Source organism: Trichoderma gamsii (genome assembly GCF_001481775.2).
Source record: "Trichoderma gamsii strain T6085 chromosome Unknown Scaffold_5.2, whole genome shotgun sequence".
Classification (NCBI taxonomy): Eukaryota; Fungi; Ascomycota; class Sordariomycetes; order Hypocreales; family Hypocreaceae; genus Trichoderma; species Trichoderma gamsii.
The window spans coordinates 1,043,958-1,312,376 of NW_020171342.1; the positions used below are offsets into that span (position 1 = coordinate 1,043,958).

At 50.5% G+C, this 268,419-nt stretch overlaps 85 protein-coding genes across 85 annotated transcripts in view, besides 2 other annotated features; 43 read left to right on the top strand and 42 right to left on the bottom strand.

Annotated features, from left to right (window-relative positions):
• Positions 1-3,255: 3,255 nt before the first annotated feature.
• TGAM01_v202228 (hypothetical protein) lies at positions 3,256-4,896 on the bottom strand (the record flags this gene model as incomplete). Its single annotated transcript, XM_018807182.1, has 3 exons — positions 3,256-3,529; positions 3,602-4,258; positions 4,364-4,896. 3 exons carry the CDS (start codon positions 4,894-4,896, stop codon positions 3,256-3,258), a joined length of 1,464 nt encoding a protein of 487 aa, XP_018659690.1.
• Positions 4,897-5,739: 843 nt separating this feature from the next.
• TGAM01_v202229 (hypothetical protein) lies at positions 5,740-6,723 on the bottom strand (the record flags this gene model as incomplete). The annotated part of the gene is made up of 4 exons (XM_018807181.1): positions 5,740-6,021; positions 6,118-6,216; positions 6,284-6,610; positions 6,682-6,723. The coding sequence occupies 4 exons, from the start codon at positions 6,721-6,723 to the stop codon at positions 5,740-5,742; spliced, it is 750 nt and encodes a 249-aa protein (XP_018659689.1).
• Positions 6,724-8,453: 1,730 nt separating this feature from the next.
• On the top strand, positions 8,454-15,475 carry TGAM01_v202230 (lovastatin nonaketide synthase; the record flags this gene model as incomplete). Its single annotated transcript, XM_018807180.1, has 4 exons — positions 8,454-8,754; positions 8,817-9,201; positions 9,276-14,571; positions 14,627-15,475. 4 exons carry the CDS (start codon positions 8,454-8,456, stop codon positions 15,473-15,475), a joined length of 6,831 nt encoding a protein of 2,276 aa, XP_018659688.1.
• A 915-nt stretch (positions 15,476-16,390) lies between these two features.
• On the top strand, positions 16,391-16,980 carry TGAM01_v202231 (hypothetical protein; the record flags this gene model as incomplete). The annotated part of the gene is made up of 2 exons (XM_018807179.1): positions 16,391-16,507; positions 16,576-16,980. 2 exons carry the CDS (start codon positions 16,391-16,393, stop codon positions 16,978-16,980), a joined length of 522 nt encoding a protein of 173 aa, XP_018659687.1.
• A 3,661-nt stretch (positions 16,981-20,641) lies between these two features.
• TGAM01_v202232 (serine endopeptidase) lies at positions 20,642-23,573 on the bottom strand (the record flags this gene model as incomplete). Its single annotated transcript, XM_018807177.2, has 3 exons — positions 20,642-22,037; positions 22,097-23,217; positions 23,406-23,573. The coding sequence occupies 3 exons, from the start codon at positions 23,571-23,573 to the stop codon at positions 20,642-20,644; spliced, it is 2,685 nt and encodes an 894-aa protein (XP_018659685.2).
• A 295-nt stretch (positions 23,574-23,868) lies between these two features.
• Positions 23,869-24,042, bottom strand: TGAM01_v202233 (hypothetical protein; the record flags this gene model as incomplete). Its single annotated transcript, XM_024548952.1, has 1 exon — positions 23,869-24,042. The coding sequence occupies one exon, from the start codon at positions 24,040-24,042 to the stop codon at positions 23,869-23,871; it is 174 nt and encodes a 57-aa protein (XP_024406355.1).
• Positions 24,043-27,276: 3,234 nt separating this feature from the next.
• Positions 27,277-29,559, top strand: TGAM01_v202234 (hypothetical protein; the record flags this gene model as incomplete). The annotated part of the gene is made up of 4 exons (XM_024548953.1): positions 27,277-27,316; positions 27,378-27,853; positions 27,943-28,338; positions 28,564-29,559. 4 exons carry the CDS (start codon positions 27,277-27,279, stop codon positions 29,557-29,559), a joined length of 1,908 nt encoding a protein of 635 aa, XP_024406356.1.
• A 483-nt stretch (positions 29,560-30,042) lies between these two features.
• On the top strand, positions 30,043-30,681 carry TGAM01_v202235 (hypothetical protein; the record flags this gene model as incomplete). Its single annotated transcript, XM_018807175.1, has 2 exons — positions 30,043-30,120; positions 30,178-30,681. 2 exons carry the CDS (start codon positions 30,043-30,045, stop codon positions 30,679-30,681), a joined length of 582 nt encoding a protein of 193 aa, XP_018659683.1.
• A 1,172-nt stretch (positions 30,682-31,853) lies between these two features.
• Positions 31,854-33,821, bottom strand: TGAM01_v202236 (hypothetical protein; the record flags this gene model as incomplete). The annotated part of the gene is made up of 1 exon (XM_018807174.2): positions 31,854-33,821. One exon carries the CDS (start codon positions 33,819-33,821, stop codon positions 31,854-31,856), a length of 1,968 nt encoding a protein of 655 aa, XP_018659682.2.
• A 2,415-nt stretch (positions 33,822-36,236) lies between these two features.
• Positions 36,237-37,486, bottom strand: TGAM01_v202237 (hypothetical protein; the record flags this gene model as incomplete). Its single annotated transcript, XM_018807173.1, has 2 exons — positions 36,237-37,027; positions 37,231-37,486. 2 exons carry the CDS (start codon positions 37,484-37,486, stop codon positions 36,237-36,239), a joined length of 1,047 nt encoding a protein of 348 aa, XP_018659681.1.
• Positions 37,487-38,834: 1,348 nt separating this feature from the next.
• TGAM01_v202238 (hypothetical protein) lies at positions 38,835-39,465 on the top strand (the record flags this gene model as incomplete). The annotated part of the gene is made up of 2 exons (XM_024548954.1): positions 38,835-38,843; positions 38,920-39,465. 2 exons carry the CDS (start codon positions 38,835-38,837, stop codon positions 39,463-39,465), a joined length of 555 nt encoding a protein of 184 aa, XP_024406357.1.
• A 112-nt stretch (positions 39,466-39,577) lies between these two features.
• Positions 39,578-42,420, bottom strand: TGAM01_v202239 (hypothetical protein; the record flags this gene model as incomplete). Its single annotated transcript, XM_024548955.1, has 8 exons — positions 39,578-40,043; positions 40,144-40,491; positions 40,624-40,913; positions 41,001-41,299; positions 41,382-41,839; positions 41,961-42,082; positions 42,185-42,208; positions 42,367-42,420. The coding sequence occupies 8 exons, from the start codon at positions 42,418-42,420 to the stop codon at positions 39,578-39,580; spliced, it is 2,061 nt and encodes a 686-aa protein (XP_024406358.1).
• A 1,682-nt stretch (positions 42,421-44,102) lies between these two features.
• Positions 44,103-45,399, bottom strand: TGAM01_v202240 (sterol 24-C-methyltransferase; the record flags this gene model as incomplete). The annotated part of the gene is made up of 3 exons (XM_018807170.1): positions 44,103-44,678; positions 44,747-45,103; positions 45,196-45,399. The coding sequence occupies 3 exons, from the start codon at positions 45,397-45,399 to the stop codon at positions 44,103-44,105; spliced, it is 1,137 nt and encodes a 378-aa protein (XP_018659678.1).
• A 1,093-nt stretch (positions 45,400-46,492) lies between these two features.
• TGAM01_v202241 (hypothetical protein) lies at positions 46,493-47,703 on the top strand (the record flags this gene model as incomplete). The annotated part of the gene is made up of 2 exons (XM_018807169.1): positions 46,493-46,630; positions 46,717-47,703. 2 exons carry the CDS (start codon positions 46,493-46,495, stop codon positions 47,701-47,703), a joined length of 1,125 nt encoding a protein of 374 aa, XP_018659677.1.
• Positions 47,704-48,128: 425 nt separating this feature from the next.
• On the bottom strand, positions 48,129-48,456 carry TGAM01_v202242 (hypothetical protein; the record flags this gene model as incomplete). Its single annotated transcript, XM_018807168.2, has 2 exons — positions 48,129-48,322; positions 48,402-48,456. 2 exons carry the CDS (start codon positions 48,454-48,456, stop codon positions 48,129-48,131), a joined length of 249 nt encoding a protein of 82 aa, XP_018659676.2.
• Positions 48,457-48,810: 354 nt separating this feature from the next.
• On the top strand, positions 48,811-50,245 carry TGAM01_v202243 (DnaJ like subfamily C member 2; the record flags this gene model as incomplete). Its single annotated transcript, XM_018807167.1, has 2 exons — positions 48,811-49,107; positions 49,202-50,245. 2 exons carry the CDS (start codon positions 48,811-48,813, stop codon positions 50,243-50,245), a joined length of 1,341 nt encoding a protein of 446 aa, XP_018659675.1.
• Positions 50,246-51,169: 924 nt separating this feature from the next.
• TGAM01_v202244 (pyruvate dehydrogenase E1 component subunit beta) lies at positions 51,170-52,385 on the top strand (the record flags this gene model as incomplete). The annotated part of the gene is made up of 2 exons (XM_018807166.1): positions 51,170-51,559; positions 51,627-52,385. The coding sequence occupies 2 exons, from the start codon at positions 51,170-51,172 to the stop codon at positions 52,383-52,385; spliced, it is 1,149 nt and encodes a 382-aa protein (XP_018659674.1).
• Positions 52,386-53,053: 668 nt separating this feature from the next.
• TGAM01_v202245 (hypothetical protein) lies at positions 53,054-56,980 on the bottom strand (the record flags this gene model as incomplete). The annotated part of the gene is made up of 2 exons (XM_018807165.1): positions 53,054-53,734; positions 53,813-56,980. 2 exons carry the CDS (start codon positions 56,978-56,980, stop codon positions 53,054-53,056), a joined length of 3,849 nt encoding a protein of 1,282 aa, XP_018659673.1.
• A 689-nt stretch (positions 56,981-57,669) lies between these two features.
• On the bottom strand, positions 57,670-58,353 carry TGAM01_v202246 (hypothetical protein; the record flags this gene model as incomplete). The annotated part of the gene is made up of 2 exons (XM_018807164.1): positions 57,670-57,942; positions 58,009-58,353. The coding sequence occupies 2 exons, from the start codon at positions 58,351-58,353 to the stop codon at positions 57,670-57,672; spliced, it is 618 nt and encodes a 205-aa protein (XP_018659672.1).
• A 370-nt stretch (positions 58,354-58,723) lies between these two features.
• On the top strand, positions 58,724-59,360 carry TGAM01_v202247 (hypothetical protein; the record flags this gene model as incomplete). The annotated part of the gene is made up of 2 exons (XM_018807163.1): positions 58,724-58,856; positions 59,035-59,360. The coding sequence occupies 2 exons, from the start codon at positions 58,724-58,726 to the stop codon at positions 59,358-59,360; spliced, it is 459 nt and encodes a 152-aa protein (XP_018659671.1).
• Positions 59,361-65,171: 5,811 nt separating this feature from the next.
• Positions 65,172-66,596, top strand: TGAM01_v202249 (basic region leucine zipper; the record flags this gene model as incomplete). Its single annotated transcript, XM_018807162.1, has 3 exons — positions 65,172-65,509; positions 65,571-66,130; positions 66,172-66,596. The coding sequence occupies 3 exons, from the start codon at positions 65,172-65,174 to the stop codon at positions 66,594-66,596; spliced, it is 1,323 nt and encodes a 440-aa protein (XP_018659670.1).
• Positions 66,597-67,460: 864 nt separating this feature from the next.
• On the bottom strand, positions 67,461-68,510 carry TGAM01_v202248 (replication fork protection complex subunit Csm3/Swi3; the record flags this gene model as incomplete). Its single annotated transcript, XM_018807161.1, has 3 exons — positions 67,461-68,090; positions 68,163-68,238; positions 68,299-68,510. The coding sequence occupies 3 exons, from the start codon at positions 68,508-68,510 to the stop codon at positions 67,461-67,463; spliced, it is 918 nt and encodes a 305-aa protein (XP_018659669.1).
• Positions 68,511-68,837: 327 nt separating this feature from the next.
• Positions 68,838-69,680, top strand: TGAM01_v202250 (NADH-ubiquinone oxidoreductase 21 kDa subunit; the record flags this gene model as incomplete). Its single annotated transcript, XM_018807160.1, has 4 exons — positions 68,838-68,903; positions 69,004-69,020; positions 69,125-69,330; positions 69,412-69,680. The coding sequence occupies 4 exons, from the start codon at positions 68,838-68,840 to the stop codon at positions 69,678-69,680; spliced, it is 558 nt and encodes a 185-aa protein (XP_018659668.1).
• Positions 69,681-70,063: 383 nt separating this feature from the next.
• TGAM01_v202251 (hypothetical protein) lies at positions 70,064-71,538 on the bottom strand (the record flags this gene model as incomplete). Its single annotated transcript, XM_018807159.1, has 2 exons — positions 70,064-71,249; positions 71,297-71,538. 2 exons carry the CDS (start codon positions 71,536-71,538, stop codon positions 70,064-70,066), a joined length of 1,428 nt encoding a protein of 475 aa, XP_018659667.1.
• A 945-nt stretch (positions 71,539-72,483) lies between these two features.
• TGAM01_v202252 (hypothetical protein) lies at positions 72,484-73,737 on the bottom strand (the record flags this gene model as incomplete). The annotated part of the gene is made up of 2 exons (XM_024548956.1): positions 72,484-73,411; positions 73,538-73,737. 2 exons carry the CDS (start codon positions 73,735-73,737, stop codon positions 72,484-72,486), a joined length of 1,128 nt encoding a protein of 375 aa, XP_024406359.1.
• Positions 73,738-74,805: 1,068 nt separating this feature from the next.
• Positions 74,806-79,094, top strand: TGAM01_v202253 (cholesterol oxidase; the record flags this gene model as incomplete). The annotated part of the gene is made up of 6 exons (XM_018807157.1): positions 74,806-75,232; positions 75,321-75,437; positions 75,501-76,062; positions 76,131-76,465; positions 76,554-76,743; positions 76,817-79,094. The coding sequence occupies 6 exons, from the start codon at positions 74,806-74,808 to the stop codon at positions 79,092-79,094; spliced, it is 3,909 nt and encodes a 1,302-aa protein (XP_018659665.1).
• Positions 79,095-82,567: 3,473 nt separating this feature from the next.
• Positions 82,568-82,888, top strand: TGAM01_v202254 (hypothetical protein; the record flags this gene model as incomplete). Its single annotated transcript, XM_024548957.1, has 2 exons — positions 82,568-82,590; positions 82,720-82,888. The coding sequence occupies 2 exons, from the start codon at positions 82,568-82,570 to the stop codon at positions 82,886-82,888; spliced, it is 192 nt and encodes a 63-aa protein (XP_024406360.1).
• Positions 82,889-84,593: 1,705 nt separating this feature from the next.
• Positions 84,594-85,764, bottom strand: TGAM01_v202255 (hypothetical protein; the record flags this gene model as incomplete). Its single annotated transcript, XM_018807156.1, has 3 exons — positions 84,594-85,107; positions 85,181-85,436; positions 85,497-85,764. The coding sequence occupies 3 exons, from the start codon at positions 85,762-85,764 to the stop codon at positions 84,594-84,596; spliced, it is 1,038 nt and encodes a 345-aa protein (XP_018659664.1).
• A 3,461-nt stretch (positions 85,765-89,225) lies between these two features.
• TGAM01_v202256 (carboxylesterase) lies at positions 89,226-90,881 on the bottom strand (the record flags this gene model as incomplete). The annotated part of the gene is made up of 2 exons (XM_018807155.1): positions 89,226-90,581; positions 90,651-90,881. 2 exons carry the CDS (start codon positions 90,879-90,881, stop codon positions 89,226-89,228), a joined length of 1,587 nt encoding a protein of 528 aa, XP_018659663.1.
• Positions 90,767-90,779: a sequence feature (Short protein (TGAM01_v202257, PON29149.1) was converted to a misc_feature.).
• Positions 90,836-90,906: a sequence feature (Short protein (TGAM01_v202257, PON29149.1) was converted to a misc_feature.).
• A 5,805-nt stretch (positions 90,907-96,711) lies between these two features.
• On the top strand, positions 96,712-100,577 carry TGAM01_v202258 (response regulator receiver domain-containing protein; the record flags this gene model as incomplete). Its single annotated transcript, XM_018807154.2, has 2 exons — positions 96,712-100,296; positions 100,386-100,577. 2 exons carry the CDS (start codon positions 96,712-96,714, stop codon positions 100,575-100,577), a joined length of 3,777 nt encoding a protein of 1,258 aa, XP_018659662.2.
• A 2,648-nt stretch (positions 100,578-103,225) lies between these two features.
• TGAM01_v202259 (tyrosine phosphatase) lies at positions 103,226-104,103 on the bottom strand (the record flags this gene model as incomplete). Its single annotated transcript, XM_018807152.1, has 2 exons — positions 103,226-103,361; positions 103,439-104,103. The coding sequence occupies 2 exons, from the start codon at positions 104,101-104,103 to the stop codon at positions 103,226-103,228; spliced, it is 801 nt and encodes a 266-aa protein (XP_018659660.1).
• A 1,467-nt stretch (positions 104,104-105,570) lies between these two features.
• Positions 105,571-107,085, top strand: TGAM01_v202260 (alpha-amylase; the record flags this gene model as incomplete). Its single annotated transcript, XM_018807151.1, has 3 exons — positions 105,571-105,832; positions 105,899-106,008; positions 106,066-107,085. The coding sequence occupies 3 exons, from the start codon at positions 105,571-105,573 to the stop codon at positions 107,083-107,085; spliced, it is 1,392 nt and encodes a 463-aa protein (XP_018659659.1).
• Positions 107,086-112,349: 5,264 nt separating this feature from the next.
• On the bottom strand, positions 112,350-112,564 carry TGAM01_v202261 (hypothetical protein; the record flags this gene model as incomplete). The annotated part of the gene is made up of 2 exons (XM_024548958.1): positions 112,350-112,384; positions 112,459-112,564. The coding sequence occupies 2 exons, from the start codon at positions 112,562-112,564 to the stop codon at positions 112,350-112,352; spliced, it is 141 nt and encodes a 46-aa protein (XP_024406361.1).
• Positions 112,565-115,144: 2,580 nt separating this feature from the next.
• Positions 115,145-115,871, top strand: TGAM01_v202262 (hypothetical protein; the record flags this gene model as incomplete). The annotated part of the gene is made up of 2 exons (XM_024548959.1): positions 115,145-115,354; positions 115,440-115,871. The coding sequence occupies 2 exons, from the start codon at positions 115,145-115,147 to the stop codon at positions 115,869-115,871; spliced, it is 642 nt and encodes a 213-aa protein (XP_024406362.1).
• A 698-nt stretch (positions 115,872-116,569) lies between these two features.
• TGAM01_v202263 (hypothetical protein) lies at positions 116,570-118,300 on the bottom strand (the record flags this gene model as incomplete). The annotated part of the gene is made up of 1 exon (XM_018807148.1): positions 116,570-118,300. The coding sequence occupies one exon, from the start codon at positions 118,298-118,300 to the stop codon at positions 116,570-116,572; it is 1,731 nt and encodes a 576-aa protein (XP_018659656.1).
• A 1,871-nt stretch (positions 118,301-120,171) lies between these two features.
• TGAM01_v202264 (hypothetical protein) lies at positions 120,172-120,543 on the top strand (the record flags this gene model as incomplete). The annotated part of the gene is made up of 1 exon (XM_018807147.1): positions 120,172-120,543. The coding sequence occupies one exon, from the start codon at positions 120,172-120,174 to the stop codon at positions 120,541-120,543; it is 372 nt and encodes a 123-aa protein (XP_018659655.1).
• A 1,176-nt stretch (positions 120,544-121,719) lies between these two features.
• TGAM01_v202265 (hypothetical protein) lies at positions 121,720-122,685 on the bottom strand (the record flags this gene model as incomplete). The annotated part of the gene is made up of 1 exon (XM_018807146.1): positions 121,720-122,685. The coding sequence occupies one exon, from the start codon at positions 122,683-122,685 to the stop codon at positions 121,720-121,722; it is 966 nt and encodes a 321-aa protein (XP_018659654.1).
• Positions 122,686-125,013: 2,328 nt separating this feature from the next.
• On the bottom strand, positions 125,014-126,302 carry TGAM01_v202266 (hypothetical protein; the record flags this gene model as incomplete). The annotated part of the gene is made up of 2 exons (XM_018807145.1): positions 125,014-125,979; positions 126,045-126,302. 2 exons carry the CDS (start codon positions 126,300-126,302, stop codon positions 125,014-125,016), a joined length of 1,224 nt encoding a protein of 407 aa, XP_018659653.1.
• Positions 126,303-131,038: 4,736 nt separating this feature from the next.
• TGAM01_v202267 (MFS transporter, AGZA family, xanthine/uracil permease) lies at positions 131,039-132,913 on the top strand (the record flags this gene model as incomplete). Its single annotated transcript, XM_018807144.1, has 2 exons — positions 131,039-131,119; positions 131,261-132,913. 2 exons carry the CDS (start codon positions 131,039-131,041, stop codon positions 132,911-132,913), a joined length of 1,734 nt encoding a protein of 577 aa, XP_018659652.1.
• Positions 132,914-133,587: 674 nt separating this feature from the next.
• TGAM01_v202268 (hypothetical protein) lies at positions 133,588-134,862 on the bottom strand (the record flags this gene model as incomplete). The annotated part of the gene is made up of 3 exons (XM_018807143.2): positions 133,588-134,089; positions 134,158-134,235; positions 134,315-134,862. 3 exons carry the CDS (start codon positions 134,860-134,862, stop codon positions 133,588-133,590), a joined length of 1,128 nt encoding a protein of 375 aa, XP_018659651.2.
• Positions 134,863-141,540: 6,678 nt separating this feature from the next.
• Positions 141,541-142,326, bottom strand: TGAM01_v202269 (hypothetical protein; the record flags this gene model as incomplete). The annotated part of the gene is made up of 1 exon (XM_018807142.1): positions 141,541-142,326. The coding sequence occupies one exon, from the start codon at positions 142,324-142,326 to the stop codon at positions 141,541-141,543; it is 786 nt and encodes a 261-aa protein (XP_018659650.1).
• Positions 142,327-143,097: 771 nt separating this feature from the next.
• TGAM01_v202270 (short chain dehydrogenase) lies at positions 143,098-144,145 on the bottom strand (the record flags this gene model as incomplete). Its single annotated transcript, XM_018807141.1, has 2 exons — positions 143,098-144,014; positions 144,082-144,145. 2 exons carry the CDS (start codon positions 144,143-144,145, stop codon positions 143,098-143,100), a joined length of 981 nt encoding a protein of 326 aa, XP_018659649.1.
• A 1,499-nt stretch (positions 144,146-145,644) lies between these two features.
• On the bottom strand, positions 145,645-146,535 carry TGAM01_v202271 (short chain dehydrogenase/reductase family; the record flags this gene model as incomplete). Its single annotated transcript, XM_018807140.1, has 1 exon — positions 145,645-146,535. One exon carries the CDS (start codon positions 146,533-146,535, stop codon positions 145,645-145,647), a length of 891 nt encoding a protein of 296 aa, XP_018659648.1.
• Positions 146,536-146,866: 331 nt separating this feature from the next.
• TGAM01_v202272 (hypothetical protein) lies at positions 146,867-147,848 on the bottom strand (the record flags this gene model as incomplete). Its single annotated transcript, XM_024548960.1, has 2 exons — positions 146,867-147,345; positions 147,401-147,848. 2 exons carry the CDS (start codon positions 147,846-147,848, stop codon positions 146,867-146,869), a joined length of 927 nt encoding a protein of 308 aa, XP_024406363.1.
• A 985-nt stretch (positions 147,849-148,833) lies between these two features.
• On the top strand, positions 148,834-151,998 carry TGAM01_v202274 (esterase/lipase; the record flags this gene model as incomplete). Its single annotated transcript, XM_018807139.2, has 1 exon — positions 148,834-151,998. One exon carries the CDS (start codon positions 148,834-148,836, stop codon positions 151,996-151,998), a length of 3,165 nt encoding a protein of 1,054 aa, XP_018659647.2.
• Positions 151,999-152,213: 215 nt separating this feature from the next.
• On the bottom strand, positions 152,214-153,572 carry TGAM01_v202273 (hypothetical protein; the record flags this gene model as incomplete). Its single annotated transcript, XM_018807138.1, has 4 exons — positions 152,214-152,435; positions 152,494-152,775; positions 152,831-153,131; positions 153,181-153,572. The coding sequence occupies 4 exons, from the start codon at positions 153,570-153,572 to the stop codon at positions 152,214-152,216; spliced, it is 1,197 nt and encodes a 398-aa protein (XP_018659646.1).
• Positions 153,573-154,471: 899 nt separating this feature from the next.
• On the bottom strand, positions 154,472-155,974 carry TGAM01_v202275 (riboflavin transporter MCH5; the record flags this gene model as incomplete). The annotated part of the gene is made up of 4 exons (XM_024548961.1): positions 154,472-154,669; positions 154,722-155,483; positions 155,557-155,698; positions 155,760-155,974. The coding sequence occupies 4 exons, from the start codon at positions 155,972-155,974 to the stop codon at positions 154,472-154,474; spliced, it is 1,317 nt and encodes a 438-aa protein (XP_024406364.1).
• Positions 155,975-156,486: 512 nt separating this feature from the next.
• Positions 156,487-159,188, top strand: TGAM01_v202276 (hypothetical protein; the record flags this gene model as incomplete). Its single annotated transcript, XM_024548962.1, has 6 exons — positions 156,487-156,702; positions 156,788-157,192; positions 157,255-158,491; positions 158,570-158,862; positions 158,967-159,044; positions 159,099-159,188. The coding sequence occupies 6 exons, from the start codon at positions 156,487-156,489 to the stop codon at positions 159,186-159,188; spliced, it is 2,319 nt and encodes a 772-aa protein (XP_024406365.1).
• Positions 159,189-160,198: 1,010 nt separating this feature from the next.
• TGAM01_v202277 (hypothetical protein) lies at positions 160,199-160,665 on the top strand (the record flags this gene model as incomplete). Its single annotated transcript, XM_018807135.1, has 2 exons — positions 160,199-160,354; positions 160,414-160,665. 2 exons carry the CDS (start codon positions 160,199-160,201, stop codon positions 160,663-160,665), a joined length of 408 nt encoding a protein of 135 aa, XP_018659643.1.
• A 1,104-nt stretch (positions 160,666-161,769) lies between these two features.
• TGAM01_v202278 (pyruvate decarboxylase) lies at positions 161,770-163,557 on the top strand (the record flags this gene model as incomplete). Its single annotated transcript, XM_018807134.2, has 1 exon — positions 161,770-163,557. The coding sequence occupies one exon, from the start codon at positions 161,770-161,772 to the stop codon at positions 163,555-163,557; it is 1,788 nt and encodes a 595-aa protein (XP_018659642.2).
• Positions 163,558-163,732: 175 nt separating this feature from the next.
• Positions 163,733-164,641, bottom strand: TGAM01_v202279 (hypothetical protein; the record flags this gene model as incomplete). Its single annotated transcript, XM_018807133.1, has 1 exon — positions 163,733-164,641. One exon carries the CDS (start codon positions 164,639-164,641, stop codon positions 163,733-163,735), a length of 909 nt encoding a protein of 302 aa, XP_018659641.1.
• A 577-nt stretch (positions 164,642-165,218) lies between these two features.
• On the bottom strand, positions 165,219-166,795 carry TGAM01_v202280 (hypothetical protein; the record flags this gene model as incomplete). The annotated part of the gene is made up of 2 exons (XM_024548963.1): positions 165,219-166,489; positions 166,606-166,795. The coding sequence occupies 2 exons, from the start codon at positions 166,793-166,795 to the stop codon at positions 165,219-165,221; spliced, it is 1,461 nt and encodes a 486-aa protein (XP_024406366.1).
• A 1,618-nt stretch (positions 166,796-168,413) lies between these two features.
• On the bottom strand, positions 168,414-169,204 carry TGAM01_v202281 (V-type H+-transporting ATPase 16kDa proteolipid subunit; the record flags this gene model as incomplete). Its single annotated transcript, XM_018807131.1, has 5 exons — positions 168,414-168,559; positions 168,674-168,858; positions 168,922-169,055; positions 169,104-169,116; positions 169,167-169,204. 5 exons carry the CDS (start codon positions 169,202-169,204, stop codon positions 168,414-168,416), a joined length of 516 nt encoding a protein of 171 aa, XP_018659639.1.
• Positions 169,205-170,148: 944 nt separating this feature from the next.
• Positions 170,149-170,868, top strand: TGAM01_v202282 (vacuolar ATP synthase 16 kDa proteolipid subunit 2; the record flags this gene model as incomplete). Its single annotated transcript, XM_018807130.1, has 5 exons — positions 170,149-170,193; positions 170,258-170,288; positions 170,356-170,438; positions 170,500-170,618; positions 170,679-170,868. 5 exons carry the CDS (start codon positions 170,149-170,151, stop codon positions 170,866-170,868), a joined length of 468 nt encoding a protein of 155 aa, XP_018659638.1.
• A 939-nt stretch (positions 170,869-171,807) lies between these two features.
• On the top strand, positions 171,808-172,392 carry TGAM01_v202283 (hypothetical protein; the record flags this gene model as incomplete). The annotated part of the gene is made up of 1 exon (XM_018807129.1): positions 171,808-172,392. The coding sequence occupies one exon, from the start codon at positions 171,808-171,810 to the stop codon at positions 172,390-172,392; it is 585 nt and encodes a 194-aa protein (XP_018659637.1).
• A 1,779-nt stretch (positions 172,393-174,171) lies between these two features.
• Positions 174,172-174,722, top strand: TGAM01_v202284 (ribonuclease T1; the record flags this gene model as incomplete). The annotated part of the gene is made up of 3 exons (XM_024548964.1): positions 174,172-174,186; positions 174,256-174,421; positions 174,508-174,722. The coding sequence occupies 3 exons, from the start codon at positions 174,172-174,174 to the stop codon at positions 174,720-174,722; spliced, it is 396 nt and encodes a 131-aa protein (XP_024406367.1).
• Positions 174,723-176,135: 1,413 nt separating this feature from the next.
• On the bottom strand, positions 176,136-178,116 carry TGAM01_v202285 (hypothetical protein; the record flags this gene model as incomplete). The annotated part of the gene is made up of 3 exons (XM_018807127.1): positions 176,136-176,516; positions 176,589-176,877; positions 177,620-178,116. The coding sequence occupies 3 exons, from the start codon at positions 178,114-178,116 to the stop codon at positions 176,136-176,138; spliced, it is 1,167 nt and encodes a 388-aa protein (XP_018659635.1).
• Positions 178,117-179,422: 1,306 nt separating this feature from the next.
• On the top strand, positions 179,423-181,204 carry TGAM01_v202286 (aromatic amino acid aminotransferase; the record flags this gene model as incomplete). Its single annotated transcript, XM_024548965.1, has 3 exons — positions 179,423-179,588; positions 179,671-180,827; positions 180,917-181,204. 3 exons carry the CDS (start codon positions 179,423-179,425, stop codon positions 181,202-181,204), a joined length of 1,611 nt encoding a protein of 536 aa, XP_024406368.1.
• Positions 181,205-181,695: 491 nt separating this feature from the next.
• TGAM01_v202287 (hypothetical protein) lies at positions 181,696-182,652 on the bottom strand (the record flags this gene model as incomplete). The annotated part of the gene is made up of 1 exon (XM_018807125.1): positions 181,696-182,652. The coding sequence occupies one exon, from the start codon at positions 182,650-182,652 to the stop codon at positions 181,696-181,698; it is 957 nt and encodes a 318-aa protein (XP_018659633.1).
• An 825-nt stretch (positions 182,653-183,477) lies between these two features.
• Positions 183,478-185,285, top strand: TGAM01_v202288 (drug resistance protein; the record flags this gene model as incomplete). The annotated part of the gene is made up of 2 exons (XM_018807124.2): positions 183,478-184,916; positions 184,982-185,285. 2 exons carry the CDS (start codon positions 183,478-183,480, stop codon positions 185,283-185,285), a joined length of 1,743 nt encoding a protein of 580 aa, XP_018659632.2.
• A 407-nt stretch (positions 185,286-185,692) lies between these two features.
• On the bottom strand, positions 185,693-186,472 carry TGAM01_v202289 (hypothetical protein; the record flags this gene model as incomplete). The annotated part of the gene is made up of 1 exon (XM_018807123.1): positions 185,693-186,472. The coding sequence occupies one exon, from the start codon at positions 186,470-186,472 to the stop codon at positions 185,693-185,695; it is 780 nt and encodes a 259-aa protein (XP_018659631.1).
• Positions 186,473-186,959: 487 nt separating this feature from the next.
• TGAM01_v202290 (hypothetical protein) lies at positions 186,960-188,553 on the bottom strand (the record flags this gene model as incomplete). Its single annotated transcript, XM_024548966.1, has 4 exons — positions 186,960-187,272; positions 187,357-187,662; positions 187,721-188,404; positions 188,462-188,553. The coding sequence occupies 4 exons, from the start codon at positions 188,551-188,553 to the stop codon at positions 186,960-186,962; spliced, it is 1,395 nt and encodes a 464-aa protein (XP_024406369.1).
• Positions 188,554-189,136: 583 nt separating this feature from the next.
• On the top strand, positions 189,137-190,071 carry TGAM01_v202291 (hypothetical protein; the record flags this gene model as incomplete). The annotated part of the gene is made up of 2 exons (XM_018807121.1): positions 189,137-189,848; positions 189,914-190,071. 2 exons carry the CDS (start codon positions 189,137-189,139, stop codon positions 190,069-190,071), a joined length of 870 nt encoding a protein of 289 aa, XP_018659629.1.
• A 1,202-nt stretch (positions 190,072-191,273) lies between these two features.
• On the top strand, positions 191,274-192,959 carry TGAM01_v202292 (protein RDR1; the record flags this gene model as incomplete). Its single annotated transcript, XM_018807120.1, has 1 exon — positions 191,274-192,959. The coding sequence occupies one exon, from the start codon at positions 191,274-191,276 to the stop codon at positions 192,957-192,959; it is 1,686 nt and encodes a 561-aa protein (XP_018659628.1).
• A 1,729-nt stretch (positions 192,960-194,688) lies between these two features.
• On the bottom strand, positions 194,689-195,900 carry TGAM01_v202293 (hypothetical protein; the record flags this gene model as incomplete). Its single annotated transcript, XM_024548967.1, has 3 exons — positions 194,689-194,932; positions 194,998-195,103; positions 195,720-195,900. The coding sequence occupies 3 exons, from the start codon at positions 195,898-195,900 to the stop codon at positions 194,689-194,691; spliced, it is 531 nt and encodes a 176-aa protein (XP_024406370.1).
• Positions 195,901-197,685: 1,785 nt separating this feature from the next.
• On the top strand, positions 197,686-198,469 carry TGAM01_v202294 (hypothetical protein; the record flags this gene model as incomplete). Its single annotated transcript, XM_018807119.1, has 3 exons — positions 197,686-197,832; positions 198,010-198,159; positions 198,296-198,469. 3 exons carry the CDS (start codon positions 197,686-197,688, stop codon positions 198,467-198,469), a joined length of 471 nt encoding a protein of 156 aa, XP_018659627.1.
• Positions 198,470-204,507: 6,038 nt separating this feature from the next.
• Positions 204,508-206,141, top strand: TGAM01_v202295 (hypothetical protein; the record flags this gene model as incomplete). The annotated part of the gene is made up of 3 exons (XM_024548968.1): positions 204,508-204,769; positions 205,453-205,609; positions 205,676-206,141. The coding sequence occupies 3 exons, from the start codon at positions 204,508-204,510 to the stop codon at positions 206,139-206,141; spliced, it is 885 nt and encodes a 294-aa protein (XP_024406371.1).
• A 1,100-nt stretch (positions 206,142-207,241) lies between these two features.
• Positions 207,242-208,432, top strand: TGAM01_v202296 (hypothetical protein; the record flags this gene model as incomplete). Its single annotated transcript, XM_018807117.1, has 1 exon — positions 207,242-208,432. The coding sequence occupies one exon, from the start codon at positions 207,242-207,244 to the stop codon at positions 208,430-208,432; it is 1,191 nt and encodes a 396-aa protein (XP_018659625.1).
• A 1,338-nt stretch (positions 208,433-209,770) lies between these two features.
• Positions 209,771-210,077, top strand: TGAM01_v202297 (hypothetical protein; the record flags this gene model as incomplete). The annotated part of the gene is made up of 2 exons (XM_024548969.1): positions 209,771-209,782; positions 209,844-210,077. 2 exons carry the CDS (start codon positions 209,771-209,773, stop codon positions 210,075-210,077), a joined length of 246 nt encoding a protein of 81 aa, XP_024406372.1.
• Positions 210,078-211,611: 1,534 nt separating this feature from the next.
• Positions 211,612-215,951, top strand: TGAM01_v202298 (hypothetical protein; the record flags this gene model as incomplete). The annotated part of the gene is made up of 8 exons (XM_024548970.1): positions 211,612-213,156; positions 213,228-213,290; positions 213,348-213,407; positions 213,473-213,535; positions 213,611-213,667; positions 213,728-213,829; positions 213,893-214,485; positions 215,768-215,951. The coding sequence occupies 8 exons, from the start codon at positions 211,612-211,614 to the stop codon at positions 215,949-215,951; spliced, it is 2,667 nt and encodes an 888-aa protein (XP_024406373.1).
• A 5,712-nt stretch (positions 215,952-221,663) lies between these two features.
• TGAM01_v202299 (hypothetical protein) lies at positions 221,664-223,208 on the top strand (the record flags this gene model as incomplete). The annotated part of the gene is made up of 3 exons (XM_018807113.1): positions 221,664-222,150; positions 222,216-222,656; positions 222,724-223,208. The coding sequence occupies 3 exons, from the start codon at positions 221,664-221,666 to the stop codon at positions 223,206-223,208; spliced, it is 1,413 nt and encodes a 470-aa protein (XP_018659621.1).
• A 664-nt stretch (positions 223,209-223,872) lies between these two features.
• Positions 223,873-225,206, top strand: TGAM01_v202300 (alcohol dehydrogenase; the record flags this gene model as incomplete). Its single annotated transcript, XM_024548971.1, has 5 exons — positions 223,873-223,930; positions 224,096-224,339; positions 224,498-224,636; positions 224,695-224,941; positions 224,998-225,206. The coding sequence occupies 5 exons, from the start codon at positions 223,873-223,875 to the stop codon at positions 225,204-225,206; spliced, it is 897 nt and encodes a 298-aa protein (XP_024406374.1).
• A 177-nt stretch (positions 225,207-225,383) lies between these two features.
• On the bottom strand, positions 225,384-226,769 carry TGAM01_v202301 (sorbitol dehydrogenase; the record flags this gene model as incomplete). Its single annotated transcript, XM_018807111.1, has 4 exons — positions 225,384-225,686; positions 225,753-226,161; positions 226,260-226,630; positions 226,713-226,769. The coding sequence occupies 4 exons, from the start codon at positions 226,767-226,769 to the stop codon at positions 225,384-225,386; spliced, it is 1,140 nt and encodes a 379-aa protein (XP_018659619.1).
• A 743-nt stretch (positions 226,770-227,512) lies between these two features.
• Positions 227,513-228,444, top strand: TGAM01_v202302 (2-deoxy-D-gluconate 3-dehydrogenase; the record flags this gene model as incomplete). The annotated part of the gene is made up of 3 exons (XM_018807110.1): positions 227,513-227,632; positions 227,695-227,907; positions 227,998-228,444. The coding sequence occupies 3 exons, from the start codon at positions 227,513-227,515 to the stop codon at positions 228,442-228,444; spliced, it is 780 nt and encodes a 259-aa protein (XP_018659618.1).
• Positions 228,445-228,948: 504 nt separating this feature from the next.
• Positions 228,949-229,640, bottom strand: TGAM01_v202303 (glucosamine-phosphate N-acetyltransferase; the record flags this gene model as incomplete). The annotated part of the gene is made up of 2 exons (XM_018807109.1): positions 228,949-229,189; positions 229,312-229,640. 2 exons carry the CDS (start codon positions 229,638-229,640, stop codon positions 228,949-228,951), a joined length of 570 nt encoding a protein of 189 aa, XP_018659617.1.
• A 1,659-nt stretch (positions 229,641-231,299) lies between these two features.
• Positions 231,300-232,455, bottom strand: TGAM01_v202304 (hypothetical protein; the record flags this gene model as incomplete). The annotated part of the gene is made up of 3 exons (XM_018807108.1): positions 231,300-231,324; positions 231,385-232,096; positions 232,218-232,455. The coding sequence occupies 3 exons, from the start codon at positions 232,453-232,455 to the stop codon at positions 231,300-231,302; spliced, it is 975 nt and encodes a 324-aa protein (XP_018659616.1).
• A 1,429-nt stretch (positions 232,456-233,884) lies between these two features.
• On the top strand, positions 233,885-242,183 carry TGAM01_v202305 (hypothetical protein; the record flags this gene model as incomplete). Its single annotated transcript, XM_018807107.2, has 3 exons — positions 233,885-233,928; positions 233,997-236,658; positions 237,147-242,183. 3 exons carry the CDS (start codon positions 233,885-233,887, stop codon positions 242,181-242,183), a joined length of 7,743 nt encoding a protein of 2,580 aa, XP_018659615.1.
• Positions 242,184-247,390: 5,207 nt separating this feature from the next.
• Positions 247,391-249,700, top strand: TGAM01_v202306 (hypothetical protein; the record flags this gene model as incomplete). The annotated part of the gene is made up of 1 exon (XM_018807106.1): positions 247,391-249,700. The coding sequence occupies one exon, from the start codon at positions 247,391-247,393 to the stop codon at positions 249,698-249,700; it is 2,310 nt and encodes a 769-aa protein (XP_018659614.1).
• Positions 249,701-250,625: 925 nt separating this feature from the next.
• On the bottom strand, positions 250,626-251,546 carry TGAM01_v202307 (hypothetical protein; the record flags this gene model as incomplete). The annotated part of the gene is made up of 1 exon (XM_018807105.1): positions 250,626-251,546. The coding sequence occupies one exon, from the start codon at positions 251,544-251,546 to the stop codon at positions 250,626-250,628; it is 921 nt and encodes a 306-aa protein (XP_018659613.1).
• A 1,397-nt stretch (positions 251,547-252,943) lies between these two features.
• TGAM01_v202308 (hypothetical protein) lies at positions 252,944-253,624 on the top strand (the record flags this gene model as incomplete). The annotated part of the gene is made up of 1 exon (XM_018807104.1): positions 252,944-253,624. One exon carries the CDS (start codon positions 252,944-252,946, stop codon positions 253,622-253,624), a length of 681 nt encoding a protein of 226 aa, XP_018659612.1.
• Positions 253,625-254,581: 957 nt separating this feature from the next.
• Positions 254,582-256,249, bottom strand: TGAM01_v202309 (hypothetical protein; the record flags this gene model as incomplete). Its single annotated transcript, XM_018807103.2, has 1 exon — positions 254,582-256,249. One exon carries the CDS (start codon positions 256,247-256,249, stop codon positions 254,582-254,584), a length of 1,668 nt encoding a protein of 555 aa, XP_018659611.2.
• A 1,005-nt stretch (positions 256,250-257,254) lies between these two features.
• Positions 257,255-260,464, bottom strand: TGAM01_v202310 (dolichyl-phosphate-mannose-protein mannosyltransferase; the record flags this gene model as incomplete). The annotated part of the gene is made up of 5 exons (XM_018807102.2): positions 257,255-257,779; positions 257,867-259,333; positions 259,427-259,710; positions 259,821-260,110; positions 260,199-260,464. The coding sequence occupies 5 exons, from the start codon at positions 260,462-260,464 to the stop codon at positions 257,255-257,257; spliced, it is 2,832 nt and encodes a 943-aa protein (XP_018659610.1).
• Positions 260,465-262,123: 1,659 nt separating this feature from the next.
• Positions 262,124-263,807, top strand: TGAM01_v202311 (hypothetical protein; the record flags this gene model as incomplete). The annotated part of the gene is made up of 2 exons (XM_018807101.1): positions 262,124-263,420; positions 263,497-263,807. 2 exons carry the CDS (start codon positions 262,124-262,126, stop codon positions 263,805-263,807), a joined length of 1,608 nt encoding a protein of 535 aa, XP_018659609.1.
• A 1,606-nt stretch (positions 263,808-265,413) lies between these two features.
• TGAM01_v202312 (hypothetical protein) lies at positions 265,414-265,824 on the top strand (the record flags this gene model as incomplete). Its single annotated transcript, XM_018807100.2, has 2 exons — positions 265,414-265,711; positions 265,796-265,824. 2 exons carry the CDS (start codon positions 265,414-265,416, stop codon positions 265,822-265,824), a joined length of 327 nt encoding a protein of 108 aa, XP_018659608.2.
• Positions 265,825-268,361: 2,537 nt separating this feature from the next.
• TGAM01_v202313 (sugar transporter) overlaps positions 268,362-268,419 on the top strand; it is a gene marked incomplete at both ends in the record, with an annotated part of 1,700 nt that continues 1,642 nt past the window's right edge. Inside the window, one exon of the mRNA XM_018807099.1 lies at positions 268,362-268,419. This exon is cut by the window's right edge and continues 1,313 nt beyond it. Coding sequence (XP_018659607.1) covers positions 268,362-268,419 — 58 coding nt within the window.

Consider the following 268,419-nt stretch of genomic DNA (forward strand, 5'->3'; position numbering starts at 1 on the left):
ACTAAGAAGGGGAGCCGAAGCAAATGGGATGCATATTCGATTTGGCGACTTGGCTTGCCTTGACCTGGCCTAGGCGGCAAATCCCACGAGCTTCTGTCGCTCCAAGGCAGCCGTTCTATCGATAAGCTAACGCTCCCTAAATTGATTCCATTGGAGTCTCAAGTGCTCTATTATCATTCATTTTTCCATTGCTAGTCCACTGCAGTCCTATTGATCTGACATACGTCATGCCGGTAGGCATCAATTGGGAGCAGGCGAATTGGCACTCTGCTGCCTTGGTGACTTGTTTTCCTTTTCCTTTCTTTTTGTTCTTTTCTTAGGGCTGGGAGCTAACGTCTCTTCTTTTTCTCTTCTAGGAATTCCAGCCCGGCGCGGCTGGAATGCCCAAACACGGCGATCCCTCTTCCTTTTGCGCCCTAGCAATCCAAATCGAATCAATCCCATGAATCCATCCGTCAATCGATTCAAATCCGATTTCTCGATTTCAGCGCCCATGTGAAAATAGACCCAGAGACAAGACAAGACGTACGTCAACGTCATCCCAGCGGATGCCTCCCAAGCCCGCTTGTGGCGGGCGGTTCGACCACTCTAGTTGGGGTCTGGTGAGTGTGGGGGAAAAAAAGAGAGAGACTAGAAGGGAGGATCCATCACCGAGAATGGAGGGGGGTGGCTTTAAAGAAAGTCGTCTCTTCCGCGCGTGTCTCGACAGATGACAGAAAAGAGCAATAAGTGATTAATGGAGTTAATGGAGTTCGACTCTCCTCTCGGCTGGAGCAATTCAGCGCAGTAAGAGTAAGATATTGCTCTCGATAAAGAGGCTTGAGACGAATTATCTATCTGACTCTCCATCTACAGCTGGCTGTCAATTGGGTTTCGATCGGTCCAAGCTGGACTGAACCGGATTGGCTTTCTCGGATCGCTCAGCCATGATGATTCCCTCCCCCCCTCCATCAGCAGTCGTCATCGTCTCTCGTCAGTCTCACTCGCACTCGCTCTCGCTTGACAGCTCAGATCAGCTTCGCTTGCCTCGGGAGCTCTGCTATTGATTTTGGAAATGGAATTGATAGCAAGCCTAGAAAACAAGGGAGAACGCTCGCAACAAATGGGCCAATGCGTGCAATCCTACAAAGGGGGACGATCCGGCCTGACCGGATCTGCTCTCCCATTGCATTGAGCCCTTGTTGGGCTTGACTGTTCCCTTGCTTGCCGGCTTGCTTTCGACAATTTGATTATTCGCATTACTTGCCCGTATGGATTACACGCTCCCAAACTCCGAAGGGGAAGGGGCAGCTTCTTTGATTGATCAGCAGCCGAGCGGCTCTCAGAGAAAGCGAACAAGCAGCAGAACCCGACAAAAGAAGAGCCGCCACCCCTGCTCCCCATCGAACCCCAACTAGTGTCCACATCTGGGCCCTGCCGTTCCATCACACTTGCTGCTAGTTCCCAGGCCTAGTGTACCTGTATTTCAGCGATTATCCCGCGGCAGCCCGCGCATGACACCCCAAATCGCATTCTGGAGGGGGGGGAGAATGGAGAAAAGCGAAAGACAAGAGAAGAAGCACGTAGATCCCGTCGCACAAGACGCGCGCCATCTCGCTCAAACATGGTGAGATGAGGTGAGGTGAAGCATCCATCCAATTGGACCTTTTTGAAGCTGCAAATACAGTATAAACCCTTCCTTTTCTTTCTCTCATGTGAGGGCTCAATACGATACGGGCCGCCTTGGCGCCTTTGACATGAAATAGACCATCCACTCCCGCGACGCCTCTCCGCCTTTGGAGCTTGCCTCTGTCCTGTTACTACAAATGCTGGCTCTAGCTCCACGGGAAGCTTATCTCCAGATAAAAGATGTGTAGTGTAGGGGAAAAAAGGATGGATGGGGGTTACTACAATGCGACATCGTGACAGTGACGGGTGATGGGTTCCAACAGATCACGGGCTCGTAGTCGTCGCCCGTAAAGCATCAAGCACTTGCGTCATTGCCTCGATTATTTCTCTCGTTTTTCTTCAACTCACGCCCCCCTCTCACTCTCCTTCTTCTGCGTACTGTACAGTATGTTTCGTCTTTCTTCCCCCTCGTTCGTTTCGGCTCCGACGTTTTGGCATCTGCTGCTGCGAGATTTGCGATCCCCCCCTCCCTTCCCCCCCCCCCGTTTTCGTTCCCAGCTTAGCTTGCCCGTAGAGTAGCACATGGGCATCTCTAGTCTGTCTGCAGACCAGAGCGAAATGCAGTAGATAACTCCGTAGTCTGTAAGTGTGTGTGATTCTCCCCCACCTACGGCTCTTCCCACTGCATTTTGCGGAATTCCCCTCGGTCTTTAGGGGGCGTGTTTGAAGGAAATCCCCGCTGCTTTCTGCTATCTACGGCTACTACGGCTGCAGTTCGACGTCGTGCTCCCGCTCTTTTGATTCTTCTGCCCCCTTGTGAGGAGAACAGCAGTAGCAGCAGCAGGGGATTGCGAGCGAGCAGAGACGCGCCATGCAACTATTTTACATAACCGCCTACCTATCTATGCAGCAGGGACTCGTCCCATGTGGCTGCACAGAGGGCCCTTGCTGATCAGATCAGCGTGCTTGTCACTGTTAACTCGCATTAATTAAGGCACAGGGCAGATCCAGGGTGCTGCGCTGTGCTTCTGTTCTATGCAGAAACGGTATAAGATGGACGGAGGAGCGCGGCAGTTGAATTAGCCTGTATTGTAGCAATGAAGCACATTGCCCAATAAGGGCTATCGGGATGTTTCTTTCCTACTTTGTCAAGGGATTAAAGAGTTCATTCACATAGAGAGATATCTTTGATTTTTATTTGTCACTTTGTAATTGAAATTCTTTATAATAGATTGTATCTGCGAACAAGAGTAGTTAGGCATTGGGTAGCACTGTGAGAAGAGACTTAGCGACCGAAAGCGTTAAAAAAGGCAGCGACACCTACCACCCCACCCACTAATTCCAAAAACATCTTTCGCAAAAATCATAGAAAAGCAAAGGCAAAGAAGAACAGGAAATTGGTAAAAATAATAACGGTTCTTAATTTACTAGCTAATTTCGATTCCATTTGAATCCCTATTTCCGTTCCCTTTGTATCGCACCATATCGCGTTATGTAGCAGTCCACTTGTTTGAAATTGGAGCAGGGTATACTTGGAAAAATCACCACCTCTGCTTCCGTCTTACTTCCTTCGCCCTTGGCAATATTTCCATCAACGTACCCTTCCAGATAATAAAAAGAAAAGGAAAAAAAAATCAATCATAATCATCATTGCTCGCACTCTCTCAGGATGGTCAGGGCCGCAAAATCTGCACCACTGCCGCTGAATTCGCAAATCTGCTTCAACACGTTGCATCTCTTCTTCACCGCGACCGAGGCTTGTCCCACAAGCACCTGAAGAATCTTGGTAGAAAGCTCCCGTGCCGACCAGCCATTCTTCGTGTTACGAGTTCCCCAGCGGCCGATGCCGAGAAACTCAGCACGCTGAGCATAATCATAGCAGTCGGTCCACGCGGGGATAATGACTTGAGGGACACCGGCACTGTGATTATGTGTTAAAACTCTCTGTTAGCCAACTGCAATGTCATGGGAAGCGTAGAGAAGAAGAACTTACACGACAGCCTCGTTGTAAGAGTTTGCTCCACCGTGATGAATAGAGCAGACGACAGATCCGCTTCGAAGTACAGCGAGAGGATCAGCTTGGATCCATTCTTTGACTCGAACTCGATCCTGCTGGAATGCTTGGCAGAGGACCTGCTCGATTCTGCATCCGGGCAAGAACACAGAGTAAGCGCCGTACTTTCTGAGCTTCCAGAGGACCTGCAGACGACCCTTTTCAACTTGCTTATCAAGCTCGTTGATCACAATCTTTAAGGCCTTTGCCAGCTCTACAGCCTGGTCTTCAGTCATCTTGATGACGGATCCCATGTTGACGTAGATGGTTCGTCCCTCTGCGAGCCACTCAGCCAAGTCAGGCTCGGAGACCCAGACAGAGACCGGATGGCGAATGATGGGACCACAGGCAACAACATGAGGAGGAATCTTGAGCGGGAAGTCAAGTTGTGGGAGAGAGGCCACTAGAATCTTGACGTTGTCAGGGCGACGTCGTATAAGATCCATAGGAGTTCGGAGAACCGTGTGGGCGGTAAGGTATGACTGAACATCCTTTCTCTGGGGGTCTTTCTTGAATGCCTTTGTAGTGAAATTGACATAGTATGCGTTCAAGAGGGCCTTGTGCCAAGGGACAGGATATGGGAATCCGGAGAAGAGCCTTTAAAACAATATTAGACAAATGTTAGCATAGTTTAACATTGATAAAAGAGGGAAAGAAATAGGCAGAGAAGCCGATATAGAGTTAGTTTTGGGAAATACTTACGCAGGAAACTTCCAAAGTCTTGCTCCTCGAGGCTGCTCCGATGCCGCAAAATCCTTGATGGACTTAGGGCTCAAGCAAACGAATTTCACGTCCAAATGATAACAGGCCGTCAAACCAGCTGCCATAAAGCTGTTCACCACAACCAGAGTAGGCTGAACACCTCTGATAATGTTGACAATAGAGGCAAAGAGATCAACCATCTGGCGTCCCGTATACGGCATGTGGACCGCAGCAGCATCTTTAATCGCTTTGCGAGTGTTGCTAAAGCCAGGAGGCCGGATGAAAGACAGAGGGAAGGTAGGGCCGTTCTGCTTGCGGTTGAAATGGTCTTCAACTGCCTGCATCATAGGCAAACCGTTGATCTGGTGATAAGTAGCACCTGCAGGAACCTCATCGTCGAAGCCAGGAGGAGTAGCGAGGTGGATTTCAACGGTGATGTCTGCATCTCGAACAGACTGGGCGGTAGCGAGGAAGACGTTGAGCTCGCCAGGCTCAACGTCCGTGATGAATAGAACTCTCTTTGGTCGAAGCATTGCGAGACAGGCTTGGAGAGAGAAGAGGAAGAAGAAGAAGAAGAGGGGAGGGAAGAAGAGGGGAGAATAAGAAGGAAGGATAGGCGGTAGGGAATTATGCCAGTCAATTATGCGCACCGCCTTGCCAGCTGGCAGCTGGCAGCTGGCTGCACTCGACGAGCAGTCATTTACCAGTCACTTTCTGTTTACCTTTCATTCACCTTTGCCAAGACTCTAAGCATAGGACTTTAGACAAGTTTGTCACTTTTGCGTCTAATCAGATTGTGAATCCGTCTACCTTATCTAGATGCCATTGTCTTGAGAAGCCGGGAGCAGATATGCTCCATCACCAATCTACGTCTTAGGTATATATGCTAGTTACTATAGGGATTTAAGCAGTATATGAACTTTAAAAAATCTATTTTTATTATGAGACAGAATTAAAATCGCATGTTTTCGGACCTTTAAACATGCAAACACAGAAAATAGACAGCTTTGTATACGGTGTTTTCAAATCTAGCTGAACCCGCTTTTGGAAGCTTCCTCCTCCTTTCTAACATTTCCGGGTAAGACATCGTTTCCGGCCAACACTACAAAATTTCTCATCCGCTTCAATACAATTAAACAACAATTTGCTTAAAAAATAATGCTATTCAATGAAAACCCAATACGCGAAAGAAAAAGAAGAGTCTTTAATAGCGCTATCTCAAACCAAAGCTTACTTTCTGGCGCGCCGTGATAAACAGACTCAGCAGCCGAAAATATAGTAGTCAAATGCATCTCATTACAATATCAATATGCTTGTGATTCGCGCCTTTGACTCTAATCCATCCAAGTGTTCTCTAATTTCATCACTACCTAGTATCATGCCACCTGCGCAAAAGTCCTCTCAATCGCCTCGGAAAGCTCCTTCACTGTCACTTCGTCTCTTGGAACTGTGTGGCCCTTTCCATGATCGAACAAGATGGCCGTATCCTCATCACAGATCCCATAGAGCGCCACTGCGCCATGAATGTACGGATCGCTACAGCCTACTACGTGGCATGTCGGGATGTCAATCATCACGTCGTGCTCATCTGCGAGGAGCGTCTGGACGCGGCCATCGACGATTCGGACGGGGGGCCAGCCGGCAAAGAAGATGGCGCTCTGGCAGCCAGTTAGTATGATATCAATATGTCTATTACATAAATGAGGAAGAATCAAGCTCTAGAGAGAAGGGGGACGGGAGATAGGGACTCGAACCTTGATGCGTCGAGGACGGCCTTGCTCTCTAAAGAGGCGCTGCTCTTCGAGAATCAGCGTCGCCGCCGTCGTTGCTCCCTCGGAATAACCAAGAATGCTCTAATTTTTGGGCATATCGCGTCAGGCAAATCACATCCACATCTTACAGACAACGACCGGAACTCACGTCAATCTCTGGATCGTCGTCCAGAAGCTGCAATAGCCGATTCACGCTGTCAATCACAGCTGGGGCAGCAAACTGCTCTTTATTGGCCACCAGCTTCCGCATCGTATCTTCAGGCGAGCTTCCCTGAGGCATGTCTCTAATTTTGACAATCATTTGCTCCAGCTCGCTCATGCCGTCAATGTCCATGAATCGGTACAGCGGCGGAGCGCCAAAGTAGTCGTCGAAGCCAGGCGGCGGCGACGCTTTCGTAAACCCGTTGATCCATTTGAACTCGACACCGGGTCGTGTTGTGGCATCAGTGAATATGCCAAGCTGGACTTTGAAGTTCTAGGTTTGTGCAAGATAGAAAAGTAATTAGCAACATATACTGAGCTCGTATATGGTGGTTCAAAACTCACAGAAGCACTTCCAAAGGCTCCATGCAGACAGAGAACCTTCATGCTGGCCAGAGTAGTTCTAGGTAAAGATGATATAGATCGGGCAAGTTGCTAGCTGAGGTAAAAGGACAGGACCATCGAAAAAGGTCTCTCTTTCAAACGAGTGTATCTCTCAGTGAAGCTTATCCTTTCGCAAGTATTTTAGCAATCTATGCATCGCATCAGTAATTAAGATCATCCATTCCCTGATTTACTAAGATTACCAATTGCATAATCAGTCTAGCCTTTGCTTCAAAGGCTTGCAAGGGATGAAATCGCGGTTGTCCGACGGCGGAGAAGTCGCGTCCAGTCTAAGACACTCTCGTGTCGTGTCGCTTTCCGGCCGATCTGACGAGTTCGATTTAAAAGAGTATCAGAAGATAAGATAAAGGTTATCATCATCCAAGGCATGAACCTGTATCATACAGCAAGACATCAGCCCATAGTGGCAACAGCAGCAGCAATTTGAGCCAAAGCCACCATTTTTGAAGCCATCGAATGAGATTGTTGCACAGACTGACGCCATTTATTGTCTGAGCTGTCATCATATCCAGTCGATAGGATAACTAAGTTTCCGGACGGCGGGTATTCCCGTTACACCGCACTAATATTTTCCATCTCTGAAGCCTCCTTTTTGACAGCTCTCGCAAGTTCACCGAAGCACTATCCCTTTTGTTTGTCCTTTCCTGTAGGGCATTAGAAAAGGAAAGAAAAAAGTACTAACATGATTCTACAACCTACCTTGCATGTTCCTTGATTCACACTTCCCTTCAGCCTAGGGGATGGGATAGTGCGTCTGTGCGATGTATTAGTATATATCGGCGGTCAGTAAGCCTCGAGATAGAAAACTTACTAAGATGTAAGAGAAACACGATCCATTACTAAGGCAGCCTCGATTCGCGGCATTACAAGTTTTGCCAAATTTGTAAACGTCTGCGTCTTATATGTAACCGTAATTTCCCTAATGTTGTACTGCATTATCGTAGCATGGAGCTTGGACATATAGCAGCATACCGTTTTCAGCTTTGCTCCCATCCACACGTGTATACCGGTATAGTAGGATTGATGACTCGAACAACGTATAGAAACCTGTACTTTTGATCCTTGGATGGGCTCCAAGCTCTCCAGCTTTAGTCAAGGGGTAATGCAGGGTCCCTCAGCTGCTAATCTTGCAGCCCTTGACCAAGCCAAAAGGGCACCCTATCTCCCTACGTAAAAGTCCCCCTTGCAGCACATCGGAGACACGGCTTGGGAATGGGTGAGACATTCCAACCGCGGATGAATCCAGAGCCGTCTCTATGTTTGTACAATAAGACTGGTAATTTCCATGATTAAAAAGATGGCATTGGCATTGGTGGACGCGCCGCGAGCTGACATTCTTGTATTACTGATAAGATAATTGAGTGGCGTATTAGAAGCTTGAACACTGCAAGCCCTTGATTCCAGCCAGTAAGCCACGTCAATCCAGGTCGATGTTTACGACCTTGCATGTACGGTGAAACATCTTAAATGAAGAGTGTCTCTCATCGAACCCTTCTTAACTGTCTATCCTTATCAACTCCTGCTGTATAACGGAAGCGAGTTCCATGAAGCACCATGTCGAGTTAAAAAAAAAAAAAACCTCCTTCCTGCAATTGTCGGTTGTACTTCTGCTTCTCCCTTGTGGCATCCTTTTATAATGTGAGAGAAGCCTCTGGTAGAATCTTCGTTTATTCCTCTGAGATCTCGAAAGAGACGCTCACTCACAGCTCATCATGGCGTCTTCCAACGTAGACGCGCCCTCAAAGGCTCCTATGCCTATCGCCATCGTCGGCATGTCATGCCGCCTATCAGGTGGTGTCTCGACGCTTGACGACTTTTGGACAATGTTATCGCGTTCTCGAGATGGCTGGAGGCCGATACCTGAAGAACGATACTCAGCAAAGGCATATTATCACCCCGATCCTCACAAAAAGGGTTGCTTCAACCAAAAAGGCGGTTATTTCATGACTGGCGATATGTCAACGTTTGACGCACCTTTTTTTAATATCACAAGGCAGGAAGCTGAAGCCATGGGTATGTGTATATGCATATCTGTGCGTATGTGTAAATTCCCGGTGGCTCACCCTTATTGTTAGATCCGCAACAGAGACATCTCTTAGAGTGCACGTACGAAGCTCTAGAGAATGCCGGAATTCTCAAGCACGAAATTGCTGGCAGCAATATGGGAGTCTTCATTGGTGGCACTGCTTCGAATTACCATCTCGGCACCTTGAAAGAGCTAGATCAGGTACCAATGTATGATGCCACGGGCAACCACCAGTCCATCCAGGCTGGACGCATCTCTTACTACTTCAACTTGCACGGCCCTTCCTTTACAGCAGACACGGCCTGCTCATCCAGTTTATACGCTTTACATTTAGCAGTTCAGAGCATCCGTTCGGGAGACTCAGACTCTGCCATCGTGGCAGCGTCTAGCTTGCATCTTCAGCCTCATTATATGATATCCATGTCCGGATTAGGGTGAGTTCGTATTGTTCGATCGCATTTAAGACAGCCCTCTCTTCGACTGCTGAAAGAATTCTGACGTTTTCAAGGCTTTTCAACGAACACGGAAAAACATTTGCTTTCGACCACAGGGCGAAGTCAGGTTTTGCTCGAGGAGAAGGCACGGGCTGCCTCATTCTCAAACCACTTCACCAAGCGCTGGCCGACAACGACAAGATATACTCTGTCATTATCAACACTGGTGTCAACCAAGACGGCAAAACCTCCGGACTGACATATCCGAGCGGCGATGCGCAAGAACAGCTAATGCGCGATGTGTACGCCAGAGCTGGTATTTCGCCAAACGATACTGGGTACGTTGAAGCCCATGGAACGGGCACGCGAGCTGGCGATCCTATAGAGGCCAATGCCGTTCATCGTGTGTTTGGAGACGGGCGTACAAAGCGTGCTCCATTGTATATGGGCTCGGTGAAGTCCAACGTTGGCCATTTAGAAAACGCAAGTGGCATCATTTCCATTATCAAAGCATCAATGATGCTAGACAAGGGTTTTGTTCTTCCCAATGTCAATTTCGAAAAGGCAAATGAGGCGATCCCCCTTGACGAGTGGAACATCAAAGTTCCAACCAGTATCCGACCGTGGCCCAGGAACAAGCGCTTCATCAGCGTTAACAGCTTCGGATTTGGAGGCTCCAATGCGCACGCCGTGCTTGAGAAAGTTCCAACTGCACTTGCAGATCTTCCTCAAGATAATCAGAACACGACTCCAAGGTTATTTGTGTTATCCGCCCACGATGAAAGTGCCGCCAAGCGAAAGGCTGAAAACCTTGGAATCTACATCGAGCAACATCCCGAAGTCTTCCAGAAGCGATTAGTCAACGACATGGCATATACACTTGGAGAAAGGAGGACGCATCTGCAGTGGCGCATCGCGATTGCAGCATCTTCGTGTAGTGAGCTCGCAAATTCTCTCAACAGCATCAGCGCCACTCCTGGAGTAGTGGCCTCCAAAGACCCAAAGGTGGCATTTGTATATACTGGCCAAGGAGCTCAGTGGGCGGAGATGGGCAAAGAGCTTATGGAAAGTCATCCAGTTTTTGCTAGAGCCATCGAGACGTGCAGCAACTATCTGCAAACAATTGGTGCCGAGTTCTCTCTGCTGGAAGAGCTCGCCAAGAGCAGCAAAGAGACGTTGGTCAACGAGGCACACATCTCGCAGCCTGCATGCACAGCTATACAGATTGGCCTCACCAAGCTGTTGGAGGCCTGGGGAGTTTCACCCTCTGCAGTCGTCGGCCACTCCAGTGGCGAAATTGTTGCTGCCTTTGCTGCTGGTGCCATTACCCTCGAGGACGCCATGTCCGTAGCCTATTGGCGCGGTAGGGTTTCTTCAGAACTGAAATTCAAGCATCCTGATCTTCGAGGTGCCATGCTCGCTGTCGGTGCTAAAGCTAAAGATATCAGAGCGATTATCAAGACGCTGGGGCTAAAGAGGGTCAATGTGGCCTGCGAAAACTCTCCAAATTCGATTACTGCTTCAGGGGACGAAGAAGATGTCGATCGACTGGCTGCTGAACTAGAAAGCCGGAGCATTTTCAACCGCAAATTGCGAGTGACGATGGCATACCACTCTGCTCATATGCAGCTAGTTGCTGATGACTACCAAGCCGCCATCAAATACGTGACATCCAAGACCTCTTCCAACGTTGAGTTTTATTCATCGCTATTCGGGAAGAAGCTTGACTCAACGTCAGTCCTCAATCCATCATACTGGGTCGAAAACTTGACAAAACCAGTCCTCTTCTCTACGGCTTTCAAAGAGCTTTATCTTGGTACAGAGCCGGATATCGTCATCGAGGTTGGCCCACATTCGGCCCTTGAGGGTCCCATCAAACAGATCCTAAAGTCTATCAGCCCTCAAGTTGCTTTGGGCGTCAAATATTTGCCTTCTCTCGTTCGTCAACAGCACGCTACCTCATCCATCTTGAATTGTGCGGGTAGTTTATTTGTCAAGGGATACCCTATCAGCTTGCGTGAAATCAACCGTCCTAATAAAGGCGTACGAGCCCCTACCCTTGTCACGGACTTTCATCCGTATGGCTGGTCAGACCACAAGTACTGGTTTGAGTCTCGGTCAGCGAAGCAGATGCGCCAGAAGCCATTTGGTCGCCATGATCTCCTAGGTCTCTTGGAGGACTCATATAGCGATGTTGAGCCCAAGTGGAAAAATGTCATCTCCACAGACGATGTGCCTTGGCTTAAGGATCATCGCATGCAGTCTCTAGCCACGTTTCCTCTAGCAGGATATATATGTATGGCTGTAGAAGCTGCATCACAGCGAGCACAGCTGCGAGGAGTTCCGACTACGCAAATCGAAGGTTTCCGTCTCCGAGAGGTTCAAATTTCGAAAGCTCTCATACTGGACGATGGCGCTCCATATGAGACGGTGTTTTCCCTGAAGCCTTATGCCGAGGGCACCAGATCCTACTCCAATGAGTGGGATGAGTTTCGGATCTTATCGTGGAACTCAGCCAGAGGCTGGTTGGAGCATTGCAGAGGATTGGTTGGCATCAAAAAGGTCGCCCCAGTTAACCCAGTCAATAGTGCGTTGCTCCAATACGCCGCTGCTCGCCGCCAGCACGTCAAGGTAATGGACTGCCATCGAATTCCTCTTGATAATTTCTACTCCGAACTGGAGGCCCGAGGAGCCGGATACAGCGGGGTCTTTAAGATTTCACCTGATGCCGATTTGAGACTCGGTGAGAGATATACCATGGCTTCTTTAACGATTCCTGATACAGCAGCTACCATGCCGTTGTCTCATGAAACAGCATCTATTGCGCCATCGGCATTCATCGACCTATTCTTTCAGCTCACATTTCCCATCCTTGGTGCTGGTAGCGGCAAGATGCCTTCTCTTTTTATGCCCTCTGCCGTTAAAGAGATCGACATAAGCAGCGCATTGCCAAACAAACCAGGCGAGCGTGTGCAAGTCGTTGTCAACGGATACCTAGATTTTGAAGCCCCTGGACCTGTTGACTTTTTCATTGACTCCTGGCATCAAGATTCTTCTGAGCCCGTGGTAAAGATGGATGGATTCAGGGTGACGCCAGTAAATGGCGATATCGTTGAGAGCAAGAGCCCACGATCTATCTGCTATAAGATGGAATGGGAACCGCTTGACGCGAGGGACAAGCAGCCGAAACAGGAAGACATAAAGAACGGCGCTGTTCCAAACGGCCATAAGATCAAGAACTCTGTTGATAAAACGTCAGTCATCGGTAGCGGGCAAAAAAATCACACCAATGATAACCATCAGGCCTCTAACGGGATTAATGGCACCAATGGCACAAAAGCCCACTCAAACGGACACCACAGACTTGGAAGCCTTTCAGCAAAAGTCAATGGAAACGGTGTGGCAAATGGCAATACCAAGAAATTGAATGGCCATCTTGCAGAAGACAGCACGAATGATAGCTTCAATGATGTTGATTTCATCGTCATCTCCCACCACAGTGATAATCATCTATTGGAAAAGGCTCTCTTGGATCTGCTGGCGTTACGCACTGCAAAGTCTCCACGGCTAGTTGCATTGGCCGATGTAGTTCCCGAGGCGACCGCTTGTTACATTTCTTTGTCTGAAATAGACAAGCCGATATTTGCCAAGATGACAGCTGAAAGTTTTGAAAAGTTGCAGAATCTGTTTACCGTATGCCATTCTATGCTTTGGGTGACGTCTGGGGCGTATAGGTTTGCAGAGAGCCCAGAGAAGAATATTGCGCAAGGTTTCTTACGCACAGTTCGTTCTGAGGCAAACAAAGCCGTAGCCTCTCTGGATTTAGATCCTCATTCTAAGCTCGATGCCCGTGACACAGCCGAGCTGATTCTTCGTGCAATCAAAGCCTCCCTTGCAACACCCGAGGATGATGCTCCTGTGAACTATGAATTTGCGGAAGAAGGAGGCAAGTTGATGGTACCCCGTGTTGTCAAGCAAGACGACATGAATCTTGCAATTTTCCATGATACAGAAGCCTCCAATTCGCCGCCTTATTTACAGCCATTTGATCAAGCTGGACGGCGTCTCGCTGTGGCCGTCGGTACCTATGGTGCTTTAGATTCCCTGTACTGGAAGGATGAGCGTGAAACGCCTTTGGGCCATGAAGAGGTCGAAATCAAGGTCGCGTGTACAGGAATGAACTTTAAAGACGTTGTCATCGCTATGGGTCAAGTATCCAGTCCATATCTCGGCGTCGAATGCAGTGGCACTATATCTCGCATCGGTTCTCGTGTCAGTTCCCTGAGGGTCGGTGATCGAGTCTGTGCCATGTCTCTGGGAGCATATGGCACATACTCTCGATGTCTTGCCTCCAGCGCGGCTGTTATTCCCAGTGACATGAGCTTTGTGGCCGCAGCCTCAATCCCCGTCGTATACTGCACCGCATATTACGGCCTCATGGATCTGGCAAGGCTAGAATACGGCGAGAGTATACTGATTCACGCTGCATCTGGCGGCGTCGGCCAAGCAGCTATCCAGCTCGCACAGATGGTAGGGGCTGTTATTTATGCTACTGTTGGCAGTGCAGACAAGAAGCAGTTTATCATGGATAGATACGGCATCCCAGAGAGCCGTATCTTCTATAGTCGAGATACTTCCTTTGGGCCAGCCGTCCGAGAGGCTACAGGCGGCCGCGGAGTCGATGTCGTGCTCAACTCGCTTGCAGGCGACCTTCTTCGCGAAACGTGGGACTGTCTTGCACCTTTTGGGCGCTTCATCGAGTTGGGAAAGCGGGACATCACGAACAACACAAGACTTGAGATGGCTCAGCTCGAGTATAACTGTACTTTCAGCTCGGTTGACTTGTCTCTTGTTGCTGCACGGCGGCCCAAGATCTTGGAACGTGCTTTTGCGTCAGTCATGCGACTCCTTGAGAGCAAGACAATCAGGCCCATTGAGCCCATCACTTCCGTCAGCATCCAAGATGTCGAAGGAGCACTTCGTAAACTGCAAAGTGGCAAGACGGTGGGAAAGCTCGTGGTGACACATGGTTGCTACTGCCAGGTCAGAGCTACACATCCCCCGCCTCGCTCGGATATGCTGGAGCGCGATGCGACGTATATAATCATTGGCGGGACTGGAGGCTTGGGGCGCTCCATCACGAGACAAATGGTCCGCCGGGGTGCTCGACACATCGTCTTGCTCTCTCGGGGCGGCAAGATGACAGATGAGGTGAATAAGCTGGTGAAGGATAGTCGAAAGCTAGGTGCCTCGATATACGTGATGTCTTGCGACGTTGCCAGTGAGGGTAATGTGTATGAGTTAGTCTGGCAATTGCAGGATGATTTTCCGCCCATTAGGGGCATTATTCATGCCGCCATGGTTCTTAGAGTATGTCCTCCTCCCAAAAGCCACTGTTTGGCCCAGCTACTAACGAATTTCTTAGGATGTCCTGTTTGAGAAGATGACCTTTGAAGATTACGAAGCTGTTGTCCAAAGTAAAATATCAGGAGCTTGGAATTTCCACAAGGCCCTTATGAGAACTCCGCTCCAGTTCTTCATTGTCCTCTCTTCCGTCGCTGGTATAGTGGGTAACCGAGGCCAAGCACATTATTCTGCGGCGAACACGTATCTGGATGCTCTCGTCCAATATCGACGCCGCCATGGCGCAGCAGCCACATCTATAGATCTTGCTGCTGTAGAAGGCGTTGGTTATCTGGCTGAAAATGGAGCCAAGATGTCACAAGTAATGAGGAACTTGTCAGACAACACCCTGGGCGAGGCAGAGGTTCTGGCATTGATCGAATCTGCAATGACGGGAAAAGTCGAGACTTTCTGTCAGGGTCAGGTGATCACCGGGCTAGGCTTTGATAATGCGTCGTCGATGCCATTCTATGCCTCGGATGCCAAATTCTCTCATCTGCGTGAGGCCTTGCTCGCCGCATCAGCCGATGCTGACGTCTCTTCGGGATCTGAGAGCCTGTCCATCTCCCAGCAGCTACGCAAATGCAAAACTGTTGAAGAGGCAGAAGATATCGTGACACTTGGCCTTCGTGACAAGCTCGGCGCCATTCTAATGCTGTCAGAAGAGGTGATGGCGGCACGACAAGGAAACACGTCTATCACGGCTTTTGGGCTGGATTCGCTCAATGCGATTGAGCTTCGGAATTGGATTGGAAAAGAGCTTCAGACGCATTTGCAGGTCCTGGAACTGCTGACTAGTGGGCGGGTTGCGGATTTGGCTGGTTTGGTGCTGCGAAAGTCGAGGATTGAAGGAGTTTGGACAAAGAAGTGAGACGGATTCAGTGATCACCTGGTTAGAGCAGGATCATTAGCTGCTACATGCAAAGCGAGTTATAAATTAATAATAGTTATTGGGCGTTACAAACCGTTTGAATTTTCTGGTGGTGAGAAACATCTTCTTTCCAATTCTTTGTTCAATGCTGGTTATGGTTCAGCCCCGCCATACAAGTTACAGTGACATCCATAGACTGCTTCCTGCCTCAGAAACCGCGGGCGCGCAATCGATAACGCAAGTCTTCTTATCTAAGCGAATTCAAGGCGGCTTTACCTAGATAGGCAATTATCTTTTCATACAGAAAACGCACCTCGGTAATGAAACGGCATCAAACTATTGCTCACGGCGCAAAATCGTCGCTTACAACAGCACATTTTTGTGGCGACAGGCCGCATCCTAAAAAGCAGCGAGGCTTACGGCATCTTCCGTAGGGCGCTAAACCTCTGCTGAACAATTTTACCAGAAGAGGAAATGGGGATGTAATGGCCCGCCACTCGCCCTATTCCCCCCTTGGAAAAGGACGGTGGAGATGCTTCAGCAACTGAGATCGCGGTGGTGACATCAATGGCGCAACCTACCCTGAAAGACTGGAATTACCGAAAAGGGAAATGGAAGAGAAGCACGGGATCGACGATAGTTTGTAATGTGGGGAGCGCTGGATGCGAAATAGGTTTTGCGCGTGCTATTGAGATTGGAAATTCGAGATTCAAGATAGACATCTGGCATAATTCAAAATGGTATTTATAGATGCGACAGGTTCTCAAAAAGTTGAATTGTTCCGTCCAGCATCACAGCATCATAACATCACATCGCAACAAGCAGAAGCTATCAACGCACCACAACCCGATCATCAACCACCAGCAAAATATCTTGCCACTCTCTCTATAAAGCAGATACATATTTTCATTCACCATGAGCAACAACGTTCGATCCAACGACCTCCCTCTTTCTGGCGTTGCCCGAGATGGCTGGTCAACCGAGACCGAAGCCACAGCCACCTGCTTCTGCGGTGCTGTGCAAGTGGTAGTTGTACGTTGCCTACATATACACTTTCATACTATTTCAAGCATTATGATACCTAACTAACATCGTGACAGCCCATTGTAGCTCCAGGCCTGGTCAACACCTTTGTCTGCAACTGCTTCGACTGCCGCAAAGTCACCGCGTCCATGTTCGCCTCCAACTTCACCATCGAAAACTCCTACCTCAAGTTTGTTCGTGGCGAGGACAACCTCACTCGCTGGGGCAACAACAAGACACCCACTTCGAGAACCGAGATGACAAACAGCTTTTGCAAGACCTGCGGCACGCTCATGTACCGCAGGAGCGAGGTTTTCCCCCACCAGAGCTACATGAGAATCGGCACCGTTGACGACTTCAACCTACACGAGACCAAGCTCAAGCCTGAGGTCGAGATCTTCACTGACAGCCGTGTCAACTGGTGGCATGGAGTCGAGGGGGCCAAGGCCGTCTCAGGTCCTCTCACAGGTGCCTCCATGTGACTACGCGAGAGGAAGACGAGATTGTAAATGAGGACCTTATTGAATTAGGGATGTACTATACTATACAATAGAGTGTTGGAGGGAGTGTTCTAGATTGGTGAATAGACTTTTTTCTTCTGTTATAATTACTCCGTATTACTTATTTGCATCCATCTCCTGCCTGACGTGTCAGAAATGTGGCTGCTTACAGTGCAGCCGCATTTGCGTAGATATTTAAGCATAGCTGCATGCTTCGTATATGTGCTACCCACTAGCATCTACTAAGACAAAGACGCATCCAGGTACTCAATACGAAGTAGAGGGCCTCCCTTGATCGGTTCCTTGGGCTCTTTTGGTAAATCATACTTGATGCTGAGAGCATGATTGGCGCAACTATCGCCAAGAAAAAGAAGCCATTCCCGTGTCTCGCGGTGAGTTATCCGACTCGAAGCGGTGGTTCCGTCATACATTCCGCTGTCACACAACACCATGATGCCACCTTTTCCGCAGCGTCGCATTTCAGGTGCCGACGTGGCACACGGCTTAGCTTCTTAGTGGCCTTATGCAGCGGAATATTTTCTCCAGATGGGCGGGAGGAGCGGGTGCAGCACTGCAGCCATGTGCCGATGACACCCCATGGGCTGATACCGAGGCCGAGATGCGACTTTTCAATGTTCAGCTCCGATGAGGCAACTTGAGCTCGAGGGAAAATTGTGTTGCTAATAGTACTTCGAATTTTTTTTTGTTCCCTCGAATCCTTCCTAAGGCTGAGTCCTCGGCACGATAATTGTCTGAGAGAGAAGCCCCCGCATCTGAAAATACGATGCTTGGCGCGTCGATCCCGTCTAAGAGCTCCCTTGTAAGCGGCTGACTCTGCCTCACTTATAGCCGACGCCTTATTGTGCTCTCTCGCCAACTTGCAGTAGTCGATAGATTACGCAATAGAAAGATCGAGACATAATCCTTCGGCCTTCGTATTTGTTGTACGACTATTTCATGCGCTTTAGGCCGCTGGCTCGAAGGCTCACCGCTAGGTAGATGCTCTTTTGGGAAACGCGGTGTTCGTATTCTGAGAGGCCTTAAGCTTAACCTGGAAATTTGGGTAGCGCAGATCCCCCGGGATGTCGGTCGTTGGGGTGGCGAGGCGGCCGCTTCTGTCAAAAATAGTCCATCATGGCCGTAAAGGGAACATCAACTGGGCGGATTGCTCGGTTAAGGCTTGAGTGAAGCGTAACATTGAGGCTCGTAGAGCCTGACGCTGTGAATCTCAAGAGTATAAAAAGGGCAGACGTTTCCTGTTGAGATGATATTTAGAACAACCATCCAAAGCTCTCAAGATCTCAAGACTCACAACATCACTTCTTAACAACCTCAAAGGCATTCTTCAATATTTTCTAAAAGCAAATCCCACATCAATCAACATGAAGTTCACCACCACTGCTGTTGTAGCCATTGCTGCTTTCGTTGAGTCGGCTTCTGCCCTCGGCAAGGCCCGCGTTGTCAACAAGTGCCCCTACAGCGTCACTCTCTGGTCCGTTGGCAGCGCTATTTCTGCGCCAACAACCCTCGCTCAGGGTGGTTCATATGGCGAGACCTTTTCTCGCGATCCCGTCACCGGCGGCCGTGCCATCAAGGTCACCATTCAGTCCGACGGCCTCTACACCGGCAAGCCAGAGACCATCTTTGCCACAAATCTCCAGGACAACACCATCTGGTACGATCTTTCGGATGTCTTCGGCGACGCTTTCAACGGGAAGAAGGTGACTGTTTCAAGCGCAAACACTGCGTGCCCTTCAATTACTTGGTCAAACGGTGTTCCTCCTGCGGGAAGCCAAGTCAAGAACTGCGGCGCGGATAAGGATGTGACCCTGACGCTGTGTGCTTAGGCAACACACTAGCTAATGAAAGGGTATAAGTGGGATCATGATGTAATCTATAGAGTTGAGCCTGTTCAGGCGTGTGTTAGTAACGAATAATGACATGGGTTATGAAACTTCTGATCCGTCGCATATTTGGTGAAAACTCAGCATGTGTTCCCAAAGATAGACAATGGTTCGCAGAGCCGCTTAAACTAGTGTCATTGTAATCTGGGTTGTAAATTGGTCGTACGAGGGTAGGCACAGAAGAAGAAAGCTCAACTGCTCTGACTGGCAAGCATTGGCCTTTCATCGACAACTAGCGGCTCGTTGTATGCAAGTATTAAACTGGTAAAAATAGCCCTCCCAAAATCGATCGCTGTTGCTCTAGTATTGAAGACTAAAAAGGCACGCATTAAGCTCTCTTTCAATGCGATATGAATAACAGTGTATCAATTGCTGCGGTCATCGTGGTTCACTATTCAAGGCCCATTGCTGAATTCACCTGGTAGTTGCTAGGCTCGATCATATAGCCTGAGATGGTTGTAGAGACGTTTTAAAACAAACAATGAGTCGAGACTTGCATTTTCCGGCTGATAGCTGCAAAAATCCACTTCGGTTTGTCGACTTCGACCAAAAAAAATCTCCGATACTGGGAATCGAACCCAGGGCTGCTCGGCACTCGAAGAATGAGAGCGAGCGATGTTAGCCACTACACCATATCGGATGTCTTTCATACTGGTGGGTGTCAAATTTCATCCCATACGGCATCAACAGCACAGCCGTTTCGATGAGCATCTCTTCTCCCATCGGTTTGTCCTTCTTTTGTCCCATTTCGTGTATCTCAGAAAAAAGTTTGCGCTCCTTAAGTCGATAATACGCTGTTGGCATAGCCTGTGGCGTTTCTGGTACCTTCCGAAATGTCGTATATTCCACTGAGGGATCTTAGACATGCGCCGTTCAATGCTACCTTCCTTTGTTCTTCGACAAAATTGATGCAGTCGTTCTTCAACATTTGTTTAACTCCTCTTCTGATGAAACCTGAGGCGCGTTTCCAAGGCCAAGGAAAAAAGCGCAGGATAATAAGCGTTGAAAGGCTGTCAGTTCGAATGTTTGGTCGTCAAGAATGGAGGGGTCGGTGTTGGAAGTCCATAGGTGTATCATTGCTATTTGAACAGTACAGTGCCGAGCCACATGGCTTTCTGTCATATTAGTTCATATCCTTGACCATTTGATTGATTGAGAAACTACCGGGAAGTTCTGCTCAAGATAATCCCCAGCGCCGTCCTTGCCCAACTCTATTTCGTGGCTTATTCTTGTATATACCAGCCAGAGCGCAACAAAATCATTGATAACGGCTGAAATAGATTTGATGGGGATATCCGAATTTAGCAATCATTTGTACTGATAGTATGTGAAGAGTGTGGAGGTAAGAATGAGCCAGGTGAACTGCCAGCGTGGCATTGGTGGTGATGCATGCAGGATACAATCACGTGAGTGGATTTCAATGTTGTTCCCATCCGAAATCTCTAGTAATACTGAGCTTTAGCAACTGGTAAACAATATAATATCTTGTAATAAGATCCATAAATACCGTTTAATGGCGGAGGTTGATACTGATAGTATTTCTTGTTTATGTAGCGGATTTGGGTCACACGAGGTACTGCAAAATGCCTAGGACAGTATATACTTCAAAGTAACCAAAATATTGATCATCTAACATTCTTACATGTATATACAAACATTGAACGCTGGTTCAAAGCTTTTTAGCTATTTACATTTCTTCTTTCGTTAGAGAAGTGATGTTCATTCGTATCATCCACTCTCTACGTCGATGTCGCAGCAGCCGTCCAGTTGTAAGCCATGTTAAATGGCTGAGTGAGCATGCTCTCGAAATCGTTGGGATTTTTCACATCACCGTAGACCTTTGCCGCACGAACCAAGAATTGATAGGTTCCTGCAGGAGTGGCGATGCCTTCTTGAGTCATGCCAGTGTATGCAACAATCCACTCCCCCTTTGGAGCAAACGGGATAGGGAAGCCAGGCAGCGTGCCAACAATATCAGCACCCAGTACATTCGTTGTGTTCACCTTGGCCTTTGTATCGCCAACAGCGACGAGGTCAACTCGGAACAAGGGAGATCCAGCATCGATCTGAAGAAGAATTGCGGGATAATCAGGCAAAGGCACAAGAGTCTCGTTCCACACCGTCGAAGTCGGAACTGGTACGATATATGTATAGTTTGCAGGGACTGGGTCCAAAACAAAAACGGTTTCCCGAATCATGTAGTTGAAGTTTGTGTCCAATACTGGGAGCTTGGCTAGGCTGCCTACGACACCCAAGTATGGAATAGCAAGATTTTCGCCGCTCGTGGCGTTGAGGGTAATGAACCCGCTGTAAACAGGTACTTCCGTCGCATTCAATCCATGAGGAGGGGTCGCTACAACAGTGATAGCGGCTGAGCCTCCTGCTGGAACTGTGATCTTCTTCTGCGAAAAGGCAAGGCTGGCTGCAGCCCCATCGGCAATGGGATTCGGGAAAGGCGCAGAGTAGTGGCCAGTAGAGCCATTTCCAAATGTGTACATGGTGAGAGTTGGGTTGTGGCCGATCGTGTACGTGACACTTTTCTTTCCTGTATTCTTGATTGCGAAGCTCGTCTTCTTAACAAAGTTATCTGTGTCGTTGAAAGAAATGCTTGAAACGCTAAGTAGAGTTGTTGCGTGAGCAGCATCATAGGCCTGAGCTAGTCCACCGCCCTGCTGTGCAACAGGAGCAAGCTCATTATACAGCGTTGTCCCATCATAAAATGGCAACTGAAGAGCTGTCGATGATAACGCGTTCAATAGAGTCTTGGGGTCTTTGGTGCCTCGAGCTTCCATAAGCAAGGCATAAATCGATGCCATCAGTGGCGTGGCCATGGAAGTCCCACTGTCAACGGCGTAGCCACCTGCCCACACTGGATACGTGGAAAGAATAGAGCCTCCTACTGTCGAGATTGAAGGGTTGACATCTGCTTGCCATGTTGGACCCCAACTAGTGAAGGTGTCGATGGCGTTGGGATTGGTAGGATTGGGGAGGAAACTTGAGCCCTGGGGTGCAGATGCCGAGTCGAAAAAGGTAAGATACAGGTCTTTGCCGCTATCTAATTGATCAATCCAGATTTGGCCTTGCAGCTGAGTAGTCATTCCGAAGCCTACGGCGTCCGAGCCAGGGGCGTAAGCGCTGTAAATAGAACGTATTAGCTCAATCCAACCGCTGAGAAGAAACAAAAGTCGACTTACTGCCCTGGCGCGTCGAGCCAGTACAAGATATACTTTGCATTATTGTTCTTTGCCAGGAACTCTGCAACAGTCCAAGTATCGCAAGGGCCAAGAGTGTACTGAACAAGAACAATGTAGCCACTTAGATCCGCCGGCGCGTTGCTATTGAGAGGATTGCAAGAGGCAAAGGTGCCATCTGTGGTGACGTTTGGAGTAATTGCGAACAGTGGCAGAGTGATATTCGGAAGCGGATTTTCTCCGTTTGCGTAAACGAATGGAAGCTGGCCAGTTGTGGACGTTTTATCCGTGTTTACATATCCAACGGTGCCGTAATACGGTGTCATTGAATTCTCGACAGACGATACTGCTGTCACTCCTTTGCCATTGGCCGGAGTGCCTGCGGTGAACAGTCCTGCCGAGCCCGAATTGCCGTTAGCAACAGCAACTGGGACGCCAGCATCTACGATTCGTTGCAAGAGAACTGAGAAGGGATCTTCCGTCCAACCGGATGCTCCACCAAGCGAAAGTGAGAGAACATCTGATCCGTCCTCGAAAGCCTGACTGGCTCCAGCCATAGCAACATCGGCTCCAACATCACCAGTACAGCCAAAGACTCTGTACATGCCAATCTCTGCTCCGGGCGCAGCACCGATAATTCCAACGGGATTTGATCGAGCACCAATGATGCCAGTGACGTGTGTTCCATGGCCAGTACAGTTTGCGTATGGCTCAGGTCCAGGAACAGGAGTATTGGTGCCATCGTAGTTGTCACCAACCAAGTCTTTTCCGTAAGTAACTACACAGCCTTTGCCAAAACATCCACCCAGAGCAGGGTGGTTGAAATCAACTCCAGTATCGATAATACCGATCTTGATACCCTTGCCCGTGATCCCTGCATTGTGAAGCTTATCGATCTGAACTGCAACGTGGGGCGAATAGGTGTCGTTAGACTTTGCTCGACGGATGATATTTGCAACTTCATCTGAGTGGCTAGAATCACCACTTGGAGCAGTAAGTGTTGAGTTATCAGGGCGCTTCAGCAGATGAATCGGCCAAGCTTGCTTCACCGAAGGCACTGATGCAATCCTGGCAGCCGTTGACAATGGATCCAGACTAATGGAACTCAGCTGGAAAGAAGCTCCCTTAAAAAGAGTGGAGTTGAGGCTCAGTCGTTTGGTTGCAGAAAAGCCGTGTCGATGAAGATCGCTAAACAACGCGGTTTCATCCTTCTCACAATCATGTTAGAAACGGAATGACCTTATTGCGAAACGGACGAACAGTGCACTCAGAAACGATACCACATGAAATGGAAGATGGTGCAGAAACTTACATTCTCATCTTCAAACTCAACAATGTAGGCACCCGGAACGAAAAAAGATTGACTTTCCTTTGTCCACTTTTGTCCTTTGGATACTCCTTGGATACCTTGAGCAGCTACACCAGGTCCATCTGCCAGAAGCAGGCCCAAGAAGGGCAGCAAGCGTAAGTACGCCACCATTCTGTCTTCGCAGCAGTTGCAAGCTTTGGACTAGCAGTTATATGCAACCTTGGCTGGCCCGAGAGAATGGCAGAGAGGGGAGCTCCCTTTAAGCTTATATACTTGCATAGTTGGCGATCCAAAAAGTAGTGCCATACCTGATGCCTACCAGCGCCTGTAACGTCCCATTTGCGTCCTCATTCTCAATGAACGTCCATATAGTTGACATGGTGAGCTGCCGTTTACGATAGGTTTGTGGAGTCTTGGTTTCCCAGCAGTTGGCCAAAGAGTGCCTGCACTTCCGAATGCTACCGTATTATCGTACATGGATAGCACTAAATAGTAGGTCGTGGTAATATACCATCGCCGGTCTTGCACATTCAGGTACAGCCAATCCGTGGTGTGACATGACAAGTGCAAATAGGCCTCCAGTAAGCCCATCACCATTTAAAAAGGAAGGTCGGATTGGATCCGATACCTGTGCCAACATCTTTGTATAGTATCTGCGTGTATTCCGGCGTCTCCAGTCAGCACTCAGCGACCTTCTAAATGGGGACGTAGAAAGCTAACCTTGACCAGGCATAGGGCTTAGCTTTGTCTGCTTGTACAAATCACGGAATTTTTGGTACCTATTTTGACATGAGTTCATCCTACGGGTATTATTCTGTAAATTGCTTCGTGGTATCGTTTATGTTGTGGGGCAGAAAGACCCTGGTTTTGGAACCAAAGATGATGCGATTCTTGAATAAAGCGGTTGTACTGGTGCATCAGAACGAGTTGCGCAATATTAGGCATCCAACCTATGGATTGTGACTCAATGGAGATAGCCAGCGAATACAAGAGAAGGTATATCTGTTCTTGACCCATGGCAAAGCCCTTGTCCACCAAAGACTGGAAGAAACATTGAAGTTTGTACTTGTCCCGATCCTGCTGTCAAGCATATTGGGTAAAATATCTTAGGCGGCATTGAAGAAGATAGTCTACTATATCCTCGTATAGTCTTCAACGTCATATTCGAGCAGTAAGAATTCCTTCATAAGCCTAGTATTGCCCTTTAGCAGATGGCGCCACCGCGTTGCCTGGATGCCATGCGTGTAAGATCACGCTAATACATTCTCGAAGAAGAGTTGCATGTCAAAGAGGTCATTTTCTGCAAGTCAAATATGGGGGAAATTATCTGTGCAAGGCCTGTATTCGGCTTGGGTAGCATGCTTGTATGCATCCGTATATGCCAGAGGTGGCTGAGAGGCTTTGAATCCGAAAAATACTTGACGGGACCAAAACCATGCGAGCCAGATCCCATCCCTTTCTGTAAGTCTGGATTGGTGTTTGCGCAGTGAAAAATATCCTGGCTGTGCCATTCGCCATGTGATTTAGCTTCGGTGCTTTCAAGCAAATCACTTGTTGGGAGAGCCTCATAAACTTTTGAGCGTGTTGTTGGATATCCATGTGTTAGTCCCCGTTTGGCAAGCGATTGGCGGCAATGATAGGCTAAAGACAAGCCGTGGAGCATCGATGAGCTGGTGGTACAGTACACAATAATAAGTGCAAATGACCTTAGAAGATAAGCCAATAAGCTAACTCGTCCAATTCGGGAAGAAAAGGCTCGTTTCTTCTTCCTGTTTAAGCCGCTGGTGATAGATCATTTTTGAGTTGACTATTTTGTCTTGGCTTCTTTGGACATTATGGATCTTGATCAGCCTTCTTTGTAGGTTATATCAGGGTCAAGGCTTCTGAACGGCCCAGGCTTCTCCACTATCCAGTTTTAATCGAAAAGAGCATTTCTTCAAGAGAAGAAAAATAGTTGCTGTGATTAATCTGTCCTGCACGCTGTACTCTAAATACAACTCCTTGCAAAGTGAGGCTGTTCTCGTTATGACAGGTGGGATTGTGCCCAGGAATTCGACAAAATTTTGATGCGTGCAGAATTGTTGGCTGCCATATTTGGGCTGAAATTGGATCTAAAATCCGAATATCGAAATCAAGCGCGTAACAAAGAGCGTGAGCTTAACCAATTGGCAGTCGAGCCATCGATCGCCAGCCATAGGCACTGTCTCTGCACAATGACCGTCTTTTCTGGCTGCAAGATAACACTGTACGCGAGCAGCAGTTTCTCCATGCGTGGCACAATAGTTTCTTCATGTGTGGCACAGCAGCTCTTTCGGACTCAGTACATCTAGGTAGGCGTCTTGATATCGATGAAAAGGGGGGCGCCCTCAGCCGTGGCGGCTGAAGAAATGCCATGGATTGCCAAGTTAGAATCGATCCACAAAATTGCTGCACTCTAGAGCTAGAGCTCTCTTCTTGTCTAGCGCTCCGGAAGAAGATGTATCCCATTACGAGGCTCTGTTGTTGTCTTTGGATCTCGAAAAGCGGAGTGTAGCTGAATGCGGTCGAATGTCGGCGCCCTCTATTCGTAACGTAGTCGGATCGCCAGGACCATCTATCTCGAACAACTGTTTCTATCTTGATAGTCAGAGAATGCAACAATTAACACTTCGAGAAGACATACCAAGGTGATACAGCATTAGACAAAGTTCGAGGACAAAGCAAGTATTCAGGCTACTCGACTTTTGCGCCTCGAGATGCTGTCAAAAACAAGCTTGTCCATCATCAGGCTATTGGAAATGTTGCCCTTGATTTAACAGAACCTCTTCCTATTGCGTCGTTCTTCGGCTCGAGTTGTTGGATGAGCTTGTGGGGCGGCGAAAGAATTGCGTCTTCAGTGACGAACAGAGTTACCCATTTGCAGCCAAAAGGACTGACAAGACGAGAGGTGGTGATGGGGATAAATGAACATGAAGACGGCCATGGAGAGGCATATGGGAAAGAGAGAGTAAAAAGGCGGCTGTTTGAGTTCATGCTTTATGAGCTATGGCAGGAGCAGTCAAGGCCCCCAGTTGACAGCTGACTTCAAGACTGTCAACGCAAAAGCACAGTGCCCCGATATAGCGGTGTCCTGCAGTCACCAAAACCTCTTCCAGCTTTTCTTCATCTTTAGATCAAACAAAAGTCCATCGAAGGAACGTTTACCAGCCTCATTTTGGCAGCTTCTCAGCTACAGCTCTCATCTCGGCTATGCGGCTGCCGATAGCTTCAAGCCCAAAGTCAACTTCGTACTAGCCTGCCGAAGCAATAGGCGATCCGGAGACCGATCTGGATATGTGACCCCCACTTCACCAGTTCGCGATTTGGGCCGCTTCGTCTCAATTTTTGTGTTATGTCAACAGTAGTCAATTTTTGCTGTGTTAACAGTATGACCGAGCAATTCGACGCGCCTCTTTGTTACAGCCATAATAGAGGGAACCCGAAGAGGATATTGCTACGGATGGAATATATAACTTGACAACTCTTTCTGTCCTCGGAACGTAAAACATGATGACGAACTTTCTATCAAGGTGAATATATAAGTAATCTAGATGTCCGATATCATTGGTGGAATTGACTGACACAGCAACAAGCAGACTGGATCCCTTATCTATCACGGTACTCTTCGCGCTTAATTTGTCGTCAATCCCGGCTAAAACTCCGCTTCAACCCGGTCGTTTACCCCCATGGGGTTGTTAATTGTAACGTTACGCAGTTTAATTGATGATCGGTGAAGATGATGGTCAGATTGAGAGCATCATGGCGTTCCTATTTATGGATTATGACGGCCTTTTTCGGCATGAAGAGCATTATTTGAAGAGGCCAATGCTGGGTGAAGAGAAGCATTGTCGCAGCAATGAGGTTCCTCTTAGTGGCCGTGGGATTGGTTTCCCTAGGTAATATTCCAGATCAATATTCCCAATCTAGAGTTTGGTCTAGTTCTAACAGAACAGATAGGTCGCGCGCAACTTCTTGGAATCCCGACTGTGCCATTCAACATCACCTCTGACAAGACATTTGATTTGAGAAATCTCCACACCATCATCGTTGACCTCTCGCATTCTTCTACTCGTGACCAAGATGGCCTTACCTTGATTCCTCCTTCGCTGTGGGAGTTTGCAGAGACTTTCCAAGGTGATCTTGCCGGCATCGGAGTCAATACAGTGGTGCTTCCGGGCATCAAGGCCATTTCAAATGCAATCTACCTTACACTTGATAATGACAAGTCGCAATTCGTCAATGCCGCGGGAAACAAGACTTCAGAAGGTTACCGTCTCTCCGTGACTTCTTCGGGAATCACCATCAGCGGCGCGAGTCCTCTTGGAGCATGGTGGGGAACGCGAACAGTCCTGCAGCAGGCGTTGATCAACGATAAGAAGCTGAAGATTGGAACGGGAGTTGATTCTCCAGGATGGTCCGAGAGGGGCATGATGGTAAGTAGCTCACAAAAAAAAAAAAAAGAGTCCACAGAGTAGCTTGTCTTGGGAAGATCTAACAATTTTGCTGTCATTTGCTTGCTCAGTTGGACGTTGGCCGTCATTATTACCCAGCAGATTTTCTCGGAGAGCTGTGCTCTTATTTGTCATTCTTCAAGCAAAATGTTTTCCATCTTCATCTCAGCGACCATGTCTGGGATCCCGCCAAGCTCGGTAGCCATGAACTTGCTCTCGAGCTCTACGCAGGTTTCCGTATCGCCTCCACAGATCCAGCAGTTGCCGGTCTCGCACGTCCAACAAACGAAACATACAGCCCTTCTGTATTCGATAACTTGCAGCAAAAATGCGCAAGCCGTGGCGTAACTATCTTGCCCGAGTTTGAGTCGCCAGGACACTCGATGGCAACCACAGATTGGAGGCCCGAAATTGCACTGTCTGACTTTAGTATGCTGAATCTGAGCCATCCGGAGACGCTCCCAACGGTCAAGTCTTACTGGAAGGCTGCGATTAACAACTTCCACTCCAAGATTGTGCACATTGGTGCGGACGAGTACGACAGCAACTTTATCAACGAGTACAGCACTTTTGTCAACGATATGAGCGAATACATCCAGTCCATCTCGGGTAAAAGCACTCGTATCTGGGGCACTTTCCCACCTTTGCATGCTCCAGGCTCTGTCAACGTCAACAAGGACGTGACGGTTCAGCACTGGCAGATTGGCCAGGATAACGGACTATTCGACTTTATCGACAACGGCTACACCATTGTTAACAGCGACGATTACTTTTACCTGGATCTCAAATATTCAGATGGCAACCAATATCCTAAAGAGCTCGACATCCAGCGCGTCTTCCACGGATCTCCCGACGGCAGTGCATTCGCGCCCAACATTCTCGACGCCGCCAACGCAACCAACAACCCTCCTCGAGACAGCCCCAACGTGCTGGGACATTTGGCTGTTGTGTGGAATGACTGGGGTCCAAATGCCAGCACTTACCACGAGGCTTACTACATGATTCGCAATGGTTTGCCAGCTCTAGCTGACAAGCAATGGGGCGGCTCACTACGAGAAGAGGACTATGCTGGTCTATTTGCCACTCTCCAGCCTGCAGTGCCGGATCAGAACCTCGACCAGCGGATTCCCTCCAAGGGCCCAACGATTCTGTCTTACGCCTTTGGCAGCAACATTGTATCGACTCTAACCGCCTCTGTCCGAGATAGTTCCGGGAATGGCTATCACGGCAGCCTCGAAAACGGCGCCTATGTGAGCGGCGGCGCTCTCCAACTCAACGGACGCAGCGCCTACCTCAAGACCCCTCTAACAAGCAAGGGACGCAACTACACGCTTTCGTTTTCTGTGCTTCCGAAATCCCATGGCGGAGCGCTCTTCTCAGGCCCAGACAGCAGCTTACTCAACGGCAACGGCACGTCAACCAACCTCATGCTCGTCGCCGACAACATTGCATATCCAGTCAATCTGACGCTGCCTCTGAACAGATGGAGCGACGTCAAAGTCGAGGCAATCGGGCCTCAGACATTCATCTCGCTGGGCACTCAACGCCAAGAAGTGACTATCTTGATGGGCATCTGGGGAGGATACATGGAGGAGGGACCGATGGCGATTGAGGCGCCACTTGCGGCGATTGGAAAGGGAATCAACGGGCAGATGAAGAATATCAAGCTGTCTAGTGACGTATTATGAAGCAACCTAGGTAGTTTAACAAACTTAATTGTAATTATGCTAGCGAGTGCAATCTGATTGGTGAAAGGTATGTCTTAGTGGTTCACTTGAGCGCCATATCAGTGAGTGAGGCTGACGCCACGATTGAGTTCATTGGCTCCTCCACATACAGAACAGAACTCTTTTTCTATTGCATTTCAAAAGCATGAGGTAGCGATTTTATCATCACCGTGCAGATCATACTTTATGTTTGAGATTAGAAGTAACCTGTCATATCTGTTCCATTACTCTCGCCATTTCGGTGGAGAGCGCATGATGTAATGCTCTGACAACGACACAACAACTATGAGCTCATCGACTCGCCTCCAATAGAATATATATGCTCCTGAACAAACAATGAAAACAATCTTAGAATCTCATCAAAGATTAAACACTTGACAATCATAGTCACATCAATTTCTTTATTATACGGAAAAAGCGAATCAACCTGAAAACACACTCATCATGTCTGAACATCCTGCGCACTACCAAGGCGAATTTCATGCTCGCAAGCCGGGATCTAAACCCATGATGAAAGGAGGCGTAAGTTATATTTTGTTATACTCAAAATTCTCTTACTGACAGGCAATTCTACTACAGCACCAACCTGGCATCAAAGTCGGCAACGACCGCTTCCCTGAATCTCATGTTGAACTTCATCCCCCCGGAACCGCCCCAGCCGAAGCATCCTTCCTACCAAACCCCTACTCAGAAATCCCCGGCCAGGCCAACAATCCCGAAGTGGACCCTTCCGGCCGGTCAGACCCCCTAGACTTCCCCGGCGCCACATCAAAGGACGTGAATACGGGCTACGGCCGTCCATTGCAGGGTCAAGAAGGTCGCGAGGTGGCTTCACAACTACCAGGAAAGAAACACACCGGCACAAGAATGCACCCTCGCGCCCGTAAGAAGGAGGGAACAGGATTGGGCGCCATAGCTGCGAATGCCAATGCTAGCGATCCTGTGAGAGAGCACGGATGGGACCTGCCAGAGGGCGTGGAGAGGGGCAAGAGAGGGAAGGCAAACCCGGAGTGGCCTGGTGCAGAGGAAAGGGTACCTGCAAACGCAGATGAGATTGCCGCAGAGCCGGGTTTTAAGAAATGAATGGGATTCAACAATTCGTAACAGAAGAGAAAAGGGAATAAAACAAGCATTGCATTTGTTTATGAGATTCATGCATTCATCCAAGTTCGTGATATGCCTTAGTCCTGCTCTCCAGTCGGATGAATTAATGGCAATATGTTCGGAATCGGCGTAACAATTGTCTGTTCAATAAGACATACACCAGCTCGCTTGTCCTATTTTCCTGCGGATGAAAGCCATGCAATGAATTCTGGAATCCTACGCCATCTTTGCCGGTCTCATATACATTACCACCACACCCTCAAATATCCCACACCAAAAACTATTTCTTATGCTCACAAAATAGTACTCCAAAGGCTTATACCCCTGCCATCCAAAGCTGGCCACCGCCAATAGCAGCAATATATACGAGCCCGCTGTCATTCAGCTCTTGCCCCTCCTCCCTCTCACATGAATGTTTCGTATCATGAAGTCAAACCCCCCGCGGAGTTCTTTCCAGCAGACGTCGTCATGTTTCACAAGCTTGTCCGCTTGTCAATCTATAGAGCCGCATCGGGGCCGCCGCGGCACGTCTAGCAGGGATGCAAAACGAGCGACAGCCGGCTGGTTCTCTCTGTTGTATTCGGGTGTAAGCGAAGCCAGAATCTAGAATGCTTATTGTTGCATCGAACGGATTTCATCCGATGGCCGTGCGCTGAGCGTGGCGAAGGTGCGTAAAAATGAACATGTAGGAAATGAGATTGGAAAATGGCATGTTCGTTATTGGCTTGGGATGGCCCATGTACAAAAAAAGGAAAGGCCTGATGAAGAGCAAATTCGCGAACACATTGAGACGATATACTAAGAAATGCGTAGTTATACGTGAGAATTCATAATTGAAAGAAAAAGAAGAAAGATCATGAGTTCCTCCAATATAGTAGCATTATCCCTCCCATCACGCAATGAATGCAGTGTTCGATACCAAAAGAAATAAGAACATCGCCAAATTTATCAAAAGAATGACAATACCCTCTGTAAATAGCCAATACGAGCTCACCTGCCAAACGTTCCCAAAACAAAATGCCTTCGCTCTCTCGATCGCATCCAAATCATGTATCTAAATAAAAACAAAAAAATTTCCCTCCTTTTGTTCAAACCATCCAAGGCTGCAGATGCTTCATGAATCTTGCTTCGTTGCCTTAATATGTCAACATTCAAGTGAAATCATAAGTGACCAAGCTCTCTCTCCCGTCCGATGTCTGCCGAAGAACAGTCACCCTCTGGTTATCAGTCCCAACCCAGTTCCGCCTATGCTCGGCATGTTCTGTCGAGGCAGCGTCTTCAGCATCGCCAGAGCCCCTATTCACTCGAGGCCTAACTTCAACACTCGTGCTATCGTGGTGTCCGTCCAGATCCCAGACTCGGATCTCATCGCCACGCTCGCTGACGCTAACAGCCGTGCCCGCTGGGGTGATGTCGGCGTCTGCAATACCCGAAGTATGACCATAGAGCTTCATGGCATTGGAAATGGCAAACGACTTTTCCGTTGCAGTGACGACAAAGAGCACAAGTGTGTTGTCATGCATGGTGGCCAGAAGATACGGGTGGCTGTAGCAGAGCTTGGCCGGCCCGCCCTCGTCGTCATCCAGGAACAAATCTGGAAAGTTGGAGCAGGTAGGGCACTTTGGCCGGTATTGGGTAGAGGTAACAAAGTGGCCAGTCTCAGCGGGCAGGGTGTAGGCAACGCGAGAGGTGATGACATCGGGCTTGGAGCTGCCCGAAGGCCGAATGTCAAAGTTCTGGATGCCGATGGCCCAGCCACCAGCAGTGTCGAAGGAGTAGGCGATGGAGGCAACAGCCGACGACTTGAGCTTGCGGAGAGACAGGACGAGAGGTTGTCGCGAGTAATCAGACTTGAGCGATGAGAGAACTTGGGGGTGAGAGAGAGTTCTGCTCTTGACAACCTCGCTGTACACCTGGAAGATGGATGGTTGTTCTTCTTCGGTTACATCGCCATCTTCAATGCCGTCATGATGTTGTGTAGCCTCTTCAACAAGCACAGGGAAACTACCTGCGTCAGCTGCAGCCGAAGCCAGCTCAGCCTCAGGCTCTGCTTTGGGCCGCTCAAATGAATACAGCGAGATAAAGCCCAGCTCTGCAGCCGTCAGGGCATAAGGATACGAGTAGGCCACCGACACAAGTCTGCCCACATAGCTCTTGTCCTGGCGATACAAGACAGACAACCTCCCCTCAGAGACAATCAGGCGCCAGATGCCAAAGGTGCCGTCGTTGAAGCCGAGCATAATGTCCAACACATCGGCAGAAAGCCTCCCCCCATCGAGAGCCAGCGCCGTGGGCACCAGACAGATGCCGTCATCGGTCTCGGTGGTTGTCTGCGCAATAGACTCTTGCGTGCGCAAATCCCAGGCACGCAGTCCGGCCTGCATGTCCACCGTCACGGCCAGGCCGTCCACGACCTTGACCAGGGTGCGCCGCTCCTCGATGGGCGTCAAGGAGAAGTTGACAGGGCTGACCTGGACGTGGCGCACCTCGCAGAGGCCGCGGGCCCAGTTGTGCCGCAGCCTGTACTGCTGCTTCCAGTCGACATCTGAAGCCTCCCGTGTCTTGCCCGACGGGTCTACCGGATTAAAGGGCGGCTTGATGGAGTCGATTTCAAACTCGGCTGCTTCAGCTTCAGCCAAAGACAACGATACGTCGGTGCTGCTGCGGTTGGCGATGCTGCTGGTGCCCGGTCCCGATTCGGCCCCCACAGACGCCGAGGCTGAGACATGGCCTCGGCTTTGTTGCTGTTCCTGTTCCTGGCCGGGAGCCTCGCGTATGCTGGGGACGCGGGCGTACGAGCGGTTTGCGACTTTCAGGCCCGGAATGCGGTTGGCGCGCGGCAGGATGAACCTGCGGTAGTAGTGCTGGCGCCACAGCTGCGGATCAGACGAGACTCTGTAGAACTGCCGCGACACGGCCGCCAGGTGCAGCAGCGTCTGCTCGTCGGCGTAGGAGAAGATGCGCAGCAGCAGCTCGTCGGACACGCCTCGGGTGACGTCGTACGCGGGCTTGGCGAGGCGCTGCCGCTTGGACGAGGCATCGCCGCGGCCGGGATGGAGAGGATCAGCGTTGCCGGGGTCGCTGTGCGACGCTTTTCTCTTCATGTTGTGGGAAGACATGGCCGTGTGTGGTGGAAGTGAGTCTGCGTGGAAGAGCCGGTAAGAAGGTGAGGATACGAGATGGAGAAGAGAGAAACAGGGGAGAAGAGAGAGAGAGAGCACGTACGTGAGTATATACAGAGGATGTGTTTGTGTATGTATATATGAGTATGTGCTGTTATGTGTTTGTAATGCGGATGAGGGGACAACAAGCACGGCGTAGTCTCTATGCGCTACAGACAGGCCTCTCTGCAAGCAAGTGTGAATAAGAGAAAGACACCATATATGCCTCCCAACGTCGTAGTTATCCCGGTCCTTGGCCTGCTGCTGCTCTTGGCTCGCCCTTCGGACAACAGCCACAAAAAAAAGCTCACAAGCGAGCCTCGTAGGGACTGCGGTGGAGCAAGGTGTGATGAAAACCGTATGTGAGGGACAGCAAAAGTGGCGTTTAATAATGAGAAGAAGAAAGATAATGAAATCTGACGAAGCAGAGCGGGAAAAGAGAAAAGAGAAAAGGAAGGGGGAGAGGAGAGAAAAACGACCTGACGGCTTTCTCTTCTCTCAAGGGAGGCAGAGACAAAAAGACAGACACCAGGGTCCAAAAAAAAAAAAAAGAGAGAAGAGAAATTGGAAAAGGACTTGCTCTTCGGTGACACGCAACGTGGGAATTTGGTGTTTTTGGAAGGGATTGAAATTCTGGGGTTCCAGATAAGCCACTTTTGTCTCAGGCACCGAAAGGGAAAATAGAACCGCTAAAATGACTGGATGCAAATCGCAAAAATACAGTTGAGCACGGCCACTAAAACGGGTATGTCACTATAATACGGGCTCAGGTGTGCTAAGAAAATCAATCGCTAGAGAGGCTGCTGCTGGTCGAGGTTCCCAAGCTCTGAATCAAGGGCGCTGGAAACTGAACTCGGGTCTCGCCGGGCTCTTATATAGAAGGGCGGCCCTTCCCGCAGAGAGGCTCGTTTGAGTGCTACAGTTGAGTAGCTTTTCGAGGCTCTTGATTTGTCGGGGTTTGCGGCATTGCGTCCGAAGCTGGTTGGGGCAATTTATCACAATTATTTATTTATTTGATTTTTAATGCAATATTTTTATGGCATTTTTTCGTTTCTTTTTTTTTTTCTCCCCTTTGCTCGAGCTATTATTTTCTCCTCTTACATGGCCCCTCACCTCCCTCAGAAACTCCATGTCCAGTCTCTTGCCCGGCATCCATCCCACACGCCGGCCAATCGCTAATGCAGCCGCTATCCAAATCCCACTGCAAAATGCTACACGCACCTCAATTTGATGGCACCGAACCCCCAGCCCCAGGTACATCTGATATGGCGTTCTCTGCAAGCAGGTACACGAAGCCACTGAGTAATGGCACTGCAGTAGTGTGTATTTGCCGTTTATAGGTCCTTGATCACTCTCCGTCCAAAACACCAAAAGAGGCCATCACGAGGCCGTTTCTTATCGTCTAATCGTCGTCTCCTCGATCAAGGAATCATCTCCTATTTCACATTCGTCGAAAAAGATGATAGTTTTAGCAGCTGAGAAATCCAAGACTTGTCTATTTTTCTAGTCCAACGGCAGGCTCTGCGCCGGCTTTGCCCCTCCCTGCTCAGAGTCGCTTCTAAAAGGAGACACCTGCAGGTACGCTTGTATCAGCCGCGGAGGCCAGAGCCAATAGACGGCCATAGAGGCAGTCCGAGCAGTGATTCAAGGTGCAAATTACATGCATGCTAGTAGCAGTAGTAGTAGCAGGACAAAAAAAAGAAAAGAAAGACATAAAACAGCGACCAGCATGCCATACCGCCTCCTGGCAGTCTGGGCAGAGCAGAACAACTCAACAGCCCCTCCCCTTGTTTATGCAGCTCAGCTCTCGGAGTTTTCTGGCTGGCCGTCGAGTTCAGCTCTGGTTTTAGCCTCTTCTCTTTTCTTTTTCTTTCTTTTCCTTTCCGGTGAGATTCCGCCCCATGATGGCCACCATGTTGTTTTGGAAATCTCTCCCAATCGCCTCCCTCTCTCCCTCTCATTCGCTTTAGGATACTCTCGCCGGCTTCTCCAATTTGCCACCCTCGTCTCCGCCTCTTCTCGCGCTCCCCATCCACACGTTCGAATTCGTCCCGAAATGAAATATATAAATAAATAGTAGATGGACAAATCATCTGCTTGGAGTAGTATCCTCCCGGTGCTTCGGATGGGCCTTGCCCGTTCCCCTAGCGCAGATCATCCGCATATTGCCGTGCTAAGCCGTATTCACGACTCCGACTCATAACCCTCCTCGAAATGCCCTCCCATGCCCATGCTCAGCGCGGTGCTTGTACGTACGTGATGCTCGTATAAAAGTCGTGTGTATTCATTCGTCGTCATTGTCGTCATTGCTTGGCGTAGCTGTCAACCCCTGGCCGGTGCTGCTTCCACCGTCCAATACCATGGCCCCGATCCTCAGAGATGGACTTTGGCAAACAGATCGTCGTACAACTTTCCAACCCATCCTTCGGACGCTCCAGCTCGCGCAACAACGCCCAGCCCTCCCACCGCCCACAGTGCAGCGGCGGCCACCACTGCAGCCTGAATCGCCAGCCAACGCCGCCTGCGCTGGCGTTTGGTCTTTTTATCAACCGCAACTGCTTGGCTCCCCCACCAGCCACTTGTCGAGGGTGCAATTCCGAACCACTTGGCCAGGCCCCAAACCATATGGCCGCATCCGATACCAATCAGACCCCGGTAGGCAGTGGCTGCAATCAGAGGGTGCCTGGCGAAGCCGTGGGAGACATAGGCCAGTCCGATATTGGAGCTATCTCCCTCCATGACCAGGGGCAGGATTCTGTTCATAAAGACATGGGCACCATAGAAAGCCGTGTAGACGTAGCCAGACCAAGAGATCCAGCTCACCTGCGGCCAGAGTCGAACCGAAGAGCGAGAGGAAGACGTTGTACTGTCGGTTCGTGAGCTTATCAGCGAGAACATGCCCGGTGTCGATCCTCCATATCTTCGTATGTTTTCCGATCTCCTCAGCAGGCGTAGAGCAATTCCCGAGCCAATATGCATCAGCACCGGCAAGCCAACCAGCAACGGCTCCGTAATAGATGTCTGGTAGAGCTCCCGGCCCATGAGTAGGTAGGTTTCCGAGCCGGCCACGCTTCGTGTAATCGCCGGAAGGAGAGATACATTGGCCAGGTGCAAGGTGGTGAACATGGACACAGCATAGCTGGAGTACTTTTGCATCCGGGTGACTATTGACAATGCATCATCAGAGGCAGGTTAGCATAAGAACACACAGGATACAACATACACACCCATACGCCACCACCCAAACCAAGGATACAATGTACAATGCATGAAACCAAGCCGAGTGAAGCCAATAGAAGGTGCAAAAAGCAAAGTGAAAGCGGAACGCAAAGGAAGCCAATCAGGGGTCATCCAGGGCAAAACGAACGGTAGTAGATGGCGCCGTGGCCGCTGCCACTCAGCCCCGGGGCCATGGTCGAGCCAGACTTGATGCTGCCCACACTTCGGTCAACAGAGGCGCCATCCGAAGCCAGGTATTCCATTGGATTCTGCTTTTCAGTCGGCGTATCTCCGTCAGAGTCCATGGGCGCAGGATCAAGCTGGAGCAGCGAAATAAAAGTCGAGTTCGAGTCCCTCCGATCTCGCCGGGAGCGCAGGCTCTCAGCGTCCCAATCGCTCTCCATGGCGATTGGCAGGTGGTTTTGAGGCTTCTTGCGTGTTTTTCCTCCTTGCCTGGTCCTTTTGAAATTCCCTCTTTCGATTTAAGTCTGTGGAAAGATTCCGAATTAAAGACGAAAATGTCCGAGTAAGACTTGCATATGTGCTCAGTCCGAGCAACAGGCCATTACCACCTTATGTTGGGAAAAAAAAAAAAATCAAGGTACCAATGGCAAAAGGCTGGGGGGACCAATAGCGAGGACTGCAATAGTATCATGGAGGGGTGAGTCTATGCCTATTGGGGAAATGGGCAGGTTGGAGCTGTCCGCCAACTTGACCTAAAGAGAAAATCAAACTGCAACCACATTGAACACTGGATTATGAGACAGAGCAAAGCGGAATAGAGATGATTGTGAACCTTCACAATAGAGCTCTTAGGTTTTTCTTGCCTTTTTTCAAGATTATATTACAAATAGCATCTTCAATCAAGTTTAATATTTCTCAATTGGGCGACTCGTACTGTCTTTGGCAACAACATCTCCCTACTTGAGTTGTTACTAGTAGTTGACCGCCGTCTCCAGCATCTTTACTCAAATCACCTCAGTCCGTCCACATCAGAATATCCTACTCTATTAGTTCTAGCATCTTATTCAATCCAGCATAGCCTCAATTACTCGGTGTAGCACCTTAAGGCGTCCAGCAACATGAAGCAGCTACTAAAGCATGTACGAACACGTATTTACACAACTTACGTCTCGCACATGCGAGTCAATGGAGTCTTTCCATGCAAGCCACACCCACTTGACGCTATATCCTATTACCGTCTTCTTCTCCCTTGCATGCCACCGCCCATAGCGAAATGAGCTGTCTAATTTGCTAAATCCAGCCATATTATCAATCCATCAAAGCCACTCCAAGCCCAAAGCTGAGGCGCGTAATCCTAACTCTTCTGCCTCTAGCAGTGCTTATAGCTCGGCCGTAGCGCTGCAAGGGAGCTCTCCCGCTGAAGCTGACCGCTAACGTGCGCCGTCAAGACAGCGGCCCTCGCCCTTTTACCTTGCCGGAACCCCGCACTCTTGGGCAAGGATCCGGCCAGTGTCCGCCAAGTACAGGGTACTGACGGCACGTCCTTCCAGGCACAGAAACGGCTCCCCCACCATAGCTTCCACGGAGCTCCGGGCTCCGAACTTCCGACAGCTACGCCTTTTGCTCTTCAATCGTTATCGCGATTGTCATCGTCATCACCAAAACGTTGCGAATCGCCAGCTTCAAGGCAGCGCATCCGCAAAAGCTGCGCCTCGCCCAACCGACAAGCGACGTTCTTTACCTCTTATACAATCTCCCTTTGACTCCAAATATCGAGCAGCAGTCAAAATGCCTCCTGTACGTGCAATTGTTTTCTCCCAGTCTCGTCAATGTCAGTGCGGCATCGCCAAAACTAACGCGTCTTTCTCTCCAGAGACACCAAACCCTCCCTCCAGCGCAGACCACCTCTGCCAAAGAGGCCCAGAAGTCCTTCTACTGCAGCCTCTGTTCCAAGGGCTACTCCCGCATGAACGACTATGAAGCCCATCTCAGCAGCTACGACCACAGCCACAAGCAGCGCCTCAAGGACATGAAGGCCATGGTGCGCGACCCCAACGCCGGCGCCAAGGCGAGAAAGGCCGAGGCCAAGGCAGACGGCATAGTCAGCATCAAGCTTGACCAAGATGCGCCCTCTTCAAGCGCTGGGAATGCCGGCGGTGGAGGCGGTGGCGGTTTCAAAAAGGGCGGCTTCAAGAAGACGGGCTTCAAGAGCGCTTTTGCGCCCGCAGAGCCAGCAGCTTCAGCCAATGCGCAACAAACAGATACAACCCATACACTGGCAGACCAACGGTCTGGAGGGCTGATGGAGACAGGAGAGACGGCTTCAACCCTGCCACTGGCGTATAAAAGCTCTCTGGTGGAGAGCGATACAGAAGACGAGGGATACGAGCTGTACGATCCAAGATTTCCCACTGATTAAGTCCGTCAGCATCAAATCGGATGCCATTTTCTATTAATGGGTATGAGAATACTACAAAAACGATGATACCTGGAATTTTCGTTTCTTTAAATCTCACATCAGCCCACATCCCCTACATCTCATCATCAGGCTGCATCCACCTATGGGAGTCTATCTGAGAGAGATCCTCTTCCAACAGGCCAATCATGTTGCGGCTACCGAAAAACCAATCAGCCAGCTGTGATACCTGGCCACTGCCTTGAGTCGGCACGCCAGCATCGTTGGTACTGGCATTGGCCATGACCTGATCCTCGTTAGGGATGAAACCCAGTTGGCTCAGGTACATCTCGAATTCGTCCCCGATGGAGATGGAGTTTTCGTCTTGCTGCTGCTGAGTCTTGGCTTCCACGTACAGCTTGGCGATATCAAACATGACTTTGCAAAGCAGGTAGAGCTTGTCAATGGGCTCTGAGAGCCCTTTTGCCCCTTCGAGCGAGTTGACAAAGTCTTGGAGAACTTTAAGATCTGCAAGCGAAGATGTTTCAATAACATAGCAGAATAAAACGAAAAATGGGGCAAAGGGTGTTAGTAAGAGGTTCCTATGAATATCACGATATAATCTCAGCATATAGCAACAAAGGACTTTGTGTACCCTTGGGGCTCCAAGGGCATTAGTTCCGTGGAGAAAGATATCCTTACCAGTGGATATACATGGATCGCATATAGGTGCTGATATCCATGAACACAACGCATTCTTGGTGTGTCTTCATGGCATGGCGTGCCGCATCCAGACACTCGTCGCAAAATCGAGTAATGGAGCCTTCTGGTGCCGGAATAACTCGATAGATGAGCGTCTTGGTGACATAGAACTGGACTTCGTCGCCTTTGATAAAGACATCTACAACTTCCGAAGTTCCTATCGATTTCAGCAGCGTATAGACTTTTTCGCGCGTCTCATCTGTTTCAATCTCCAGCTTGCTGCTTTCGGCAGCCAGAGCTTGGGCTCGTTGGATCAGATCAGCCTGAGGACTTGCTAGGGCGACCGGGCTATATCTGTACGAGCTCCATTAGCACTTGTGGCATAGGATAGAAACTCAGGAATCAAGGGAAAAAAGAAGAGGAGGGGGCTTTTACAGCTGTTCGTAAATCCGGCTCTGTAAGCTACTTATCTTGACCCACAAGGTCGGAAACGTCGTTGAGGTTAGATGATCAAAGCCGTTCACTTCAAACTCGCGTGGAATATCAATGTCACATTCTGCAATCACCGACGCTCGTCCAAGTCTTAGGCCCAAGCCCTTGTCCAAGGTATAGACGTGCCAGAAGACAATCTTCTTTTGCCGCGCAACAAGCGGAGGGTCGTTTCTGAGCGATTCTGTTCGATGGTAACCGCCTGCTTGGCAGAGCCAGGCTGCCATTGTGATGAGATGCCAGGCTACAGAGGGTCTGGAGACGTCGATAGCATAGAGGCACTATATGTAATTTGTTTTTAGTATCGAAAACTCATGACGCTCTTTACACGGGAGAGATGACTCAAGCATAGAAAGCATAAAACTCACCCCAAGCAGCAATGCCTGCACATTCTCAATCTTTGGCGACAGGAAAAGCGGAAAGTTGGCCAGCGTCGTCTCCAGATTCGTCTTGCAGATGATGACGTATTTGCTATACTCTTCTCGCACCGCTTCCTCTTTTGCCAGCGAGTGTTGCTCTACAAAGAGGTTATACAGCATGGCATTGACCACGGCAAAGGTAGCGTCTGGATAGTCCTCGGTAGGGAAATAGACGGCGCTGCAGAGCTCTGAAAAGTCCTTTATGCCGACTAGAGTGCAGAGGATGGTGAAAAAGGTAGGAGGGGCGGCTGGTGGTTGTGTTGTCGAGTTAGATATTTGCGAGCTTTCCTTCCTTTCTTTCTTTTCACTTGTTGGTAACTATAGACTTACTTTTGACATGTCTCAGAAGAGCAGCCACAGTTCCTTGCGGTGGCATCGCCAGCTTGCTCACTCCCCCCGGAGGAACGGGCTGCTGCAACGGGAAGCGAGGCCCATGGCTTATAGAACGCTTCTTTTGCATCTCGACGAGCTGGCTGAGATTGGTAAGAGCAGTCTCCATCTTAGGGTTCAGAGCTCGTAGAGGTGCTCTCTTGACAGCACGCTCAAGGAACTCGCTCGCAAAGGTGGTGTGCACGGTGAGCCCCGAGTCGCCGCCGAGGGCTGATTCTTCACTGGCGCTATCATAGTCGGCGTTGGATGAGGTGGTTTGGATGTTATTGAAGTCTGTTGTTGTCGTTGCTGGCGTGTGTATAAACTTGGAGGCATCTGTGGCTGTAGAACTTGAAATGTTCTTGAGGAGAGCTTCGATGTTACCTAGGCGGGTTTCGATCTGGTCAATCTTTCTCTCGCTGAGGAGCAGAGAACAAACTGGTTAGCAGCAGTGATATGACAGAACAAGAAGGAAGATAGCAGTTGATATCAATATGAGAGAAAGGTTCCAAGCATGTATGATAGATGGGATAGACGTACTATTGTGATGATATTAGAACACGTTGTCGTGGCTCCTTTGGTCGTTGCCCAGCACCAGTAGAAGTGCAGGTACGCTTCGCTGTTCTGCAGTTGGAACAAGGCCACTCTTTATCACAGCGAATCTATTGTTCCAATTTAGAAGCAAAGTCATCAGCTTGGTTCCCAGGTAAGAGGAACGATACGCCGTATATCGTGGCAGCGTCTTCATCAAACTTGCAACTCACCTTTTTAAGACGGCATTGGTCGCACTGAGGCGCAGTCATCAGCAACAAAGTCATGTTGAATCCAACCAAGATCCCACTGTAAGCTCCTTCAACACCCTCTCAGGGCACCTATCGTAGCATTACAGGCGATGCAGGGCATCTGCAGCCCGGAGATGGCATAATAATCATTGGCATGGACTTACAGCTCTGCGAGCGGATGGATCATCGGCGGCCGCGGACGGCGCGAGGTTCTGCATCGTTGGATCTTGGCTGGGATATTGGCTTTTAAGCTAATGCCGATAACAAAACATATGCTGGTGGTGGCTGAAACATACAATGTGGTAGCGGTCCTTTTATTCAGGACGAATTGTGATGTTTTGGTGTTTTGATTTACCCACCGCCCTTTCTTTGATTCAATCTGCCCTTTTTCATGAAGGAAGTGCAAAGAGAAGGTGAGCATGTCGTTCCCTATAGCATCCTTTACCAGGTACCGATATTAGGGCCTGTATGGAGCATGTTAGTGGCATATGGCTAATTCCGCAGCAGTTTCACCAGCTTAATTGAGAAAGAAGCGTTTACTAAGAAGAATATAGAATTGCTTTTCTTGAGTTCTAATTAATTCTAGATCAACTTTGTCGGGCGCAATCCGTTGAAGCGAGCCGCTGCCTTGACAGAGATTGATGAGTTGAAAGTATCGCTCATACTGCTGCCCCGTACAGGCAGAAGCTCTCTCCTGTACCTTAACACACTCAATGTGAGGCAAGGTACCTGCGGAGTTATCGCACATCCGCGGGGTCCGGCGATCTCAGTGGCTGAGGCGAGTTACGTATGAGCTGAGGACGCCGGCGGATTCTATTGAATTACCTTTCAAGAGAATCAATGAAAGAGGAAAGTACAATTTACTTATTTTGTGATAAAGCACAATAACTTGGTTACTTGACTTGAGCTATGTACCTTACTTAGCAGGTATACAGCAGAGGTACAATAGCGCCATGGCTCACTCTGTTTGCCACTATCCGTACAGCATATTGCTTGTTGTAGTACTTGTAATCAAAGGCATACTATTACTTGAGATCTGTTGCCGCAGCCCTTCATGGATATTTAGACATTTGAGCTATACATTAAAATAGTTGAATATGAGGTGGTGCGGAGCATCTAGGAGAAGCGGAACATGGCCTGTATCTGCAAACTCAAGAGCCTCGTTGTCAAGGGCATCCACCTCAATCTATCACTCTTTTGCAGACTCGAAGTTTCCAAAGTCCTGAAATTTTTGTACCAAAGTACCTATAATCTGTCTATTCAGAAAAAGAGTTGGATCAGAATGAAGAGCAAGCAAAGAGGACCATGTCGAACTCAACCGACTATGGTCACTTTTACAACAGTAAAATAGCTGAAATATGAAGGCTTCCTAAAAGTTAGTGAATATGCTCAGGTTTATGTCATTACAAGCCATGCCATTTCTTTGTATTGGCTAGACACAGGTGGAGATAACGAGAAGCTGTAGCTCGAAGCGATGAAGCAGCCTGCAACAAATGCGTGAGTAATGCAGATGGAGAAACGGAACCATTTCTTTTCCAAACAAATCGTCATCATAGCAGCAAATGAAATGAGAAAGAAAGCATGTGTTCATCTTTAAAGAATAAATTAGAAAAGTGTAGCAGAGTCTACCTCTTTGCTATCGCCATTAATTACATATGCAATACATAAAAGTGTGTTGTTTGCCATCCCTTTTTATCGCGCGCGCATTGCCATCATGCCATTTCAAAACAAAAGCCATTATTTGCTTTCGACGCCGCTCATATATAGTACGCATCTTTTGTTTCGCCTCTCCCATTCGTTTCAGGGAATTTCACTCATTACTCCATGTCAATTCAATGGTATCAAAAATACAGCACCTCTTCCGCTTTCCCCTCTTTCATAGGGCTCAAAGATTTTTCATCTAAGCCTCAGGCTTGCGGCCAACCATGAGGTACATGGGTGTGAAGAGCTTCTCGCGACCACCAGCAACCAGGCAGTCAGCCGCAAGAGCCAAGCTGTCGGCAGTCTTCTTGGTGCCGGCAGGTGCAATTCCCACCGTCTCCAACAGGCCAGCCAGGTTGTGGGCAATGGCGCGTCCCCACTTGGTCATGCGGACAATGGTGAAGACATCGCCAAGCGTCTGGATGTACTTGAGCTCGCCGGACAGGGGCCAGTACCAGGGCGAGTGGTCCTCGCGGTCAGCCAGATCCTCGTGTCGCAGCAGCTCGAAGCCAGCGGCGTGCATGGCGTCCAGGGCCTCGGAGACCTTGCACATGTTGGAGATGCCGTCGCCCTGCTCGATTCCGAGACGGATCTCGCGGTGGTGCAGGTTGTTGTTGTCGTACTCGTCAGTCATCAGCCACTCGTAGACGCCAAAGACACCGCCGGGCTTGAGCACGCGGAAGATTTGGCTGTAGATGCCCTCCAGGGTGGGGGCGTGGACGGTGGCCTCAATGGCGTAGACGGCGTCGAAGGTGTTGTCAGCGAAGGACATTTGCTGGCACGTACATGTTAGTCTTTTGTACACAAGGCGATCTGTTTGAAATTCGGAGAGCCACAACGTACCATGAAGTCGCCCTTGACAAAGGCCAGCTGCTTGGAGAGACCCTCCTTCTCGGCGTAGTGAGTGGCTCGGTCGATCTGGTAGTCGTTGTTGTTGAGGCCGGTGACGTGGCATCCGGTGAACTTTGCAATCTCACGGGCCGGACCGCCAACACCGCAGCCAACGTCGAGCACCTTCATGCCCTCCTTGATGCCAATGCTGTGGGCCAGGTAGTGCTCGTGACGGGCAATGGCCTGATAAAAGGGCTCGCCGGCGGAGAAGCGGCAGAAGTGGAAGGACTGGCCCCAGCCGTACTCGTACAAATCGGTGGCCAGGTTGTAGTAGTGCCTCGTCAGAGTGGCATACTCGGCTGTTCGTGCCTGTTGATTTCACCGTCAGTGCCTCAATTCATCTGGCTGGCTTTTTCTTTTCTATTCATCTCCTTGCTTTCTTTTGGGCAGAAATTACTCACGGCACGCTCCTCGGCGGTCTCGTTCTCGGCGGGCTTGTTGTCCCAGTGCTTGAAATACTCGTCCACAGCGGCCTTTTTCGCGTCAGAGCCCTTGGAGAACATGGCGGCAATGCCTCCCTTGGCCTTCGCCGAGTTGCCGTGCAGGGCCTTGTTGAAGGCGGCATCTCGGGCCTTGTCCTCCTTCTCAAGAGTAGCGGGAGCCATGTTGAAGTGGAAATTAAATTAAAAGATAATTTAGAACAGTAAAAATCTCTCTATTACTAGAAGTAATGGTTAAAAAAAAAATAGGTAGTTAAAGAGGGAAGAGGAATGTATTAGAAGAGAAGGGGGAGAGAGAGATTCAAGGACAGAACAGAAAAGACACGCAGAGCGAATCAATGGCGGGAAAAGGGAACGGTGATGTGGCGCCGCAAGGAATTGGGCGGAGCTGTTGGACCTTTTTATGCGTTGTCCTTTGGTATCGCAACAATTTCACAGGCTCCCTGCGTCCGCCGCTTTTTTTTTCTCTTTTACCCCTGACGAGCTGCGCAGAGAAAACGCCAATCTCCAATTTCTGGGCTTGTGATATCGCACTAGAGGCGCAATTTGGCGATCTGGTTGGCTGGATCGCGGATGGAGGGGCCTGGGGTTGGGCTAGATAGGCCGTGATAGGCAGGCGGTGAAGGTCCCCGCGATGTGCGAATACGAACGCGAACTCGCCTACGTTTAAGAAGCCGACGTTTTGCGAGAAATACGCGTATTTGAGTTGGCGCAGCTGTTGCTGTTTGTACGGAGCAATTGGCATGGCCGGGCGATGAATTAGAAGTTAGCTCCAATGTCGCAATGCAATATTCCATCCGAGGTCCATAACTACCTTAGTTACAGCCTGAGGTAATTGGTATTGGCAACTCAGGGCAGAGTTGAGCCTGCCTTCTACCCCAAATGCGGCCTTTCAGGGTCTCTGTTTCTAGAAGCCCAATTCCGAGCCTAACAAGTGGTGCCGGAGTAATATTGCAACACTTTGGTCTAACTAGAATGGCCATGAATCCACCTTTTTCTTCTCTTTTCGGCTGCTTTGCAATCCATCGCTCATCTTATCGATAACAGATAAGATTCCACATGATGATTATGTAACCGCGCCGGGTGGCGGGACTAGCGGCAGGTCTCCACCAAGATTTCTTTGCATGCCGCGATCTTAGATTCGCTTGTTGCAACTCTTATCCTTCCTTTCTGTTCTAAAGACACAGCGAGATCAGCATCACTCGCCAATTCATCACAGCCACAGACACAGCGTCGCCTCACAGAAGCTGCGCCTGCCATGCCTCCCCAGATCAAGCAGGACCTGAACCGGTCGGGATGGGAGACGACCGACTTTCCGTCAGTCTGCGAAAACTGCCTGCCCGAGAACCCGTTTGTCAAGATGCTCAAGGAAGACTACGGAGCTGAATGCAAACTGGTACGCTTTGTCTATTCCTGTCTTTTTCCATCAGTTGACCCTTCTATCAATCGGAAAATAATCATATGCTAACAAGAAAACTCCAGTGCACGCGACCTTTTACCGTCTTCAGCTGGGCTGCCGAGCGCGCGCAGGGCCGCAAGAGGCGAACCAACGTCTGCCTGACGTGCGCGCGACTCAAAAACTGCTGCCAGAGCTGCATGCTGGATCTCAGCTTCGGCCTGCCCATCACCGTCCGCGACGCCGCACTCAAGATGATCGCGCCGGGCCCCCAGTCCGAAATCAACCGAGAATACTTTGCGCAGAACAACGAGAAGCTGATTGAGGATGGCAAGGCTGGCACTGAGGAATACGAGAAGACGGACGAAAAGGCGCGCGATCTTCTGCGACGCCTGGCTGCCAGCAAGCCGTACTTTCGAAAGGGACGAACCGTGGACGAGTCAGAGCTTGCTGCCGCGAGAACAGGTGGCAACGCTGCTGTTGGCGCTGGTGTTGGAGGCGCTGGGCCGATCCGAACTCGAGACTCACGGGCTGCCGCAGCCGCTGGTGCTGGTCCGCGATCCGGTGGACGAGGAAAAGGCCGACCTGCGTTTCCTAGCGCGGCACAACTTCCACCAAGCCCAAAGGACTGGCTACCGCCGGATGATCCCAACGTCATGTCACTTTTCGTCACAGGCGTGGAGGACGATCTGCCCGAGTACAAGCTCCGCGATTTCTTCAAGGAGCACGGCAAGATCAAGAGCCTGGTGTGCTCACACATGTCCCACTGCGCATTCATCAACTACGAGACGAGAGACAGTGCCGAGAAGGCTGCGGCCGCGTGCCAGGGCAGGGCAGTGATTGCGGGATGTCCACTGAGGATTCGCTGGGGACAGCCAAAGGCGATTGGAACGATGGATCGCGAACAGCGCTACCAGATGCTCCAGGACGCCCGTATCAGGCGGAACAACTCGCAGCAACAGAACGCCATTGAGGGAGGGCAGCAATCAGGCGCATCAAGCGTGAAAGCTATTGCGGCAGCACCTCCTGGTGGGGAAGAGACACCTGCTTATGCCAGTTTGGCCGGAGAGTAGAGCAATTCGATGCTCTGCTCTGTTGTGGTTTATTCATTTTTTTTTTCATCATATTACGGCGTTTTGGGTGTATTTTAGGGAAACTATAGCGGGGAAATGCAACAGTTCTAGATGCTTAAGGAATCACAGAAACAAGACAAGGTAGAAATGTCGATATATTGCGTTGGCCGATGTTTGATTGAATTGGAGGGTATCATGACGAGTTTCTATAGTCTTACATATTTCTTTCCCTTCTCTCTTCTTTATACAATGATAATACACACGAGGCTTGCTTTGATCATTTGCAGCCACAGCCACCACCCCTGCCTGCCGTTAGTACGCTGTCGTTGTCGCCTCGCTCGGTGTGTTCGTGTATCCGGAGCTCTATGTAAGTCATTGATTAGTATGGCCGGAGTATCGTGTTTCGTCTTCTGCTTTTCCGGGGATCAAGTCTCACTGAAAGTATGCTCGTCGCCCTTGCTCTCAATCTTCTGTCCCTGCACCACGTTTTCGCGCAGAATCGTGGCCACGTCCTCGGCATGTCGGATTGCGGCCTGGATGCCGGACGAGTCTAGACTGCGGTTTTCGAGGAAAGTTTGTCGGATTTGGTTCTGAGCGGCTGAGAGGACATGGACGTCGCCTGGATTTCGAACAAGGATTCAATCAGCATTTGTTCTTTGAAGCTGACAAATTTTGGAGTATTGAGATGTCTGGTTTACCTGAGAAGGCGATGCGCGCAGAGCGCAGGAGATGTCTGTAGGCGGCCAATGACATGGTTTTTCTTTTGTATGATTTAGATGGATTGAAAATCAAAAGGTTATAAAAGCAAGTAGTCCAAACTCCAGCTGCGCAACCTGGTATTGTCAAGTCAATGCTGATAAAGACGAACCTAGATTTCTACTACGTCCAATGGCTTCCGGCAGCGAATCACGGAGCCCCGGTTCTGCCGTTTTCCGCCAGTCCATCCCACTAAAGCCTCCCCTGTCCCAAAAATCTCGACCCCACCATTGAATTTTTTGGCGGGCGGGAAAAAAAAGAAAAAACTGGAGATTAGATAGGTTGGCCTCACCTCTCTTCCCTTTCTCTTTTTCTTTTCCATAACAACCAAAACACCAAAAAAACACCAAAATGGCTTCCATCACGCAGGTCGTCACCCTCCCGCTGCCGGCTCTCCCCGAGGGCTGGAGCGCCGAAAAGGACTTCAAGGCCGTCGGAAAGCTCTCCGGCGCCGTGCAGCGCAGCATCGAGCCTGTTGGACCGCATTTCCTGGCCCACGCCCGCCGAGCTCGTCACAAGCGCACCTTTTCCGAGGACGACCGGATCCAGGCTCAGGAGAGCGCCAAGAAGGTGGAGGATCTGGACGATGGCGAGGAGAGCGAGGCTGAGGACCCGATGCTGCTGCAGCTGCAGGCCAAGGACTGGAAGGTATGAAGACGTCAAGATATATGATGATATACCTACAGTCATATCACAGATTGCCATTGAGACGGGAGATGCTGACTAGACACTCAATCCACAGACCCAAGATCACTACAAGGTGCTCGGCCTGTCCAAGTACCGTTACAAGGCCACCGAGGACCAGATCAAGAAGGCCCACCGCAAGAAGGTCCTCAAGCACCACCCCGACAAGAAGGCCGCCCAGGGCCGCACCGAGGACGACCAGTTCTTCAAGTGCATCCAAAAGGCCACCGACATCCTGCTCGACCCCATCCGACGCCGCCAGTTCGATTCCGTCGACGAGGAGGCCGACGTCGAGCCGCCCTCCAAGAAGCAGCTGCAAAAGGGCGACTTCTACAAGCAGTGGAGCAAGGTCTTCAAGTCCGAGGCTCGTTTCTCCAAGACGCACCCCGTGCCCACCTTTGGCGACGCCAACGCCTCCAAGGAGCAGGTCGAGGAGTTTTACAACTTCTGGTACAACTTTGACAGCTGGAGGAGCTTCGAGTACCTCGACGAGGACGTCCCCGACGACGGCGAGAGCCGCGACCACAAGCGCCACGTTGAGCGCAAGAACCAGAACTCGCGCAAGAAGAAGAAGGCCGAGGACAATGCTCGTCTGCGTAAGCTGCTAGACGACGCATCCGCCGGCGACGAGCGCATCAAGCGCTTCCGACAGGAGGCCAACGCCGCCAAGAACAAGAAGAAGTTTGAAAAGGAGGCCGCCGAGAAGAAGGCCGCCGAGGAGGCTGCCGCTAAGAAGGCCGCTGACGAAAAGGCAAAGGCCGACGCCGAGGTTGCTGCCAAGGCTGACCGCGAGGCCGGCAAGAAGGCGAAGGAGGCGGCCAAGAATGCGCTCAAGAAGAACAAGCGTGTGCTCAAGGGTTCCGTCAAGGACGCAAACTACTTTGCCGCTGGAGGCGATGCCTCTGCTGCCCAGATTGACGCCGTGCTGGGCGATGTCGAGCTGGTCCAGGGCAAGATTGAGGCTGAGGAGATTGCTGCTCTTGCCGGCAAGCTCAACGGCCTGACGGTGGCGGATGAAATCAAGGGCGTGTGGAGCGCCGAGGTGAAGAGGCTGGTTGATGCTGGCAAGCTGAAGGAGGGCGATGCCAAGAGCCTGGCGTAAAATGTTGGTATGGGAAAGGGATGTTTGTGTTTGATAAAAGAGCAATCAGTGATATAGACGGCTTCATGATGGATGAATAGACATGAGTTTTGATGGGCACCTTGCTTTGCTTTGATCTAATTACAGTGAGATATGAAATGTACGGGCCAGCATATCCTATAGCTTCCAACAACCCCAGTTGTTGGCATTGGTATGATTGCATGTCTAGTATTACTGCAATACTGTAACGCCTGTGTCGTCTTGGGTAAGGGTAATACTGTCCATCTTTATCAGCAGGGATGCCAATCTTGCGTCAATCTGCCATTGTGCCTTGAATTCAGCATAAATTATAGCTTCAAATCTCCAATTCCATTCATTCCAAGACAGTCATCCATACTATCATCCCAATTAAGCCCATCCATTCCCTATCTACACGCCTTATCTACGACACCAACGCCAGCAATCGGACCGGCCCCAAATCTCCGGCAGCGGCGCCCTTAGTCAGCCGCATTTTCCCTCAACTGAACCTTGGAAGCCCAATTTTAGCCCCTCCCCAACAAAGCAACCAGCACTTGATGCCCCCTGTTTGGAGGGGCTCGCACCGCTGTAGAGACGCCCTGGACCACTAGCTGCGAGCTTTTGCACCAGCGCAAAAAAAAACTAGCTGGCTGCTCCAATTGGCTGGCAGCACCCAAGCTTGGGAATTTTTTTGCCCCGGCGCCGGAAATTCCCTCTGAGAAAGATATTCCCAAAACACCAAGAGCCAACCTCAACACTCTCTCTCTACTACCTATCCACCAACCTAACCCTCCCCTCTCCCCCTCCCTTTTTTTCTGCTTGATTCCTCCTCGCGAGCAGCAAAGGACGGCCCGCTTGTGATAAAGCCCGTCGACAAGCAGAAAAAGCAAAAAGAACTGCCAGCGAGCACTTTTCTTTCCTCCCGCCATGTCCCGATTCCTCCGACCCGCAGCCCGCCTGGCTGTCTCGACACGAGCTGCCGCCATCACCAAAAAGGCCTCTCCGTCCTTCACACAGGCCATTGCCCGCCCCGTCTACTTTGGCGGCTCGTCGCAGAACCGATCCTATGCCGAGGGCGCGGGCGTCAAGGAGTACACCGTGCGAGATGCCCTGAACGAGGCGCTGGCCGAGGAGCTGGAGAGCAACCCCAAGGTCTTTATCCTGGGCGAGGAGGTTGCGCAGTACAACGGCGCCTACAAGGTCACCAAGGGCCTGCTGGACCGGTTCGGCGAGAAGCGCGTCATTGACACGCCCATTACCGAGATGGGCTTTACCGGCCTGGCTGTGGGCGCTGCGCTGAGCGGCCTGCACCCGGTGGTGAGTTTATATCATATCTCTCTATATATAATATATAAACAGTGCTGTAACTAACGTATGCTGTTAGTGCGAGTTCATGACCTTCAACTTCGCCATGCAGGCCATTGACCACGTCGTCAACTCGGCCGCCAAGACCCTCTACATGTCCGGCGGCATCCAGCCCTGCAACATCACCTTCCGCGGCCCCAACGGCTTCGCCGCCGGTGTTGCTGCCCAGCACTCGCAGGACTACTCCGCCTGGTACGGCAGCATCCCCGGCCTCAAGGTCGTCTCGCCCTGGAGCGCCGAGGACGCAAAGGGCCTGCTCAAGGCCGCCATCCGCGACCCCAACCCCGTCGTCGTGCTCGAGAACGAGCTCATGTACGGCCAGAGCTTCCCCATGAGCGAGGCCGCCCAGAAGGACGACTTCGTCCTGCCCTTTGGCAAGGCCAAGATTGAGCGCGCCGGCAAGGACATCACCATTGTGTCCATGTCCCGCTGCGTCGGCCAGGCCCTCACTGCCGCCGAGACGCTCCAGAAGAGCTACGGCGTCGACGCCGAGGTCATCAACCTGCGATCCATCAAGCCCCTGGATCTCGACTCCATTGTCCAGTCCATCAAGAAGACCCACCGTCTGCTCGTCGTCGAGTCTGGCTACCCTGCCTTTGGCGTCAGCGCCGAGATCCTGGCCCTGGCCATGGAGTACGCCTTTGACTACCTTGACGGCCCTGCTCAGCGAGTTACCGGTGCCGAGGTGCCCACTCCCTACGCCCAGGGCCTTGAGGAGATGTCCTTCCCTACCGAGCAGCTGATTGCCGACTTTGCCGCCAAGATGCTGCGAGTGTAAATACCCTGAACGAAGGAAAAGGGTGAAGAAGGAAAGGAAAGGGGAGCAATAAAGAAGAGAGTAATGATGATGTACTCTTTTCATAAGTCATATCTACGGATATAAAAATGAATTTCATAAAAGAAAGAAGAAGCCGAAGAGGAGAGGCGAGGAAGAAAGGGAAGAGGAGTTATCCACGCAGGCGAATATAATATCTCAAATACGGAGAGGAAAAGTAGAAATTTCGCCTCCGAAAAGGGGGAGAGAGCCTTCAGGAGAGGAGAAGGGGGGACTGAAACAAGGCAATCAGGGTAGCTTAAACAAAAAACTTTTGATAGACGGGGTGGGCGAGGCCGGAGGGGAATCATAATGAACTTGTACTTGTAATTACCTATGCGCTTCTTCCACTGATAAACTCCCATTTTTTTATATTTCTCGGTTCCCGTGGCTCAATTGAGCAGAAACTGAATGATTAGATTATAAGTGTATAGACACCAATCAATAACCTCATATCGTGATTCAGTAGTCTATATGTATCCTATTAAATATGAAGCATCCTCTAGAGATCTTTGTGTTTCCTAATACCAACAAATAAGCCCAATTCCATGCTTATAACCATCTTGAACCCCCAAATCCCAAAGCCTCCAAAGCAAAGAACATAGTGTTTCCCATCCATCCACCTATCAAGCTCACATATACAAGCTCGCCACCGCTGTAATATCCCTCTTAATCATCTCCTGCGCCGTCTGCATCTTCTGATACAGCTCCGGGTCGCCAATGATCCTCGCCGCATTCTTCACCTCCCGGCACGTCTCGTCCAGCCTTGTAATCGTCCGCACAATCGTGCCCTCCAGCACATCCGTCAGCCCCATGATGTTCTTGAAGCTCATGCCCCGCGCCCACTCGTACACAACTTCCATCAAGCCAAAACGAGGCCGTGACGTGAAATCGTTGGAGTCTTCGCTGGACTGGATCACCTGCAGGCGCGTCTGCACGTCGTTGACCTTTTCGGAAATAGCAATGATGGTGTCGCGACCTCGTTCGAGATTGCCTGTCAAAGTGGGCTCGTTGTCGGTCTTTTCCTGGAAGACAAAGGAGGAGAGCAGGGCAGCGATTTCAGCGGGTTCGAAGTCGGCCAGGACGTTGTCGAGGATGAGCTCTGTGAGGACGAGCTCGTCGCCCGAGTGGACTTCGCAGGCGACTTTGCCCTTGAGCTGGATGCGGGTTGCGTCGTCGATGAAGTCGAGCTCTTTGAGGACTTGGACGCGCTGCTCGTAGTCGGGGAGCAGTTGGAGGTTCTGGTCGGAGAGAGACTGCTTTAGCTGGGCAATGTGCTCCTTGATGAGCCACTCGTCATGGCACATGGCAAACTATTCAGGATCATGGTCAGTAAGCGAAAATCAAAGTAAACGAGGAAGGACATCAAGAAAATGAAACAGCCAACTTACATGCTTTAAAAACGATGGGCACTTGACCGCCGCAGAATTCGCCATCGTCTTTGCCAACTGCACCCTCTTCTCCATCATCTCCTGCAGCTGCAAGCTCTTCACCTTGCCCATGTCCATCTCATCCCACCGATCGTCCCAGTTTGCGCAAATCTCCTGGATCTTGTCCCGCGCGTCCTCGGCGCCGCTGCCGCCCTTGAAGATCTCGGGCACGACTCCCTTGAGCACCCACCGCGTGAGGCACTCGACGTCGCTCAGGGGGACAAACATGTTCTTAGTCGTCAGTCGCTTCTTGCCCTGGGGGAGTCGGGGGAGGTATTTGCGGAAGGCGGGGATAAAGGGCAGCTGGTCGGTTGCGTCGCGGCGCTCTCTCAGGGGCTTGATGGCGCAGACGTGCAGGATGGGGTCGTCGAAGCTGCCCTTGGGGCTCATGCCTTCGGCGAGCAGGATGCCGGCGGTGCGAATGCCCTCCCAGTTGAAGACGATGAGTCTCTGCGGCGTAAACATCCGTCTTCCAATGGCAATCCGTAGTAGGGCCTTGTATAGCTCTGTCGTCAGTCGCTTGTAGTCCTGGGCAGCCTGATGGCACTCGTCCACCACGCCGTCGCAGATGCCGCAAGATTCTCTCTTGACCTTGGCAAGATCGGCCTGGGCCAGTTTGACGTCTTTCTCGTGCTCCGGCAGCAGCTGTTGTGTGGCATGCTCTGAAAAACTTCGCTTAATCATCTCCTCAATCTTGAGCGCCTCCACTCTCAGCAGGTTGAGAATCATGTTATACGTCAGCCTGAACTGAGATCTGAGCTTGGAAGGCTCTCCCAGAATCATATTACGCAGCTCAGCAACGGGGGGTGCGTCGTCTCCGCCAGGCGGCACGATAATGACCGAGCCAACTTTATCCAGACCTCGACGACCAGCTCGACCGGCCATCTGTGTATATTCACCAGGCAGGAGATTGCGGAACGAGTGGCCATCGTGCTTGCGGTATCCGGAGAACACCACGGTTCTCGTAGGCAGATTGAGTCCCATGGCAAAGGTCTCGGTGGCAAACAAGACCTTGACGAGGGTCTTGGCGAATAGAATCTCCACCAGCTCCTTGACAATGGGCAACAGGCCACCGTGATGCACCGCAATACCCCTGCTAAGAAGTTCACGCAGTCTGATAATCTGCGGAAGGACTCGATCCTCGGGCTTTAGACGAGCAATTGATTTTTCAATCACCATGTGGATGGCGCTCTTTTCAGTAGCCGTGCAGAAATCCTGGTTGCTCAGAGCATCCGCATTCTCCTCACATCGTTTCTTGGAAAAGACAAAGATACAAGCCGGCAGAAGTGTCTGCTTCTTCAAGAACTGAACCAGATGAACCCACAGGTTCTTGTCTTGGGCAGCGCTTGATCGCCCGCCAGGGTTTCCGGCTCGTCCCATGTGTCCAGGGTTGTGGCTGGCTCGAGGAGGTCCTCCTCGTCCTCTCTGCTGAGCACCGCCACCACCACCTCTGCCTCCTCGTTGCTGTGGACCGCCTCTTTGGTTACCACCTCTTCCACCTCGCTGGTTGCCTCCTTGATTGCCTCCCCTAACGGCGATGGCATTGCCAGTAGCGGGTGCTTTGTCTTTGCTCTGCGTAGCCTTGTGAGCGTCTTTCCAGCCGTTTTCAAGAAACTTCTTGTCCGAATCCACAATCTTGTGAATATCCTTGCCGGCCCAAATATAGTGTTCCAAGGGCACCGGTCTCTTGGCCGTGGAAATAACGTAAATATCTCTCTGCTTGGTTCTACCAACCCAAGAGGCAAATTCGTGCGTGTTGGGCACGGTAGCGGAAAGCAAGATGAGCGAAATGTGCTCCGGAAGCATGATGATGACCTCTTCCCACACGACACCACGTTCATAGTCGTTGACATAGTGGACCTCGTCAAAGATGACAAACTCGACGTCACGAATCAAGTCTGCTCCGCGGTACAGCATACTTCGCAGAATCTCCGTCGTCATGATGAGACAGCTGGCCTCGGGGTTGATCTGCACATCACCCGTCAAGATACCGACCTCGTCAAACTCCTGTCTGAAATCACGGAACTTTTGATTGCTGAGAGCCTTGATGGGCGATGTGTAGATGGCCTTGGTCATGTGCTTGGCCGCCAGCGCAATGGCGTATTCAGCCACGACAGTCTTTCCGGCAGACGTATGTGCTGCAACAAAGACCGAGTCGCCGTTTTCGAGATGGTACACGGCTTCCTTTTGGAACGTGTCCAGCTCAAAGGGCCATTCTCGAGCCATGTCGGGAACGAGCTCTCTGAAATTGGGCATGTCGTGCTTAATATCGACCATGTGTGCCCATTCTCGGCCAGCTCGTTTAGCACTCGAAGCTGCGAGAATGCCATGTGGTTCAAGAGATGGAAACTCCACGGGAAGCAGGTCGTCGATATCGTCTCCATCTTCCTCTCCATCCTCTGGCGAGTCTCCAGGTGCGCCATTGGGTGATGATGAGTCCTCGGCCTCTGCGTTGGCATCTCTTGCATCTTCAGGATCCTCTGCGAGCTCCTGCTTGATCGCTTCAGCAGCGTCTGTGTCTTTGTCTGCCTTTTTGATGCTGAAGTCGATGCCACGAGTCATTCCTGGGGCAGTTTGCAGTAATCCTCCCTCGCCACCAAGTTGAATCACCTTCTCCAGCCTGTTCCGACCAGCAGCATCGTCAACAGCAGCTGTTCCACCATGGATCTGGTCCTCCAAAGCCGCCGTAGCCTCGATGCCCTCCAGCCCACCAGGGGCAAAGGGAAAGAATCCGGCAGCACCTCTGACGAAATCCGCCCTGTTAGCCGGTTTGCGCAGAAGACTGGTCGAGTTCTTTGCAGTGGCACCGCTGATGGGAACCGTGACATTCTTGTATCCTGTAACGCGGCCTTCCAGTCCGTGCCGCAAAAACCTTGTCAGAGTTCGGGTCTGGGGCGGTGCAATCTTGAACAGAGACGTATAGTCCGTCTCAAAGTCCCATCTCTGCTGAAGACGATCCAGCCACTCGACAGAGAACTGGGGAGATGGCATCAGCAGATCATCTTCCAGACGCCGCTTTAGCTCCTCGGGGTTCTGGAGGCGCCGCTTCTTGGAGCTGGAGCTGGAGCTGGAGCTGGGGACGAAGTCTTGTGCATCTTGAGAGATGAGAAGAGCGTCGATGCCAGCCATGGCTTTCAACAGCTGGGGGGGTGAGAATATTCTTCTTCTTGATGATCAATAGCAAGTAATTGTTTTGTTTAGTAGCAACCTGTGATGAAAGTTGATATGAGGTGCAGTCTTTAGGTTTGAGGTTGGAGCCGCCTTGGCCCCGCCACAGGTAGAATGGAAATGCGGGTCTGGGCACATGCGTCTACTCGTGAATTGGAACGTTTCTGCAAGTCAGGTTACACATGCTGCGTTTAAAAAAGAGCAAAAGCTGTTTAAGAGAAGAGAAACTCAAGCAATATTGATAGGTTATAGAGAGAGAATCAATTGTAAATATATCGATATATATACTTGTATGCGCCTGTGGTAAGATATGTATAGAAGCTCCACCAGGATTTCGATGCGTCAGGCAATCGCTGCAGCAGGAATCATAGACGCTGCAGCTCTAATGATGGTAGCAATTCAACAAGTTCTTGATCCAGTCAATCATTATCAGTCAAAACCCCAGCCCTTGCATTTGCCCTCTCAGAAACGCCGATGAACGAAACAGAAACCCCTCATGCCCCGGCAACAGAAAAGAAAAGAAAATCAGTCCCGGCAAATCGAATCAAGTCACTCCCTATTCATCCATACACAGGCGTATCAACCCAGGGAGCAACGTAGCAAGCACCAAAAATCAAAGAAAGCAGTCCGCTATGAAATCCACTCCTCAACTAAGCTCGCAAAGCCCTCAGTCTCTGCTGCAGCTTGTCCTCCTCCTCGGCTGTCGGCTCCGCAGTCTGGGGCTCGGCCGTCGCAGGCGTGGCCTTGTTGAGCTCGAAGCTGACTTCCAGGCCAGCATCGTCGGCGAGTTTGCCCAGCAGTTCGTGGACGGCGTCCTCGCCGACTTGGACGGATGTGGACTGCGTGATGGCGTCCTGGTAGATGCCGTTGGTCATGGCGTATTCCTCGTTTTGCTGCTTGAACTGTTCCAGGGTAACGAGCGTCTGTGGAGTGATGATCGGTTAGTTGCAAGGATCTATGAGATATAGGGGTCAGTAGACAAAACACACCTTTTCCGGGTTCGTATTCTTCTGCGCCAGGTTCATCGTCCGCGACGACGAGGCCATCATGTGCGTCATGCGGTTCATCGAGTTGTTGGCCTGGATCTGCGCCGCCGACAGCTCCGCCATGTCGGCCATCTGGTCCATCTGCTGCGCCAGCGCCTGCTTGGACAGCAGCATCTTGGCCTTTTGGTACGCCTTTTGCGTCTCGCCCTTCTTCAGCAGCTCCTGGATCTGCTTCTTGAGGACGGGGTCCTGCTTGGCGGCCTTTTGGGCCTCGCGCCGGGCCTGTTTGGCCTGGAAGCGCGCCTGGAACTCGACTTGCATGTCGCGGGCGAGCTGGCGGTTGGACATTTTGACTGGAGGTGGTTTAGGAGGAGACTGGAGTCGATATGAGGATTCTTGTCGAGATGGCGATGGAGAGATAAAAGGGACAACGGGTTCAAAAAGCAAACTTTCGGCGACTTGGACGAGTGGCGGATAAGGCGGGGTGACGCAACAGGAATCGGGCGCGCACCAGCCACAGTTCGTCGCTCTTGCCGACGGCTCACCAGCCACATTTCAATGTCCTCAGCCACACTCTATCCATGATCTCATTGTAAGTCGAGCAAGAAGTCGATTGATCTTTCAAGACTTCTTCCTCTTGTTCAAACCCAGCTCAACTCGAACATGGAGCTATGAAATGCTCTCTTTCAAGGCCGTCAGAAGAGCTTCTTATCCCAAGATGAACGTCCAACCTTTTCCCCGGCCGCCACGGCTGGACAAGATCTCGCGGCATGTCCGCATCACATACAAGGATGTCGAGATTGCAGATACCAGCGATGCGTATTGGGTGTTGGAGACGCATCATCCTCCAAGTGCGTGTGGACCGCTTGCAGTTTAAGTTGGAAGATATCAACTTCACCTATCAAGTTTGAAACTCACCATCAAATTTTTTTGCAATTGGCCGTGTCATCAAGTGGTGCTACATCTTCCTGGGCCTACATCTATACAAACCGCTTAGAAGTAAACTTCATGTAAACTGACACTCAACAGCATACTATCTCCCCCCGTCCAGCATCAAAACCCCCCTCAAACCCACGTCCCGCTCCAGCTGGTGCGAGTGGAAAGGCGCCGCAACGTACTACAGCATCGCCCTCCCAGACGGCACCGTCTCCAACCGCATCTGGTCGTACGACAGCCCGACAGCCGGCTTCGAGCCCATTCGCGGGTACCTGAGCTTCTACGCCGGCCCGTGGGACTGTTTCGTCGACGGCGAGCGCGTGGAGCCGCAGCCAGGCGATTTCTACGGCGGCTGGGTGACGTCTGAGATTAAGGGCATCGTCAAGGGCAAGACGGGCAATCTGGATCCCGTCGTGTGAGAGGGACAGGTAGACGATGTGTCTCTGTTGTTGTTGATTTTGAATTCGAAACTGTGTCCTGATTGATAATCATGATGCCTTGTAGTGATTATCTGGCATGTAGGACTCTACGGGATATTCATGGCCGCGTGGCAGGTTCCAGGCAGATATTTGGTTTAATTGCGATACGTGGCAACGGCGAGGCTTAGGCTGCCAAGATGCTGGATTAGCTAGCTGTGTCCTGAAGCAAAAGGCAGTGCTGCGGGAGATTTGATAGACACTAAATGAAATTGTCTCGATACGAGTTTCAGATCAAAATTGAGTTTCGGCATGTAATATAGGGTAGGTTTGGCTCTGGACCTTGGCAGGAGATTTATCGACATTATTGGCTATATGGGAATCGAGAATGCATGATCAAAGTATGTCACTAGTTTAACTTCTTACTAGTCTCTCGCTCAAAAAAAGGATTTCGGGGGATCAACTGTGTTGGTGCATGGTCCCTGATCGGTGAGCCATTCGATGGTGAGAGTGCCATTTTGAGGATTCTATGCTCTATAGAAACGCGCCAGGGTCATATCAATGACCCTGCGTCTTGCTCGAGCAAAGCTGACATCTACCATAGGAGATACGGAATTATCTTGCCAATAACATGCATCTCTTTATCGGAGACTTCATAGATGGCTCTCCGCGGACACCGAGCCGGATGCCTGGTTTTGCACATGGGAGGATACCTACTTGTACCTATCATGTCCGTTAAAGAAATAAAATGAAGAACCCAAAATGAAAACAAATAAAGACGTTTCTACTTAAAGAAGCTGATTTAGCTATTTGTAGATAGCTAAACTCAATTACTCTGACTTTTGTTACGATGATGATGAATAGGTAGTGATATCGAAAAACCCTATCGCTTCAAAACGTGCCATAAAACTCAACTGATAGACTCCTCTATTACCAAATCACATCAAATCAAATCAACTCGCAAACACAGATTCATCGAGTCAGTTGACTGCGTCCAATCACACATCAGCCATCTCCACCATCTGGAACGTGATAAAAGCCTCTCTTCTTGCATGCATGCCTGCATGTATGCATCTCTCTCTACGTGCAACAAGCGGTCTGCAAAAGCGCATGCAAGCAGATACTCGGCCAGGGCATCCATCCGCTTCTAGGATACCTTGCAGCATGCCGCATAAACTTCTTTTGTTGGGCTCTGCTAAATCCCTGAGCTGGTCAGCCTGGTGTATTCAATTCCTTTGGATGCTTGTCTTCAACGCCTGCTTGTAAGTAAGTGGCGGCCCCCAAACAAGTTCGATTGTCCGCGCCAATGCATTGAGCGTCCGACGTGGCAGAGCTCTCCACAACCACCGCAAAAACTTGGGCGCCTAGCTTTTGGAGACAAACTTTTTGTTTTGCATGTGAACTGGGGGACCTTGGAGGTTCGTGGCTGGACGGAGTAGCTGTATGGTCGATCAATGTTCACCGACTACATGTTAGAGTATGCACATGCATGTCGACTGGATGTGGGAACGCCCAACAAAGGCATGCTCATACGACGTTTGCTTCATCACCTGCGAAGCCTCACCGGTGCTCCTCGCAAAGTGAAAGCTTCTCGATGCTCCACCGCAATGCACATGCACCCAGAAAGCTTCTCAAGACGCCAGCCCCGCCATTGCTATGCTCGTGTATGTGTGTGTGTGTATGTATGTATGTACTCGTAGTCAGTGGGCGACGTCCATTCTCGAGAAGCGCGTTTCGCGTTACCCCGCGGGCGATCGAAAGGCTTGATGATGGATGGCAGTGGCAAAGGTTGGGCTGCAAGCGGTGCAAGGTTTGAGCTACTGCTGCTCGTCTTCTCCCTGCTTATATTCTGTCGTGTGATCTCTTCTGCTGTGACTGGCATTGAGTATGTTCTTGTGAGCAATCTTCACATGCGAGTGAGCCATTAGAGTGAGGGGCAGCAGAAGAAGCTCAGAGAGAACAACTTCCCCGCATGCTCGCTTTAGTATCAAAGTACATGCTTGGAGATGGGCATTTCGTACTCGTATAGGGAACTGTATGTTAGAGTCAATGTTGCACTGGCAGAATCAATGCACGCAGCTTCTGCATGGTCCGATAATGGGAGGCCCAGAGCTTGAGCTGCCCACTTGGGCGCCACTGCAGGAGATGGAGCTGAAGAGTATCCTCAGTACATGCACGCTTGTCACAGGTGGTTGAAAGCAGTAGCGGCGGTAACAGCAGCAATGGCATTGTAATAGCAGCAAAATCATTCATTTGAAATTGGCAGGGCACAGAAGATAAAATTCCCGGGTAAAGTGCCAGTCAAGAGTAAAAACCGGCAGAATGGAAGGGTTACATGGACGGCCGCCCTCTTTAAACGTTCAAGAGCCGGAACATGAACAGGCACAAGGCGTGGCGGAAAAAAGGGAAGGGCTACGAAAATCTGGGGTCTCGCCAGAAAGAGGGGGAAGCAGATCGGCCTAATCAAGGGGAAAATTGGGAGAACGGAGGGGAGGGTCTTGGTGCCGTAAACCGTTCCGGAACTATTGCTAGAAAGTAGACATGGCGAAGTAGCATTTTGATCCATCCATTGGGGGAGGTTGCATCTGAGCATGGGTACGCGATTTGATGAGCAGCAGCATGGAACGGAATGCCTTGCCGGACGGCCCTGAACCAGCGTTGACTCTGAAGCAATTCCATCGATTCCCACCGCGTGCCATTGATAAGCCACATTAGCAGCCTTCAGCTACGAGGAGCCTGAAACCGCTCGTCCTTCAAACATAAACACTAGGAAAAGGGGCGGCGCCAACGGCCCGCACTCCGAGATGAGATGCTATTGAGCGACGGCTGCCACACCAAACGACTAGGCGCAGGAACTTGGTGCGGCACTCGCTGGAGTTGAATTTGCCTGAGGAGATAGGGCCGAAAGTTGGAGAAGACGGGACCCCGCCTCGTCTCCTATTGATTTGTTTGGATAGCAGTGGCTGGAACCATTGCGTGCTTTTTGGCGATTCGATTGGCTCCGGCTGCAGAGGCGCGAAGAAAAGAGTATTGGCCGGTCGTTCTGATAAAGCAATTGGCAATATATTTCCGGCCATACTTGGTAACACAACACACAGCAGTGCAGTAGTAGTGGAATAGGTAATAATATCCAGCTGCTCCTTTCGGAGTATTTTGCCTCCCCCTCCTCTAGGCAATTCCTCTGCTCGCAAGGGTGCTGCCTCTTTTGGCATGTAGGTTCACAATCAGACGGAAAAATGTCTGGGGTCCTCTCTCTCCAGGGCCCTTTTCAGGGTTCTCTTCAGGGTTCCCTTCAGGGCCTCTTGAATTGTCTGCGCAACATCCGCCCTTGTTAACAGCGTTTGCTTTTGCCGAGACAGGACGAACCCGCCTGTTCGATCGATGTGATTCTTGTCGCTTCTTCTCCTTCCCTCTTCAAACCCTTGCAAGAACCCTTTTTGACCGAGAGTGAGACAAAAGAGTGGAAGTATTGTGAGCTGGTGAGACTTTGCTCCCAAAGAGAGCAACTGCAGAACGACCATTACGGGGATTCCACAAAGGGCGATGCTAGCACTTGTAGTAAGATGAGAAAGAGAACCCTCTGAGCCATGCAGTTGGGAGTCTCTCAAGAGCAAGGGGCCCATGAAGAGACGATCCATTGTTTGAACCCGATGCTCTGGAGTGAGTTTCCTATAATTGCAACTGCAATGACTGCTTATAGCAGCACTGTCGTCTATCGGGCAGGCATGTAACCTGCCATCCCGCTGCGAGCCCTCTAGGCAAGTGAGCCGTCAATCCGGGACTTTTTTTGCTTCTGGCGATGCCGGAGGTGGGGAAAGGCCGGACGGATGTTGCGTCCCAAGGGCTTACTGTGCCTGCTGTGCTATCATTAGCCTCGACGAGAATGCCGTTAGTGATTACGTGCGCAGCAGCTAGAAGCAGCGGATGGAGACGAGGACCAAGGACTTGTCTGGAGGCCAAACGGGCTGCTGTAGCACGGCCTGTTGATGCTCACCACGTGTTGCTACATGGCGCTACATGCCCGAGTATGTAGAGCTAATGTGAATGCGCGTAGATGCGTGTACATGGAGAATATGTGCCCAGGAAGGTGGACTTGAAGACTAAGTATCGTGTTGGTTGCTATCTTGGGTGACGCTGATCAATAAGGATGAGAATAGAAACGCAAGACTGCATTACGAAAGCACACCGTCTCTTTTCCCGCAGATCGTATCACTTGTACTGCGTAATTCAGGCCACCAGCTGTGCGAATCAGCCTCTCTGGTGGCTTGGGAGACAAGAGTGGGCATCGAGAGGAGACGATCCATCGATCCGGCTTGTCTTGTCCAACCAACCAGATCAGATCAACCCCCCTTTTCGTCTGCCTCCTTCTCCTGAGCTCCTTTCCATTGTTTGGCACTGAAGCCCAATGACGTTTGGATGTTTGAATTATTTGCTTGGACAAGGTCGGAAACAAGAAGAAGCTTTTCCTCAACAAAAAATGCAAATGCATGCTTCTGTCTGCTGCATGCTTCTGTCTGCTGCATGCTGTGATATCTGATGTATGTACATGTAAGGTATATGCAGGTATGTCATGTTTTGGGCATGTAAGCAGACATGAATTCAAATGTTTCCATGTCCATGTCCATGTCCTCCTTGTCCCTGTCCCTGTCCCTGCACCCTGAGACCGGCGCTGTTGCACGTGTCTCAGCAGTTTAGTTCGATACAGTTGAGACTCTTGAGAGCATCGAGGGCTCCAGAAAATGAGGGGATTGATGCCAATCCAGGCAAGACAGCCAAGCACAGACATTGACAATACGATACTGTTTGGAGAGGCCTGCCACACGTGCTTGTAGTCTACAATCAGCAAAATCAAACCATTGATTCTCGTATAATTCCACTTTCACTTTCAATACGCAATTCGCTAGTAATGCCATCTTTCATTGCCTATTTCCGGCTTCTGTTGTGTCCTCCTCTCTCCCGGTTCAGCCGGGATTTCCCTCTTTATCCTCTTCCCCAGAGCCTCCAGCCTTTGTCTCTTCTGCCGGGATGCAACCAGCCCTTCTGGAGCGCCCTCGGAGGATTTGGAGGGGCACATCCTCGACTGAAGTCCACCGTGCTGTACTGTAGGTAGCTGCGCCGTGCGTGCCTCTGCAGCGCAGCCAAATTCCAGCGCCCAGCACCCACTGCGCCCCCTGCAGCAGAAGAGCCCACTCCCCAAGCCCGCTAAGGCGCCCCCCCTGAAGCCCCGAGCCTGGCGCCTGATTCGAGGCTCTGCCGCCCCCACCGCGATCCACCGCCACTGCTTAATGGCCTGCCTGGTTCGATTCGATCCGAAGCCACCCCTTTCCCTGGTCTGTCTCGCGGCCTCAGGCACCCAGGACACTGCCAACAAGGCCAGCGTGGCCTCAAGATAAAGAGACGTGCTTCGCCGCCAACCAGCTGGACTCGTCCGCACCAATCTGGCCTACACGAAGAAGCCACTCTGTCCTTTACGCTCCTAGGCTCTGACTCATCCAACTTGGGCAAAGCCACGCAACTCCCATCTGGCTGACTCATTCGTTTGATTGGGTCGCTGCCTGCCTGCCATGAAGTGGGCGCATCTGCACCAATAATAGACCTGCTGGAACGAACCATCGCTTTGACAAAGCAAACACGCCGTTTGACATCTGACGCTTTCATCTCGCTCTCTTCATCATCTCCACAGCGCGCCGTTTCCTTTAAGAGAGAAACAGCCGCTAACGTTTGTTCACGTCACTTTGCATACATCAACTCTTGCGCAGCGTGAACAATAAGAGAAACGAAACAAGCAGAGATTCAACTTCAGATACACCAAACATGGCGTTCCAGCAGTCGTCTCCGCTCATCAAGTTCGAGGCGTCTCCCGCCGAGTCCTTTCTGTCAGCTCCCGGCGACAACTTCTCCTCCCTCTTCGCCGTCTCAACACCTTCCTCAGCCACCACCATGGATCCCATGGAGATGATGACGCCACAGTCATACGCCGACGAGAAGCTCGAGCGCCTGTCGGTGATTCCCGAGCAGGAGGACATGGACGAAGACAGAGACCTGGATGACGCAGCCCCCGAAGATTCCTCTTCATCAGAAAAGAAGCCTGTCAAGAAGAGGAAATCATGGGGCCAGGTGCTCCCCGAGCCCAAGACCAACCTCCCTCCTAGGTATGTTGACAAACATCAACTCTTAAGAGCTTCCTGTATGCTAACCATCTTTGTTTTATAGAAAACGAGCCAAGACTGAAGATGAAAAGGAACAGCGTCGCGTGGAGCGTGTTCTCCGGAACCGCCGCGCTGCTCAGTCATCACGAGAGAGGAAGAGGCTCGAGGTCGAGGCCCTCGAGAAGCGCAACAAGGAGCTGGAGACGCTCCTGATCAACGCCCAAAAGACCAACCTGATCCTCGTCGAGGAGCTCAACCGCTTCCGACGAAGCTCAGGCGTCGTCACCCGTTCTTCTTCCCCCCTAGACTCCCTCCAAGACAGCATCACATTGTCACAACAGCTCTTTGGCCCCCAAGACGGCCAAAAGGTCGACTCTACCAAGCAGTCCTTGATGGACCAGATGATGAGGTCCGCGACAAACCCCACCGTGAACCCCGCCTCTCTCTCTCCCGAACTCAACCCCATCCCCGACTCCGCCAACGAAGACTATGAAGAATTCGCCTCGGAAGAGACCAAGGAGGAACAGACTCAAGACCAAATCGAGCAGACCAGCCAACAGCTGACTGTCAGCCTCTCCACTGATTCGACACAACGTCCTGCAGAGATGTTGTGCGACCTGCCGTGTCAATCGGTGGAGACGCCTCAGTCGCTCCCGGTCTCTCAGACTCCGACGCCCACTGCCTTGGCCTGGGCTCTGTACCTTCGGATGATGGTCCTTTCAGCCTCGGCTCTTCTTTCAGCATGTCAGCGGCCCTTGATGCAGATCGCTATGTCCTCGAAAGCGGGCTTCTCGCTTCTCCCAACTCCTCAACTCTTGACGACGATTATCTGGCTGGTGACTCTGCCGCCTGCTTCCAAGATCAACCTCCCTACGACTTCTTCGACATCAACGACTTCCTCAACGACGACGCAAACAACGTCGCCTCCGACATTGTGGCAGCGAGCAACTATGCCGCTGCGGACCACGAGCTCGACCTCGAGATCCACGACCCTGAGACTCAAATCTCTTCGGACTATCCTATCCAGCAGCCCCAGTCTGGCGCGTCCTCTCTTGGATGCGACGATGGCGGCATTGCGGTTGGTGTCTGAGGGACGCGACGATCGGGACGGGAGCTCAGACAACGAGTCTTGTGCGACGCGCGGCGCCCATTGCGAGCTGACTCAATCTCTACGCAGCGTTAAGTTGCCGTCTAGGGAAGTCCTTCTCACACTCCTGTGGGCCCTGAGGGTCGAGGAGAGGAAGATCCAGCAAAAGCAGGCCGCGCTTCTCGTCCCCGAGAGAAGCGCCTCAGCAGACCAACAAAAACCATCATTACCAGATTCTATTGTTCTTAAAGTAGCGGGTGTTAAGCGAACGAAACCTTCTCGACTTGACTATGGCGGTGGCTCTAAACGGTCACGGCTGTCGAGGTAATCCTTGATTTGTGTTTCTCCTTTTCTTTTTCTGTATTTAAAATATCAATTTTTTTTTTATGTTTCATCTTGACCCATGGGGAAAAAAAGTAATCCCTGGCTTAGGGTGGCTTGGGATGGCGGCATATATTCCAAGGGTGGTTTAAGGAAATGTGTGGAAACGGCGCAACGCGGGAACGGCCTTTTCTCTTTGGTAAAGAGGATAGAAACAGAATAGCTATTTATGACCTGGCTACACTTGATGATAGGCTGTACACTATTTATAATTGAACAAGCGTTGCCGATTTATACACTTTTGATTCTCTTGACTGTGACTGTAGTCTCTTAATATGGTATTTATAGTGTTCTATTTACAGAAGCTCATGAACCCGCCTGCTACAAGTAATACCTCTATACTAGTAGTACCATCTCTCTCTCCCTTGAGCACCTTGATTTTGAACATGGATGCAAAAAAAAATCCCAGACGCCTGCTAAATAGATGTGCCCTTTGATGCCCTCTTTCATAATACATGAATCCTGCAATTATCCTTCTTAGTAGTTTCACCACAAACCGTCCATCTCCCGCATAGCCTCCTCTTCGTCCGCAAAGTCGTGTCCCTTGTCTGCTGAAGCTGCGCCATCGCCCGTTTTCTTTGTAGGTTGCCGATCTTGTGCTTCTGCTTCTGCAATGAGGGCGTTTAGATAGTCGTCGTCGTCGTCGTCTTCTGGGCCAATTGTACTGGCTGTAGTAGTCGTAGTATTTTGCTTGCTGGTAGTAGCAGTAGTATTTGTCATGGCGGTAAGAAGCCTCCGACTATCCATGCTCTCTGCCTCCGCCATGAGCGCTTCCAAATCATCGTCATCAGGCATATCATCGTCCTTCGCTGCCGCTGCCGGCGCTGCCGCTGGCGCATCATCGCGAAGCATATTCATAAATCTCCTCGCCCCTCGAGGCGTAGCATCGTACAAATCGTCATCATTGATATTGACGGCTCCAATGCCCAGCTCGTCGTCATCATCGTGGCTCGCCTTGGACCGCCCTTCGTTGATCCATCCGTCTCGTGCCGTCACGAGCGCCTTTTTGTGGCCGGCCTTTTCGACCATGGCGAGGGCGTCGAGGAAGCGGGCTTTGGGGAAGAGGTCGTCGAGCCATAGCTGGTAGAAGGAGAGGAGGCGAGAGGCGTCTGAGAACTGAATAGAGAAGTCTAGTCAGTGGAGATGTAAAAGGATAGAATTGGAGACGCTTGGGAAGGTTTTGCGTACTTCATGGCCTTTGCCTTTGAGTTTGAGCCCTGCTGCTCTTTTTCTTAGCTTGGGGATTCCAGCTGGGCCTAATAGTCTACAAATTGATGATTAGCATAATTGCCATTTCCTTTTCATATGAGAAAATTATAGATACCTCTCTTCGTCAAGCTTCACATTTGGAACCCGCACACGCTTCTGCACTGAAACCTCCTCTTCGATGCCAAGCCCAGAGGGTGGCTCTTTTCTCTTCTTGCTTGATGATTCTGGCGGGGGAGTTGGAGATGCAAAAGGGTTGTCCAGGTCGTCGTCTAGACCATAATCGTCTAAATCATCGCCATGTGCTGGCAGACGTTGTGATAATGACATGATGTCAATTTGATTTTTTAACAAAGAGAATTCGTTATGAATATGTGTATGACAAGCAACATCTAATTGACCATCATGAAGCTACTTACTGCTTGCTCTTAGACGCGTCTCTCTACCTTATCGATTGCGGGGACCGCGTCTTGGCTTGAAGCACCCCACCAAGGCCTTTAATTGATACACGTGATGTAGACAGCCAGAGTCGTCTCCACGTGATCTCTTGCATCCTCAGGCACTAGCAATCGCAAGTTGCAAGCTCCGGGACATCAGATCTCTCGACCCAGTTCGAGCTGCTGCCGCATTTCGGGGGTCGCAAATCTAGTTCACAAGATGGCCTCAACAACGACCAAGCAGTCCTACGTTGGGACGAGCAAGGTCGTCGAGACCAAGTACCCGGTATGTTTTGTCGTGTATATATGGCGCAATTGGGGCGTCTCAGTGGAGGAGAAAATCATCATGATGATATGCGGTAGACTGACGTTTTTGGGGGATTTAGCTCATCGACAACGACCCGTACGTTTTCTTCTCTTCTCGATTTATGATTTGCGGAAATTTTGAAAAGCCGGGCACACGATAGATGTGGAATTGGTCAAATGCTGATGCTGTATCGTGGACAGTCACTTTAAGCGAGTTGTCGGATATGCGCGAACCTCAGACTACGTAGCTGGAGCTGCTGCCGCGGCTTTTGCTCCCGCCGGACTCTACGCCCTCGAGAGACTCGCCCCGTCACACGTTGGCCGAGGCGGTCTTGCCAAGGCCATGCGCCTGGCCGGCTTCATCGGTTTGGCCGGCGGTTTCCTCTACTTTTACCAGCGATCAGCCCGTACGTTTCGACCCCTCAATTTGGTATATGAAGGACAACTTGAAGAAATCCAATGAAGCTGATACAGTATAACGCAAACAGTTCGATTCTACGGCGCCACCGAAAACGCAAGAGAAGTCGACCTGGACATGCGGGAAATGGTCGCCAAGGTCAAGGCTGGCGAGCCCCTCTACGGCGAGAGCAGGCTGAACTCGCACCTCCAGGGCGTTGCCGCCCGCCAGAGCAGATACTCGGCCCTCTTCTTCAGCACGGTGCCATGGTTCAACTTTGTCAACCACAACCAGCACGGCGTGGACACGGCAAAGTACTACCAGCAGGCTGAGAGGGAGCTGGAGGCGGAGCGAAAGTAGACGCGAGAGGGGGGAAGAATAAAGAAAAGGGACGAGGAAGACATACTTGTGTATATTTTAGCGAGAATAACTATCGGTTCTTGCGGAGAACGAAATAAAGAACAAAAAAAAAATGTTTCGAAATTCAGGAGGCCATTTGGATTTACATGTAGTGAAGTCTTGATATGCTTCATGACCATGTCAATCGACACCCTTATAATCATGCTCTGATATTCTGTTTACTGACATAAAGGGCTTCTGATGCTAATGAACATGGGAACAGATCTCCGGCTACGACGACTGCAGAAATCTGGCAACGTCATACCGCATTAAATATGTAAATATTATTTTGAGACCTTAATGATATAACATTCGTCCTTGTAGCAGGTGCCAATGGCCAGCATCTACTCATCCTCAAGCCCTAATAATCTGCGTTTTAATCTCCAAGCTTGGTAGGTCTGCGACGGGTATCTTGCCGGAGTCACCTCTGCCAACTCTTCGATCCTCTGGTTATCAGATCCTACAATAGAAGCGTCAGTGTCCAGGTATCCGTACACATGCGCATCTGGATCAGCAATCAGGCGATCCCGCAGCGCAAAGAAGAGCTGATAAAGCTGATCCGTCTTCCACCTTGTGCCGAAAAGCCCCGTCAACAAGCCCACAATCGCGCTGCCAAAAGGGGCATATGCGACAATGTTTTTGTATACATCCCCATCACCGATCTGCCGGTCATCAGCGACCATTCTCTGGTCCGCTGCCGCAATCTCCTCGTCAATCCGTTCAGTTGAGATGACCTGCCCACTTGGATCGTTTGCCTTGATAGCCTCGAGCATCCACTTCAGCACGAGATCGGAAAGCACTTCATTTGGCTCGATTACATTGCTCGCCCAGCTCCATCTGGCCAACAATCGCTCTAACCACCCACCACCAAACATACGTAAGAACTTGAAGCGTTGCCGACCCAAGTCATAATGCACGCCTGGGAACCATTTCTGGGTAATTCCAAAGTCATCTGGCCTCTCCGAGTGACGACGATTCCTTGTAGCAAGACAAGGAGGAAAGATGTAGAAATTATCATGCAAGGACATGGCGTGATATACAAGCTCAACGACGGTTGAAACCTCCTGGTCATGAAATCTAGGCCAGTCTAGCCCGACGCCACCCACAAAGTCCGGAATCCCAAGGCTGCCTACAGTGTCGAAAAGGCCCAAGAACTTCACGGGCGGTAGTAGTTGAGGCTCTCCGTCTCCTTCGTCACCAATCAAGGGCCAGCTTGCATGTTGACGGAATTGCCTAGACTGGTCCGTGTGCGGTTTGTTGATTGGGTCTTTGGAACGGTAGGTTTTGTAGACTTGACGGCATAGAATATCCGTCTCAGCGCAGTCGATGGTGCCGTCTGACTTCAGTATGGGCTTGACGATGCCGCAATTGTTGATCATGCCGGCAACGGATCGCACCATGTATGCGCCTCTAGAGAGGCCAAACATCCAGATTTGGCGATCAGGGTAGCTGTAATGATCGACGATGAATCTGTAGGCTTTCACACATTGGTCGGCAATATCTTGAGCTGTTATTCCATTAAAAACGTAGCTGGACTGTATTAGCAATCAAGCCATGAATTAATTGTTACGACGCACTCAAGGAACGTGCTTCCTAGCCCAACGCCGTGGATGTACCAAGCCGTTCTGCCTACTAGTAGGCGGTGGATGTCGGTATCGTTGACGTCCTCTATTTGAATACCAACCATCTTGGCTAAGAGATAGATGTTGGACCGAGTATTGGCCTCTCGACCACACCAACTGCCATCGGCAAAGATGATGAGAGGTCTTGGCTCAGCCGCCGGTGAGGATTCCGATGTGCCAGTCTTGGAACTGGACATGATGCTCAGACAAGATATGGACTACAATCTAAGCCGAACCGTAAAAATTCGTTACATGTACGAGATGAGGTAAAGAGGCCGGGATGTGCCATCTCAAGAAGCTACTTTATATACAGACATCACATGTGAGTCGTGTTGATGATGTACTAAATCTCCAAACACCCCAGCCTACGCATCATCGGTAGAGGGAAAAGCGCTGGGCTGTAAGCTGGAATAATCAACAGAGCTGAGCTGATTCTCACGTATCATACATGTATGAACCATAAGACTCCTGGGCATAAAGTCTCAACATAGACTTTGATAGTTCTTACCTACATGCCTTCGAAACCGTACTAGCCAAGGGGCTGCTCAGCTGGTCACAAGCCAAGAACAAGCGCAAATATACATGTAAATGCTGCAGGTAACAAAACAAGCATCATCAGATCTCACCTGCATGCCCTGCTGCTGGAGCTGCTGGACACATCACGCGGCTTGCATTCACTGTAAATAAGGTTTCTGATGAAGCCGGCGTCCTTGAGGTTTTCTTTGACCAATGGGAAGCGGCAGATCTTTCCGCGGGGTTGACACAGAGCTGAAGGTGCCGTTTCAGCCAAGAAAGGACTAGAACTGTGAGGCTGGCAAAGCTGGCGTCGAATTATGTGTTTGGTGCGTACACGTATCTACTGTAGCAAATCGAGGAATAGCCACCGCGGCGTCACCATTCAGCAGAACCAACAGCAGCTGAGAGAATAGCATAGCCCCAAAGATTTGCACTGTTTGAAGAACTGACAATAGACCCGCAATCTAAAGGTCGAATCTCCATTGGGCGGACACATGTAATGTAGTTGTATTGTTGTCTAGCATGGACCATCTAGCGATCGAGGCAATCTGCGAACAATCACGGACTGCTTTGCATGTTCCTTCACATGAATGCTCAGCTTCGTACTGTACTAGATACCTCTTGACTTAAACTCTGCCGAGGCACGCCCTATTTTCCTCAACTAGTCCCATTAGACGATCGTATGCTCTCTGGTCACTACCATCGTAATATCGTTCCACATTCAGACCCTCATACACAAATGGCGTACCGCAATCGCCGTCCACAAATATGTACCTAAACAAAATAAACGTCGGGTCTGTTTTCATCCTCTGGAGCATATTCTCAATGTCGTCGCCTAACCACTCATCCAATTGGTTTTCTTGCAGGAAAGATGCTTTACTACCTCCCGCGACTAATTCGGTAAGTCTTGGCTTCGCTTCGTATACCTGATCAAAGAACTCAGCCCAGGATAGACTCTCGACGTAGGATGGGGTGTCTATCATGCTAGAGCATTCATTAATGTTGAGAGACGCAAGGATCTGGGTATGGCCTCTTATGAATGAGACCAACTCTGGAGAGATGACGTAGTCTTCTAGCTTCAGAGATTGTAATAGTGGAAGATCTTCAGGCTTTAACGCAAGCGGGATATCTGGCAAATCATTGTCGAGGCCTAGAAGATCAAAAGCCCGGATATTTAAATGTTTTAGTCCCGTCATGTAGCGGAAAAACAGAGCATCCAAGTTGCGGAGAAAGTTGTTACAACCGAGCGCCGTACTAGTCCGGCATCCGTCATAATCTTCAAAGCCGAAGAAGTTGAATGTTGCCGATTCAAGCTGGCCAAGAAGTTGGCGAAACGGATCAGTATAGTACGCAGATGTCCACTTTGGGGGAAGCTCGTCAAGGATAAGCTCCCTCACGGACGTATTAATCGCAAGGGCCTCCCAGGTTTCCTTCATAAGCGCCCGCCATTTATGTTGCAGTTCTTTTGCACCAATGACGTTTGCATCTTCTACATCCCCAAAGTTGACGGAAACCTCGTCCCGTACGCTATCAAGGCCAAAATCAAACTTGAGTCTGATTGTTTGTAGGTTTGGCGTAAGGTAGCCTTGCAAGACTTTGCAAGCTGCTAGAGATAGGGACGGGCCCGTTGGTGAATCCCCCAGCTCGCATTGACATGTGAACTCAACTGTTTTTACGTACTGCCCGTAAGCCTGCACGGCAATCAGTGCAGATGTCGCTGATGTCTCGTTTGGGGTGAATCGTATGGTGTTGAAAATATCCGGGAATAATTGGGCTCTGTATCGTTTGAATATTGCACTTAGGTTGACTTTGTCGCCGAGGTCAAGAAGCCTGACTATCTGAAGAGATAGTTCGCGTGGGATATCTAAAAGAAACACCATTTTGAGTTTGTTCTAACGCGAGTTGCAATGGCAAAATGAGTAGAGAGATGTGTAGTCTCGCTGTAAATGAATGGTCATCTCGGCGGTCTACGAATTGGGATAATGCCGACTCCAACAAGGGGCCCCTAGGCAACAGCGACTCCATGTATATGTAGTCTGGAAACCCAATCTTAACTACATGTCAATTTCAGTCGCATTCAATTTGCTCAGTGATTTATAAACGTCTTCTGCACTATGAATTAGAACTAGTCAAGAAGATCTTATACCTATGTAGAGGTAAGCAGGGCCGTGGTTTAAATGGGATCTGATTATCGTGTATCAGACAAGTTACCATAATCGAGAATGATCTCACGAGAGCCTAAAACCAGTATCTTTTAACAAGAAAGCTGTGAGATGCTACTGCTACTACCTTTAACTGTATATCATCATTAAATCTTTTTACATGCGCACTAATTACAGCACCTTATCAAGCTACAGCTTGGGTGACGGATAATAAGGCTGAGGTACTGCATAACTTCCCCCTTAATAAGCGCTGCCGCCCCAAATAGCTCTAAGAGTACATTTGCAGGCCCAGCTGGAACTGACAAACAAATGCAAGATAGACTCCAAGCCAGGCTCTTCTGCGACCTGCAAAGATCATTGCGTGTGTTCGCCAACGTGCACTGTGGGAACACACTGTTTCCTGATTCTTCAATCTCAGGTGGGGATTGTAGAGCAGACCAACAACACAGACCTCCCACCAACAACGAGGCTTTTCTATTGTCCTAGAATCCACTATGAACACTATGATGCAACTAGTGGTCCGGAGATGTCGACGCATCTGCAGTCTGCGATGGGACTGCTGTGGTCGGAGGAGGGCGGCCAATACGTTCTGCGCAGTGTGTCGATATGCGCACGCTTAACCATGGCTCCAAATACCTAATTGCGCCTCGGCAGGCTTATACGATTAAGCATCAGAAGGCATCTGAAAATGCCCTTGAGGCTCTTTCGGCCAGCTTATACCGATATACTATGTTTAATATGCTCTGCCTATTTGACGATTAACCAGGAGTTTCAACCATAAAGCAGATGTATCCCACACCACCGGCAACTGCCTCTTCCTCATCGGCAGATGGCGATATCCTTGACGATTTCGCCCATCATGAAGACCACCCCATCTTTGATCACGATGACAAAATTCCCTTCCCGCGGATTTCCAAGCCCATAGAACATATACGAGATTCGTACGATTGCGTTGTCATCGGTTCTGGTTATGGAGGCTCCATAGCTGCGTCGCGCATGGCTCGAGCTGGCCAATCTGTCTGCTTGTTAGAGAGAGGGGAAGAGAGATGGCCAGGAGAGTATCCTACAGGGACGATTGATACGATGAAACAGTACCGCGTCACTGGAGATTTAATTCCAGGCTCCTTTGGTGGCGTTGGCGTTAACATAGGAAATCCTACGGGCATGTTCCATCTCGTCTTTGGCCACGACCTGAATGTTATTGCTGGAAATGGTAAGTGTCTGATGTCCAGAAGTTCATATATAGCCATAATGCGGCTGCCCTCAGTCACCTCCTTACTTACTCTGCATTGCTCTCTCAGGCTTGGGCGGCGGAAGCCTGGTCAACTCGAATGTATTCCTCGAGACAGAAGACGATATCCTCAAGATGGGCCATTGGCCACCAGAGATTCGAGATAACCCGGCAGGCCTAGATAAATGTAAGGCATATTGGCCCTCCTCGCAGCTGAATCTCGTTTTGGCTAATGATTCCTCACGTCCAGATTACCAAAAGGTTAGAGACGTGCTTGAGCCAGAGCCATATCCCGAAAACTGGCCAAGTCTTAAGAAGATGCAGGTATTCAACGAACAAGCAAAGGCCCTTGGACTGCAAGACAGATTCCGCAGGGTTCCCCTGACAACCCGCTTCCGAAACGGCCCCAACAGTTGCGGCGTCAACATGTCGGCGACAACACTCGCTGGACAAGAAACGACTGGTGTCAACGATGGTTCAAAAACCTCTATGTTGGTCACATACATCGCCGATGCCTGGAACTGGGGCGCAGAGATGTTTTGCAAATGCGAAGTGCGGTATATTGAAAAGGTTCAGGATGATCGCGGCGGCTACTTGATCCACTTTGCCTGCCACGGCAAAGGCCGGGGTCGTTTCGCGGCAGGCAATATTTATGGCGATTTGATGTGGGTGCATGCAAAAAAGGTCGTCTTCCTCGGTGCTGGGTCCATCGGCACAACAGAAATCCTGCTTCGGAGCAAGCACATGGGCTTGAATATGAGCGACTGGGTTGGTCGTGCAATGAGCGGTAATGGCGACGTTTTGGCGTTTGGGTAAGCTTCGATATCAAATGCTTCTGATACCGTCATCGTGATGTCCAATTGACTCGAGGCGTGTACAGCCACAACTGCGATGTGGAAGTAAACGCTCTTGGAAACCCAGACCAAGACCCTTCGAATCCCGTCGGTCCAACCATTACCAGCGCTATTGACAACAGAAAAGGCCATGACAATCCACTTAATGGCTACGTTATTCAAGATGGCGCCATGCCGCAAGCTTTCAAGGAGATGTTGCCCTTTATACTCGACATGATGCCTGGAAGCCGAGCCTTTGAGATGTCGCTTCTTCAGCAAATTGGGGCGTTCATGGGCCATTGCAAAAAGACCCTATTTGGCTCGAACTCAGAAAACGGCCCTCTAGGAAACACTCAAGTCTTTTTGATCATGTCGCATGATGGTACGCTTGATGCCTGTTGTTTATCGCGCCAGAAGTAATCCTGTACGGTTACATAGGCTGTGTTGCTGACCAAAGCCCAAATGAACAGGCAACCAAGCAACTTTACGTCTCAAGGACGACAGGCCGCTCTTAGAGTTCCAAGGAGTTGGAAAAAGCGACCGAGTAAAGAAACTCAACGATCTTTTGGAAAAGGCCACGGCTTCTGTTGGCGGCACATTGTCGCTGACTCCTTTTTACAACTATATGGGCGAACAACTGATTACAGCGCATCCTCTTGGGTAAGAGACAAAAGACCTGGGCTTGAGAATAATCCAACTTGATGGCACGATACTGATCTGTGTTTTGTTTAAGGGGAGCACCAATGTCTCGGGACAACACTGGAGCAAACGGGGCGACAAATCACCTTGGTCAAGTCTTCATCGGCAATGATACCGCAGAGACTCATGCCGGCCTCATCGTGACTGATGGTGCCCTCATTCCTGGTTCTATTGGTGTGAATCCGTTTGCTACCATTGCTGCTCTCGCTGAACGCAATATCGAGGCGTATGCGAGAGACAATGGTCTTGTTATTAGCGAGGAAAAGAATGGCATCTTGGATCTCTTTGGGAAGCCGGCGCATCAGCCAAGGGATCGGAATCCTTTAACGAATCTCAATGGCAAAGTTCCTAGAGAGACATCAGGCAGAGTCAAAATGTCTAGATCAAAGACCATTGAATTTTCAGAACTCATGTCTGGATACATACACAGAACCCAGCTGGATGTGGCAGTTGATAAGAAGGCGGCGTATGAATCGGCATATCGAGCAGGAAAGGGCAGAGGCGAGATTGGCAGACTGTTGCTCAGCGCAACTATCTTTGAGGGCCATGACATGAGAGATGAAGCCCGGCCTAGCGGCATGTTTACGGGCACGTTTGTTTGCCCAACTATCCAAGGTTCTCCGTTCATGATCCCCCAAGGTGATTTGTGGTTGTTCAAGAAAGATCGAGAAGTCACAGGGACCAGCAGATTGATATATGAAGGCGACATGGTTGGCGCCAACGGCAGACGATTTCGTTTCAGTGGCTATAAGCTGGTTGATGCCTCTGTTTCTTTAAGCCCCCTTCAGATGTGGCGTTCCAAGACGACCTTGTACGTTACAATAACAGAAAGAGTCGCCCGTGGAGCAACAAAGATCGCAAATTGTAATCGAGGCGCCTTGGATGGAGACCATCTTCTCATGTACCGAGGGACTCCTAATTTAGCCGGTGAGAAACTCGTTGCGAGTGGCATCTTGCGTTTGCGCCCAAAAGATTTCGTCTCCGAGATGATGACGCTCTCTGCTTCGGGCAAAGATGCCCTGAGCAAAGCGAAAAATATGACGAACTTCTTGACCTTTTTCGCATCCAAATCCATATCACACCTATTGACGCCACTGGCTCCCCTTGAGTATACGGATGAGGGAGCTGTGTTATACGAGAACCATACACCTCCCACTCAAACATTTAGAGTGGTCTCTGAAGACGGCGTCGAAACGAAGCTACACCTGTGGGAGCCAGATCCGAATTCCATTGCCACCGACTCAGATGGCGTGCCTGTAAAGATTGAGAATCTCTTCATGATTCCAGGCGCATCTGTTGATCATCAAATATTTGCATTGCCCACCATTCCGTTCAATGCTGTTAATTACTTTGTCAGGGCCGGTTACCGTGTTTGGGTAACGGTTCACCGTATATGCCAACTGGAAGCAATGCATAGACAGCCCTGGACGACATACGACTCGAGGCTCGATATCAAGGCCTGCTACGAGCATATCCGAAGGGCCTATGGAACTGGCAAAGTCTATACCATTGCTCACTGTATGGGATCAGTCGCGTTTTCTTGCGGCCTCCTTGACGGTACTATCCCATCTGAGTGGGTTTCCGGAATCACTTGCAGTCAAGTCTTTATGAACCCTATATGGGCCACTCTGAACATGATCAAGGCCACGTCGCCACTGGCCTTGGATAAGGTATACAAGTCCATCTTTGGAGACTGGTTCGAAATAGGGTCATCCTTTCAAGACCCCTGGTCCCAGAAACTTCTGAACCAGCTGCTGCGACTCCATCCCGAAAGGAAAGAAGAAATGTGCAAAAACGCCGCTTGTCATCGCGCAACATTAGTGTATGGCCGTTGTTGGAGCCACAACAACCTCAACGAGGCGACTCATCGAAACATTGATCGCTTTTTCGGCGGATGCAGCATGCATTTGACCAGTCTCCTGAAACGAATGGGAAGCCGTGGAGAAGTCAGCACCAATGAGCCCGAGTATACAGAGCTCACGACACCAGAAAATGTCGAGCGCCTACGCGGTCTCCCATTCTTATTCTTTGTTGGCGGAGACAGCGCGGTTCTCTCTCCAAGAGCTACAGAGACGACATATGAGCGCTTGATTGATACGTTTGGCATGTCTGCCGGTCTTCCTGGAGGAGACATCCAGTATCGCCGAAGAGTTGTCCCTGGTTATGGGCATTTGGACTGCTGGATGGGGCGCAATGCTTGGAGAGACATATATCCGTTTGTCCGCGAGGAGATTGATCGAGTCGTCCGAGGCGAGTCGTATAGATTTCGGGAACCGAATGATAGGTTCAAGCAATTTGCACAGGGAAAGTGATTGCAAGAAATCTGCATTGCGATCCTTGAGTATTTCCTTTTCCCTTTTTCTTTGTTCCCTTTTTGTAATCGATATAAATCATGGGCGTATGAAGAATATTGCATAATATGGACATCGTTATTGCTGGGCTGTTATGAAGCGTCTCTGAATATATAAAAATTGTTGATCCCCTTGCTCCTTATGTTGCTCAGCTGTTCGTCGTTGGTCGCTATATAGCCTCAGGAGAAGTTACTGGCATTTATTTTGATGTCATCTTACTTTTGAGCAGTATCGCCTAAAAATCCAGGTATAATACACCGGTGCTCCAACTCCATTAATCACCTGAAACGTGCACAACTACAGGTAGGCAATGACGCCCCGCCTATAATTTGGCAGTGAGCCTCTTTGGCAATGAGAATGCTAAACAGCAGACTCCAGTGGAGATATGACCTTATGTTGACCAAACCTCGCAACTGTATGTGAACAATCCAGGTTACCGGACTTGGTGATCGCAAATGTCCCAAATAGGTCATAGTCTCCATCTTGTTATCTTATGAATTGTATTGTGCCAGCCTCAGGGCAGACACACAGGGGTTACAGTCTCCCCAGAGGACCGCGACTTATCCAGCTACAGAACCGTTACCATCTTCTTGTTACGAAGACAATATACTCGGAGAATGCACTTGACCGAATAGAGAATTACAAGCCGACCATAAAGTTGTAGTGGATCTGCGCTGATCTGTGTGCGTCAACATCGTAGCGTCATGCGTTCTTGATCTACTCTGCAAAACGTCTTTTGATCTTCTTGAGACAGCCATTTCCAATGCAAGCACAGAAGTGTGAAAGCAACACACAAGGGGTGCGTCTGTGACGATAACCTTGCTCCGCTGGCAGCCCACTGCTCTGCGCCGCTTCTTCCTACCGCACGCAATGTAGAAAGTGTGATACAGATATTTGCAAACTTTGCCAGCGTGATGACGGATCAAACAACGATTTGCGGCTAAGAAGACACGAGAGGTGCATAGCTAGCGTTTAGAATATTGACTAATGTGGCGTCTGTATCTGCTCCCAACATACAACATACATATCAGTAGGTATGGATGCAAGGCTCTTTTCGAAAGAGGCTAATCTTGTGATTCGGCCAGGTCGTGGTCGGCTGCGTCTGAAGGAATCGGACCGTCATATCTGAAGGAATCGGAATCAGACTAGAATGCATGCAAAAATTGGCAACATTGGCCGGAGATCCTCATGCCTGCTGGCCCACATCTGATACTGTTGCTACCCATGACGATGAAAGCCAAGCTTGGTTAGACAGATTAACCCTTCTCAGCCTTTCTACGCTGCTCCAGGCCCTTGCTCGATCTGCACCTTGTATCGGAAATTTTCAGCCGCTCTGGCCATGTCGGGGCCGAGAGTGAGGGCCGAGAGCAAGCAAGCAAGCAGGTAGAAAGTGTCAGTCACCCTGGATATCTTCCTCCCCCGTATTTTCTAGGTTCTCGGCCATGAAAGGGATCGAAAATGGCCGCGTGGGTGGCATCCGTTGTGGAGCAAGGAGGCGGAATGGATGGATGCTGCAGCTAGAGAGCATACAAGTATTGCATCTTTTCAGCTTGGTTTGTGTGGTGTGTACGCAATACATGCATAGCGAATACACGGGAAGAGCATAAACGCTGTATAGTGTATACGGCGTTTACGCGGATGAAGCGGAAGAACAGTGAGGAATTTGCGCCAGAGACCATCAAGGGAAAGTAGTCCTTCCTGATGCGGGTATCCAGTCACCAGATAACTCTGAAACAAGGGGTTGTCGTCGTTCTTCTCCTGAACTAGAACCGACCTTGTCCATTGTAATTCAGCACATCGGCTGTTTAACTGCAACATACTCGGACGCTACTGCAATACGATCAAATGGGCGAATGGGGCAGCCACATGGGAAAAAAAGGAGCGGCACACCTGGTCGGTATGCCGTGAGTGACCTGGCTGTTGAAGCCTTCCGTAACAACCGCAAAAAGAGATCGACCCATTCAAAAGTGAAAAGAGCAAAATCGTAATTCAGTGTGATCCCACAGCAACCTAAATATCCCTGCCGCAAAGCCAAGATCATTCAAGCAGTGGTGCTCACTGTAACCCATCCTCTTTGTCTAGCATCCACTGGGCTGCATTTAGCATATTAGCCGTCGTGTTACTAATAGCCTGGTGGAGAGAGAGCCGCTTGTCCAGTATCGGGACGGAGCCGAGCTCGGGAACGTGTGGGGAACCATCGGTAGCGCGATTGCCAAAGGAGGAAATCGAGAGATACTGAGTTAGTATCTCCATTCTCCAGCCAGGCTCCATCTCGGACGACTGGGGCTGGCCGGATTGTGTTGTCTGTCAAGCTTGGCGGAAGAGGACAAGTAAAACGAGCAGCTGGATTTTTAAACAAGCCATGGCGTTGCTGGCCGATTTCGTTTTCGAATTGGAATCTAAACCTCACGCCGCTGAAAGCTGAAAGACGACCACAATGCAGTTGGAGCAGACTCATTACGAGTCAATGCTAGCGGCAACGGCTCGGCAGCGCAGCTCGAGACCGAGTCATGATAAGTGGTTCCACAATAACGTCGTGATTGACGTCAATCTTCGGGTTCAATTGCCCAGAAAAGGAGAGTCTAGTAGAGAAGAGGGCCAGCCAGGATATCGGAGATTCAAAGCTTTCTTATCTTGTCTGCAAGGCCGATGCCGTAGGAGACAAGGCTGCGACCCAAGTCTCAACCCGTGAGTTGCTGCCAACAAAAACTTTCTTCTGGATGGTTGTATAGGAGCTAGAATGATAAACGATAATGCATCTAGAAGCTTCAACTTTGACAGGTTTCGTGGGTCCAAGGGGGGCTGTTTTGAGCCAAGGGATCGGTGGACCAGTGTTTTGCAAATCGTAAGCACCGTATTTCTGTAGCGGAGATTTGGCAGGGCATCCACCACGAGGAAGCGAGCGATAAGTTGGCTTGGAGCTTGGCAGAATGACATGTTGAAAGCGCCTCGCTGGGAGAATAAAATACTCTTTTCGCCGATATTCATGATCGCCTTGATATTCAATCATCAAAAGTGCATCCTGCATCTGATTCTTCTCTAACTACACCGTAAAGATGCTCGGGATCTTGCCTTCTTGAAGCGTGATGGGACGAATGACTGTTTGAGTTTCTATCCAAGAAACTCGTCAGTGCCATGTTTGATATCTTGCTGGAAATGATGGGCGAGTAGCTTGTCAATTACCATGCGATTTGATTTGCGGTCAGAGTGACTTCAAAACACATGGAAATTCGGAGTCATGTTGTAAAGCCGTATTTCTTGGAGAACGTTGAAGGTCAACGAGAACTTAGTTCCTCAGGCATCAATCCTGCCCTCTTGCTTGCATCGCATTAAACCAACACGACAGGAATGAGCATGGACCAAATCCTGGCCCCCACGTGCGCTCTTACGGATACCTATCCAGAAATAAACCCAGTGACAAAGCGATAATTTTCATGCCAGGGGCTTTGCGGCTCTCGTAAGTTTGCCAATCATCATTGCAACTTTTGGTATTACTCACTACGGAGATTCCTCTGCATCAATGGCAAGGCCGATTTGCTGACTGTGGAACTCGGCCATTCAGAATTGCCGACACAAACGCCGACAGGACTGGAAGAAAAAGAAACGCGAACGCCGATAATCAGATCGACCACCGCATTTACAGATTACACATATTTCTTCCATCGTTACGTTGCATTGGCAGAACCACCACTGCTGAGGAAAAATTGACCTGCATACAGACTCCCATCGGGAAATTCCAAACAAGGAAAAAGTAACGATAATGTAATCACATTTTCAGCATTAAGAAGGTTACCCATCAAAGGCACAAACGTCTACTACTAAGGTATTACGAAAACTCAGCTCCGCCAAGGTGTGTTGCTACGCAATTGCTAGCGGCTTCCAAGAGCCGCTTCGCCGTGGATCTCACTCCAGAATCATGCGTCGATTCCATCGATTCCATAAACCCAGTTTTCTTCCTAGATGGGAAAGGGGATAGAATGACATTCTTAGCGCAAGTTCTACCGCAGGCTATCCAATACTAGTCATATCCTTCGCCGGCGGCACAAGCGGAGATTCGCTTCGAGACCCCAGAAAAAAAGAAGCTAAATGGCATGACCATTTGGCAGGCTATAACTTCCGCTTTGGGACAATGGACCCGGTAGGCATATATGGACGAAGCTGCTGTCCCAAGATCTTGGCTCAAGAATGGGGTGGAGCGGGTAAAGTGTCATTCTATTCAAGTACCGAGCATTCCCATTGTTTGTTGTTTGTCTACGCAAGGAGCTTCTCGGTATTATTTCCTGCTTCCGTAAGTACCATTTGAAGCACACACAGTAACTGAAGCTTATCAAACGTATTCGATTTAGTGGATATATCATTTCCTTATTAGTTCGACTTATATATATACCTCCAACACCTATATCTCCTTTCGGCATCTTTCTCTCATCTCTCCAAGAACAGAAACATCAGCCTTGACCTCAGAATACTCTCCTTTTTTGCAAAAAGAGAAGAAAAAAAAATGTGCGCCCAAAAAACCAAAGCTGCCGAAAACCAAGCTTCAGGACCAACCGGGTTCGAATATTATCAAGCACAGCTAGCTATACAAGCTGAGAAGACACATAACCAGCTGATAGAGCTGCTTGAACGCCTAGAAAACCAAAACTCTGGTTATAGACCATCTGAAAGTGCGACGAGGCAAGACAATACGCGAAGCCAAGAGCTCAAGAATGCTCCTTTCTGGATAACACCAATCTCTTCAACCTCGTCGTCATCATCAACGCCGCCATCATCATCATCATCATCTTCTTCTTCTTCTTCCATTTGAGACACCACTGCTTACGGAAGACGAGGCTTTGTCTAAAGCTGCAGCGAACATGTCACCATACTTGGAGCGTACGAAATGTTATGCTTCTCTGATGCAATTTTGGATTTGAATTCAGCAAAAACACCCCGTTTGGTTATCTGAGCAGGATACTCGGATACTGCGGGTCGGAGTTGAGGTGTAAAGGATAAGTGATAGATCAAACTTTTAAGGCAGACATATGCGGCAACGTATTGTCGTGATGATTCATCATTGTGCCCCTACAGGCATAGGGCTTTGATATGATATGAGCTAGGTAGTACACCAATGCAATGGTGCAAACAAAAACATTTCAAAATTCTGTGGCTTTTGTTATTCTACGTGATAAGTTGTCCTTTACGCTTCTTTCCGTGTCACATTACACATACTCCCTCCAACTCGTTGCGAGTGGCATCTTGCGGCCGCTTTCAAAGAAGAGAGTGCTTTCACGCACTATCTGGAGGGGTTTACACGACTCCATATAAGCAATGTCTGACATCTTAGGGCGCAGAGTGGATAGGTAGTGTATGAGTAAACTTTGAGTAAGCATATAAAAATGTAACACCGACGACGTTGAATAAGATTATTCATCTTCAACATTATATAGGGGGTACCTGAAAAGCCAAATACCCACAACGCCATCAAATAGGATACACAAGCTTGACTCCCGACACTTTTCCCTCCCGCATCTCCTGCAATCCATCCAAAACGCCGCTCCAGCTTCCTCTTCTCACGCTCTGCGGATGCGGCCGAATCCGTCCCTGCCACAGCAGCGCCTGCGCCAGCGACACAAACTTGACTGCGAAATCGTAATTCTTTGGGTTGGCCGGAACTTCTTGGCCTCCAAAGTCGAAAGCCTCTCCAAATGCCGTGTAGGCCATGATGGGAAGGTTCTCAACGTCCTTGCGCGGGAGCTCTTGTAAGCCACTGAGGCCGGCGTATTTGCCTCCTTGGCTGCTCAGGGCGTTGCAGCATATCTCGGCCGTTTCGGGCGTGGAAACGGTATCGAATGCATGTCCCAGCTGATTTTCTGTAATTTCGCGGATGGACGCGGCGCATTTCGGCGACTTGTAGTCGAAGACGTGATCTGCCCCTAGGCTACGAACGAGCCAGAAGTTTTTGGGAGAGCATGTTGTGACGACTTCTAAGCCAGACCTGAACCATGACATTAGCGACTTACAAACAAATGATGCCATTACACTATCCCCTTCCCTCAAACAACACTCACAGTTTGGCAAATTGAATTGCCAGGGTGCCTGTTGCCGTGCTACCGCCATGTATCAAGACTGGAAACGACTTCATTGGAGGGTCGTCGGGCCAAGGCAAATCCAGAGACTCGTAAAGGCCTTTCCCAACAGTAAGAATGCCAGCGCCTAGTGTTGCGGCCTCTTCAAACGACATGTAATCGGGTATCTTGAGCTGAAGGTCTCCTTTGGCAGCAATGTGTTCGGCAAACGCTCCGTCTTCGTGATTCGAGTAGTTGCCTGTCGCAAAGGATTAAAAGTATTCTTCAGATCGCTGGTCTATAGACCATATGTACGTACTGCCATGAACCATGCCCATGACTCGATCCCCGACATGAGGTCCATGCTTGACAGCAGGGCCAACTTGCTCGACAACACCACTGTAGTCACAACCAACAATCGCTCCGGGACAGGCTAGGTCGTCAATCTGCTTCCAGTCAACCGGGTTTAAAGCCACAGCGACTGTTTTAACGATGATATAGTCATCGCGAAGTTTGGGCATGGGAGTATCGGTGACGATCTCGGCCTTGCCAGGGCCTTTCATCTGGATTGCGGTTTGGGTGGCCATTGCGATCTACGTGACGCAGGAGAAAGGAACCTGATGGGAATGCAAATAGAAGTTACGCATCATTTGTTTCATATTTCCCCAGTTTCAGCGATTGACAGATCACACTACCCCGCAATAGGCTTTTACCACGCTTGTTCGGCTGTCTCTCCACGTTGCGTGCATGTAGGGTTTGCGACAGCAATACTTCGTAGCTACTCACAAGAGACAGTATGCGACAGAGGGCCACCATGTAGTTCTAAATGTACAAGTTATGTATGTATGAAGTACGAGACTATTCATCGATTCATTCCAAACCTTGTATCGTTTTAGCTCAGCCCGACGTATGAAGGATCGACGGCGGTCAATAGAGTTTGAGCCGCCATATGTCCTCCGTGTCAGGCTCTGGTTAATACGTCACATTTCAATACAATGGAGCTAGAGGTCAGGCCTATCAGAGAATATCACAATAACTTCAATTCCATCTAACAATGGAAATCTGTCTACTTTGACGGATACACTGATACAATAATTCTAGTTGAAGGAAGATGCCCGCTCGCTATGGACTTCCGTCTCCTCCATAATGGTAATTGAAATGTCGTATTGGGCCGTTATCCCAGTTGTACGAAGACGGTTTGCTCGACATGGTGTTCCGTCTCCTGATGGCAGGATGGTGCTTGAACGTTGTAGTGGTTGGTTACTCCAGTGAAAGGAAGACGGTTTGTCTGCTTTCTATAGACACATCCTTCTTTCATCACGCTCCTTGCCACTTCTCTTCTACATTCTTCAAAGTCCGTCACCACATCCAAGGACTTCTCCTTTGCGTCTTTCTATCAGATCTTCCGCTCCTCTATCAGAGTCTATCACCGCCAACTGCCTCTTGCCAACATGATGCTCTCGATGAGCAAATCGATGGCATCGGCCAATCCATGCCCAAACCCTCATATTCCATAGACTAGGTCTGAGTTTAGCGATATCCTAGCGGCATCCTTAGTCCAGGAGCATAGGATTCAATCAGAGCGAGCTCTACGTGCGTACTGGGTGCAGGCTGCCAACATGAGGAAAGTCGACCAGCCCGTCCCTCCATGATGGCGCTTGAAGAGTTGTAGTGGGCAGCTATTCGAGTTGACGGAGGACGGTTTGCTTGTTGGGTCGCTATGGGCTTCGTCTCCTGGTGCCACGATAATGCTTGGGGAATAGATCCCGCATTGTTCGCCCAGTGATTTCTATAAGGCATCGTTAGCGCATCGAATTAAAGCAACAAGGAACTCGGCTGCAATTTTACCATGTGAACTCCTTTTTCTCAGACTCGTCTGACAATGACAGGGAGGGAGGAGGAAGCGGCTGGAAGGTCCCAAACTGATGATTTGGTGATATGCAAGGGGCCGCTCGTCCAGTATGAAGAAGCCGTTCCAAAAAATCATGGGCGTCAACTTAAAAAGCAAATCCCGATGTATCGAATCTGATTGTGGTTCAACGCGCGGCCAAATTTCTCTTTAAGTGCTTCTGGATGTATGACTGCTTGTTTTTCTTCTGTACTAGCCATATAAGCAGATGAACACACCCGCGTAAAGAAGATGGAGGATTCTTGCTGACATGAACACGCATCGACTGGCGAGCCATCATCCCAACACAACGCTACCAACGGAAAAAAGTCCAAATTCCGCATTGGAAAAGACGCCAATACCGTTGACGCGCCCCAGTCGGCGAGTCTCTCTCGTGGCTTCTAGTCCATTCATGCCGGGCAGCTGGATGTCCATAAGGACCAAATGGAAGCCGCCACTCCTCACCGCGTCACGACCATATATGGATGTAGGGGGGCCAAAAAGGAAGAGAAAAGAAAAGAAAAGAAAAGAAAAGAAAAGAAAAGAAAAGAAAAGAAAAGAAAAGAAAAGAAAAGAAAAGAAAAGAAAAGAAGAACAGTAGAAAAGCTGATGTTTGCTGGATTTATGGGGAGTTGGTAGAGAAGGTAAGAGAAGAAAGAAAAGAAAGAAAAGAAACCTTGGAATGAATGGGGAAAAAGACATGTCAGCTGGACGGGCCTGGCAGCTGTGGGTCACCGCTGATATACGGTGCTTCAGCTCTTACTCCCATCGTTCCCTACGCTGAGCTCACTTTCCATCTTCAATGCTGCAAAAAGAATCTCCTGGCATCTTGACCGCCAAAGCAAACACTTAGTTCTGCACGTCATTGCTAATTGGATGCATTGAGACAGCAACAGCCCCCTTTCTTCTCGCTAAACGGAGACGCTACAGCAACACCAGCTAGCAATAACTCGCTTAAATGATGCCGGGAACAGGCGATAGGACGTCACAAGACATTAGTTTTCCGAGGGTAAAAGAGTAATTGCCGTGCGGAGCAAACAAACGGTGACCTTCCCAAGAGAGATGCTGCTCGGACCACTTGTGCAAAGCAAATCATAGCACAGCTCGGTAGCATCACAGCAGCATTTCACCCAATTTGGGACTTCTGATGAGCTCTTTTCGTCCCTGGCACAAAGAACTGTCGATGTTTGCTGATATGCAATCTTCTATGTTTCTTTCTGACAGCCAGGCAACAAAATGCTATATGCAGCTGGCCTCTTACCCTCCCCAAAATTGCAACCATGGGATGCTGCTTCCCACTTCACCAGAAACTCCATCGAACAAGCATCTCAAGATTATTCCAACTCGTCATCTTTACCAAGAAAGTTACTATAGCGCTCTAGCAAGCTCAGTCTTCTCTATCCTGTCCTTCTGTGCTCGCTTTGGCTTTTGAAGACCATTTGGCTGAGATCTTAGCTGGAATGATTGGCCTCAGCGAAGCTGGTGCAGGGTACAGCGGAATTCGGCTCGAATTTCGCGATCTTTGATCACAGTCCGATTCACGCAACCTTTCGAAATTCCCTCCAAAAGCCCGCGCGTATTTCGCGCTGCTTCAGCATGGTACATAAAGAATGTCCCATCGCCATAATTTCTGCTGCATTTCCTTCCTCTCAAGCACTCCGGAAGGGTTGATATATTCCTTGACCGTCTCAATACTGCCGTCGCTGGTTTCAATCTGTGGCAAAAGCAACACCCTGGCGACATAGATCGGTACAGACAGTATACCAACTGTCGTTACGACTATGGAGAAGGGGAAGTGACGCCGGAGGGGCTGTACATCTCTCGCATCATTTCCACAGCTTCAAGTGCTCCCCTATAAGATGCTCAAGAAACCTCATCAATCTGTCCCGACTCCCCTTCCCCTTCCCCTTCTATCGTCATAACCATGCGATGAAGCGGCCAAGATAACCATACCTACAACCAAAGGAAAGTACGAGAACGATGCAACAATATTTGCAGTGAGTATTGTTCATGTCTTGAATTATTAAAGAAGATAGGTATTACCGCTAATGTTCATATTATAGGTATAGCCTAATCAGAATTTTATCTACGCATCACGTCCAGCATGGCATGGTATGATTCAACATTGGTAGGTTGTCATTCTCACTTCGCCAAAAGCAACTAAATTTCTAACTCGGAAGCTAGACTCTCCCAAAATGCACATCGACTCATTTGCGCCTGTGGGACAGCCTCAACAACTGTGTTATTGTTGTTGATTACAATCCTCGACCCTCCTGTTTGTCCGTTCCACTGTGGCCATGATGGCGACCCGGAAAATGCAAAAGTATTTGGATTCAATGAACGAACAAAGGAGATGTAATAGCCCTGAAGCTGATCAATGTTGGTCAGGTTGGAGTTGTCATAACCGCCTCCAAAAACTGCTCCTAGATCAAATCCGTGGGGAACACCAACTCCGCTCTGAATATTGCTCTGTGTCAAGACATTGAAGCGGTAGGCCCAAACGGGCTGCCCAGCCTGTATAAAATATTTTCCAAAGTTGAGTCCGTGGCAGGTTACGAGCACATCACCATAAGCAAGTTCCGCTGCTGGGAACCAAGCCGCATGGCCATTGAAAGGAGGCTCAATGTTCTCGGGATACTGTGCAATGATTGCAGATGTGTTTTGGCTCGACAAACGAGGGTAGTTGTCCTGGAAGAATGATTCAATCTCTTCAGGAGACGACGCGTTGGGAGCACCTAAAGTCGTGCCTTCATCTGTGACACTGCCAAAGAACATGGGAACTTTGACAAATTTGCCACTCTCGAAAGCTTCATAGGCGCCAGTCTGGAGAAATACGCCATCAACGCAAGGCACATATGGGTAATTGGGAAAATTGGATCGGCCCGGATAGACAATGGGTACGTTGAACTGCTGCAGCGCGGTGGTGCTGAGACCGCGAAGGCACGATAGCGAGTCGGAACTGGAACCACATCCGGAATTGCTGACAAGAGCATCGTATTGGAATTGAATCTCCGACAGTTTGGGCTGAGTGATCTCTGGGAGTGACTCAAACATGGCTCCAACGAAAAGACCCTGATTCTGGCCTCCGTTGGCGAGAAGTTGCAACGATGCAGCCTCAGCACCTGCGCTCTGTCCATGAACGATGACATGGGCTGGATCGCCACCGAACTGAGCAATGTGCTGCTGCACCCACTTCAAGGCAGCTTGCTGGTCGTATAGGCCGGCGTTGGCCACTCCGTTGGCCTGAATCTCTGAGCTGGCAAGGAAGCCAAAGATACCCACGCGATAGTTTAGGGTCACAAGCACGATTTTGTTACCAGAGTTGGCCACCACGCCACTGCCATCCGTTCCTGCAGAAGCCAAGCTCTCAAAGCCTCCTCCCTGAATGAAAACCCAAACGGGGAGCTTGGAGTTAGTACCAGCACCCGAAGGGGCCCAAACGTTGACAAAAAGGCAATCTTCACTTTCGCCTTGTGGATTTGTCCCACCGTTGGTAGCCATGCAAACATCTCCAAACTACAAGCCACGAAACAACATATCAGATGCAAAGACTACAATGGCAGCGAGGCGGACTGATATTCATACCTGGGTAGCAGACTGGACTCCAGAGACTGTAGGAGGGGCAGTTGGAGCCTTCCATCGTAAACTTCCGGTTGGAGCCGCTCCATATCGCATGCCTAAGAACTTGTTGATCCCGCCAGATGTTGAGCCTTGGTATGTAGCATATCCCAAATTCACCTGTGGTGACTGAGCACTGACAATTGTGACAGAGCCCAGTAGGGCGCAAGCCAACTCCAAAGGCCGAGATACACGCATTATGACGAATGGAGATATGTCTTGAGCTGCTTTCGACGCCCTAGAGTTGAATCTCTAGCAGATACTGTCCTTCACACGCGCCAGTATTTATACTCTTGAACGGAAACATGTTGATGCCGGATAACACGGATTGATTATATTGATAATCCCGACGGGACGGGCTTGCAGTCGATTCCGACTACCAACTTTTACAGGCCCTCCCATGGGGCTACTGTACGAACAGGCACGATGATGAAGCTATTTATTACGTTTTACCGTACCACTCACCTATGGACTATATGCCAGACCCATCTTCACGCAGCTATGATACTACCACTTGCCTTTTGCACATTTAACGATTTGAAGCATGGGGCGGCTAAAATCGTATTGGCTAACATTGTATTGGCCGACGGGTAACCCAGCTGCCTTTAGCGCAGAAAAGCCCTTGACAATTGGTGACCAGCAGGGGATAATACCTGCTTGGAAGCTTGCTGATGGAGAGTTTTGTGGGCAACTATGCTTACAATCCGCTCATACGAGATTCTGAAAAGAATACCTATCATTGAGTATGACTTGCTCAATGCAATTGTATCAAGCCTTCAACATGGCAGATTGATTCCAAAACAATCTGAAGAATATCTGGGGATAGGAACAAGAAGCAAAGCAAGCGGATGACTGCATATTCATACGGAGAAGAAAGCAGCTGCTGCGAGCCTATACGACCAATCTATATGAGCTATACGCTTACCTGCCGAGGATATAGGCATGAGCAAACAAGAGACGAATGTTTACAATTTGACGATCTTTACCCGTTGAACAAGAACAGCAAGGCCGGTTGTTATATTCCAATGCGATGCTCTCACACGACCTGGCTTACACGACAAAGCCAGCCAGCACACCGTCTCCTCTGATTTGACTGCTATTTCTGGATTGAGCGCTGACAAGTGAGGAGTGAAAAAAAGAAAAGGGAACAAATGAACCAAGTACAAGTGTTGCTGCCGATGGTAGGAGTAATAGCTGTGGTTTACGCTGGCGATATTGTTCTCTATCCAAAACAGGCAGGTGTACAAACTTCAAGCACAGTCACATCACTCCATCACGATCAATTTGAATCCCCTCGTTTTTGTTGCCCAGTTACGTCATATGGTGTCTGTCATCAATAGCTCAGCAGTCGCAGCTAGTATATGAAGATGATACCAGCATCTATCTTGCTTACTATATACGACAGCGTGGACTATGGCGGCTACAGCATGTGAGGCTGAGCTATCCTCAGCTACTAACCCTGCATAGGTAGCGAGGACAGATGCCGAAACCGTTCAACCTAGCCGAAGAGAGAAGAGGATGTGACCATAGCTAGCCATCAGCCACATGTATGAGGGCAGCTTTTTATTTGCCTGGTCCTGGCAGGCTTTGGGTGACTTTATTGGCCTTGTTTTCCAAGCAAGAAGGAAGCAAAGCGGCTAAAATCTCGCTGCGAGCATAAGACTTGGATGCATTGGGCCGTTTCGTATACACGATATCTGAGTGATAAAAGGGGTTGCCTTGCTAAGGCTAGACAAGGACAAGGACAAGACACGACAAACAAGACAACTCAGAGCAAGACGAAGCAGGCTTGGCCGTGAGTGGCTCGAAAAGAGTGTCGTGAGCTGGCACGTCTTATGCAGGTACGAGTTGCACGAAAGGAGAGCTCTCGAGTGGACCGCGGAAATTCCTGGTCAATATTTTGATAGGTCCCGCTTTTTGCGCATCGAGATTGCTGCACGGGTAAGACCAGCTCGGAGTTCTAGACCTGAGCTTTTCCGTCGAGTCAGGCCCACGATCTTGGGAGCAGTTTGTGCAGGATCGGGTGGCGCTTTCGGAGGGAGCTTTCGGAGACTCCCTTGAGAAGCTGGCGATGTGCCAACGTTGTCTGCCTGCCCGTGGTGCGCTCTGCAGGGAGTATGCAAAGACAAGGTATGCATCATATATGCATTTCGCGGTTGTGAAAGCGAAGTGACAAGATGCTCTAGCTACGCATACCCGAGTGCTGAGGGAAGAGGATCCCCGGCATTTGACGTGACTGCCTTACATTGAACGGAGGGCTCCAGCTTGCTTGTGGCATGGTAGTCTTGGTAGTACAACACTAAGATGAAGCTATCAATCAATCACTGCGGGCTTTTGCACACCACACTGCCAGTTGCGTTGCTAGCAAGTCCCACGCCCAGAGCTGCTGTGGAGAAAGGGTTGCACGGCTACCACCCTGCTGGCGTCTATCCCAGAAGAATATGCACTCTATTCCGACTTGATAGCCGCCTGGGCAAGATTCAGCACACACACACACACACACTCTGAGGATTGGACTGGGGTCATGACCCCGTCTTTGTCTGTTTCTTGCCTCTTTCTCCGTCCCTCTTATCTGTGTCTGCTGCGGCGTAAAGCATGAGAGTTTATAGCCGAGAATGCAGAGAAGAAGAAAGAAAAGGATAAGTGAGTGAGTGACAAAGACTGAGTGGCAAGAAGAAGCAAGATTGAAGTCAACAACATCTGCGGAGTGTTAGCTCCAGTGAAGCTCCCGCATCTTTGTGGAGGCCCCTAATAAGCGGGCAGCCGCGTTCTCCCAGCGGCCATGGTTAGCGATATTGGGACAATGTACCGGTACATCGAGCTCCTTGAACATTGAAATCTTCAAGAGGCTAGTCGTGGCTGCATGGCATCTGTAGCATGGCATGGCGAGCGCAACGGGCTTGGGAACGCATGGCTGACCACAAGGGCGTTTATGATGCATCATATTTGTATGTTGCAAGTGCTTGTACAGGTACGAGGATGCTCGCCCGTTCATGCTGGATGTCAGCCACCATGCTGTCTCTCCATGGAGTATCCCCAGCGGGACATATACGTCGATACATGGCGATACATGGCGGTCCACGTTGCAGCAGATGCCGCCGGCCAATGCGAGGATACAGCTGATAAACCGGATCCAAGTTACCGAGCACGCACCTCTCTGCTGAATGCATAACGACAGCCCGGACAGAGCCAACAGCTTCACGCGCGGGCTCATTTTGTCGTACGATGCCTGCAGCTATAGCCAGTGATGGCCCGTGGTGGCCCGTGGTGGCCCGTGATGTGGGAGGATCAAACGCCCGTGAGCCGTGGCGCCTGCTGTGAGACTCACACGGCCATTTTTATGTGTGAAGAGGGGTACCACAGGCATGTGTATTGTATATATGATATCCATGTACAGCGAGGCATGGACACCCCGAGCTGGGCCCTTCTTCAGAGCGATTCCAAAGGTGGCGATGCTTGATGGCTGGGACTTGCTTGGAAGCGAGTTGGCAGCAACATACAATCACAGATGACTGGAGCCCCAAGAACCATCCCGGCAGTTGACGGGATTTTGTCAGGCAAACGACAAAAAGGCAGATCCATCGTCCATTCCCCTCCTTTTGATCGCATAGGTATGTGTGCTGCAACGGGAGTAGCTACATACCTGCCTTCCTGGCTTCAACATCAAAGTACCGATACCCACCACGCATGATGGATAAGAAACGCCACCGGCGAAGCGGCGCCTGCCATTGGAGAACCGCCCCCCATCCTTTGGCTTTTGTGTGTGTGTGTGTGCGAGCAGGAAGCTGGATGGCTGTTTCACCAGCGACGTTTCTCATATCTGATGGCCCGTATCTGCTGGCAAACTCATGCATAAATAAGCTTTCAATTGGAAACATTTCGGCTTTTGTGCAGCCTCAAACAAGAAACAAGAACAACCCCCTGATGGACATCCAAGGCCCGGCAAAGGGCAAAACAGTATCGAGATTCCACGTTGTTATGCGTGAAACCGGATGTTTGACAGACATGGGTTGAGAAACAAAACCAGATTGACGCCAAAAAGCCGGCGAAAAAAAAACCAGCTGCGGAGCTTCCCCTCCAAGATTCAAGCTCTCTGGTTCCCCCCCCTCTTTCTCTGGTCTGTGCAAATCCCTGGCTGCAGGCGGGTGATTGCCCCCGGCGCATCCGCCTAGAGCGCCCAGCAAGGGATCCTCGTCAGCCTCAACTGGCTCGCCGGCCTTGCTGCTGTGGCCCCTGTGCCGCTCCCCTGTGCAGACGCAGCATCTGGCTTGCACAAGGCATCGTGAATAGCTTCAGCAGATGTGCAACAAAGGGGTCATGCGCAGGCTACAAGTACATATTGTATGTGATATACAGGGTCTACTAGAGGATGATTGGCCTGATTGGACAACAGCATTAGCTTGCTTGAATCCAATCTCACTTCATCTCCCTCCACGGGATCAAGCCATGTACTGTATGCACGAAATACGGAGCAGCTAAGCTGCCCAGTTTATGGAGTGCCGCTGCTATTGCTAGCACTTTAGCATCTGGCGAGCGTGGAGCTCTGCCTCTCTAGTGCGGGCAGACTCGAGGGGGGATCGAGAAGAGAGATGGAGATCACTGAATGAGATACCTACAGGAGAGAGAGAGAGAGAGAGAGAGAGAGAGAGAGAGACAAAAGGGTCGTGCCATGCCGCCCAATGCGAGTCAAAGGCCAACTGGCCGCTCCCCTACCGGGACTTCAGGCAAAGCCGCCCATTCGCTTGGCCGTTTGCCCAGGGTCCGTCCATCCCAGTGGCTGCCACGCCGCCAATATCTTCAGTCTCTTCAGTCCCAGGTACCGTGGCGTCCAGGTTGCCAACTAAATCTGCTGGCACAGCTACCGAGCGGTACTAGTGCTGCTGCCACCGCCGAAGCCACCGAGCTATCTGGATCCGTCCATCCATCCACGGCCACCCATGCCTGCGCGGCCATCCTGCTGGTGTCCCCCCTGGCTTGTACCGGTACAGGTGCAGCGCAACCACTGCAGTACGTCGAAATACAGTGAGGCGTGCAGTTACTGCCGCTGCTAGAGCTCGAGCTGCTGTGCTAAAAGAACAAGGGCCTGCCTGCACGGCGTTGGACCCCGAGAAAGAGGAGGCTGCATCCCATCTGGTTCTGCTTCTGTTTCTAGCACAAGCACCAGCTTCCAGGCATAGCAAGGCGAGGCAGGAGTGAAGCGAAGGAAAAGCGAAGCGAAGCGAGGCCCAGAGAGGAGCAACGAGGCATCAGAGACGGTGCAGCGGTTCAAGCACAGCTCCAGCTCCAGCTCCAGCTCCAGCACCCGTTGTTGTGGTTTCTGGTACCACCCAAGTACCTGCCCTTCCGCGCGGCCAAACGCCTGGAGCCCATCACTCGCATAACAATTCATTGAAGTGATTCATCCCATTCTTCTTCGCCTCTTCTCTCGCTTCACCTCGCCTACGAACATCCGCCAGCAGCAGCGGGAGAGAGTCCAAGCGCCCAGAGACTGCATGCGACTGATCATGCGAGCTGCATGCGCTGTTGTGATGCCCTAACGGCCTCGGCGACTTCCAGGTCTCCTCCTCCTCTCGTTTTCTCTGCCTGCCTGCCTCGACTCCGTCTTCCTTCTCTCTCGCACACACTTTTCTCTCAACTTCTGGGGAATCCCACTTCCTCTCCCACCTCCTCTCTTAATCCTCTCCTTATCCTCCTCCTCTGTTATTATTTGCCCTCTATTGTCTCGTCCCTCGTTCACCACCCGGGCCTGGCTGGTCACGCCAGCCGCCTGTTTTTTCCCTCTTCAACCTGACTCGTTTTTTCCTATTCTGTTCTCTCTTTTCAGCCAACCTGGTAGCCCCCCTTGCACTCTGTGCCTTCTCGGATAATCACCAGAACAGATCAGATCCCGCGGTTCCAATCTCCGGCCCCTCGCCATCTCTCTCTCTCTGGTCCCCTAGTCTCTCTTGCATGGCACACGTCCCGGCAACGCCATTTCCAAGTCCTGCTTCTACTCCTGCTCCAGGGCAGCAGACGAGGCTGAAAGAGGATGGCGCCAGACATTGCTAACAAGCTCAAAAATACGCTGTTTCGGCGGCGGGGACGCCAGTCCTCAGTGTCAACTGATGACCTTGAGTCGATGTCACCCCCGACAACTCCTGGTGTCGCCACAAGCTCGCGGAGACCCTCGTTTCCATTTCCACGTGAGCCCTCGTTTCAGTCTCTGTCATTCTCTCAGGAGCTGATGACGGAAGATGCAGGAATTGGAATAGGAGGCTGCGGTGGGAGTGACGATCTCAGCGACGCTGGTGACTCTGCTCAGACAAGCAACGACGCCGACCAGCAGCAGCAGCGTCCAAAACAGCACAAGCATCATCATCTTTGGAAAGGGAGACGGTGGTCCAGGCAGGGAGTCGATGCTGAGAAGCGACACAGCGTCCCCGAAGACGGCGCTGTCGACGAAGACATGCCGCTGGCATCTCCAGACATACCGGTATCACCAACATCAGAAGTGCCGCCAACAGTAAAAGCACTCTCGCCGCTCCAGGAAGACCAAGACTTTGACATCAAACCCGTTGAGAGCGAGAAAGAGGCCAAGGACGAGCACGGCAACGGCAACGGCAACGGCAACGGCGGCGACAATAGTGCCAGCAATGAGAACGTTATGAGCAGCGGCAACAGCATTAGCCACGGTGACAGCAACGACAAGGACAACGGCAGTGAGCAGCAACAGCAAGATATCAACCGCCCCAGCCCGGCAGCCACTACAGACATGGAGACGGCCTCTGTTTCTGCAGCTTCGGCAGCATCTGTTCTCACCACTGCCTCTGTCACCTCTGCTTCGACTTCTGCCGTTCTGCAGCAAGCCATCAAAGCAGGAGAGCAGCAGCCACAGGTATTGTTGCCAGCACTAGACCAGCAGCAGCTACAGCGCCCGCACCCGCTCCCGCCTCTGGCAGGGGGTCGCGCTGAGGACCAGACGCCGAGCCGAAGCCTAGACGGCCACGAAGCGAGCCGCCATCAGCACCGGAGCCAGAGCCTGGACCAGACCCAGCTCGACGGACCAGGTTTGTCGGTTATTAACAGCGACCAGGGAACCTCATCCCAAGCTGGCACTACAATCGCTGCCACGGCCGCTGCAGGCGCTAATGCTGGCGCTGATGCTGCTCGTATTACGGCGGCCTCTGCTGCTGCCGATGCCCCAAGTACAGGTACCACCAGCCCTGGCAGCGACGCCAGCGCCAGCACCATTGTCTCTCCTGGCCCCGTTTCTGGCGATCTGCAGCTACAGAGACAGCAGCAGAAACAAGCGCAAAAGCGCCCAGTGCCACCGTTTCCGCCCTCAACAACGCCGCCTCCTCTTTCACAAGCGCTTCCGGGTCCGGCACACAGCTTCTCTGCTCTTGCACCCCCCACGCCGAGTCTCGACAGCATCGACGAGGACGAGTCGCAATCGCATTCGCAGCAATCGCCCGCGCAGTCGCCGTCGCAGTCACCGTTGCAGCGACCGCCTCCATCGCAATCGCAATCTCATTCGCCACCGCTGCAGTCGCCCAGGTCCGAGACTCAGTCTCAATCGCAGTCGCAGTCGCCATTCCAGACGCGGCAGGAGCAACTGGTACCAGCCGAATCAGAACAACAACAGCAGCAACAAACTGCTCTGCCGTCAACTGCAGCAGGAATCCTAGAAGCCCAGCATCTCGCCTCAGCAGCAGTTTCTGGTCGCGGCTCCCACGCTCCGTCCTCGCCTGACGCCGGTCATGGCCCGCTGAATCTGAATCCCGCATCGCCATTGCCGCCCATCGACGCTCAGCAATTGCCGTTTCAGTCGCCCGTCACACCCTCGACAGCGCCCGAACCTCTCTCTGCGGCTGCAATTTCCGCGACTTCGGTCTCGAATCCAGCTGCTTCGACATCTGCTGAAAAATCTTCTGCCCTCATCACAAACGCATCCGCGCGACCTTCTGCACCGCCCCGTCGACCGAGTCGTGATCCAAATCTCGTCGTCACCTTTGACGAATCTGTGCAGCAGTCCCCGTCTGCTAGGAAGAGAAGCATCAGCAAGCAGTACACAATCCTCAGCAACCGCGACGATACTACAAAGTTTGCCGTTCCCTCGTCTGCCAACGCGCCTAGAACGCCAGGCACCGAAACCCCAGTTGCAGTCATCGTCACCCCAAGCTATCTCACGCCTCCCGTTGTTTCTGCCAACGCGCCTTTGCACCCCTCGCATCTCATCGAGGTGGAAACTACGTCATCACTAGGCGACGACTTCGAGAACGGCAGCATGGCCGAAGCTGCTGCGCGCAAGATTTGGGTCACGAGGCCCAATGCCTCTGCCACGCTTGTCACCATCAACCCCAACGATCTCGTTGACGATGCACGCGACATGATTCTGCGAAAATATGCAAATTCCCTGGGCAAGACGTATGACTCGCCTGATCTTACTCTTCGCCTCAATACCCGCACCGGCGTCGTTCGTATGATGGGCCCTGAGGAGCACATGGGCACCGTGATGGAGGAGTTCTTCCCCAACGGACAGTCTGTTGACGAGGCCTTCATCATCGACATTCCTCCCCGCCGCACTGGCACAACGCCCAGGCCCTCTCCACGGGCGCCGCTTCCTCCCATTTCTGGTTCTGCTGCAGCCGCGTACTATGCCGACGACGTGCGTCCGTCCGAGTCTGGCGAGGGATATTTTCCTCCAGTGGTCGGCACCGCGACGTCGCCCCGTCTTCCCACGAAGCACTCCAACGCATCTCTCCCGCATTCCATGGCCGTTATCAGCTCTGGCCACCTTCCTAACATTCCGTCTCCTGGCAGCACCAGGCCTCGCGCGCATAGGGAGCGCGACTCGCAGCGCCACGATCGCCAAGACCACTCGCGAAGCGCTGGAAGAAATCATACTCCTTCGCCGATCGTGCACAATGGCGGCGTTGTTCCCAACTCCGCCGCGTACCATCCTACGCGGCATACCCACTCGCGAACGCATTCAAGCTCGTCTGAGCACATTGCGGCGCATCCGAGTGGCACCTTGCCCAGATCGCCGGGCCATGAAATCATCGCTGCGGCACGAATGGGTGCAGGTACTCCTCCCTCGCCTCCCCAGCGGCTGGTGTCTCCTCACCTGCCCGCTGCGCGCCCCAAGAAGAGCAAGAGAAGCCAGACGCAGCAGCAGGAATATATACAAAACCCTCCTCAGCCCGCGTTGAATGCCAAAGTACCCCCCATCAGTGTCCTTATTGTGGAAGACAACCCTATCAATTTGAAGCTGCTTGAAGCGTTTGTCAAAAGACTTAAGGTGCGATGGCAAACGGCCATGAATGGTCGTGAAGCGGTCAAAAAATGGAGGAGCGGCGGCTTCCATTTGGTCCTTATGGACATCCAGCTGCCTGGCATGAATGGATTAGAAGCCACAAGAGAGATCCGCCGACTGGAGCGCATCAACGGCATTGGCGTCTTTTCCAACACGCCTGCCGAAGCCACACCCCCCGAAGAGCCGACCGAAGAGGATCGCCTGGAGGGCCTGGCCAAGTTCAAGAGTCCCGTTATTATCGTGGCTCTGACGGCCAGCTCTCTCCAAAGCGATCGACATGAAGCTCTGGCGGCGGGTTGCAACGACTTTCTGACCAAGGTATGTGCTCTTTCATTCAACTTTATCCTCGCCCATCTTGTCCCACTCCTCTCACCACTCAGAGCACAAACTAACACTTCGTCTCTCAGCCCGTCAACTTTGTCTGGCTCGAGCGCAAGGTCATGGAATGGGGCTGCATGCAGGCACTCATCGACTATCAAGGCTGGCGAGAGTGGAAACAATACTCCGCCAAGGCAGAAGCGATGGAGGCTGCCAACAAGCGAGCGCAGGCGTTTAAGAAACAGTCGAAAAAGAATCGCACTCAAATGTCGGAATCGTGAAGATTCAGTGGTTTATACCGGAGTCTAGGACTTTCTTTTTCTCTTTCTTTTTCCTTTCTTCATACTGGACGAGGGGCAACCCGCGGGAAGAGGATTTTATTAAAATGCATGGTCAAAAAAAGGAAGGCTCACAGGAGGGATGGATCTGCGCTGAATTTGCTAGCCCTTTGCTAATTCTTATTTTTCTTTGTTCTGGACTGGACGGATGACGACAAACATTTCATACTTTTTTTAACATTTCATATTCTTCTCTTACGGTCGGCATGGCCTTGCCCATCAGCAATGATGGTGTAGCGGCAAAGCACCCTGAGTGCCAGATACACACAGTTACTTTTTTCTTTTTTTTCTTGGCGTCGTTGCACCAGAGTGGCGGCGAGTATAATATACGGGAATACTTTTGTCTCCCTCTCTCTTCTTCTCCTTTCTGCGGCCTATTGTCCCATCTTATAGACTACGTGTGACCCCAGCTCTCTTGCGCTCCTGAACGGCGATGACTGCCTAGAGGATCAAAACGCCTACCGAGTTGCCTGCAGCCTACCGCTAGTTTGGCCCAGACATAATGCAGCCGGCCGTCGATACGGAGCCCAGAGGATTTGTCTCGATCGTGTCGTCCCCTCTTTTCTTGTCTTACAATGTCATCATCAATCTGTGCCCATGTCTCGTTGCATACAAAGTGTCCAATAGTGCCGTTTCATCACAACTTTCCAGCCGCGGCTGACAAGAGAGAGCCAGTACCTACCTTCTACAGGTAACAGTAGTGCTTAGGCTTAGGTAATGGCTTCAATTCCCCTTGCATTGCTGCTGCAAGTTTCCAATCTCAAGCTGCAGCTGCCCCTCCTCTTTCGGAAGCGGGGGAACAAGACGCCGGGGCCGCAAAATTTGGCTGAGCTAAATCATTTAGCCATCAAAGCTTTGCTTTTTCTGGTTCTTGATATTTCCGCATACTCTCTTGAAATCATACGACGAGACCTTTTTTGCTGTCTTTGAGCCATTGATCTGATTCAGTTCGGCCTTCAATAAGCAATTGGCTGATTTAGCTGAAAGCGTCGCAGAATCCATCCCTCTCTTCCCCCATCTCTAGATACCCCTCACAGCCTCAAGAAATCAAATGCCCCCCAGATTATCGGCGGCGGCTGTGCCGCTGACCCCCGTGGTCGATGCGTGCGTCCTCCCCTCGTGCAAATCAGCGCCGTTCGTGCGGTCTTTTAGCTCGACGCCGTGCAAGCAGAAGATGAGCCGGGCCCGGCAGCAGATGTACCAGTGGCTCAAGGGCCGGGAAGGCTCCGAGCTGGCAGAGGCCAAGGGCGGGCCGCGGTACTTGGGACCGCTGCAGGACCAGCCTTTTCCGCTGAACCCGCTGTTTCGGAGCCAGCCTGTGCTGGACGAGACGACGAGGGAGCTGATTTGGGATAAAGTCATAATGAGGGGCGAGGCGCTGAAGGCGGTGTCGGCGGAGATGGGCGTTGATGTGAGGAGGGTTGCGGCTGTGGTGAGGCTGAAGGAGGTGGAGAAGCAGTGGGAGAGAGAGGTAAGCTTGATATTTCCTATTCTTTTTTTTTTGTTCTGATTTGATTTGCTTGCGTTGCTTTGAGAGAGTTTGTGTGTTTTTGCGTGATGAGACAAATTTCCAAAATTCGATTAGTCTTGAAGACTCTATTCATGGTTAGAAAAGATTTACCTGGTCTGATATTACACACCAACCTCACCTGTTATTACCTTTTAATCTGGCGGTATCTTGAGTCGGGATACAGCTTTGCTGACTCTTTTTCACGAAACAGGGCAAGAAACTGGCAGTACCCTATGCCAAGGCCGTCATGAACATGCTGCCCAAGACGTCATACCGCGAGGGCGAGAAGAACCTGCCGCATGAGCCCGTAAACGAGATCCACGTCCACAAGCTGACGATGCAACAACTCTTCGTGCCCGTGTCCGAGTCACGGCACTTTACCCGACAAGACGCCGCAAAGGCCTTCCACGACACCATGCTCTCCGTCGATGCGCGATCACCGCAACCAGAGCTCATCAAGATGGAGCGCGAGATATTACAGGGCAAGTCTCGGCAGGACAGTCTCGCCAAGTTTAAAGAGGCGACGCAGAAGGAGGAAGACCGAGTGGCACAGCGCATTGCGCGCGAGGCGCTGAAAGAAGAGGAGGCGACAACGAGGGTGGCTACGGACCGGTATGAGTTTCGGTTCAAGGAGATTAATGCTGATGATGTGGGCCGTACTGGACGGTCGAGAAAGGGCACTGGTTGGAGGTATGGTGCGCCGTTTGATGACCGCAAGCGCGGGCTGGTCAAGATTCCTACGTCTGTGCCGTAAGGGCGCTTGCTGGCCGCTGCTACAGGCTTGTACAACATGAGGAGAAGAGAAGGAAGCGTGACGTGGGAGTCGAAAATAAAAGAGAGAGGTCGACACGAAGCTGTATTACTACATACCTATACATATCATGCATATACAACCCGCCAAAAGAAGTCATGTACAACTAGCTGATGTATATATATATATCTTGCATCACACAAATCCTGCCCGTTTATCAATGCACAGATGCACTCTGCTGAAAGGGAATTGCATCATACACATACAAATACACATACACAAAAAAACGTTTTCTACAATGCATGCTGGGACATCTAACATCTATGGACTCTAGTTGCTGACAAGAAGCTTCTGTCGAACGCGGGTGATAGTCTCGGGCGAGACCTTGCCCTCCTTGAGGAAGAAGCCCTCGGCGGAGCCCCATTCCTTGCGGATCATGGCGAGTGTAGCTACCATGGACTCGGGTCTGTGGTTGTATCACCATTGTCAGCATTCAACCACGAGCATTAGAAAGAAGCAAGGAAACGAAAGAGAGAAACCTACTTTGAGCTCAGCATCCTCTCGGCGCCCGCCTCGTCTCCAGCAAACGCCGGCGTCGCAACCAGGTACTTGATCAGCCCGGGCTTCGCCGCCGCCATGCCCTGCGTCGTGAGCCCATACTCCTCCGCCACCGCCTCGTCCGGCACGTTGCACAGGCTCAGTATCAGGGCGCACAAGACGCCCGTGCGGTCCTTGCCGGCCGTGCAGTGCACCAGGATCGGCTTCTGGGCCGCGGGGTCGAAGTCGTCCGAGGCAATGTGGTTGAGCACCGTGGCAAACGCCGGCGCGCCCGCCACGGCAATGTCCCTGTACGCCGTGACGAAGCCCTCGGTCGGGTGCGAGTCTGCGTATTTGCGGAACCGCACGGCCACGGCCTCGGGACCGTAGTCGGCGCCCTCGAAGACGGGGACGTGCACGCGGCGAGGGCCGCCGGGCCACTGCTCGGGGGACTCTGGGTTGCCGAGGTCGCCGGAGGAGTTGGGGCGCGCAGCCTCGAGGGTTGAGCGCAGGTCGAAGACGGTGCTGATGTTGAGGGCTTCGAGGTCCGGGCTGGAGACTGTAGGAGGGGCGGCTGAGCGGAGGATGAGGTTGGGGCGGACGAGGGAGAGGGAGCCGCCGGCGAGGTCTCGGAGGTTGGGGATGGGTGGTTTGGAGTCTGTGGCAGACATGGTTGTGGTTGGTGGTTGATGTATGGTTTTGTCTAATTCGCTGCCGTGGATTGGGATTGGTTGATTGCCGTTATTAGCTTGGCTTTGGCTTTGGCTGAGTGTGTCTTGAGTGGCTTGATGCAGAACAGACTACTGAGAATGTCCCGCGGATTTTATAGGCGCTGTGGATGTTAATGCCCCTCGCGACTGGGCCCCTACAAGGTGCATGTGTCATTTTTGACAGGTGCAGTTGTATATTCCGCGGACAAGTTTACAGTTTTTTATTCTTCTCCCAGTTGTGGTTATCTTTTTGTCAGCAATTACCAAAAAGTGAAAGTTAACAGCTAGTACTACATAACAATGCATTGCGGGTGACTTTATATCCGTACTAATGCCTCGATTTGTAATACCCTGATGATACCGTACGTGCTCTCGCGTGTGGTAACCCTCTATATAAACCGAAATAAAATGGTGTGGGCGTTAGCTCTATTTTACTGCTCTCTCTTCCCTCTTTTCCAAAATCTTTCTCTGTAAATTAAGCGGTCGGGAAGGAGTCAAGGAGGGTCCCCGCTGGACTTGTCAGCTGTTTCAATACACTTCTAACAAAAATCTGCTCTCCTTGTTTTGTTTTCTTCTCTTCTCTTTTCTCACTCCACTAAAGCCTTTTATGCGTCCCCCGCAATTCCAATTCGACGCCACCGGCGCTTGAGCAAATCGCCAATAAATGTGCCGAGCATGGGTGGAGAGCAAGGGGGGGGAGGGGGGTGGTCACTTTCGGGATGTTTTGAGTCAGCGTCAGAGCCATTCAACGGCTTTAAACGGGAGCCTAAATTAAACAAGACATGTGAATCCTGGGTATGCTCTCTATCTTCTTTCGAGCTTATTTGCTGGCTTGGTTAGCTTCACACAGCTCATTTCCCCATTTATTGTCAGTTTTTCATGTGCCCTATTTTTTTTTTTTTGGAGTTTGAAAATCTTCCCCTGACTAACGATCGTCATCCTAGGAGTGGCTCTCTACCTCATACAAGCTATTTCGAAAACCATATTTTACCCCCCTCTTCGACGATAGAGCCCTATGGTAATGGGCCGATGGGTTGTTTATTCGGCCCTTTGTCGGCCGGGGCATGCGTGTTTGACATGTTGAAGCTTGGGCAGATCTGGGATCGGCGTCACGGGATGCCTATAACAGGAGGTCTGTAAGTGGTCTTTCCGTTGCTGTTTGGCCGCGGGATGTTTTATTGCCGGAGCGAATATGGCGTCTCAATGCGCTACGGGATCTTGTTTTAGTCTGTTTAGTTCCGTCTAAGCAAAGGGGGTATAATGCGATATATATGCCCTCAGGTATATATATATGGCTTGAGGATAGCTTGTTCTGGCTTGCTTTTCTCTCTTCCTTAGATCAGCTTGCTGACCACGGACCTCTTGCAGACGCAGCCTGAACTCCAGCATCCCACAGCCGAGAGAGAAGAGGAAAAGACAAGCCACAAGATGAAGCTTCGATCTGCTGTCCCGCTGCTGTTGCAGCTTTCTCTCCCGGCCGTCCTTGGCGCTGACACGGTAGACTGGAGGTCTCGTACCATCTATTTTGCCCTGACAGACCGAATTGCTCGCAGCTCAAGCGACACGGGAGGCTCTGCTTGTACAAATCTGAACGACTACTGCGGTGGCACGTTCCAGGGCTTGGAGAGCAAGTTGGACTACATTAAGGGCATGGGATTTGATGCCATCTGGATCAACCCCGTCGTTACCAGTGAGTTGCCCATTTATCTCCAGATACCAACTGTCCTCTTGGTTGGTAGCTAATATCTCTTTATAGACAGTGATTTCGGCTTCCATGGCTACTGGGCACTAGACTTAAACACTATTAATTCTCACTATGGTACTGCGGATGATTTAAAGAGTCTCGTTGATGCTGCACACAGCAAGGTATGTTTACACCACTGTCCCAATTTGATTTGTCCGTGTTTAACAAATGAAAAACAGGGCTTCTACATGATGGTCGACGTTGTAGCCAACCACATGGGAAACGCAAACATTACAGACGACTCTCCCGCTCCTCTGAACCAACAATCCTCATACCACACAAAGTGTGATATTGACTACAACAACCAGACTAGCGTCGAAAACTGTTGGCTCGCCGGCCTCCCAGACGTCGACACCCAGGACCCTACCATCAGAAGCCTATACCAGGACTGGGTGTCCAACCTCGTATCTACATATGGCTTCGACGGCGTCCGCATCGATACCGTCAGGCACGTCGAGCAGGACTACTGGCCCGGCTTCGTCAACGCCACCGGCGTGTACTGCATTGGCGAAGTCTTCAACGGAGACCCAGACTTTATACAACCCTACCAATCCCTCATGCCCGGCCTGCTCAACTATGCCATCTTCTACCCCCTGAACGCCTTTTATCAACAAACAGGCTCCTCTCAAGACTTGGTCGACATGCACGACCGCCTTAGCTCGTTCCCAGACCCGACGGCGCTGGGCACCTTTGTCGATAACCACGACAACCCCCGCTTCCTCAGCGTCAAGAACGACACGTCTCTCTTCAAGAACGCCCTGACCTACACCATTCTCGGCCGAGGCATCCCCATCGTCTACTACGGCTCCGAGCAAGCCTTTTCCGGAAGCAACGACCCCGCCAACAGAGAAGACCTCTGGCGCAGCGGCTACAACACCGAGACGGACATGTATAATGCCATCTCCAAGCTCACCTTTGCCAAGCACACCGCCGGCGGCCTTGCCGACAACGACCACAAGCACTTGTACGTCGAGCCCACGGCATACGCCTGGAGCCGTGCCGGCGGAAAGCTGGTGGCCTTTACGACCAACAGCGGCAGCGGCAGCTCGGCCCAGTTCTGCTTCGGCACGCAGGTCCCCAACGGCAGCTGGACGAATGTGTTTGATGGCGGCAATGGCCCGACGTACACTGCTGGTGGCAATGGACAGCTCTGCTTGAACACGACGAATGGTGAGCCGATTGTGCTGCTGTCGTCGTAAAGCAATGTAGCGGCAAATATATACATGTATATTAGTACATACTTGAGTGGGCCCTTGTACCTACGCAGAGAGAGCTTGCTACTTTCAAGCTGTTGTTTTTTCTTATGTGGACATACTGTACGATCATGAAGGGCACATATTTTAGTCATAACAAAATCAGGCATTTGCTACCTAGTCTAGACTGTTTGTTGTTGTTGTTGTTGTTGTTGTTGTTGTTGTTGATGTTGTTGATGTTGTTGGTCATGTTAATTAGAGCAAGCGATAAACCATGCTATGATTTCCTTCATCTCCCAGACCCGTGTTTGAATTGCCTGTGGATAAATGTGCATGAAATATCTGCCATGTGCTCAAAATAACTGTACTGGATAGACCGTCCCAAAAAATTAACTGCAATGCCGAGATATCTGTTGTTCTGTCAGGCCTGTTCAACCTGCGTGGATAGATAAATCTCCATGTGCTCATGAATGCATAAATACCGCATCGAATCCTCCCCCTCCAAAGAAAAGAAGCAATATTATAAAAAGCAAAGTCGTCATGTCGTCAAATAGCCTTCATAGTCCCGTGTATGCTTGTTCGTTGTCGTTAGCCTGTATTACTCGCATGCGTGTATCATCGATAGCCTTGTGTTTCTCGTATCGCGCGATTTGCTCTTGGTATTAACCACATTCTTTCGGTAGTCAGAGCAGATATATACCGTCGTGGTGGGTGATGGAATTTTTTTTTGAGAGTTTTATATTTTGTGCTTGCTCACCCATGCATGCCAGAGCTGTTGGCTCTGTCGGATGCGGGAGATGAAAACAGTATAAAGAAACAGATAGAAAAGAAAGGGAAAAAAAGCTTCCGGAACCCCGATTCCCTTTTGTGTTCAGCCTGCGTGGCTTGTAATCCTTTGTCTTTGTCCATGGCACTCCTGAAATAAAATTTCCTTTTGTATGCCGGAAAATAAGATACGCAATAGTAAAGAAATCAACAATGAAGAACGAAAAAAAAAAAAAGATGCCGTCTCAATATCTGCAGGTTGCAGTGCACTAGCTCTCACCATAGAGATTCAATTGGCGTGCTGTGTGCTTTTTTTTTTTTTTTCCTTTTTTTTAAAAAAAAATTCTGATTTGGCCATTCTGTGGCAATCACGCGGCTCTTTTAGCAAAGTGCGAGCCCAAATGTTGAAAATCATGCGTGCTGATTTGCAGGACGAAATGTGAACTAGAACGTAGCATGAAAATGCGATCTGATGTGCAGAGTAAAAAACCTTTGGCAGAGTGAAGCTGGTAAGAAATGGAAGATAAAAATGGAAATGCAGATCAAAGAACAGAGACTTGAATCAATGTAAAAAGAAGATGCAAGTATGGGTATCATATGAGTGAATATTAGGCAAGGTGTGTGCCATTCTTGGTCACCACAACCAGAGGCTCTTCAGGAAGCAGTCCTCTGGATCGAAGAATTGCGCCCAGCTCCTTAAGCTTGACGGGCTTGGTTAGGAATAGATCCACGCCGCTGCCAAAGGCTTCTTGCTGAGCGCTCTCTGATGCCAGGCCTGTGAGTGCAAATATGATACAGGGCTTGAGCTGATGTTCTCGCTCGTAGGCACGGATGCAACGCGTGGCCTCGAAGCCGTCCATAACTGGCATCGAGACGTCCATGAAGATGTATTTGCAGTGGTTTGGATTCGCTTTGTAGGCTTCAACGGCCAAAGAGCCGTTGGTGGCGGTGTGATAGGCCCGGCCAAGCTTCTTCATGTAGATGGCTAGAATGTCGAGATTGATGCTGTTGTCTTCTACGAGCAGAAACTCAGGCTCAGGTGTTTCCTCGTCTTCCTTTGCCGTCTCAAGCGTTGGCTCGCTCGTCTCTTCCCGCACTGCAGACTTGGTATCGTTCTTGTCAACACAAAGATTCTGCGTGGGCAGGACACTGGGAATTGGTACTGGGAGCTGCGTCTTAACGTCGCTTAGAAGCTCTGGGACAGCGGGGGCGAATTCTTGGCTTGGGCTGACAGGAGTGATGGGAATTGACTTCATCTCGTTGCCGCGTCTAAATGCCATGGCAACTGCTTTGGCGAGCTTGCGGGGGCCGACACTAGATTGGAAGAAGCAAAAGGTTAGTCTCAATGTATGATGGGAGATCAACGAGCAAAGGATTTCAAACTTACGGCTGAGCAATAAATTCAAAGATCCGGTGCGCCTTGACGCGTTCAAACTGCGCTGCGCTCTTGAAAGCAACCAGTGTGTTTCTGCAAAGGACAACACAAGGAGGGCCATGCATGATCTCTTCCAACGGAGAGGCGGCAAGAGTATCCTCGACCCAGATGACGCAGTCGGGAGCCTTCTCGTTGGCCTCGGCTTCGGTAATGACCTTCAGACCAAGCCACTCGCGACAGTTGCGATCAACCTCAACCTGGAGATCAGTGTAGGATCCGTCCAACATACGCCGCCTGCCTCTTCTGCCAATGTCGAAGCCCATCAGGCTGACACGCAGACCCGCTGCCTCCGAAACGTGCTTGTCAAATTCGCCTTCGTTCTCAGCAACAGGCGGAGTGCCATCAGGTGGAGTCACCGTCTGCATAAGAGGTAAAGAAACACGAACGATTGTACCCAAGCTGACTCGGCTCTCAACATGAACGCGCCCTCTAAGCTGCGACGTGATTTGCTTTACAAAACTAAGGCCCAACCCAGTTCCCGGGGCGAGATGATCTTCCTGAGAGAATGGCTTGTACAGGTCATTGCGCAGGTAGTCTTCTCCAATGCCCTTTCCGGTGTCAGACACGACAATATTGACAAGAGCATCAGCCGAGGACTTTCTCTTCGGCTTGGATTGGCTGAGGAGCACTTTGATGGAGCCCTTTTGCGTGTATTTGAGCGAGTTGCCAAGCAGATTCATGACAATGCGTCGAATTGCACCAGGCTGCGTGTAGAACCGCCAGTTGCAGGCGTGGTCAATTTCAAGGAAGACAGTCACCTCTCCGAGCGCAATCTTGCCGTTGGAGCCAAGCTCTTCCATAGCTTGCATGGCGTCGAGACGGCGCATTGCAGTAAAATCTGTGGAGTGGGCAGAAGTTTTGTGCTTGGCGAGCTGCAGGGCCATGTGCATAAAATTGAAACCCGCATAGACGCCATCCATTACTTCTTCAACAATACCATCAAGCCGAATGTGCTTGTACAAGCTCAGCATTCCCTCCTCCACCGATCGTGCAGTGCTTGGTCGTAGTCCTCTAGGCTCCGATGTCTGACCACCCGATTTTCTAGCTTGGATAAATTTATTCACTTTGGAATAATCAAGGAGATGGTCGACTGTGTCCACCAGCGTGCGGCAGCAAATTTCAATGGTATGAGCAATGTTGCCCTGGAAGACGGTTAGCTCAGTGTCACGAAGCAGCTCGATGCCGAGAACAGCACCATGCAGAGGTGATCGCAGTTCGTGGGATAGAGAGCTCAACGCATCCGACTTGGCCTGGTTTGCAGCAAAAGTCTTGAGGCGAAGCGTCTCCGCAATGGCCAGGATACTGACGGCCTTGAGGAAATTCAACTCTGCGCCCACTGTGAAGATTCTGGTCGGAGTCAGCGTATAGATAAAAGCTCCAGCGCACCACCGCTGCTTTCTGGGATCCCAGACGGGGACAAAAGCCACGCTACGGGCCTTTGGAAACATCTCTTGGATGATTCGTCCTTCGTTGGGGCGTGCCCAAGGACGCCTATGGCGCTTAGTCTGAGAGGCGTCGTCTGGCACTGGCTGTTGTGGTGCTGGCTGAGCAGGCTTGTCCGAGTCTTTGGGGGGATCCGTCATCCAGCCGTCGTCGTCTGACGAGTCGCTGGACTGCAGTTCTCCATTGATTCCAAAGTTGAAGATGTGGCCCTTTGGATACCGCTGAAGGAGCTTGGCAAGGAATGGCTGTGCCATGTTGATTCTCTGTAGCGAGCCATCTTCCAAGTCCCTGCTACGGCTTTCCGTTGTTGAATAGCCCAGCACTTGGCAGGATGGCCACTTCTTGGCTTCAGACTCAGTAGATGTACCATTAGCAGCATGAGCGCTGACGTCGTCACCACCGGGCTGCAAATGCACGTCTTCTTCCTCATCAAGGTCACTTCCGCTGTCGTCATCCTCATCCTCGCTGCTGCTCTCATCATCCCGAGACGACGCATTGGCAGCGCGGCTCTTGCGTGACCTCTTGGAACGACCGCTATATTCGCCAAAGGACCCCAGAGAGGAGTCTAGGAAAAGGCAGCCATCTGTCTCAAGAGACTCGCGGATTGTTTGTGCAGCCTCAGAGAATGTGTCTACCATTGGGTTGGGACCAGGAACAAAGTTATCGGCCCATTTTGTCTCTGCTGCGGGCTTGGCAGGCTGACGATCTTTGTTGGGATTTGTTTCGGGCTGTTTGCCCTCTGCTCTTTTGCCCTCTGCTTGCTTGCCCTCTGCTTGCTTGCCCTCAGGCTGTTTGCCATCTGGCGAAAGAGATCGTTCAGTATTTGGGGTATTGTGAGCAGTCACTTCTGAGAGAGGCTGCTTGCTGGGGGTTTCTCCCTCTTTCAATAGAGCTTGCCGGGCCAGGCGTAACGCATCTGGAGTTTCTGTAAAGGTCTCCCGGCCAGCAACAGGATTCCGAGACGACGCTGTGGCTTTGCCTTCAACGAAGAAGCCCAGGCCTCGAATCATGCGCTCGCTACGCACATTGGCTATCTTTGAGGATTTGGCCTCCAAATGGTCCATGACGGCTAGAGAGAGTCTGCGCATCAGCGTCGAGAACTGGCTGTTCCATCTGCAGTTTGGCATGGAGCTGACAACGCAGAGAGCGCCAATATTGATGCCTCGCTGAGTGCGGATGGGAACAGAAGCATAGAAATGATTGCCACCCTCGGGCTGGCAATAGGGCTTTTCCTTGAAACGAGCATCCGTTGCTAGGTCTTTGACCACAAGAACTGGTAGTTGATCACCTGCATCTTCACAGTGATCGAATTGAGTGGCATCTCTCTCCAGAGAGGTACTTCCCTGCGACCGCTCGAGGCGGTGAGACTCTAGAAGAGTATACTCACAAGTGCTGTGGGCGCGAGGGATGGCAGTGCCACACATCCAGAGGCCGAGGCTGCTATCCTCTGCCGCTATAGGAAGCTCTCTGGTAGCTTCAGCGATGAAATACTGGTGCTCCACGTCAAAGAGCGAAATGAAAGCCCGCTCAGTGCCAGTTTGAAATAGGGCCAATTGAGCCAGGCCGGTCAAGACCAGGTCGTGGGAAGGCGTCAGCTCATGGCTTGGGCGAAGCTGGCCACTGTCGTTTACTTTGCTTGTAGACAGCAAAGTCGGATCATATCTGTTGCCATGCATTTTTGTCAGCAGGTTTCTCTCTCTAGCCTGCATATCGACCCAATGGTGGTTTTTTCCTACCCCAACGTTTATGCGTCGAAGAAAGAGGGGAGGGAATAGAGTAGAGTAGCGAGAGCAAAGGGGCAAAGGGCAAAGGGCAAAGAGCAGAAACAATAAGAAATCCCATGAACAAACTGACTTGAAAGTCTCGCGCTGCCGCGTTGCTTCGGACACAGCCCGATAGGGCGGCACGGGACGCCCATCCATTGTCTGGCGCTGCACCTATCCGATGCGGTGATGGTGTTGTGAGAAGAAGACAAGAGAGAGAAAAGAGGCAAGGATGTATCTTGGGGTTGGTTGTACGGGCTCTGTGCCGCGGTTAGTCATTGATTGAGAGCGCGCAGTCAGGTTTACTGCTTACGAAAGTTCACCGAGTGGATGCAAGGTTCAAATGGGCCTGCAAATACTGCTGCAGCCGCTAGGTCGAGGTCGGGATTCACCACCAAACAAAATCAAAGATGATGTTTTTTTGACAGTGCCCGACCTAGACGATGCTTTGCAAACTGGCAGTGTTGACAGGTTGGATGCTGGGCAAGAGATGCAGATGGATCACGGAAATGGAAGAGCGGAAGCGTATCGAAGAGCAAGGGTTGATGGCGGAGAGTTGGATGGATGAGGATGAGGTTCGAGAGATGGAGAGGTTGAGATGCAGTTGCCGAGAGAAGATGCGAGAAAGTGAAAAAGTGCAGGAGGATAGAGGGCAAGGGTCAGGCGAGGTTGACGGAGCGGCAACTCAGAGCCAGTCAGTTGCGAGGGGACCAGCCGCTGTAGCAGGTCCCGCTAATCCGGGCGGACAGCACCTGCAGTCGCTAAAAAGCTTCCAACGATGGACTGCAGCGTTCGTGAGCAGGGGCAGAGGGGAAAATTCACGGTTGGTAGGCAGGGGGGAAGAAAGTTGGAACATTTGGAAATCAAAGGGCCGGGCTTCTAGCGGCCGCAAGGGCCTAGAAGATGAAAAATCGTCTTCTTCAGAGCAAGCAGACAAGCAAACAGCAAACAAGCGGCTGCTACGGGTAGCGTGGACACTTGACTGCATCGTGGCGTTGATGCCTTAGTCCACGGTCTGCCGCTACTACGGGACTCTCACGGGGAGTGGATGCTTTGTCTTGGGCCTCTGGGGAGGGGACCCTGAAAAAAAGACCAGCCGAGAACGAAAAAGAAAAAAAAAAGGTAGCACAGGCAGATTAAAATCCGAGGACCCTGAACAAGGCTGTGGTGGAGAGACAGACCCTTTGGCCTGGGCTCATGACAAGGCATCGTCGAATCAGAAGCCCACTGATGCTGGTAAGACCTAAAGTGCGGAGACGGCAGAGTGGCTAGCGATGCCACCACGGGCAGCCATAGCCATGCTGGCCCAGTCCGAGGTACTCGCTCGTACAGAGCTCGTATAGAGGCGGTTTCGAAGGCTTGAGTCTGCTGCTGGGACTCGTAGAAGAGCACGACACGCACCTGAGGTAGATACTCGATATATACATGTACAAGAAACAACGTGAGACACGCCCCCTCCCTTGTATGCAAAGCAGTTCAATCTCGCCATCTTTGGATAGCCAAGACAGACAGTAGTGCGTAGAGCAGCACAGGCTATTGGTTGGCGGCTGGAGCCCATGCCGAGCCGGTGTAAGTTGTCGGGTGCTTTGATATGCAAGGCGGCCTATTACGATGCGCTCAGCCTGCTCCACGTCAAAACAAAATCAAAATCCAAAAGCTGTGCCTGTACGACTTGTGCCTGAGAGCGGTTTTGTGTCTCGCAGCTCCCTGGTGGAAGAGAAAGGCAGAGCAGCAGCTGGTACTGGTACTGATACTGGTACACGCTCAGAGCTCAAAAACGCCGCGCCAGCCGCAGCAAATGCCGAGCAGCCAGCCCGTCTGCGGGCGCCAGAGAGTCTCTGAGGTCTCGACCCGAGACAAGATCTGCCAAATTACCGGGTAGGATCCGGACGGCCAGTGCTTGGCTCAACGTGCCATGTAACATTTTGAAGGATTCACATTGACAGGTACCCAGCATTATGTACCTGCGAGCACCACAATCCTGGATTCTCGGCACTCATCCGATATTGGTGCGCAAGAGCTGACAGCTTACCAGGTGTGAGAAATGCTCCTTACTCGTAACATTTTGGAGAAGGAACAACAACAGCAAGATGCATATCACTTTACGCTAGTAAGATGGAATATGCAAGGGCCGATGTGATCTGCTCCCACTTGCTCTCTGTTTTGTGGTTCTTTCTTTTTTGCCTCCAGCCCAGCCTTTGGGCATGCGACACAACTAGGCCAGCAGAGGGGACCGTGAGCTCTGCTGCATGCATGTTTTATCGGCATATGCTCCGTAAAACCCTTTTGCCATCAGCTGATACAATGTGCGAGTAATATTGCATGCTGGCATCAGGCAGTGGAGCAAGATCTGGACACTACTGGCAGCAATCTGAGAGCACGTTCGGAGCTTTGCGAGTGCGGAGTCTCTAGATTTCTATGGGGCATCTCCAGCACTCCATCACCCGTTGAAGGGCACTGAAGGACCGGTGAGATCTCTGGATAGGACCCAAGGCTCCAGCAGACCGTTCTATCCGCACGCCCTAAAGCCCCCGTAGGAGATGCCCTCGTCGACCCTATTCACAGCACACCTGCCTCGTCTTCCCTCCTCGCTAACGTGTGCCGAGGACGAGACGAGGGCAGCTCTTGCCATGTTCAACTCTCCTTTGTCTCGTGACCCATGGGCACAAAGCACAAATTTCAAACCCAGAAAACCAAACTCGGTCTTCTCTCCCCAGTCCTCACAGCTTTTTCGACTCAAGTCAAGATCTTCACCCACTCACACAATCCTAGTGACTCCAGTTTCTCGAATCCAGAATCCACCACAAGCTTCACTGATCCACCCAGAACACAAGGGCGGACAAGACACATTGCCACACTAAAGCAACCTGTAAGCGCTCGGTCTGCCCCGCCAGCCATTCCGCACCCGCCCCTCCCAACCCATTCTGTCGATCTCACTAACTCACTAGTCGTAGCTGTTCATCCACTCAGCGTTCAGGATGCCTGACATGGAGCAGCTCTTCAACCAATGGGCTCGTCAAGCCCAGGAGCCCGAGAACGAGGACGATGAGCGTGAGCGTGTGGAGCGCTTCAACTTCAACCACTGGGCTCGAGGCCCCTGGGACCCTGAGGATAGTGAGGATGATAACTCTGATTCTGAATTTGGCTGGGGCGACTGTGACGGCAATCACCCTGATGCCGAGCATTGCGAGATTTGTGCGTCCTCCTTTGACTGTTATTGCTATAACTGCTACGCCAACGGCGCTGGCGATGATAGCTTCCACTACTACTACCGCCTGTTCTACTGGTACTACTACTATTTCTACATGGAGTACTATGCTGTTCATTACGCTGAGCGAGTCACTCGGGGATCTCAGTCTCGCCACGACCGCGATGACTACTTGTAGTCGCCCAGGCACTTTCGACGCACACGGGAGACCCAACGTTGCACCAGGTGATTTTGGTACGTTTGATCATGACGGAATCTGGACCGCAACATGGATGAGAAATGTCAGCTACGAAGGAATGAATGAATGTATGTAAAGATGGAAGTCCAAATAGTATCGACTCATCTGATAATCATTGATCAATTGCCGGGCAAACGCCCTTGACTACACTGCAGAAAAGTTTGTTGCTTGCTTCTCGGTCTTTCTTTAGTCTTGTGCCTCAGATTCCATGTCGAGCGTCAGCGATTCGCTCAATACTCCACCCCTCCTCTCCCGCTCTTGGGGCAAAAACCCATCTCGCAGCAATCAAAAAAAATTACCGGGTACCAACTGGGGTTTCACACTAATGGAACACAAAACATGGAGAAGGGTTGGGACAGAGCGGGAAGATCACGGGGTAAAGTCTAACATTAGCTGTCGTATACGGGTTACAGACCTTTACAGTATGTCTCTGTACGGAAGTGCCACAAGAATCCCGAGCCCACGTAAGGAGAAGGCAAAAAAAAAAAAAGAGACAAACACACACACACGCATTTCAAAAGAAGAACCATGCTAACACTATTCCAGAGTCCTATGCAGTGTACCAATTTGCCCTTGCCAAAATTCTAAGGAGATGAAAAAGAAAAGAAATCAAGATCGACCTTCACTATTCGCTCAGTTCAGTGGTATGCTCCGTGTACCATTGGATTCAACCCAACCATATCAGCAAAGTTGACAATGGTGTACTGCTGCTGAAGCCCGTCCAGTCTCTCTCGCAGATAATCTCGCTGCTCCCGCTCCGCTCGCTCGAAACTAAACAGGAAACGCACCAGAAAGACAAAATCGTGTATACGCCGCCTCACGTCTTCTTCGGTCTGGCCATAGCTGAGCGGCAGCGCCAGCACGTCCGCCATGGTGCTGGTGATTTCAAAGACCTTGTGCACCAGGCCGATGCTGTATGTGACGACGGTGGAGATGCTCTCGAGCTGGCTCACCAGGCTCCGCAGCTGCGCGGAGAGCCGATATACCTGCAGATGGATGGCTAGGTCCTCGCGCTGCGGCGCCGAGCGGAAGAGCCGGTGCATCAAGCCGTACTGCCAAAGCAGCGAGCGCATCCAGAGCCGGGTCACCAGCAGATCGACGTGCTGCAGCTCCGTAAAGGTGCCCCGGCCGCTGTCAATCAGGCCCTGCTCGGCCTCTGACGCGCCGGCCTCGTCTTGATCCAGCTGGGCCTGCTTGCCCTCGATCCACTGAAGGGTCACGCCAGCCACGGGCTGCGCCGGGTTCTGCTGGGCGCTCCAGTACAGCAGCAGAGGCCCGTCCAGGAGCTGGAACAGGCGGATCAGACGGTTGAAGCCAACGTCGATGTGGGCGGGGATGGCCGGGTCCCGCGCTGGCAGGCCCGTGGGCAGCGGCGTCATGATGCTTGGATAGCCGGCGAGGATCGTCAGGAAGCGCTCGTGGATGAAGACCTGCCAGTATATCCGGTGGAACTTGGGCACGTCGCGCGGCTCCAGGGGCACGGCGCTGTGCGAGCACTGCTGGACCTGGATCATCTGCACCATCGTCAGGGCCTCGCGCAGCATGGCGAAGCAGCGGTCGAGGCGGCCAAAGGCCATCATGGCCACGGCCAGGAAGACGCACGTCATGATGCGGCGGAACGTGGTCCGCACGTCCATCGGCCGGGCATTGTGGACGTCGTCAACCACCGCCTGTGCCCGCCTGTACGCACTGAGACTCAGTCGGATCAGCTCCGTCATCTTGGCACCGGCCTCGCCCTGCACCGTGGGCGTCGTCAGATGGATGGTCACTGCTCCCACCGCATAGACAAAGGCGGCGTCGTCGAGGTCGGCGTGCATGCTGCCAATGGACTGGCGGACCTCGTAGCTGGTGATGATGGGGCTGGCAGGATACACCTGCTCCTCGTACTTGGCCAGCATGCCGATGAAGAAGCCCGTGGTAAAGGTGCGGGCGTCCCATGCCGGAGGAGGAGGCGGCGTCTCTGCACCAACACCAACACCAGCTCCAACACCCATACCAGTGCCCAACGCATACCCACCATTGCCAGCAGCACCAGCAGCAGCAATGGCTATAGCAGCAATGCCGGCAGAGGCCACACCATCTTGATCCGGGTTCACGATGCCGGCGATGGACGTGACCGATGGGCCCGGCCTCTCGGGATAGTCAGACGGCGAAGCGGCAATGTTCAGGCCATGGCCCGAGGCCGCTATGTTGGACTTGTTGCGGAGCTGCGTGACCAGCCGGTTGCGCACGCTGGGCTTGCGCTTGGTCGACGGCGAGTAGATGCACCCGAGGCCCAGATGCGAGCACTGAGAGCACGGCTGCGTGCTATTGCATTTCACCTTTCGCACCCTGCATCCGTCGCAAGCTTGTGCTGCTCTGTTACTCATGGATGGAAAGCGGCATGGGGCGAGAATCAGTCCTGGTCTGGTCTCCTTGACGTGCACTTTTGGGCGCTGCGGCACTCTCTAGCTCATGGCGTCACTAATACCGAGACTAAAGGCACAAATGGATCCAACAAGCACAGCGTCTTAGGGCCCGTCGGATGCGAGAACAGACTGGAAAGGTATAAGGGGAAAATCTCACGAACAAAAATAGTAGTAACAAGGGGGGGGGGGAGACACAACTTTCTGAAACCCCGCCGGAGATATCGTTTAAACAAGAATTGAAAAACAAAAAAAGAGAAGAAGAGAGAGGCTGTGTGTGGGGAACCGGATTGGGAATCGGACGCATAAACACGCATACAGGCACAGCAGAAGAGAAAACGCAACGGCAGTCGGATCGAAAAGGGACAAAGAATGAAACGAAGCAGCAAACAAACAGTAGTAATGGCGATCGATCAAAGAAAAGGTCAAGGATCCGTCGGTCTGTCTCCGGGAATTTGGTATTTAACCCCCCCTCCCGCCACCGGCTATCCCGCTCTACCGTGCTCGAAACGAAGGCATGGCAATTGTACTTGTGGTTTTCCAAAGTTGGAATAGTAATTAGCCGCCAAAAAGTCGATATACGAAGCAGTCCAAGTTTGTGCGTATCTGCTTGCGTGTTTCTGCTGCAGTCTCCACATCAGACCTGAGCTGATAGGTTTTGATAACCCCAGGGCTATCATCGAATAGGCCGTGTGGCTCAATGGCAGAGCGTCTGACTACGATTAAGTAAATCAGGAGGTTGCAGGTTCGACCCCTGTCTCGGTCAATTTTTTGCTTCTCTCCTCATTGTGAGGATTCTTTTTGCTAGACCGATGTGATGTTGTCAGATTATGACCATTTTGGATAGTAGGACGGCTTTTACTTTTACCTACAAGGATCTGGCAGGTTGTGGAAGCAAACTCTGCTAACACCCAGTTTTTAGGCACCTAGGCTTGGGTTCTGTTTTGCCCAGCCTCGATTCGCACTTTACCGCCGTTCCGAGTTTCGGTGTTTCGCGACGCGCACGGGCAAAAGTATCACAGTGACCGTACGAGGTGATCATAAGGGACGGCTACAATGCCGAGCCAATACGGAAATATATCACGAGGAGTGGTCTCTGCAAATAGATCAACACTAGTCAGCGACCCAAAATAGCAACTCGATCTTGCCTGATTCTCTATCCTGGTTCCATTATACGACGATCTCCTCTACTCACCGTACACATGGACTTTAGGTATCAATTGAACGACAACATCCAATTGAGCCATCCGAAACTTCAATCGAGGAGTTAGCGAAGCTGCGAGAGCAGTACAAACAAGGATAAAGCCGTCCATCGAGTTGACGTTGGTGCATGATTTCGGCAGCAAGAGTTACAGCCGGATATCTCTCAGCGCATTTAGCCTTTTCGGTCAGTTTCGCTTAGCTCTACGGTGACGGCGGAAACAGCCAAGTAATCGATCTTTATCTAGCTGTAAAAGGCGATGGGATCGATTGTCGTCTTGGGTTTACCCAAGTCTCTTGATCCCTTCTTGCTGTGCCTTTTCCACTATTTCTCGTATTTTGAGACTGCATGAAGTGATCACTAATCTGCTGGACTTGAAGAGACACTGATTGGGGAGGTGCAAATTGAGATCGTCACTACGCCTGGGATCATTTCTATGCTTACATCTAACCATGGGCATAAAAGGGCGGAAAGGGTGTACACCTCGATGGTATATATAAAGTAGTGAGACCACCACCTTCCGAAACATCTTTAGAAGTCCATTAACAGCTTACAGCAGCCAAACAGAGATTCTGGTTAAACGGGCAAGTTCGCCATTCCTCGCCGCAGGTCCATTGCCACATACTCAGCCACTATGAAGCTCTTCACCTCATTCCTCGCCATCGGTCTCTTCACCGGCGTGTCCATCGCCCAAAACAGCACCGTTCAAATCGCCCACGTCACTCTTCGCTCCGAGGGCGACGACCATTCTTTTCCCATGAGCGTCCCAGCCGACGGCAAGCCCGTCTACACATACAGCACGCTTCCCGTACAAAAGATTGACGCTCCCGACTTTGACGTGCTCCAGGCATGTGTGATTGATACCGTCGGCCCGGCGAATCTGAGCAGCACGATTGCGTCGGACAATGTGACGCAGCAAGTTGTGATTGATCCGCCGCAGACGGTCACGAGTATTACCTGTTCGGGCACTTGTATCGAGACTTGGAGTGAGTTTATCTTTGTTTGACGACACGTTGGATTATAAGAAGCGAGATGCTAAGATTGAGACAAATTAGGTGCCTGTGTTGACGATGCAACCGCCCAGTCACTTGGGCCTTGCTGTAATGGTCTTTGCATTGCTAATCGCTGCAGACCTTTTAACCAGCCATGAGACAGTCGGGTCATGTAAAGCGATTGACATGAACTCTTGATTATACGCGGTCACGATTTGGAACATGATAAAGAGCATATATATATATATGGAATAAGAGCAAACAAATTATTTCTCGCGCGGAGAGTCCAGTTAGTAATACAGCATCAAGATTTGGGTTCTACTGGAAATGGAAACGAAGCAACACTTGAGATACTTATACTGAACGACAAAAAAGAACAAGAAAAAAAGAATGAGAATCTCATCTCAAAACAAATCATCAAAAAATAATCAATTCTCATTATATGACACCTGAGGGATTCGAACCCTCGCCTATTTCTAGACCGCGAATAGATTGCATGGCAGAACCAAGCTAAACCTGAACACGGCGCCTTAGACCGCTCGGCCAAAGTGCCTTGGCGAATTGATGTTCAAAGTAGCACGAGTTGTGGCTCAAGAACTCTGAGAGGCACCAACGGCCGAGATTGCAAGCAAATATTGTTTGCAAGCAAATATTGAACTTGGCCTAGGATCAATGTCCAGCATACATGCATACCATCTATCTACTACTATCTACTACTATCTACTGTTGTCGTGAAATAACCAGTCGTCTTCGCACAAATTAGGAAACAGCCAATTCATCATCGTCACAAAAAGAGAATTGCCGGGAAAAAATCATGTGAGAGGAAGCACCCCCAAAATATGTGCCGTCATTATCCAACTCTATCGCTGTATCAAAAAGAAAACGTCCATCCCAGTATACTGTCTTCTCCAACGCCAGAAGCTCGCCAAATCATACAAGTAAGGTACACACAGCGGATCCAATCCGTCATTTCCGTAGAACCAATGAAAAAGAAATAAGAGGAAGGGAAGAAAACAGTAACCGTAAAAGCAGAAAAATCCGCACGTTCCGCTATTAGGAAAATCAAGCCAGGAGTGCCGTCATATCATCATCGTATCTATGAGAAAGGAAAAGAAGAAGAAGAGAGGAGACAAGCAGAGAAGGAGGAGAATAGTTGCCCATTATCGATATGCCGTGACTTTACAGTGCATTCATCTCCTCTTCTTGTCCTTTTTAGAGTTGAATCCATCGGCCAAAGCAGCACTCATAGCGGCACCAACCACTTTGGCGCCCTTTGGGCCCACCCAGGAACCTTCACCTTTGCGATGCTGCATGAAGGCTTGCGCCGCGGCTAGAAGGGCCGTTTGACCTATAGCCTGAACTTGAGGATTCTTCCAAAGGGGAGTTTTGGCTCGGTTGCTTGAACTTTCGGGGTTTGTGCTCCGGCGCTTCAGGTGGCCGCCATCAGCAGGTGCACGGTCCCGGCCACTGCGTCGGTCTTTGTCGCGACTTCGGTCTTGGTCACGGCTTCGATCTTTGTCATGGCTTCGATCTTTGTCACGTCGTCGGTCTTCATCACGTCGACGGTCTTCATCACGGCGTCGGTCATGGTTTCGACGTCTATCTCTCTCATCATCGCTTGCATAAGCCGGGGCGCCGCGGGATCGATGAGAGGGATAACGGTCACGATCACGATCACCAGCTGGGATGTTCCGAGAAGATCCATATCTGGGGTCGGGGGAAGCGTTTCGATAACGTGAATATTGTCCTCCATATGGTTCTCGATTTGAAGACTTGTGACGGCGCTCACGTGGCTCCGGAGGGTAGTCATAGTCCCGTGGGCGCCGGTCATCGTCTCGGTGGTGAGAGTTTCTCGGCGCATCTCTTTGCGAGCCTCTCCGGGAGTCCCTCGGCGCGTCTCTGGGCGGACGTTTGTCATAATAAGGGTCATTTGATCGATACTCGCGAGGCATGTTGCTGTGGCCTGGAGAAGGATCACGATGGCTGCTGCGTCGAGATTTGTTGTCGTCGCCGGGAGGTGAGTCTCGCCGACTCTTTTCAGGTTTTGACCGGCGGGATGAGGAAGATTCTTGAGAGTTGATATCGAGCGGTTCCTCTGGATTGTAGTAGGAGTGGTTGAGGCCCTGCGGCGCTTCAGGTTCTGAGCGTCGAGGCATGATGGCTACGCCGTGTCTGATTTATAGGTAAAGGTCGTGGCCAGCGAGTGCTTGATCGACAAGTCGAAAACGAGAATCAAAAACGAAACAGCAAATGAATAACATCAGAACGTTGAACACACAGGGAACAGCATATCAGAAACGAGAGAACAGCGTTCAAGACAGTGTTTGCGGCACGTTCAAGGTTTAAGTATAAGCTGAGCTGATGGGCGAAGCATCGAGTCCATCGCCGTCATTGGCCGCCGCCCCGCTGACGCCTGGAGAGGGGCCGCATCTGCAAGTCAGGAGGGGCGGCCTCTGACTTACAGCGATGCGCCAACGGGCCTACAGCGTGCGCAACGCCCTAATCTTGCAGCGATCCCAGCGGCCATGGCAGCGATCCGGAAAGGCGTTCGGCGCGCTGCAGGGAATCCGCGGTCTCCTGACGTCACACGAGCCAATAGGCGGTTCCGCCCGGGCATCTGGTGAGAGCAGCTCTGGGCTGGAGAGTCGCCTGACGTCAAACAGAGGTATCAAGTGGCGGTGCAGCAAGTTGAACAATCAGCAGCCACTTGTTGGACAGAGAGAGAAGAGGCTGTTGTGAAAAAATCTTTAAATTGAGCAGGGATATGGGCTCGGAGTGTTGATCATCAGGGCTTGCGGCAGATGCGCTCAGTCACCAGGCAACGGTGCTGTTGGACTATGACTGTCTACTGTCTTCTCAGTGTTGGTTGAGTTCAGTGGTAAAGTGTAAAATAATCAAGGCACTGCAGCTGCCTACAGTACCTAGCTTTTGCTGTACATCATCGTGTGCTAACATGAATTCCGCGTTGACAATCTGCGAGAAGCCGCCGAAGACACTCCAAAAGACGCCGGTCCATAGTGAGCTGACTGTGTACATGTATCATCCGCCAGAGGGATCTTCAGGAGTCGCCGAGTCGCGGAAGAAAATCCCACGGAGCTTTTTCGATGCTACGAATTCAAACTGTGCAGGTCTGTGTGACGGCGTCCGGCTACAGACGATCCCGGCCAAGCCATGCCGAGAGTTAAAAGGACGCCGCCACCCGCGACCCGCGATCCGAGCCGTTCCTTCGGGGGTTGAAAATTGCACATTCGATGGTGGTCGCCAACTGGAACATGAGAAAAGGGTTGTTGAATTTGATGGCACAGCATTTTGCTCCGCCACTTGGTAATGCAGAAGTCATATACGGAGTGACACCGACGGAAACATGCTGTAAAAGGAATGCTGCATGTACTATACATGTACCTACATTTTGCCAGCATGCCTCCGATATATCATCGTTCGCTGCTTTGCCCTCAAGCTTTCAGTAACGCCATCGCATATCGCTCCTGATATCAACATTTCTCCCTTCATAGGCATGCCTGGATGTCACTGGCAGTCTGCACTGACGTGTGGCAATACTCGTAATGTTGCGATGCGGGTCCTGTTGGCAGCTACCCGGTATTTTTCTTGATATCCTGCGAGACTGTTTCACAGCGCGGATGCATTATTACGTCGCCTTTTGCGCATTTTCCAACATTGCCAACAGCTCAATTGGAACTTTAATTCTTAATGATGAAAGACTGAAAGAAGCTTTTTTGACGTGGCGGTCGATCATCAAGGCTACTACTGCCTCCTCTTGGAAGAGATGGATCTCGCATGCTTCTTATTGGAGAGACTCATGGGCAATGATGCTTATGCGCATCAACGTATTACACTTGCTGAGTAAACCAAGACACAACGGCACTTAGCCTGCTTTTCAGAGTAGGCAAGCAAGCTTGTATGCAGACAATCAATCTATAGAAGGAAATCAATCTATGGTAGGATTGATGCCGTGCTGTATTATGACATGACATCTATAGCGCCAGAGCCATCCAGCCATTACTACGGCAGCTCTAATCGCAAGTCCTAGCAAATATCGTGAAGCGATGCGTACCCGCAAGATCCACACCTCTCTGGAGCTGTGCGCAAGGGCTTAAAGCCTTGTCAAGGCATCCTTGTCAATGATTGATATACCGGTTCTTCGGCGTGTGATGCGGGCCCAGCGACGGCCAGATCTCGATTCTCGGTTTGAAGCCAGCAAGTGTCTGTGCTTGGTTTGGCTTTGGCAGCCCTTATTTACCTCTTCATCATATCATTTTCATTGTATCGAGCATAATACCTGTATTTCGTGTTACATGTGTGCTGAAGATGGCAACCACTGGCAATCGGCCGCCAAGCAGATGCGCCGCTGGCCGCAATCTATCTACTAGAATCTACTCATGATGTATCAATCTGTTATCCAATCGCCGAAATATCCCAACACCCATCATCAACAACAAGTAATACACTTCCAAGCCCGCCCGTTGTCAACCCCCATATGCCGGATAATCAGTGTATCCGACAATCGGGTCCTCAACCGGCCCGTAGAAGCGAGACCGATTGTACTTTGCCAGTGGCCAGCCATTCCGCAGTCTCTCCACCAAGTCTGGATTGCTAACAAAATACCGCCCATACAGCAAAGCGTCGTATTTGCCACTCTCGATGACTCCCCACGAGTTCGTGTCGTCGAATCCACCGGCAGAGAAGAATGGCGTGTCTCCCCAAATCTCGCGGAAGACAGACAAGTCGACGTGGGGGAGACCCCATGACTTGAGAAACCTTGCCTTTTCGGCCTCGGAGAAGATTTGCTCGTATCTTGGCTCGATGAAGCTCACATACGACAGCTTGGGGTGACGGCTCTTGAGTTCCCGGGAGAGGTGGCCCCAAGTCTCAATGCGCTGCTCGCTACGAGCCTGGTTAAAAACGCCAAAGGGACTCAGTCGAATAGCCAAGTTTTCTTCTCCCACGGTTTTGGCCAGCTCGTCCATCAGCTCAAGCACAAATCTGCAGCGCTTCTCTGGCGTGCCTCCATACTCGTCTGTCCGTTTGTTGATGTTGGAGCTCAGGAACTGCTCTGGCAGATAACCGTTTGCTCCATGGATCTCTATACCGTCAAAGCCAACATCCATAGCTGCTTTCGCAGCAGTGCAGTGATCTCGAATCGTCTGCTTGATGTGGTCGACCGTCAATTCGATGGGCGGGTGCTCACTCAGCTTGACTGGCGTCGTCGAGTGCGGCGGAGGATATGCATAGCACTCGTTTGGGTCGTCAAAAGGGATACTTGACGGCGCAACTGTTGCAGTACCGGTGATCTGTGGAAGAGTGACACGACCGGCGTGCCAGACTTGTGCATATATATAAGCGCCTTTGGCATGGACTGCGTCGACAACTTTCTTCCAACTCTCTACTTGCTCTTCTAGAAAGAGCCCTGGAGCACCGGGCAGACCGTTGGCCTAAGAAAGACTTGATGTTAGTCATGTCATATAGTTATGCTCTCAACTGGCTCTACACGCTTCACCTCGGATGAAGGCGGAGTTGCTTCTGTGATGAGCAGTCCACCCTTTGTTGCTCGCTGAGCATAGTACTCGGCAATAAGGTCATTGGCAATCCAGTCACGGTTTGGATTCTCAGCTGTGGAAGTGGCATGAAGGGGTGTACCGCGGTTTCTGCTCATGGGAGCATGGATGATGCGGTGTTGGAGAGTGATTTTGCCGCCCGCAATGGTTAGTGGCTCGAATAAGCCGGAATCAGCTCCGACCTTGAATTGAGAACCCATTTTGACTTGATACAGGTGGAAGGTTTATGACACAACAATAATCGGTCACACGCCGACAGAAGGACTTTAAAGCTATTCTGAAGTAGAAGAGACAGAGAGAGAAGCTCTTTTATACCACAAGAGTGAGCAATTGCGACACTGATTCCAGCATTACGACAAACAACAACCGCACGATTTGATCGCATCAATCGGCTGAACATTGAAGAAAACACGAATCTGTGAGTCTTTAACTCCAGACACTCCACTCAATTCCGCACGCATGCCCGTGATGACCCCACAGAGGTGGCATCGAAAGCCAGTGCCAAGCAGTGCCTTTCCCAGAGTGCCCGTTGGGAAGATGATGTTTATGGTGGCGGGTTTAGGCTATAAGGATTATCTACCGGCGTTGCTGTCAAGTGATGTGGCTCAGCAATAAATGGGCTCCAATTGTCTGTGTATGCCACGAGAATGGCATCTGTCAAAGTGGCTTTGGTTTGAGCAGATACTACCCGGAGAGAACCTGCTGTTAACCCCGATATTGGCGTGTCATGTTAAATAATGTTGACACAGTTCCCGGCAAACTGCGGACTTGTATGGAGAATGCTTTCTTCTTTGTTCGTCGCACCGCTTGACGTTCTTTAGCAGCTCCATTCTTATCCCAGCTCGTGCTTGATTTTGACGGACGTGTCCACAACAGCTCCCATTCTTGCTTGGTCTGGCCCACTTGGATGTCATGTTCAGCAAGCTTGCTGCAGTGGATGATCTCAAGAGAACCTTAATGCCATAAGGCTGGATGGTAACCAGAGGAAGGAAAGTGAGATCTAATCCAGCAGACACCTGCCAGACACCTGCCTTGAACTTTCGAAGAAGGATATTTGGTGAACTCGTACCCAAGTGAAACCTGCTCCGGGTTCAAACGAAATTTGATGCCTTAAGGTAGGTCTTTCATCTGGCTTTCTATTTGTAGAGGACTGAGAATAGCCAAAAGCTTTCATCAGGCCATCCAAAAGTGAGAAGAAACCTCAAATCCATGTTGCCGGTTTGAACAACGAATTATTATTTCCAGAGAAGCGGCGGTTTGAGACCGACTTGGTTTGCCGATGCGTGAAGACACAAAGAGCTGTTTAGCAGGTCATTATACTCCAGCACCTGTTCAGCTACAAAATTAAAAAAAATCATGACTGGCCATCATGCACCATTAGTCAAAGAAGTATATGAGAGCAATGTAGAGACATGCTGGTCGAAACTCCACAGAGAGATAGAGAAGAAGAAAACACAAAACAAGCGCCAGACGATACAATAGAAAGATGAAGAGCAATTTTCCGCTTGCCTGGGGAATGCTCTAGTCGCAAAAGCCAACAGTCTCTGGTGCTACACCGTTTTATTAAAAATGTATATGCATCAATTCTAAGGTAAGCGAGCTTTATATCTTCTCCTCCTCAACCCTTCCATTAGAAATACTCATGTTTCTCGCAGAGTCTTTCATAATACTACGATCCCAAGTCTCCAGAGCTGCGACTGACAAGCTATTCGCTGTGGCTGTAAACCCGTTCTAATCGATCTTTTTATTAATTTATTCTCCGCGTTACTATGCTCAGCGTGGATATTCTGTTTTACTGATTGACCAATGCATCTTGTCAAGAGCGTACCACCAACCGGGCGGAACAAGATACTGACACGATAATTTCGTCAGCGCGGCTACCTATTCATCCTACTTCTGCTCGCATTTAATACACTACTGCTCTGGCTGCTCGTTTAACGAGATTGTACTTTATAAGCTTGCTGTCTGCCAGGAGATATCGCCACAAGGCTTGAATTGAAGAGACACGATGGGACCAAAGAAAGGCCCTCAAAAACCCCTAGGCATCGAATAAGGCCAACGTGATCGAGGATCCTGGTACTATTCCTTCTTAGAGTCCGCGAAATTTAGGGATATGCGAATGTTGATGCTGTTTGACCTACGATCCAACCAAGGCGTCTTTAAAATGAAGCAGAACGCCAGTTGATTGTCCATACCGTCTGAATCCGTCAACATGATTCATCTGTGTGCAAAGCTTCCAAAGCTCATACCTAAGGCTTTGGTAGAGTGGCATTTATGAGCAGCTGTTCTCTCGAATCTGGTTGTCATTGTGCTAGCTTATTGGCATGACTCTTGATGCCGGCAGTTGAGTCGATGACGGTCGAAAATAGGCAGGCTGACTATTTTCCAGCTTGAATAAGCGGCGAATAAGCAGCGCTGTTTATACCATTGTCACTCGATTCGCCAGCTCCTGCGCAACAGTACAAGCACACCATTGCAACACTGGCTGCATCATCAGCGAGCGACGCACGTGAGAGTCCAACAATGCATGCGCACCAAGCTGTGTCACCATCCCTTTGTTAATAGGTCGGATGGATGCCTGGCCGGCTATCCTTTGATTTGGCTAAAGGCGAGTTGCCTCCGCGCTCGGACTTATATGCTGTTACAGAGCTGATACACGACGTGAGCACACGGCGTTGGCTGTCCAAGCTGTTTACGAATGCTGAGTAACTCAAAGTCGATGCACCACCTCGGGCCAAAGTCCTATTTCAGAATGATAAATCGTCAATAGCGCCCGTTGATGGAGGTCGCCGATCTCACGTCTTGGAGCGGCACAGCTGCCTACAGTATTATTTAGAAATGATATGTCGTGTGAACACACGGACCAGAAGTTCTCCCTGCAATGAGAAGTAAGCGTTTATGCTTATGGCCTCGGCCTTTCAAGCGCGAGTTTGCCGTCGATAGGCTGCCGATCTGAATCGCGGGGGTAAGCTCAAATCGAAGGCTGCGGCGGCGTTTCACTGACTCTCCGTGGACCGTACTCGTACGTAAGAGGACATCTGATAAGCTATCGCGGCCGGCAGTTGACGACATCGTCCCCGGATAGGATCGAATGCTACATAGTATCTCCAACTTACAAGAGTATCACAGAAAGCATCTCCCCATGCAACGGGGGTCGCCGCTCTCCATCTCGCAGGTTCCCGGAAACTGGGGAGATGGCGATCTTATGCTGCGGAGGATGATGCTAGCGAGATGTAAGTTGCGATAACGATGCAGGTACGATGAGCGTTATCTTGGACGAGTTGTACAAGCTTGGAGGAAGCATACACGAAGGAAGCTATGTATGGAGACTGATAAGAAACAAGAGGCCCGATAGCGTTACGACGGCGACCCCGGACAAGCTGGAGCTGCGGAATCAAACAAGTGCGGAATCGAAGCAAAGGGCTGCCCTGGGGCCTTGGCTTATCTATGTGGAGCGATTGGTTGGACAGCTGCTGTCTGAAATTTTCTTTTGGCTCGTGGCGTGGCGCCGCGCCGTTTTAGCCCGTCTTCCATGATGGAATTGTTCGAGCTGGAACCTTTCCTGATGGGGGCAAATAAGACGGGTATTGTGCCTTTTTGAGGCTTGACTCGCGTGGGCTGATGGCAGAAAATTGGAAATATGTGTTCCCGCAAAACAAAGATAAGGAATGGAAGTAAGGGTCTGGTAAGCCGAGATATATTCTAGGGTCTTTTTTTATGGGCTCAAGAGCTGCGAAATAGGACGAATGAGAGGAGCAATTTGTGGATTTTGGAGATACTATTGATGGGAGTCATTCTTACGGTACAGCTTGTGTGCAACATCAACCTTTTCTTGTGTCTGTCTCAGCCAACCTTTGGGCAACCTTGATGAGTTGTGCTGAAACAACGACAAGGATCTGCAAAGATAGAAACACGACATCCATCCAGAACAAAAAAAGAAGCATTCCATTCACATCGACAACGAGGCGGTCAAGACAAACATCCATCTCAAGCTCGGGACGCATAAAGTTCTACACATGCTTAGCTGCAACAAAAACCTGTGCGCTGCGCTAGCCGACGGTCCGAGGGAAATTGATGAACCTCCATCTTCAGCGAATTGATAGGACAGGCAGCCCGTCTTTTTTTGGGGGTCCAAGTCCAAGTGCTCCAAAGAAATGGCCGCTAAATTTCATTCTAGCCCGCCAACCCGCATCCGCCGATAGAAGCAGCTCCGGCGATGCGCTTCTCTGCGTTGCGTTGCACTGCATTTTGGGGGGGACCAGGTTCATGTTCTTTTGCCAGCATGAACTCCACAGATACCGATTTTAGCGGCAGCAGCTGGGAAGTGGGAGGGAGTGACGACAGTTGCAGAGAAGAATCGGAGATGCAATCAATGCAAGGGAAGATGCTACTCTGCTTGATTGAAGTTTTTGATTGTTCGTCCATATTCAGTACAATCCTTGATCCAGCAATCTGCCTTTCCAACGAGTCGCTACACCAATATCAATCCTGTCGCATACATGCATGGCTGGTCTAGGAAGGGCACGCGAGATAGAGGAACAAAGCCGACGCCTCTTCCGCCCACAAGCCACAAAATCAGCACCGTAATTGATCCCATCCAATAACCCGTAACGTGCCTAGGCCAAAATAGACAAAATATAACTCTCTTTTTTCTTTCAACCCTCCTCCCACCCCCGCGGCGCCCTCGCCCCTGGTTCCATTTTCCATCCTCTGGACCGCCACCGACCATCATTTAGCCCAGGCCCCACCACATTAGGTACGCGAAAGGAAAAAAAAAAATTAGTAGAAGTCGTCGATGTAGAGGTGCTTTATAAGGGCGAGCTCTCCCGCAGATCAATCTCTCCCCTCTTTTCCCTTCCAGAGGACGTATTCGTTCCTTCAGTTCGTTTGCGCACCCTCTCAAACTTCAACTTCAATATCCCAAACAGCCGCAGCCATGGGTTGGATGGATACAGTCAACGGCAAGGTCGCCCGCAGTCCTGTGGGTCGATGGTTCCGGCTGGAGGGCTCTGGTCATGTAAGTCGCCAAAAACTTCTTGCGTTTGAGTCACACCACGAGACCTCTTCTTGCTGCCAAAAAGAGCCTCGAGATGGGCAGAAGCAGCTTCCAATGTCTCAATAAACGTTGATTCCAGTACTCATCATGGTCGTCTTTTAGCCCAAGGAACGAAAGGGATCCCTCTTCTTCACCGAGATCCGCGGCGGCATGGCCACCTTCTTCGCCATGGCCTACATCCTCGCCGTCAACGCTTCCATCGTCTCTGATACCGGCGGAACCTGCGTCTGCAACGGAGGCCCGTCAGATCCCACCTGCAACAACAACGACGAATACGCCTTGTGTGTCCAGGCCATCAAGCGCGACGCCGTCACTGCCACCGCCGCCATCTCGGCCTTTGCCAGCTTCTTCATGGGCCTCTTGGCCAACCTGCCCGTCGGTCTCGCTCCTGGAATGGGCCTGAATGCCTACTTCACTTATACTGTTGTTGGCTTCCACGGCACCGGTCCCGTTCCTTACCAGGTTGCTCTGACTGCCATCTTCGTTGAGGGATTCATCTTCCTGGGTCTCGCCCTTTTCGGTATGCGACAGTGGCTTGCGCGAGCTATCCCGCACTCCATTAAGCTGGCTACCGGTGTTGGTATCGGTCTCTTCTTGACTCTTATCGGTCTCACCTATAGCGAGGGTCTTGGACTCGTCGTTGGCGCCACCGACACTCCCCTCGAGCTTGCCGGTTGCTCGCCCGCCAATCAGCTGGAAGATGGCACATGCCCCAGCTGGGATAAGATGCGTCACCCGGCCATGTGGATTGGCATCTTCTGCGGCGGCATCTTGACCGTCCTCCTCATGATGTACCGCGTCAAGGGCGCCGTCATTGCCGGCATCATCCTCGTCAGCATCATCTCCTGGCCGCGAACCACGCCCATCACCTACTTCCCCCACACTCCCGTTGGCGACGACAGCTTCAACTTCTTCAAAAAGGTCGTAGACTTCCACCGTATCGAGCACACTCTCAACGTGCAGCAGTGGGACGTCAGCGAGTACGGCGGCCAGTTCGGTCTTGCGCTCATCACGTTCCTCTACGTCGACATCCTGGACTGCACTGGTACCCTCTATGGTATGGCTCGCTTTGCCAACCTTATTGATCCCGTCACTCAGGACTTTGAGGGCTCTGCTGTAGCCTACATGGTCGACGCCATCAGCATTTCCATCGGCGCTCTCTTCGGCCTTCCTCCCGTCACGGCTTTTGTCGAGTCAGGTGCTGGTATTTCTGAAGGTGGCAAGACCGGTCTCACATCCGTCGTCACCGGTATCTGCTTCTTCATCAGCATCTTCTTCGCCCCCATCTTCGCCTCCATTCCTCCCTGGGCCACGGGCAGTGTCCTCATCATTGTCGGATCCATGATGGCCACCTCTGTCACCGAGATCAACTGGAGATACATGGGCGACGCCGTTCCCGCTTTCCTCGCCATTGCCATCATGCCCTTCACATACTCCATTGCATACGGCCTCATTGCTGGTGTTATGTCATACATTATCATCAACTCCACTGTCGGCTTGCTGCGATACGTCTCTGGTGGCCGCATCGTCCCCCCTAATCACAACGAAAAGGAGCCCTGGACATGGCGCATTCCTGGCGGCTTCTTCCCTCCTTGGCTTGTTCGTTTATTCCAGGGCAAGAAGGATTTTTGGCGAGGCTCAGAGACGGTCGTTGTTGAGGAGCACGTCGTGGAGAAAGAGCGAGATGCCAACTCTGAAGATCACGATGCCACTGATGTGAGCCGCACCACCGAAACCCCCGAGGTCAAGTTATAGAAGAAAAATAGGAATCTGCTCCTTGCCATAGAGGCAGACTTCTTTTTTTTTTTTTTCCTTCTTGTCGCTTGTTTCAGCTTGCCATGTGCATATAGAAAAGTCGTTCGAACGAAGTCGCGATGTGTCGATAAAGGTGATTTTTTTTGTTCAAATTTTTGAGATGTCGATTTTCAAAATGATTATGTCCCCGATATATAAAGAGATGGATGGTATAGAGGTCTTTGGAAGGGAGAACTCGAGTGGGTATAAACACCTAAACAGAGGGAAAAGAGGTTGGAGTTAGTATTTTTTGTTGTACATTTGCCATGATACCTATATCCTGCATCATAGCAGGAAGAAAATAAAGTAAAAACCTTTTTAATTATATGTCGACTCAGCTTGAAAGGTATGAAACAACGAGCGTGATAAACATCACCAAATGATAGAGATCAAAGTGGCTTCTTCATGATTCATGTATATAGTCATATCTTCATGATCTTCTGGCGGGTATATATCGTAGATCCCAAACATGCCAATTCGCTTTCAAGCGCTCAAGTCATCGGTCTATGCCATCAAAGCAATGTGTTTAAGCTCACTAGAAGCTCTGTCAGTATATCAGAAACCAAAAAAAAAAAAAAAAAAAAAAAAAAAAAAAAAAAAAAAAAAAAAAAAAAAAAAAAACATCCAAGCAGCACTCACTCTTGAACTTGGTATCCAACCTTTGTAGGAGGATACTTTGCCGGCTCGCCCTCGTCTCGTCCCAGCTTCGCCTGCTCCTCGCGCACCTTCTCCGCCCTCTCCGCCAACTTGGGCACAGGCGCCAAGTCAAAGTCCGAGTTGAGATGCCAAAACAGCGTGCTCGAGATCCTCACCAGCGGCCTATCCGGGAACTCGATCTTGCGCCGCTCAATGGTCTCAATGGTGCGCTCGTTGACGACGACCTCGTGGTATCCGGCCTTGATGAGCCCGCCGGTGATGTACTCGATTTGCTTGCCGGCCTGGACGAGGAGATAGTTGCCCTGGGGGATCTTGACGGGGATGCGGGATCCCGTGTTGCGGGCCCAGATATTGAGGCCGGGGTAGCGAGAACGGCCGTGGATGGTGAGGAAGTTGAGGTCGGTGTGGAAGCCGGCGAGGATGGTGTCGAGGGAGGCGTACTTGTTGAGGTCGGAGGCAGTCGGGGCGAGGAGATGGGGGCTATTTTATAAATAGAATCAGTATTGAGAACAGAGTCAGGAAAAGAGGAGACGAGAGATTTAACGAACCCGTAACGGCCGGCGTTGCTGAAGTAGTCGGCTTCGAGACCGAGGCCGAGTGCTGCCATTTCGGAGAGTTTGGAGACGCTGTGTTTTGTTACATAGTCAGATTATTGAGTCCAGCTACTTGGTACCTGTATCTGACTTCCAAAACAGTGAGACTCACGCATTCTTCATGGAGCTTCCCCACAGATTCATCGTCGGAGCCCATCGCTCCTTGATATGCGCCGCATCAGGCGTGATGTTCTCCGCATTCAAGCCGGGGAACTGCGTCTCATACGGCGGCAGCTCCACCATCCTCCAGAAGAACCGAGCCTTGGGATCTGGTGAATGCGCAGAAATGTCCAGCGGCCGCTGGCTCGGGTCCAGTCTCTGGATGATGTCTAGGCACGGCTCGTCGACGGCACATTTCGGCTTCTCGGTGTTTTCGAGCGTGACGCCTATCTGGTAGCTTAGCTCGGGCCGCTCGTCGCGCTTCAGATCTTCTTCAGGCTGGGCGAAGTAGTCTTCGAGGAGGTCGAGGAAGGTTTCGTTGTCGGCTTCGGAGACGCGCGAGTCGTGGAGGAGGAGGGCGCCGTAGGTGATGAGGGACGAGGCGGCGCGGGAGCATTCGGCTTGGACGAGGGGAGAGGTGGGAGGGTTGTTGAGGTAGATGTCGAGGTCGATGATGGGGAGATCCATCGAGAGCTGGGATTGTTGCGATTCGGATGCCATGATGGATGATGTGGTGTTGAGAGGATGATCTACAAGTCGGTAGACAAAGAAGGAGCAGGGAAAAGAAGACAAAAAGACAAAGAGACAAGGGTAAGATAATATTGAACAAGAGAAGGAGAATTTTTTATTTATTTAAGCGAGGCTCGATTCAGTTCTCGTCTAAACAATCTAAAGATCCAAATCTGCAAGCTATTAAAGACCAAAAGATCCAAGATCCATGCTTCTTCACCAAAAGTGGCATGAGGGGGAGGGGCTCCAGCGAGCAGCCGTCGACGCCAAAACTTTTTCAGTGGACCTCAGGCTTCGGAGCCGGCCGAAGTTCGCACGGAGGACGCCTCTGGATCCACGTTGGGAGCGTCTGGGGGAGATTTCGAGACGTAAAAGAAATCCACTCTTTGCCAGGTTAGGAGACTTTTTGGAGATTGTTTGCTGGAAGAAAAGAAGAAGCTTGTGATTTCGAGCTGAAGGGGAAAAAGCAAAGAAAATTTGCCAACAAGGATCCTCTCAGCCTCGCTTGTTGTGGGTGGTTTGTGTGTGCCGATCCTAGGCGAATGCCACCACTTACATGCATACAAGGGACCTTTGCTTGCTTCGGTGCAGCAAGGAGATTTTACGGATATCACATGCATATAAGACTAGCATCGTCATGCAAAAGCCATGGGCCATCACCTCCAACCCTTGCTGGAATACTGCTTTTTCGTCCGGAATCGCGGGCCGACATTCCGGAGAGCTCTCTCCAACCGGATGTCGTTCCTGTGCATTGCATGAATATCAAGTCTTCTGTAACGCGAAAGAGGAGGTTCTGTTCAGGGCTTTGCGTCTTTGGATTGGTAGAGGCCCTGTAGATTCTGGAGGGTGGCGACGGGGAAGAGAGGCGATGCATCCGGTGGCGGTGAGCGACGCAGAAGATCAGGGATTTGGTGAAACTGAGTGCGGAAGAAGTACATATACCTATACATGGAGCACTGTAGAGCTTTAAGTGAAACAAATGCGCTGTGCTTTGGAGCTGTTGGAGACTAAATGCTTTCTGTCGTGCGACCACACCTCCCATCGAGGAGTAGCATCAAGACGAGCTGCAAATATATCCATATCCTCTTATGTAAGGTAACAAAAGAAAAACAAACTAGTAGCATAGGTAGGATTCAAATTCAGCATCTATACTGTAGGGCTGTAAACAGCGTGCTAATGGAACAATATAGCGGATGTGAAGGGTGCATGGGATGAATGAGATCGAGCTCACCAACAGCTGATGCATCGCCAATCCACCACAGCTGGGACAGGCCAATCCATCGTGTACCACAGAACAATAATACACAATAGCTCTATTCATCTGCATTATATCATCAATAGAGCTTCTCGAGCTGCTCTTGTATTTAAATCTATAAATATCTCCTACTTCCTGCTCTAGATGGCTGTAATCGTGTCCTCCATCTAAACCACCCAGCTTGGCGTCCAAAATTGCACATCCAAATTCTTCAAGCGAGGTTCGCAATTTCTATACCGCGGTTTTCATGCACTTATACACTATAAGACTTTCTAATATCGGGGAATCGGTCTCTTATATCGGAATACTGGACGCTTTCTCTGGGTTGCAACCCTCAACTTCGAGCGAGCAACCCTTAAACTCGAGCGATCTCTGGGCAAAACCTTGAGAAATTGCCGTCTCATCAGGGTCAAATCGGAGCATTCTGCTCTCAATTCAGGATTAAGTGATGCCAAATTATCACCAACTCCAGGGTTACGCAGAGCTTTTGTCGAGATTTTGGCGTTGTAACCCTGAATCTTGGTGTTGTAACCCTGAGGCGAGGTGAGATTTGAGATCAAAAGTGCCATGAACAGGCGCCGTAACCCTGGTGGATGGGCTTTTTCGACTCCGATTTGGTCTCCTCTTCAGGGTTATTTTGCTTGATCAGGGCCATTGTGATCTTGAATGTGGATGATTTGAAGGTTGTAACCCTGGCGAAGATATCTTGACCTTGGAATTCTGGTGTTTTCATCCAGCGATTTGCATCTTCTCCGAATATATTTTCTCCAAATCTTCACCAATCTGGGCCTTAGTGATGCGATTTTGGCTACTTCATCTAGCATGTTTGCCCTTATCTTGATACTTTTTTACTCCCAATCATCACAAATAGTGATACCAATCCCTCTCTACTTGGTGTTTTCATTCAGGAATTTCCACCCATCACAAGATAATTTATTCGAGCCGTTATCACTTTTGGCTCTGGTGATGCGATTTTGGCACCCTCATCTAGTGGTTTTGCTTTCATTTTGATCCTTCTTGACTCCCAATCATCGCCAGTTGTGATCTCAATCTCTCTCTTCGTGATACCAGACTCTCTCTTCTTGGTGTTTACATCTGGCAGTTCTTGTCTTTTTGAAGACGATTTCTTCCAGATCATCATGAACTTGGACTCTGGTGATGCGATCTTGACTTTCTCATCTAAGAGGTTTGCCTTCATCCTGATCCTTTTTGGCTATTAATCATCACAAACTGTCACCAGTAGCGATATCAATCTCCCTCTTTTTGGTGTTTTCCGCGATGTATTTTATCACTTCATCCAGCGTTCAGATCCTCATCATGATGAAATCGGATCTCGTCAGCTCAACCTTAGTGGTTGCATCAGACCCTTTTCACATCGTGTTAGATTTGATCTGACTCTTGTCATCACCAATGGTGATACTAATCTCTCTCTTCTTGGTGTTTTCTGCGATGAATTTTATCATGTCATCTAGCGTTCAGATCCTCATCATCGTGGATATGTACCTCGCCAGCTCCAACTTGGTGGTTTCATGCAGCGCTTTTCGCGTCATCATGAACGTATTTTTGCTAGTGAGTATCACCAATTTAATCCTGAAATGTCATTCGATGGTGTTTTCGTCTTTCAGTTTGGTGGCTGCGGCCAGTTTCCCAATCCCAGCTGCCACCGCATTTTGGCCTGCCAGCCGGATCTTTGGTGTTTACCACCACCCGACTGCCGCCACTCCATCCAGCTGCAACAGCCTGATGAAGCCCAAATTTGACCGTTTGATCCCATTTCTTGGTGTTCATTTAAATTTTTCCTACGGCACCTGTCGGTCGCATTGCCACGCGCATCCCCAAATTTTTGGTGTTTTCTTTCGCACTCTGCGCACACACCAGAGCGCCACCCTAGCTGACAACATTGAGTCCAACAACTCCAAGCGCTCTTCAATGCTAATGCACAGAAGAAAGGATTTATTCTGCTCTTATTATTTTCTTTTCCTATTTTCGCTTCTTTTCTTTCCTTCCAAATCTGCCCAAACAAGTAGACTACGTGGCTGATTGTAATCACTTGGAACGATGCGCCACCGTTGATGCGAGCGACTGGGGAATTGAATGCACATGACACCACGAAGAATGAGGATGTATAGCAGCCAGATACATAACATCATGTATTATATTCCATGCAAGCTTTTGATTTCAAAAAACAGGCCATTACGAACTTGTCTTGGGTACCTGATGCGTCATCGGTGTTGTAGTAATATGTGGGCGGGCATTAATGCCCCAAACGTATCGCACATCTTGAGCACACTCTAAATATCCAAAATAAGATTGTTCAATATATCTAACGAAGATAGCATAAGTTTATACTGATAAGTCTTGGACAGACGCTTGTCACCGACTAGTAGAGGGTACGAAAACGTTGCACCGGTTGAAGAAATCTGTTTATGCCTCTGTTCCAGGGAGGCAAAAACGACCAACAGAGACGACCAATGCGGTATTCATTGACTCAGAGAGAGATTGGAAAAGGTTCGTGTTGAACTTAATCCATACTCGCAGCACTGCCCTGTTATAGTACCAAGGCATAGAGCATTGGCTTCTGAATCGCGTCGTCATATGGCTGAAGCATGACTAAATGGTCTGCCGGAAAAGAGCTTCAAGCGCATCTTCAGTTGAGCAGCAATGGCAATCAAGTTTGACCTGCTGGACATAAGGATGCTGCTTGTGGCCTGGCGAGCTATCTCAACGTCGTACATATGCTTTGGAGTATTGGGTCTTGCGGATTCGTGGCAGTAAGTAGTGTCCTTTAGTATGCAATTGATCTCATAAAGTGAGCTAGGCGTGTATCGCAATATAATGAACCTAAAAATTCAAGCATATCCGGGGTATCATGTGTATCTCTAGAGCGCAGCTTCAATTAGCTTGCTTCTCTGCGAACTGGAGACTCTGTCCAAATGCCAATCTCACATTTACCAGCAAAACTCCCAAGTACAGCTGATTGCATCATCTTGTCCCCTGGTTCCTCCAACCAAATTGCTTTATAGCTGTGACAACAACCCACGCAACGGCAACAATGGCTACCGTGATGCGAACTTCCCGCGCCAGCTCTGCGGCCGACTGCGGAAGCTGAAAAGTGTGGGCGTGGCTGATAGACCCGGAGTGCTGGGCCGAAAGGAGGAACTGCTCCATTGCGCTGAGATTGACTGATTTGGCAGTGGAATGGAAGATTTTAACAGGCTTGAAGATGGAAGCTCAGATTTGAGAATGGAATTGGAGCACAAGCGTTTTTTGGTAGAAGCTTTTTTGGGGATGATCGGCGCGGGTAGGAAGAATCGAATTGGAGATAAGCAGCTGGGCTAAGCCTATCGTGGCAGTTCAGCTTGAGATGGCGTCTGCCATTTCGAAGTTCCATCGCCTCTACTCTGCAATTTCACCAAGACAAAACTTTGAATGCAGCCAGATTGTGATAAACAAGATGCGATATAAATCTTGCAGTGCTGTAGGGGCTCTAGATCTGGCTGGAGATGGATGAACTTCAATGGCTGCTTATACCAACCAGCTGCTCGTCGTACTGGAGTCTACCTGTACGGCTATCGCTGTTCAGGACAGATGCACAGCTTGAGCCTGAGCCTGAGCCTGTACGACCTCGAGCCTGGAGTGCCGCATCTGGCAGCGAAAAGGTCCGCGATGCCTGAGAGAGCGGCACCGGAAGGGCCACCAGCACCGTTCCGTATCGGCGCTTGGCGAGAGTCTCAGCACCGGCCGGCGGATAGGAGATGACGAGATGTAATTGCCGGATGTGGACATGTCATCTCTTGCCGGCTCTGGCTTGGCCTAGAATTCCTGAAATAAATACACACATAGGCAATTCTGCCTCCATCTCATCAAGACTAGATAAGAGCGACTTGGTCATGGGCCGTTGGCATGTGCCGTCGAGTCAGTCATCCTCACATATTTTTACTCTTTGCTGTCTATCGTAATTTTAAGCATCAAAAAGACGTTAAGGATCTTGTTTGAACCAGTACTAAGGTTCTGGCTTCGGCCTCTAATACAAGTGCGGAAGTTTGATACGCCACTGTCATTTCTACAACGAGGGTGGCCATGTGTGGATCTCACTCATCCCCTGAAAGCCAGAGAGCTAGGCGGACGAAATATGCACACACTCTACCCGCATGTATACAGCACCTATAGTAAGCTAGGTCGATGAAGCAATGGCTCGTCCTATTTTCTGAATCAGGAAATCATAGCAAGGTAACTACTTCAAAAAGCAGTAAAGAGGTAGATCAAAATAGTAGCACTATATTCAGTGGCATCCCCATCGTGATGGAGGCTAAGCACACGAGCAATCACCACAACCTGCAAAGAGAACAATAGCGAAAGGACGTTTTACCACTCCAAGGTATTTGTCCGGGCCCCCGTATACAATCGTTGTTGGCGACCACCTTCATCGCTAAGCTCGCCAATAAGGTCACGCTAGATGTTCTATCGTCATTGTAAGGCCACCAGCGGCTAGTTTATGGCAGACATAATACCTTAGTATGAGCCACTCTATCGGATCCGATAGCTTACTAACGGAATCCGGGCATAGGTCATCCCAGTAACACTCCGCAGTTCTAATACGTGGACTTGTTTTTACGCCTATGACCGGTTACAAATGTTTGAGTAAGACAATATAGTCGGCGCAAAGGATAAGCACTTGTCCTAGCGAGGTGCCACATAGTCAGGGGCCCCTCCTTTTGGGTTCCTTGTTTATAGTGACAAGAAGGCGTCAACTATCTATCAATCATATTAGTTGATTGTTGGTCCAAGTCATATTGACTACTCTATAGCCGTGGCACGTCGATAAGTTGTTAGTAACAGTAATATAGGCTTGCCTCCATTGCTGCTCGACAACCTCCATCTCCGGCGTTATGCTGTTGTGCGAACCAAACGTCAGCTCCAATCTCTGTAATGATGAAACTTGAGAATTGTCGTAGAGGAAAGAGTGTCATGTTTCTGTGGAAGGGATCATGTATCTCAAGGACGTAATTGCAATGCAAGAACACACATTGTATCCAGCTCCTTGGAGAGCTGTAGCTGGTAAATGCTCTTCTTCCGCGTATACCCGTATACCCCATATATCATCTTCGGCGCATCCACAGTCGTGCTGCAAATCTCGACGCAGCCCTACCCGTCATGCAGTGAGCGAGACTAGTTCATTCACGGAGTTTTGAAATCAAGAAAAGGGGAATTCGAGGAAAAAGGTCTTCTCCGAACACGGTACAAGGGTAAAATATTCCAAAGCAAACTGGCATAATAAATGGTAGAACAAAAGTACAAATAAGGGGGGTATTGTCTCTTTATGGTATCTCAGCTACATAACATGAAACTTCTCTTCCAATTCCTTCTATCCATCATATAATCTCATCATATCCATCACATCTGCATAATTCGATTTAGACCTTGGCCGCCGCAATAATCGGTCCTCCAAGGCCTCCCTCGGTGAGGATAACCGCCGCGCCCTGATCCGGGCCCAGCGCACTTCTCGGCGCAGGCAGAGACCAAGTTGCGTTTCCGCCGATCCAGTCGCCAATCTTGGTCACCGATTCCACCACGTTGCGGTGGGGGATCTTCTTGCCTTTGTTGACACCCTTGGCAGGCTTGATGACCTGGTCCTTTTGCGTGTAGACAATGTACGACACCTCGTGCGGGGGAGCCTCTTGCTTGTCCGTGTCGATGCGGACTTCAGTGTCGTTTGCGTCTAGGTAGACGTGGAAGTCACGAGCCTTGGTGGCATCTCGGCCCTGTTGAATAAGGGCTTGGATCTCCTCCTTCTGTCGTCCACTGCCGTCGACGATACCGTTGACGACGACCTGAGGAGTGAAGAGATTGTTTCGAGCCCACCTCTTCGCATAGGCTCGCTGACGGGAATCGTTGGAGAGGCTGGAGAAGGTGTCCTTCCAGCCCGTGTGGTCAAAGATGGTGACGGGATAGGTCAAGAGCAGCACGTTTGGGTCTGCGGTACCGGCGTGGATGCCGGGCAGGGCCGGAGGGCACGACTGGCAAGATTGCGATTGGAACAGCTCCGCAATTGCAAGAGGCTCAAAGTTGACGAAGCAGGCATCCGTGTGAACGTGGTCAGGATGGTCACCAACAGGGTTTCCTTCGTCATCGAGAGCCACAGAGCAGACCAACGGGGCCGGCTCCTTGCGGCGGAAGAGCTTGCGGATAAGAGAAGCCATTGTGTGATATTGAAAGATGATTATTGGTTCTTGGATATAGAGACTGAGACCCAGCTTTGAGTGTAGAAGCACTTATTATTTGCGAATAGGCTTGCGACGCCAGATTAATGAAAAGCACAATGAGATTGAATTCTCTCCTTCCGAAGAGGGGATGGGCTTCCCTTATTTATGCATGCCCTCCTGTCATAGCCGGTTTGTCTTCCCTTGGCAGTGTTCGTAGGGATACCCAATATCCAAAAACAAGTCATGCCAAATATCCTAACTCCTGATTCCAAGCTATCTTGTTCGCACGCCATACTATGCGCCACAGCCCCCCATGATATTAGCCCCCAACTTTTAGCCCGCTGCAAGGCGCCAAAATAAGCACACAAAATCGACGGACCAGGGGGGAGAAGCAAGCATGGAATCGCACGCGATAGGGCGCAAACCTGGCTTCTGATGATCGCGGGTAAGATATGCAGGCCCGTGGGGCGTGGTTCAGCTGTAAGCGCTTGCAGTTCATGGGGTTTGGAATCATGCACACATTCTTGTTGGGTGGGGATGAGATGCTAAAACACATGAAAGCAGGTTCTCACGTTGTGCTTCTGGCAGGGGAACTCCTGTAATGCTTGTATACTTTAGCATGTGTCTTCCACCAGGACTATTTGGCCAGGTGCCTTGATTGCTCACGCCTCCACAAGGCTGAGCCAGCGTCGGGCAGGAAACATGAAGCCTACAAAACTAGACGTGTGTAATCAGCACATCGCATGCGCACGCGATGGCCCAAGTGACCTATAGATGAGGTCCCCAGACGTTTTCGTCCTGGAGCCAGTTAAGCACATCTCCATCGCCATGTTCATTGCTGCTGGTAATCAGGCCTTTTCTGGGATCTCTGTCTGGGCCCGGATCGTTGAATGCATTGACTTTTCTAGTATTGCCAGCGCCAACCTCCAAGACAGTCCCTCCGACATTCTCATCCTCTTCGATGCATCTGAGCATTGCCTGCGCCACTTCCTGCGGAGTCACCCATGCGTCTTGGGACTGATCCACGTTTCTCAGCTTCTCTGGATGCTCCGTCCAGAGAGGGGTCCGAACAACTCCGGGCGCGACGGCGTTGACACGCACACCAAACAGAGGCTCTAGCCGCGCGACACTGCGAATGAAGCCCGAAAGACCAAACTTGGATGCGGCGTATAGCGGAGCTCTCCAGACGGGTATCTGGGCGGCGACTGAAGAAATGTGGATGACCCTCTTGGGGTTGCTGGGAGACGCCTTGGGCGGCGCTGCGGTGAACTTGGAGCCTTCAATCGGTGGCCGAGGATACAGCCAGTGCGATATCGCCATTTGCGTTACACGAATAGGATGTGTCAAGTTGATGTCTAGCAGCCCATAGTGGCCTTTATCGACCGCATCTCGACTTTCGCTGGAGCCAGGCGGATGCCAAAAGTTTGACCAGTGAGGCTCGTATACACCTGCGCCTGGGCAAACAATGTCGATGTCTCCATGCTTCTCAAGCGCAAAGCTAAACATGTTGGAAAGATCAGTCCATGAAGTTACGTCCGTCTTGATAAACGAAGCTTGGGCTTTGCTTTTGCCCTCGCTTTGGTATCTCGAGATGACATCTTTTGCTTCTGGCCGCAGCTCCAAATCTGCAAATACGACGCTGCAGTCGTGGGAGAGAAGAAGTTGGGCAAACGCGAGATTGATGCCTGATAAAAATCATCTTAGTTTGAAGCTTAACTTTAACACTTCAGGCCCATGTCCAGAAATACACACCTGAGCCGGCGCCAGTTACGATGGCGGTTTTGCCAGAGACCGAAAACGACTTGGTCGATGCCATATTGAACAGAGCCTTGAGCTATGATTCCGCTGGTGGGGGAAGTATATTGACCCTGTTAAACAGTGAGCGAATCGATAGAGAAGTAAAAATGGGCGTTATAATGATTGGATTCTACACGTATATATACATGGTTAAGTGCGGGGATCAAATGGCGCGAATGACATGGTTAGGTAAAATTTGATTATCAATTGTGTATATAATTCTTTGATCTAAGGCTTAGGCCTATTAGAATGTAACCTTTTAATTATCATTTACACTGATTCAATTCGCCTGGTCTTGATCAGTTCGGCCGACTTGACAGCACAAATATGCTCGGAATTCTTTCCTATCTTAGAACCATGAAGACTATTACGGTCGGGCGTGGGAGGTTGTGATGAGCTCGATCCCTTAACGTGGTCTCTACGGATCAGGACATAGGAACTTGTAAAGGGGGAGCAAAAATGTTGTCGTCTCTATCTATGATACGGGCGATCGATCTGCTATATGCGCCAGTTGGGATTTCCTGCCTCCCACCTCTCGGGAATAGCCCCAATTGGCACCTTAAATGCTCGGATTTCCTTCCTATTTTAGAAAATTCAAAATTGTCTACTTGTACATAAACAATCAGCCAGTTTTCTTTAGGAAGTGTTACCAGGCCGCCACGCTAGGGTATAGCCACTGCCAAAGCGGGGGATTTTCAGAGCATCAACGAGTGGCTTACTTTGATATAGCTACTAGTACTACTAGTCTCATGTTCTCAAGCCCTCTCTGTATTAGGCACTCTCTTCTAGCTCTAAGTCTTGCAAGATATATGTACAATGCTCAAAATATTTGGCGATCAAATGAGTTTTCGTAAGCGAAATCAAGAGAAGTAACAATGTTTCACCACACAATATACCAGCTCTCACTGATTCGCTGCTGCGTGCAAACCCAACCGCGTCCATACAAACGCAATGCTTCATCCCGGAGCTCTAGCTTCGCCGCCCTCCGAAAAAGATTCTGCCAGGCCCCACCACACACCGCTCTCGCCTGCCTATATATTTCTCGCCCGCCCGCCGAAAAGCGAAGCTTTTTTCTTTTCTTTTCTTCTTTAGCTCTCTTTGCCTTTTGGCTTAGATCAAGTGTAGTATCTGTTCTTTTCAGTTTAATCTCTGAAAGGTCTCTAAGGAGACCAATCGTGATTATTCTTATTTTTGTCCTTGGGGCGGTTTCCTCTGTGCTTGCACATGATTCTGCCCACAGTGTCCCTGGTATTACACTGCCTCCAGGCGACGCGAACATTCTTTTCATTGCTTTTGCTGGGGCTTGCCCTGGCAGCGAAGAAGGGGTTTTCTCTCAGTAATTGGTGGTGGCAATGCTGTTCGTGCTGTTCTCGAGTCTACGCCCTGAAATTTGTTTTTGGTCATTGTGATGAGCCACGATGGAAATCAGCCACTTGTCTCGAGAGGCTTGCTAACGATGGATGCTCACGTCTTTAGATAGAATACATGATCTATTTACCGCGACAAAGACATTCAATATCAATACGTAGATGCGACGATGCTCAACCGTCCCCCGTCCGTCACCAGCACGCTCCCATCCACGTATCCTCCCGCCTTGCTCGTCAGAAACAGCATCGCTCCCGCAAACTCTTCCTCCGTGCCAAACCGCTCCAGCGGCACAAAGGACGCAGGAAAACTCCCTTCTTGTCGAACATCCGCGGACGAGGCTTTGATATCGCGCTCAGTCATCTCGCTGGGGTATATTCCTGGCGCGATCGAGTTGACTCTGATCTTATGCGGTGCCAGCAGCGTCGCGAGCTGCTTGGCCACCTGCACTGCTGCTGCCTTGCTGGAGCCGTAGGCGAATCCTGCCTTGGGTAGGCGTGCATAGGATGCTACAGAGCCCGTGATGATGGCTTGGGACTTTTGCGGCACGACTGCTCTCTTGTTTCCCTCATCAAGCAGATCCAGGAATGCAAGAACAGTGTAGAAGGCCGCGGTAACGTTAACGTGAAAAGACTGCGTGAAATCTTCCATGTCGTACGCCCAAAGGCCCTCTTGGAGGGACTTGACATCGAGGTTGTTGAAGTTGCTTATGATGCTCGAGTTATCCGTCGTGATCGCTCCGCTATTCGCAAAGACGACATCGCAGTAGCCCAGCTCCTCACGGACTCGATCCGCGGCCGCTTTCAGAGAGTCTTTGGAGGTGACATCGCAGACGACGGGTCTGATAATCTCTGGACTGGGACTCGTGTCTCTCGTTGCTACAAGAGCATCTTCTCGTCGTCCAAGAACGTAGACAGCCTTGGCTCCGTTGGCAGCGAGAGCGTGGGCCGTGATTCTGCCCAAACCAGAGCCTCCGCCAGTGATGATGGCAACGAGGCCATCGACCCGGAAGAGGGATTCGGCGTTGTATGAATGCGAAGTCATGATTTCAAAATCCAATGGCAAGAAGTTACTGCATTGAAACCATCAGGCTCTGTGACATATGGTGCCAGTACTGGAGAAGGGATTATGGCTCCCCATGGAATAAGCTAGCTCAATGCATCGATGGCCGGGGTAATGATGACTAAAGCATGCTTTAATGGTAGTATTTGGCGTGATCTCAAATCTCTAGGATATCTGCGCCAAACGATACAAGCTTCTGACTAAAAAGCAACCATGGCTTCTCTATCTACCACTTCTAGCTATTTAGGAAATAGGCATGGTTGTCGGGGTAGGTCCTTTGCGTAACTGTTGTCTCATGCATACCGCCTTGATCCTACTTATTGTAACTCTGCATATGTAACTTCAAATCGGACTCCAAGAAGAGGCGCTTTTCCTCAAACACTTTACTTGGACCCTGTAGGATGTCAGGGGCTATTTGCCCATCAACAAACTTAGCGAAATGCAGCCGAGCCCTCCGTTCAATTTTCCTATCCTCCTTTTGTAATGCCGTGTTCATGAAAGGAAGCTCAGCGTAGTAGTCTAGGTCTTTGGTTTCGGTCGCATCATATGTGGTACGTTCTCCCAACATCCGACATTGATGGTCTTCGAGATACCTCTTGAATGGGACCAGAACCTCCTTGAACCCGTACTGACAGCCAGTTGTGTCAATAATCCAAGTCTCCCCCACGAATAGTCGGCCAACGATGATTACTGTATGGGGCACGCCGCTGGATTCAGGTGCTGGGTATAGCTTTGCTGGAAACCTTGGCTTGCCCACCTCTAGGTCCACTATTTCGAAAGTCGAAGGAACCCCTACAAGATGTTAGCCGAATGGCGAAATAGGAATGAGGAAATGGGACTAAGAGACCTGAGAGCAACTTGCGAGTCAAACGACCCAACAGTACCATAGCCGTCGTGCATTGATTGACAAGAAGGGCCGCTTCCTTATGCTCGATGTTGTTGGTGAGATGTCCAGGAAACACGCAACGCATGGGTCTTGTTTTGGGCATTTGGTGGAGCCTCAGGATGCCGTCCTTACTTTCGATATGCGTGAGATTGAGGTCATAGACCATCTCCCTGTACGCCAATAACGCAGTTTTGAGGATCTTAGCAGCACGGTGAAGCGCAATCCGCCGGGACAAATTGCGACACCTGTTCTTGTGAGTCTCTCTTGTTTTTATCTGGCAATCCCGATCACAATAAAAAGTGTCTAGAGCATCGCCAGGCAGGTAATCTGGTGCATCTTTGCAACCAGCACACCGCATCGTGGCCGGTTTGTCGCAGGTAGCACAGACACCTAGGGTCTGAGATACCATCTCAACTGTTCCGTCTGGATGGTTGCGTTACGGGAGTTGATACTGAGTAACTGAAATGTGGTTTCCTGGCAACGTGTAAGCGCAGGTATTTTTGCGCCCAACGACCTAGGTCAGGCACGATCCTAGGTCAGGCACGAAACTTTTCAAATTAAGCAAGCGTAATAGCATCACTTCATAGGCGATCTTTTTCTCAAAATGCCCGCTGGCAGTTCGTCCAAGGACGGCTAAAGTCAACGAAGAGCGCTGAGATGAAACTTTAGGGATTACTTTCAGAGGCGGCAAAGCACCGTAGCGGGCTCTGTAGCGGCCACAGGCGCTGGGACAGTTCGTTGCGGCTTAGCAGGTGCAGTATCGGCATAAGCTGAGTCACCGTTCAAGTCGCCGATAACGGTTGACAACACAGCAACTGTTGTCCTCGTCTCTTGGATACGACCTGGAATCCAAATTCTGTTGATGTCTTACTCTCTATCTTTGCATTTCAGCCGTATCTGGGACCACATCTTCATCACCTCATGTTGCCACATCCACTGCATTCCAATCGTGCCTCGGCCAGCATGTCTTGCATGAACAGCTTTGCCAAAAACTCGCCACAAATCGATGGCGTGTCGACACAACAGACCCCTGTCCAGTGTGATGGCCTGCATCAATTCAATCTAAATTTGCTATGGGGCGTCGAATTGGACGTGGGATTCTCTCATTGGTGGCTGATATCGCCGTCCCAGGGGCGTTAATAGCTGGAATCACATGTGAAACTCAATGGGCACTGGGCACTGGGCACCAAGTTGGCAATCAATATTGACTTTTACTAAGGATGACCACCTGCATTGCTGAAGTTTACACGCACTCTAATAATCGGCTCAAGTCTCCCAACATTCGAACCGATGATTGATTCCTCTTAAGGCGGCACCTAAAACATGCCGATATCCAGCAATTTGCCTTGACCAACCTAGTTGAACCAGCATAACGAATCGCTTCGCATATTACAATGACGACAGACGCTGTCACTGCCTCCAAGCAGGGGCCTCAGCATATGCAAGGCCCAACGCTTCTTCCGTCGCCTGTTGCTCAAGCCGTCAGCCTTGCCACCCGATCAACTTCGCTCGCCATTCGCATTGGATCTGTGCTGAGCAATGCTGGCCTCGATGCCGCACGATTCACCACCCTTGGTGGCCTGGGGCTGGCCCGGGGCATGATTGAAGGCGTCATGAGCCGAGCCGCCAAAGATACCCTTGAGCAATCGCAGACCGAGCTGGCCGTCCAAGAAGCAGAGACGGTCCTAGAGCGCAGCCTTGAAAACCTGCATTTTGCCGTCACTCAGGCGGTCTTTTGGACTTCCGTCAGCTTCCGGCTTACGGGCACAACAATCTCTACTGCTTCCGCAGGCTCACAACTCCTCTTATCATCTCTCGACCAGCTCCTCGGCTCAACAGATTCCTCCCGAGCAGTTGCCAGCATCGTCACACTTATTCGCCGCGAATTTGAGAATCCCACGACGGGCCTGCAAGGTGAAAGGGTCGGTGTCATCGACCTGACTCTTGCTCTCAGCACGCTGGCCTATCTACAGCGGGCATGCCGAAAAACGACTGAAGAAGAACGCCGAAGGCAGTCTTATGAAGAGATTATATGGGATGTGGTTGTATTGGAAAACGGAGATCGGGTTGATATTGATGAAAAGGTGTATAATGAGATCCGTGGGGGCTACAACAACCAAACAAAAGGCATCGTTTCCTCGCCTCCCACCAACGGCTCTTCCGTGAACGACACTGAAGACGACGAAGCTGTCATATCCCGCCTCAAGAGCCAGATTATGGCCACTGTGGCTCCGGGCACGGCAGTATCAATCTCCAACTCTGTATCCTCAGTGCAAACAATCACTGTAGACGTTCAAGGATCAAGGCTTCTGTCTCTACCAACTCCACCAGGCGCCGAAATTGTTGAGGCACAGCCCCTCCTCACCTCTGGAAGCGCTCTTTCATACAAGTCCACAGATCCACAAGATCAGTCTACGTCCTATCGGGTGGTATACAGGATAAATCGCAATAAGAAGGAAACAACGTCTTTCCAAGGCGGAGAAGAACCGAAAGAAGAAGCCGTCGAAGTTATTACCGACTATCAGAGTTCCGGGAGCGAAGAGACTCTGACAGAGATGCCTACAATTACCCTCCCTGAAGACGAATCCCCTCCCCCATCCCCTATCACATCACCGTCTTCCGCTTTTGCTTTCGGACCGCCGCCAGTTCCTGCAAAGGATAAGAGAAAAAGCCACAAATCTCAGCCCCATGATTTCTCAAAACCAACCAAATCGAGCTCCCGCAAGCACAATATCGAGTCCGCTAAAGCTGCTTCTCGAACATCTACACCATCAAAAGAGCCAATGTATCTGGAAGATTTGCCTGCCCAAAACCAAAAGAGACAACGCACCCACAAGTCTCAAGATACCAGCAGAAGAAGCCATGGTGGGAAGAAGACCGACGGGGCTTCTTCTAGGACGCCCGACAAAAAGGCTGGACTGAAGCATATTCTTAGAGGAAACGGCCCGTCCGTCTCCCATATCTGGACAAAGGAATCAGACCCATTGGACTATACCGGTGGCAGAGACCTACACGCCAAATCTTCCCTAAGAGATATAGCGAGAGAATTACGATCGGTATCCCCTCCAAACGATGCGGTGCCAAGGTCACCCACCGAACACTACAGCGTCTATCTTAAACCACCTGGTGGTCATCGTCGAAACCGGTCGTATGCAACCAGCATATATAGTGTGGGCACCAATGATTCAGTGTCATCGTTGGTATTGTCGTCTTACTTTCAAAAGAGCGCCTACAACACCTCCGACGCGCTGCATTCTCTCCAAACGCAAGGCTTTGTTGATGGAACTTTCCCTGAAGGCCATCTACTTCCCAATATCACTCGATATATGCGGTTTTCGTCAGCGAGCTATGGCTCGCATTTCCTTAAGCTTACTGGCATCTCCAGTGACACACCGAGTCCTGGTGCTTGGGATGGAATCCATCACGATGTACGGCACTTTGCCCATCACACCGAGTCGCAGACTGACAATATTCTCCTTGCCTCCTTCGTTGACCCGCAGGGTGGCAGCGACGCCACGGGTTCCACCAGATCTGGCGTTCCTCTTGTCCATTACATCTCGCTCGACCACGCAGCCAAGGCCGTTGTGCTTGCTTGCAGGGGCACGCTTGGATTCGAAGACGTGCTGGCAGATCTGACCTGCGAGTACGATAAGCTGGTCTGGAGAGGCAGAGGCTATCGTGTTCACAAGGGCATTCATGCCTCTGCTAGGAGGCTACTATATGGCGATGACGGTCGCGTTTTGGTCACACTCCAACAAGCTCTACGCGAGTTCCCAGATTATGGGCTTGTGTTGTGCGGACACTCCTTGGGAGCTGGCGTTACCTCGCTGCTGGGAATCATGTTGTCTGAGCCTAATCCCTGTGGCCCTGGGTTCGTCACATCCGCCGAGCCATACACAGTTAGGCCTCCACCGAATGAAGCCCTTATCAATGTAAGACTCAGCAAGATTCGCCCTCCGTCTGGTCGCCGCATACACGTATATGCATATGGCCCTCCAGGCGTCATGTCGAATTCTCTGCGCCAAATCACTCGCGGCCTGATTACCACCGTCGTACACGGCAACGACTTGGTGCCTCATCTATCCTTGGGCCTGCTCCATGACTTTCAAGGCGTTGCTCTAGCGTTCAAAAACGACGAAAACAACACAAAGTCTGAAATCCGCCAGCGTATTTGGAATGCCCTCCAAGACAATGTCTCAGAGAGGTGGTACTTTAATCGCAGCGCCAGCAAAGTTGCCAGCAGCGGAGGCGTGAGCGACGAAGAGAGATGGATGCTTCCTGCGCTAGAGAACATGAGGGCCAGCATGAAGGGCAAGAAGCTCCTCCCGCCTGGCGAGGTATTTACCCTTGAGACACAGCGGGTGCTGAGGAGAGATGCGTTTCTTCTGTTGGATGAGGAGCATATTGGACGGCCGGCACAGCGGATTGTGCTCAAGTATGTGAAGGATGTCGAGGGCCGTTTTGGAGAGGTGCGGTTTGGGACGAGCATGTTGACGGATCATAGTCCGGCAAAGTATGAGGATGCTTTGAATAAGCTAAGGCTTGGAGTCTCGACGTGATATACCTAAATTGTAAAATGAGTTTGGAGAGGCCTTGAATCTTTTTTTCAGCTGCAGGGATACGCAAGATGGTATAGAAATTGTGCAAATCTCATGAAATAGATAGTTACAAGATTATTGTTGTTTCTACTTAAACATTACTTCCCATGCTGATACGCCAATGCCGCGCTCTCGCAACGGATATCTTACTGCTCATGAATAAGACGACGTATTCGTTATGCTTCTAGCCCAACAGCTCGCTGTACAACTCCGTAGAGCCTATCTCGGACATCGTTATAGTAACTGTCGCCTGGACCGAACTTAACAATGTCGGAATGGGATCGTGCGATAGGGCGTATGTGAACACTGTCATGTTCCCATGAGCGACAATGAACCGCTGAAGATTCAGTAACAAGGATGGTTGGAGGGCCGCTCATGCTCCATCTACCCTCTTCATCCTATTTAAAAAAGATATTACTCTCTGTACCCTATCTCAATTCTCATCAACAAACTTACCTGCTGCGCCGTCGGCGATTGCTCTGTCTCGTAGAAGCAAGTAACTTCTTTTTCTCCCTGGCCACCCAAAGACGGGTGAAAATTCAGTTCCAAATCATCTAATATAGAAGATGATGCTCCGATTGACTCGACAAGGAGACGGTTAGGCCCATCGCCGACCATGGGTATAAGAGATGCAACGTCCATACCGCCATGTGGAACACCGAAAAATACGATCCCATAAATCGCTCGGAAGAGGTTCTGGTCGTCCTGACTGGGGGACTTGGACAGATTGATCAATGTCTGCGTAAAACGTTAGATCGGAAGAATAACCTTGACCAAAGTAAACGAGACTTACCTTCTTGATGATCAAGCCACCCAAGCTATGGCCCATGAGAATAATTGGCTTTGGCTGTTGAGCTTGAATCAGAGTCAAGAGGCCTGAGTGTAGTGCGGATGATAGGTCGTCGATATCTTGCACACTGTTACTTCCTGGAACAGCCGAATTATGGCCGTATATCATAACACGTGCCATTGGATGATGGCTATCGTCATTAGTGATATCATATGGTAGGGCATCTTGCAGCCACATGTAGTTTCCATTTTTGTCCTTGAAGGACCCATAAGCATGTCCACCAAGGCCAGAGACAGCAACGATACTGGTAAACAAGTCAATATAATGGGTTTCTCTTGGAAATTTGCACTTACTCAACACCATGATCTCCTACCGGAGGCGTAAACAGAGTGGTAATGCCGAGAAAGGCCCCATCTACCCTCAAGGGTAGGGCTGAGACAGAAAAGTCGTCGTCATTGTCCGGTTCCGACAGTGAGATATTCCAAGGCTTGCTGGTTTTCTCCGGAGGCAATGGGCTCTGGAAAATTACGGTAGCGGTTTTGGAGTAGCCATCTATTTCACACGCAAGAGATTTGACAAGTGGTTGCGAATCTGGCTCTTGTTGCTCCAGGTAGACTTGCAATTGTTCTTTAGCCCAGCTTAGAGGTACACCTCGTATCCGGAAAGTTAACCCGCCTTTGGGGCTTCTTCTGACCTGTGAAGCAGAGATTGATTCATGTTGAGGACTGGAAATAGAAGGTGTCATTGTAAGAATTTGATGAACGAATACGATAGTAGAGCCATAATGGAAAGGCGTTCATGGTTTCTATAGAGAAGCTAGCAGATGCTCTGCTGCCATCGGCAGCGGAGAACTCCATAAATAGATACTCATTAAGCGCGATGAGTTTAATCTATTTCGTTTCAGGCTGTTATGGTCGCGGCTTGATTTCGCGATACTGGTGGTCGAATATCCGCCACCCCGCTCCCGATGGAACCATTGCGATGGAGCGAAACTAGGTTGGGCGGCTATTCGGACGCTGCCGCGAAGCTCAATTGCGAAGGCACTACGTGATTCATGTAAGCCGCTGAGTAAAAAGAGTGAAATTAGAGATTGACTTGTCCAGAGATTGAGTTGAGATGTATGATTGAACCACTGAAACGAGTGGTTCAGCGAATAACATGTCTATGAGTAGGTACAAACGCATCAAACACTTTTATAACAGGTATTTGCGGCTCGGTGAGACATGCTCAGACACCGCCGAGAAAGCATGAACCCAACAGAGGGTATCATCGGCGCCAATATCTACCACTGGCCAACCTCTATCAACCGCGGTAGGCCAAGTCTATCCTCTTTTAGGCCGTCATCAAAGTCTAGTCGGCGATTCTACTCTTTCAATTTGTCGCGACCCCGCTGTTAATGGAACTGAATGTGTAGATGAAACGAGGTTCGGCGGCTATTGACGTGCTGCTGTGAAGCTGACTTCTTAAACTGTACTTTTCTAGTTCTATTTGTGATAAAGTATTGAAACGGAAAGCGTGAAAAGGGGAGATCCTTCATCGCAAAGGCTTCGATGTTGATATCCTAGTACGCTTGTTAGTGTCAAACGAGATCGAAAGGTTGTTGAGCATATAACATACTTTGAGATCAACACAAATCAAGCGGATCTATACGATGAGCTTGTCTTTGGAGAACGCAAACCTGGCGCAGGTGAGAAATACAGCTCCGGCCATGAGGACAGCTCCACTAAAAATGATGCCCTGAGAGTAGCCATGGTATGTCTCAATTAGAGCTCCAGTAATTGGTGTGCCGGCCAGACCACCGAATCCAATGAGAAAGGTGGACATCCCTAGATAGGTTCCAATCTATAATCTGTTAGACAGCACTCTGGCATGTTCGAAACAAGTAGCGGCTTACCTTGCTTGGGTGATCTGCCGTTTGCGCAAGGGTAGACATCATCATTGCAATGACAATACCGCTTGAGGCGCCAAACAAGATAGACAAGACAATTAATCCTGCTGATGAAGTGATCTTGAGCCAGCAAAACATCAATATGGCTGAGGCGTAAGCAGCAACAGCAATGACGTTAAACTGGCCGAGTTTCCGAGCAACGGTGCCGGCAAATACTCGACCCACAAACGAACCTGCATTGATTATGGCGAATAAATATGATGCAAGATTTTCAGACATCCCATGGGCCGAACCATAGTCTGCCAGGTAAAAGTACGGCGTCCAAAGTCCCAAGATGACCATGAACATGCCTGCTACTTGTAGAGAGAAAGCAGGAATTTTGAATGCCTCTGGAAGAATCAGAGGCCCCTTTCTCCTCAAGGGCGTTGGCCGGATGGTGACTGCTGCAATACAGAGTAAAAACAGAGTCAAGAATCCACACACGCGCTGACCCCATGGAAATCCAACATTTTTGTTTTTCAGCAGATTTGTCATGATAACCGGATAGATGAGTCCCCCAAGAGGAGAGCCAGTGGTGGCAAAAGCGATGGCTATAGGACGTCTCTTGTGGAAATAATGTCCAACGACTGATATTGCGGGAGTAAATATGAGGCCGGATGAGAAGCCTAGAAAGATTCCTTGACACAGGATAAACTGGTAGAACTCGGTGCAGAGGCTCGTAAGCATCATTGCTACAACGAGGAGAAGGGAGCATGGCCAGATGACGACCTATAATATTTCAAATGTTAGACAAATCAATATTCCAGTTGTCATTCAGCTTCAAGTAAAAGTTGGGTCTTACCATAGCTCCGTGTCGATCGGCGATTGGGCCGCTAACCATGGCTGCTGAGAACTGCGCAAACGCTTGAATTGCGCCGATCCAGGCAACGTCCGACGGAGAGTGGTTGGACAGAAATGTCTGCAGATAGTAGGTTTCATAGACTCTATCAAGGGAACATCTGATTAGCCATGGTCTTGATCCAAATTGATCTGGTTGGCACTCACCCAAAAGAATTGACATAGCCAAAAGATGCGAACGAAGTGCACCAGCATCCAAGAACAACCAGCCAGGCCTTGAGGCCCCCCTCTGGGAACTCGTGGTGGACTGGCTGGTCTTTGTTTTCTATAGGAGTTCCGATGGCCTTTTCATTGGCTCCTTCACCCCCTTCTCCCCCTGAGAAGATTGCCGACTCGATCTCGGTAGTGCTACCCGAAGACATGGTAACAAGATAAAGTTAGCTCTTCAAGTAAAACCGGCTCGATCAGAAAAAGGGATGCCACACCAGCAAGATAGCCGAGCGTGGATCGAGCTTGAAGAAATAATCTATATCCAGCAGCCGTCGGTGTATTTATTTAGCCATGACTGACATGGTAGCGAGTCATCTCCGTATTCACCGAATTGACGATCCACAAAGCTGACGTGAAGAAAACATGGAAGGATCCGTTTCTTATCAGACCATGCATCAAGCTCGATTTACGAGATGCTTTTGGCGGTGTTCTCGGTGTAATGGCGAGGGAGAATCGATTGATAAACTCTTCTAGGAATAGCTTCGGAGAATGGTGTTGAGAATTTTGCCACAATTGGCGATGGTGGAGCAGCAGCGTTCGGAGATGATCGGATCGATTTGCAAGCCACCCAATCATAGCGTGTCAGCAGTTGGCCAGAGCTTCTGCTGCGCATCCTGGACAGCTCTCTTTTCGACTTTAATATGAAGATCGAACGTGAACTTGGATGCAGGGACAGATTCTTGATCCATTGACGATGACTGATGATCCGGAAAGGGTGTACCCGGCTCCGACAATAGCCGATAACGGGTCAGATAAAGAAGCCAGCAGTTTGGGACCTTCAGCTCCAGTTGCAGCTGCCAGCTCTAGGGCCATAGCCGAGGATGGACGCACCAGGAAGAAGCGTCTCCAACTGAGCTGCGGCGAATGCAGAAGAAAAAAGGTATGAAACTCAAAGGCGATATAAATGCTCAAATTGTCTTATGTGGCGGCGGCGTGAATGTTTCTAATCATTGAGTCAACTGCAGCTCTCCTGTGATCGAAACCGGCCTTGCCGCAGGTGCGTGAGGACGGGAAGGGCAGACCAATGCGAGTTTGAAACAAAGCCAAGGCTCGGTCTGCCGCCGGTGGATAACAGCGCGCAATTGGACCAGATCAAATCCAACCATTCCGAGATTCTCAATCTTCGGAGTGAGCTTTTTCAGCTGAGAGAGCTGCTATCACGGCCGGGTCCTCAGCAGGGACGAGATGAGAGCGTCGAAAATGTCCAAGTCGATGAAGTCTCCAAGAGAAGCGCCGAAATTGAGGCCAAAGAAGCCATTTCGAGCAGCCGGAACATCATTAGCACTAACAATGATAGCCCACCTGATCCAAGAGACAAATCCCCGCGGGGATACTATAGACGGCATACTCTCTTGCGATTCTTCTCAGAGGTAATCTCTAGCCAACCCAACCTTTTTTTAAATGTGAGTTGGCGGCTAACATAATGGAATAGATCCCACAACTCTTCCCATTCATCAAGGAAACAGCTGATCAATGGCTTAAACCCTATGGAATCTACATCAAGAAGAACAAATCGGCCAGAGATGATGGCTGGAGAATGAAGATGGTGTCCCAAGAGCAGCCCCTGTTAGCAAATCATTTACCGCCAAAAGGCGACACAGATGCACTCGTCGCGATATATCTCAACAATTTCGAACAGCTTCATCGTATAGTGCATGTTCCAACTTTCAGCAGGGAGTATATGAATTTCTGGACGCCTGGGAGAACGCGATATCCAACAATGGCAGCCATGATTCTCTCCATGCTTGCTGTCTCAATTAGTGCCGCTCCTCAACTTGCTGGTTCTTCGCCAATTCCAACCGTCTATCGACACATGTCTGAACAATGGATTGCTGCGGTTGACGATTGGCTAAGGCTACAGAGCTCAAAGCATCGCAAGCTTGTGCACTATCAAGTGTCCTGCTTGATATATATTGCTAGAAGAATGCACGTGATTAACAAGAAGAGGTTTTGGAAAGATACTGGGTCTCTAATTCAAGATGCCATCACAGATGGGCTGCATCGCAATCCCCCTTTGACGGACACTCTTTTCATAAGGGAGTTGAAGAAGCGGATATGGTTTACCGTTCGCGAAATGGAGCTTCAGAACTCATTCGAATGCGGCCTACTGACTCTTCTCCATAACATTGAGTGCGACGTCGAGGCACCTGTCAATCTTGCAGACGATGATTTTGATGATGCAACCGTGCACTCCCCCATTGAAAGACTGCCAAACTACTACACAGAATCCTCCTATCAGTTCCACAGCTTCCGAAGTTGGTCACTCCGCCTCGAGATCTCACGTCGACTTTTTGGGTCAGGAGCTTTTAGGATTCCCGAGTACGACGAAGTCCTGCGCTACACTCATGAGATAACAAAGGCAATCAATGATCTCCCGCCTTGGGGAAGCTGCAGGGCTGGCGACAAAAGGGACCCATATCTCTTCTTGACGTTTTCAATGTTGGAGTTTCAGCTCAAGGAGTGTCTTTTAGCTCTGCATCGACCGTACATCGATAGGGATGATGGGAAATATCCACTTTCAGAGAATATTTGCTATCAAACATCACGCGAGATACTTCTTTCGAATATCGGACTTGCGAATCTAGGAGTGCAGAGCCTAGCACAGCTTCGGGAAGATTTGTCTATTGCGTCGCTGCATATGACTCGCATCACCCTGCTACAGCCAGAAGGTTCGTTGTATTATTGCCTTCTTTGTCTACCGAAATCTCAAGTGTTGTGTGATTGCAACATAGCTAACTCCCAAGTAGGCTCAGCTAGCATCATCATGTCAAATGCAATGTCGACTATCGACCTGCTCGAGCAATGTCTCCCCATAATAGACGAAAAATATCTTCGCGTCGCTGATCCCTGGATATTTTTCATCATGTGCACGGCCATCATGCTTATCAAGATGCATCTCGGGAAAGAGTCTCGGCAGACAGCCAAGTCGTCTTGCGCACGTAGATTCCTCGATTTGTACTACAAGAATGTGTGGATGCGGCAACCCGCGGATCTTGCTCAGCAGCAGGCGATTACTCAAGACATTGTCAACCAAACAAATGTAAGCTCTGCAGCACATATCGTTCATCTTAACACTCTTCCCCAGGGCTTGTTTTTTTCTCCCTCCTCACGCTCGCAATATTTGCTCATCATCTATTCATTTAGGTTGCCGCCTGTCCGCCACCTTCTGCGGACGGCAGTGCTCTCCCTACATCAGTATGGCTCGACAGTAGCTATCCCGATGTGAGTGTATAGGATCTGATACTGCTGACTGACGCTGTGCTAATCTTGCAACAGATTGGAAATGATCCGTTCGATCTCGCTGTCGGGCTAGACGACGTATGGGACGAATCGGGATTTCCACTGCCGGGGTTTCCAAACTGCTAAGCTGATGGGTTTATTAGCGAACAGCTGGAGAGAGAACATACCAAACAGCAACCAGTCCACGCATATGGTGCTCTTCTTGGCTGGTTGTATACGGGCGAATCCTGATCCTGCCGCTCGTTTTACTCTTTCTCTTTCACTCCATGGTCTTATAGCATTCTCCGCCGACCACCTCCCCAGTTACGTGTGTTGCAGCATATCCAAAATTTCCTACAAAGCTCGCGTAATTCGATACCATAATGTTGATGCATTTTGCGTCCAGTTTGCGATCCCTGTCATATTGCGGACCTGTTACCTGTATAAACCAATCGCCGACACAACCTACAACTAGCATATCCGCATCTGTACAGAAAAGGGCACAAGTATCGGGCATTATTATGATGTCAAGAAGATCACGAGGGAAATTGGACCGAATTGAAAGCATGTGTCGCATCTAGCAGCTCTGCCAGGCGACACGATCCATAATATACACAGTCACAGCTCGGGATTCTAGCCATTTGCAGGCTAGTGAGATCCGCCAGATCGTGAACCCAGCGCTTGTAAGACAGCTTTGCTTGCAGTGTAGTTTCCTGCATTATGAGTGTTATTAACGAGGTATATTAGCTCGGCGTGGATTCCAAGGACCTCTTGGTATGCAGATGAATAATATGAAATCAGCCCTCATCAATGTGCTTGATAAGCTTCGTCAACGTTTACGAAAAGTCCAATCGGATATAATGACATTCTGTTTTTCTACTGGGCTGCTGTAATAGGAATTAAACTTTGGGGTGCTGATGTATATGACCCCATAAATCCCCCAAACAGAGCACCTCGGTAGTCTAAACGTTTACAGCAGTAGCGCAACGTATCTTGTCATGAAATGTGTTCCTCGAAATAGACGTGAGTGCTTCGAAGAGATGGACTACATCAAGTGCATTGGGTATATAAAGGCCCAGAAAGACCATGTCGGCCATTGGAACCATCATTCAATTTAAGACTGCCATCTTTTCTCGTCGCCAATCTCTATATCCATCATGGCCGGTACATTTCGACATGTAGCCAAAGCTACATTCCTAGTCTCCAAGAAAGAGGGATTGAGCGATGAAGAGTTTCGGAAGCATTATACCGAGGTTCACGCCCCCATGGCTCTCGACTTCTGTAAGCGATACGGCGTGCTCGACTATTCAATTGTACGTCTCGAGTTAATCTCTCCTACAGAAAATACGGCTGACCACTAACCATAAAATAGCATTTCAATACCGAGGCTGAAAGAGCAGTTACCCGAGCCGCCTTTGGCAGCAAGACCTCATTCATCAATTGCGACGCCATCACTACCTTTGTCTTCCCGAACATGGCATTGCTTCTTGCGTCATTCGCAGATCCGGAATATGAGACGAAGCTGGGCGCCGACGAAAAAAACTTCGCCAATGACCAAAAGTTACAGTTTGCCGTAAGCGACGAATTCGTGCTGTTGGCAGGCGGTCAGGAGCAAACGAGTTGAAAAGTTTCTTTTTGGGAGACTACCTAAGCCTCGTATCCATTATTTGCCGTATTAGATTGCTGAGATGGTGTGGGGCTGCCTTCAATTATCTGAGGTGGTCAGATAGGAAACTCTGTATAGACACAGGCCGCGTTGATTCGACAGCACTAACCAAGTGCTGATCGACGTATTATATAATACCGATGCTATTCGTTTTATCTTTCCAGGCTTCAGATGGCAGTGCTGATTGCGTACGTAGTCTTTCCCAAAGTTGAGCTGAGTTCAATGTCTCAACTGTCTCTCGCACACGGTTTCCCCCAATTTGACCAGTTGTCGTCGTTGATAAAGCAACCATGATTATCAACGGCAAACATATCGGCAAGAAAAGAATCAAAAAAAAAGCACCGGTGTAATTATGGCGGTGTTTGTGCCTTTCCTTGTTAACAGCCAAACAAAGTTCGGACAACTGGTACCTGTCGTCATCATTCCTACTGATACAGCTTAGTATACACAGTTGACTTGTCCACCCGGTGGCTGAACACTAACACGCAATCTTACCTCTGAACTTGCTGCTGCCATACTAGTCATCTTAGATCAGACTGGCTCTCGAATCTCGAACCGACTCCTGCCGGCAATAACGACAAGTGCATGTGCTCCACGCCCTTGGGGCCCGAATTAATCAGAAAGCTGTGTAAAAGGCGTTTTTGAATCCCGGAAATAACCAATTAATCGCGCTATCCAAGACTATAAAGTGTCTTATTTAAGCCCGGAGTGATCGGTGTGATGGCGATGCATCGGTATAAGGTGGGGGAGGAGGGAGAGGAGGTGTTTCGCTGACCCGACTATCCGCCAAGAGAGCAGAGAGATTTCGAAGGGCGAAAAGTATAATAAGAGCTTGGGATAATGTTTGTAAACTGGATTTGATTCTGCAAATTGTTCGTGGACTATACTGCCCGGTGGTGTATGCTATAGCAGTTGCAGCTGCCATTGACGTGAAGTGCGCCTGACATCTGCCCATCTCAAACTCTTTTGCCTCTGCGCATCGACAACATCATCTTCTTTTCTTTATTTCTTTTGATTTTGCTATCAAATTTCTCTCACGAAGAAAAATACAGTCCCGACATCATGACGAATACAAATGGAGAAGGCCAGGAGCAGATTGACCTGTGCGAGTACATCTTCAAAAGGCTGGTCCAGCTCGGCCTTGGATCTGTTCACGGAGTTCCTGGAGATTACAATCTTACCATTCTCGATTATGTCAAGCCAGCAGGCCTCAATTGGGTTGGGAATGCAAACGAGCTCAACTCGGGCTACGCCTCTGACGGCTATGGAAGAATCAAGGGAATATCGGCCATGGTCACTTCCTACGGCGTTGGCGATCTCTCCGCCATCAACGCCATTGGAGGCGCGTACGGCGAAAGAGCGCCCATTGTGCACCTTGTTGGAACTCCTCCTACGGCCGCGCAAGAAGCCGGCGCTTGTTTGCACCATTCTTTGGGCGACGGCAGGCTCAGGATTTTTGCAGACATGAACAAGTTTGTGACAGCTGCTCAGGCTAATCTGATAGATGTTGACAAGGCACCGGCTCTAGTTGACGCAACCTTGAAAACTTGCGTCTTGGAGAGTCGTCCCGTCTACATCGAGCTTCCCACCAACTTGGTCCATGCCAAGGTGCCCGCCCCTACATCACCCATCGATCTTTCACTGCCCGGATACGATGAAGAGCACGAGACCAAAGTTGTCTCTTCAATCGTAGAGTCGATTCAGAAGTCTAAAAAACCGATGATTTTCATGGGAGGATTGGCTGCTCGCTTCCGAGTGACTGAAGAGATCAATGAGTTTGTAAGGCTGACTGGCATCCCTACGGCTACTATGACGTTTGGGAAGGGTATCATCAACGAAAGTATACCCAACTATCAAGGCGTTTACATGGGAGCTGTTGGAGACACAGTTTTCAAACAGCAAGTCGATGAGGCTGATCTTGTATTGGATTTTGGTCCTATGCATTCCGATGTCAACACCTTTGGGTTTTCGGCCGTTCCCAAGGCGGATGTTACCATAACAATCAACCAATACTCGGCCAAGTTTTTTAGCAAGGACTCCGATACCTCCGGTCGCGTCTACTCCCCCAAGTCGTTCATGGCCAAGCTCCTGAAAAGCATCAGTGCGACAAAGTTGCCTGAATATCCATTCAAGCGGGGCTCGACCTACCCGCCTCATCTGCTTCAGAATCTCAAGCCATCCTCCAAGAACGAAAAGATTGAGCACGATGAGTTTTGGTTATCCATGTCTAATTTCCTTCGATCTGGAGATATCATTCTTGTGGAAGCCGGAACAGCCATTGCTGGCGCTTGTTCAATGGTATTACCAGACAATGTCATCTTTATGAATTCGGGTCTATGGCTGTCCATCGGCTATACGCTCCCAGCGTTGCAAGGAGCCGCTCTAGCTCGTCGAGAGCAGCGCAAGGAAGGTTCTAAAGAGGCTGCCGGGTTTTCAGGCCGGTCCATCCTGTTCATCGGTGACGGAAGCCTTCAGATGTCAGTTCAAGGTATCAGCGATATCATCAGGAACAAACTTGACACGACCATTATCGTCATCAACAATGATGGCTACACGGTCGAGCGATACATCCATGGGTTTGACGAAAGCTACAACGACATCCAGCCATGGAGAAATACACAGGCGGCGAGCTTTTTCGGAGCGCCAATTAATGATTCCGATTACCCCGTGATAGCTGAGCAGGCTCGGAGTTGGGGTGAGCTGCGAAGTCTTTTGGCGCGCCCGGATGTGGAAAAGGGCAAAGGCTTGGCTGTCATAGAGGTCTTTATGGACTTGAAGGATGCTCCACTTCCTCTTAAGAATTTTGCTGGCTTTATGGCTAACAGGAACAAGACGAACGGAAAGAATTAAGTAACTTTTCAATGTCATAGCTATTAAGAGTGTAGCTTGTTCAATTGCTCAAATAATAATTGATGATTCCGTAATATAATCTCGAAGACTCTTCGCATCTCAGTAGTAACAGTTTGTGAAAAAGAATCGCTTTGCTTATGCTGTCTATGGTTACCAAATTCACCGCTCGTTGCCTTCAACTACCCCCAGCCACTTCCATAATTAGACGGTTAAACAAGTCAGAGGGTATATCATCCATATTCTTCTTTGTATAACCACAGCTCAAAACAACCTCAACGTCAATATCCGGATGCGAGATGAGCATCTCAAATATGTCTTTGTGCCCCTTGACGGCTGCTGCGGCTAGAGGCGGCTGACCGTCTTCGGGATTCACGTTGATATCGACTTTGCCGGTCTCGAGGAGCAGCCGCACCATGTCTGTGTGTCCCCGGGCTGCTGCAAAATTGAGCGGCGACCAGCCGCGGTGATTTCGAGCATCTGGATCTGCGCCTCTCTCGAGTATAGTTTTTGCTTCGGAAACCATATTCCTCTCCGAGGCATAATGCAGCGCTGTATGTCTCTCCCACCCAGTCTTCTCATCTACCGACACATCCTTGCAGTTCAACAGCAGCTTCGTGATCTCCGTCGGACACGCCATGGCCGCATGCAACGGTGCCATGCCATGATGTATACTTGTTCGGTTCCAGTCGACGTCGGGAAGAGTCAGCAGATAGCGCACAATATCGATGCTGCTAAATGTCACCGCGGTCATTGCAGGAGTCCGATCGGTAACCACCATGTTAACCGATGCTCCGACTTCCACGAATCGCTTGAATACATCGACTCTATTCTTCCTGGCCGCCCAGAAGAGACCAGAACAGCCGCCGTGCTGGATGCTCCACCTGTAGAGAATCGGGTTGGCAACAGAGTATAGACGCCTACAAGTCCGAGCAATGCGTGAGATTGTCCGAACATTGGCCAAGGTGGCGTAAATGTCGAACGGGTTCTTAATCGTCTTATATACAATCATCTCTAGTATTTCGTTGGGCAAGCCATCGAGATGGTTGTTGGCCTGGACTTTGCGAGAATCAACAGAGGCAGGCATCTTGGGACGGAGATCAAGCGTCAGGAGTATATCATCACGATAGTCGCAGACTTCAATTTCGTGAGAGCCGGAAGAAATCAAGAACTAAAAAGACGGTCAAATCGAAGCGAAAAGTAATGGAAGGGGTATCGACCAAGCTTTGTAATATGACCACGGACGCTGCAGCTTCATGGAGAAGGACAGCGTGCTTTATATATGCATTCTTCCGCTACTCAGGAATCTTTAGCCGAAAAAAAGGCATCTGGAGAATAAAGAGAAAGAAAAGGACAAAGAAAATAGAAAGAGAAAGGAGAGAGAGAAGGAGGATTCGCGTCGTGAAAGACATAGAATCTAGGTTTGACGCACGGCTGAACATGTGACGTTTATGCTATCCACAAAGACAAGTAGGTACATACTCAAACAAAAGAAAAGAGCCACATGTAAAATATTAATAACTTTAGAATAAAAGAAGGGAAGGAGATTATCCGCAAAAGGTCATCCTACTACAACAAAAGAAATAGCCGCGCCTTGCTATCTATGATGCACCACAAGGTATCCAAGAATGAGAGAATTAATCAGGCTTTAATACATCCAGCCACTAGAGAATGTCATTGCCCTCCTCACTGTCATTGTTCTCAAGCCACTCCATTGAGTCTGTAAAATCTTCCGAAAGGTATTGCTGCTCTACAGGCTGGTCATGAAGACAGTCCAGTATCTCTTGCATCGCGTCCTGATGCGAATGCTCTGGTCGATAGGCTTCCAGCGCATCACTATGATTGGGAGCGACCAAAGATTCACTGCACTTGGCAATGGCAGATCCCGCAGTGACATCAGCAGGCTCCGCTGGCGAAGGAGTGGCTTGAACGGCAGGCATATCCATCTGAAGCACCTCGGCCTGACACTGACCAAGAATGGGCAATACAGCGTTGCCTCGGGCAAGCTGAACTTCTCTGCAAGAAACCGATCCCAAAGCAATCGCATTGCGAATCAATGAGCTTGGGCTACCGAGGTGTCTTGTCTCTAGAAGCTTTTGAAGCACGCTGCCAGACCGGGCATCCCACTTGAGCTGAAGATTCTGCTCGTATGACAGTGACGGAGGCGGCCAAATATTGGACAAAGCACTTTGGCTCAGCAGGTTGCGCATCCTAAATGTAAAAGTCCAAGCTCTGGGCTTTTCCAGGGAACTCTGTAAATGGGTGACGACGTGGGCGATATATTTGTCTCTTGCTGGGCTCGCTTCAAATTCCGATACTGCCTCGTAGACTTGGCTACAGCCTTCAAAGCCGCACGCAAAGACAGTTTGGGGACAAAGCGTGATAACCTCGGCGTCGTAAATCCTAACGCGTGCCTTGTGATAATATCTGGCGTGCTCTTTGAAGGCCCCCAGCCACTGAAAGACCCTCCGGCAGTTTTCTTTGGGACAGACCCACAGATTGTTGGTATGGTGCGTGCTTTCCAAGTGACGCTTCAAGTCGCTCGGCCTTGACAGCCTCTTATAGAACCCGTACTCGCTACAGAAGCCGCAAATGTACTCTTTCTGCTTCTTTGTATGTTTGTCTACTTTTAACTCGTCCGTGTTTTCTGCGACGTCATCTTTTGCCAGAGTAGAAAGCGCTTCTTCCGCCGTGAGCTCTTCTTGTCCCCGACAGACAACAGCATTGTCCAAAGATGTAATGCCATTAGCCTCAGGGCTTTCTTCGAGAGCAGTGATTGAAAGAATTGTACTGTTGATGGGTTTGAAAGCTGTTCCAACGGTATCTAAAGATGGCGGCAATGCAATGATCTGGCAAGCCGTGCTAGAAATCGTAGCTTTTGAGGTCGGTTCAGATTCAGGCGATAACGAGTCTGCATCATCTCCAGCGTCATCTTCTTTAGCGATCATTTATTAGCTATGTCGTTCTTACGATATCTTCTTACATCTCGTCGGTACATAAGGGCTTTTAAGGATGTATCGGTATGTAACGAAGAGGGGAGGAAGCACCTACCTTGTAAAGGCGATAACAATAATGGCGATAATGGCAGCGCACATGCTTCTTCTTCAAACAGCTTTTTAATCTGCTCTACGGAATATGTATCCAAGAGATATCGGACCATGGGGCGGCCCACACGGTCTTCATGCGACGAGCCATTGCCGGGGGATTTGTGTCTGAGACTCGACCCAGTTCCTCGAGGCATAACTTTGAGGATATGCAAATGCTAAGCCAGTGTCCCAGTCGTTGCAAAGAGGAATTGGGCTTCAGGAGGAGTGTTTTGCAAGATGCTGTTGGCAGAAAATGCCTTTCTAGAGACTAGCTGCCGCGTTTCGAAAGCAGAACCGGGTGCGTTCAGGGACGTGATAGGATTCTAGGGATGCTGCATCAAATTTTGCAAGGCGCTTAGCGAATGGCCTCAAGTATAACATAAGGATAGTCGCAAATCGAAAGAAACAGCACTCAAATACGTACCGGCTGTCTTGACATATCAAGTCGCAAGGGGGTGAGACGGCTCGAGATGCGAGGACAGGGGGGCTGATAGAGGACGATGCAAGACTAGGCAAAATCCAATGTCTCAGGAGAATGTAAGGGGATAAAGTGCCTCGGATCGCGGGAGCCAACTGAGCTGAAGGCTGCTGGAAGGAGCGGAGGGAAATTGAAAAGTGGCAGCAGGGCGAGGCGAGAAGGTGGAGGAGCAACCAAGTGTAGACAGCTGAACTGACCGAATCCTCCACTTGGCCAAGCCGAGCAAACAAAACGAGATTACCGTATGCTGCTTGGATGTTTGTCTGCTGGATACCACGCAAAGTTTGCTAATGTCTCAGCATCTTTTATTGAATCAAGAAGAGAAATGCCCAGAGCTGAATGAAATGTCAATTTTATTTCACCTGCGCTAAATACGCCATGCATGCGCTCTTGCCAGTAATATTATGCAGACGAGCGTTACACCAGGCGTCAAGATGTCATCCGAGAAAAAGCAAATATGGATTATTCTGGCCATCTTAGTAATATCGCTGCATAGCCACGTAATAGCATTTATACCAGGCGTGCATAAATAAATCACCGAAAATATGGTCCAATGAAGCCATTGGCTCGACCCTGCCTCTATCCTTCATACACCGCGACGCTGCAATAGAGGGAAGCAACACATCACAGCAAACCACACAATCTCAAGCAAAGAGCCAGATTAGGCATCTGGTGCCGCGATCTTGTCTGACGGTCTGATCCACCCTTGATCTACGGCCCGAGATCCAACACTCCGCGGTCTGTGGGGACGGGCCGCTCCCCGTCAAAATTAAGGGCTAACGCATACCCATAGGTCAGCAAACGCACTTTTACCAGTGTCGAGAATCCGTCAACCAGAAGGGTCGTTACATTACATCAGCTGGAGCCGAACGGATATGGGTGTACTACATTTTGCAAGATCGACAGATGATGCAGATCGTACTGCAGGTTGAAGGAACACCGCTGCAGATCTCTCTAGGTGCGCGTGTAGAACCTCGAGCGACACGAGATCTGACGGGCATTTGTGTAATGAACTACGACATATGAGCCATGAGCTCCAACCTCGACATGACTATACTTTCAAGCATCTATATTCCAGTGCCTTTTTATCTACACGTTCGTTTACCCAATTCAGAGTATATGTGCATGGAACAAGTCGTTTACGCGCTTCAAACGCTGCAGTAGCCCATCATCATGTTTTCTCCCTCCTCCCTACCTTTCTTTCGAGTAGTACACGAATGTGCAATCATCGAAAAGCCTTGTAGACCGCTGGATTCTTCTGCACTCATTCCACTTTCCAATCACCACGATATAACCTAATATTTGCAAACCGTGACATCTTCGTTGGACTTTGTAATCATGAGAATCGAAACAATCACTCCATAGAGGCCCAGGACTTCGGCAAAAATGAGAATGAGAACCATGCCAACGTACAGTCGAGGCTGTTGGGAACTCGCTCGCACTACATCAGTCAGTCAGCCAGAATTCGTTGGATTATTGTCGCTGCTAAGAATACGAGAGGGCACGCGACCGTCTCTTCAACAGGGAGTTGCAATGTTGATTGCTCAAGACTTACCACCGGCATCTCCAATAATACCAATTGCAAAACCAGCCGCCAACCCACACAGGCCAACAGCCATTCCGGCACCAAGCTGCATAAAACCTGTGTGGGCGGCCATTTTCTCTTTAACCGAGTTGGACATTATAACTGCGGCGACGAGCCCATATATGGAGAGGATTTGAGCCATAATCGAGCATAGACTGAGTTGTTAGCCTCTCCCATATGATCTCTCGTATCTCGATCGGCCTCTTGAGAAGACGTACGTGTTCTGCATCAATCGATCGGGATGAAGGACACCGCTGGAGAAGATGGCAATGGACGACTTAGCAGTGCCATAGGCTGCGCCGAATGTTGTAAATATGATTGCGAATGCGATTCCCATCGCCGCGAAGAAGGACTACAGATTATCAGCTGCCGTAATGCTTGATACTCGGAAAATACTAACAGAATACATGGGACTGTGCTTATTAGCAATCAGTAAGATCTATTCCAGACAAGAGATACATACCATCGCTCCACCGAGGCAAAAACATCTTGGTCGTACATCTTGTAACGAGACTGAGTGCCACGATGGCAGTGTTTGACCAAAAGCAAGAGTTGGCAAGAAGGAGGAGAACCTACAAAGCGGAGAAATACAGAGAAGCATCAGAAGGATTTTTGGAGTATAATCACGGAGTATTAGTAGCCTGAGGTATTGCTGGAGGCATCCAAACGAAAGCGCAAAGGGTACTCGACCCGTTTGACACTAAATGGCTTATTGGGGGTGTCAGATGAGCTCGGTTGGAGCTTCCACGTCATTTCAGGCTCCAAATAGGCAACGAACAAAATCCTTTTCCCTCATGCTGCATATCTGCCATTTCCAATAAAGCCATGTTAGATACATGTCTTTTGCCAGGCAGTATGAAGAAACTATACTTGCATCCGTATGTACTGGAGTTATATCCATCGGCAGCGCTAGGCTTTTTTCGCAACGACAACAATTCGCCAAGTCTGCGTATTCCTCGCATCGACACGTTTTCCCAGTAGGGCCACGCATGCGACAGGGCTACCCGGTTTGCTTATCGTGCCGGCTATTTGTAGCAGGCTTGGCGCTCTAGCCTCACATGAATCCAGTGACTGGCCGGGACGCACAATATCTAGACGCGGGGGGGGTCACTCACCCGATGTACCTGTTGGATCTCAAAGGTCTCTGGGTTGCGGAGATAGGTGGCAAGTACATATTGGCAGCAATATCGATTTCAAAACGCGGAGCGAAGTCACCAGCCCCGACTGACTCGACCTCTAGAAGAGCAAGCTTCAAGCTTGATCAATACAGTTATTTCCACGATTCCAACTCGGGTACAATTACCGCTCACATTGTTCACGCGAACCGCAGCTCGTTTTCTTAACAAAACCAAAATCTAAAGAGCCGTGCCCAGCACCTTGACGACAGCAATATCTCTAGACAGCCGCTGCTTCAACTCTTGCAGCCAGTTGTCATCGTGTTCATCATGGAGTCTGAGCTGGCGCCCAAGTTTGCTCCCTTCATAGGGATGGTAAGCTGCTCGCACATTGCTCCCGAACCATGAACATTAATCAGGTGCTAATAAAACAACATAGACTGGTATTGCTGCAGCCATGATCTTCGGATGTAAGGCAAACAAGAACTTATCCCCTCTCCGTAGTGCATTTGATGGTTCTAACGCGAATGACTCTAGCTATTGGTGCTGCGTACGGCACCGTAAAATCTGGTATTGGCATCGCTAGTGTTGCAGCTTTTCGGCCAGATCTTATCATCAGGGTTAAATTGTCTCCATTCATATCTCTCCCGCATGCAATTTACTAAGTCGTCTTACGAACAGTGTCTGATTCCCGTTGTTATGTCTGGTATCATTGCCGTTTACTCTCTCGTCATAGCGGTTCTCATCGCTGAGGATATTCGACCTCCTGCCGCAAACAATGAAGCCTATACTTTATTCGCGTATGTGAATAACGTCAAATTCTTGTTGATTACAAACATGAAGCTAACCCGTGTGCACAGCAGCTTTATGCATTTTACGTGCGGCCTGGTGGTTGGCTTGACCGGCCTGGCTGCGGGCTATTGCATCGGAATCGTGGGCGATAACGGCGTCCGCGCATACATGAAGCAATCGAGAGTCTACATTGGCATGATTCTCATTCTGATTTTTGGAGAAGTCCTTGGTCTATACGGGTATGCAAACTGCGGCTAGGAACTTGTATCTGGACGTCATAAACTAAACATCATGTTGGAACAGATTGATTGTCGCCCTATTGCTCAACTCTCGGAGCAGGGGGTAACCGACCGCCTTTCCCTCATCCAACTCAATAACACATAGATTGTTCGCTCGAAGAACTCGGGATTGAAACAATGGACATGGTAACCAAAAAGCCTATTCTGGCTAGTGGAGAAAAAACATCACGAAAGCCAAGATGGCAGCGAAGCACCAAAACACCAACAAAAAAAGAACGACTAGGTTCTAGAGGGAATCGAACCCTCGCTGGCGGAATCAGAATCCGCAGTCATAACCATTAGACCATAGAACCCTAAGAGGCGGTGATCCGCTTCCTATGGACGGAGGCCGACGTTGGTATTAGCGGTTATGAAGCCTGACGATGTGGGCCGCGTCTCCATATTCTTGACTTCCTTCATCTACGGGGCAGATGGAAAACTTGTATCAAAAGTTGAAGCAAGAGAAAACTTTTGAAATGCCTATTCATTCTACTGAATAATCCTGTAACATTGATCACGATACCAACTGGGTGGCCGTACTCCAATCCCATCTTGCTGCCTGTCAGCCTCAGCTTCAAATTGCTTCACTGATTGGACGGCACCAGCTCCACTAGCTCCCCCCTTGCCTCAAGAGTCCACCGAACCCCGGGAATGCGACGAGTACGAGAGATACGGGTGGCGCCAGCTTGTATGGGCGGCGAGTCAAGCTGAGCTGCCCTGCGCTGCCCCCAAAAGCCACGATGAAACAGCTGAAGCTGTTCAGCCTCAGCCATCGCAAGGCGCATATAAAAGAAAGGGCAACCGGCCACAAAAATGCCTCCCAATGCGTATAGTAGCAGCGGCTATAGTATCATGTCATAACAAACAAACAAACAAACAAACAAACAAACAAGACATCGTCGCCACCAAAATACCTACAATGTCTCGGCTATTCCAGATTGTGAGACCCGCCTTCAAGCTCTCCTACCAGATAATCCCCGACGGCGAGGAGGAGCCTCTCTACAAGGTCAAGAACCAGCCGCTGCCCGGGAACCGCCCGGATCTCGCGCTGCACAGCGGGCCTGACCTGGCCACGCCCATCCTGGTTTCGTGCTACATGCCCAAATTCTCGCGGCACTGCAAGATTGGCTTCGGCGATCCCACAAGCGGCGAGCCCATCATCTGGGAAGACTTCTTCAAACCCAAGAAGAGCAGCTGCGAGCGCAACATCTCCGTCTCCTTTTCGAGCGGTGACATCGTCTCCGAGACGGGCAAAGGCGAGCGGGAGCAGTTCACCTGGAAACGCACCCATCATGTCAGTGTGCCTGGCAAGAAGTTCCACGCAGCCACTAAGCGGAATAGAAAGCTCATTGACGAGCGCGGCGAGGTTGTCGCTATTTTCACGCATGATATGAAGGTTGGAGTCGAGGGGTGGCTGCAGATTAATGTTGACCGCGGCCGCGACTTTGATGTGCTGGTCATGATTACTGTTTTGGCGATATGTGAAAAGATACGACGGCAATGACCAGCCTGTGCAAAGACGCGGTGATGATAGGCGGCGATGATACCCTGGTTCGATACGATGGCTTTATTAGAGTTTTAATATCTTTTCTATCTAGGCAGTTTAGCAACTAATATGCGTCTATTATTGTTGTTGGGCTGGACGTCTATGTCAAAGGCGGCTGTTTCAAACCCTTCGCAACCAACAAAGGATTCTGTTTCGTGTCTTATTTGAAGCCCACTCTTTACACTTAACCTATACCGTCTCATAATGCTAACAGGTTTTACCATTGCTATTTACACTCTTATCTTTAATTACCTTTTCAATAAACAATAGCATTATTGTGCCTTAAATACCCACAGTGGAAAATGACAAGGATGCAATTTGCCTGAGTGCCTGAAAATGAATGATAACGAAAGCTCATGTGTATAGATATACAGGCATATGTCTATATTAGTATTGTCGACCTCAACCTACACGTGCTAGTTGGATAACCCGCCAGCGGTCACCGCCTTTTCTTCTTCCTCTTCTTTTGTCTGAAAACTCCCCATCTCCTGGTCTGAAAGGTTCCATCTTTTGCGCTCTCTCATCAGTGCAATCCAAAGTTCCTCGTTTGCAAGCTTGTGAAAGTGTCCCCACGCTGCCCCTCTACAGCCCCCTGTCATATCGCATCGTTCACGGTTAGTATCAGTTATGTCAGCTCCAAAGTTCCAGTTAGACGGTCTCAACTGGATAAGAGGGAAAAACAAAACCCTTCCAGCCCCAGTCAACCATCTTCAGACTAATACTCCGGATTTCGATGGCGGCAATCCTACCTTGGACGAGTAAGGCGCAGCCATTCGGGAATATCCACAGCTGGATAATTTACGCCATCCCTGAACGAAGCCCAGATTACCTTCTCGTTATGGTTATCGCCCGGTAGCGGCAGACTAGCCATTGCTCGGAGAATGGCACCCAATGATACCATCAGAAGACTTGCCTGGCCTTCCTGATATGAAACCACAGAAACACACACTTGGATAGAGGCCCTTTCCCTCCCCTCCATCAACTCTTTTATACCTCCCATTGGACCGGCTTTTTGCACTTTTTGATAAGTAGCCAACCATCTTGTATTATCATCTAATTCATGCCCACCCGTACGGGGACCTCCGTGCGGCATGCCGGCAGGTACCGATTCACGAATCCCGTAGACTGATGATCGTCGCTTTCGCGCGCACGCTTGAGCCCCTCGTTCCACAACGGCAGCCAGATACTAAAATGGAACCTTTGCTGTGCCGTCTTTCCGTCCACTGAGCGCGCTTCCCGCCCAGCCGGCTTCACGGCGCGCAACCGTGCTTCGGTCTCCCAATCAGGGTACCGAGCTCGCTTCAGCATCTAATTCATCCCCAGGGACGTTTGCCCAATGCTGGATCACGGCCACTGATGTCTTCACGTGGAGGGCGAGCGATGGAATGCTAGAACGTGGCTGGGAGGCCACGAGGGCCAATCGAAGAGCATGATTGTGCGCAATAGGGCATGTGGATGAATAAGATCGCATCTTGTCGGGAGAGCTAGAGCCGTGGAGGAGAATGCCGGAGTTGGAGCTTCGAATTTCGACCTGCCCAACATGGGAGGTCCCGGGCCTGATATGGAAAACACTGTTTATCAGCAAATTTGTACGGTAATGGGGCCGGTTAGATAGAAGAACATATAAAGGTAGAAGAGCGTCCATGCGATTCAGGAAGTTGTTCATCATCCTCGTGCAATCAAGCCTACTCTCTCTCTCAGTCTCTTCTTTCTCTCCAGACTCTCCCCTCTCTCAAAATGGTCAGCGTCAAGGTAAGCTATGGAAGTTCAATTCAAGTTCATTCCACAAAGGCCGATCATTGACACGAAATTTAAACACAGATCATCGCCGCCGTTGCCGGCCTCGCTGTCAGCGTCTCTGCTGCCGCTATCGAGAAGCGTGCTTCTTCTTGTGTTTACACTTGCGGCAGCACCTGCTACTGGCAGTCTGATATCACCGCTGCCCTGAACAAGGGATACAGCCTGTACTCTTCTGGCAAAGAGGAGGGTGAGTCTTCTCCCTTGACCCATCATTTGTCTCGTGATAGAGAGACCACCACAAGCTGCGCTGTATGCTGACATCAACTTTCCCAGACTCCTACCCTCACCAGTACAACGACTACGAGGGCTTCAGTTTCCCTACCTCTGGCCCCTGGTACGAGTTCCCCATCCTGAACAGCTTCGACGTCTACACTGGTGGCAGCCCGGGTGCCGACCGTGTCATCTTCGACTCCGATGGCAACTTCGACTCCGTCATCACCCACACTGGTGCTAGCGGCGACGACTTCGTTGCTTGCAAGAAGGACTAAGGGAGTCCTTACTGAAAAATAGGATGGGTATATGGAGAGAAGAGAAGTAGAGAAAAAAAACGGGAAGGAAACAAAAGGATGATTCATGACACTGCACCTTTAGGTGTATTAGCAATATTGTACATTTAGATTGCCTAGGCATGGTATGTACGTATTGCATTTTTAGCAAGCCTGTCTTAGCGGTGCTTTTTATACCAAGCAAAAAAATTGTTGAACCAAAAGCTGCCGTCTCGATAATGGGACATTCGCGCCTAGGCTATGACTTATGAAAACGTAACTGCCGCAACAAAATAGCTGATGGCACACCTTCAGTGGTCAAACGACGGCTTTCGATGCTCCGTAGACCAATCTATTAAACAAGATCTCGATCGATAAGAATCAGCGCGTAAGCTTGCAAGTCCGGTAGCCTTTGCCTGCGTGTATATTAGCTATCTGTTTAGCTTGATCGGCTTTGGGGCTGGACTCTTATCTTGGAAAATCGTATACGTCTCAACTATGTCTCAAGTCCATTTCCAGGGCAGAGCAGCGTCGCGGTTTCGAATGCTTTCAAAGGATGTTGAAATGATCTGGCCAAGCTTGATGGTAGCATGGCGAGGGGCAAGATGAGGTTGATCTGGTACCCCAAAACTTGCCAGTCAGCACGTGAGATTCGGTACATCGATGATGTACCCGCATACAACTCAACCATTTCTCAAGCCTGTCTTTTAATACCAGTCCGCACGACTCACAAATTGATGAACTATACAATACACCAAGCAGGTGCTCGATATAATCGAGATTCAGTTGACAAGGGAGGCCCTGGCGTTTAGATCGAAATTCGCCGGAAGAATCCCCCACCAGTACTCCACTGCTGTGGAGTGACTAACAGTATAAAGCCATTGCCAAGTTTGCCGAGTCAGATCAAGCACCAACGCAAGGCAGGGATAAATTACGAGAAAGGTAGCTGAATAAAGCAGTGATTTTATGTTTCGAATTCTCAGGTGCTCAACTACTGTACATAGTGAAAAGTAGCAGCATAGCAGCAGTAAGTAGTAGTGGTAGCAATAGTAGCAGCAGCAGCCTACGCTTTAACAGAAGCGCTGAATAACAGGACTGGGGTGCGGGATAACCTTTCCTATGTGTATTGTCTGTTAGTGATGAGACTCGGCGATAATAGGTTAAAGCATGAACGCGAATCGGATTCTTTTTGATTGGAAACAATAAAAGAAGTACAAGCTTTAACTACCTTCATCACACAACTCCAATATCCCGTCAACTATATACAAGTATGCTAGGATGTTAATCAAGCTTATATGAGATAATCCGTTCGTGTATCCCGTTGTCACAAATTGAGTATAGAAGTGAGGCCTTCCATCAGTGCATGAATATTTTTCCTACATATCCTCAAGCCACTGGGGGAAAAAGAATTCGGCATCAATTAATCAACGTAGGGTGTTCCGCCAGGCTCGCCCAAAAGTCCATTTCAAGCTCCCAAGATTGTGAATTAATATACGGATCCCAGTTATTGTCCGCTCCATCGGAATTTATCAACTGCTGGGAATCACTAGTCTTTGAAGTTTGCTCCTTTGCCGCAGTCAGCGAGTCGAGTAGGCTCTGTATCGTCCTCGTCGCCTGCGCGAAGAGAGCGTAGTTTGGCTCTCCGGGCTGGATCCATGCGCCGATTGTAATTTCCGCAACGAGGACGCTGAGGTCTTGAATCATCTTTGATCGTGAGAATTGATGCGAGTCGGGGCTTGTCGAACTCAGGAGCGCAAGGCAGATGAAGCCTGCAGCGGGCAGTCCGTATTGAGCAACCTATTCGGTCTAGTAAGAACACTTCTAAAGCCTATATGGAATCACGAAGTAGGGTTATAGTAGATGTCTTACCTTCCAAATAAGGCATGTTCCCGAATTTGCCATCCGATCTCGCAGGATAATTATTTCCACCACAATCGAAAGCATCTCGCTCGCAGTCTTCAGAAGGGCCTCATCGGGTTCAGCTACCTTGCGCTGCGATAAGAATCCGAGCAGAAAGTGCGTGTGAAGGTATTCTAGTCGAGCTCCTGCTAAAAAATCTCTCGAAAAGGGCCCAAGTGGGCAGTCTTTGAGGTTGGTGGTGAGGCGATAATGCGGAGGCAAATCCTGCCATTGTTGATCGATTCTCTTGCGAAGGTCACTAGTAAGAAATAGAAGAAAGCGGTTAGCACGGAATTGGTCTCAGTATCTTATAGAGGAGAGGCTTAGACCAACTTGATAATGTCCGTCTCGCAGAACGCATGGCGTTTGCGAAACAGTTGGAGAACTTCTTCTTTGAGAAGCGCAAAAACAGCCGAACAAACGGTGTCTGACGTGTAATTCAAAGTCTGCTCGTCGTTTGGTTCTCGGCCACTTATTACTTGATAGGATAAAGGGCTGTGGCTGTCTCTTTTCATTGTACCTTCAGCGTCGTTCCAAACACTCGTCATCGTCAGTGGGACCTGGAAATAGCAAAATTCTTTCGTAACCCGCGGGGGTCGACCCAGGAATACAGCCAAGCTCTTGTCCGCTGCAAAGACGCGCGCAAAGCAAGATCTCCGCAGTTCAGCCACAAATAACGGAACGTCTGAAGAGTCTGCTTCAATCTTTTCATGATAGCCGAGTGCAAATAACGAGCTGGCCACATCACCCATCCGTCGCCAAGAGTGGTAACCTAATCGTCAACATGTTAAGTACATTTCGCTTTTCTAACTGTATATCACCCCTGCTGGCATGTATTGGATCCAAAAGAGAAGAAGGGAAAGGAAGGGAAAAGAAAAGGCGTACTCTGATCACCGTCAACTTGCGAGTGTACTATGAGATTTTCATACTGCAACACTAGCTGCAAATCATTGAGGCAGTCCAAAGCAAGGCATGTTTCCAAGCAGCAGTCTCCAATGTACAACAGTGCTTTGATCAACCCACGACGTCGTTCATCGCTGTTGTAGAGTGGAGCAAACGAGGAGGTATCTAACGCAGCTCTGCTCGCAGCTGTGAGGAATATTCCGAGGCTTTCCCATCGAAGGTTCTTTCCAGACATCTGTTGCAGATATTCGGACGGAGTGGAGTTTCTATGGAACATGAGAGACCTGTGCGAGTTCTCCAATAAGTCCCTCGCTCTTTGCGTGGTATCATTGTTACCCACAAGAGGATTCAACAGCTCTCTCCATTCGACGGCAGCATTGACGCACGTCTCAACGAATGGTTCTGCCAGAGCTAGGTTGACCCCCTTTTTGAGCCAAAAGCGCACTAGGGACGCCAGGGCGGAAACTTGCAGCTGATCCAACAGACTCAAAGCATAGTTTGCTTTTTCAAGCGTTGTCTGATCAATGATGAATGTGTCTGATGGAGAACTGGACATGGGTGAATGCACTGCTTCCTCTTGCTGAGCAACGACCATGCCGGTGGGAGCACGGGAAGACACGTGGTTGAAAATGGTTGCATGGCTGGGCACTCCGAGAAAGCCCGGATTTGGATATCGTCGTGGCTGGGACGAAGAAGTGCCCAATACGCCCGAGATTGGAGACGCCTCCAAGGGTGGAGTGGTCAGAGCATCTACACATATCGACCCTCCAATGCTAGAAGCATCAAACACAAGGTCAGCGGATATACGAAAAGGGGTCAATTAGATACCGGGCCATAAGAGACAGCTTTTGACATAGGAACTGACCTATGCTTTCTAATTCGATCATTCTGTATTTTTCTTCTAAACGGCCGATCCCGGTATACACAATGGTCTATCTGATTACGGTTGCGGCATCGGGCGCAGGGCCTTTCATGACCGCAGGCCAGCTTTGCCCGTCGGCAGGGCTCACAGGCAGCGTGTCGGACTCTCATTTCGCAATATCTTACTCGGGGATCATAATGATGGGGAGAAGATATCGTAAGATGAACACCATTTAGTCCGAGAATAAGACGTGCGATATCGCATCTATCAGATGCAGTGAACTCCGTTGAATCTACTCCGAAGATACTACGAGTACATGAGGTTTCGGCGACCTGGGACGCCGATTTCTCCGAAAACCCCACTACACGCCGAAGCCTTCTGTACGCCTTTAAGCCGGCACCCCAGTTCCATCGTCCGGCACTCTACACCTTACCCTACCAGAAGATTGAGGCTACTATTCATGTTGCTACTACTGCTAGCTGCTACTGCTGCTGTTTTGGCAAATTGCCTTTTCAAGCTACAGCAGATTGCATTTCCCAATCCTTTCATGTTGTTGGCTACATGTACAATGCTCCACGACTGATTCACATCAAGTCTGCATTCATGGTTCCCCCTGTCAATTCCCCTTCGACACAAATTCATTGTGCGTACCAGAGCACGAATCATGGCTGACAACCACCGGTGTTGGTTGTAAAGCTGAACATTAGTTAGTCTGTGGAGAAAAAGGCCCAGGCGCATTGACAATGGGAGAATAGCAATTGTTGAATCATAGCTCTTTGTTAGTGCATGCTAGCACTCTACACTTTGCCAATGGTTCAACTCGACGCTTACCCCGGCTCTGAGTCTTGGTGCCATGCGACCTAACAACAAATATCACTGGCGTGTGTACAATATGCTAGTACAATGTGCGTTGAAAGGGGCCCTTTTCCGCCTATAAACCTTCAACCAATCCCCCAGATTGAAATCAGCGTACGAAACATCCATACAGCTTTGGGCTTTTGTTTTATTCGTCCAAGAACAGCAAAGCAAGTCTAACAAGATGGGCAGTCTACCGGTAGAGCTCGACCAATGCTCCGTGGCACCCAATCTCTATCCCAATAGAAAGCCTGTGCCCCCTGCCCAGCGAGGGATAGCTGCACCATGCAGCACCGAGCAGTTCAAGACGAAGAGTTACAAGCATAAGCCGCTCGCCAAACGATGGCATCGTAAGTTTGTTGTTCTTTTGCCAAGAAGCAATTTCTAGGTCGGGCTCATGCCATCATGCTGATGGCTCTTGTAACTATTTAGCCTATATGAGCACCGAATCGGCCAGTCGAACGGGATCATCTCTCAAGGCATCTATGAAACATCTCGCGAATCCAAATGTCATTTCTCTGGGAGGTGGAACTCCTCTCAGCGACTTTATTCCCTTCGACGAGGTAGTTATTCGACCTCCTTCTCTGGAGAATCTCAAGACGGATAAGAAGAGAAACTCGACATCGGTAACGACGCTACATGCCACGAAGCACGACATAGCTGATGGCACCAGCATCTACGACCTCTCTGTGGCCTTGAATTATGGGCAAGGCTATGGGTCGGCACAGTTCATGCGTTGGATCACGGAGCATACAGAAATCTTTCATGATCCGCCATACTCTGACTGGCAATGCTCCTTGACCATTGGCAACACATCGGCCTTTGACATGTGTTTGCGGATGTTGACTGAGCCGGGCGACTGTGTCTTGGCTGACAAGTACACATTTTCAACTGCCATTGAAACCGCCCAGCCTCTGGGCATCAGCTTTGTAGGAGTTGACATGGATCATGAAGGCATGCTCCCAGAAAGCCTTGGCGAAGTGCTTGAGAATTGGGACCCTGCAGCACACAAGAACGCTTGCAAGCCATCTGTGCTTTATGCCATTCCGACAGGCCAAAACCCGACTGGCACCACTCAAAGCCTTGAGCGTCGCAAAGAGATTTACAAGGTAGCCCAGCAGCACGATTTGATCATCTTGGAAGACGATCCATACTACTTCTTGCAGATGGACCCCTATACCTCTTCTAAGAACAGCTCTGATGCTGCCGGGATTCGATCTTCTACCGACTTCCTGAAAAAGCTCATCCCGTCATATCTGAGTATAGACGTTGATGGTCGTGTTATTCGTATGGATTCCTTCAGTAAGGTGATCAGCCCCGGAGCGCGTCTCGGCTGGGTCACGGCTCCTGCGCAACTTATTGAGCGATACAAGTATCACACAGACGTTTCTACCCAGAGCCCTGCTGGCCTGAGCCAGTTGGCCGTGTTCAAGCTCGTAGACGAACATTGGGGACATGCAGGCTATGCCGAGTGGCTAATGCACTTGCGCTCGGAGTACACAAGGAGACGAGACTTTATCATATCCGCCTGCGAGAGGTATTTGCCTAGGAAAATTGTTAGCTGGGAGCCAACCGAAGCAGGCATGTTTGTAAGTAAAGTACACGATTCATACCCTTTACCTCTCTCCGCTATTCTCCGCATCCAATCCATCGTCATCTAGCTAACAACGTGTTGCAGCAATGGCTCAAAGTAGACTGGAAACAGCACCCTGATGCCAAAACTAAGTCGGTTGATGTTCTCGAAGAAGAGATGTGGTTGGAAAGCATCTCGACAGGAGCGCTGGTCGGTCGCGGGAGCTGGTTCCGTGCTTCGGCAGACGTGGCGCATGACGAGGTCTTTTATCGGACGACTTTTGCAGCGGCGCCGCTGCCCAAGATTGAAGAAGCTGTGAAGCGATTTGGCGAAACAATTGAAAAGGTTTTCAAAATTGAGCTCGAGGCCGGAGCTTCAAAAGTGTATGACTAGCATAATAATAAAGTATCTGCGACGCTGACAAATTGAGATATTCTATATGATACCTCGTCACCGTCGAATAAAGATAGGTTCGTATTTGCAACATGAAGATGCTGATTGCTTTCTGACTCCTTCTCATTCTAATTCTTTGTACCGGCACATATTTCTCCGTCGCCCGGCGCAGAGCTGCGCCTGAGATCCATCTGTTAGATCGCCCCTCCCTCAGCAATCCCTTTAATCTTTCCTTCTAACAAAGAAGGGTCCAAAGCTGATACCAGCGCATCTCGACTTCAGTTTTTTTTTTCTTCCTTTCCCTTTATTTCTTTGTTCAACTACTGACACATGATTCAACAAACAGTTGAGCAACAATCACCGCCGTCACAGCATCATCATATCAATTGCGAAGTGTTTAAAATATCTCGATAACAAAGAAATCTGCAGAAATCTATCGCCCATATATTCATACATCATGAGAATTATTCGTCAATCGTCTTCTTCGCCTTCTACTCCATAACAACAACATACTTCTCGTCCGTCGTTCGCTTCATCAGCTTCTCGTACGCCTCCGCTGCCTGGTCAATTGGCACTGGCGTCCACTTGCTCTCCACATTCAGCTTACCAGCCTCAAACAAATCTTTGATGCCCTTGAGCCGCCGGGCCATCTCCTTGGGCGATGGATTCAACGAGTTGCATCCCAGCAAGCTCAAGTCTGCGCGGTAAAAGTCCCGCATGTCGAAGCTAATGTCTCTCGCGCCGGACTTGGGTGCTGAAATGAAAGCAAGGCGGCCGTTTTTTGCCAGCTTCTTGAGCGCGTTAACCGTCAGAATGGGCGATCCAACGGTGTCTAAGACAACATCGACTCCGCGGCCTTTGGTCAGCGTGTCCAAGGCCTTTAGCTCTACATCTTTGTCGGTGTTGATGTCATCTCCTTCGTCTCGTGTGGCCTTGATGATGCTCGCGCCAATGTTTCTGATGAGTTGGACGGCAGAAGATCCAACCGCACCGTTGGCCCCTATCACGAGAACCGTGTCGGATTCTGTAATGAATGCCCTCTCCACCATCTGCGCAGCCGTCGTGAAGGGAACCCCAAGCGTTGCCGCCTGGACAAAGGAAATATTCTTCGGCTTCAGCACAACTTCATCCTCGTGAATGAGGCAGTATTCTGCCTGAAACCCGTCCTTGGTAAAGGCATATGCGTGTCCGCTGGTGCCATACACCTCCTTTCCGACAAGCTCCTCAGGACCTTCTTCAATGACGCCCGCATAGTCTCTCCCAACGATTCGGGGGTATTGGGTGTATGAAAAGAACCCCATAGCGTTGCCGACGTCACTGGGATGGATAGCCGAGGCATGGACTTTGACCAACACATGGTTCGGAACAAGAGCTGGCTTTGGAACCTGGGTGAAGACCAAACGAGGAGACTCCGCAGCAGATTCGCGAAGGAGGCGAAGAGCTTTCATTGTTGTCGAGGTACGTGACGGCATTTTCTCGGCTTTGTTTATTGTTCTTTCTCTTCTTTTCCGAAATATCTATGCTCAGTTGCCACCACGCTCAATTGCCGCTGTTGATCTTTATCAGATCTTCTTTCCGTCTCTACAAGATCCTGATTCGAACCTTGAAGTTGTTGTTTCGAATAATATATGCTGATTGTTTGCAAACGCTCTTTATAGAATTCATGTGATGACTGATGGACTCATTCCCCAAGGGGCCATTCCCGGGTTTTATATCCATCCATCGCTCGACCTTCATGGCAGGTTCCGTGTGCCTTATCCACAAAAAGCTATAGTAAAGATCAAACAACCGCAACAAGCTCTGGTTAACTGCTAGCAAAAATCACTTGTTCGAGCTAAACCAACGCCGTTGAGGCCGCCATTCGGAATCATCGCCCTAATTCCCCAGTTTCCACGTTGTGCCCGGAATGGGCTTTTGCGGCCCTGGCGGTCCCTGCGGTCCCTGCGGCGTTTGCGGCTGCTGCGTGTATTGCGGCTACTGCGGAAAGGATCTGAATGCTGAGCAGATTACTGAGATTGGGTCTGGTGTTGGTAAGCTGCATCTCAGCAATATAGCCAGGCACTGTCCCCATTAAAAAATTGGAATGCAAAGAAAAAGATAACAAACGGGATAACGAAAAGATTCAACAGGAGGTTGACTGCAAACTTCCGCTTGGAGTTAACAATCCATCAATGGCAATTTCACAATTGCACTGACTCTTGTCTCATCTTTGCTATTATACCTATAACTAACTGTTAAGACGGTATTAGCCACTAACGGCTTACACCGCGAGGATGACCTCCCAATCACAGTCTTTAGATGACAGTGATACCATCAATGGGAACAACAACATCAGCAACAATGTCCCAGTATCAGAGTACGAAGAAAAGCAGCGACTACCTGATCTCGAGAGCAATCAACCTCCTCATCATGAGCCAGGACCACCAATTGAAGACGACAAATATGCCTCCCAAGGACGACGCGACGAGGAAGAGGAAGAAAGTGGCGGTCACGGCGACTTGACGGCATCTACTTCACGAACCGCCACAGAAAGGCATCTCTCCCTCGAGCTCACTCCCAGCAACATCCAGCCTCCCCAGTCTCTGGCCGTCGAGCTCCCTTTCATATTCACTCTTTGTATGGCTCAGCTCTTGGCTCAGGCCGGGCTAGGCCAGTGCATTGCGCCGTTACACATCATTGGAAACAGCTTCGGCACTCAAGATGCTGGCCAACTCAGCTGGATGCCCGCTGCTTACAGTCTGACGGTCGGTACCTTCATCCTGATCGCGGGCCGCCTGGGCGATCTCTTCGGCCACAAGATCATCTTCGTCACTGGCTTCTGCTGGTATGCCCTCTGGAGCCTTCTGGCCGGTGTCAGCGTCTGGTCCCGATCCATCATCTTCTTCGACGTCTGCAGAGCCTTCCAGGGCATGGGACCTGCCTTTGCCGTGCCTTCTGCCGTGGCCATCATCGGCCGCACGTATCCTCCTGGCAGGAAGAAGTCGATGATTTTCAGCATGTTTGGCGCCACTGCGCCGGGAGGTTTTGTCGTCGGTGCTGTATTTTCGTCTATATTTGCAGAGCTGGTTTGGTGGCCCTGGGCATATTTTGTCATGGCTATGGTGTGTGTTTTGGTCGCGTTTGCTGGCACAATCACCATCCCGGCAACTCCTGGCGCCGTGAACCTGCGATCTGAGGCTCCGCTATGGAAGATTATCGATGCCCCTGGAGCTGCAGCGGGTGTTACCGGACTAATCCTCGTCAACTTTGCCTGGAATCAAGGTCCTGTCGTGGGCTGGTCGACTGTATATGTCTATGTGCTTCTGATTGTTGGCTTCCTCTTCTTGGGCCTGTTTGGGTGGATCGAGGTGCACTCTGATTTTCCTCTGCTGCCAACAAAATTATTCAGCGGCTCTTTGGGCTTCGTCTTGGCTTGTGTTGGCCTCGGATGGTCCAGCTTCGGTATCTGGCTGCTCTATTTATGGCAAATCCTTGAGCAGATCAGGGGCCATAGTCCTCTTGAAGCCAGCGCGCAGTTCAGCACGGCCGCCGTCTCCGGAGCATGCGCAGCTTTCACTACCGGCCTCATCCTGGGAAAAGTCAGGCCCAGCATGGTGATGATGATGGCAATGACGGCCTTTACAGTCGGAGGAATCTTGATAGCAACAGTGCCTCCTCATCAGATTTACTGGGCTCAGACTTTTGTTGCCATTGTTGTCATGCCGTGGGGAATGTGAGTATACATCATATAATCAAGAATTCTAATCATTCGTCGTCTTACTAACCCGCTCTTTACAGGGACATGTCATTTCCCGCCGCCACGATTATTCTCAGCGAGGCTTTGCCAAAGGAGCACCAGGGCCTTGCTGCCTCCCTCGTCAACACCGTCATCAACTACTCCATCTCCATCGGCCTCGGCATCGCAGGCACTGTGCAATCTCAGATCAGCCCCGGGACCACAGAACAAGAATTGTTAAAGGGCTGTAGAAGTGCGTTTTACGTGGGCATTGGCCTCAGCGGGCTTGGAGTTGCGGTAGCCGCGCTGTTTGTCCTCGACGAAAACAGGAGACATGTCAAGGAGCGTCGTAGGGGAGGGGAGTAAAAGAAACCAGTAGCATTGAGCACTGGTTTGCTTTTATTTTCCTTGCTCTATGTTAATGTATGATCTAGACTTTGTATTCTATTGGGATGGTGTTCTTACGATTGGATTTATGGAATAATATGCATTGGGAGGAAGAAATGGATGCTCTACGCACCATCAAAAGCATTTCGAATTCTAATAGAGATTAATAAATAGTAAGCATATAGACATAGAAACATATATACAAACTTGATATGCCATTAGGTATATCAATTATACCCACCAATGCATTATGCGTTAAATGAGCTGATACCAAGTATTGGCCGTAAAGGAGCTTCCATGTACTGCAGTGCAATTGAAAGAGATCCTCTACCTGCAGCGCAATCAAGTCATTGATAGATAGTCGATTGTTTTACTATTAACGCCTTTTACAGGGCTAGAAACGAAACGACGCCAAAAATGGCTGTGAAGCCTGTCCAATACATCAAGCCCGCCTCGTCGTGCCGTCCAATCGCCGCGGATGAAGTCGTCGCAGCAGCCGCTGTTTGCGAGTTTGCGCTCGTAGCGTGATCAACCTTTGTTCTCGTCCCCGTCAATGCAGGACTATTAGAAGAGCTGCCATCCGATGTCGGTGCTATCGTCACACCTCCAGCAGTTATTGTCGCACCACCTTCATCATCACCAGCAACACCAGTAGCAGTCGCAGTTGCAGACGCACCGCTACCCAGTGGAGGACATCCAACCGGCTTCGTCGTAGTCGGCGACGGAGCGGGAAACGTCCCGGCAAAGGAAATCACCGACCGCACAGGCGCCTTGAACTCGCCGCACGACAGCGCAAACATGAGATACTCGCCGCCCCAGAGCGCATTGCACGAGCCATTGCCATAGTCGCCGTAGAGCGCGTCAGGGATGTAGTTTGCGATGCCGTCCGTGCAGGCGCAATCCTGGAAGAAGAGCAGCGACGGCCTGGTGGTGCCGTCGGCGCAGTAGGGCTTCTGGGAGACGCGGAAGCTCCTCGACAAGGAGCCCAGCGGCGAGGCGGGCATGCAGACGTCGAGGGGGATGGGGGCAGCTTCGGCCTGGATGCGGTCTTGGCATTTGTCGTCGGAGTAGAAGTCGAGATTGCCGCCGTGGGAGCCGGCCGCGGAGACGCGGAGGCTGAAGCCAAGGAAGGCCAAGACGGAGAGTGTCTTGGCGATGGGAGCCATCGTGAAGTAACTTGACAGAAGTTGACTCGATATTTCAAAAGGAGCGTCAAAGGGTCAGTTTAGTCGGGTCTTGCAGGCTTGTGGAAATTGACGTGGGACAGAACAGCAAAGAAACGAGCGTGTTACGATTGCTAAACTATTCAAATATTGGGAAACGCGTCACTCCCATCGTGAACTGGGAAAGGAAATTTTCATCGTCAGTTGGCTTCCATTAACACGGGACTATGGTCTGGACGCAACTGTGGGGCGACTTAATAGAGAAATGGCCGAGCTAGGGAACACTCTCGGCTTACCATGGCATTATGGCAACAAGTCAGGTTTGAGATTAAAATAGACTAGCAAATTGGACGACTCAAAAACCTCTTGGAGGGGGGATTTGCTTGGATCTGAGAACGGCATTTTGAGAAAGGCGCCGCAGCAAAACTCCTGCAGACGACGAGAATTAGTTCTCAATCACACAACGTCAACACAAAGATGAAGGTGTCAATCAGCCTTGGAGCTTACCTGCAACTTTCCAACGGCCCGAAAACCACTCCAAGTTTTCTCGTAGCTGATGAGCATCTTCGGGCGACGCACCCTCGGGGCACATCTCATCCAGATCTACTGCGGCACGGTAGAGGCAGCCCAGCCCAGCGAAGCACAGTCTCTCAAGGCCTTTGTCTCGCGTCCTCATTATGCTGCCCTCAACTCGGCACATTTCAAAGGCAATGTTGTAGGCAAATTTGATGTCGATGTTGAGCTTCGCATCAGCAGTCGACCCAACACGTTGGAGTCTCTTTTTATAAGCGGATACAACGGCGCTGTTCTTTAAATTAATTTTTCGCGTCAAAGAAAGAGACAATGCAGGTATAAGAAACAACAATGCAAAAAGGGTATATAGTTACCTCAGAGCCATGGAAATGCCTTCGCACACAGGATACGACTGCTCCTGTGAAGCCGCATGCTTTCGGACAAGATCGTGGAGCAGTTTCTCGGCTTGGATACAGTTTGCCGACGTTGGATCCCCATTAATAGCTTTTATTGCTTCGCCGACCAACAGAGCGGAGCGAGTTCGCATTCTAAACATGTGCACTCTATCCATGTACGATAGTCCGTCTGCATCCAAATAGGAAACTGCATCAAGTGGTAATATTTCCTTTGTCGGAATGAGAAGAGTGGCAGAGCTATCAGCACAAGAAAGTACAATGGAACTGGCGATCTAGTTAGAATTGTAAATTTTTGCCAAGAAATGGGGATGGAAGACTCAACCGGTCTAGAGAAACTATGCCTGCCCAGCATCTCTTAAGAACAGGTGCAAGAACATCTTCTCGGCGATGTTCAAGCTGCCTGATAATGCCAAAACATGCTCCCAACGTGAATGTAGCCTTATCGGTCATACCATGTCCGCATTCATAGGCAGTTAGGAGCAGGCCGGCTTGCAGCTTTGTGGCCTGCGAGAAGACATCGCCAGATGCCTCGACCAAGGAAAAGACCCGACTTGTGGTCTTATGAAGCGAGCTGTTGGATGTGTGGTTGGGGTGGTAGCAAGGTGCCTGGTTCAGCAAATACATGCATAATAATAGCAATGCAAGAATATCCTTGTGGATATCGGACTCTTGCACGATCAGAACGTTGAAATCGATGTTTGACTCCTCAAGCACGGGCAGCCAGGAGTAGCCTGTAGCAAAGTGTCTATCCCAGACCTGCTGCGCGGAAGTACCGCCGTAGACAAAGATGTCTTCTGTCAAGTTCATCAAACGCTTTGTGTCAGTCTGTTTTGGGTATGACTCCTGACTTTGGCAAGCTGCCCATAAAAGCTGCCTTTCTCCTACTGGAGTAAGCTCAAGGCCGCAGGACTCGCGGAGGACGGCCAGAGGTTCGCTCCACCTGAGCTTAGTAACCGGCTCTGCTTCAAGTGGTCTGTTGTCGCCATATTCGCATCTAGACAGTTTTCTGTTCACGTCAGTTTCCGGCCTCAATCATAACAGGCAAAAGACGGGTCAGACTTACAAGGCGCATCGCGAGCACCTGGGCAGCCGCTTGTCACATCTGCGCTTGTGGAGCTGGCAATGACGACAGGCTTTAGGGGCTTTAATCTCCATTGACGTATCAAGATCGCATACTGGTCGATTGAATATCGGTTTCTCTTTAATGTGAAGCTGAGGATGGGACTTGGGGCACGCTCAATTGATTTCTTGCAATCGGATAAACTTGCAGCTGACAAGACAGACAGGGGGCGGCCGCTTGACTCGCGGATTTCTAAGCCTCAGATCGAATCTGACAGGGGGGCGGCCGCATCCCGGCCATGGAACTATTCCTCATCTAGAGAGGTTACTCGCAGCGGATTGGCCAGCAAGGCGACAAGATGGCGGCCGCTCCCATGAAGGGTGCCACTCACTAGTCCAAGCCAAAACCACGATTGCCGGCTTCCGACTAATCACGGACGTTTGAAGATGGCCAGTATGAATCGTGGGAATTGTATGAGCTGTATAGCCGAGCGATATGAAGAATGGAATGAAACAGATTACGACTCTGTGATTTCTAAGCCTTTGATTGTCGGTTCACCTATATAAGTATGTAGTTGATTGCTGGTGAATGCTCCAGTCCAAAGCATAGAAAAATCAGTTAGTAAATCAGCAATTCATCCCATACACTAGTCAGCAGCTTCGCCTCTAGTTTTTCAAAATGTCAGAATTTGCCGAAATTCCTACATACACCAAAGTGTTCCATCACGAACCCTATGCGGCAATCTTGCCTACTCGCCCCGAGCTGTCTACCAAGGGGAAGCATGTGGTCATTACTGGTGCCGGAACTGGTATCGGAGTGGCGATAGCACTGGCATTTGCTCAGTCTGGCGCTTCAAGTATCGCTCTGCTAGGACGAACTGAGGCTACTCTGCTCAAAACCAAGCAGGCTGTCGACGCTACATACCCTGAGACGGCCGTTCACGTCGTCACCGCAGACGTTGCTAACGAAGCATCTGTGCGGGCCGCGCTGGAGAAGTATGCTTCGAGCGCTGGGAAAAAGCTGGATATTCTCGTGGCCAATGCTGGGGTCTTCCCCGACCCGGGAACGCTGCTGGGCACTGATGCGTCTTTATGGTGGTCAGGATATGAGATCAACGTCAGGGGAAATTTCAATCTCGTTCGGGCTTTCGTGCCTCTGGCAGAGAAGAACGCAACTGTCATCAACGTGACAACTTCAGTGGCCCAGTTTCCCTTTGTGCCGGGATCCAGCGCCTACCACGGCTCAAAGCTAGCAGGCACCAAGCTGTTCGATTATCTGCACTTTGAGAATCCCGAACTGAGGGTGCTACAGTTTCATCCTGGCGTCGTACAGACAAGCATGTCGCAAAAGTCATTTGACAATGGAATTCCGAGGCCTGTGATGGACGACCGTAAGTGACGATGATGATGGACTTTAAGGATCTAGATTTGTATACTAACATGGTGTCAAAAACAGCATCTCTGCCCGGCGCATTTGCGGTTTGGTGTGCAAGTGCAGACTCTGAGAGCCTGAGAGGCAAATTCCTGTGGGCGAATTGGGATGTTGAGGAGCTCAAGGCGAGGGAATCGCAGGGCACTCAGCAGCTGACGATGGGGCTTCTTGGGTGGCCGTGAAAGAATGAGATTTTGTCGAAAGAGACATCATTGGAATTTTAGATGAGAACTGGTGGCGATTCGAGGCAATTGACTGTGATGGACTTTGCCATACCGCTGTACACTTCGCTCGATAGTCGTGAAGTTGAAGTATCGCCGTTGCTCTCGCTGGCTCTTGCTCTTACAAAAGTCCCCGTCCTCAGTCAGTGGCTGACATAACCAAAGGCAAGTTTCAGCGCATTTAGCGATGGCGCCTCGCCCAATCACGCCATCTTCCAGCGCACCACCAGCAACTATAGCACCAGACCCTTCAGCCGCCAAATGCCCCGCACTCCGCGTAGGGCGCCCGCCGTAGCTCTTACTGTACGTTGCAGCAATAGGCCGGAAGGCGTCGCCAAGATGCTGTCAAAGTGATCCCTTGTGTCGATCAGCTCGGCATGATCTGTTCAGATTTGGACGCCGGAACTAATAACACCAATGGCAAGTTACTTCTGCGTTACAATCTCAGCTTGGCAGTATAGCAAAACCAAACAACATGTTCAAGGTACGTGCCTGCAGAACAGAGTCCAGGTGCCTGTAGAAAGCCCTGCTCGGTTCACGCCAGACTCTTCTAAACGACTTCGTGTTGCTATCTGTCATCTATTCGACACGAACCTAGGCAGCTCGTGATTCGGTTACATTGAACTACCATGCATGTCCATCACTTATCCAAGTTTATCTTTCTTTCTAAATTTCACTTCTTGCCCCCTCGATGGTTATCCATTACACACAGCACAGGAGTCAACATCAACCCTTCCTCCACCGCCTCGCAACTTCAACACAACTTTCATACTTCCATCTTCCCCTGCGCCGTCGCGAAAACGAATCCTTTAAACCCCGAACTATCCTCTCGCCCCTATTTTTACCACCTATCAGAAACCATACGACTCCAAATCGGCAACGCGAGTGCCGAAACGATAAACGAAACGCCTTGCACCAAATTGGATCCGAACAAAGAAAAGCGGGGGCGGTCAACTAGAGCTCGCCCAGCTAATAAATTGCTGTGTTCCCAAATCCAATCAATCAATCAATCAATCAATCCCCCAAAACCAAAACCTCGTACCGCATCTTCAACTCAGCCACAACTCGTCTCCAACTCTCTCTTCTCGTACACTCATTTCGCAAAGTCTCGCTCTTTTCTTTCAAACAGCAATTCTCTTTTCTGCCAGTTATTCCACTCAGCCATGGAGCCAGATCCCATCTCCGAGCTCCCTCGCCCCAAAGGCCGTCAACGCGCCAAAAAGGCCTGCACCGAGTGCCGTCGCCGCAAGCGCAAGTGTGACGGCCACTCGCCGTGTCTCATGTGCTCTCAGTACGACTACGTCTGCCGCTACGAGGAAGAGGCCGGCCTGCTGCACAGCCTGCCAAAGCGGCCCTTCGAGGCAGATTCCAAGCGCGGCGATGCCTCCAACGCCTTCCGGGTCTCGTCGCCGTCGCCTGAAGACTCCAGCCGGCAGGATCCGAAAACCCCCACAACGCCCGTCTCGCCTCTCAACCGCGGCGTCATTGAGCCCGCTAAGCGCCGGTACATGAGCCAGAGCTCGGCCGTGGCGTTTCCCAACCAGCTGGGCGTCGAGCTCAAGTCGCCGCATCCGCCACGGCTTCACTCCTTTGGCTGGAACTGCGGCATCCGGCCTGAAGAGCAGGGATCCGTTCACACGCCGTTGACCGAGTTCGTCTCCTGGGATGAGTGCCGGCGCTATGCGGAGGTCTACTTTGCTACTGTCGACGCTCCCTTTCACCTCTTTGACAAGGCCAAGTTCCTGCAGCAGTGTGATGTCTATTACAGCGGGCAGAACCAGCATCTTGTCCTTGGAGCCGTCGTTGGCGGCGTCGTTGCTCTCGGCTCTCTCTTTTCTTTTCGCCAGGGCCATGCGCTCGAGTCCGAGATTGTCAAGCATGTGAAGGATGTTCTGGAGGACTCAGCATTCAGTCGTCTGCCCTCCATCGACCAGGTCAATGCCTGGATTCTGCGGACGCTCTATCTCCGCGCAACTACGCGACCGCATCTCACGTGGCTTGCGTCCTGCAACGTTATGCATCTAGTCGAAGCTGTTGGTCTTCACCGTGACATTGACTCTGATCTTGTCACCCAAACCGTTGAAGCTCCGGCTGTGGAGGACGAAGGGCACAAGAGAACCTTTTGGATTGCTTGGTCCGTCAACACTATGATCGCCTACGAATACGGCCGCTCAAAGATTCACTTTGACGGCGTTGAATCTCGACTAGTCCCGTTCGCCGATGACAGCGATGCAGGCCTCCAAGTTCGCATGGCAAGAGCTTTGCCCAACGAAAGCTCCGGCGGCGATGTTGTCAGCGTCAGTAGGTCGCTTGAAAACGCCATCCAAAAGCTGAGCGAATTGGGGGACATCAAGGGCTTCCCAGCTCTTACTCGAGGCGACCTTTGCTTCTGCCTCTACCGGCGCCTCCGTCTTCTCAAGATCAGCATCGGCAGAGAGACCGTGTCCCATATCCTGGCCATTGGCCATTCTGCTGTTGAAGCAGCCTCTGAGTTTGCGCAGCGGGAGATTCCTTGGTGGAATGTACTCGGCACGACTTTTCAATTCTTTTGTGTGCTCCTCGCCATTGACAACTACGAGAGTCTGGCTCAGGTTTCGTGGGTTCACGCCAAGCTTCGAGAGGTCTATCAGAGATTCGAAACACGCATGGGCTTGGAAGCGCTCGAGGCGGCTGGGACACTGAGGAAAGCGCTGTTGACCAAGAAGCAGCAAGAACTCAACTTGTTGACACCGGAGGATCCAGTCTTTGCTCCCTTCCCAGAGAGGGAGTTTACCCCAGATTGGGACGTTGTGTTGAATCCCTACTACACCACGGGGACCTTTAACTTTACCGATTTTGGTGGAGTGTGATCAACATCATCTAATATGAGTTCACCCACTACAAAGTCATCCCAAGCTCTAATATCAGACTCGGTATGACGGATCAAGACAGTATTCAAGCTCCCCTGTCAAACTTTGATCTGTCAGTGGCTGGCTTGAGCTTTACTCCGGTGGCATATGCCGAGGAGAAGGATGTCTCAAACATGTAATTCACGGAGGATTCATCACAGAGTTAGTCATAACTGCTCGAGCCATTTCCCCCCTATTATCATCTCATGTTACGCTGTACTAACTCGGAACAGATGCAATCATCGAGCATTCCGTCACCAGGCCAAACCATCTCCCGCCATGCCCATCCAATGGGCTCTCTTCGAGGCATGGAAACCCAAAGATGGTTCTGTAGACGTTTACTGTTTACTGATGGCGCCGGGGGTAGCCGAAAACCCACAAACTGCCGGTCAGCCTTAACGGGAAGATAAAAAGAGGAATCTAGGCAGCGTTCGGAACAGTCATGGTATAACAATTTCACGCCCTTTGGCCGGTCATGCCCATGTCACGGTGGCTGTCGTCAAAAAAGTGACTCGTGAAACCACAGCATCGTGAAACAAAATTTGCCAAAAAAAGACTGCTTCCTGCATTCGGCATGTCGCTTACTGCGACAGGGGGTTGAATGTTTCAATCCCAAGTTAATCAATCATGACTTTTTTTTTATGGCACCGGCTTTGGCTTCCGAAGGCGCGCCTGCAACTTGGTCACCATGATACGAGACCCATTGTTCCAGATCTTCTCCAAAATATCCCCAGGAAAGGCAATGGGTTCTCTCTAAGCTCACTCCCCCCTTTCCGTTGGAATAAAATAGAGGAAATAGAAGAAAAAAATAACAGGTGGATCTGGCCGCTAGGCAACTCCAATCAATCAATCCACAAATCTGTCTAGCGAATAGAGAGCAGTATTCCTTGCACAGAGTAAGCAGTTCCTGTAAGTGAGATCGCTAAACCGTACGAAAACCACCAACCACATTCTTCCCGCCATGAGGAGGGGTTCGGTCTGTCTCACTAGAGAGAGATTAGACAAGATCAAAAAAAAGGCGTTTGTTAAGAGCTAGTATTTCCTTTTCCCGATAAGTATTTTCCTAACTCGGAAAGATAAAATAAAGAGAAAAAGCAAGAAGTAAGAAAAAGAGGAACGAGGCATCGCCGCGCTAAGAATGGCTGCCTTGCCGGTGCAGTAGCGCAAACCGTGTTACTCACACACCGCGGCAAGGCAGCGAATGGAGCTTTTCGAACCGAACTGTTGAGTGTTTGCCTAATGGTCCAAGTCAGGTGCCTTGTATGATGATTCAAATGTCGTGCATGGGCGTAATTGAGCGTGATGGAATGAATGTTGCACATTATCTGTGGGCATATGACAGAAGTGATGTAGAAAATATAGAAAGAAGAGGAATGGATGCGTATTAACGCTTTCTGAAGGATGAACCTAGATGCCATAGCCCAAGTAGTGAAGTCATGGACTATGATGCCGCATAAATAGGCGAAGATTATGGTTTTAAAAGATGAATGTGAATTCGTGCAATCTAAAGTATGGCTGCCCAATCTAGTAATCTAAGTGGTGATGTTCTAATGCTGGAAATTACAAGGTATGCTTCTCATTCTGAAAACAGTGTCCAAAGCTTTGCCCTTGACTCGTTCGTAAAAATGAATTGCCAGAAAATGTCAAAACGCCCTTTGCTCTTGTAGAATGTGAATCCTGCTGCCTTTGTCTAATAAAAAAAGAAGTCGCGCCCTTCCAAAAAGTTCAAGTTGCGAAAGAAGGTACAAATCGTCGCGCAATTGTCGGCGGTCTGTAAGTTGTTGATCATCCGTAGCTGAGGCATTGGAAGTTCAGAAGCCAGATCAGAGAGACATCTATGCCATGGAGTAGCGGCAGTTGTCGCAGCGCCAGGCGTGGCACATCGGGCAAGAGGCGTTGATGTCGTAGTTGTACCATCCACCAGAGCATTTGCACTAGATATGATATATGTTAGCCATATCGTGATGGATCAAGAGACAGGAGAGCTGGTTAAACGTACGCACTGCCACAGCTGTGGCCTTCCGGACGAGGCATACATCGGTCGAGAGGACGATGAGCTGTGCGAGCTTCGTTCAGAGCTGCGGTGGCTGCCAGAACATTCGGAGCTAGAGACACGAGTCAGTGTTGGTTCGTCCATACTGGAAGTGTAAGTGGCCGGCACTAACTGTCGGTTGGAAGGCATGGTTGCGAAGTGGATAGTCAAGAAGAACGAATAGATGGATAGTCAAGTAGTAGATGGGACGAGTGTTGGTTGTCTGAGCGAGTCTTGTATGAAGATGAAACGGCCAGTAGAACTGATGAGTGAAGCTCTCTTTCTGAAACACAAAACATCCAGACACCAGGCCTCTCTATATATATGTCGAGAATGATGAGGCAGCACTCTCCTCATGGCGCAGCGACACTCATAATGCTCCAAAGCCCAAAAACAAAAGTCGAAACCCACGATTCTCTCCTGAGTCCTGAGTCACAAGTCCTAGGCCGCCAAAAATGAGTGGGAACACCTTCGCCCTGGGGTTGAAGTTGCCTAGGTGGGAGAGACAAGAAAACGAAACACTGCCCGCCCTCGAAGGCTACCATCAGCAAATATCAATCGTTGTAGCCAATAGGAGCTCGAGAACAGCCTCTTCTTCTGTTTCCCAATGGTAATGTGGCATTTGATTATTCCTTAGAACCACGGCAATGACGTGCAGAGGAAACAGAGTATTTTTCGAATCGACACACCGGGAGTCCAGCCGGGAGTCCAGACCCGCTGATAGGGCGAAACATGGGAAAACGCCTGCAAGGTTGGCCCGCTGATAGGGCGAAAGAGACTCCAAGGGTCCTGTCCTTGGGTCCGGCGAGGCATAGAAGCGGTTCTGTGCAGGTCAGTGCGCTCGCCGGGGGAGTTCCTGTGAGCTTCCATGGACGTTCGTCCGGGGCGCCATTAGCACTCGCTTGGCATGTGTGGCCTGTCAGCAGACCGAGCACTAACACTACTAGCAGTGCTAGCAAATGGTAACGGCAGTAATACCTAGTACTCTCAGCAGTTAGTGCTGGTGGTTGAATATGTGGATGGCTCGTTTCTCAGCGAGGCCTCACCTCTCTCGCCTCGAGTCTCTCGCCTCACACCTTCCAACGCACCACCGCACACCCGGAAAGTCGGTGCGGCGTCCCGCCCTGGAACCGGTCCGTCCAAGACAAAAAAACACATCTCCAGAATCCTCCTCATTTCTCCAGCCAGCCAGTCAAGTCTCGAGGAAGGCAATAGAAAGATCAAAAACGCTCGTCGGTAGGCAGCCGGGCAAGACTCATTGCGCACGGACGATTGCAATTTTGGACTTTCTGGTACGGGGATGATGCTGATGATGCTCTTCGTAACATGAGCCCACAATAGGCGCCTTTAGCCGTGAGAAGGACAGTATGGACGTAAGAGGAAAAAAAGTATCAAAACGGAATCCCTGAAAAAATGGGCTCCATGTTAGCGTTGACGAACCCATAACGAATCTCATTGCAAAGTTTTGAGTTTCAAGCCAGTTGAAAGCCAGAACTGCTGGGGCTGTGTATCAGACCTTACTGCTGGAAACCACAGGCAACAAAATTCAACTCCCAAAACCTCTAGTCACGAGCCTTTCTCAGCGCCCCAGGCCAAAGAAAATGGGCAGTGCCCCAGGCCACGGCCAACGCTCTTCCAAGCGCAACTCCAGAGCCTCAGAGCCTCAAAACCCCCGGCAAGCCTCCAGGCCACACCAAGGCAGCAGCAGCAGCTCCATTTTCCCAAGCAGAGAACAGCCCCGGCTCTGGTTACCAGAGCGAGACCAAAGTGGATCGTCGGAGGTGGCCGCTGGGCCTATAAGCAGCAGCGCTTACTCTGTGCTTTGTATGGTGAGCAGCAGGTAGCCTTACGGTTGACTTTGCCCTTGTAAAGTCCTAGTTGAGAAGTTGCGTCAGGCAAACAAAAGGCCAGCCAAGGCAGAACGCAGAGTCGATAGTATCGTTTGATTTTCGCTAAGAGATGGGACCTAGCAGCTTGCAGTTACACTGCTTCTATAGTAACACTACTACCAGGGCAGTTCCCAGTTTCGTTTCTAGAGCGTCCCCACAGTCACATGTGGCTCCCAAATCCCGCATTCCACGGGCCGGTGCTTGGTGCCCTGGTGGCTCGATTTGGCTGCGGTACCTTGATTTTGTTTATTTTGTTTCACTTGACGTCATGCACGAAGCGCATCACCAGCCAAAATGCAGGTGCAAAGTGGAAGTCGCATTGCGATGCTGCTGCAGAAACCAGGAAGAACCAGGGAGGACTGCGACTATCCGCTGCAGCTCTCCCTCGTCACACTCTCTCGCATTTTCTCCTCCTCACTTACTCACTGACACACACGCACTCACTTTGTGATCAACTGAGGCTGAACGAAGACACTCCTCCCGACTGTCTAATTCTCTGCGCTCACTCCCTCCCGAGAAAGTCGAGGCTGCAAGGGGACTATTGATTGATACGCTGCTGCATCAACCAAAACTTTGCCCAGACTTTGTTTCTTGTGAAAAGTGAGAGAACCAAAACACTCCGTGGGTCCAAGCTCGCTCAATCCTCGCCCTGCTTTCTTTTTTTCGCCCATCGAAGGATTCAAGCCTCGATTTCTCAATTTTATAACCCAAAAACGCAAGTCGCCGAGCGAAGAGACAAAAACAGCCACAGTGATAAACCTGCAGCATGACTCGCTCCAGCCTCTCGGTCAGCTACTTCGCCTTCACGGCGCTTCACCTTGTCTGCTTTGCGCTTGCACTCACCGTCTGTGGCCTTTACGGCACCGACCTGCAGCGGGCGAAGCATTTTGACGAATATACCAACTCCAAATGGGTAAGAGAAAAATCGATGGCGTCACACGAAAGGAACAAAGATGGTGATGGAGCGACAATGCACGAAGCACGCTGTGTTCCCATGGCTCCATAGCTTCATCAAAGGATCATCGCCGAGAACAGAAGCACAGAAGAGTCAAAGGAAGAAGAAATCAACTAACGCCCGTCTTCATCACAGGTCTATGCCGTCGTAGTTGGCGCCTTGTCGGCAGCCACATGCGCTCTCTACTTCATCCCCTTCATCATTGAGGCCGGCACCATCTTTGTTGCCGCCTGGGATGCGATCCTTTTCGTCCTGTGGATCACGCTCTTCGGTGTCTTTGGCAAGGTACGTCCTCATTTTACCCAGCCTCCAAGTAAACATTTGTTGCACAAAAGCATACCCAAGAGGAGGAAAAGGACAGAAGACTGCTGTACTACCGTCAATTTTTCTTTTCTAATACTGACCTGTCAACTCACACCAGCTGTACATTGACGAGAATGCCCACGGCGACGGTAACATCGAGCGCATGAAGCATGCCGTCTGGGTTGACCTCACCAGCGCTCTGCTCTGGCTGGCTGCGACTGTTGCCACGCTCGCCTACTGGTGGAAGCATCGCCAAACTCGTACCGTCTTTACTGGCCGTGCCAAAGTCTAGAGGCCTTTTGGGACCCATGGTCGCCCTGTTCGCCCTGTTAAGCGACGAGGGTGATGAGCACACTTATCATGCCCAATCTTGCCCGCAAACGGCATGAGGGGCGTCCATCTGCGGCAATTTCAGCGATTTTCTCGAGACGGGATATATGATTTGTGTTGAAGATGGTGCAAAATAATGGAAAAGAAAAAAAAATTACTACACTAATGATATGATACCCTGATACCCCTCTTATTCGTTTAGGAGAGTAGGTGGTAGTAGGACGTGGGGAAGGGGATATGGGATATTGAGACAAGGAAGATTCACGAGAGGAACTTTGGCCCCGTCAGTAGTGCGACAGGAGATGCAACATGGACGAACAAATGGAAAGAAAGAAAAAGCCTCATGCCTGGGCTTCTTGCTTTGTCCATAGAATAATCAATTTGTTTTCTCAGCTTGAGGCTCCTGGCAACCTCTCACGAGTGTCTTCATGAGTAGCGTGCTTTCATGGCATGTTACCATCGGTAGTATTAACATGTCCAGACTATGGAGGGTTGAGTGGGGAGATGTATCGGCATCAGTAGCATATCGTCTACTGCAAGTACCCATCACCAATCATCTATCATCTATATCCATCATGGTCGAAATACGCGCAACGGGGATGGCAACGTGGACACACGATATGCCGCCAAGAGTCAAACAGGCAAGATACGATGCCAGACTTTCAGCTCTCTTTGGCCCAGCCAGCTCCAGTCCACGGACAAGGTTGCCGAAGGGACCCCCATCTCCGGGATTTCCCCAGACCGCGGAGGGGACCAAAGCAGGCCTCTGACTCGACCGCTGAGGAAGCACGAGATCCGGTGATGGCGTTGCACCCAAAGTGGTGCCCGACCATATCCCTCAGGTCAACATTGCATTGTGGTGTCGTCGACGACTCGCAGTCGAATACAATTTGTAAACATGAGCAATAACAGACTAGAAGGTGGCTTTATCGAAAAGGGGAGAAAAGAGCATCCTGACGAGCGCTTACGAATCCCAATCAACGATTGCAATTACTCGAGTGAGAAAGATAAAAAGAGGCGTTTCCCTTTCGGAGAAGACGGTCCACACGGGCTTTTGGGGCTTATCCCCCCTTTGGACGTGATAGCTTAGCCATGATCGGCAGCAGGAACACGCTATTACTGCGGTTTTGTCGGATGAGGAAAATAAAGAGACAGACACAAAGGAGGAAGAGAACCAAAAGAAAGGGAAAAGTTCTAGATTGTTTGACAATAAGAAATGTCGCAATCGTCGTGACGTCAAAAGATGCCCAACGAGTTCGGCTCTTTTTTCTCTCTGTCTATCTCTCGTCTTTTTGCTGCTACCCTATTTGTTCGGTCGTTTCTCCAGCATGCAAGCGTTCATTTGTCAATTTCAATTTCACCGGTCTGATACAGAAATTTGGAAACGAATCCCTATTCCCTTGTTCAGCGAATCGAGAACTGAGCACATCTCCACATCCCGGCATCAAACACTGACGCTGCTGTCCTGTGGGGTGACGTGGTGGGCGGCGTTTTGGCGTCACCAGTGCAGCTGCTAGCACCGACCTACAACTACCACGGAGACTGTTCTTTCAGAACCGAAAAGTCCAGACAGCTCTTTTTTTCTCTCTTCCAATTTTAGCTGGCGTTTATCTGCCAAGAGACTAAGAAGCGAGCAAATGTTCGCCGTCCCAGCAGAGCGGAGCCCAAACCTATCTAGTATAGAGTAGTCCATCTGGGTATTTTGTGTTTTGAAAGTCTGTATAGTAATACTACTAGTACGTAGCTAACTGCTGTGGCGCAAATCAAGCTGCAACAGGTCTTAGGGGCTTGCATGGAGTTGTAAACAGCCCCCCGATCCTTATGGATCATTGCAGTCCATCCATGTCAGCGGGGAATTTGAGGAGACCGATGGCTTTTTTTATCAGGGGCATAGATGCGTATCGAAGAGGCAGTTCAAATGGGCATTTACCTACTGTACATACTTCATACTGTAGGTAGCAGATATGGCATGATGCAGAGGCTTGCTCACCGGCCATACGCAGACTTGGGCTAGTAAGAGAGGGAAAAGCCCCTCTGTACTCGCACTTTCGAGTCAGCGGACTTGTAATGGGTGTGCATCTGGTCTCAATTTGTCACACCACCCATGAGGAGAGACAATAACAATTAGGTCAGTAGTACGGGTACGTTTTCGTCTTGTGTAACGAGGAGCCGGCGTGTGTTGGGGACCTGTAGTTGAAGATGGCAAAAGATGAGCACAACCACCAACAAAGTCAGCTAGTAGCTAGCTAGCCATGCACAAGGAAATAGAAGAGGAAAAGAAGAAGAAAAAGATGTGAGTTTGAGACATGGAGCCGATCAGTAGTGCCCATCTTTGTGTTGTTGCGTGCGCCTCAGTGTCTCGCCCATCCCATCTTTGTGACTGCGGCCTGCCGAATCTCGTATGTGCATGCATACTGTGCATCTTAGGTACTTGAGTGTCTCATGGAAGTAAGGGAAAGAGATCCGCGGCTGATCCGTACTGTGAACCCCTCAATTGGATCCAAGCTAATGAAAAGACATCAAAGCATATCGTAAACATCTGAAAACGTGATAAGGGAAGCAAAGGACTAGGAAACTCTGCGTTGTCCTAGGCTTGGCAGCATCACGAGTCGCCGCCGAGTGGCTTGCGGCGACTGCACTGGGTACGGCCTGTATGCGTTGTACCACGCTGCACGCCCGAGATTCTTGCATCGAATACCAACTTTGGAAGCGACAACGGGTTATCAAGCCATGAAGCAATACTCGCCACCAATAACCGAGTCCACGAGATGGGGCCCCCGGTGTTGAAATTTTCCAATTCTTGACGTGCAAGGCGGTGGAGAGACGTATGGGAATCGGCCGGTTTCCGTGCGTCCAGATTCGAGGGAAACCCAATTACAAAGGGGATCAAGCACAAGAGTGGATGAAAACAGACGTGTTCAACGAGCTGAGGGCAAGAAAAGCGAGCCACTCGTTTGCTGTTATCATGTAATATGCTCTGTACGCAGTGGGGGGGAGAAGAGACGCAGTCATTCGCGGTGTAAGCATACGTGCAATTCAAGTACGAGCTTCGTACTCGTACTTGGCCGCCGGTGGGTTTGTACATCGTGATAATCAAACGAAAACAGCGTGCCGAGATGGCAGAGGCACAGGCGTCAAGGCAAGGTACGAGGCTGTACTCGGGAGAGAAATGGCCTCATCTGCGCCATCTTCTGTGCCATTCTCGCATCACAAAACTCCACCTCGGGATTCGAAGCCGGTGCTCCCTTCCTTGCCTTCCTTGCCCCATACAGAGCAGGTACGGCAGCAAAGCTTGCCATTTTTTAAAAATCTGCAGCCATTGTGTTGAATAAGTAGTAGTAATTTCGAGGTGTCGTTGGCCTTGAGTGCCATCGTCCTACTCCTGGTTGAAAGTAGCTTCCTGTGCATCATCATCAGCGTACGTGCGTCCCGGGCTTGTCTTGCGATAAGGCTGCGAGGACAGGCACCAGGATGGTACGAGGAGACACACAACCACGCATGTACCTGTACAGGGGCTGTCCCCGTTTGCATGAATTGAGCATCAAGGTATCTGCCGCTTGTCACTTTTTGAGTCCCATCTACAGGTACCGAAACTTTGCCATCGCTCAGGAGAAACAGACAGACAGGGCGCCTCGTCCATGACAGCTCGGCAGCCAGAGCCAGATTGACTTTTTTTTAAACTGGATCGCGCTCGGAAAGTCTTTTTGGCTTTGCCGACACAGGGGACCGCTTGCTCTGCTTTCCAGTCCACAGAGAGATGCAGTAGGCCGAGATGCTGGAGAATTAAGGGACCTCGATCCCTGGGCCATTGTCAGCTCGCTTAGCCCAAGGGTCCCGAATTCGTTCGTACCTGTACATAACCAACGCAGATGCCGCAGGATTGCCGATCAGCAGCCGCTCTGTCACTTTTTGTTGAGACCGGGCATCCTCTCGGTGAGGTGAGAAAACAAACGGCCGTAGAAAATAAAAATAAAATCAAAGTGCAGCCAATGGCTTTTCCCTTTTCCTCTTGTGTGTTTCGAAAAGAATCCTTTTACCGTGTCGACAGCGACCCCCTGGTCAGCCAATGACGAGGAGGCCATCCGCAGTGCCATCGGAGGCAGAGGCGGTGGACGAACGAGTGCTTGGCGGGATGTACCTACTGCTCTGTAGATACTGCTAACGGCACTAGAGGACGTCAATCGAAACACAAAACGAGAGCAGCAGCAGTGCTGTAGGAATGAACTACTAGACAAGCAGGGATGCAGATGAGACTGGACCCGGGAGGCCGGCTTGGCGATCCAACGCTGGCCGCCCGCAACTAGCAAATAACGGATTTGATGCATCAAAAAAATGATACCTTAACATTCTGTTTAGCCGTCTAGCGGTACATCTTTGGGGGGGGCTCGTCTGTACCTTGTGCCACCTTTTTCTAACTTTTGCCTTGGGGCCAAGAAATAAACGTACATGTAGTGTTAGCCACCTACACACTACACACTGCACTCGCAAGAAACAAACTCAGGCCCACGGGGCTTTTTGTTTTTTGTTTTGCGGTGGTTGTTTCTTCCTCTTAATCTGCTCACTTGGTATAGGAGGCGATCTCATGGTCAAAAGCACTCAAAAGGGACAAAAAAGAAACCCAATCCATCAGAGCCCAAACGCCAGATACCCTCTTTTCCATTCGGCCCCGGGTCCCGAACAGCAAAAACGAAGCTGCAAGTAGCCATGGCGAGAAGCTCCACCGCGCGCAACTCAACTGGCAAACATTTAGTGGTCCTTTTTTTCTGCTCACCTCCCAGCAAATGGCACCTTGAGGGGAGCCATTTTGTACGTTTCACAACAGCAAGGCCCCTCCCCCCCTGTTCGGCTTGTACTGTGTGCTGCTGAGAGTTTGAATTCGTGGACGGCCAGCAGTAAAAGAGGCGCGTGTGAGTGTGTCCGAGTACATGTACGGTGCGGTGGCTTGTCTCTAGCCGTACTGCTGGCTGTTCTCTCTCTCGCTCTCTCTCTTTTCTCTCTCATATGCCCTCCTCTCCCTCCCCCCTCTCTCGTCTCTCTTTATCGTAGTAGTACCTAGTAGTACGGAGTACAAGTGTGCTACTTTACTCCCCAAGGAGAGACGTCAGGTCAAATTGCCAGCATCACACCTTATTGCTCCTGTACTGTGCCCAGTGGGCTCATTTTTTTCTGGCTGAGCCCGTGTGTTTCTGATACTACCTACTTATTTACCGTGCCTTTTGTTTTGTTCTGGCCTTCTTTCCTATCGCTCTGGTCCAACCTATTTATCCCCTCCCCCCCAAGGGCCTCAGGATCTTTGCCGCGCTGGTGCAACCACAAGCTCGCCGCCCTTTTCTCAGCATTTCCCATCCCAGCATCCTTGCCTTGCCTAGGACTTTTCCCTCGTCTTTCAATTCAAAACAAACGACAAGACCGCCACATCCCGAAATCTCGAGTCTCTTCTTCTTTGCTCTCTCTCTCTTACTTTTTCGCTGTCGCTTGCTCATCATTACCTTTGCCACTCATCACCTGGCATCCGGCATTCGGCAGTCTATATCCTCATCTTACTGAAGCTGCTTCTTACCGTCATTTAAATCCGCAGCCACAGCCAACAACCAGTCTCTTGGCTGCCTGTCCTGTGTGACTCCTGACATCTTCTACCGAGTCAATTGCTCATCCGTCCTCTCATCTATTACTTCGTTTCTTCCGACGGCTCTATTTCTTCAATCGCATTTCCTACAATTGCCGGGTCTAGCCCCGCAAAGAGTGTATAGCTAGCAAAGTGCTGCCCTTCCCTAGCGACGAGACAAAGCGTCGCAAGCTTACGGGGCTGGATCCGTATCTTGCCCTCTCTGGCGACAAGAGACGAAACCTGCGCAAACTGATTTGGGGGCTTCCATCCTCTCCAAGCCATCCGCCGTCTGAATGGGAAGCTTGGACAATTGGAGCTCCGACGAGGGCGACGGCCCCAGAGACAAAACTCCCCGGTCCCACAGGCACAGCTACCAGACGCCGCGGCGTAGCATGAACCGCTCAAAGTCCATATTATCCAATCTCTCCGAGATGTCTGCGTCGGTCGCCTTTGGTGCTCCATGGTACCCAAACGCAAACGACTCGGACAGGTACGGCCACCGGTCATCTGACCGCCGAGCGCCGAGGACGAGGACTTCCTCTCGCGAGATTGACGACGACTGGTCCGACGAGCCTTATGGGGACCGCTCTGAGGAGGCCTCGGGCTCCGACAATGACGAGAGCAAGCAAAAGTTCAAGCGGCGACAGCCCACGAGTAAGTGAGAAAACTTGACGATTGTTTTGCCCCATCTCTTTTTCTTCTAGTCGTTCTCTCTATTCCTGAACATCCACTCCCCTCGAAGCCTTTCGTCATTCATCGATACACTCTTCTTTTGGTCACGCTTTTTTGTTTTCGTCCAATTGTTGTCGTGATCTACTCCCGATCCTTTTTTTCACTGTGCTGCCGTACCACGGACTATTCGGAGATTTTTGTTCTCCCCTTCTTCTAGTCATGTCTCGGCTGGCTATACCCGGAACCAACCCAGCACTGGGAGAAAGAAATGACGCCAGCTCAGTCCACAAAAATCTATACCATAGTCGGCGCTTAGACCCGTCTGTCAAAATCCCCACAGGAACCACAGAAGAACCATCGCGGGGTACTCGGAGCGAGTCCATCATCATCTTGCATAAAGCGGCTCCAGCTAGGCGGTTTCCACCAGCATGCGACCATCCCAGCCCGGCTTTATGTGGACTTTTTCAGTTGCCACTATTCCCGTTGTCATATCAGATCTTCTTATAAATTCATGTGAATAGCTTCTTGGGGGGCTCTACAAGTGTCGATCTCCCTTTTTCTTTTCTCCTATTACAATCAATAATTACCCCTCTCCGCTTTTACCAAGCCCTACCGCTATTTATACCGTCCTCTTTCTATTCTTCTTCTTTTTTTCTTTCTAACAGCTCCTTCGATAGACGTTGATGTAGATACTGGTGCTGGATCCAGCTCTTCCGCATCGACTAGGAGCCGCCCTATTGCCATTCCTCGGTCGAGACAAAACAGCGTTGCCTCTACCGTCACGATACCTGAAGCCCTCTCTGCTCGGGGCGAAAGGCAAGGGTGCGTATGACAGGATGATTGTTGTAGTTCTTGTCTTCTAGATCCTAACGTCTTCTTCCATTGCAGTGGCTATTTTCCCTTTCACGAAGATCCCAAAACTCGTGTGCGACACACTCATCCTTTCTACTACGAAATGAAGAATCAGGATATTGCCGCTCCTACGCTAGAGGATGTGGACACGGGCGCGGACGCAGATGTGGATATGCCCAAGCCCAAGTCTCGATATGAGCTGTCCAGCTCTACGCAGGACGATTCATACGGGTTCCTAAGCGACGATGAAGACAGCGAACCCTTCATACCAGCGTCCATGGGCAAATACTACCCTCAAGTCTACGAAAGACGACAGGCCCTGAAGAAGGGAATTACCCTGCCGGCTCTTCCCACGTCGAGCAGCAGCAAGCCGCCTGGAAGCAAATCGACAGCTTCCAAGCCTCACAAGCGGCGACCAAGGCCTCGGACGCCCGTCATTGTGCCTCGACCTATAGCCACCACCGAATTCATTCCACCTTTTCAGCTGGAGTCGGCAGAGTAGCGACATTCAAAAAGCATTTTTGAGGTTGGCTGGAATGACTTAGGAATTCAAATTCGTTGAACCCGCCTGCTCCAGGACAGAGCATGGCAATTACAGACATAGACTTTTGTGACTTTTTTTTTTCTTTCTGTGGAATTTTACTTTCTTTTTTCTGGATATTTTTTTGGATAGAGCCTTTAGCATTGCAGGGAGTGTTTATATTGGAACATCGAGGATTTGGGCAACGACATGACTACATACCTACTTATACACCCAGCTGACTCGGGATTGAACCCGTTGACGAAGTAGCTGACTGATGAATAAATACTTTTAAACAATATTCCCTTTTCACTTTCCATCAAGGCTTGCTCGGTTAGGGTAGTCAAGTTCTTTTATTCCCATATATCCAGCGCCCTGTTGCACAGGAAGCTCGGAAGGGGAAGAGACAATGCAATTTCGCGGCCTAAAAGAAGCTTCGGACAGGTGCTCTTTTATTGTCGTTCATTGACATGTTAATTTCAATAAAGTTTTCTTTTCACGTCAATATACTGATACTTTGCTCTTTCAAACCCATGCGAATCTATGCAAACAGGGCATACAGCAATTCAAATCATTAACTGTCCGCCAAACTCCTTATATCAATACCTAAAATATGCTGATTTTGGCCCTATGGCGCGGCATTGATTAACGGTGGCTGCACAATACAATACAAGTCAATTAAAATTTTACAAACTCATATTGAAAACATGCATGCGTTTGGCTATTGAAGTAAATTAAATATTCTAATTCTTGATATGCGACAGCTTGTGACTGCCGAACCCATAAGAGACTTTTTCCACGACATAGCGCTGCAAGATGCGCTATAATTCAGAGAGCAATCCACTGTGATTTAATGCGATACCTTCCATCTTTTCAGCGTTACAACAGCCCGCTAACCCAAGCTCGCCTACTGTTACAAAAAAAAAAAAGTGCTCTTTCCTAACAACGAAAATCAATCAAGAAGGATCACATGATCACGCGTCGCGCCTTCTTAGCAGCTATCTCTACCTCTCTAAATATCTCGGTCTACGCGTCTATCTCCAGCTTCATGCTTTAACAATCTTTTCTCTCTCTCACACACAATGTATCGCCCGAGAAGAGACGCTGGCCGGGCTGGTCGCTTGGAGATATCTCCGTCTCCAGAACCTCAGCAACCCACCGCAGCCGCTGAATGTCGTGACCTGGAGCTTCCTACGGCTCGCCCACTTAGACGCAATACACGGCCTGGCTTGATTTCTGTATCAGGTCCCCAAGCTGCTCAACCCACCAGTCGTCCACCCAGACCCTTTGTACTACCTGGTATCACTCGCATAACGCCTGATATGCCCCCTGCGAGGCTATCTGATATGCCGCCCACTCGAACTCGAGCTCCCCGAGCTCAGCCTGCAAATCGCACAATTTGGAGCGGTATGCGAAGCGGGGGGCCACCTTCATTATCAAGTTTAAATGCACCAGCCGCTCAGTCTGCTCAGCAACCTCACTCTATACCACGCGAGAGACCTCCTTCGTTAACATCATTGTCATTTACACCAACCGCTCAGCCTGCTCAGCCTGCTCAGCCTGCTCAGCATCCTGTGCCTCACTCATACAGAAGCGTTGGAGTGCAAGTTAACTTGGCCCCTCCTCCAGCCCCTCCGCCGGCCCCTCCGTCAGCGACGAGAGGAAGAAGAGAAAGCAGACCGGACGTCACAACAACGACTAAGCGTGCTCCATGGCATCCTCCAAGAGCAAGTACTCCATTTCGTCATGTGAGAAAAAGTATTCCATCAGGTCATGCCTCTGATACGGCGATAAACAAACCTGAAGCAACAATAACTTCACCTGCTACAGCGACGAATGCGCCTACAACTTCCTCTATCCATGAGTTCATATGCCTTTACAGCCATGATCTCCGCCGCAAGCACAAGAGATGGCAAGATGGCATGCTGAGATTTTATACATTCAATCAGAAATATGTGGTTTATGACCCAAGCTGGATCTATGTCGGGGACGGACACTGGCAGGGAGACGTAGATGACTTCCAAGAGGGCCTCGAGATCGAACTAGATCGACCAAGGGCATGTGTTCAAGTCATAGAGCGCACAATGACAAAGGAGCAAGACCTCTCTCAGGTCTTGGGCAAGCGTGCAAGGGAGGTCGAGGAGAGACGAGCTTCTAGGAAGATACGAAGTGCCCCTGCGGCTCCAATTCAATTGATGCCCCCCAAGATTACGGGAGCATGGAGCAAACACGCGGAGGATTTGTTGGGGAGAGGCCGGCCGATCCGTGGATAATTCTATATAATCATGTATTTGTATATATAACTAATTACATTTGCTCACTCTTGGTTCCGACCCTCTTCTCTCGACTCCTCTCTCGTCACCTCTCGTCTTCTCTCTCGTATTCTCTCTCGTCTTCTCTCTCGTCTTCCCTCTCGACTCCTCTCTCGAATCCTCTCTTTCCGCGGCCCGCGGTGCCTGGTACCATGATTGGTGAATATTCTCTGCGCTCTTGATGAACATTGCCAAGGTATGCGAAGAAAAAGATGATTTTCTCAAAACAAAAATCAGCACACAATTCTTAAGTTCACACACCACAGTGACGCAAGAGTTATCCAGCACTCCAGTTATAGCATAGGCTACTGCTACTATTGCTGTTTTTATATAGTAGCATATCTATATTAATGGAAGATTGCTTAATTTTGTAACTAAGAGCCTTATTAAGCTTCAGCTGGGATACTGGATAATAGAACCAGGGAGCTGGATAACATTTTCTCTATAAAAAAAAATGCTTATTCAACTTACGTGTGTGTTTTTATTTTGCGGTCTCTGTTTTTCTTCGCGGACTTTGCTTGCAAGGGCGCCGCCCAGGATGAATAGAGAGATTACATCGGAAGAGGTAGTACGTACTACATGTATGACTCCTCCGATGCCTCCTACAAATATAGGAGGAGCATGGATTATACGTGTGGAGGGCTTGTTGGGAAGAGGCCGGCCGATTGTAGATAATTTTTTACACTGAATATATGATATCTATGTATAACTTTATGTTCTTATATTTGCTGACTCTCAGTTCGAGTTCTGCTGCTACTGCTGCTACTGCTGCTCTTGAATAGCAATATAGGTATGTTAATTAAAGAATGGTTAGGATTTTTACTAACAGTCTTATTAAGCTATAGCTAGGATGCTGGATAATACCTAGAACAAGGAGCTGGATTGGTGTTTGTATTTTCAACTCGCGCGTTTTTCCATTTTGCGTTCCCTATTTTTTTTTTTTTCGCGGACCTTGGTTGCATATTCGTAATACGCCAGTTGCTAGCGCATGTCGGTCTTTGGTGGGCCAGTCTAAACCATCTCGAGCTCGCCGAAAGAAAAAAACGGACCCTCAGGCCATCTTTGATTATTAACCTCAGCCGCGTGCCGGGATGATTTGATGGGTCTCAATGAATTGGATATGGTTTCTTTCTACTCCAGATGTCTGAATGGTGTCTGATGTGAGATTTGCCTCCTTTGATTCTCTCTGTAAGCACTGATGGCGATAACAGAGCAAATGGGATTCATTGATACTCATGCAAGAGGGTATGATGAGCTAATCTCACTTTAATAATCTGCTGTCAAAGCGGGGTTCCACGAATGAAGTTCATCGTAAGCTGTGCAGTTTATGAAGCAACACTACACGACTTTGACTTACAAAACTTACATTCAGTCAATTGAATTGCTAAAATCCAATGAAAACATCAAAAATCATCAATTGATATTTGACATTTCGCCTCAATCAGGATGCACTTTGAAGCTAGAGCGGCGAGACCCGCTGAATCTCAAAGACCTCAATCTGTTGCAGGGTAACACATATGGCATCTCACCAACCACCAACCAATGCTCTGCCATATGGAACAGGATTCTGCAGTGCATCCTTGCCGCTGTCACGAGGGACATGTAGTAGTGGTACCGCCGAGTCCAAGACAAAAGAGGACTGTACATCCAATCTAAATATTACGAGTGTGTGTGTGGGCGTATCTCAAGATGTATTGCCCTGCAATCCGACAGCCAGAAGCTGCGAAGAAAGGTGACAAAACATACCCGAAAAGACGAGCAAACCAAGCAAACACAATCCCAGAGGAGCGGGAGCCAAGTCAACTTTATCTGCTCGCCGACCAGATCTCGAAAGCCACTTCGCTTCCAGCAATTGGTTGGGTCTGCACCTGGAGGCTGGAGCTGTGCCCTTGTCTGGCTGCATGAGCGTCGCGAATCTCGATAGCAGTTACGGAGTATTAATCCAGACTACCACTTGGCAGCGCCAGCACCGCCCACCTGCACAGACACTAAAATGACTCTTATCTTTTCATGGTTTCATGGAGCACAATCTGGGGTACCTGTGACTCTTCAGACCGCAGGCCCTCACAACCATAAGATGGAGGCGCAGAGACGGCTCGTAGCGGATGGGAGAATATAAAAGTTTGCGTGCCCCGTGGGTTCTTCCCCAAGCCTTCGTGGAGGTCCGCGACCCATTCGCTTGAAATGATACGTGCGTAGAGCTCAACTCGGGCAATTCCATAGATAGTTTGGTTCCTGGGCTGCCACGGACTGAAACGCCTCCGCCACAGGCCCAGTCCCTTGCCCGAAAAGGGAACTTTTTCAAAGCCCCCAGGTTGAGTCACCCGCATCGTTGCAGGCCTCGCCATTGGCCAATCACGGCTGCTAAGCTCTCGCCGAGGCTCCACCCGCGACGGTGCATCAGGTGGGGAGATGCAGCCAATCAGCAGCCGCAATTACTGGATCCCGGCCCTCACGGCACCGCCTGATTGGCTCGCTGAGCCCCCAAAGGCGCCTTGCGCTATTCCTGTTCCAGCACGCCGAAAGAGTCAGGATTCGACCATCCCGCAAGGGCTGAGGAACGGCCACGGGCGCTGCTGGACTCACTGAAATACCGTCATGACTCCCGGCCGGCGACGCCTGAGGAGCTCGTTTTTCCCATCTCGTTCTTCATTTCTCTCTCTCTTGTGAGTTGCCTAGCACTTTGCTATCGTGGAATAGCCTCAGGCTGCCAAGAACAATCAATCAATCTATCAAAGAAGCCCCTTGAAGAATAGGCAGACTGGCATTGTGTCTGATTTTCCTGCCTTCACCAAAGCCTCCAGCGCGCCGGGACCCTCCTCTCCTCTCTCCCGCACCCTTGGCGCTGCTGCGAACTCAGTTTTTAGCCTCAACTAATCTCTCATCTCATTCTCATCTCACCACCATCACTCCTCACTCATTCGTTCAGAACCACAAAAGAAAAAAAAAAGAATTGAATCTTTATCAAACACACTCTCTCAAAACTGGCCTCCAAATTAATTCAGTAAGTACCTAGGCAGAGTCTCTCCAGCATATCCGTGAGCTTACACTCCAATGGCTGGCCAAACAACACCAACGTCCGAACTTTCGCGGTAGTGCACCATAGCGATCCTCACGACGTCCTTTCTGCGTTCAAGCTTATGAATCACCTCCATAACTACTCTAATTCATCGTTCAATCAATCCTCTCCAATGGCTCAATACCGATCTGCCGCCCCTCTCCCCCAGGGCTTCTCAGTCTACCAGCCTCAACTCGGCGCTCAGCTGCAGTTCTTCCCTGCTCTCGGCTCGCAGGAACTCGATGACATGATCAACGCCTACGTTCCTGGATCTGCTGCTCTCAAGGAAAAGCGGGCAACCGTCTCGCTCGACTTTTTGGAGCACACACAGCTTACGGGCCAGACATTCAAGTTCTACCCCGTCTACTCATCCAGCCCCGTCGCTGCCTCTCCAGCCATTTCCACATCTTCCTTTAGCAACACATCTCCCGTCAACTCAACGTGGGACTGGAGTCAAGCCTCCGCATCTCCCGCAGTGTCTTCTCGATCTTCCAGTTCCAAGAGCCGCAAGGCCTCTCAGTACTCTACGCCTGATCTTTCACACCTCCCTGGCATGAAGATCATGACCAAGGACGGCCAGGATGTCACAGATTCTGCCTCTCGAGGATCAAAGACAAAGGAGCAGCGCGATCACGCACACCTGATGCGCATCATAAAGGCCTGCGATAGCTGCAAAAGAAAGAAGATTCGATGCGACCCCAGCCACAAGAAGCGAACAGTCGCTCAGCCTCAATCTGCCGCAAAGCAAGCAAAGAAGGCACGCACAGCAGCAGCAGCGGCTGTCGCAGCAGTGGCAGCGGCACCACCGCAGAAATCAACTTCTGCAGTGGCTTTAGCTAGAGGGCAACACGACAATCCAGACATACCAATGTCCATGTTTGGCATCGATCCAACCTTTACATTTGCTGGCTTAGACAGCGTCGAGTCCCAGACATACGAATCATGGGAAGAGTTTATCCAATACCCCGTGGACATCGCCGATGAGAATTACGACTTCTTCCTTGATCCCGAAGGCTACCTCTCCTCCCAGTCTTCCGCTTCCTCTTCTTCTGCGTCGCCCCCCAAGGCCTTTACGCCAGCGTCACAGCAAGATCTGCAAGTGTCATTTGGCTTGGAGGAACGCGAGGGATTCTCATCCGAGTCGACATCACCAGAGCTACCATTCCTGCAAGACAACCACACTGGCGTCAATAACTACACCGACTTCAGCCTATTCTCGCCCTCATCAAGCTTCTCTGAGGATGACCGCATGCTTTCGATTTCGTCTTCGCGCACTCTGAGCCCGACCCAGCCTTCTGCATCAGAATCTGATTCATTCGTCTATGGCGGCTTCGATGTTGATGGCCAAGGCCTTGCAGCTGGCGGTAGCGGTTCGAGCGAGCTGGTCTCTCCCGCCGGGGAGACTGGCTTAGTCGCGGCCGCCGACACGAGCTTGCCGTGGTATGATCCGGGCTCCGGCCCGAGTGACTCTCGTGCACAAGACTCGCGAGCCGGCATAAGTATAACACGGCCCGCAGGATGGGTAGGTGATGTGCGCATAGCGTACTCGCCGGGTGGCTCGGTACTTGTTACGGCATCATCCGCAAGCGGTACAGAAGTAATTGCGAACCATGCAATTGCGAATAGCGTACGTCTTTTGATTCTCCCTCTTTTGCTTTCTTTCATCTGTAGCTGGACGTCGACTAATTTCCTCGGAAGGCACCACTTGCTCAACTAGATACTTCTCGATCTGGATCAATTGCAATTGCTATTACTGGAAGGGTACGTTACCATAACAATCAGCTCGAATGCAGAGCCGGGACTGACATTCGAAAAAAGGATACATCAGCCGAAATTACTACGAGCCAAGCGACAAGCACTGCACTGCAGTTCGGCGGCGTACGTTTTCTCTCTTTTCCCATTCTGCTAGCCTGCGCAACTTTGCGACTAACTTTGGAAAAAAGGAACCTCAAGATGAGCTCAAATCATACGGCCATTCGCCAACTGAGCGTGGCAGACTCCGAAGTGTACGTCTCCTACTGCACAAGCATTTGTCCCCCCAAGCTAGATTGCAAGAATCCGCGACTAACATTTGAAAAAAGGAAACACCAGTTGGTGATTCAGCTAGGTTGTTTGGCCAACAAGCCGTCTTCCGAACCGTATGTCCAGACGCAGCCACACTCTTCGCCGCTCTCTTGTCGACTGACATGAAGAAACAGGAAACCTCGAGCGCCCAAGCAAACGCCTCGCCCTCTGCGCTGGCGACCGCCGCGAACCATTCAGTCCAGCTTTCGACGGGCTCGGTAGAGTCCTCCTCGATGGTACGCCGTGCTGCAGCATCTGCCAATTGCCTCACATCTCAGCTAACACCATTACTCTTCAAGGCCCAGACCGAGAATTTCGTTGTCGACAGCGGCATCAACCCCGAGGGTCCCCCCGGCGGCTTACAGCTATTATATGGCACCACGCCCGATGCTCTTCTGCTTGGCTCGGCCGCATTTGCGAACGCCAGCGAGGATGCTACGACGGAGAGCCCACAAGCTTCGTTCGCCACTATTCTTGGAGAGTCACGCATACTTGCTACAGAAGCCAATGGCAGTGCGAGTGGCCTAGCTGCTCAGCAGAGCGGCGAAGCCCAGAGCCAGCAGCAAGCAGCAGCATCTGTTGCCGAGGACGGCATCCGACCAGCCTCGCTGTTGCTCCTCCAGACGTCGCCCAAGCGCTATGCTGCAAGCGACGATGGTGCCGACTTTGGCACAGAGAGGAGCTTCAACAGGTGGATCGGTGTTCAAGCGCTGGCACAAGCCACGCTGGTCATTCTGATTGGCATACTGACTGCAACGATGCTGGCCGGCCTCACGGGATCCTCAGCAGCGTTCTGCTTGGCCTCTCTGGCGCCCGCCATGGGAGCTTGCCTCCAACGCTTTGCGGTTCTCGACAGCAACTCCAAGCCTGTTGGAACGATGCCATCGGCAACGTCAAGTCCAAGATCCCAACCTTCAGTACTACGACGAGATGTTTCTCGCTTCTCCTCCCATTTCTTCTCTTCTTCTGTCTCTCCCCTGAGCAGGGGCATGACTATGCGCTTCAGCGCTGCCCCATTGATGGGCTAGGAACGATTGTTGCATCCAGTTGACGAATGTTTCGAGCGAAGATGCATGCTTCTAGATCCAAGTCCACGCATTTTTTTCTATAAGCCGGTTTGGCTAACGATACCCCTTTTGCGTGGAATGTGGTTTGATACAATATTGGAGCAGGATTTTGATTTTTCTTTTACCGATATGGTGTTTTTATAGAATACAGCGTGCGAAGAAGTAGACTTGCCGTTTGGCAGAGTCGTGAAGAATACAATACCGGGTCAAATACGACTTGGAATTTTTTATAACCTCTTTCTGTCCTCTTGCCCTTCTTCATTGCCCCGTGATAATCTTGGATATTGTTGATCCTGTCGTTTCATGTATGCTGAGACTTTGATTTGCTCTGATTCTTTGTCGTCGTAACTACTGGCATCTAGCATTTTTTATCCAAAGTTCGACATCTCTTGATAAGCACTATTACTTGTGGTAAACTAAATCTTGTCGTCCTTCAACCATATCTGCCTTTGCTCTGATTCTTTGTCATCGTGACCACTGCTGGCATTCAGCATCTTTTATCTCAAGTTCGGTATCGTGATTCACTGTCCTACAGCGCATAGACCGCCCTGTAATGGGTTCCTGACTAGTGGCGCACAGCGGAGACAAACAGAGCTGACCGCTTAGTCATCGGATCTGATAGGCGCTAGCGCCTGATCAGTGACAAGGGTGCTACAGAAATTCGACCGCCAAAAAAGCTTGGCCCCAAAACTTCATCACCTCACTGCCAGCCAGCCGTTATTTAAAGCCTTCGTTTCAACCCCGCTCTCGCACTCTTTTCTCTTTCTTCTTTCAACCTGCATTCGAAGCCGAAAGCAATCTTGATTGTCCAACATCGAGATATACCTTTGCGGATTTTCTTTCTCTTGAATCAAAATCCGTTAAGGTGTATCTTGCATCAAGCAGTCAAGATTTCCCAAGGCTCTTCGAGTTTGCATCTTGAATCTCTCTGCAAGGATAAATCATACACGGAGAAGACGAGAGGTGCTGAATACGCTTGAACTATCTGGAGCGAGTGGCAAGGTGGGAGACAAGCCCTTCCTATTACCCTCTTCCTCTCTTCCTCTTACGCTTCTTCCTTTTCTCTTAACTTTTGATGCAAGGAACCTTGACTAACCACCACAACAGGCTTTATTGCAATTTCCCATCAATATCTGGGGTAATGAAGTTCGAACCTACCCTTCCAGATATCGAAGAAGAGTCTAAGGTCCTCCCACTTGATCTTGAAGAGTCAGAGGAGAGACTTTTTGTTGCCATCCTGCTCCTGTCTGTGCTTGAACTTTCACACCTCAACGAGAAGAAGTCATCTTGATTTCCTCTCCGCTTCCTTCTACTCCTTCCTCTGCCATCAAGAAGAGATAGACTAGAGGTTGCGAATTCGGCTACGACTGCGAGCGAGAACATTTACGGTAAGCTGAAGCATCCTCGCTATCTTTGATTTCTTGCTAATTCGACTAGTTTTGATTTATCCTGTTCTACATTTTATCGCCGCTCTTTTTCAAATTAGAAAAACAATCTCCCTAAAACGAGATCTTTCTTGAGGCTATACTGGTGAGCAAAGCTGCCTATCTCTATCTCCAAACTCCCAGAAGAGAATGCAGCCCTTCTAACCCTTACCCATCTCCAGATCTTACCTCATTCCATCTTTGTACAACTTGCGGCTGCACAGCACGTTTCTACGTCATAGATACACGCACTTTACGCTTTCACCGCGTTTTTCACTGCTCTTTCTCTCTTCTAGGCGAACGAGCGGTCTAGCTGCGAGTGTTGTGAGGATTAAGGAAAGAGCCTTCCTTTAGCCTTCTCAAGAGACACACCATCACCCACTTCCCCGCCAGAACAGCTATATCTCTGTTCTTTTTCTTTCTTCTCTATTGCCTTGCTTCCTTTCTTTTCTAAAAAAGAGAAGAGAAGCATTTTTTTCTTTGTAATTAATTTCAAAAGGAAAGGAAATCTCTCTCTGCAGCAAACGAGTTTTTAGCGGCCAATTCACCAGTCGCCCACCATGCCTCGTGCTGCATCTGGAGAGGGCGGCCAGTTAATGCGCCTGGCAGGTGCCAGACAGGCCCTCCGCCGGCTGTTTCCCTTCCGCCGCACCAGGCAGCCTCGCATTGAAGCGGTGCCTGAGGAGCCCTTCTCTGACGGTTCTGAAACTGACGGATTAAATGTCCCCTCCGTGCCGCCGAACACGCCAAGCTCTGACTACGCCGCGTCGCTCGTCCAGGTCGAACTTCCCACGTTGCACATTGGATCGGATAAGAGCCTTACCTACAGCCACTTTGGCGACGACGACGACTTTGAGACCGACGAGTTCAACGATTCGTCTACCCTTGGTGACGGAAACGCCAACATGGCTTCGCGTGCTGGCCCTGCTTCGGGCCCTGCTTCGGGCGCCTCGTCTGCCGTTGGCGAGAACAAGGCCAAGGAGAAGCGTGGCGGCAAGCAGAGACGCGGCGGCAAAGAGAAGCGCGCCGCAAATGAGCAGAATGCTGGCGATATGATGGATGTTGATCAGGAGAAGGACACCGTGGTCGTGGACAGAGTCACCGCCACCACAGTCACCACGTTTGCTGCGGCCGCTGTCGCTGTCATCATCGCCGGCAAGGACAAGCAAAAGGAGAATCAGCAGCCTCGTGCCAACCAGGTCAACGCCGTCGCTGCCGTCGATGACCTTGCCGACAAGGACAAGCCAAAGGAGAAGGAGAACGTGAAGCCTCGTGGCAACCAGATCGACGAGCTCTCTCGCAGGCTGGCCGGCATCGCCGTCGCCCGAGCTCCAGCCGCCCCCGCTGTCGACAAGAAGCTTGAAACCCCATCTGAGGAGATTGACGCCGAGATTATCACCGACCCGAGCACTGTCGACCCGGCCGTGCTGGCTGAACGTGCTGAGCACCAAAAGCATATGCATGGAGCTTTGGACATGGTGAGTCTTGCCCTTGTTTTCTCTCTTTGGTACATCTGCTAACATTCACCCATAGGCTCGCCTTGCGCTCGTGACCAACGAGACTCCCGTCGGCTGCGTCATTGTTTACCAAGGCGAGGTCATCGCCAGAGGCATGAACGCGACCAACGTCACTCGCAACGGCACTCGCCATGCCGAGTTCATGGCCATTTCTGCCCTGTTTTCCGTCCCTCGCAACGGCGGACCTCGCACCACTTGCCTCAAGCCCAAGGTACCCCCCAAGGTGCCCGAGGGCAAGGAAAACGACCCGTCCTACTCGCAGGAGTGGCGCTCCCCTGACGAAGGCAATGAGGATGGCAGCAAGGGCCACCTCTATCCTTATGGCCAGAAGATGATCTCTCTCGAGCGTGTGCCCACCGACATCATGCAGGAGTGCATTCTCTATGTCACTGTTGAGCCGTGCGTCATGTGTGCTTCTCTCCTCCGTCAGCTTCGCATCAAGAAGGTCTATTTCGGCGCCGTCAACGACAAGTTCGGCGGTTGCGGTGGAGTCTTCAACATCCACGCCAATGGTCTTCCTCCTGGCAGCATGGATCGTGTTCACCCTGAGCCTAAGCGCTACCTTTTCCCTGATGGAGGCGGCAGTCTGGGCGTCTCTTACCCTCGTGGCGGTGGCCATGGCAGTAATGTTGAACCAGGCTTTGAGATTGAAGGTGGCTGGAGCCGTGACGAGGCTGTTGGACTTCTCCGACGTTTTTACGTGCAGGAAAATGGTCGAGGTATGTTCCTTCTTTACTGTTTCTCTTCTCTTCGATGCCTATCTCCTCCCTCTGGGCAGATGCTTTATCACATGGACAGCATTCACTGACATATATCCCTTCTAGCCCCTGTCCCTCGCAAGAAAGAAGGCCGAGCTGCACGCTTGGCTGCCATGATGGAGCAGGACGCTACTGGTGCGGCTACCCCTGGCGGCGAGGCTGATGCTGAAAACACCACCGACCCTGCTGATAACGGCTCTGCCGATGCCATGGATGTGGATATGGCCAATGCCCAGTCTTCTCCCATGGACGACGCCATGGACGAAGATGCCACCTAAGACTTCGTTTGAGTCGGCCTCATACGCATTTTCTCATTTTATTTTGGTACTTCATTGAAGCATTCCGACGCCCATGCTTGCCTTTACTGGCAAGCGTTTTCATCCGCTAATTTTAATCTGCAACTCGTTTGCACTTGCTTTCACGCGCAAAACAAAACAGGGCTCGGACATATTGGCGTTTTACAAATACATTGACGGCAGGAAAAGCCGCATAAGGACACGGTTTGGGATCGATACCAAGGCCAGCCACCGAGATGGTTATGGCATATAGTGCGATTATTTCACAGTTCATCTGTTGTTTCTTTTTATCGTCTTTGGTCAAATTTCTGCGCAAATCGAATCTTTTGCGGACGACATGGGTTCATGAATAGCACTCACTGCACACTTCATCTAGCCTTGCATTCTACGTAGAAATCAAAAAGACAATTTAGATGAACTGATTTGCGTGCCCCAGTGAGCATAGCCAACGTAGAAGACACAAAAAGGATGGCAGACATGACAGTTTTGTCATACTGGAGTAGAGAGGACTCACCATATCTTGGCGATAGATGGCACTCAAAACTGCAAAAAGATGTGTTGCTGCGTAATCTGGGAATCGAACCCAGGGCTCCCCGACGTTGCGGATGGCAACGGAGAATTTTACCACTAAACCAATTACGCTTTTGATTGGTGAGAGGGGAGAATGTTGACGTGAAGAAGCATTGCCAGCAAGACAGAGGCTCGTAGTGCTTGGAGATCAATGCTCTCCATTGCACATTATCCTCCCCTTTTCCTCTGTTGGTACCCACGGTTTTGAACCAAGAAACGATAGATATGTCACACTTTGGCCCCCATATAGTAAACCGAGTCTCGTTCAGCCGCAACGCGCTATTGACGGCGGCAGCCAAGAGACGCTTGAATCGCTAGTTGGCCGTCTTAGCTTCACATAACGCGGTACGAATGGGCGGATAGGCAAGGCGGAATTTGTCAATAGTTCTGGAGGAAAAGGGGCCCGATCCAAGGGATAGAAGGTTTTATGCTGCTATTGTTTCGAAACCTGTTAATCATTGCGAAAATATTGAGATTGTTTCATCTTTTGAATACTTGATTTCACAATAGTGGAAAGACATCATGGGCCGTCTTCCTCCTGTCACAAAGTTCTCGCTTGCAGTTCGCAAAAACAGTTTGTAGCACCTCCCATTAATTATCCCTGCTCGATGCTGATTCATTCTTCTAGTCCGCGATGAATGGGAAAATAGGAAAGCAGACTATGAAAACAGGATCTCTGCCGTGCTGGGCGAGTCGTGGAAAATCGACATTGATCTGCGCCAAGTCTGCGCGTATGCTGAGGATGGATATGCGGCCGAAGCTCCTGGTTCCATGATTTCAGCGTATGTTTTATCAGTATTTCCATTTGACAAAGTGTGAAAATTCTTTTGTTTTTTGTATTGGATGATCTAATTTTCTCAATTGCTCTAGATACATTGACGGCGTCTTGTACCAGCTAGATCGCTTCCTCACCAAACATGGAGACAAAGGCAAAGAGGAGCTCAATACCATTGCTTCAGCGCGAACCATCACCATGGACCTGGACGAAGGCCAAAGATTCTCCTACTGTGGCTGCGCCATCTCTGCCACGGGATCGCTCGTCATTCTCTTCAGAGAAGGATATCTGGGCACCAACATCGACGACGCTTGCTCACTAGACAACTTAGAAAATGCCCTCAACGCCGCCCCCAGCACTGCGTTGGCCAGTCACCAGCCCATGAGCTTCATCGCGCGCGCAGCCATTAGAAACGACTGGGATGCGCAGTCAGAAGCAATCAAGCGACAACTCGGCGAGATCCTGGGCAGGGACATTGCCTTGGAGCCGCAGTTCGAGCAGGCCTTTGGCAAGCTCAGCGCCGCCGCCGGAGGTGGAAATGGAGATGCATCGTGGCAGCGAAACCTGGGCGCATATCACAGCATGTACTACGAGAGTCTGGCGTCCTACCTCGTGTACCAGAAATTCGGCGTGGACGACATGCTGCGCGAGGCCTTTCACGAGGGCATCGATAAGAAGACGGTAGCGTTTCGCATTGTTGGCAAGGATGAGCTGAAGCACTCGACTTACAACGAGTGCGCCATTGAGGACGGGACGTTGATTCTGCAGGTACGTGCCAAATCTGAGACACTTCGTAGTTGAACGCTCTGCTGATTAATGCCTTCATTGTTAGACCACCGCTGAGTACTACGGCACAAACATTGCTGAAATTGCCAACAAGCTGATGGAGCTATTGTAGACAGGAGAAGTGAGTCACGCTCCATTGCCTCCGGTGTGCTGGCTCTGCCCCCCCCTGGCCATCAAAATCCATCCGCTGGCACTGACAACTCCCTAGACCGAAAGTGAGTGGAGGCTTGTTTGTTCACCTACAGACGGGCTACACGTGTTGATGCAGGGTGAGGCGGCAGGGCCCAGGCGATTGTGGTTGGCTGGATTCTGGGCGATCTGGAGAGAGTGTAGGGCGGCCCACCGCCTTTGAGGCATGAGATTGATGCGTGACCGGCCGGTTTGCATTGCAGGGGGGAGCAGTAAACGGCTGTGGTTTGGAGTATAAGACACCCTATAGAAAGCTGCAGTAGATGCCTTGTATTGACTTGTTATTTGCATATGCACATGCACCGTCTCCAGCTGCAACCTTTGATTGATTCATTGATCGACTTTGAGCATCTGCTGCAAGGCGTAGTGGCCCAACGCTGGTTGCTGGGCTTCTTGTTTTGGTGTTGCAGCACTCCAGAGGCATACCCCGCGAACATACCCAAGAGAGACTCGACTCGGCGTGTCAGCTTTTGTCGGGACACTGCATCATCTTGAAACTTTTTGACAAATTTTCTTTTCCCTCATTGAGTACTTTCTTGGTTGATTTTCTCTTCTCTCAATTCTCCAAATCGTTGGCATAGAGGTATGTGAGCCATATTGTTGGTGACATGTAATATCTAATATCGACAGCCCGCTAACATCCTCACTAAAAGCAGCGCCCACTCACCGTCTCTTGCTGACTGGAGCCATGCCTGCGCCCAACTCAAAGCCCCTCGCAGACCACAGGGCCGCTGCAAAGCGCCAGGCCGTCACCACCGTCTCGGCCATAGCCCTCGTCTTCATTCTATGGCCAGAGCGCTTCATCATCTGGCGGAATCTCTGCTTCGTGCCCGTGGCGGCGTGGCTGACTGCGCTGGTCTTTGACCTGAAGCATGGCGCTCTCGACGCTTGGGATGGAGTCCCGGCCTGGATGAAGAGATTCATTGGCGCAGATGACAGCAGCAGCAGCAGCAGCAGCAGCAGCAGCAGCAGCTATAACAACAACAGAAGCAGTGGAGCTGGAGCTCGATATGGCTCAAATCGAGCCAAAGCCACGACAATGCCCGAGTATGTGCTCATGCATCTTGGCGATACGGTTTCTCTCGTCAAGAAAGAAGCTGCACGGATGTGGGAAATTGCCAGACCAATTCTGACCGAATGGATTCGCCAAGTCATCCATTTCCTCACCTCCCAAAGTCCGTACAAGTTCAGTTCCTCATACCTCTTATTGCATCGTCTCTAACTGTTTTGATTCTTGCAGCATCAGCAAACCGAATGCCATCACCAACATCATCCTCACCTCGCAAGCCAAGCCCAGAGTTCACTCAGTACTACGGCATCTTGGTCAAGCTTCCCCGCGGTCCCAACGTCACAGCTCCTTTCGCGCCCCCGTTTAGGATGCGAGAATCAGACAGGACTATTCCGCGGGAAAGCAAAGATGCCTCGGCCGTTCCTTCAGTGCTCAGCTCTTGGGATGTTGATTCTCGCATCTCGTTTCTTCTTGTCGAAAAGACGACATGGGATGATCGAGACCTGACGCTAAGAAGCAAGTTGGCGGCCGGAACCTATTGGAATATGTCGGCGCAGAGTCGTGGCAATCTTCGCAAGGAAATGGACAGAACAGAAGTGGCACAGATCAGCGGCATCGAGGTGATTGGCCTCGGAGACGGGGAGTATGATGCGTTGAAGAAATGTCGTCAGTGTAAGTACAGCTCTCTACGACTCAAGCAGCACATTTCTATCGACAATGGCTAAACAATCCGCAATAGGTTTCCGGGTCTTGTGCCAGGACTGGAAATACATGAGGATGCTCTGGGACGACGTCGACTTCGCCGCCATCCTCGCATTCTTGGTGATGGGACCATCCACAGCCGCAAAATCAGCGCAGATCTATCGAGCACTCTGCATGCTCAGAGCAGATCAGGCTGCGGTCCCAAAACGAGGCGGCCCAAACATTGAGTCGTTGCTGGTAGCAGCAGCAACAGGCGGGCTTGCGGCACCTTTTGTGCTACCGCTCATGGCAGGCGGCCTAGCTGCTGCTGCCATGAGGAGTCGCAATGCTGCACTGCCGGAGCAGAGAAGAAAGGCATACAAAAGCCTGATGATGCAATTCCCTGAGCTCAAGGCCCTCTTTGACGCTGAAGAGAGGGAACATAAAGAAGAGGCCATCATGAAGGACTGCGACGAGGACGAAGAGTGGAAGGACGAGGGCGAGGATTACTATAACGACGCCTTGAATCCATTTGATTGGTGAGGGGCAGAACAATCATGAATTTGCGCGAAAGAGTCTGAAGACCCGCGCTTTTGCAAGCATATAGACTGAATTTGAACTTCTTTTCCCTTTTCTTCTTTGGATATGAATGCCACTATGTCAGAGAAGTACAGAATAGCACTGAGTCATCACCTTCCACGATGCATACACGTATCTTACGCGACTTATAGAGCGTACATGACCTATGACGATGGATGCTCCATTACAACTTGAACGGGGCTAGAAATCCATCCAGAACGTGTTTCCCGCAGCCTAAAAAGCCAGCCAGCTCCATCGACACGGACTTATTTTTCCTTGGCCAGAATGCGGGCTGTGGCGCCCTCCCCCACGCAGCCAAAAGTTCAAAAGCCGCGCTCCCATTAAGCCAGCCGAGAGCTTGGCCAAGGAACGCCGCCGTCGACAGCCTATTTGGGAAGCGAGATCGGGGGGTGAGAGGAGCTTTTGTTGTTCTTTGGAGGGTTTTGAACAAGGATGATGCGACGTTGGAGGGGTTGCATGTGCTATAAATTGTTGAACGGGCGGAGGAATGGATTTGCTTGTTAAGTCGTTACATGTACTTGGTTGCAGGCAACGGAGTTATTCTCTCACATACAAATCTTTCGACTCGGCGTGATTTTTTAGAGCAGAAGAATACAAAATTATCACAATGGTTACGACTTCGTTCAAACTCAACAATGGCCTGCAGATGCCGGCTGTTGGTCTCGGTATGTCTCTCTCATTACCCGATTCACTCATTGAAATTTGCAGAGGGGCCAATCTCTTCCATGGCGGGGGAGGGGCAATCTGAACCAGTGCGACCAAAAAGAGAGCAGAAGAGCAGAAGGGAAAAAGAGGACAAAATGCTGACGAAAACTTCCAAAATCTTGTAGGCACATGGCAATCCCAAGCTGGTGAGGTCAAGACTGCCGTTTCCTACGCGCTGCAGAACGGCTACAAGCTCATCGACGGCGCCTACTGCTACGGCAACGAGGACGAGGTTGGCGAGGGCCTCAAGGAGGCTTTCGCGGCGGGAGTCAAGCGCGAGGACGTCTTTGTCGTGACGAAAGTGTGGGCGACTTACAACACTCGCGTTGCGGAGGCGCTGGACAAGAGCTTGAAGAGCCTGGGGCTGGAGTATGTTGATTTACTGCTGGTGGTGAGTAATTGGGTTTCCACTTGTCACTACTGCATGTTTGCTAACGAATTCATCAGCACTGGCCTCTTCTGCTAAACCCCAATGGTGAGAGCAAAAAGCTTGAGTAATCAAGATGGATTCAGATGTTCTAATTCAGAACAGGCAACCACGATAAGTTCCCTACTCTACCGGGCGGCAAGCGAGATGTGATCCACGACTACAACCACGTCGACGGCTGGAAGCAAATGGAGGCCGCTCTCGCGTCTGGCAAGACCAAGTCTATCGGCGTTAGCAACGTACGTTTATCTGATCTCCCTTTTATACACTTTCCTTTTTGTAACATTGAAAAAACAGTACAGCAAGCGATATCTCGAGCAGCTCCTCCCCAACGCCACCGTAGTCCCCGCCGTCAACCAGATTGAGAACCACCCCAGCCTCCCCCAGCAGGAGATTGTCGACTTTTGCAAAGAAAAGGGCATCCACGTCATGGCATACAGTCCTCTGGGCAGCACGGGCAGCCCTCTCATGACCGCAGAGCCGGTGGTCAAGATTTCCGAGAAGAAGGGCGTTTCCGCAGGAACAGTCTTGCTAAGCTACCACGGTATATTTCTTCGTTCAGTACCAGTGAAGTAATATTTTGCTAACTCATAAACACAGTCAACCGTGGCAGCACAGTTCTCGCAAAGTCTGTTACGCCATCGCGCATCAAGTCCAACTTGGAGATTGTCACTCTCGACGACGAGGACATGAAGCTGTTGAACGACTATTCAGACGACCTGACCAAGAAGGGCGAGCTGAAGCGCTACGTCTACCCGCCGTTTGGCGTTGACTTTGGCTTCCCCGATAAATCACAAAGTAGAGCATAGTATAGATGAGAAGAGTATATTTGCAGTATTAGAATTGGCTCCCAATCTATCCAATCACCATGATACATTTCCAATCACAGCTTTCTTCCCCCCTCTTTATTGCAGTGCTTTTTTTTTTTTTTTGGTTCATAAGGTCATCTCATATCTTTGATTCTCGAATTTGAAGCATCTATCCAATCATTTCTTCGTGTCTATCACAACCTTGAGAACTAGTTTACCCTCACCATCCTTGACTTTCCCCGCCAAGCTAAACGCCTCTTGGACTGCATCAAGCCCCTTGACTCGATGTGTGATGAGCTTTTCCAGGTCGGGGAATACGGGGTCCTTTTTGTGCAGCATCTCAATGGCGTCGGCATATGTATTAGCATATCTGAAAACGCCAACAATGTCGACCTCGCGAAGGGCAGCCGCAGACAGGGGCAGAGTGAGAATGGGGGTGCCCATGCCAATGATGAGAATTTTTCCGCCTGGTCTTGTAGCCTATTACAGTCTCATGGTTAGCTAAAATGAAGAATAATTAAAATTGAAGAGGAAAAATGAACTTACGTAGATGGCACTCTGCACGCAAGATTCCACACCGGTGCACTCAAACACAGCCCCAACCTGGCCGACCGGCACGCCTCCAATCTCAACGTTGCCAGCCAAATCCGCAACCTGCTGCGCATAGGCCAGCTTCTCGTCAATGGTCTGCGGCCTGGCCAAGGGCACAACGAAGCCTGCATCAGCAAACCCGTTGTTGACGGCAAAGTCCACGCGGTCTTTTTGAATGTCGGCAATGATGACAGCTGGTGAGCCCATGGCCTTGCTGACGGCCGCTGAGAGAAGGCCAACGGCTCCTGCGCCAAAGATGAGGACTGGAGTTGAGGCGGGGAGAGCAGCGCGGCGATAGGCGTGTAAGGCGACGGAGAGAGGCTCAATCAGGGCGCCGAGATCACTGGAGACGCCGTCGGGGAGCCTGTTTGCACATATAATATCCCATGGTCAGCTCATCATACCACGCTATTTTCAATACATATGTAGATGTGTGTATATCAAAGATGGGGAGGCACATACTTGTGAACCCATCGAGCAGGGTGGTTAATCCTCTCCTGCAGCGTCCCCTGCATGTGTGGAAACGCCTTGGCCGAGCTGCGAAACTTCATGCCTTTGCAGATGTTGTATCTGCCGCTCTTGCAGTAATCGCAAGACTCGCATGGCAGGCCAACCTCGAGCGCGACACGATCGCCTGGCCGGAGGTTCGTTACGGCGGATCCTACAGCGACGACTGTGCCGCTGGATTCGTGGCCCAGCGTCAGCGGCTCGCGGACGAGGATGTCGCCATTGCGGTAGTGGTTGTAGTAGTGCAGATCTGAGCCGCAGAGGCCCGTTGAGTCGACAGAGACTTGGACCTCGTCTGCACCGGGAGATTCTAGAGAGCGTTCAATCTGTGAGGGTGAAGCTGTTAGCAGAGTGGAAGCTCCCTTTTTTAGGTCTCAAGGCCTTCTCGTCCGGAGGCTTCTTGCATACAAATTGAAGGTCTTTCTCGCCAAATAAGACGGAGGCTTTGACTGATTCAATAGACATGATGATAGGATAAGAAGAAGTAGACTGGTATCCAGCAGCTGAGAAGAGACACAGGCAATAAGAGTTGGTAGGAAAGAGGAGATGTTGTGATGAGATGAGGAACCGACTGCCTGTCTTTACTAGGCTCTGCTCTCTATAGATGGGTATTTTGTATCACTCGAAGATGATATTCTAAGAATCAAGATGAGAGAGAAGATGCCTAAATAAATCTCATGACATAACAAAATGGTTCCCAAGCTCCGATATCGAACCAAAGTCAGCAAACTAGATTCTCCGTGTTACTGACATCAAACGATGCAGCCCAGACCCCAATTGCCTCGCTTCGCCGACAGGCCCAAAGCAAGCCCGCCGAATCCACCAGTCTAAGCCGCAATGACCCGGGCCGAAAAACCAGGGAAACACAGGCCTGGAAAACACGCAGAGACGTGGAGATTGCTGGCCTAGGCGCTCTAACAGCAGCTAATTGTAACAGCAGTGGCCTGTGGCGCATCGGCACCAGTTGCCGGAATAGGTGGTGCGCTTATTCAACCTTCTCCAAATCGCGGGGCAATAGCCGATGCCCCTCCAAGTTCCATCCCTGGAGACGTTGAGCTAGACGGATTTATTCATGCCGTTGCGTGTTTTCGGGATTTGGTCTTCTTCTTGCATTTATTCAAATACTAATCGCTCTAGTTTTCTTAGGATTAGGATATTTTGGATTGATTTACTCCTCTTGACTTCAGCATCATCAAGGAAACAACACAATGGCATCCTTCTTCTCACTCGAGGGCTCTACAGCCGTTGTCACCGGTGCCACAAGGGGCATTGGACAGGCCGTTGCCATTGGGCTTGCCGAAGCCGGCGCAGACATTATTCTCATCCAGGTGATTCAATTGCCGACTTGCCTGGTTGCTGGGCTGACATGGAGGGTTTCCCTGGGACTTAGAGAGACACCACATCGACGACGACAAAAGAGGCCGTTGAAAAGACAGGCCGCAAAGCATGGGTCTTCACAGCTGATCTTGGTGTCCAAGAGCAAGTCGCAAACATTGCCAAGGATGTCACCGCCGCGGGCCACAAGGTAGACATTTTGGTCAATTGCGCCGGCATTCAGAGGAGACACCCTTGCGAGGAGTTTCCCGACAATGACTGGAACGATGTGCGTATATATCCATCTCTCATATATATATGGCTGGTCATTACGTGTAAATGTATTGTGACTAACACAGGGCAAAATCTCACTTATTAGGTCATCCAAGTCAACCTCAACACCGTCTTCACGCTCTGCCGCGACTTTGGCCGCGAGATGCTCTCCCTCCCCGTCTCCCCCGTCACCGGCCGTCGCGGCAGCATCATCAACTTCGCCTCGCTGCTCACCTTCCAGGGCGGCTTCACAGTCCCCGCCTACGCCGCGTCCAAGGGCGCCGTGGGTCAGGTCACAAAGTCGTTTGCCAATGAGTGGACGGCCAAGGGCATCACGGTCAACGCCATTGCGCCGGGATACATTGAGACGGACATGAACACGGCGCTGCTGAATAACCCGGAGAGGCTGGCGGGCATCAGCGCGAGAATTCCCGCGGGCAGATGGGGGTCGCCCGAGGACTTTAAGGGAACGTCGGTGTATCTGGCGAGCAAGGCGAGTGGATATGTAAGTGGACATACGCTGGTGGTGGACGGTGGATGGATGGGCCGGTAAAGAGCCTGTCTTTTTTTTGGTTATTGGGTACTGGAAACTGGGCTGTGTATATAGTAGGCATGGATGATACCTAGCATGGAGATAATTACTTCTTAACAACGATCAAGATACCAATGCAATCTTGGCAAACTAGCACTTGGATGGGACTGTTTAGCAAAGAGGGAGGCCCATGGCTTAGGCAAGTAGTCGTGCTTTAAAAATTAACGAATTTCTATTACATGTCCAGCGATTTCATCCCACCCATCCATCTCTTTATCGTGTCGGTGACGTCTAATATGTAGTCATCTAGAACCCTTCTAGATTTTACTGCCTGCGCCGGAGGAAAAAGCAACAAAAAAACCAATCAGCTGCTATGCAACGTAAAACAAAACAGAAAAAAAAAAAGGCATGAATTCTCTACCCCAGAGAAGAAAAGGGGACATCATTATTACACATGTTCTCTCATTTCCACTTCTCTCTTCCTCATATCGTGATTGTGGAAAAAAAAAGGGGGGGTTGGGGGTCTTAGTGTTTACTTTTGCCTCCCTCGTAGTAGTGGGCCATCTGAAGGCCAGCTCGTCGGAATCCGCACTTGACGTAGAAGCCTTCGTTGGCGTCGCTGCAGTCGAGGATGCTCTTGTAGCAGCCAATCTTCTCAGCGACGTGATCGAGGGCCTGGATCAGGCGGAGGCCGAGCTTCTTGCCCTGCTGGTCCTTGGCGACGGCGATGTCTTCGATGTGGCCGACTTTGCCCAGGCTGTGGATGCTGTAGAACAATCAAGGTTAGCTGCTGGTTGTCTTGAGTGCGAGGTGGCAGAAGCCTCAGGGGTCAGGGGCTATCGGGTACACGCAGTTCCCCAGAGGACTTTTTTCGCTTTTCCGACTTACAATTTGTGCTCGACGATCAAGGCGCCGGTAGCTACGACAGAGTTCTTCTCTCGGGAAGTGTCCTCGATGCATATGATGTAGTAGCTGTCCTGAGCCAGCATGTTGTCGAACTGCTTCTGGAACTTCTCCTCGCTGACATCGCCGACCGTGGTCAGCACGCGGAGGCAGTCGAGGAAGCCAGAGTTGTAATCGGTGCGACGAAGGGCTCGCAGCTTATAGCCCTCCGGTAGGGTGGCCGAGACAACCTCGGAGATGAGGTCTTGAGAGAAGAGGCCATCCTGGTCGGCGTCGGTGATGGTGATGGGAGGGATTGTAGCGGCGGGAGACATTGTGAGGTTGGATTGATTTTTTTGTATTAACGAATGAAGTAACGAGCGATCGAGCGAGCGAGCGGTCGAGAGAGCTTCAGGGACGAAAAGGAGGAGGCGTAGGAGCGCAGCTGTTGTCGATCTTTGAGAGTTGGCCCTGTGGCTTTGTGCTAGCGTCGGACAAGGAGAGAGGCGGTTTCAGTTGAAAGTCAATCAGTCAAGCAAACAAAAAATCAATGACGCGGATTGAGATCGCTGTATAGGAGAGAGAGAGAGAGAAGGAGAAAGACGCGTTAGAAATGAGCGAGACGACGTTGCAACAAAGAGCTGACGGGAGAAGAGGTGAGATGAGAGAAGCAGAATCGAAAGCAAGAGAGGGATTTGGGAGACGATTCTGGCTTTGGAATTTAAAACCAGTCAAAAACCAGAGCGGCACAAGGCCCCAAAAGCTAAACTGTGGACAGGGCGAGGCTGACACTGACGCCGCTTTCGGGGTGTGCGAATAGGATCCCCAAGATGAGATACGAATGGCATAAAAATAGCAGGCGCTAGGCTGGTTAGAGAACCCTCTTACTCGCAGTATCTGATGATTTATATCTTGCACTTGATTGCCTTCAGAGCTGTATATTCGATGTTATATGTATGCTCTTTTCCTGTATTCCTCTTGCATGTCACATGCCATTACAAAAAGTAAACCGCGCTTCCCCTCCATTAAAGACAACAATACGTCGTTCAAACCAGCACTTTGTCAAGCAAGCTTCCCTCAATCTTGTCCATTGGTCCTATTAGCACTTTAGCACCATTGGTGGGTGCAATGCCCTGGAACTGCGTGCCCTGATGGCCCGCTGCTAGTGGCTGTCGCGGGACCTGGTCGCCAAGGCGGAGGCGCAGCGGCAGCACAAGCCAGGAAAGACTTGGACGATTCAACGTGCTGAGAAACTAAAATACAAAGATGGTGCTCCATAGAAAAGGAACGGCTTATCGTACCGCTGATATGGAGAGGCTCAGATGATATTTCATGCTATCCTCGGTATGATATTTTCAAACGCATCATGAGCATAACCCCGAGTCCAAGATCCGCATCCCCTATTTTTGGCTGCAGGAGCTGAGTGGTACGCCCATACCCGAGCGACAGAACCCCACTGCGCTGGCAGCACTAAATACAGCGGTTGAGCACCCCAAGCATAGCAGCCGCAGCGCTTTAGCAGCTCAGCTCAGGGGCAGCATCAACCCCGAAACCCTTCATGTTCCCTGAAGCGTCGGTTAGACCGCGCCCCTACGCGTTTTATCTCCACCCCCATGCTTAGTACGGCTGCATCCAGTTCAGACGGAATATGTGCGACATAATCATATGAAGATCGCTGGAAACGTATGGCAGCAATATACATACATGTAGCCTCAGGCTGATAGTAATCTGCTGGCTGCAGAAGAACGAAATAAACCACATAAAGGTGACATGAGAATAACATAACATAAAACTTCAAAAGAAAAAAAAAAGTCCCCCAATGCCAACAACGCCGTCCTTTATTCTTTGCCACACCTCCCTTGATTACTGTCTCTGCTCCCTCTAGTTTTTACAACTCCAACTTCAACTGATAGAAATGAAATTGACAGGAAGACCGTCCTGAATGATATCCGTACAGCCGCGTCTATAAGAATAAATCGCATTTGCCATTCTTCTTAGCCCGAAACCAGAACCCATAGCCTGTTTCCCAAATTAGTACATGTATCAAGTGAAAAGGGCATAGATAGCAGCCCGACTTACAAGAAGAAAATCATCAAAACTCCAAACATCTTGGCAATCAGCCATCGGTTGCTCGATACTCGCGACCAGTACTTCATCAGCTCGCGCTGCGCTCCCTCCACATTGTCCACAATGTCCTCCGTGTTGGCGTCGATTCGCTCGATCATCTCACTCTGCTCAGCAACCATGGTGGCCAGCTGGCCGAAGATGCCGCCCAGTTCGTTGATTGTCCTCTCGATGGCCTCGATGGCCTCGCCACGCTGCTGGATATACGAGTTGGTCGGGTTCGCCTCTTCCATCATCATCAGCTGCTGGTCGCCCATGGGGCCGGGGTTTAGCGATAGGGTGTCGTTGCCGGGCGCAGGCGATGCTCGGTTCGGGGTCCCGTATAGCGGCGATGCGGATTGCTGCAGAGACGGCTGAGAGTGTTGCGCATGCTGAGACACGGAAGATATAAAGTTCTCGGTGCGTGACCGCGACGCTTGAATGTTCTTTGTTCGGGCCTCCAGCACGTCCTTGAAATTCACTGAGACATCCGTCAATTTGCCCTGCAGCAGGTAAACCACGTTTTTGTTGTGTTCGCCTTCCTGGTCTGCTTTTGGGTGCTGCTGTTTCGACATTGTCTGCAGGGCGCCGATCTGCTGGTTCAGAGAAGACAGATCTTGCTTGATGACGAATGTGAGCTCGTTGATTTCCACAGGTCGATCGTCAAAGAGGGTGCGGCGCTTTGCGACTGCTCAAAGTGTCAGTTTGGCTATGTCTTTGAAATTCAAGGCCTCGCAACATCCCCAATCATATCCAATCATTCGAAATCCAGCGAGTGAACCTTCATCTTTCAATATACAGGTACTTACGTTGCGCCAGCTTTTCCAACTTGCCCATGGTGGCCGAGATGCCTCGTCCAATCTCCGCCGCCTTCCTGGCAAAATCTGATCTCCTCACTCGCCCATCTCCATTTGCGGCTGACTTTTGCGCGTCGTTGAGCAGCGATTTCCTTTGCGCGCTCGCCTTGTTTGCATTCTGACGGCGTTGCGCCTGGGCGAGGACCGACTTGAACTCGGCGGTTCGGTCCTGGATCGAAGCGACGGCCATCTTGTGATACTCTACTGTGCTGTATCCCGGACTGCGACCCGCGCGTCTGGAGTGTGGTGCCGACAGAGGAGATTCGAGGCCCTATTTGGTTTCCCTGTTGCTGGGCAGCCTCGTGGCCGAATTATCAAAGCCGCTAGCCGGGGGTAGGCTGATGGAGCAGCGGCCTCTCGTCGATTAGTCGTTGTAGAGTATGGAGAATAGAGTGTGATATTAAGAATGGAGTAGAGCTCTCGGCCGGCAACCGAGGAACCAGGAGTCGAGGCTGAACTGTAGGTAGTAGGCAATCTGAGAATATAGTCGTGCTATCGCGGTCGCTTCGGAAATGGCAGATTCAGGCGGGCTGATGGCGCGGCAAGGATAGGTTAATTAAAAACAAAAGTAAGTAAGACGTAAACTCGAAAAAGGTATAAGGAGCGAAGTCCCTGCTGAGGGTCGAAATGATGGGGTTGAACAACAGACGATGGTTTCGTTCGTAACGGCGGCTCTAGCGCACCAGGGAGATTTGATGAATCCACGTTGTTCGAATTGCAAGGTCGCCACACGTGCGTACTCATTGGACCGAAGCCCGACAAAGTACCGGCATAGAGCCCGCAGTAGGACGAGATACTTGGGCAAATCGTATTCGACAAAGGCCAAAGCCGGTAGTGGATAGCGGGCGCCGGGGTGGGCATAGCCACCAGAGGTCGTAAGGAGGATCCCGTCTAGTTCACGGCCTGGGCTGAGTAGCGTCTACCTCGTTTGATTATGGTTCGTGGGGATGACTCTGTATCGACTCCGGTACCCAGTACCTGGGTTGATGCGGTTCTAGGCCGTCGCCCTTGAAGCCCTGGAGCCTGTGCCGTGCCATCATCGATCCCCATCACCAGCCACAGGCGCTGCGACGCGCCAGCCTTTTCGCTTTCCCCCAGTACAATCTGATGTATTTTGTAGCGCATAACGCTGGGCAAGTGGTAAGAGCCAGTGCAAGAGCACCATCTCCTGCCTCAAAAGTGCCACCAGCGGTTCACGCCTTCCTCCTCTCCGCATCTCCGCATCCTCGCCAGATCGCAACAAATCTCTGATTGCGGCGCTTTTGTTTGATTCTTCTGTAATAACACATCAATATTATTTGTCGGCGTCTTCTATTCATTTTCAGTTTCTCGGCTGTTTTCTCCCGTGTAGCCCTTGCCGACGACTTACTCCGCTCGAACTGATATTTTCGCAAAATCGCAAATAAATCAAGTTACTCGTCTTGTTTCTGTATCATCTGCGGGCTTCAAAAGGACGGCGAGCAGCTGGCCACAGTATCACTCCTACCAGCTGTACGCTTGGAGGAGGGAGCAATTCCCATCTGACGGTCCTCTGCAGCTCTTTTTCCAAGCTCGAAGAAGCATGCTTAGAGCTTAGGTCCAGACAGTAGGAACGCTTTCGCATCCTGTCCCAAGACACAATGGAGGGCTCGCACAACCAAGTGAGGCGAGCTCAGACTTCTCTGTACGAGCAAGCTCCCAATTTCCTCGCATCGCAGCTTTCAAAACTGACCCTTCGTCTTCCTCCTCTAGAAACCAAGACTCTCAGTCAACAAGCTACCAGGTCAATGTTAAGCGCAACAAGACACGAAAATGGGTTGAGGCCAAGGTCCAAAACTATGACGGCGACGACTGGGGAGCTGACGAGTACGACGAAGAGTCTGATCACGACGAGTCGGCCACGCCTCCGCCCATCAACCCCTCGCTGCGCACCTTTACCGGCACCGACCTGCTACACTCTCGCCACAACACGCCCAGCCCGGCCTCGAGCTTGAGTGCGCTGCCGTCGCTGCGATCCCAGGTTCCGCAGCCTCCCGCCGTGCCACCCAGCGAGTCTCCGCGCATTGCAGTGGCGTCGCCTGATGTGTCGGACCTATCGATCCGCAGCGCCTCGGACTCGATTGCCAACGACCATGTGGTATCACCCCAGTCTGTGCCGGCGCGCGACGACGGCAACGGCAGCAATCAGTCGTTGGCCGGCATAGCTCAGCTGCCCTCGCAGGCCCAACAGCTTCAGCAAGGCCCAAGCGGCTTCAACGTGTCGCGCACTTCCAGCTTTGAACAGGCCGTGAAGCCCTCGTCCACTCCTCCCGTTGCTGGTGATCGTTTCATGACGCCGCCGCAGAATCCCGCCACATCCCCACCGCCCGCAGACCAACCGCCTCCCGTCATCTATTCCCCCGATAACTACAGTCGTCTTGCGGACGATAGTGAAGACCAGGCGGCTTTAGCGCTTGCTCCGACTGCCACCGCTGGAAGCGATCAAGGTGCATTTGTGCCGGCACCTTTGGCTAGAGAAGATACACGTGATACCTGGGAAAGAGACGAGGAGCCTTCATCTTATGCTGACCAGCCCGGCGGCCTGGGAATCCATCCAGACGTTGTTGAGTCTCAAATTGACCGTGGGCGAATGTCTGTCAGCCCCAAGCTGCCGGACCTTTCACGTATGTCTGCCTTTGGAACAGACCTCTTCTCATCGTCTACGAGCAACAATATTCCAAAAGAACCCGTTATTAATGAAGTGCGCGGGGATACAGGTGAAGAACCGACTGCCAGCTCAGCAGCTGCCCTTCCAGCCATTGACTACAATCAAACCAGTCTATCGGCTGAAGGCCAAGACCATTCAGAGATAGCGGGCGGTGCGCCTTTCTCTCAATCCGCCGATCTATTTCCCGGCAGAAATATTCCTTCTGTCCCCCCTTTGCGAACGCCTAGCCCCCACGAGCCACGAACCGCCGGTCCCATGTTTGACTCACAAGGCACGAAAATCACTCCTACAGAGCCTCTTCAGCCGGGCAGGACAGCATCTTTGGCAGAGGTTGAGAATCCTCAGCTGTTCCAAACAATGCAGGCTTACAGCGCCAGCACATCGTCTCCCGTTAAAGATAGCCCCCTGAAAGAGAACGACGTGCTTAGTGATGAGATCATGCGGACTCTCAGCCCTTCGGGTGTAATTGCTGCTGAAGCCAAGCCCTTTAGCGATGGCCCTCAGCTGCATCCAGCGGGAGATGGAAGTGCCGTCAGAGAGAGCAGCTACACTCTTGGAGATTACGATAGCTACTGGGCAGATGCTGCAGGAAGCGTAGATGAGGCGCCGGCACCGCCATCTGAGACTCTCGCCACTCCACAGCCGCCTCAGCAATCGGCACAGGAACAGCAGCAAGGAGAGGGAGCAGAGGAATCACTGGAGCCTCATTCTTCACTCAGACGGAGGTTTTCTTGGGAGGACGAGCAGCGCACTCCAACCAACCAGGCGCAGACTCCCACTCCCCTTGCAGCCCCGCCAACAGACGATGGATCTTCTGCTCCTGCGCTTCACCTTACTGCGCCGTCTGGCCAGCAACTTGAGCCATCCGTGACGAACCTGAGTAACGAGTCTCGTAGCCATAGCCCTGTATCCCAGCTGTCGCAGGCACTGCCGGCGGGATCGGGCGTGGGTGCACCGCTGTCGCTTCAGACATCCCTCCCGGGGCAGGACTCGTCACTTCCAGAGCCTCCCTCTCCGGTGTCTGTGTCTGTCCTCAGTGACAAGCCTTCTACCACGGCCCATGAACAGGCGCGCCAATCCATTGTGGATGAAAAGCCTTTGGCGGACCGGGGATCCGTCAGTCTGGAGACGGGAACTCCACCTCCTGCAGAATCTCACCCGGCCGTATCTTCACCGACTTCTGCAGCGTCGGTACCCGCTCCACAGACCCCTGTTCACAATGCGGCACTCCTCCAGGCCAAAGCAATGAATTTCAAGGACATCATGGCATTGTCGACGCCTGTGGAGAGGATAGGCAAGTATGGCGAAGCGCGCCAGATCTTGGCTGCCAGAGACTCTGGCCTGGACACTTGGCTGGTGCACATGACGGCCGAGCATCCCGATCTCCCGGCCTCCAAGTCTGTTCCGGGCCTGACGTCTCCGTTGACTAACAATGCTGCTCTGCCGGCGGGATCCCAGGCCTCCGGTCAACAGCCCTATTACCAGCAGTCGCCGAGCACAGCCGGGCCCCAGAGCGGCGGCGGAGGTGGCGGCGCTCGCTCCAGGTTGGGTGGATTGTCGATGCCATCTCAGATGTCCGGCAGCGCGCTGAGCCACTCGGGCAAAGAGATTGGCAACAAGAGCAAGGAGTTCATGCATTCAGCTGGAAAGATGGGCAAGGGACTGTTGAGCAAGGGCAAAAGCAAGCTGCGCGGAAGCGGGGACAAGGTATTTCATTGATTGATTTTTCTCTCTTAAGACCCTACTCGCAGTGAGTGGGCCCGATCTATCGTCTTTCCTCTTCATTTTCTTCCCTTGACAGGAATAATATTCTTCTTCTCACTCTCACTCACGTCTGCCACTCTCTCTTACTGCTTTCTGGATACAATGTCGGCTATCTTGAATGATGCTCTGAGACTAGAATTCTTTGTATCCGCCCTTCCCGTTATATATGGGGCTAGAAAAAGACAAACAATTGGGGGCATCATGATGTGTGAATCGTGGGCAAATGAGATAGGAATATCACGGCAAATGATCATTTGCCTCCTTTTTTTTTCTTCTTATACCGAAAGCAGCAGCTTCTTCTTCACACCAACATTCCCCATAGAATTCTCCTCCCCGTCACACCCTCCCGCCACTCCCCACATGAACAGCCCTGTTTCGACTTCTCATAGTGTGGTGAATGAAGTATTAATGTTTTCTTTTCTTCTCTACAGGCCGATACTACCGTTCCTCCGGACCATCCCGTCCCCCACAAACCGCATCGACGCTCGACATGGCGCTTCAGCCTCGAGCCAAGACCGCAGGACGATCCCGCCCCACATACCAGCAGCGTCGAGATTAAAGAGACGACTCCGCCACAGCTGCCCGACCCGTCCCCGATCTCACCCTTGAACGCCGCATCGGGGCCTGGATCGGCCTTTCCGTGGGCCGTCGACAACGACATCCAGCACCAGGACGTGTCGCCCGTCAAAGAATCCATCGACGACGACGAACACGTCAGACTGGGCGAATTAGTAATCGCCAGTTCCTTCCTGCCCGGGGCTTATGCGTCAGCAGAGCACGAGGCAGGCGCAGGCTTCTTCCCCGCCGGCCAGCCGGGGGCGTCGGACGTGAACTTGGACATGGTGACACCGGACGACTGGGTCATGGTGCAACACCAAGGCGAGCAGAGCCAGGCCCAGCGAATGTCCATGTCGCACCGAGCAATGGCGACGCAGGCGGCCGCGGGTCCTGGAGCTGGAGCTGGAGCTGGAGCTGGAGCTGCTGTCGGAGCTGCTGTCGGGGCTGCAGCCGGAGCTAATGCGCCCCAACATCAAGCCTGGCAGCCACCAACCCAATCCCAAACTCAAAACCAGCCCCAGAGCGGCCCGGATACGCCCCAGCGCAACTCGTCCTTCATCGGCCTGCCGCCCATCAGGCGAGGCTCGACGTTTGGCCCCAAGCCCAAGGCTCGACGGGCCACGGAGCGCTTCTCTCTGGACGAGGAGGATGACGACGACAACAATAACGCCGACGACGCCAATGGCTGGGCTGTTGCCGGCACCGACGGCAACAATGGCGTAGGTCCTGGCGGCTTCGACAGGCCGGTAGCAGCTTCTACAGACGCCTTGATCAATACGAACAAAGCCCTTCCCCCTCAGCCAATGCAAGGGGTACCGCTGCCGACGGCAGTCAACTTTAGTCAGGGGCAGCCCCCTAATGCGGGTCACCAGTATCAGCAACCACAGCAGCAACAATATCCTGGAGGACCTCATCCTCAATTCGCCCAGGGCGGCCCCCAAAATGTGCCTTCGGGAATGCCTGCGCCGATATTGAGTAGCTTAGTCCAAAAACCTCCGCCATCAGGTTGGGTACTGGAAGAAAGCCATCTAGCTGCGCCACTTCAAGTCACCAAGAAGCGTTCTGGCACAGATATTGCACAGCAGTTTGCCTACAGCGCATACGATAAAGAGCTTGGTCTAGAATACCCAGCTCCTCCAATGCCTCCTACTCAGGCCCCTCTAGGGCGATTCAGGAGCGATGTGCCTCCGTCATCTGCTCGGCGCTATCCAGACTTGTTTTCTCTCTCTCCCGCGCAAGACCCGCGGCAGCAGCACGTTCGAGGCCAAGGAATTCCCCCTCCCCAGATGCAACAAGGCCGCCCGCCTAGAGACGGAGCAGCTGGCCCACGACAGCAACAACAACAACAACAACAACAACAACAACAACAACAGATGCAGCAGCAGGGTGGACCAGACAGCCCCGCGAGTGGTGTGACAACTGATGACCGTGGCCGTAGGAGGAATTCTGGCATATTCAGAGACATTGGAACACGACTTGCGAGAGCCACCTCAAGAGAACGCCGAAGCTCTGTTTCAGACGCTAGACCGCGAGGAGACGAAATGTCCGAAGCCAGCGTGGCAACGGAAGACGCCTCGGATCGAAAGAAAAAGCGAGCCAGCTTTTTCGGACTCGCTGGCCGCCCTATATCGGCAGATCAGGCTCCTCGAAATCAAGCTGGAGGTGTGGAGGTGCCCACTGACTCTCACGAAGAGCGGAAGCGCTCTCTGTTCAGTGGCAAGATTGGCCCTGGTAATTTTTCTCGCTCGTCTACCTCAAATTCCGCGTTTGAGCAAGCTGCTGGTCCTGGTAGCGAAGCAAATCCTCAAAAGAGGAGGATATCCGATATCGCCAAGGTATCCGGCATTGTTGGCCTGTTTGGTCGCTCCCGTCAAGATCGAGATCGGACTTCAATGGGCCCAATGCCCACGTCCCAACAGAGCGATGACCAAAGACAGGTCTCTCAAGCGACGATCCAGGCACCACCTATGCAACTGCCGTCTTTGGACTTTGCATCTGACCCGCTGGATTCAATGTCTAGCTTAGGATTCGAGGAATCACTCCAAGATTACCGCCAGGAAGAGCAGCCTCCTCAGAAGCATCTTACTGACTCTCACCTTCACTCTGCTCCTCTTGACAACTCTATCAATTTTCAAGCCAGAGCAGTCTCTCCGCTGTCCAATATTGTGAGCACCCAAGAAGAGGCAGTTCCTGCAGCGGTGGCATCGCCTCCGATTAATCAATTAGCACAAGGAATGGGTCAGGACAATTCTCAAGTCGGCCAAGATCTTGCGGGCGGCGAGGGTTTGGAAGCGCCGCTTGGGCTCAAAGCCGATTCGACGACGGACGAAAAGACTCCCAAGCTTCAGGATTTCATGTTCCAAGAAAAGATGGCCGCTCTTCAACTCAAGGGATTGGACGATGACGTGAGCGAAGAAGAGATTTCACGATCACAAACAGTGTCTCCAGACATTTCCATATCGTCCAACCTCAAGGCGGAGGAGCATATCCTGGAGCGAAATGAGATTTTAGTTACGCCGCCTCCTGAGGCGTCTCTTCCTGCACCTGCACCTGCTGATTTTGATGCTATCAATCAGTCTGCTGCTACAAAGGATCTACCTCCATCGATCCATTCTTTCCCATCCGTCTCTTCGCTTCGTGAAAAGTCGGATGCCAAGTCTGTTCAGCAGGAAGAATTCTCTTTGCACCAAGCCAAAGAAGAGGAAGCGGCAATTTCTCGTGAGGCCTCGCCACAGATGACAAAGTCGGAGGTATCTAGCAAAGCTGTAACGCCGGCGTCTGAGCACCAGCAGCTGCACTCGCCAGCTTTGGCCGTTGTGAAGCTGCCAGAGGCGCAGAATGCCGATCCTCTAGCCACTCTCCAGTCTCAGGTTCGGCCTGAATCCCAGCAAAGTCCGGAGACTCAACAGAGATCCGAGCCTCAGCAAGGACCTGAGCCTCAACAGGGATCTGAAACTCAGCAGCGACCTATATCTCAGCAACGACTTGAGTCTGAGCAACAGCTTATATCTCAGCAGCGGCCGACATCTCAGCAGCGACTTGAACCTGAGCAACGTCCCGAGCCTCAACAACGACCCGAATCTCAGCAACGGCCTATAATTCAGCAGCGGCTTCCACTGGCATCAAACCAGAGACAGCAATTTCAGGATTTCTCTCAGCTATCAACTGTTCCCATTGATAAAAACCAACCAGCGCTGCAGCAGCGGTCTCAATATCCGCCCTCCGTGAGCGTTTCCAATGCCTCTGTCGCTTCAGAGGCGTCGACCCCAGTCTACAGCCACCGGCAATCTGGATCACAAAATCTCTTCTCAGGACTTCCTGTTCTATCTGGGCGAGCATTTACTCAACCCCCAGATGGTTCACCTCAACAGAAAGAAAACCAGGGATCGCGATGGAAGGGATTTAGGAACCGAGTGACGGAGCAAATTTCCCAAAAGGCGCAGCCGCAGCAACAGCAGCCGCCTCAGTTGCAGCAGCAACAGAGCCAGGGCAAGACTCCAGTGGGAGAGAAGATCAAGGCCAATAAGCTGCTGGGAGCTCTCAGACGAACCTCGAAGCAGCAAGAGCTTGTCCAAACTCAAGGCCCCGAGCCGTCTCCCAGCGCTAGACAGCTTCCACACCCGAACCCAAACCCACAGCCTCGTCCGCAGGGATATCAGCCGCAGCCTGGACAAGTGCAGAGGCAGGGGCAGGGGCAACGGCCTGTTGTAAATCAATACTCGCAGCCGTCTATGCAACAACCTATGCAGCAACCTATGCAGCCACCCAATCTTCCCCGAGCAAAGACTATGCCCCCTGGGGCTCTGCAGCAACAGGGCGCGCCGCCGCAAGGCCAAACTCGTTCATCAGAGCCGCGTTATGAAAGCGTCCCGATTCCCAGAGGCTATGCAGCGGTGCACGGCGAGGGTAGAATCGTGCTGTCACCATATCAACCAAATCCTCGTCAACAGATGTCACATGGTCAGTTTGCTCCTGTACCATCACACATGCAGCAGCAGCAGCCGCAGCCGCAGCATCTGCATCTTCACCCTCAACAACATCCGCAACAACATCCGCAACAACATCCGCAACAACATCCGCAACGACAATGGCAGGGAGCTCACCCTCCACCCATGAGTTATCAGCATCAGCATCATCAGCCTCAGCCGGCCCAATATCACGGAGCCCAGCAGTCACCTCCAATGGTTCAAGGCCCGGTTTCGGCACCTTTGCCTCATGAGAGATCTTTGCATATGAGATTTCCATCCGATCCTCGATCTGACTACTTTAACTCTCAGAGCCCCAGCTCGCTGAATGCGCAGCACAATAGGCATCATTCTCAAAGCAGCCAGAATAGCAGAGCTGGACTGCCGCGACCATCCAGTGATTTGGGTGGCAATCTGGCAAAATCGCAATCGGCCAGCCCGAAGCCGTCTGAAAGAGAAAACCTACCTGTCGCGAATGGTCTCCGATCTGCCTCACGAAGTCCAGCTGTGTCGGTTGGGGCCGATCAGAAGCCAAATTTGAATGAAACAAAATCAGACAAGGCTGACGAATCGACTCGAGCTTCAAGCCTCGGCATCGATATAGAAAAGGCTCAACAGCTGGAAGAGGACGATCTTTATTCTGCTACGCCTAGAAAGCTGGAGGATGGCGTGCAACCCACTGTATCTCGAACCATGTCGAACGAGCAGGCAGAAACTTCGACAGCTGGAGCCGCACAGACAAACGTGAAGCGATCTAATACTGTGGTGGCTGAATTAGAGGACACCGAAGAAGCACGCAAGCGAGCCATTAGACTGGCATCACAAGAGGAGAAGATATTCTACGAGCCGGAGGACGAGACGCCCAAAATGAGTGCGACTAGCTATCCCGGTCAAGAATGGAACCCATTTGGCGAGCAAGAATTTGCAGACTGGAGAGAAGAATGAACCATTTAGTTTGCGGTACATACGACAAATTGCTATTTATTTTCTTTCACATTTTCTTTTCTTTTTTTTTCCCCCTTATATATTTAATCCAGCTCTGTAGTTTCTCCCCTAGAGAAGGACATATGTGTCGTTTCAGATACCCAATTCAGTTTCATTTGTACAAATGGCATGGATCAGAAAGATGGAAGAGAGAGGATCAACTTTGACGAAAGAGAGAGATTGCTTGCTACAGTGGGAAATTGATTTGCGATCATGTAGCTATACACAGATACAACTTGACTAGAACGAGCGCCTGTCAGTTGATGTAACAATATTTGTTTTAAGCATGGTTTGTTTATATTTGCTATAAGAGGCCTGTACAGGTACAAGGAAATTCCAACACAGCCATGATTACGCGATTGCTTCGAAGCCTCTTTCCAGTCAGATTGCAAGAAGAGTATCCAAAATAGAAATATTAATAATACTTGTCCCTCGCTGAAGCACCTTTCTTCCAATGCTTCATTAATCTCTGCCTCTCTCCTTTCTTCATTAGTGAGCAAAGTACTCCGTAGGCTGTTGATATTCACATGGCTCGTCGCGGTGTCCATTTAGTAATCCTGCCCTGCCTTAGGTAACGTAGCGGCTCTTCCGGCGATGGAGATGAAACGATGACGGAATCGGTCGGTTTAGCAAGGCTAGCACAAGCCTCACGTCACGAAAAGAGAAACAGTCATCAAGTGTGCTCCGCATGAGGTACGGAAATGGTAATATAATTTGGGGACTAGACTGGTTTGCGCTCAATCTTCGTTTTTGGCTGCATGGAGTTTAATGCCTTTTCTCTTCTCCCCTCTCCCTAAACGCTGAGGATACGCTTGTATACAGTAAAGCGAGTAGATGGCTACGATGACGCGTTTACACTACGTTGAGTCTATTCTGTACCTGTCTGCTGTGCGAAATATCACCCTCCAGGTACTTTTTAAGTAGAACTGGGGAACATCGCTTTTTGGCTGTGCCTGTCCGTTGAAGTTCTTGAAAGCGACTAGCTTGGACGCAAGGTAGGCGATTGGGAGCTGCTCTTTCTTGCAACTTGTACGGGTAATGAACGCGTTGTTTGACGAACTGGTGTTAGCAATAGTCTGCCCCATATATCTCAATGCAGAGGACATCTGATGGGATTTTGGTTACGAGCGCTCGTATGCAATGGATTGGCAAGTGTGATACGAGGCCGCAGAGATGGGGCGCGCGCAAATTGTGCCTGATGATCCTCGTCAGTTTCAGGTAGTGGATTTGCAAATGGCGTAGTAGATAGAGCAGTGAGAGTAAGAATCGCCCTAAACAAGGCACTCGTTCACTCGGCAGTTTTTTTTCTTTCTCCCCTTGGAAATACGAGCGATAGGCAGTGATACCACCTGCTGCTAGCGGATGAATGAACGGGATACGGGAGGATTTTGCGGAGTATAGCAGGTGGCTCTATCGATGGATTTGCTTCGTAGATGCATTGGACTTTTGCTCTTCTGAGGGGGGGCCAATAGTTGGGCCTGTGGCGAGGGCGCGGGGGCCAGCTATTGATTGATGCTTGTGATAGGTAGGTATTGATCGATGTGACGAAGATGGTGATTCGAAATCAATTGGCCGGGTTGGTGATGTGATGGTGATTTGTTGGCAGACAAAACGTGTTAAGTGTTGTTTCATGCGCTGTTCTTGTCTTTTGTTGTGCTCACAGACTCCAAGCAAGGAGTAGTAGTAGGTCTCCAAGAAAGCCTCGGAAATAGATTGAAAGGCTCAATTGGCTCTTTTATCAAAAGCGAGGATGAGGATCCATACAAAGAGGCCAAAGATGCTGCTGCTGACTGGCATGGAGGCGAGAGGCTAACGGCACAGGCTACATGCTATGGATCACTCTAGGCGCTCCAAGCAGCGAGATACCCCTGCATCTGAGAACACCTGACGCGCCTTTGCAGGGCCTGGATGCGCTGTAGGCGCTGTAGGGGCAGCAAGGCAGCTGGGCCGTTTTCTGCACGGCGATGGAGCCTCGTCCCTGGTACGAGGCCCGGAGTTTAGACATGTATCGAGCAGCTGCATGCGAGCGAGAGGCTCCTGGTTTAATGGCTGCAGGTGAGGAACCTTCTTGTGCAGTAGCACGGCGCAGAACCTTTGTAGTATCGGAAGAAGGCACAGCAAATGTCACCCAGGTGGTAGCCGTCGTTGCTTTTCCGAATAGTATTTCAAATTGGGAGAATACGACAATGCGTACATTCGTCGGGAGGTAGCTGAGCTGGTTTCTCTTCCAACGATGCCGGCTATTGGGAGCTCTGGCCTCTTTAGCCGCCAGAATAATCAATCATTAACGGTGACATGCAAAATCGAAAAATGGAAATAGGAAAATAAAAAGGATCGAGACCAGCGCCAGGACACCGCGCACTGACCGGGTACAGGATACATGCGCATTTAAAGATCGCTGCCGCCTAAAGGCAAGATACCAGATACCTACAAGATGCTACCCCAAGTACCCAGTACGGGCCCTTGCGTGTTGATGATAGCGTCGCAGCGTCAGGCCTCCGTCATTCATTGGCTGAGTTTGCATGCAGCACTGTGCTTTGGTTGGCCGTGATGCAGCTGTTGCTTCGGATCTTGGGCAACAGAAGAACCGAGCACTCAGGAAAGTGCCTGCTTGACAAAGTGTCTTAGAATCGAGACCGAGCTGAGAAACAAGAGTCTAGAGAGTCAGGTCAAGTGAGAAGAAAAAAAAGTCTCAGCCGCTGGAAACGCTGCGTTGCCGCCTCCAGGAAAAAAAAGTATTGCCTAATCAGGGTTAGGGTTATTGGACGGGCAGCAGCGAAAAGGCGCTAGCGGCTGCAGGTACCTTTGGATGTCACTCCTGCTCCTTCCTCAGGTATCGGCCATCACCAACTGCTCTTTTTCTTCTTTACGCTGGCGATGGCTTCATGTTGTGGAATTCCAGCCACTGTACGACATATACCACTAACAGCATCCATACAATATATACATGCGCCTTTACAGCTGTCACGTCACAGGCCACAAAAGCTGGGGGCCCTGCTCCAGCCGCGATCCCTTGACTCGCCTTTTTGTTCCACCTGCCCCGGCTATCTATGTACGACGCCCATCCATGTGCCTCGTGGAGCTGTGCTGCTGCATCCAGTTCTCCACCGGCTAGGCCAAAAGTGCCCTTGGCGATACAAGAACCGCGCAGGGCAAAGAGGTTAGAGAGAGGCCAACCAAGTTTCAGTGACGAGGGAGCCTCCAGATCGGCTGGGCCGCCTGATTCCATTTGACGTAGTACGTATGCACGAGCATGGCATCAACCAACCCGTTCGATTCATACCAAGCCAGCCAAGCCAGCCATCATCCTCATGGCAGACTACTGACTGCTTCACGCCTTTGTCCCCAGCTAACTAACGAGTCACCTTGGTCAATACCAGAACTACAGTGTTGTTTGGTCAAATCTCCCCTCTCCATCTCACATCATCAGCACCCCAGTTCCCTCTCCTCACTTTCGGCACGGCATCAACAGACACGCAAGAGAGTCGAGCCGGGGCATCGAATTCTGCCGAGTGACGCTCCGCCACCAGGCCTGGCCCAGAGCCCGCTCCAGTGGGTGAAAACGAGGCTTGAGCGTGGCGCTGCCGCTCTCCTTGCTTCTCGACTGGCACCATCGCAGGAGCTAGCACCTTGCTTGTACTTCTCCAGACTAGGTACGGCTAGTACCTGCAAAGTAGCCCAGTGCGGCTTGCGCGAGAAGGCCAAGTTTGGGGCCGTCTTTTTGCCTCCCGCGCAAGGAAAAAGACGCCATTTGACAACGGGCAGAGCAAAGCAGAGGCTATTCGTCGCCCGCTTCCCTCCCTCATAGGCCAAGCACACGGCACCCCTCACAAGAGACTTGCCTATACGCTTCCCATCCCATCCAGCTATCAATCAATAGTCGATCTTACTCCTCCCATCTACCATTACTCCTCCTCCTCCTACACCACGATCCGAGTGCGGCTCAACAAATCCAGTATCAACCTCTCGCGATACAGCAAACAAAGACCTCGCTCAGCAAATATCAAAGACGCGGCGACAAGGACGAGAAACGTTGCAGCTGCAGCAAGCAAACGGCGGCGTCGTACTCGTATACGCGCCCTAGACCCTTTTTTCGGCACCCTTTCCCTCGCCCGTTTTTTATTGCACATCCTTGGCTTGTGCGCTGCCAAATCTTCTCTACCGTGTGCCGCGCTTCCTTTTTCCGACCGACCTCCTTTATTACCAGCTCCGTAGTCCGGCATCCGACAACGCCGTCTTAGCTCTCTTTGTTCCTGGATTTTTTTTCTTTCTGGTTTTCCCAGTCTCAGAATCCCTCCGTCACTCTCTGTTCGACGCTCTGTTAGGTCTCTCTATCAGATCAGCCTCTCGCTTTCCAGTTTTTCCCCATTCGGGTATCCGCAAAATCGTTCTGCGCGCGTTCAGCGCCACATACGCTTGGCGCCCTCTTCCCTGCGAACTTTCTTTGTCTTCCCTTTTAGCACTCCTTTTGGCTTCTTTTTCTTTTCGATACCTGCATAGTACGTCCTTTTACTTTCAGGACTACTACTAGTACACTTATTCGCCATACGATACTTCGCAACCCTTACAGCTTTTTATTTAATCCCGATTGCGGCCAGCGGCAAGCCAGTGCTGGACTCTTCGCTTGCTGCTTTCTCAGCCGTACTCTACTTTACTTTTACTTCTTTATTTCCCAACTCCTCCTCAACATCCTCCAACACCTAACCTCCCTTCCACCATCCTCTACCAGAGGGCATTTGGAGTTTCTCTTTCATTCTCTTCTGCGATCAGGCGACAGCGACGACAAATCGAACCCGCATACGGAAAACACCGACAGCGATTTACACCAGTGACGGCATCGCTCGCAAAGTAGCGGCGATTGAGTGAGGAAAAGGAACCACCCGGCTCACTCAGCCTTTGCTTCGAGGAAGCTGCAACTATGGATTCGTACGTCATACCTGCATGCATGTTCCCTCTTTCCCGCACCTCCACTCTTGTTCCCGCCTGCGTCGCTTGATTCCGACGTCCCGGCCGGTATCTGAATTTAATTTTTATTTCCTCTTTTTTGAGTTTGATTTCATTTCACTTTATTATGCTTTCACATTCCCACCGCGTCCTGAATCTTGAGCTTATCTCGCCTGCGCTTCGGCGGCACAAATGACTCGTCCATAAGGCAACGCGAAGAAACCATGGAGTCGCCCACTAACTTATCCTTCAGCTTTATCCACGTCGCCGGCTGGTCACAGCATTTTCCTTCCTCAGCCCGATCTCTCAGCCATCTGCGGTCAATATCAACAACGCCCGGATCTGTCGACGATTCGTCGTCATCATACAGGCCTCGCCCACCGCCTAAATCACCCTCAGTTTCGCAGCTGCCCATCATCTCACTCGCGTCAAAAGCTTCATCCTACTTCTCCAGCAGCGAGATGAGCACCCTACCCGATCCCCGAATGCGAACCGCCAGCTCGTCCATCAACGGAGCCAGGCCTTCGACTTCCCACTTGGGCATCGGTCACGACAACGACGATAGCTTCTCCACTACCTCCCAGCATCCCGGCCTCAGCGACGAAGTTGCCACGCTCAGCACGAAACTCATCCACGCCATCAACCATTCAACTACGCTTGATGACACATTATCAGCAACCCGCCATGATCTGGACACTGCCCACGGGCGCATTCGCGAACTGGAGGCTCAGGTGGCCTCTCAGCGCGAAATGATGGCCGGGGATGTCTGGATTCGCAAAACTACGTTGGAGAGTGAACGCAGGGACTGGCTTGCCGAGAAGAAAGTCCTCCAACAGAAGCTTTCTGAAGAGACCAAGGGCCGGTTAGATACAGAAAAGGAGAAGCGAAAGATTGAGCAAGAGCTAGAAAACCTCACAACAGCCCTTTTCGAAGAGGCAAACAAAATGGTCATTACCGTCAAGGAAGACGCTCAATTTCAGCAAAACATGCTACAGAAGAAGAACGACCAGCTCAAGTCTCAGCTCACCGATTCCGAGAGCCTTCTAAAGTCGCAACAGGAGCAGCTATCTGAGCTGAAGCAGGTCATGGAGGCCATGATGATGGAACGTGACGACCAGACCAACAACACGACGCCCTCCACTCCCGGCTTCGAGTCCAAGGACGAAGACCACATGATCCCCGACAAACCGACACCATCTCCTGCTAGACACTCTACTGATGTTCAACATTCACCGGCCCCTCCGACCAGCTACATCCATCTGATTCAGCCAGTCATGCGAACCGATCTCGCCGCATATGAAGACTTCGTTGCACTTGCTCACCTTACTCGTCCGCGTCCGGGAAACCGCACTTCTGGTGGCTCTGTTGGCGGCCTCATTGGACTTGGCGGCTCGACTTCTAGCGTGCATGTTTCCAACGGGTCTACCTCATCATTGGGTGGCTTTTCAAGCAACAACAATAGCACCCCGCAATCTCCCAATGCGAATAACTCGACGAATACAACGATCCCTCATCTCAAGGAAACCCGCTTCTACAAGCGCACCTTGACCGAAGATATCGAGCCAACACTGCGCCTCGATGCCGCACCGGGACTGTCATGGCTAGCCCGTCGTACTGTCCTGGCCGCCGTGGCCGATGGTTCGCTGGTAGTAGAGCCTATCCCAGTGCCGTCAACGACATCAAGCTTCCTTCCTGTTCCCAAACCACAGTTTTACCCTTGTGCGCTATGCGGCGAGTCTCGCAAGGATGCAGAGCACCTGCGCAACTACCGTTTCCGGGTGAGCGAAGCTGATTCTGCTCAACGGTATCCTCTTTGCAGCTACTGCACCGTTCGTGTACGATCCACCTGCCAGTTTCTGGGATTCCTTCGCATGATCAAGGATGGACATTGGCGAGCTGATGACGAGGAGAACGAGAGGGCGGCGTGGGAAGAAAGCGTGCGTTTGAGAGAGCAGATGTTCTGGTCACGCCTTGGAGGCGGCGTTGTCCCGGTCCCCCACGGAGAGGTACATGTAGAAGCATCTCATAGCCGTCATCCAAGCATGGCTCAGATTATCGACACTCCCGCCAAGGTGCCAACGGAGATTGATGCTCTCCAGGAGATTGATGCTCCCAAGGAGGTTGATGCTTCCAAGGAGGCTGATGCTCCCAAGAAGACCGATGAGCCCAAGGAGATTGATGAGCCCGAGGAGGTTGATGAGTCCAAGGAGATTGATGATGCTCCAGAGGAAGTTGATGCATCTACCGAAAAGGGTGTGCCAATGGATGGCGGAGTGCCTTTAGAAAAGGAAGAGGACGCATCAGTTGCCGATACGAGCTTCGATACAGCTCCTCCTTCCGAGGTCGATGACGATGGCAGCGAATTCGAGCCGGTTGGCCGTGAGTCTACCGACGAGCCTCACACGCCCCAGGACCAGGAGGACGGAACCAAACCGCTCCGCTACTCGGTGCAATCCTTGACTCTGGAGACTATGAGCAGCTCGGGGTCTGAGGCTACCAAGCGTCTTTCTACGACCACCATCATCGAGAACTAGAAGGCAAAGACGAAAACGAAACTACGATACACAAGGCGGCTTCTGAGAGATTCATTCCCCCAATTTTTTAAATTACATCTTTTAATACTTCTTCGTGGCCCCTTTTGGCTATTAATGTATATTGTGTATAATAATCAACGACGAGGTGGCAATACGGCCCTGCACCAACAAGTCCGACGATTTGAACGGGATAGGCGGGGCAGATGAGGGGAACAGCTAGATTGGCGAGCATATTTTGGTTTATGGCTGGAAGCAAACGATTTCAATGCTGAGAAGGGAACAAAAGAAAACCATTGCTCAAAGGTTGACGGCGTTTTTGGTTTGGACACGATGGATACAGGGCATTTTGGAACAACCAGCAGAAATGGGCTGTCAAAGCATCATTAAGGCGGGACTTGATTCTTCGTTGTTCTATTTTTCTTTCTTTTCTTTTCTTTTCTTCCAAATATTTCTTTGTCTGGCTCTGGATTGGCCCTTTTCTCAGTTTTGCAGCTCTATTTTTTCTTTTTTATATTTCTTGACAGTCTTTTTCTTTACCGGTTGACTTTATTGCTTTTAACTGAAATCATATTCGAGCGGGCGCACCATGGAAAACATTTTGGGAATGCGCATGTTTGGGCAGCTTGCCGATTCATTTGCAATTTACTAGAACAAGGGCCAGGAAGGATTTGTTTCGTTCTCAGACGAAGAAGGGGGATTGCCGTTGATAGCGGCGTCTTTGCGATAACACATATACCTAATGAGATAGATGTATTAGAATTAAACATGGTATCTTGATGCTTCTTGCTCATCTTTGATGTTTCTGCTGCTTAAAAATGAAATTGTGACGGGAGGCGACGACATAGCATGTCCACTCTTCGCTGTTATTGTTACTTCAAAGTCTCGACAACGTTGGAGACGTCATATCCACTCTTCGCTACTGCTGTTACTTCAAAAAATCAAGAATGTTAGAGACAACGGTGTCGGGAACCTGTTCTGGAATATAATGTCCAGCGTCAATGTGCTCGACCTCAACCGGCACGCCATCCGCAGTGACGTTTCGCCATTCCTTTTCCACATCAAACAGACGGCTGACAACGCCCTTCTTGCCCACCAGGACTCTGATGGGCGATTGAATTAGCCTTCCTTTATCGAGATCCTCTCTCGCCTCATCGAGGTCGTGTGTGGCACTCGCACGGTAGTCCTGGCACGTAGCGTGGACATAGTCCTTATCCTCCATGCATTTGACGTACTCTTCCAGAGCGTCTTTGTGGAAGATTGGATGCTTCCCGACTCCCAGGAACATCTCGATGAGCTGGCGCGGAGCCCCATTGATAAGCGTCTCAGGAAGAGGATATGGCTGGATGAGGAAATACCAATGGAAGTAGGCTTTGGGAAATTCGGGATCTGGCGAGTTGTACATGGCCAGGGTGGGACATATATCAAGGAGAATGGCCTTGCGAACACGGGTAGGATGATCAACGAGAAGCTTGTGAGCGACACGGGCTCCACGATCATGAGCGCAGACATAAAATGGTCGGTTGGCATATCCGAGGCTGTCCATGACTGCAATGCAATCTTGGGCCATGTGACTCTTGGCGTAGAGCTCCGTGTTGTTGGCGGGCTTGGAAGAAGCACCGTAGCCGCGAAGATCCATGATAACAACAGAGTAATGGGAAGTCAGTTTGGGGGCGATAAGATGCCAAATAATGTGCGATTCTGGGTATCCATGGAGCAGGAGAAGAGGGGGAAGCGATGAAGACGAGTCGGACGATTTGATGCCGTAGATTGAAACGGGAGGAGAGGACTGTGTTTGAACCGTAAATGGCGTAAAAGAAGAGGGAAAGAGAGCGATGGGAGTGGCCATTTTGGCCACAGGTGATGGATAGCAATTATGGCAGTCTTGGGTTCAAGAAAGAGGCTGATTGGGAAGAATAGTTACACATATACTGGTATTTGGGGTCACTCAAGTTGATATAGGAGGCCGCCTGATGGGCATGATATATGTAGCACATGGAGGGGCACACCCCTACAGATGGATGGAGCTGGACGCCATGAATCCACTGGATCCTGGTGCCGAGCTTGAGGAGGGGGATCAGTAGCTCAGCATAGCGCCTCAGCATAGCGTATGGAAATAGCCGTCCCATCCGTTGTCTGCACCTCTTGCATTGACGCAAAGCTTGATTTCATGGAGAACGACGGAGGCGACAATGCCGAGCCTATAAGAGAGGAGCAACAGTTAGCAGCGGTACGTAATCAGTGGGCAGATATGCATGCTGTCAGGAGATATGCAACCACTTACCTGGAGTTTTCATCGATGCAGATGGAGATTAGGAATCTGTAGTGCTTTAGTAGGCGTTGAAAAGGCGTTTTGTAGTCTCTGCGTTTATAGACAATCAATCAAGGACAAAAGAGACCCCGCGGTGGAATCTTTGCTGCAAGCATTGCGAGACTGAGACAGACAGAGTCTTCTCTGCGAATATGAGTAAAAGGCAGATGAAAGATGAAAGATGACAAGTTTGGTTTTTTTTCTTCCCTCTTCAGGCACAGTTGCCCGAGCATCTGGTCATCTTGTAGAAATTGTCGCTCCTTCCCTTATGACTTGCAGCCAAAAAGTAAAGCCACAGTCGCGATGATGTAACTCTTTCGGTGCCGGCTTCAGGCCATCGGCACATCTTTTAGCCGCCCCTCCGGGTTTCAATCCAATCGAATGCTTTTCATTCTCAACCTCAAATCTCACACCCTTCTTATCTCTTATATTCCTTCAGGAAATTAAAAGACAAAAAAGAAACGGATCCATCTCAGCTCCGCATACCGGCCCCCGCTTCACCTTCCGCGGCTGGAAATTCCAAAGACGACGAATCCGCTGACGGGGAGATCATGAGTTGAAGCAAAGAGCCCATCGTTGCAACTTTCGGCCCCACCTACGGCAAACGACTCTCATATGGCTCCGGTCCGTGGCCGCGCAGCCTGCGACGGGTGCAGATCTCGAAAGCAGAAGGTGAGGCAGCAGGGAGAAGAAGGATGGAGGTATTATTTTGAATATGGGAGTTGCTAATGCAGAATCGAAATAAACTACAGTGCGATGAGAAAAGGTACGAGTGAAGATTCTCGTTCATCAGGACGAATAATGGAGACGATGATTTCCTTATGTCACATGTCCATTCATTCATTGGCTGACCGAGATTTTCTGCAGGCCTACCTGTTCACGATGTCGTGACATGAAACGGGAATGCGTGTGGCCGAAGCTATACAAGCGGTAAGATGCAGCATTCGTCTTCTCCAGCCACCAACTCTCCTTGGGCAAAGAATCACAAACTGATCTATTGGTTGATTCTCAGCGGCCCGGCAAAGGGTTATATCGAAGCGCTCGAACAGCGTCTCGCAGTTACCGAGGCCGTGCTTCTTCAGCTGCTCCAAGTGTCAGGTGACAACGTTTTGCAAGATGCCTTCAAGCATGAACCCAGCAGAAGAACGGATGTTTCAAACATTTCATCCGCAGCAACTACAACAACTGACGCGGCAGGCCGAATAGAGGCCAAGAAGACGGGCACAATCGCCCATTGGGACAACTTTCCCCTGAATACGGCAGACGATGTGAAGCGCTGGGCAGGCGAAGTCCTCGGGCACAACACTGGTAACCAAGCTGGCAATCGTACCGGCAGCATCGCCATAAACGGCACGGCCCTTGAAGAAGCGAATCCGACGACGTCGTTTGAATCATATCCTGCCCCATCAGATCCGTTGCCAAAGAGCCTAGCCGAGGCGGGCTCGAGAGCCAGCGCCGAAGCATTTCCGCCTCGATCGTTGGAGCCGGTAGCGACAGCCCTACCAACTGCCGCAGAGTCGGTGTTGGGTTCTGGCACGATGTTTGCGAGGGATATGGCGCCACAAGGCGAAGTGTTTGACTTGTCTCAAGATTTCAGACGGCAGTTTGTATGGTAACGTAGGCAGGTGTTTGTTTTCAATAGAAATGTACCACTATTCAACCTTGTACTGCGTGGCCATCATTCATATATACAGACATGTGTGCTTTTCAGAGTGTGCGTCATCGTGCTCGTTAAATGAGACTTTTGCCAGCAACGAAATATGTACCTGTGCTTGGATAAAGTTACCTACGTAGTAATACTGCGAGTCCCATCTCCAATTTCATATTCATACCGTAATCGGTGTATCGTAGAGATGGTATGAAAAGAATAATGGTAAAAATAATACAGATAAGTAATGAAAAATCACATCACTTACACATTTAACCTGTCCTCCAAATTTTGCACATAGTTGTCCCACCCAACGTTATTAAACAGCAGCCCCGACGATTCCGGGTTCATATTCTCGCTCAAGAACCGCTCCCACTCTCCCTGCTGGGAGAACTGATCTGCGTCGAATCCGAAATCCGGTCCCGTGTACTCCAGCACAGGCTGGAAGCTCGGATAGTCCCAGAGGGTGTCGCCGCCCATGAAGGCCGTGTCTGGGCCTATGAAATGGCTGGCGGGATACCCGCTCAAGGAGTTTCCCATGAAATTATTGTTACTGCCATTATTCACGTTGGCGCCATTGTTGCTGTTGTTGTTGTTGGCATTTTGCTGCTCCACACGTCTTCGCTTGCTGCGGCTTCCCTCGAGGAGATTCTGGTATGTCGAGAATACAGGTTGGCTCCAATCAGTCAACATGCTGAGTGATGGGTCGGCCGATAGGGCTGGGTTAATCTTGTCCATGAATGGCTTCGACGTTAACCTATCGAGCAGCATCTTCAGCGTCACTCGGCAGTGATGAGCACTACTCCAGTTTCGACTCATCATACCAAGGAGCCGTATAGCGCAGTTGAGGTCCCTAATGACAATCAGAATTAGTGTAAAATAGACATAGCCATCTTTTTAGATGAGTTAATCAGCGGCAAAAGTATTAGACATACAGAACCGTCTTCTCCATTGGATAGAGCTTCAACAACCCGGCGTAGGCAATGGTCAGCCCAGCCATCCACGCCGCCGACAGCATTCCCGGCCAAGCCACCAGAGGAGAATCTCCCTGCCGTAATTTGAGCTTCTTAACGATTGCTCGGCTGGCATTCACCGCAGTTTGTAGACTAAACTGAAAATCCGTTCTGTTGGTCGGGAGCGATAAAAATGGACGATTCATGATGAGAATAAGTTGGTGATATAAAATCGCAAAGGGAGGGCCGTCATGACCCTGCGGCTCTACAAAGATGGATGTAAGCCCCTCTCCCTGGAACGAGGGCGGAAGCGTGTTCCACCAAGCATGGATCCTCGAAGTCATCTCCAGCACCTTGTCCCATGTTATAGATCGGCTGTGTATGGATTTGTGGAAGAGGTCGAGAGCCTGCCCGAGCAGTCGCGAATAGGTTACCAAGAAGCCAAGGATGGATTCGCCCAAGCTTTGTGGTCTATACACAAGTTGGTCTGTATTAAAATTGCCTTCCTGCGTTCCAACAGTGCTGCCATCAGTGAGGTCCCCGGCAGAAGACATGGATGCAAAGGTCGGATGATCCACTGGCGCGTAAGCTTGAACATCTTCTTGTGGTGGCGAGGGGCGCGACGGCGGGATATTCTGAAAGGGTTTGGCCGGATTATGGACTTCTGGCGCACCAGGCAAGCAGACATCAATCTCTTCGTCGTTGAGAGCCAAGGGGTGTCCAAGTACCTGACTCAGGTGGCGATCAATCACATACGCAGACCAAAAGATTCTCTTTCTCATGTCGCAGATGTCGCGTGGCAGCTGGACGTATCGAAAGGGGCATCTGTGCAGACCGCAGTGATATAGAATGCGTGTCATCGCTCCGTGAACTGTCGAGGCCGCTCGTAGAGACATCTGAGTCATTAGATACAATTCCACTGCCAGGAGCGCCTGTAATGAGGGGATATCATGGCCGCTGGAAAGGACGCCGAGCAGGCTCGTAAGCGCAACAGCAGATTTAATGCGAGATTCTTCGGGGAGTTCTCGCTCTTCCTTTTGATTGTGATTGGAGTCTGCAATGTTGAAGACGCACTGGAAGATGATGGCCTGGTACACCTTGTTGCGTCGGCTCATCGGCTCTGCCGGAGAACCCCCTGGCTCGTAGAACTGGTTCACCTTTTCAAAGAACGTAGGTCCATGAAGAAAAGGAAGAAATGGATGCCATCGTCTGAAGTATTCCACCAGGAGTCGCTTCGCAACGGCCGGAGGAGGAGGGATTCCTAATCCAGGAGCTGCAATGCCGTAGGATCGTGCCCCTGGGCTCTTGTTCGCATCTTCTGCGCCCACGGCACCGTCCCCCAGGCCGTCATCTCCAGCGGCCTCCTCCTGGGCCTTCTCCTCTGCCATGACATACTCATGAGCAGACCCAGGGTCTGGGGTCGCTGAGGCCCCGAGGCCATTTACATCCCCCTGAGGGCGCTTGGCTGCAGAGCCACCAGAGCCCGTCGTTGCTGTTGCAAAGGCCCGGAAGACGGTATTGGCAAAGAAGACACCGCTGGCACTTCCGATAAACTCGCTCTTATCGGGCCGTAGGGCAATAAATGAGCCGATCTCGATGGGCGGGATCTGCTGCGAGTCTGCGTCCGGAGTCTGGCACATTGTTGCCTGTCGGTTGTGAGAATTGTTCGCCGGCTGGTGTTGTGCAGATGTCTATCAATCAATCGATCGATCAATCAGCCAGTCAGCAGCCGATCAACCAATGTTCCATCAGCTTATTCAAATCGATCCAATTGAAGATGGGGAAATGACGTCTTTACGAGCCGGTTGACTGAGACTGAGAGAATCCGAGTCAATTCCACAAGTTTGAATGGCCTAGACAAAAGATGAGAGGGTCAGGTGCGTGCGGCTATACTTTCTACCGGCCAACCGAAGCGTTTAGCACTCAGGTAAGAACGTCTAAAGCATCACCAAAATCAATGCAAGGAAGTGTACTGTGTTTCTAACATGGGTAGAAGTTGCTTCTTTACTCGAAAAAATGAATTAGGATTATTGATCTTTTGTGGTTAATTGTATTTGGTTATCTGATACACCCTATAAGTTGACAGCGGCACTCGGCGTAGAAATGTGGCTTGTCATGACAAAAGACGTTACATATTTTTTGAAACAAGGAGACTATTCTGCAGAAGAATTGGTGTACATCAGACGCTACATGATAGATGGTATCATATCACTGCCTGCAACTTCTCTCTTTCTCTCTCTCTTTCTCCTTCATACTCGCTCCGATTCGATTCCCCCCCTCTCTCCTCTCCCTTTTTCTATTGCTTTTTAGAGTGCTTTTCTTCTCATACGAACCCAGATGAGTATATCTCTCCTTAACCACCCAAAGAAACTCTCCATAGCGCCTCATCATCCTTGGAGCTGTATTTCGCACCTACCTTACCGTAAGGCTGGAGTATTCGAGGGTACCTGTAAACAGACGCCACCCCCAAGATAGTTGATCTCGTAAGGATAAATAACAATGCCACGCATAATTAGAAAATATTGGTTGAGACGCCGTCTCTGAATCTTAAAATCGTTTTTTTTCCTTTTCCGCTCGTAAAATTTCAAATAGTCAATGACCCATAGTCAAACAACAACAACAACAACAACACCACTTTCTCTTCCTCATAGCTCCTCCATAACAGTGGCCTCTTGTCCTTCGCTGGCGGGCTTAGCCTTTAGTTGTTCGGCTTCCTTCTCGCCATCGCGGCTGGCAGCGGCGTCCTCGTCCTTGGGGGCCTCGACGGCCTCGGCGGTCTCGGCCTTGGCTGTCTCCTTGTCAACACCCTCGACATCAGGATGAGGTGGGGCGACAGCTCCGGCGATCTCACTGGGCCAGCCGCCTTCGGGCATGGCAATCTCGTTACCGTGCTCGTCAACGACGCGCGTCTTGGTCGCATACTTGGTTTCGAACTCAACTTTGCCTTCCAAAGCCTTGACTTGCTCTTCATTCAGCAAATTTCCGTCCTGATCCCGATATTCGATCTTTTCCTCTTGGGAGAGGACCTTCACATCCTGTTGGACGACGGCTGCCTGAGAAATAACAGGCTCTGCCAGAGGCTTTTGGGCCTGGTCGACAACCGGATCGGCAACTGACACTGAAGGAGCAGCGCTTGAAGGGGGGAGTTCGGTCAGAGTATAGCTTTGGTACTAGATAACAAAACAAGTCAGTCATGGTTGCTCATACATACAATAAACGTCAATCTATCAATCTTTCATCGGATGGGAGAAACTTACGTCATCAAGGAAGGAATTGCAGTCAAAGTCCCACTTGTCGAAGAGCTTGACGCGAACGCACTCGGCCTTGGTCCAAGGTGAGCCATAGGCCAGAGGGGCAAAGAGGGTGAAGACGGCAGCCGTGAGGACGAGGAAGGAAACGGTGGCAACGCGGTTGATGAGGGTTCCACGGTAACCAAGGGCAGCCGGAATTCTTGCCGTTACAAAGTCAAACATTTGAGCGAGGGCAATGATGGCAAAGTACAGAGCGGGGAAATAGTGGTGCAAAAAGAGCTGGCGCTCCATCAGGTAAAATGGGAAGTAGTGCAGAGCCCAGCCGAGGACTGAAGTACCAATCTCGTAATCGAAACGCTTGTAAGTGCTGCTCTCGTAGTCATCGCATCCACGCTGCCATCGGAGGATGGCTACGCCCTTGAAAATGGCCCAGATCACAACGACGGCCGTGCTAGACCACCAGATGATGGGGTTGCCAAGGAGATAGACCTGCATGTGGTGCTTGCCCCAGAAGTTGATACCACGGCGAAGAATAGGCCAAGATTCGGGTCGGGAGTCCCAGGCATGAGAATCAGTCAAGCCGGCATTTGTCCTCCACATGACTTTGTGAAGCTCCCAGAACTTGCCAAAGAAGCCAGGGTTGGCGTAGTTGGCCTTTTCGACGTCATCACCAAGCAGGGGGTGCTCGTTGTGCTCGACATACCAAACACTGTTGGGCATGCTGCCACCGCGGGCGCAAGTGACTTCCTGCTGCTCAGAGGCCCATTCGGGCAGCTTGACCTTGTGGGAGAAGAGGGCGCATCCAGTCATGACGTGAATCAGTCGGAACTTGGTCTCGATTGTTCGGAGGCGCTCCTTGGCCAGGGCTCCCTTGGACTGCTTCTTAACAATCTCAACACGGAAGTAATCGTTGGCATCGCCCTCGAAGCCCTCATAGCCGTAGGCGGACACCTCGTTTTGCCATTCGGCTTCGGAGACCGGGGGGCGCACATCGTGTGAGTGAAGGCGTCGGAAAGTAGGCTGGTGGTAGAGGCGGAGGACAGTGCCATCGACGATGTAGTGTGGCTCTGACAGCTTGTCCCATGCGTCAGTTCCGTTGATGGGCTGGCCGTCAATTCCAAGGGGCTGCGTCTGGTTCTCCATGACCCAAACGTTGTTGTCGTCCTTGTGGGGATACAGAGTAATCTGTTGCTGCAAGCTTCCAGTAGGGTACATGAGAGGGTGCGAGTGAAGGTAGCCACCTTGAGTATTGACATGGCGGATGGTGACTCGGCTTCCCATGATGACATCGGCGGGAACATCCCTCATGCCCTTGCTGTTAAGAGTAGCCTGGAACTCGGAGCTCATGAATCCGTCACCCTCACCAGGGTTGGTCAAGCAGAGGAAGTGAATGGCAAACATGGCGAGATAGAAGGTGGCGGGGATGATGATGAGGCAGAAGACTCTGGCCATGAAGTGCTTGAACCAAAGACGCTGCGTGCGAGAGTTGGATTAGTCAATGTTCCAGTGCCAATAGCAATGCCAATTGGAGTGAGAAAGAGTGTAGAAAGTGCTAGAAATACGTACAACAGAGACATTCTTGCTGTCGCCGAGGAGAACCCACAGCTGCACAAGAGTCAAAGAGCCGACCCAGGCAATGGTGAACAGGCCAACCCATTTGATGCTTGCGGTGATGCCCAGGCCAAGACCAGACATGGCAAGCCAGAACCACCAGCTGAGCTGGAAAGCCTTGTCGGGTCCTTGTTCGTGCTGGTTAGTGAAGCAAGAGAAGGACATGGCAGTGAAGGCAGTGGCGAAAACCAGGGGGGAATCCAGAAGAATCAAGCGGGCCTGAGTCAGAAGGCCGTTTTCTATATACAAAACTCAGTCAGTATTGGCTCTTCTTCTTACTCTTTAGCTGCCTGGCAAAGCAGCAGCAGAAGTAGCAGCAAAAAGAGGGAGAAATCTTGGAAATGCTCACCAAAAATGATGAAACCAGCACCAAGTACGGCAGTCGTCGTCCGGCAGCCAACAGCCTTCAAGGTCATGAACATGATGGGGGCGAGGAGAATGCCACAGATGGCGGGGAAGAGACGCATGGCGACATAGGGGACGCCAGGCTCCAGGTAGTCTTTGCCAATATCCTTGAAATCGAAGTCGCCGTCGAAACCCGCGAGCCAGCCGGTGAGAGCAATGAGCATCTTGGCCAACGGAGGGTGCACGTCCATGAAGAACCTGCCCTTGATGTACTTGGAAGCGAAGCCGCCAAAGCTAGAGAGAGAAGACGCCTGTGTTAGCCCAGCACCAACCCCACAACCAATTGAGCTGGTTTGGACGAAAGAGAAGCAGAGTAACTCACTGGACTTCATCAAAGACGACGCTGGTGGGCATGTAGATCTTGTACAGGCGCACAATGGTAGCCAGCACGGTCACTCCCAGGGCCGCCACATAGTCGGGCCCGGGCAGCAGGAAGACGTCATTGTCCTCGACACCGTCCGACTTGTACGAGGCGTTCTTCTTGGCCTTTTTCGACTTGTTCGATCCAGCGACGGGCGCCCCAAAGGGCTGCTTCTCGGCGACAAGCGGAGGTTGAGGGCTGCGGCCCCGCGCACTCGCTTTCGCCATGGCGAAGGAGATGAGGTCGGCGGGGTGAGACGTGCGATTCTGCGGCGATTGGAAGAAGAGAGCAGCAGAGCAGAGGGACCAGACTGCTGGACGCTGAGTAAAATGTCACTTGGGACCGGTAAATGAGCGTATCGAACGAAGGAGAGGAGGCGAGGTGGTGGTGGAAGAAAATTAATAAAGATGCCTCATGGAGAGAAGCTGACAAAGGGAATCAAGGAAGGAGAAGACGCAAGAACCAATTCGGCCGATCAGAGCAGCCGCCGGTCGCAGGTCGCAGCGCGCAGAAGAGAATAAAAAGGGAGGAAAAGGGAGAAACCGCAAAGAGGTCGTCGTGATTGATGGACGAGACCAAGAGTCAGGGGTGCGAGGAGGAGCTGCGCAACCAGCGTGTGCTTCAGTTTAGCTTCGCGTGTCGTCTCCAGCACTCAATTGTAGCTACAGTGGCCTTAAGCAGCGCTTCGTTCAGCCTTGGCGCCACTGCTGCACAGCCATAGCAAGTAGCGTGTACCGGCGCCTACTGCTCCGGCGCCATACAAAGGGCGAGTAGGCATACATGCCACTGGTTAAAATGAGCCACTCAATTGCAGAAAAGGCCCCGTTGCGGGCTATAGCCTCGTGTTTTTTGCTCGCCCCTTGCCTCTAGGATTGTACTATTGGCTACTAGCACTGAAACAATACAAATCCCATCGTATTCTAGATGAGGTTCGAGTTTTGGTCTATTTACCCACGGTATCTGTTCAATATTCAGTGTTAGGGTTGAATATGTGCAACACACGTACGTGGCATGTTCCCTAAATGAAGCATTATATCTACCTTGTCTCTGTATCAACTGAGAACCTAGCCCGTGTGTCATTTCCGCTGCTCGTAATCGAACATCTGGACGAACCCTTTTCAGCCGCACTAAGATGCAAAGGGAGCTCAATTCGGTTCGCGGGCAAAGGCCCTGTCGCGCTCTCCCTTTGTATCGCCAAGGTACAGCTTCAGCTGTTTGCAGCCTCTGACTACCTGCTGGGTACTGGAAGCGCCATACCATTCCTTGTCGGTCTGACCCAAATTGACATGTGCTCTGCTGTCCAAGATTGCCAATACTACCAGCACAAAGATGCTACTCGTGGGCAAAGTGGTGGCAAATGCAGAATTCAGGCAAGGCAAGGCACATCATGCGAGATTGACGATGTCGCACAATCTGCAGCGGTAGCTTCTAGGTAGTAGATATTCCTCCTACAAGGTGCGATATCCATGCCATTTACAGCATATGACCCTCGTTAAATTAAGCATTCCCTCAAAGCAGCCTTTGAGACATGGATGGGAGTCTTCGCTATGGCCAGGGTTCTTCCAGGGTCCAGGGCCTCGCCATAGGCACTTTGCACTACCCCAGACCTAGCGCCACAGACAGACGGTACCTGAAGCACCGAGCATGTGGCGCAACATCGACAGCGGCACGGACTAACCTGGCTCCGGCTTCCGATCCAATTCGCAGTTGAGTTCTGTTTGCATGGCGCCCAGGAAATTTCCAGCAGAGTGAAGCTGCATTGCCGACGCCAGCTTATTTCGAATCATCATATCTCCAACGCCATTCCTCCTTCCTAAATTCTCAGGAGAAGCAACAGCAGCAGCAAATTTGGATCATTCTCGGGGTTAATTATCCAATCATCGAAAATGGCTGCGGAAGCGGCAAATGGAGCGTCAAACGCGCTTGACGACATCAAAGCTCCTGCTGGCGTCGTGCTACCGCCGCGCGAGATTCGGAATATCCTCGAAAAGACGGCCGGATATGTCGCGCGAAACGGCTCGGTATTCGAAGACCGCATCAGAGAAAAGGAGCGCCAGAATCCCAAGTTCAGCTTCCTAAGTGCCGACGATGCGTACCATGCCTACTACCAGTGGCGACTGAGCGAGATCAGAGCTGGTCGCGGCACCGATATCGCGGCCGGTCGAGTTGGTGAAAGCATCACGCCCGTTCCCGAGAAGCCCAAGGGCCCGCCGAAGCCCCCCGATTTCCAATTCTGTGCTCGAATGCCTCACATCAACCAGAAAGATTTGGATGTGATACGGCTGACGGCGCTTTTCGTCGCCAAGAATGGACGGCAGTTCATGACACAGCTGGCGCAGCGCGAAACCGGCAACCCTCAATTTCAATTCTTAATCCCCAACCACACCTTTCACAACTTTTTCCAACATATAGTCGACCAATATACACTGCTTCTGCGGGCGAGCGGACTCGACGGCGAGGGTGGTAAGCTGCAAGAAGAGCAAACTGCGGAGTTGGAGCTGAATATCAAGGACAAGTTTCATGTGCTTCAACGAGCGAAGGAAAGGGCCGAATATCTCAAATATCAGGAGACTGAGAGAAAGAACAAAGAGGCTGAGGAAGAGGTTGAAAAGGCCGAGTTTGCTCGCATCGACTGGGGAGACTTTGTCATTGTCGAGACCATCGCCTTTTCAGACGAAGACGACAACACCAATCTTCCTCCACCCACCACTCTGGGTGAATTACAGTACGCTTCATTGGAAGACAGGAATAAGGCATCCATCAGTGCCAATTTGCGAATCGAGGAAGCCATGCCTGACGACGAGGATCTTGCACAGAACGGAGCTGCTGAGGTTCGGCCAGCCTCCTTTCCCCTGCCCGTGCATACCGGTTACGCACCGCAGCAGCAGGCACAGACAACACAGCATGTGCCTTCAGCAGTACCGGTTTACGGTGCCGCGGCACCACAACAATCTGCTCAGGAAGAGGAAGAGCTGCGGAGAATCCAAGAGAGATCTGCAGCGCAAGCTCGTATGCAGCAGGCACAGTCAGAGGCCAGGGGTGGTCTTGGCCCAATGAAGATTCGGGAGAATTACGTGCCCCGAGCAGCACAAAAGGCGGCAAGCAAGCAAGGCACGCAGATGGCGCTGTGTCCCAACTGCAAGCAGCAGATTCCTCTAAACGAGCTGGAAGCGCACATGAGAAGTAAGTTTCAAAATCCCCTAATGACATGGTTCAACAGTTAGCTAATCGATATTCTCCTTTTCTTCTTCTTCTGCAGTCGAGCTTTTGGATCCTAGCTGGAAAGAACAAAAAGCCAAGGCGGAATCGCGCTATGCCACGTCCAACATGGCTCATATTGACGTTGCCAACAACTTGAAGCGACTTGCTAGTCAGCGAAGCGATGTCTTTGACCCTGCAACAGGAAATGCTCTCTCAGAAGACGAACAAGCCAGGAGAAAGAAGGCGGCCGTTCAAACTTTTGACGGTCATCTAGAGGGAAAGAGCCAAGCTCATCTCAACCACCTTCAGAATGTCAATGTCGACGAGCAGATTCGTGCTATCCATCAGAAGTTTGCAACCAAGAAGTAAATCATGGCAGACAATGAGTTTAATAACTTTGGCTAGTAGCTATACTTGAAAAAGGGTATAGCAAAGGAGGGTAGTTCCAGCCAACTCATTCATTTCGAAGGTACAGCACCTCCAGCGATCTCGTACATTACAGAGATGCCACAAACGGTCCGGTTTTTTCCAATGAAATATTGTGCTTTATACAAAAAGATGGGTATTCATGGGATTTTTGTTAATTATGGAGTTTGAAACCACAAGGTGAGGCGATTTTTATCGTTCTTTTTTTTTTTTAATATGATTTCAGGAGCTCATTTACCAATAGCTGCTTTAAGAGGGCATGCAGTGTACAAGTTTCACAGCATGAAGATTGATGAAGAAATATCAAACCGTGTGTCGAGTAATACAAAGGCTATTCGAAGCACATGGCTTTTGTTATTAATACTTGTTTTGAGTATATACCCTCGATTTTTTGCCTACCATCAGTCGGAGGAGGCATTAGCTACAGCGCACTTGGCATGCAGATAGTAGCAACTGTTGAAAGCAAATAAGAAAGGAAACAATTGGAAATAATAAGACGGCAACATCTTTTATAGCCAATTTAGTGTGCAAGCCCAATACTAGCAATACAAAAGAGCAAAGGATTATTTATTCTGCTTTTCAACACATGGGGCGTTTTGCGCAGTAACGTGTAATATAAAGTGATTTTGTCTTTCTTTTCAATATGTAAACAAGTATCTAGCATCTTGATGGATACTTCTAAGCCTTCTATATTTTATTTACGCTACAACTTGTTCGAAAATGGAAAACGAATTCAAGTTATGCTGTCATCGCTGCTAGTAAAGCTGATTGCTCGCGAAAGCTGAAAGCTGAGAGTCCTCCCTTTAGAACTGGTGGGGAAGGCAGCTTGGCAGCTTCCTCCCCCACGTGAACAGCAGCAACTGCAAAAACCCCACCTTAAGTCAGCTTGCCTGTGCCGCGATTGTGCAACAGCCCAGGTAGGGAAAGGCATTATTTATCTCGTCAGTCTCCACCTTTTCACTCCAAAGGCTGGTGATCACACGAGCGAGCGCATTTTCCCAGCAGAATCCGACAGGCTTCCAAGGGGGAGGAAAACTAAAGGCTAGCCCATCCTCTCTCTGCCTTTGTCTTGTTTTTACCAACCTGCATACACGTCATACCTAGGTCCTCTGAGCTCCTCAGCCTCGCCCAAGGCTGATCCTCGCAAAAGCGGCAACCACACCTCCCCTTTGAAACCTCATAGCCCGTCGACTTTGATACCACCGCCAAACTGTCGGACTCTCAGGACGCCGGGCAGGCGGCCCGCAAATCGCCGGATCTGCATCGGCCCATTATGCAGTCCATGCCAGACACGCGGCAGCAGAGCTTTGACGAGATTTATGGGCCGCCAGAGAACTTTCTCGAGATAGAGGTAGGCAGCGCATGCATGCAGATATGAATTGCTGCTTGAAATTACAAGCTTGAGGAGGTGTCGAGGGAACGGGAAAAAAAAAGAATAAGGAGAGGAAGTAGAATGAAAGGGCAAAATGGCAAAACTACTGTCCGAGGCATGGCTAATACCTTCTTCTCCATCTTCCTCGAATAGGTACGGAATCCTCGAACACACGGCATGGGACGCTCCATGTACACCGACTACGAGATCCTCTGCCGCACAAACATCCCCGCCTTCAAGCTCCGCCAGAGCAGCGTCCGCAGGCGTTACTCCGACTTTGAATATTTCCGCGACATCCTCGAGCGCGAAAGTGCCCGCGTGACGATCCCGCCGCTGCCCGGCAAGGTCTTCACCAACCGCTTCAGCGACGATGTCATTGAGAACCGGCGGGCAGGGCTGGAGAAGTTTCTGAAGATTGTGGTTGGGCACCCGCTGCTGCAGACTGGGAGCAAGGTGCTGGCGGCGTTTGTTCAGGGTATGTCCATCCTATGCTGAAATTTAAAAGCAAACTGATTTTCTTTTGTCAAGGAATAATAACTAACTGGAGATGTAATCACAGACCCCAACTGGGATCGTAATGCGTGGTGAGGCAAGTTCTTTGGCTGAGATGGCTTAAATGTTTTAGGGGAGGGAGAAGACCGAAACTACCCGTTTATATATATCCCAAGCCAAAAGGAAGGCAGTGCGTCGAATTAAGCGAAGTTTCCATTGTGCTTTATCAGCTATTCTAGGCCGTGAAAACATGTAATGTTTGGAAACTTTAAAAGCTGATATGGCGCTTGTAAGATGGGGGAGGCCAATCACACCTGGGGCAATTCTACATTGCCCTGTTTTGCTCAGCCTGAGATAATCTCGCTGCGCTTTTCTTTCTCCTCGACTCGAGTTACTGTCCTTCCTTTAGTTCATTGTTAGTATAGTTATCAACGTATCAGGCCGCGACTTTTTATATTGAAATAGCAAATTCGGTTCCTTATTTTTGTTGCTTGAGCAAGCAGGAATCGAGACTTCCATTAACAGCAAGAAAAGCAAGGGATTCCCTGGCCAGCAGCATCCATTATACATATCAACAAGTTGAAAATAAGCGTATTTACTTGTTTTAAGACCCTCTCGCCAATGGGTATACCCATGTTGTTTTATTTGAAATGGATTTATTCTTGTTTTCGCAAGGTGTCCAGGGTAGGACGACTGCAGGTTGTATGCAGCGCTACCTCAGCGCTACCTCACGATAGGCAAACTTCAACATCACCTCGCTTTATCAAGATACCGACATCCACGCCCAATCAGAGCACATCCTTCTCTCTTCAGTAAAAGATTGTCGGCCCCGATATTCGGTCCCGGAGTATTTGTGGATTAGAGGGCCCTGCTCGAGACAGCGATTCCTGTTAGGCAGGCCACTTTGGTGTAGAGATCCACAACGATGTCATACTCTTGGCGCTATGGCAACTAAACCTTTCAGTCTCTTTTTCTTCCCCTTGCGCGAGCGGAAGAGGGCAAAGATTCGGCCAATGACAGGTGATTCTCTCCAAGCGATGGGCGGCAAAAAGGAGAAGATTATCGTGAAAACTTTTTTTCTTTGTCTTTTGTGAAAAATTCCTGGCGGTGAGTTGGCATAAGTGGCGTGAGTAAGGTGGATAGGTGATACATAATTTTTCAAGGTTAGAGAACTGCCAAGAAACTGAGGCTCAGGAACCAGCATGTGAAAAACATTCAGTTTACAGAAATACGAAAACAATGACAAAAGTAGCTGTATAACAATCATCATCCGTAAAAAGTCTCGAATTTCAAGGCTTATTTGGCAGTGACATGCTGTGTAGTTGACAGATGCATGGAGAAGGGTCAGAGGGTCTCCCTTCTCCGCCTCCCTCAACCCCATGGGCATAATCTAGACTTACTGTACTGTTAATCTCCAGTAAACTCAAAGCTCGCCTTTGCCAGTAGCCACGTGCTGCAAAGGCCTCACAGTATCAACGCCCTTTACAAACACAGCGGGGAGGAAGCCCGCAGCCTCACCTATCCCTTCCAATCTCGGGGTTTGCAGCCCGAGCTTGCATGTGCTGATCGACAGTGATACCTCCTCTCCTGGGCAGTCGCACGAATCAATCCAGCGGGGGAAGACGTTTTCTAGTATGCATATTCGGGTTCCATCGCGAATGACTCGGTCTTTCAGAAACGGGCCACAAGTGCTGACCTGAGGGAACATGAAAACTGGAACCGCTGGGCCATCAGTCTGGCGCAACGGACCGGTGTGCTGCCCGGCCGAGAGGTGAGAGCTTGGTGGCAAGCCCAGATACAGTAGATACGTGTATATCGTAACCGCGCCGGAGTATTTTGAAGCTATAGTAGGTACCTGTATTTGCCGCATCTAGTATCAAGCCAAGCTGAAAATCGCCGCAGGGACCAGGTAGTTTAGAACCTTTTCTCTTTTCTTTTCGGGATAAGAATTCATCAATTAGCAGCTAATCGGAAGCCTCTGATGCAAAGAACCTTGGCGATTGTGCATAGATGTGCGTTCCGCATCCAACCGACAGCGGTCTCCATCACACCGCGGGCTGAAAACGGAAAACCACTCAACATGGCTTGACAATCTCCATCTGCGCGCAAAAGGCGTGAAACATATTGTGAAGATCTTTGTTCAAAAGAGAGGGAAAAAAAAAAGCTGCTTTCCGCTGGCCGCTGCATCTCAGACTTTCATCCCTCTGTGGCTCCAATTTCGATCGTCATGGTGACCCACCTCTCGTGGGTTTCTCAGGCCTCTTCTCCTCGTAAATCTGGTTCAATACGACGATCAGCTCGGCTCTGTGCAGGGAAAATGATGTCATGTGGATAAGACGTTGTACACTGTATAACAGATCAAGGATCATGTCCGAGTTTTGATGGAGATTTTGTCACAGTTCGCCGCGAGCAAACGGTTTCCTGGCGGTTAACGGTATAGTATGTGTAGTCGAGTAGTTAGTTGTATGTATCAGTGTGTCTGCAACCGAGGGTCATTTGAATATTTAAATCAATGGTTGACCCCATGTTTCCTCCAGATATCTCTCTGGATCCTTTAATCTTTCTATGCCTCTTTTCCCCCTCTGCGTGCCATAAGACATACCTTGTGTTTGGTTGTCTTGAGATAATTCATCATGGCGCCTCCTAAATTCGCTGGCCTTTCAGGCCGGCCACTCTCCCTAACCGTCTCGA